This window comes from Colossoma macropomum, unplaced genomic scaffold, assembly GCF_904425465.1.
Source record: "Colossoma macropomum unplaced genomic scaffold, Colossoma_macropomum, whole genome shotgun sequence".
NCBI lineage: Eukaryota > Metazoa > Chordata > Actinopteri > Characiformes > Serrasalmidae > Colossoma > Colossoma macropomum.
This window is the reverse complement of record NW_023495267.1, coordinates 3,485,766-3,731,959: the sequence shown is the minus strand read 5'-3', so window position 1 is coordinate 3,731,959 and position 246,194 is coordinate 3,485,766. Positions and strand designations below refer to the sequence as shown.

The window sequence follows — 246,194 nt, the reverse complement described above, 5'->3', positions numbered from 1 at the left end:
AGCACGAACAGCCAATGAGCTGCTCCGCTCGCCAACCAATCAGCACTCAGCAGCGTAATGCTAGCGCCAGGCTGCCCAAAACCTGTTTGTTGTAGAAAAAAGAAACATACAAGTAAGTCTTCTTTGCTTTTTAGTGAAATACATATTTCTACTATATAAAATTAAAGGACAGTTCTGGGCAGGTTCGTTTTTAGCCGTATAGCTCCATTAACCCCATTCTTTGAGAAAGCGCTCGCGGGCGCCCTCTGCTGTTTTGCAGTGATGTTTTTGAAGTAACGGGGAAACGGTAAGAGGCTAGGATTCCTTCAGCTGTTCATCCATATTCAACCAGTGGCCTTTAAAACATCTCAGACCAATCACATCACAGCTCTTAAGTTGTAAGCCAATCATATCAGAGCTGGGGAGGGTCTCTGGTGCAATGGACTCTGCACGATACCGTCGGTCGGCAGCTGCTGAAGTTGTGACAGGATTTTGGGTAAAAGTTCACTACGGTAGCTAAACATTAGGCCTTATTCAAATACGTCATATACAGAGAGAAATAGTGAATAGTTACAGAGTGAAGATACCCTACAATACGGATTTGTAACATTTTTAACCGGTTAGCTAACTTTATCTGAGGTAAACAACATTGGAGCTAAGCTAGCTAACCTAGCTCACGAGCCAGCTAGTTTAAGCATGAATTTTAAGACGCTTCACAGACAGTGTAAGTGTGAACGAGCGAAAGTGATAGAAATAACGTAACGTTATTAACAGCTTTTTATATTGTTTGTTTATATTTCCCTTCCGTATTTGAAACAAGCATATCAGTAGCAGCCATAGACTTTTAACAATCAGGTGAGAAGGTTTTTGCTAGTTCAAATAAAATAAAAATAAAGAAATAAACTGACTGATCTCTCATTAGGCCTTGAGTTATAAAAAGTAATGATGTGTTACTAAACACAGGTTAGGAGAGGGGGATCAGGCACCGATCTATAGTCTGTGTATGTAGTCTGCAGTGTATCTAAGAGGGAAGAAAAAGAATTGCTTGACTTTAGTACCATTGCTTGATCTGTGCCTGTTCTAAGTGAATGGATAGCATTTAATAGTCGTATTAGATACGTGCCCTATACAAACTATGAAGACAGATCCTCTGTGTGCCAGCTTTTTCTGCCAGAAACGTTTAGAAAAAGTTTAGCCACCCATCCATAATTCTGTAGTGACACCTCTGCTGCCTGCAGTCTTCTCACGGCATCACGAATATCATGACACTGGCAGTTTTTCCACAAAAAATCTTTAGATAAAGCTCTTCTCTGCCACTCCACTGAAACATCTTACTTGCTTAAAACTTACACTCAGTTTAATAAAAATATAGATATTTCTTATGATACTGCCTACAGCAGGCTTGTTCCACCTGTTCATGTTCAAGTCATAAGAAGTGGTTCAGCCCAGACTTCTTTGTTGGTTGAGCTGCAACACAGAGCAGCCAGTCGGATGAGAGATCCTTTGCATATATTGGTTGTAAAAACAGTAATAAAACCTGTTTAATTCTAAAAGGTAAAGAAAGTTTGGAAAATGGTTATGTAAATATTAATTACGACTGTTTTGGTACATAAACCCACCCAAATCTCATAGGAGGACCTCAGGGCAAAAAAAACTACTGAATGATACAAAATGATTGTGTACAATACTGCTTTCTTTGTTCAGGGACATGGACCACCGAGCTGACGTTGTACAAACCCTATTCCAAAATAGTTGGGACAGTAAATAAAATGCAAATAAAGAAAGCAGTGATTTATAAATCCACATTGACCTGTATTTAAATGTAAACTGGCAACATAAGTAATGTTTTAGCGTATCAACTTTTGTTTTTTGTCAATATACTGAAGTTGATGCCTGCAAGAGTTGGAACATTGGTAAATGTTCAAAAAACATTTTAAAAGAGGTGATGTAATCATGTTTGGGTATAAAAGGAGCATCCAGGAAAGGCTGAGTCCTTTATGAACAAAGATGGGTCAAGTCTCACCACTGTGCTAAAAGAAAAGTCAGACTGTTCAAGAACAACGTTCCTCAATGAGCGTTTGCAAGGATAGTAGGTATTACACTCTCTACGATACACAATATTATCAAGACATTCAAGAAAATCCAGAAAAATCTCTATGTGTAAAAAAACAAGGCCAAAATCCAGAACTGAATGCCTGTGACCTTCCATCTCTCAGATGGCACACAATTAAAAACCGGCAAGTTTCTGTGGTTTATATCAGCACATGGGCTCAGTAAGACTTTGACAACCCATTATCAATAGACACCATTTGTCGCTGCATCCATAAATGCAAGTTAACACTGTATTGTGCACAATGGAGGTGATATGTCAACAACATCCTGAAACGCCACCAACTTCTCAGGGCTCGAGCTCATCTGAAATGGACTGATGCCCAGCAAAAACGTATTGTGGTCTGACAAATTGACTTTTCAGTTTGTACTTTGGAAATAATGGACAATAATGTGTTCTCTGGGCCAAAGAAGAAAAGGACCATTCAGATTATAACCAGGGTAAAGTTCAAGAGTCAGTCAAGGAATGGTGGGGTATTAGTAATAATTTGCACATCTGTAAAAGCACCATTAACACTGAAAGGTACATATACATTTTGGAGCAAAACATGTTGCCTATGAGGTGCTCTTTTTTTCCCCACATAGTTGCAAAAGAACAGCAGTTTGTGTTCAGTTCCCAAAGAGTTATTAAGTGCTGTTAAAAGGAAAGGTGATATAACACAGTGGTAAACATGCTCCTGTCCCAACCTTTTGGTATTGCAGCCATCATTTTTGGAATGAGCTAATATTTTTAAAAAATATCAAATGTCATGTTTTTGTACTTTTTCAATTTAATATAAATCAAACAGAATTTACTAATCACTTCTTTCTGTTTTTATTGGCATGTCACATAGTGTCCCAACTTTTTGGGAATTGTATTTGTATGTTAATTCTAATGCAAATGTCAAAGGGCAACTAGCTACCACATGCTTGGCACCAGCACGCTAAATGAATGACATTAGCTGTGTTAGCAACTGTTATTGTGTATTCTAACTGAAATTATATTTTTTAAAACACAGATAATATTGTATATTATTATGTTATTATCTAACATTAACTGATATGCTAAATCGCTCACAGTTAGCATGTTTTTACTTGTGAGTTCTCACATGTGGAATAATTAATGACTTTCTGCATGACAGCAGTGAGAGAGCAACTGGAGACTGAGCAGAAGTGAGAGGAGAAGCAGCTCAGGAAGAAGAAGTGAGAGAAGGAGCAGAAGAGTGTAGAGGAGTGAAAGAGGAAAGAGGAAAAGAAGTGATAGGTGCACAGCAGTCATTGTAGAGGTAAAATATGTATGTAAAATATATTTTAACTATATCCATGTAGTATGAAGCAGATTGTTTTTCATGTATAGTCCTGCTCCTACTACTGGTTAACACGGCTGGCTGTGCCTCCCTTTATTCTGTTTGCCAGAGTACAACTTTAAGTTTAGGCCAGGAGTGGAAAGCTGCAAATTTACCTGAAAGATCATTCCAGGGCAGGAAGTGGGCTCCTCCTGCAGAATTACTGCAGCTGTGACTTTAGATCCTAGTTCACTAGAACTGACCCCTAGATCTGGCAAATTTCTAAGCTTTTCCATCTGAAGTGCACTTTGACAAAGACTACTGACACTGTTGTAGCAGACTTTAATGCAGTAGACTGTTGTTCTAGTTGATGTATATTAGAGCTGCTATACCTGCACTGACTGTGGGTCACTTGGGAGACCTTTGAACCATTTTGTTGTCATATTATGGACATGGGTTTAAGGCCCACTTGCAGTCAGCTCCTATTGTACATGTAAAACCACAGTGTGACTGCAGGATGCATGTGCTGCCTGTTATAGCAAGAGGCCGTGGCATATTTTGACCATTTATTGGCATATATTATCACCTTAACCTGTGAACACTGACAAAAACACAGCCTCCAGGTTTCATTTAGATTTTTTTTAGCAATATGATAATTCTGATAATTGCTTATTTACCGTACAGTGCAACAGACATACATTTGTGTGACATCACTATTCCTCTTTTCTTTTACTGATTACAAAGCCTTTTAGCCTGTGTGCGTTTCTGCTTGCTGCCGGTGAGTTGAACAATGCCGTTGTGTCTTCCTCAAGGGCTGAATCTTCTGTCTTTTCAGACTAGGACATGAGAGATTATATTTATAACCCTTTTACTTTCTTCTCTATCTGAAGTTTATGAGCGTGCTGTATTGGATCAGCACACGAAGACATACAGTACTGTTCACAGTTGGAGTTCCTAACTTTGGGTGAGGCCATCATTCTCAAGTAGTGATGCTTAATAATAGTTCTCTCCAGCCAAGTGGAAATCTAGTTAAAGCAAGCTCTATCTATCATCACGAGACCCTGCTACAACCTTATTGCCTTTGCTAAATGGCTCCCTCTGTGGTAATACAGCAATGTTTGTATAAGTGAATGGACAATAAAAGTATTATAACTTTATTCCTTTTAGCAGCAGATGATGAGTCAGGTAACTTATTTATATAGAGTAAGGCTGTACAAGGTTATATTGTTATATAGCGCAGAGCATAATTTAATGGTTCAATGTATAAAAATAGTCCAGTTTAACGTTTTTGACAGCAAGCTTTTGTAAAACTGGTTCAGAATGTACGGTCATCTGCAAACATTTGAACACCCACAGTCAAATTACATGTTTTGTCAACTTTCTAAGTGAAAATAAGTTAGCACATCCTCTTCACACTTAAATGTGGCATTTTCTACAAAGTTCAGTGCACATTTTTATTTATTTTGTTTTTATAAAACATAAAACATGTGCCAAAACTTTTGCTTATAACTGTACATCAGCCACATACCTCTCTAATCTTTTAGAATTACATAGAAAATGTCTACAAATATTCAATTAGTATGTACATGAGTAGTTTTCATCAGGATTGTGCATCACTCAGTTTGACCACTAGGTGTCAGTATATCACCAGTATTCATACTGTGATTGTAAGTACAAAAGCCCAGTAAATAACCCTCAAGAATGATGCCATCAGTACTACTATACCCTAAACCAGGTTCTGTAACAATTTCAGGCTATACTTTTTTCCTTTTCAAAGAATCCAACCAGTTCACTGAACACAGTTTTAGTTGTAAAAACAATATCCACAGTGAGTGAGCTGTAGTAAGTCTAGCAAGTCTAGAAAAACAAAGCATTTATGCTGCTTAGAATGGATAAAACCTGCAATACTTTTACACTGCCATGCTGCAGTTTCACCAGTCGTGTTTTAAAAAATGACAGTACAGAACATACTTTGTGTAAGAGACATTGTGTGCATTCTATCATCTCAAGATCATCTCAGAAGACCCTGTAGAGAAGACTGTGGTACCTGTGTCGAGGCAATGTATGCTGAGAGAGAGAAGCTATTGATTTTAACTGCAAAGAGCCTCCCACACACTGAGAGAGAGAGAGAGAGAGAGAGAGAGAGAGAGAGCTAAAGGATAGCGAAAGCCTCTCCTCCACATTTGCACTTTGGCTTGATGATATTCAGTTGGGCATAAAAAGGTTAAATCTGAGTTGTTAGATGAATCTCTGATTATGAAGTCAATTGCGTTCATGTTGCTGAGATACTTTAAAGAGATTAGTTACTTTAGTTGCTTTTGATTGTATAGGAATGTTTTTTTGCTATTGCTGTGTTTTTACTATAGTTTTATTTTAGTTTTTTGTTAGTCTTGTCTCTTTTGGAGGGACTCATCACATCACCTGACTAAACTGACAGATAATATTGCCTGTAATCATCATAAATTGCAGTGTGTCTGTGAGAGAACTGTCTAATAAAGTATGTATCAAGCATTTTATTCGTTGATTTGTCATGTACACATCATCTCCTACAAACGTTCATAATCAGATGTCCATCATCAAACCCTACGAAACAAACAAACAAGTGGAGAGCATATCTGTTTGCCTGGCTCACACTAATCTGAATCCCACAGTTTAGTCTATTTAAAATCACTCTGTGGTTAGTAGCTGCTTATAAACTTGTGGTTGTGGATACCTTGTTTGCTAGACTGCCCAAGGTATCTTATTATAGCACCTCAGTAAGGCTGTTTCCTGCTTAAGTTTGGCAAGGCATTAAATAAAGAAAACAGTTTATTTATTTGTTTGTTCCTGCAGTCTTTTTGGCCAGTGCGTCCCGGGGCTGTGCTTGGCCCGTAGCCCTACTGGGCTTCTATTTCTGAGAGCTAAGTGGCTCTTGATTGTAGCAGCCGGGCTGCCAGTGCTGTGGGCAGACCCCAGTGGCAGCAGACCCTCCTTATTCTCCTTATTCTCCTTTGGCAAGAGCCCCCGGCTTGCACTCTCCGGCTTCCTAATTTAGTAACGGCCGGGTAAAAATATGCGCTAACGAACAGGGTCTGGTATGTCAGGCTGGCGTCCAAGAGGAGAGAGAGAGAGGGAGGGAGGGAGAGAACGAGGTTTGCTGTTGTTAGACTAGGGGCTCAGAAAGATGGAGGTGCAGTGAGTACAGAGCACAGAGTAAAACTACTGTACTGTAGTAGTAATATAATATTACGCCTAACACAATAACTGTTATATTGTATCAACAACAACAACAATCATAATCATTGTTGCTATTTCTATATACTAATATTAATTCTAAAATCTAAAAAAGTCTGTTGATTTCAAGTGTTGTAAATTTGCATTTGCTTAATAGCATTCAAGTGTAATTTTGTGTTTCTATGTTGCTTACAAAGTCCATGTAGAACGTCCATGAATAGCCACAAAAATTCAATTTATTTCCCCAATATGTCAGTGATTAAATACTTTTACATATTTATGATTTGTTTTATTATTAATATTAATATTATTAATATTAATGTTTTATATATTAGTTATTTAATTCTTACATTTTACAAATGACAGCTTATCTGTTAAATACAAATCTGTTGATGGCAAAGCTTTTGGATATGTTGGGCTATTGTGCTTATATTGCTGCTTCAGGTTTTGCAGGCTGCTTGTTCAAACAAACACTTTCATTAGATAAATCACGTAGCAGCACAGTTGCCAATGAACTACTATTACATCTAATTGCTGTATTCATAAATCGCTCTTTTTTGCAGTTATTGTGTAGGGATGTATTATGTAGGGATGCACTGCTCATGAATTTTTGTGGCCGATTGTGATTCCAATTTATTGACCAGCCAAAGTGGCTGATTTTTATTCACTTTTTATTGTTTTAACCAGAAGCTCACACTGCATGGACTGAATGAACACATTGAACACACTGGCACATCTCCAGTATATTCTATTAGCCAAAAATGTCATGATATAAATAACATTATTTGCATTAAAGGCCAAACCAGCATTTTAAAAATCCAAAGTAAAAAATCAGGTGCCTGTTTAAATAACAGGAATTAAATTAAGTGTTACATTGAAAGTAAGAGGCAACTGGCCATTTAGCTCAATGAGTCATGTATAATTATGCTATAACATTTTGGCGCAGGTGTAGCTGCAGCATTCAAATACAGTGTGAGGGCGCTTACCTAACTCACATCATTTACTTTATAAAATTGTAACACAGATCAGTCAAAATAAAAATAATAAATTGGCTGATTGCTCATTGTGTACGCGGGGCAAAAGATCTTTCTTGCTTTCCTGTTTTTCACGTGCTTATATACAATCATTGACAATAAATGTACACAGTTGTTCAGTCATAACAGAAGATTACTAATAATTCATGGATACAATTTGTATTTTTTTACAGAATATCCTGTTAATTTTAATATCATTAAAATAACAGCTCTCAGTAACAGCATTCATTCTGTGCAACTGTCTAAGTCTTCACTCATTGATTCATACCTGATCGGGAGTCTAATAAAGCATGCGATAGCAGTGTTGTGCGATCTAGGGAGTCCAGCTAGTGGGAACTAATCATGACTTAAGTGACAGAAAACTTTTAAATAGATAAAACATATATATATATATATTTTACTGTAATTTAATTTAGAGAAATAGGCATTTTTTGACATTTTTAGTGAGCAGCTTTGCATTTAATTAATTTATTCATTTTGTGCATTTATTAAAATGTGTGTGTGTGTGTGTGTGTATGTGTGTGTGTATCACAGTACATTTTGTACATTTATGTACATATAAAAGAAACATTAATAAATAAACATCATGCTTTTCCTACAAATTACCACTTACAGTGCATTTACATGTCTGCTCATCTGGAATGTCAACTCTTCATCACATCAGCAGTAAATATCTGTTAAATCCTAATAGCAAATCAATATGAACATGATGTTTTAAAATAATTATTCATAATTCTGATGCAGTTATTATACACTTAAATGAATAATATAATAATAAAAAATTCAGAGACCACACTTAATTTATTTAATGTGTAGTCAAAATGGCTGTTAAGTTATGCATTTTTCAGCATCAGGAAAAAAGTAGAAAACATATTTAACAGAAAGTTGCACAGAATCTTCAACAACTAAATATGATATCAGATTTTTAGTATTTAGTATGTCCGCCCTTTCTGTTCTTTTTAGAAAACTTGCTTTCAGTGTTCAAAGAAATCTGCAGGGATGTTTTTCCACACCTCAAAAGTTCAGTGTAAGCAGTTGGTTACATTTTCTGCTTCTCACCATCTAAGTGATCTCAAACACATTCATTGATGCTGAGGTCTGGACTCTGGAGTGACCAGTCCATTGTTCTGAGAACACCAGCAGCTTCTTTGTTTGATCTGCAAATTTTACAAAATTACATTTTGCATGAAATGTACAGTTTTTGTCTATGTTCTGTCTATTTCCTTTTACCAGTAATGGTTTCTTGACAGCTACACATCCTTTCAAACTCATAGTATTGAGTTGTTCTCTCACAGTGGAAGGATGGACAGAAAAACCTGTGGAATTTTCAGATCTGAAGGAAGAGTGGAGCTTAATTTTGTCCTCTCTCTCAAAGATGAAATCTTTAAGTACTGTTTATCTGATGGTGACAGTTCTGTTGTTATGAGTCCAATTTTCTCTATATCTTTTATTAATGTTTTTGAAACTCTTGTTTTTCCTCTTATTTTCCTTTGATCTTCCCCTTCCATATGTAAGTGGGTTATCTTATATTTAATCTCCTCAGAAATGTTTCCTAAAAATGAATAACTTGTACTTCATGGCTGTTTTGACTTTAAATTGCATACATTAAAGCTTATCTCTGACCTTTGCACAGCAAAAAGTCACTGCTGTGCACACTGACCTACAACAGTATATACGTTTGTGTGAAGGCCTTGCTGCTGAGGCCCATGTGTGAGTGCAGATTGCAGTGCGGTTGTGTGGCTGATGTGTGTGAGACTTGAACCCGCCTTGCTGTGTCTAGCTTTGAGTCATGTGTTCATGTCTGCAGCTCCATGGAGCAACAAGCAGATCAGACACAGCAGCTGACACAGCCTCTACTCTCTTCCCCCACAGCCCACCAGACACTCAGCTGGTGCTCAAGAGGGTCTGCTCACGATTCACACCCTCATCTACCACCCATGAGCTTCTCAAGTATGTGTATTTATGTGTGTGTGTGTGGAAGGAGCTGGGGGTATCTAAAAATATTATCTACAAACTAAGCTTTGACCTGAGAATGATTTGGTTGATTTTGAGAGTCCACACAAGTCTATACAAATCAACGGGTGTGGGCGGTTGAGTCAATACATGCTGCTGTAAATTAAGCTAGACTACTAATTACTGTAATTGTTGATAGTGACAGACTAACCAACTAATGTTAGCTAAGCACTAGATTTCATTAGCTAGGTGGTTAGCTTGTAAATCTGGCTAACCATCTTGTTCTATTAATGTTAGCAAGACGCTAACAATAAGCAGTAGTTATTTGTGTTTTGCTGTATTTATGCTATATATATATTTGCTAATACTTATGACCAGAACAATATGTACTGTGTGAACCAGTTGCCAAGATAAATGTATAGAATAAATGTAACTCACCTCTATATTTTTGTTTCTCAGTCCCTCCACACACTGCCCTTCTCTGCTGAATCAATGTTAGCCCCCTCTCTGATAAAACGGGGGGTGCAGTATGGAGTTCATTTTTTGCCAAAAGTTTCAAATAAAATAATAAAATCTACAACCAGAGTGTCCGCCTTCTCCATTGTTCAGGCGCGTGTGCTCTTTTTAGTAAGTATGTTATTTTTTTGATAAGTGTGTCTGATTAATGATACTTAAAATAGTTTTTAGCTTCCTAACCTCATTATTCATAAGGTTACTTATTCAATAATAAGTTTTAGTTTTGAGAATAAAGAACTGAACTGGGGACCCTCATACAGACCCTTAGGGTTTAAAGAGTTTAAGGTAGGCTAGGGTTAGGGTTTTGGTTAAGGAGTAGCTTTGGAGGTTATGGTAAAATGTATGGTCATGGTAATGTTTATTATGTTCAGGACTACTATGGGTCCAGGTCAGTTTATGGTACAATTGTAGTAAAAAAGTTCTGGTGCAAAATTAGGAAGGATGGGGTGGGGTACAGGGGGTATGTGTTCCTCCTATGTCTTGAAATTACACGAAATATGGTTGTCGAAAAAAGTACATAGCTTATACTGATCAGTGATGCACCAATATGGTCATTCTGGACTGAATCCAAAATTCAGGACACACTTGGCTGAAAAATGAAACCAAAAACTGAAAGAAAATGTTCTTTCATAAATAACTTTCCACTTGATTTTTGCTTTTGAATTAATAATGCTGACGATGCTTCAAAGGTGATAATCAGTATGTTGAGAGAACTGAGCGACATAGTTGAGTCATTTATTTGAAACAGCTTGCTAAATAGTATTTAATAGTAAAAGTCATGAAATTATGAAAATATAATACTTAATAGTTTCCCATAGGCATCTATAGCTGAATTCCAGAGTCACCTCTGCTATAATAATAGAAAACACCTAATTTTCCAATATTTAAATCATGTAATTGTGGCTTTAGAACTCCCATCTAGCAGTCAGAAGTTTCTCCAGCAGGGGGCAACGTTAGCACAGAGGTCACATTAGTGTTTGTAATTTGGAGAAGAAACAGCCACAGCGCTCGTGTTTGCAGTAACAACTTTCAATACAAGAGGTTAAAGAGTTTGTTACCAAAAAATACTCAGTATTATTTTTGGGATTTCCATTAAATCATTTAATGCTAAAAAGCATGTGAGTTAAAGACTGTACTGAATGCAGCTGCAGCTGACTGTGTTTGTGTGTTTTATGGTTAATCTGCTGCTAATGCTGTTTATGCTTGAATCACTAACCTGTCCTGTTTGTATGTTACAAATAGAATCGTAACATCAGCACATTTTGTAATGTGTTCTGATCATTTGTTCGCTTTTTTCCATAACAGTTATTTATAGTCCTTCTTTTTCTGCTTAATTATTATCACATCTATCATTATTGATGTTATTTGCTAAAATACTTGTAGCGGTGTTCAGATCAGACTAAGACATTATTATTCCCGTTAATTATATTGTTTGTTTTTGTGTTTTAATATTGACATCATGACAATATGATAACTCTAACTGTAGCCGTACTTTGTTAACTGATGTTGACTCCTGCTTGTCAGTCCAATTTGCACCCCTGAAATGTGTGTGTGTGTGTGTGTGTGTGTGTGTGTGTGTGCGCAAGCATTGGGTACACCTGTGCCAGTGCTTACACTGATATATGGTAAATGATTCTTTGACTTGATACACCTATGAGAATGGAGTGAGGTCATCTTGGAAAGCTGATGATGGTGCTATAGTCTGTCTAATCTAATTGAGTCGGACAGCCGCAAGGCAGTCTTCAGATGAAACCATGTCTCGGGAAAAACTCAAAGCACTTCAGTGACAAAAGTGCTAAGATCAAAAAGGAAACGTGCAGATACACTTGTTTTTTATGCAGTATTGCATAAAATGAAGTCGCTGTTGTGATATCTTGGTTCTATCAGACTGCACGCAAGCAGTTAGGGTGAGGATGGACATACATTTTGGATTCACAATCATATTCACAGGCAGACATTGTAAGTGAAATTTATGTACTATAAAAAATGGCTTACCAGCTTTGTGTTAGAGACAAAGTATTTGTTAATATATAACACCACAAAAAAACATACAGATTAATTGACATGAATGCAAGGATACTACAGCTTTAAATACACTATTCTGACAAAAGTTTTGCAACCACAGTCAACCACAGTTTTTCTTTTTCCCCTTTTTTGATGTTGATTATGGCATTCACTTATTGTATATATCCTGTGCATATATTGAAAAAATCTCAATAAATGTTTAGGTGTCAAGAAAAGAATCATATCGTATGTGTTGTTACACCTAAACCGCTAATAACACCCTGAGATGGTAGGGGAAACCTTGTCATCACTTGTCCTGCTTCGGTGGAGGCAGTGTGAGAAACTTAGCAGGTGGTTAAGGGTGACAATACCACATAGCAGCGCTAAACAGGGGATTTCAGAAGTGTCAAGACACTTTGTATTCAAGTCAGTAAGAGTCTGATGAAGGGTCAGTACTACAGAAAATAAAAGTGTACCTTCAGCTTATTTGTCCAAATGAATTAGCTCTGTGCGCAGTAGATATGAGATCAGCATGTAACACACTGAAATTAGTAGTAGTAGTAAGACGTGTAAATTCCTGTAACGCAAATGTGTGTTTCGGAGAAGCATACATTTAACAACGTATACAATACAATCTCTAGCCAGTGTTTAACATTTTATTCTGTTTGAAAATAGCAAATTGGTCAGTTTTATCAACATTTTTTTAAAATGTTAAATTCAGTCATGTAACTAGAAGTAAAATAGATTTCCACACTTAAAAGTTTCTTTAGTCAAGCTGTATTTTATATTGAGAAATGATGCACACATAAGATATGATGTTCAGTCTTTAGCAGGGAAGATAACCTACTTTTGTATTTTTTCACTTAGTTTGTAGTTTTACACTTCAGTGCTCAAGCCCAAGCAGTCTTGTGTTGTCCATCTTTTATGATTTGCTTCCACTAAATTCAGAGCTGATGAATCTGCTGTAAAATGTGTCTCATCAAAGCGTTTTAGCCTACAACGATGAGTACATAATAGAAGTGCCTTCTCTCTCTGTTTCTTCCCTCCACTACACAGATCAGGAAATGATCAGCTTGTTTATTCTTGGTGTAGGTTCTTCAGCGTATCATCATAAGTGTAGACGTAGCCACGTGATGTTTGAGCAAGGGGAACAAACATAAATATAAATATGGCACGTTTAGAGGATGTGTACTATAGAAGCATATCGTAATGAAAATTAAATGAAAAAGTAATATGTAAAATGGCATGTATTTGTACGTTTGCCATAAAATTTTCCACTCATGTAAGCAACGTTGAGCTCAAAGTGAAAATTCAAATTCAATACTGTGATTTTAATTTGCCATTTGGTAAACTAGTATTGACATTTAATTTACACAGAGATTTAGATGCTTTATGAGTAGCTTTACTTGAAGTAAAATGTCTTTCCAGAACAGCATATTTATGCTTAATGTGATCATGCAATAATTGTGATAATATGATAATTAAAATATAATTTATCTTACATGCATTTTCTCTCTCAAATAATGCATTTAAACTGCATTATCAAAGAAAACACCAAACTAGAAAGTTTTCAAAATTCAAATGTAAATGGGAAACAGCACCTCTCCTTTTAGCAATTACATACCCTCACCTACTGCGCTCATTATGTGGCAGAATGCCTTTGACCAAATATCAGATATATAATTATTGGTGCTGATAAATGAGTAAATGGCCATTTTTGACTGGAAGTTAAATATGTGAAAGGCTGGTCTCTCTAACTTTTTCACAGTACTGAATATATAGAAATTTTATACAAATACAGTTCCAGAAAAGTTGGCATAGTACGTAAAATAAAAATAAAATAAAAACAGAAAGCAGTGATTGGTAAATCCACTTTGACCTGTGTTTAAATTAAAGCAGTACAAAGACAAGATCATTAATGTTTAATCTTATCAACTTCATTGTTTTTTTTGTCCTAATGATGATGAGTAGAGCAGAACAAATGCTCCCAAAATTATTGTTCCATTCGCTTCCATTCAGTTAAGTTAAGAATGTTTTTACTTCTACTGTAAAGTTATCATTTTGGAGAGATAAATAGACAGAAAAGAAAACATTTGCACTAGAACACCAAAACTGGACATCTGACGTGGATCTCAAGAAGCTGTTACATAAAAAAAGGATATCAATAAAAGAAAAGAAGAAAGTTTGCAAAGTAAACAAAGAAACTACTGGTGTTCTTAGAGCAATGGTCTGACCACAGGGTTTGAACTGTGGCAGTGGTTTTGGGGGGTCCCTGTTGGAAGATCTGAGGTGAGCTATGTATTGATGCATACTATTTGCAAAATGTATTAATGTGAGGTTTACCTATATACTACATAGTATTATTATGCAGGAGTCTTTTAACGTAATATCTAAATTATAAGTTATTTTACATTTAAGGCTGCAGCACACCGGACATGCTGTGTCGGGAAGCTTCCAAAAATTCAAAACATTTTTTTTAAGAAGGTGCGCGTACTGGTGCTGACTTTAAGTGTCAACATGCGCTGACACACAGAGACTTTCAGCGCTGTTGAAGCTGTGGGGGTCTCAGCGCGCCACTCAGCATTTTTGATGCTACTGCATTAAATAAAACTCAGCATGAGACAAAAAGCCATATAGATCACATGTGGCTTAATATTTACACCAAGAAAGACAATAAGATTCTAAACAGACAAATACTAATGCTCTTTTACCTTAGGCAACATTACAGCCTAGTCTGCTTCACCTCATATCTTTCAACTAGAAAACAGACAGTTTATGATGAATTAGTTAGATGATGATACCAAATGTGATAAATTCATAAATTATGTTGGACAATTTATACCATTAAATCACTGTGACGAATGTGGTACAGCTGTGCTTTGTACTGTATCTGCTGTGAGACACGCAACTATGTGTGGCAACCTGATGTGCGGTGGCCTTTAGAAGCTGACAAGAAGACTCTGCAAGCAGTTCTAGTAGCAAGCCTGTTTCTCTGTTAATATGTAAATTAACTCAATAAAATGATGTCAGGAGGTGGATTTGGTGAATCCCATAAAAAGTAAAACCAAATTATGATTTAGTTTGCTGGACAAATGGGTAACATTCTGGTCATATGTTGGTTGTTGCACAAAAACACATGCAGGCTAGTGTTAATGTTACCCATCAAATGTTCTAAAGCAATCTAAAATGAAACCTCTTTGCTAAGAAAAACATTAGTTAGCTTATGGCATGGATGGTAACAACATTGTTCTCTTTGTTATTTTGGCTGCTGCTGACTTGAAGTATCTAAGGTTGACTCGAGGTTCTCTAAAGGTTCGCGACAGTTTGAGATGCACTCAAACTTAAAGCTTTGTCAGTTTTAAGCAGAAGTGATGTGGCTCAGTGCAGTAGACTGTACAGTTAGGTTATGAATTTGGACTGTTTGAATTTGAGTGTATACACTTCATCCGGGGAGGAGTCTAATGACATGGGACCCCCCCCAAAAAAATTTCTCTCTTATGGTGGGTCCCTTTACTCTAACAGAAGGTCCTGGACCCCACCCCTCCCCCAGCCCCTCTTCAATTTGAGCCCTGACCATACCAGATTTCTTTGAAACACTGAAAACATGAACAAATGTAAGCTGTAATAAGGGTAAAGTGTGGACACAATAAATACCAGAATTTTTTATATTATATTTAGTTGTTGGGGCTTCTGTGTAATTTTCTGTGTAATATTTTGTTAAATATAAATATAAAATTATATTAAATATGAACAGCTGGGATAGGCTCCAGCACCCCACCGCAACCCTGAAGCATAAGCGGTTTAGATGATGTATGTATGTATGTATGTATTAAATATGAAAATGGGATGAATGCTAAATCGGGGGGCTCTCCCTAAACCCAATCTCACCGAATCTGCAGACATGCTGATAAAGTTGACTCGACTTGTCAACTTTTAAACTGCATCATTAAATCAGACATTTGATTAACTGAAATAGAGTTCAAAAAGAAATAAAGTGTTACCAAAAGTTTAGTAAATTGCAATGACACTAAATCGACCTACTTCTTATAGGCTTCATAAAAACTGAAACCTCCGCTGATATAATAGAAAGACATCTATTCATGTTGTTTAAATATTAATTTTGTTTTCTTTAATTATGTCTTAATTACTTTGGCTCTGTGAGGACTTTGTACCATTATGTCAGATCTTCTTGGCTCTCCTTGCAGTTGTTTGTGTCTTGGATTAAGGGGGGCCAAAAGCTTTACGTATGGGCACAAGGGTGATTTGCTGTTTTCACCCATTTCTGAGTCATTTTGAAATCTTTGATTTAATAACCCTTAAAATGTCAACTGGCGTAGCAATTAATTATGAAGAAATACAGTGTTATTCGTGCATATGAAAGCACATATATTAACTACATTACATTAATATGCTTAGAACAGTGGTTCTTAATCTTGGTCCTGGAATTCACCCCCATTATTTACAAAATTCACAAAAGATCATTTTTGCAGAAAAATGAAATGGAATTCCTTCAGTGACATTTGTTCTAGACAAGTTAATGAGTAATATGTGTGCACTCATATGCACTTAAATTGCATGAAAAATACAGCATTCCTCTTTTTTTTCTTGATATATTAAGGCTAAATAAATGAAATATTTTGTTGGAAAATGTATAAAATAATAATAAGCAAAAATCAATAGAAAGTTATAATTAATTAGAAAATAATATTGACTAATATGGCTTCTAAACATTTGAACAGTAGTTTATGAATATCAATTTTTTTGCCATTTGATTATCACCTCCTGTGCTTCCCCTGTGTCAGAAAACACCAGCCACCACTGGGAGAGATAAAGAAGACATGAGAGTTTAGTTGCTGATGAAGATAAGCGTTATTATCTCAGCAAAGCTGAACACAATGTGTGACTTCATTGAGATTTCTACTAAAATTGAAGAGGAGACACATGAGATCATTGGATGCTTTTGCTCAGGAGAAACATTTGAGCAGCAGGAGCCCTAAAGCTACACTATGTAAGTGTTTTTACTAAAATTGAAAGAAGTAGCACTATCAGGAGAATAGACATAATATAAATGTCTATATATGTTGTGCGTGCACTGGTGCAAGTCACCCTGTAAAGCCTGAATTAATAATTTAAAAGTCAGAGGTGTGGGGTCAGATTTCACAAGAGTTTGTCAGACCACATCATATGTCTTAACATATTAACACCACATGCACAGGCTCAAAAAGACGTTCCAGCTTAATGTTTAGGTCTCAAATGCAAAATCAACATTATTCTGATGAAGATATGATGATAATAGTATCACTTACAATCCTTGTAAGACACAACAAGTTTTGACTGCATTTTCTTTGAGTTCTTTTTTAACTCACAAAATGTTATTCTCAATGTTGGGTGCAATTACACATTTCCACCACAGAGGTCACCAAATCCCCAAAACTTACAAAGTGTAGCTTTAAGCAAAAGTTTCATTTGTCTTTTCATCTGATCTCATTGTTGTCTTGAAGAAACTACAGAGATAAAAAGGAGATCTCTTTTTTATTTTGCTTTGGTATGGGCTGACATCAACGTCATGGCTATATCATTTCATTCTTGGCTGTCTGAGGTAATTTGGGAAAATTACACAAATACACTATATGGCCAAAAGTATGTGGACCCCTCATAATTATTGAGTTCAGATTGTCATTGCTAATGTGTATCATATTAAACAAACAGTTTTGCAATCTCCATAGACAAACATTGGTAGTAGAATGGGTCAAACTGAAGACCTCAGTGATTTTAAGTGTGGCAATGTCATAAGATGCCACCTTTTTCACTAGTAAGTCTGTGAAATTTCTGCCCTTCTAGATGTACCATGCTCAATTATAAATGCTATCACTGTGAAATGGAACCATCTAAGAGCAACAACAACTCATGAAGCGGTAGACAATGAAAAACTCACAGTTTCACAGACTCACAGAGTGGGGCTGTCTAGAACCAAAGTGTGTTAAATAACCTATCCTCTGTTGCATCGCTCACTACAGAGTTCCAAACTGCCTCAGGAAGCAACATCAGCACAAGAACTGTGCATCAGAAGCTTCATGACATGGGTTTCCATGGCCAAGGAGCTGCACACAAGACGCAGTGTCAGCTGGAGTGTTGTAAGGCACGCTAACTACAGAATTCATAGTGCTAACAGTAAAGTTTGGTGGAGGAGGCATAATGGTCTGGGGTTGTTTTTCAGAGTTTGGGCCCCTTAGTTCTAGTGAAGGGTAATGTTAACACTACAGCATTCAAAGAGATTTTAGACAGCAGTTTTGGGAAGGCCCTTTCCTTTTCCAGTATGACTGTGCCCCTGTGCACAAAGTGAGGACATGGTTTGATGAGTTTGGTGTGGAGAAACTCCAGTGGCCTGGACACAGCCCTGACCTCTGGGATGGGGATTCACCTTTGGGATGAATTGAAATGTCTATTGTGAGTCAGGTCTTCTCGTCCAGCATCAGTGCCTGACCTCACAAACGCTCTTTTGACAGAAAGGGCACACATTCCCACAGACAACATCTTGTGGAAAACCTTCCCAGAAAAGTGGAGACTTTGACTTTGGAGAAATGGGGGGCCAATCCCATTTTAATGCCTCTGGTTTTGAAAGTGGATGTCCAGCAAGCTCATATAGGTGTGATGATCTGGTGTCCATACTTTTGGCCATATAGTGTACATTAAGAATCAGCCAGTCAAACGTCTTACAAATGACATTACCAGACCTTCTCAAGGGCAACTTAACCAGCTCAAATAGGGCTTAAGTAAGCTGAACCACTGTCCAACTCTGATTTCCAGTACTAAAATATAGCAGTGTTGACTCTACAGAATAGAAATGTACTACTGTCACATCAAACTGAGCTCAACATGATGGTGTAAAAGCTCTATAGGAGTGTGGTGTCTGTCAGGATGACTGTGAGACTACACAGTCATGTCTGCCACAGCCATGAGTAAATCAAAATCCAAAATGCAATGACATGTCACAGAAATTCTTGGAGAAAATCTCTCTTTATTAGTCTGACACTACAGCCCTAAAGAATTTCTTTCCCGTCGAAGAGGGAGTTTTTATTTCCATCGTAATGAATTTAATTGGCCTGCCTCATTTGCAGCTTTGAACTCGCTTGCTTTTCCACACCAAGTGTAATTTGTTCATGATTTCCTGGAGGATTCCTTTCATGTAATTATGTCTGGCATGACATGCAACACTTGTTTTTCTTGTTTTTTCTTTTCTTTTCTTTATTTTACTGGACTGTGCTTCTCCAAATTCTCTTAAAGTGTCTATACACTACATCTTTCTTGTATTTTATTTTTTCCTGAAGTCCGTTTATGATGTTTGTGTGGTTTTATGTAACAGTTATGATTTGTTTTGTATTTGTTTTTTTACGATTTATTTTCATTTTCCAATTTGACGACCTGTCCAGGGTGTTTCCTGCCTTCCACTCAGTGAGTGCTGGGATAAGCTCCAACACCCCCGCGACCCAGGAGGATAAGCGGCTTAGATCATGTGTGTGTGTGTGTGTGTGTGTGTGTGTGTTTGTCCTGTAGAATGAAACAGGCTGTTTTGTCACTGTGCATTTACAACAGGTATATTGTTGCTTTCGAAACAAAACCTTGTATCTCTAAAACGGTAACTTTACAGGAAAAGGAAAAAACATACTTAACTATTAATGTAAGTCGATGTAACCAGACTTTTTTTCAAGTCATTTTGGGCCGTTTCTTTTGGTCCATTCTTCATGAAATTGACACACAGTGTAAAGGACAGCATTTTCAAATTATGTCAAAAACTGAAAAATATATGTAAATGCACTGGACTTGTCACATCAGAGATATATGTAAATGCACTGGGTTTTGGGAAATCACAAAAAAACCCTAAGAATTTAGAATGGAGGAAAGAATAGTCCATGATGTGATCCCCTCTAACTGAGTGTTTAGATAAACACTTTCATTCTTTTTGTGTTGCCGGCTCTAATATTGATAGACATGTATGTCTGGGAACTAGGCCTTTCATAATTATTTAAACAATAGAACATGAGAACGAGTGTGTTATTGCAAAATAACATCATGGCTGTGATTTGGTCGCAGGCACCAGCCGAAGGCGATAACACACGACCTCAAGTGTTCTAGCGCTTTTATACAACAGTTAAATAAATAAAGTAAGAAATAAATAAACTGGACTGTGAACGTGTCATTTAATATGTTTTTATTCAGCAGTTCCTTCTACCAAATTATAGTTCCTTAACAATCAGCTTGTTGCTACATCAGTGTAACGAGCTCCGCTCACTCGCTGCACGGCCGGCAGTTCGTTCTCCAGCTCCACGCAGACCAACTGACAGTTTGGGAATTTAGTGTAGTCTCATCTTCAGAGTCTGATCAAATCGGCTGTCAGTCAAATGTGATCTTAAAAGTATCCATTGTCTGTTTGTGCGCAAAGTAAGTAAGTAAAACGTTCAAATGGCTTGAGCGTCTCCTACAGCTGTCAAAGTCGTTGCTTAGCAACGGCGTCTCAGCGGAGTGATATAGTGTTTGTGAAAAACCCCTGATGTTATGGCGAAATAACAGCATGGTAAGAGCGCTTCTCAACCAATCAGCTCACGTGGCTGGAACTGTTGTATAATACTTAATAGCCTAATTGCAGTTATTTAAAATGACTGCAGTTATTCAAGCTGATTGCAGTTGTTTTCCACAGTCGTTAGATTTCACAGTCATACTATGCGGCAACAAAAATGTTAATTTGGTGCGTTGATTTGAGGCAAATAAGTGTAAAAAAGAAAGCAGGAAGTGCCTTCATTGAGACATCATGGGACTCATGAAAACCAAAAAAGTTCTAACTTGGTAATCTAACATGTTTAGATGGAAGTGCTGAGTAACATTTGTTTATTTGATAGCTGTGTAGCCAAATCGAATGTTTTACATGTATGCTGGCAGAACGCATGTTTTTTTGCTTCTGTGAATATGCATGTAGTGTTGTATCAACACTGCATCTAGTGTTAGCTACTTAGTGAACATAGTTCAGCCAATTTGGCCACTTTAAGCTTGTATTTTAATAGTTGTAAACAATGACAAAGAAAATACAATTACATCTTTAATCACAATTATTTGTATCACAATTGTCACCTAATTTTTTTTCGTTATCGTGTCAACCCTACTGAAAAAAACTAATTATCTGTGCTCTACAAAAGACTCTACAAAAAAATCTGTACTGTACAAAAGACAGTGTTGGAGCAGTATGGTATTTAGAATCAGACTAAACTATGCTAGCCCAGCCACTATATACAATATGCGGGCATATTTTAATGTACCTTGCAGAAAAAGGCGTTGCTGCTTACAAGCCTGATCTTATTAATAAAATATAGAAGACATCTAAGAGACAGAGTGCAGGAGGGAAAATTCTACTAGCCAGTCTGATAATTCAGCTAGTCATTAAGATCACCATTAAAATCAAACTATTAAAACTATTAAAATCAAATTGCAAGACTGATCTATCTAGCATATCAGATTGCAGGACTAGGCAAAATTCAACTAGCCAAACAGAGTGCAAGAGGAAACCACATGCTGCATTAATGTACATCATTTGTCCCATTTCATGTCACTATATGACCAACATTTTCTCGACAAGGAGTATTAAAATATTTTCTATGTACTGTGCAGCTGGATTCAGCAACAACCAACAGAAAAACAAAAATCTGTCTTTACACTAACTAGTTTAGAAGTGTTTAATCACTTAAGTGTTTTGTAATATCAGTAATGCCGATGTTTACTGATGTAAACAAACACGTCAAAACAAATTGTACTGATCAACACACTCAATTGCCTCGCTGGTCTTCCTAACATTAGCAAAGAAACTAATGGCACCAATTTTGCAACTATTTATAAATAATGTCACATATTCACTCACGCAACCTGTGATCACACACACCTTTATTTCCTTTAACACCAGTGGCCTTTTTTTACCTTCCGTTTAGGCTTTCACTGCATTAGAAGTCTTGCTCAAGCACTTTTATCAATAAAGAAGTGGCGTTTTGTGCCAAGGTGGGGAATTGAACATTGCTTTTCCAGGCGTAGGGCAATGATGTTAACCACTATGTTGCATGGTAAATGCACTAAATAAGCATACAAATAGTTTTAAATGCAAGCTACATTTGTAAGTTTAGCTTATGTGTTCAGTGTGGAGGCCAATTTTTAAAAGTAGTATTTAATAAGTATTTCAGGTAGGCTGCTGCATTTTTATAGAGGGGATAAGATTAGAAAGAATAGACATAGAATATTCCTGAAATTGCAGTTAACATTTCTGATATTACTGTTAAATCATTGTGTGCTTTTGAAAGAATTATACATATTGGATATTGTATAGAGTAGTCAGTTTAATTTCCCCTCAACATGCATGTGGCATTTTGGCATCATTTTTTACCAATTTTGTTCCTTTTTTGCACTTTTCTTTTAATTTCTTTTACCTTTTAGTGTCAAATGGTAGAGCCATTTAATTTTTTGTTCAGACATTAGCTAACTAATAAACTGCTAGTTTCATACTAGTGTTTCCACACATGGGTTAACTGTGTCGTCTGATGGATGCAAAACATTTGACCAACTTTGCATGATGAGGAAGTGGCAGGGTTCCACTATAAGTTTTGGAAGCATCTGTGTGTATTGCATTGTGACATTATTGTTGCCAAAGTCCTGAAATGATTACCATTATTGTCTGTTTGTCTGCTAGAAGTAGGCCCTATGTCAAAGTTATTGGCACTTCATCCACTGTTGGATGAAATTGTACATCCAAAGTCTATATGAATGAACTTTGCACAGGATTTTCAGCTTGGTGTCTGTTGTCCAGAGTCCCCCTTTGAATGGCAGCCACAAGCAACTGCTGGGTTTCCTTGCCCTCTGGCTTTGCCCTTGGCCAGTAAAATCGCATGAATGGTTTAACACTTCAGCACAAAGATGGCTTAGTCTGTCATGTAGCCTGTATGCTAATGCCCTCACAGCTGCTTCACTTCTGATAAAGTGTGCCATATGCATGGGCAACCTATGTAAATGTTTTCAAGGTGGTTTGTGCAAATGGCAGAGCGATGAAGAATATGAAACTGAACCGATGGTTTAGCCAGGGGCCATTGCCAAGCCAGCTGAAACTGAATGAAATACTGACTGCGATAGCTCCAGTGAGATAAGCTGGATTTCCACTATGCAGAAGCTCGATACCATTTCAGCATCAAAAGTTCATAATGCTTCCACATTCAGACACAAATCGTGCTCGGCATAGCCCAAGCCTTAGATGGCTTAGTGTGGTGTTTATCTCCTAAAACCATGGCCTAAATTTTGAAGCGTAAGCAGAGAACAAATGTCCCATTGTTTTGGGACCAAAGCTTCTAACTCCCTCTCTCATTCTGTGTCAAAACCAAAGATTACCGAGTGCTTTCAAGGTGTTATTGCCCGCCTTTGACAAGACAATGCTGCTGCAAACCAATAACCACGTTTTTGTCCGTTCCCTGTATGTAAATGCCATTGTAATAAACGTTTCAACACAGCAACAAGGGAGGGGGAGACGTGAATGTGAACATGTTGTCAGCAAGCTCTGGGTGTTTACTAAAGCGAGGCTTTTGTTGAGAGAGCCAGCCAGCTGATTCTACACTTCAGGCATTTCGAGTGGCACCAGCAATGGAGAGTGGAGCTCTTCTTTGTTCCTCTGAGTTCCTGCAGAGGCAGGCGTCCAGCAAAGGGTAGTTCAGTTCCCTGTCCTGGGAGCACCCTGGCCCTCCAGTATAGCCTTCCAACGCCTTGGTGGCAACCACAGGCAAATGTGAGCATGGCGTGATGGTCTACTCAGTGATCAGGAATTTGCAGTTTATTGTCTAACAGGACACTGAAAGAAAATGGGGTGTCAACACGCCTTAGAGACGTCTCTTCAAGTTAATTTTGTTTGGCTGGAGCAAAGCAGTGCTGGACTACTGTGAGGTGGAAAAAAGCTCCATTATAATCTGCTCTTCCTTCAGGAGTGGTCTCGGCAGCCATTTCAGTTTCACACTCGGTTTATGTGACAAGATCCGAGGGAGAGGTGAGATGTAGACCTCCTATGTGCCGAGCTCCAGGCATGGCTGCAACTGCATGACGTTACCTAGGAAATGGAGCATTCTTGAAAGCCAGGGTTAATTTGTTACCTCTGAGAATCCTGGCATGTTTTTTCGACTATCACACTAGATCCAGAGCTGGTGAATAAACCACTTTCAAGTGCTTTTCAAAACAGGCGTACACCTACGCTACAAACTGTACTGTTTGATGCAACCGCACTTGTATTAAGTGGAGGAGATTTGGTGAACTCCTTCACAAGCTTCACAGATTTAACACTGACTGCATCAATTAAGTGAAATCTATACTTTATAGCCTCTAGGTCCCCGGCTGTTGGTGCCAAAATTGAACAATGTTGTCGGTAAAAAGGCGTATATGAATGTGCCAGAGTACCTCTCTGTTGTCACACGACTGCCAGACTAAATGTCTGCATGGGGTTCTCTGACCTTTGAGGCTCCTCTGCTATGTTGCTGGGGGTAGGCAGGGGTCGTGTGATGCAGGAGTATCAATAATGGAAGAAAGGAGCCCCCCCGCTGCAGGGCTGCTATGTGGGTCAGGCAAGGCTCTCTGCGGATGCAGGGAGATTGATGAGGAGTGCTGGGGAGGGTGTCTGAGCGTCAGGCCCAGTGCGGTACGCTCGCAGTCGGTATCCCTGCGCTCACTCTCCCCTGGCCCCCCTCCAGCGCCACGCAGCCTGCCGCTCTTTAAACGACCTTCATGTTTTCCTTGTTTTTTTCCTCAAAAAAAAAAAACCTACATGGCCCTCCCTGGAAAGATGATCATGCTCGATCTCTGTGGCTTATACTTTTGTGCTTCCCCACACACCACCTTACCTCTGTGTTTGTCTGAAGGATGTGGGTGCACTGTTGGGAATCACAAGGAGGAGGGGTGAGAGGAGGTTGTGATGATGAGATCGCAGTCTCAGAAGGGCCTGACACTAAGTAGTCTTAGTCCTAACTGCTCCAGAATAATGCTTCAGAATATGGTGAGAGGTGGTGTGAAGACCAGAAATTATTTTGAATGATAGGAGTCAAGTCTTGCCTCATCACACCTCTGCAGTTGTTTCATTTGCAAGAAGAAAACGAGTGACTTGTATTTGAAACATATTTCCCCTCTCCACAAAAAAGAGGGCTGGATATGCTTCTGGTGTAGTACATCCAGATAACAAATTGAGCCTCATTCACCAACTGTTCTTAAGAAGAATTGAACAGTTTTTACAAAAATTCTGACATTGACCAATGTTTTCTTATTTGGGATTTGTTCATAGGTAAGAACAGAATCTACACACACTCTAGAGCACAAAGGTGTTAACAATTCTTTGGATTAAGAACACGTCATGAATCTGACACAGACTTTTTCATAGGAGCTTTCTCAAGAACAAATTTAAGAAAAAACTTGGGAAGATATTTGTGAATGAGGCCTATTGTTGCTTGGAAATTAAGGCTATGTGGTGGATATTCTAGCAGGCCCGTATCCATGAGATCCACAGCTGCATTACTTTCTCTTTGTCTGGCCTCACCATTTAAAAAAAAATAGTTGTGAAGGATTGTGGAAACATCTTGTTTGTGAGTTTTCAGTTTCATTGTTATAGAAGGGCTTGGATATTGCCAAATGACTGCTAACTCAAGATGCATACCTGTTGCAATACATCTTTGGACAGTTGCCTATTGTTATCGACAATACAGCACTCTTCAAAAGTCAGACAACCCTTCATTTTTTAAATTTTCAGTTAAAATGGCCATTGACAACAAGTACAAGTTATTTTTATTAGGAGATTAGACTTAAGATAATCCACTTGCATAAGAAAAGTTAAAGGAAACAAAAAACAGTAATTTCCAAAACTGTGGTTCAAAACATTATTAAAAGATACAGAGAAAATGGGACTCCTAACAACTGTGCAAGACCTCATAGAGCGCCAAAAATGTCACCATCAGATAAACAGTACTTAAAGCTTTCATCTTCAAGAGACGGGAGAAAATCAAGCTCTACTCTTGCTTCAGATCAGAGAAAATCTAAAGCTGTTTCTGTCCGTCTGTCCACTGTGAGAAGACATCTCAGCACTATGGGTCTGAAAGGATGTGCAGCTGTCAAGAATCCATTACTGAAAAAAAAGTAATGGATTCCATGGCCGTACAGCCGCGCACAAGCCTCACCATGCACATTGCAAGTTCATTGAGTCCATTGAAACCCTATCTTGACTGTTGACTTTTTATTTTGCTTTTCTATTTAAAAGTGTGAAATTTTGAAAAGGTACACAATGATCTTTTCTATTGGAAAGTGAATGTACATTTAAAACTAAATTAAGGTACACAATTGAAACTTAAATACCATGTTGTAACTCTGAGGGTACATTTACATTGTTTGTACCCAAAATTTACCTGGACAGTACTTTTTTTCCTGCCCTAATGCATGGTACCTACTGTACAGTTTGGTAGAGGAGGAATGATGGTCTGGGGCTGATTTTCATGGTTTATTGGGATTGGCTTCCTTCCAGTGTTCCAGTGCAGGGAAGTCTAAATGCTTCATCCTATACATTCTAGAGAATTGTGTGCTTCCAACTTTGTGGCAGCAATTTGAGGAATGCCCTTTCCTGTTCATCATGACAATGCCCCATTGCACAAAGCAAGATCCATAATGAAATGGTTTGCTGAATTTGATGTGGAAGAACTTGACTGGCCTGTGCAGAGCCCTGACCTCATCACAAACCTTTTGAATGAACTTAAACTCTGATTACAAGCCAGGCCTTTAAGTCCAACCTCACTAATGAATGCTCTTGTGACTGAACGGAAGCATTTTCACACAGCCGTCTTCCAACATCTAGCTTAAAGCCTTCTTTGGACAGCTGTTACAGCGGGAAAGGGGTATCAACTCCGAATGAATAGTTTTCAAATGAGATTCAATGTGTGGATGTGATGTTTCAGTGTCCACATACTTCTAGCCGTGTAGAGTATAATAATGTCTGAATATTGTACACAGGAAGATACAGTATGTTCTGACCAGAGTTCCATTCCATCCAAGTTTCAATTCAGACAGCAGGCTGTGTTTGTATGCTACCTTAACCCATGTGTGCTGTATGAAGCAACAGTCTGTGCAGACCACTGTGACTCAGATTAATATTTGCTGTCACCATGTCAGTATCATCTCTCTGCTGTTGTAATTCAGCCAGAATGTTCTTGCACATTTAGGGACACATTTTTTATTGGACTGTACCCAGTTCAGTTTAGGACCCAGACACATTCCATTTCTTAAGCTTTAACAATTCCTAGACTATGTCTAAACTTTAATTAGGCTTGGGATCAGAAATTGGTTTTGTATTTGCATGTTCTTTTGGTAAAATGAACAGAGCTTAACTCTGTTGTAGTGATTAAGAAAAGGTTTTACGTTTTGCATTATAAAAATATATACCCGGGAAAGAAACTTAACAGATGACTGCTAATGTAGACTATTTAAAAGAAGAAAAATACAAAACAAGGAAAATAACAATAGCATTAAAGTCTTGTTTGTATTTCTACAGGTAGACCACCGTATTTACGATCGGGTGCTGTATTAATTAGCTGTAGTCCTTATGTGATAATTGCACACTTGAAATGTGATTGTCCCAAAATGATACAACCAAAATAAGCCTTGCTAATGTGACTTGCTTAAAAACAAACTATCTTAATGCGCAGTCGAAGTAACATTAACACATTGCCTATGTTGCCCTGCTTTGGGGCTGCTGTAGCACATTTCTGAGACTGCTTTCATTGTCTATGCCTGAGCACACCTCACAGCTTCAGGATGGATAAATGCGTGTGAAACTGCTGAGAAAGTGCCACTCCTCACCTTCTGTTAGTGTGAACAAAGGCCCTTTGGAATGTAACCAATCCATGTCTCTCTGCAGGGGTTTTGAGAAGACAGATGTTTTACCTCCCTGCCTGAATATTGTGGCAAAGGCCTGATGGAGGACAGAATTAGGATCAAACATCCCAATCATGCTGGAGGTTCCTCTCTAGGTTAATGTGCTGGCTGGTGCCATTTTGAGCTGATTCTCCAGCTGTCGAAATGGAAAATTCAGGGTGTATTGGGGTATTACCATCATCTACTGAGAGTTGGAGGGTATGTAAGTGTGTATGTGTGTGTGTGCAGTAGGAAACCAAGCTGGTGAAAAACCTAGTATGTCATCATATTAGTGACATAGCGAAACGATCAGTGTGAAAACGGGCAGGCAGGCGGAGCAGAGGCAGCTTGAGACAGATGAGCAGAGAGGAACCGTTCCTGTCTCCACAGAAGGGCAAAGCTGTCCTGATTGATTGGGGTGGCTTCTGAGAAACACCCCAACCTCAGGAGCATCTCTAAGGCAACTGAAGTGCATTCTAATGAATAAAAAACAGAAAAGAAAGGAAAAAACAAGAGAAAAAAGATGTGTTGAAGTGCAGATGAGTCAGCAAGTCTCTCCAAACAACAGTCCAAAAGCCTGAAGGAGTGGATCAAAATAATCCTCTGCTGTAGGTATGTACAAAACTAAATTATGCTACTTAGTACGTAGTCTTGCTGAATTTCCATGCAGCCTCAGCAAGGTGCAAATGTATGCAGCGCTCCTCTCGTCTGAAACATGTGTGCAACTGCCCTTTGCTTTAATGTGCGACTGTGAGTCACATGTGGTTGTAGTACCACCGTAGGGCTTCTAACCTGAGGGGATCTTATTATAAGCTAAGCTTTGCAACTGATGTTAGCACATGTGACATCAGCCACGGGAGTATGGACCTCTACAGGGTCATGTCCAGAGCTTGACTCTGTACACCTCTAGCTCCGCACAGAGCGCCAACTGTTCTCCACCAAGATCTCATCTCCACAGTTTGTGTGAGGACCTATTGATTCAGAGATGGAACCCTATCGATTTAGCCAGTGGTTTCTCACTCGAAACACCCACATTCTCTCTGTCTCATTAGAATGCACCAGCATTATGTAGATACTCTTGAAAAGGTTAGCATTTACAGTCAGAAGCATCATATGGTTGTTGTCTTTGTTTTTGCCTTCTTTCAGGTTAGAGTTTAATCTCGGTTCTGGATTGGCTTCAAGCTCAGCTCCATTCTGGATGCAGTGGCTGTGGCATCCTAAGGGCGTCTTCTGTTTTGGAAGCCGTAGCTTAATTTGGGGATGTAGAATCTGAGTGTATTGAGGAGAAATCAGAAATAAAAGAGGGCTGTTTGTTTTTCATTGCTTATTAATATGTACACCCCTGACACACATGCATGCACATACACATGTACACACATGCACTGATGCACACATTTAATCACAACAGTCTTTTCAAACCAATCCTGAAGTGTAAAAATTGGCCCGCTCCTGACTATTCATCCACTCTGCATGTCTTTTCTGCCTTTGTGGGGTCGGGCCTGCGAAATACTGTTTTTCTTTCTCTTTCTCTCAGGGGAACTGGAGGGAGGCTTGCTTGTTTAATAGATGCTTCCACATCGAATCGGCCTTCCCTCCCTTTGAACATGCTTCAAACAATAGCAAGGGTAGACACAGTGTGTGTTTTGTTCACTGCCAGCCATGTGGATGGCACATGCTAATGGTATGAAGCAGAGGAGCTACACTGAAGGTTTGTTGAAAGGATGGGCCCAGTAGCTGCTGGTCATTTCCCAGAGTTTTGGGAAGGGAGGGAGGGGGGCTTTGATCTGGAAAGGAGGGTGGTGTATGCATCGTGAGGAAAAAGGGGAGGATGGAAATGCTTCAGACGCTAGCAATGTTCTTGACAGTAGCCACATGAAAAGGGCCTTTGTGGCTTCGCGCTTAGTCCTGTGCAGATGGACAGCTTCCCTTTGCTGTAAAATAATCACAAAAAGCCTCCTCCTGTCCAGATGTGGTGGTTCAGAATAGCTTTGTAGAGGAAAGAATAGATAGGAACTTTACTTTTGGTGCATCAACAACTGGATCTTTCCACCTACAGTATTTATTGATCTATAAAAGCTGGTATGGACAGTCAGTGGGTAGACATTCACTTTGCATAGTGTACGAAACTTAAATTTACAAAAGAGATGAAACTGGAGTAAAATGAAATGACATTGGAGTAAGCTTTTTTGTAGGTTTAAGTAATTCCATTTCTGCTCCTTGATACATCATAAGCAAAGCTTGCTGGTTTACTCACGTTTATTATGTATGTCTGGCTGAACATTTAGCTTCTCCTTTTAACTTAATGTGGAATGCTTACTAGATGTTTTTTCTCAGCCTTATTTACCACAGCATGGCCTAGAAATGTGCCCAGCAGCAATAACACTAGCAGTTTGTGCATGAGCATCACAGTTCTGTGTTGATTGATCCAGCCTGCAGTGGTGATGCCTTGGGGGTTGGAGTGGAGGTGCGATATTACTGCCATAGCTGAGACTAAAGCTGACAGCCTAATAATAATAACCCCAAATGTCCCCCATTATGGTTCCACATTCCCCAGTCTTTATATAATACTGGTAGCAATGGAGCATCTCATTGCCTTGCCTTTCCCTTATGAAAAATTGCCTGGCTTAAACACTTCCTCCTCCCCTCTCATTGCACAGCCACGGAAGCGTATCGTTATCAGGGCCTTGTACAGGCTTTTGCCTCCCTGAGTCAAGATAATTGACTGTGTGGCTCAGCTGCGTAATGGGAAGTGAAGCAGTTGAGGTACTTACCCATTTGAATCTGTAAAAAACAATGTTATGCATGATGCTGGGGTTGTCCTGCTCTGTGACTCCAGAGGTGGGGAAGAGGCGAGAGAGGGGGTAGAAAGAGAAACAAAGTAAAAGAACAAGGTAAGATAAAATACAGTTGTTTTTTTTCCCATGGGCCTTTGCTCATGGGATGCTAATGAACTTGTTGTGCCATTGTTAGGTAGGGTTTTCCCTTGCAGTTTTCTCCATTGGTTCTCTCCAGCCTGCCATGTATATTGCTAGTCCATGACCGTCCCTGCTTCCTTGCGCTTCAAAGGCATGCGTCCAGTTCTTTCCTTCATCTTCACATTTGCATTAGCTGCCACTACTGTGAGCCCTCAACAGTTCTGCAGTGTGCCACGGCGTCTGAGGAGCGCCTGGAGAGTCAGCAGTTTACTGTTTGACATTTAGCGGCGGATTAGTGAATTTCACGCAGCCTGTCCTCTCACTCGTAATTAGCGCAGTGAGGTATTGCACTTCACCACGGAGGCGTGCATGTGGCATCAAGGCGGAGATCATTAACGAACACCTGGAGATGAACAGCTTGTGGCGGCTGGTTGGTGTGACCCTGAGCGGGGAGCGGGCCGGCTTCCCGAGCCCGAAGGAGGTGACTGATGGTGGGGGAGGATTTGTCAGATCTAGGGCATTCCCAGGAGCTGCAGTTTGTCTCCACTGACAACCTGTGCTCACCTGACGGGCCACTCATCCACCGCGTGTGGTAATGTGAATGTGCCGTATGGCAGTTGTTGCCCTCTACCACCAGCCCCCCCCAGTTGTCCTTTGTAGAGTCTCCTTGATTCTGGTTTTAAATATGTTCAGTGATGGAGATCCTCTCTCTTGGGTTCCCTTCTCCTCTTCGTTCCTTTCATTAATTCTGTTCTCCCCTGTTGGAGTTTACATATGCCACATGGATTTGGAACAGTTGTTCTGGATGCTTAATTGCTCAGAAAATGTATAATGATGACCATATACAAGCACAGAAATGCACAGCAATGCCATTTCTTATCAACACAAAAGAACTGCACACTTCTCCTCATGCCTTCATATGAATCCAAGACGGAAATCAGAACCATTCTACCACAATTCTAATGGTAGACTCTGTCAATTAGACCTGGATGAGCCCTTCATAATGGCAAGGGAACAAAGGAGAAAGAGATAATATCAATGGCAGATGGATCCAACAGGATGCATATGGGGGGAGGACTGTTGAGAACGGTAAGATTTTGGCCCAGGCTGACATCCTCTGAAACAGAGCTGTGGTCATGTGCCCTACTCTTCACAACAATGGAGTGACGTGATCTGCTGAGAGATGCTCTCTGACTTTCCTATATTTTGTCTGTCTGTCTGGGAAGTTGTCCATCAGCCCATTGCACTATCCTGTCCATTTCATTGCACCTACTTTTTATATACATCATATGAGTGTAGATGGGAATCCTGTCATGTTGATTTTGGTGAACGCTTAAAGAAACTCAGAGTGGAGTGGAACTTTCAGTTCTCAACAGAATGTGAATGATGCAGTTCAGATTGCTCGCTCTAAACTGTTGCAGTGTTTATCATTTGTGTAGGTAACTGTATTGACCCAAGATTGAATGGCATGAAATGAAAACTCCACTCTGTACTGACTTTTCAACGACATGTTGCCTCAATATGGGTTTTACAGGTGGCAGAGAGTGAAGCCTTGGCCACTGCGCTTGTACAATGGACCTCTCTGTAGGCTGGCCAACCACAAGGAGCTCATTACGGAGGAGCATCTCAGGTTCTGCTGTTGGAGAAAAGTGGGCTGAAAACTAATTGCAGCAGACTGCTTGTGAGGTTTCCTCTTTTTTGTGCACTGTCTGGTTTTATCCAGACCGCTTGGCAGCGTTTACGCAAACACGGTGTACAACTGGGAAGGGAAGAATTGAGTGTTTAGGTTTGGAGGCTGAAGCTAGCGCTCTGTATATTGGATTACACTGAGCCTCCAGCTAACCTTGTACAGCGCTTGATCAGAACAAACCTTTTCTCACTCTCTCTCTTTTACTCTCTCTTTTCTTGCTCTGTCATTCTTTCTCCTAAACATACTTCTCAAATTAACACATTTTTTTACAAACATAAAACCTGTAATCTTTAAGTTGGTCTATTTGCCTTCAATTCTGTGTGCATTTGAATATTGTCTCACAACGATTAACCAATGTCAGTCTGCTGGGACGACCATGTCCCTGTTGCGGCAGCCATGTTTACCAGTCTCCACCTCAGGCTCTTCCCCACAGACGGCTGCATGCCAGTAGGGGTGCAGCACACCAAATCCCCCTTGACTCTGGAGCTAGCTGTAAACAACCTGCGGGCAGCATCTCTTCTCCCCCAGTCTCCCTCTCTGGGCCTTCTCTGTCTCCTTTGCCAGCTCCTCTAAAGAGTACCTCCAGACAAGCTTCAGCACCAGGTTTCATGTGTCCTTTCTTGTTTTAACAGTGCCATCTTTGCGGTCATTATTTGAAGGTAATCTAACAGTAGATCATATTTCCTCCAGTAGAATCATGACAGACATTTGCTGGTGAACTACTCCATCTCTGTAATCTGTCACAGAGTACACATGATTCAGTTATCCAGGCCATTACATGCCTCATTGCTGCCACTTTTTATCATCTGCTGGACCAGGCTGGTGTCCATGGAGCTGTGTTGTGTTTACCACAATGTACTTGCATGGAGTCACTCTGCTCAAGCTGGTGTAGTGGTGCTATTTCTCACTTCTTCTTCCTCCTGACCCCACCTGGCCCCGGATTCTGCTTCTTGCGCCGTACTGGTGCCTGTCTGGGCTGGATGAGGGCTAATTGAAAGTGAAGGCTGCTCAGGCATTGATATAGACTGACAGCACTGTTTAGCCAGAGGTGGGCATGCTGCTCCCATGCTGGGAGTTTGCGTAGCGCAGGAGAAAGTACGGCACGGTAATAAACACAAGGCCGTGCTGAGATTACCCTGGCCTTTGGCCAAACGCAGCAAGATGTGTTTATTATAAAAAGAAGCAGAAAGTGAGACTCCTCTGTTTTTGCCTATTTCAGCTAGTGACAAGAGGACAGGGTGTTTTTTTTGTTGTAGCATGTTGCTAAGACTTGACCCCCATCATTTTTAGATCAGAGGTCAAGGCAACATCTGAGCCAAGGGGCCTGTGGATGACCATATAGCATGACACCAGCTTCAAAGCGCCCTGTAACAAAAGTGCATTTCAGCCTCTGATGTAATGAGCTCCGATTTTGTCATCTCACATGGTGCAGATAGGTTAATCATTTTCATTAACACCGACTCCTCCAAGAGGCCTTCTTACCGCAGAGCTGTCTGCTTTGTGCTGGCTTGGCGCATGCTCGGGTCCTGAACCCTCACTCATATCTGCCCAGTGCCCAGGAAGTCTGAGTCGATGTGTAGCGACAGGCTGGGACCCCCCAGCCCAGCCTGAGTGGACAGTTGTGATTACTGCTGACAATAATTTATGGGTCCGGCTGATTGAAAACACGAGAGGTGGCGAGGGGCGACCAGGCACCACCTTAAGATACAAAGCTGGAGCCACAGCTGCTGCTGGGAGAAGGACTGCTGCCAAGTGCTGCATGCCTTCTGCTGCCTGCAGTAAAAGCTGGGCTTGTGCTCCTTATTCTCTTTCTCATTTCTGTCTTACACACATATACACACACACACACACGTTGATAACACACACTTGCACACAATCACAGTGAAACATAATAACATGCCATATTTATTGTCTCTGTCTCATTTCAGTTTCCGATTCCTAGATCTTTCCTTGAGCAATTTTATTCCAAACTTTAACCAAGCCTGAAATGCACATCCCCAAATCAAAATGCTCTGTTAATGACAAAGAAAGAGAAGTTTGATAGTGGATAGGCAATCTGCGTTTGTCCTCATCTTGATGCAATCGCTCTGATCCTCCCTTAGCTGCCTACTTGGAGCTCTTCTTCCTAATCCCCAATCCCCACCACTCATGATCTGCGCTGAATGCAAGCCCACACCATTGTTTACATCTTCATCCTTGTCTCCCTCGGAGGGAGAATCACGTGGGTTTGAACAATGCCTTTGTAAATCCAACCCCATGTTGACACATCACTCAGAAATTGAAAATCTTATTGAGAAAATATTATTCTAGATTACACAGAACCTCATAGGCATCTCTTATTGTCTGAGAGTGACAACAGAAAGACCTCTTCCTTTACATCTGGTGTAGTTGCTCCCAAAACCGATACAGATTATTCAATATTAATCATCAATATTTGAAAAATATTTGTTTAGAGGTAAATTTCCAAAATGTAGCATGAGGATTTTTAGGGCTGGCCCAAATGATTAAAAAAACTTAAGAATGAGTTAATTATGATGGTATATAGTTCTCCATTTCGTGTTTGGAAGCTTTGTCTTTTTTTCTTTTTTTCAAGCCTCAAAAATTGTAAACTAAATTACAGCGTGTATCATAAGGGCTTTAAATAGATTAAAAATAAATAAATTTGGCTGCAACTGAGCTCAACTTGGCCTGTGAGCTGCCTTCACTGCTGTTTTCCATGACAAAAAACAGTGAAGTAGCCAAATAAAATAACTCTGTAAAATAAACACAAACTACTGTAAAATTACAAAATAAATAAATACAGTTGAATAACTAAAGCAAAGTAAAACTAAATTTGTGATGGTCATAAAAAATGACAATTCTAATTTGTTATGAACATTACTTTGTTTCAGTCTTGTGCTTAGGTTCTGTGTGACTCATAAAAGCTGTATTTAAATGAGAAGGCTACAATTGTGGCTTCTATAGGAAACCACAGCAACTAGGCTTCAGCCTAACTATTCATGCACTGTTCCTACTTACTGGATATATTTTGAACTGCTGTAAATGAACATAAGATTAAGGTGAATTATTAATTGTAAATAGTATTGTTTTAAAGGCGATTTTGGGAACAAGTAAGTGCTCATTCAGAAGTGGTTATTTGAAGTCTGTAAAATGCTGTTGTAATGATTTTACTATTGTAGCAGTGCAATTATATATATATAAAAATCACCTTAAATATCTGATTGTTGTCATTACACTTACTATTATGTACTAATAAATGACCAAATGTGGAACTACAGGCAAGCCAGGTTCTAAGTAAGCCTATCTACTCTAGATGCTGCATACAAGAAGTGATGATATGAAGACAAGTTCATATGACAGATACGACACGAGCACGAGTTGCTTAATCTCCTGAGGTCCCGCTGTTTCATGAAGTGCAAAATGCATGATAAATGGCTTTTGTTTGTCAGCGCAGGCTATTCCAGGGTTTGAATTGTGGCCAGTATTTGAGTGTTTGCTGCATGTTGGCGGTGAAAGTTGTTTACATTGGAAGCACGCTGTCTTGCACAGCTCAGTCAAACCCATGATGACACCTAGCTGAGAAAAAGTTCTGAAATTCAAAGCACTACATCAAAGCTGTAGTTAGCAGCCCACTGACAAAAGCATACTCACTCTACGATACAGGTTCAGTGCAGCGTCAAAATCAATAAAAGTGCAAGACAGTGCGTTGTGTGTGGGTGTGTGTGTGTGTGAGAAGGCTGGGTTGAATGTAGGATTGTGGCATGCTCTTCAGTAAGCTGGGATCTCCAACAGATTGTCAGATAACATCTCCATTTCAAGGGAACAGGGATTTTCATAAATATTTACACATTCCATATTGTCTACAAATAGAGCCATTCCGTGGGAGTCTTGACAAAACAAAAGGAGTATAGAATTTTACAAGGCAAAATAATTGTATAATAATATAAACATTATTATTGCAATAATTGTACATTTATCATTATTACTGGAGTATGTCCACTATTCTAGTCCTACCTGAATCCAGTAATTGTAATCCTGACCGAGTCATATCAGTAATATTTTCTATTTTAGATAAAAGATCAACCGCGACCCAGAAGGATAAGCGGTTTAGATGATGGATGGATGGATGGATAAAAGATCAAATCTACTATCTACTATATCTACTTTTATCTGTCTATTCTTTCATTTATAGGAGATGATAAAATGTACGCCAGGTTTTTATAGTGTATTTATTTAAATGTTTAGGTGCTTAAGGAAGCACTTGTATAGTCTGTCGCCCAAATAAAGCTGACCTAAACTGTATGGTACCAAACAGGAGAATCAGAATTCCGGTGAGTGCTCACACAAAGAACACTAAATGCACTAAAAAGCATTAAAGTCCAGAAAACATTCTGCTCTTGTCAGAGCAGTGACGTCTCTGGCAGCTTTAGCTAAGCTATTGTGTACAGTAGCCTACATGCAAACTATAGACATATAGCCATATTTATGCAGACACAAGCCCATTTTTTTACATTTTAGATTGTAGCAACTGTATCACACTTCAAAAATTTTGAATCACATTTTCCAGCAATATAAAAGCGATTTTGTTGCAGGTACATGTATAAAATGATTCTGATATACTGGCATGGTGCGTCCTCACATGTTTCAACCAATTTGTAGGAAAACTATTTTAGATGTGCCCAGGATATTGAACAGGGCTGTAGAAGATTCTATAATATTGGGAAAACAGTAAAGCAATGAACAATGAAGTTACAATAATAAGTTACAATAAAATTAACATCCAGAATGCCTTGTATTTGTATTATTGACGCTTATTTTACTCTTTCACTGACTGTTTACATACATTCGGGATTGCTCTTGCAGTTTTGCATTCCTTATACAAAGTATCATCAATAATGTATCATACAAAGTCAGTGACTCCGCTGACGATAATGAGGCTGATTTGTACATGAAAACAGTGCTTTGTTACGTCACTGATGCTGCTAGTCGGCAAGGCTTTGCGAGGACAAATGGCGAGTAAGTGGGTCATTCACAAGGGGATATCCCCAAGCTGCGTGCCTGAGATGAGAGATGGCGCACTTTAATCCCTCCTTACAGTGCAACTCTCTTGTGGCCTGGAGCAATATCGCCCACTTCCTCCCATTTTGCACACACAAAAAAAAGATTGCATAAAACTGTCTGTTTGACACCTGAGGAAGGAGTGAGCTATGTGGCAGCACAATACCTTCATCACTGTGTAGTTAAGATGATAGAGTCCATAGGCACGCTTTATATTGTGTCATTTCACAATCTTGATTTTGTAATTAACAACAGCTACTGGAAAGGTCAAATGTTAGAATTTCCATCATGCCCTAAATTCTGCCCAATTAGGTAGCTTGGGTAATATCCATGGGGACTTGAAAAAGGAGCCCATTTCTTGGCTTGAATACCTACCGGGCTTTCTTCTTCTAATCTCCCGTGATTAGCCTTTGCCACTGGGTCCAGGTCATTAATCCCGTCCCCCTTACATTGACTGACAATAATCTCTGCTCACTGGGCAGGGCAAGCTGGCTCCATTCGTCACACTGTCACCCGGTAGCTCTCGCAAGGGAGAGGACAAGGACCATTTATCTAGCGAATGTGCTGGAGAAACTGCAGGGCTGGCAGAAATAAGGGAAAAAACAGGTTCACAATAGGATGTGGCAGATGTAGTGTGCTGTGGTTTTCTCTTGTTTTTGGTTGCGTATACTTATTTTTAAGTTTCTAATGTAAGTAAGGTATAAATGGAGTATGACAGCTTTCTTACTGTATTAGGACAGTCTACTGCAGGTCAAAAGCCACGCTGTTGGGGTCAATATGATATAGATCAGTGGGTATTGATGCTCAGGTGCTCTTATGCGCACTCAGTCTTGTGCGTTAAATCTGTCTAAAACACTCAATTTACTCAGAAGAATGGAAGGAGATGTGCAATTGGGCATCTGATGTCTCTTTCTAAATCTCTTTCCCTTGCGTTCTCTCTCCCCGTTTGCCACCTGCAGCCACAGAGGCGAGGCAGCTTTTCAGATGAATAAATTTGTATATTTTACAGTGCACCCCTCCACGGCAGCGTGGATCCTCTAGAGGCCTCTTTCTCTTCCCGTGCCTCCCAAGTTCGCCCGGCACCCTGTGGAGTCATTAGTCTCCTTGCCGTATTGAATCTTTAATCATCTGTGTGGTGGGGAGATAAAAGAGGGGGGAGCGTTGCGCTACGAAATCCGAGTTCAGCCATGCCTCACTTTTTCTGTGCTTTGAAGTGCGCACACCGCTGTTTGGGTTGAACCGCTGCATACCCCTGCTTGCTTTGAATCCTCTGGCTAGGGGAGAGAATTGGAGTCCAGCCTGCAGCCCGGTACAGTCGTTGCTCAGAGTGGTGCGTTCCCAAAGGTGAGCTGCTGGCTTGTGTGGGCTTGCAGATTTTTATTTTTTTTATACTGCTGCTCCCCTGGTGACGGTGATTTGTCCACAGACAGACATCAGCAGCGGCTCTCCAAAAGCAGCCGAGGCTGTGGCCGACGCTCTCCTCTGCCCAGATACAGGATATTGTAGGCAGCTCAAACAGTTGTTGCTCGGAAGAGTGGAAATGTTGGAGCACAGCTGGTCTGAGAGCAGCCCGCTGTCTTGTTAAGCGAAGAGGCCCTGGTAACAATCATGCTCATGTACAATAGCAGACTTAAAAAAAGATATAGTGACTGATGCAATAACTCAGGCTGCAGGGATCAGCCGCACCAGATGCTAAAGATTTATTCTGGACAAAAGTAGCTTGGAGCACTATTACTGTAAGTATGCCCCGATGACCTCTCTGACCCTCCCATATCAGCATCCACAAAGGTTTTGTGCACATAGGGCTGCACACAGGGCTGGATATCATGCTAAATGTTTTGACACGATACCTATACTTACAGGTACCATAGGGCTGTCATAATCATGGAATTTTAGCTGATGATTAATTGCTATTTACATAATTGCAATTAACAATTTAATTGTTTTTCTTCTTCATTATTTGTGACTAATAAAATATGAGGCTAATGTGGTCAAATTGCCTGATTAACTATCTTACTTGCTACCTATGTTTACTTAGTAGCTAACACTGCTTGTATTGTCAATACACTGCACTGTTGTGCGTGCACACTCACACAAATGTCTACAGTTACAGAGACTTATGAGTAGAGTTAGGCGAAGCTACATGTTCTTCATTAAGGTGAAAAAAGACAAAAAACTGCCAGCATACATACTGAAAACCTAATTAGCTACGTAGATAACAAATAAACAAACATTACTCAGCCCTGCCCACAAAACTTCTTACAGCACCAATTTAGAATTTTTTTTCAGTTTTGTTTTCATATGATGCCCCATGATATCTCAATTAATGCATTTACTACTTTCTTTTATTTATATTAATTTGCTTCAGCCCCACCCACCCAGTTTACATTATTTTTGTTGCAGCATAATATGACTGTGAAATCTTAACGACTGTGGAAAATGCTTGAGGTCAGCTTAATTAATTGGAAACTTTAATAAATTGTAGAATTGTAAAAATCTAACATTGCATCATCTCAAAAATTGTGATTAGGTGATTATGTAATAATTGTGACTGGCCTATAATACAGATTCTTGAATGACACTTTTTTAATTCCTTCTTTTAAATTACAAACCGAAAATAGGTGAAGCTTAAACCAGAAATAAATCTAAGGTACTGGAATGGTCATATTTACTGACTGCTACAGGTTTCAGACAAATCAAGAAGTGCTGACGTAACACACACATTAGGGTTGGGCAGTATAGTAAAAATATAACATCACAATATTTCAAGACATTTTCATGACACGCAACATGCATCAGGATATGAATATATGCACTATATCCAGTCCAACACGAGTAAATTTGCACTCTTTGTAATGAAACACACAGTTGTTCAGTATTTTAAAAAGTACTAACAATATTCACAGTATGCTCAGAAATGTGATGTAATGTAATGTGATATCGTTTATCATGATAACAACACATATCGTCATACTGCCCAGCCCTACTACAGACAGAACGTTTATACAGCCAAACAGCAGTCTGGATTTTGGAACATGCGTGATTTATTCGCTCACTAATGCTAATAAAACAGACTTGCTATGTGCAGAAATTTGGTTTTAAATCAAATGGAATTTTCTATACTCAGTAGTACTGAAGTAATTTGGTCGGTACCATAAACGTGTTGAGCTTAAACACCTAGCCCTACTAACGTAACAGGAGTCATTAAAAGGTCAATTTTCCAAAAAAAAAACTTCCCTCTGTTAACAAGTTTTGGGATTTTCTGAAATGATTAGTTGTGCTGTTACTTCTTTAGGCCTGTTTTCTGTTGACATCAATGAAAAATAAAGGGAGACTTATCATATTATTGTATGAAACTGTATGAAAGTGTTGATACATGCCACTGAAGTGTAACATCACTGTAAACGCAAGGTACATTACTAGCTAAAGCCTCCTCAGAAAAGAACTCAATAGCTCAATTGGCCAGTAGCATTGCAAGGCCAGGTCTAAACTCGTAACAAGAATACACATTTGGGGACAACTTGTTAAACTCTACAACCAGCCCTCACATTCCTCTACTGCATGCTTTTTTAATGTCTAGAGTACAGTCGATAACACAAGCAAAAGCTAGCTTCTGAAACACTTTCAGCCAAAAGAACTTTTTCCCTTGTAACATTGTCCATTGTAATATGTTCTCTGCACATGCGACACACATCTGACTGCTTAATTAGAGTATTGTGGAAACTTTTAGCCACGTTAACTTATGTTACATCTATGTGTTAACAACAAGCATGTTGCCTATCGGACAGTGTTGACAACCTCACTTTGAGCTTCACCTCCACTGTGGTGCTGCATTGGTTTAAAAATTTCACGCTCAGTTTGTTCCCTCCCTAATAAGTCTTCATTCCCACCCACATTTAGCCCTAAATTCTGGTGCTCAAAAATGCAATCAGTAACATAAGCATGCCTTGAAACCCCCTGTATTCACTGAGTACTCTGTTTATTGCAGTAATTAAGCAGTGCCAGTAGCAAGTCTCTACTTGACATGCCAAAATGCTTGTATACTCTTGAGACATGCCAAAGCACAAAAATGTTTTACTATCTTAACGGCGCATATTTACTGGTGTTATCATGCTGATGGAACTCAAAACACACATCTACACAAGCACACACTTGCAAATACACACCCTTGGATGCATAGTTCCTGCCTCACAGCAAGGTTACAGGTCAGTGACAAACAATGATAAGGTGTGCCCATGCAGAATCTATGCCAGCAGAACAATGGCCATGTAGCAGGCTGCACCGTGTGGACAGTCCACACACCAATCTGTAGACCATACACACACACACTGCTTAGCACAATAGGAGGCGTGAGGTCAAGAGCTGGGAAAAAGAGAGGGAATTCCCAGCATGCTGGAGCAAATCTAGAGCTGCTGATTTTGAGTGCAGCTTCAAATCCACACTTGGAGATTCATGAAGTCCTTATAAACATTAACATTCCTGTTTTTAAGTAGGGCTGGGTATCATAATACCAGCCAAATATAATACAAAATACAGTACACGATATGATACAAAGAAAAAAACACTCCAGATGTACAATAGACATTTTTAGTTAATGTTTACCTTAAAATTTGTTTTAAAAAAACGTAATAGTGAATAAACATAAAGGTTTGGGAGAATGATACATTGACATTTTATACATACATGACATTTTTATTCGTGTTTGCTCTATTTTTATGGTTTTTTTCAGTTTTTTTCAGCATAACTCACTCCAACCACAAACTAAACCACGTTTGTGAAAGTGAAACTAACTCAAGTGTACAAATAACAAAGGTCATATAGCCCTTAACAACTCTACAAAACTCTACAAAGATACTCACTTTATTCATGCACAAAAAAGAAGATTATAAACTAATGAATAAACGTTAAGGATCCATGCAGCACTGTCCAACATAGCCTATTATACAAATAATAATAAAAACATTTAAAGATTTAACCCTATTATCAGCATATAGTTGACACACAGGATGTTAGAAATGTTACACTCGCAGCCTTAAATGCAGTATCAGTTTCACTCATGCATACGCGCACCATGTAAAAATAAATTCATATTCATATCTCCTATCGATGATAGATTGCCATACCGATATTCTATAAACAGTTGTTTTAAGTTGAGACTCGGGGTGGGTGATATGGCTAAAATATAATATCGCAATACTTTTCACAATGCATATTACATATCATAATACAGTACAGTAGCAAAAATTATTTGGACATCTGTGGTATACTTAAAATGTATTAAGTTCATTGGATATGGAAACAAAATATCAAAGCAAGAGGCAATTATTTTAAACAGACCATTCCAAGACTTTTGCAAGACTTTTGGAATCATATTCTTTTTGGCAAAGGATTCTTTCAAAATCGGGACCAGTGGTTTTCAGATTGTTATCATTTGAGCAATTTATTTGCAGACGTCTGCAGGTTTGCATCCAGAATGCCTTCTACACCTCTGAGTTCCTAAATCCCATCACAAGCTCACCAACACCATCGTAAGAAAAACAAGTCAGACTTTTCAGGCTTCACAGGTTAACACGCAGCAGCACGTAGACATCATATTTTAGGGTGTTTTTTCCCTCCTGACTCGGTAATGCTACTTCTTTCAATTTTAACAAAACATTTTACTCAGTGCAACACAGTTAATAGTCTGTGCTTTTGTAGATAAGTTATTGTGGGACCATAAAACTACTAGCTATCGATCACTGGCTCTTGCCTTCACACGTGAATTTGAGGTTGTGGTGTACTTGGGATTCCTTCTCTCAAATCAAGTTTGTATTTTTAACATTGAAAATGTTGTTTGTTTACACTAGGACAACATCATTCCCTTCTTGCCTCTCTGTGTAACCCACTGCACATTGCTTTATGATTTAGGCATCCTGTCATTTTGCTAATATTATTTAGCCAAACACTTCTTGATAACATTAAAAGAAACACTTTGTGGAGGGGAAAAAAGCAGAGAGTAAGGAGCTTTGTTATGGTATTCAAAGCTGCATTTGTGGTAAATATAACCTAGTATGTTCAGCTCAATATCAATTCTTTTATAATGTAAAATTGAATCACATCAAGGCGTGACATTCCCTGTAGCTAGAGGTTATTGTGTTTGCGGCCGTGGAGACCCGGCCCCTGTCTCTTGCTGGTCTGTGTGTCAATCCTGTTTCTCTTCAGCGTGTACAATCTCTCTCTCTTTACAGAAAGAGAGAGAGAGAGAGCATGAGATGCATTTTCAGTCTTTGCTTCTCATACTCATTGAGCTTCAGCCGTGGGATTTCCACTTTTAAGCAGAAATTTAAGTCCTTTTCATCTACACTAGCACATTCACACAGTTCCAAAATCTGTTTAGGGATGCCTGGAGTCAGACTGGGAGGGAGGTATATAAAGAGCTGGAGTGTGATGCGGGCTGCATGTATGAATTAAGCAGTCGTTAAAGAATGGGCGATTTGTTAAAGCTTCTGCTGCTGTGTGTGTCTGTGTGCGTCTGCATGCATTTGTATGTACACTCTTAAATCTCTGCAGCAATGGGCCCATCCCTGCATGGGACAGCAGCATGCCAAAACGATGCTGGCGGTTCAGTTAAGTCCCTATTTGCCCTCTCTGATAGGCCTAATTTAGCTTCCGAGTTCGATATAGAGCTGCAAATATTTACTTCTGCACACATTAAATGTGTTTGCTTGGGACGGTTCAGCAAACAAACCGCAACGGTATATTAAACGCAATATATGTTCAACAGCGCCTGCAATTATGCACTTCACATAACCGACCCTCCGCTGTGAAAGAACGTCTTTGTGTTGCTGAGCCTTGTTTGCACAGATTGTTATTCTTCCGTCCACGCCGCTCTGATCATGCTATTTTACATTCAGACTATTCATATATTTGCTGCAGACTCAAGCAGACGACCTTATCTAGTAGGCAAAGGGCTTTTTATTATTAATTGACATCTAAAATCTGTTAATTTTATCAAACATTACATTTTGAATGTTTGTAGTAGTTTCCTTGGCATTTGTTAGGCATTTGTAGACATAATTGTTGAGCATAGCATGAGCCTACATGGTTCATGTTAATAAGCCTACACTGTCAATGAGTTTTATCTAAAAGATTTAAAATAAAACTTCTCTGTTGTGGCTGGATTGACATACTGCTTTTACCTAGCACTATGCAGTGTCACTTAAGGCTGCTATATCTTACTAGGCTAACCTAGTGACTGTTCTCTAGCTATACCAAAGTTTCAGCAGCAGCCAAATCAGTTGTGCAGACACACAGCTTGCATAATCTCCATAGAAAAGCATTGCTAATGGAATGGGATGGTGTAGTAGTATGTGAGCCTAAGGTAACCAGACCTGATGCCAAGTGTCAGTTAGAGGTGTATAAAGCTCCCCAGCACTGGGCTGTGGAGCAGTGGAACTGGGTTCTCTGGAGTGATTGAACACCATCCAATACCACTGCTGCAGCAAAGGCCAAACTCCTTATTTGCAAGGTACTTCAATATTTTGTTGTACTATGGGAAGAGAATATATGACTGTAAGATTGGAGAGAAATCTGAGAATATGGGCTGGAGTCCTGGGCAGCTTTTGCTTTAACCCTTTAAGGAGCAAAACCGTGGCTGTTTTTGACGTTTACTCTGCTCTTCTTTGTTAATCACGTGATTACACGGAAAGTCACACATCAGTCATGTTTTTTGTGTAGTGTTGTGTGGTCTTGAGTGTGTGCCATCACTGTGAAAAAGTCAATGCATCCAGCAGTAAAGGAAGCCTTGTGCATCTTTAAAGGGGGTACACATACTTATAGCAGACCACTGTAGCACAGATTTCATCGTCTTCAGTGCCCACTGAAGGGCCGTTCCAAGCCAACGTGGAGCCAGGCTGAGCTTTCACCTGTGTAGATAATGAGCTTCCTGCCATTGTGGGATACTTCCTTCCTGCTTGCATTCAACTTTGCCTGTCATCATGCTAGCTCTCCACATCCCTCCGTTTATAGGCCCCGGCCCTGGGCCTGCTCTCTCCGCAACCTGTCAGTGCACAGCCGCCGACATCTTGCCCCCATTGTTCCAGCAGCACCCATGCGGATAGGATGAACAAAAAAGTGAACAGGCACAATAGAAGCAGGCCTTGGGTGACCATAGAACTTTCAAGGTTCTAAGACTATTTTAAACAGAACTGTGACAATTCAGGCCCTTCGTAAAGGAGCAGAAGCATTCTTTCCCACTTCAGGACTGTCATCAAACATTGTCCCCCTACAGTTCAAGCCGTCCTGCGGGCAGATCGATTGTGTGGGATTGGAAAGGAAGCTGTAATGAGAATCTGCAAAATAGTATCTGGTCAGACCTTGAGTGCATACCAGGTGCTTATGCATAAAAGCAGTGGCATAGGTTTCATTTCAGCTTTGGGGGGACATACTCCTCATACCACCTGACCCATGGTATTTAATCTCACACTTTCCCTTTGATACTTGAAAATGTTTTAATATCAAGCAGCCTTTTCTTCATTACCATTTACAATCAGCATAATCGGTTGTCTCTAACACAGATCAGTGTAGCTGTTAATCTGCAGACTGAGAGAGCTAGAATGGCCCTTTATCTACCTCAACAAATCAAATGCCTTTAGAGTGAGACTCAGTCAGACATATTAATGTCTGGTTGGCTGCACCAACCAGACACCGGACAAACAAAAGTTCACACCTCCCAACCCTGTCTACACATATGTTACACAGACACAGAAGTAAAGCTTTAGGTGTGGAAGCTTTTTTCTAGGTTTAAACAGAGCCAGCGACATAAGCAGCTGCTTACAGCCCCATGGCTGCAAAGGGTCCTAGGTCATTACTGTGCCATTATGTTGTCTAACATGCTTGAGCAAGGGGAAAAAAGCAACTGGTTTGTCATCTCTCATAAAAGAATGTACTTATCTAGAGCCAAAAACCGGAAAGGAAAAAAAAATGAAGATGAGGAGGAAAAGCTTAAAGATAAATATATGCTTTGTTTTTTGTGGTGTAAAGTCTTGTATTTGTTTTGGCTTGTAGTTGGATAAAAAGATGTAGTCAATCTGGAGTCTGTGGAACAAAGCAGGCTCAATTTTAGACATGTTTACTGACTAAGTATTAGCTTCACAAAACCTAACAAACACAGACTTGGTTGACTCGTTTTACAACAGTTTTCTCTGTTAATCCTGGTTTAGATTTTCAGGCTGTGATTAATCTTTGCGGGCATTCATGTGAAAGCTTGATGTTTATCATTAACAGCCAATTGCGTGAAACATGAGGAGTCGCCAAAGAAGGACAAGGAAATAATACTACCTAAATATGTAGAAAGTATTTGTAATGGTAAAAAAGCAACGGCGTTCCCACTTCCATCTGGTTTAGATTGAGCTAAGCTGAAAGTTAGCTGGGTAAGCAAGAAATACTGCGTCATGAGACAGACTGCTGGATCGAGAATGTTGAGATGGATGTCTTATTGATGATATTACAATCACAAACATCAGCAGTACACAATTAGCTAGTTATAAATATATTTAATTTAGGCAGCTTGTGGTATTCATTGTTATTAGTTAGCTCTAATTTTCCAGTGCATCAATTAGAAAGGTTTAACCCAAAAAATCCTACTTAGAGTCCCCTAAAGGCTAGAGCTGGTCCTAAGTTTAAGAAAGACTACCTATACTAGCACCTACTAAACTGCTAGACCTACTAAACTAGCTAGCTAGCTATTGTTAATAAACTATGCCACAGCATTAGTCGTATTTAAGGAGAGAGCTACAGTCTGCAGTAGGTAACAAGCTGGCATTGTCTTACATTATCACAGTAGTCTGCTTAGTTTACTCACTTTTAAACTGTCTTGTCTTGAATGTTAGAAAAGTGGAGCTGGCTCAGCCTTCTACAGTAAAGGAACATGAATGATGCTGACTGTTTAAAAACGATATAGCTTAAAATACATATATTTTTTGGGCAAATTTAACAGCCAAAATCAATCACAACACACTTGTTAACCATGTACATGGCCAGTTTGTTACACACTTCTATAACCTAAGAATAACTCAACCAGTTTGCATTGAAGTCCTTGTAGTTACTGAAAAATAAGACAAACTATGTAATAAGACTGGGATTTTAAGGGGTTAATAGGGAAAGACTGGATTTGTTGAGGGTGACAAATTATCCCCCTCCAAACTTTAACGTCAAACCTCCAAGCTTTTATTACTTACTCATGTAATTTAAAAATAACTTGGCCACTTTGAATTGCAGTACATGTAGTTTTTGAATTATAAGCTATAGGTTATCATGAGCCTGGAATTTTAAGGGGTCAAACTCATCCAAAATGTTTAAATGTACTGACATTTCAAGAAGAAACTTGACAGTGTAAAAAAGTGAAAAAAGTCTTAGTAGTACATTTCAGGAAGAGTGTTACACGAAGGACTTCAGAGCATTCTTTGAAATGCCATAGTACTGAAATCTCTTTCAGACAGTCTTTCGGCTATCCAGGGAGAATCTCGACAACAAGCAGAAAATATTACCATGCAACAGTGTTATTGTAGAAAGGTTTAGGACTGTTGCAGATATGTAACATGATATGCTACCTAGTGTAGGACACAGTACATGAATGTCAAGCCATGCTATTGAACACATGTAAACATTATCACCTCTCAAGTCGTGTGATATTTTGACCCCTTCAGTTCAGACAAGGTACTGGCTTTTTCTTAGCTCACAGGCTGCCAAGAGTTTCCACTTTGTGCCACTAATAACCATTAACTCACATTTATTTTTCTAATATGTAATGGAAAATAGTGCTTCTCCTTTAAAGGTGATGCACGCTATTCATTAAGTAAAAAGCTCATATCAAAGTCAAACAGTAGTGTGCCTCCTTTCTCGGTCCACACAATGTCAACTCTAAGGACGTTTCTGCAGTTACACCAGAGGAGATCTCAGGACAGCTTAAACTGTGAGAATACTGAGGGCCTGAAAAAGCAAGGCACACCCCACATGAGCCCTGGATGCCAGCCCCGGGCGACTGCAGTTGGTCAGGCTTATTGGGTTTGGAGCCGACCATGCCTTGCGCTGCCGCTGGCTCGTGCTGAGCCAGCTGTTTGTTTGAGGGGTGAGTGAATTATTTTAATCCTGTGAAACCAGGAAAGCGTTCACTGAAGGAGGAATGGACATTCTTGCTGAGGATATGGGGCCCGTGAAAGAGTTCCCTATGCTGTTGGGCTGTGTGAAATATGGCTGTAAAGGTCCACATTGATCGGCGTGAATCACGGCTGATTAACTTGTCAGGCCTAATTTGCTCTCACATACATTTCCGTGCAGGGACAAATATTGGCAGATCTTCAGTCACAACGGTGGTCTTCCACCTCCGGCGAGGCCTGAGGAAGCCCGAAAAGGAAAAACCTGAGAGGCAGACTCCCCCACTTCTCTTCAGGTTTCCCTCTCACTTGTCGTTCAGTTATTTTCTTATACCCCACCAGTTAGCACTGTGCAAACTGTATATCTAAATCATCACTTGCATTAGATCGCAGCGTGTTGTTGAGTAATTTCAAATAAACTTATTTGGTTGTTGCCACTGTATGACATACTGTTATCAGTAAAAAATAGACAAAAGTATAGACAAAATTCAATTTTAAATATGTCTGCTACTACTGCTTTTAGGTATGTGATGTAGTTTTGACTTTGGCCATAAGATATTGGAAACCACATGAGCAAGTCTATTTGAGATTACTTAAGAACTCAATGCAGTTTGTGGCAAGTGTAGGTTTTGTGCATTTCGTGTCATTTGCAGAATGGATGCTAGTAGCTATAGTCAGAAACCACCCTGTCGTTTATTACATTTCCAATCACAATGGTCATTATGTACCAAGTTATTCATTTTTCAGCATTAGAAACAAAGCAGAAAACATGCTTAAACTAAAAATTACATTGAAGCCTCAACATATCCTATGCATCAAATCTATCAGTATTTCATTTGTTCACTTTACTTTTGCGCTCTCTACTGCCACTTTAACACTTCCTTTTTTCCATTCTTAAACCAACCAGCTATAGCTGTGTCCTTCCAACAAAAGCTGTTCTCAAATATCTCACATTATGTTCTCTTTTAAAGAGACCCTAACATTGACACAAGCACCTTTCAAACTCACCTTAGCTGCCTTGCAAATTATTTCTTATGTACATAAAGTGGCTAAAATGGCTTAAGGAGATATTTCTGAGGAGATTAGATATAAAACAGTCCACTTGCATAAGGAAGAGAAAAACATGATTAACAGATATACAGAAAATAGGATTCCTAACAACTGTCAAAGACGTGGTAGACCACCAGAAGTGTCACCATCAGATAAGCAGCACTTATAGCTTTCATCTCTGAGACATAAGTGAAAATTAAGTTCTACTCTTGTTTCAGATCTGAAAAAGTCCACAAATGATTCTGTCTATCCTCCCGAAGTGAGAAGTCCGAAATGTTGTGTAGCTGTTAAAAAGCCGTTACTGAGAAAAGAAAATAGACAAAAAAGAAGAATGTTTGCACTGGAATACTGAAACTGGACTGAGATGTGGAGTGAGGTTTTATGGACAGAGTCTAAATTTGTAATTGGGATTACTTGAATTGAGAGATGCAGAAGATGCAACAAACTTCCAAGGCTGAATTTTGGAGATGTGGAAAAATATCGCTGCAGGTATCTTTGAAAAACTGAAAGCAAGAAACTGTAAAGAGTTGTGGGTATAATAAAGGCAAATGTTGGACACACTAAATACTGAAAATTTTGATATGTTATTTGAGGCTTCTGTCTAATTTTCTGTAGGGGAAAGGTTCTCAGATGCCCGTGGAGAGCAAGTTCAGGAGTAAAGGGTCTTCCGGGGGACTTTCTTGCTGTTTCCTGGCAACATGAGGCTGCGGAGCGGCTGTGGAAGAGCGAGGGGAAGGCTAGAGGGCTTGTGGAGGAGCTTGTGTGTGATTAATGACGGAGGTGTGTGTTACAGCGAGCATCCTCTGAGCAGCTACGGATCAGTCATCCTGTAATACAAATCTGACACCTGCCCACCCCCACCTTCCCTCCTCTCTCCTTTGCCCCTCCTGCTCTCGTGGCGCCATCATCAAAACCTCAACTCCTCACTGCCAAGTGCACCGCACCAGCGTCGCCCTCATAAATCACCCCCGGAAACAAAACATGCTTAATCTGTGACGCGCAGACTCGACGCACAAATTTATTACCTGCTCTCCAGACATGGTTGCACATCTCCGAGAGCCACTGTTTACCATGAGAGAGAAAGAGAGCAAAAAAAGCAGAAATAAAGGGCTTTACTTGAATAAAACTTATCCACATATGTTGGGAATGGCAGCTAACTGTCGGTTCAGTGTGAGAGACAAAGCATTTACTAGGCAGGGTAATTTGAATGGCTTATTACAGCTGAAAATGTGCACGCTTCTGCACCACCGCGTTGGCAAAGGGAGGTAAGGATTTTTTTTTTTTTGCTCAAGCGTATTTGTAAGACATAAATACCTAAGTCTTTTGCATGGATTAGGCTGGCAGAGAGAGTGATTGGCCTATAGTATGAGTCAAATTGCCTGCTTGAGCCTGGGTGTCTTCAATAGCACCACAGGGGTGTAAGAGAACAAAAGCTCACCTCACCATAATCCCAGAACAAGAAAACAAGCAGAAAATATAAACTAGCTTTATGCGTTTGTATAATTCATATTTTATAAAGCCACTGCTACCCATTCATTACCAATCTTATATCATGACAGATGCAGCCATACAAGAAGATACAAAGGAACATGAAGCATATTGGTGGAGATTTACTTAGCAAAGATATCATGATTCTCATTATTGAGCAAAATCCAACAACTAATTAATTAGTTTCCTTAATATCCAAAAAAAAAAGACCCTGTGCTTAAATGATATGCCCATGTTGTGCCTAGTTAAATGTCAGCTTTGGGAAAATATTCTCAGGGGTATTGTTATTTTCAGTAAGGATGCATACTACTGAAGTCTCTGGGCCCAGCATCTGGAGTAGACAAACAATACCAATGCTGTCCCCTTGCCATCTTTAATGCTTTAATACTGATTACAGCAGGAGTGTGAGAGCCAAAGCAAACTACATGAGGATTCCTCCCTGTGGACTTGGGCTTTGTTCATTTCATACACTAAAAAAGCTTAGTATGGAGAGTCCCTTCTAGCACCAACTATTACCAGTGGTGGTGGAAACATTTACAGACTTTTTTCAGGCTGTTTACTTAGCTGCCCATATCCGGCCAGTGGCTATTGAGTGTTTTTCTAATGGTAACGTGTTGCTAGAGGTGAAACCATTCTTGCTTTAACATCCTTTAGGCCTTGACAGGCAGCCGGTGCAAGTTTGTTCCTACTTGTCTTTTATTTGCTCTCACAACAGTCAGAATGCAACATGACAGCACCTGCTGGATCTTTATCGTGATAGCATGTCAGCTGAAAAAGATACAGCGAGGTCTAATTATGAGCTGCGACTGTTTTCAAATGCATAGCGTGCCAAAGGCGCACTCAGAAGTCTGGAGCTGGAGGATAAACTGCGACGCATGAATCACCTTGGAAGATCTTATGCAACTTTATTTGTTCTTGACAAACCCTTCCACAAGCTGAGCTGTCTCTCTGGCTGAGGAGGATGGGAGCAGATGTAACTACTAGCAAGATTTCACTTTTCAAAATTTCAGTTTTCATGCACTGTAGGAGCTAGTGGATTGGTGAATCACTATATGTTTTTGCAGATTATTTTTAAGAGGTAATTTAGATCATTTTGAAATGTCTTCGAGGAATAATCTTTTTGGCTTCCTGTAAACCGTTTTATTGCTGCTTTTATTGGTTTATGGATTGGATAATGGCATTGAATGTAAGTACTTTGGAAACATTTTTAAAAGAGGTTTTAAAGGATGTCAAAAAGGTTATTTGGTTAAATGGATCTCACTATCTTGCACAGGCATTTATGTTTTTGTTTTTATGATTTTGTGCACATTGAGGAGACCCAATCAAATAAAACATCTTTCTACAATAATTTTTTGTATGAAGTGTTAAAAACTGTAGTTTGGCTTTACTATTTTATAAAAGGGTAAAGAGAGGTATAAACTGTTGCAATTGTAGTTGTCAGTGGGCTTAAATATTCGTCATAGACAAGGGTTCTGTAAATCACCAACACTCAGATGCAATCAAACGCTTTCATGCACATGGTCACAGGCCAAAGCTCCTGAACCCTGACTGCGTAGGATGAACACGTTAATTGCAAGCCCATTGACCTTTATTTGTAATAGCCCACATATTCTTCATGCTTGCTTTTTAATAATCTGCCCGTCCTTAATTGAGAAAGGTCTGTGTCATCCATCACCCTTTGCCGATAAATCTCTGCAATCTCTTAAGTAGTAATCACCCCAGTTGGTGCATTTTCATCAAAGTGCAAGATCAGTACAGTGTAGCCACTGCCATGGCAATATGGAAACATTGTTATTCTCATAGCATATCCATTAAGGCTGGGCAATGTATCGTTTGTATTAGTATACCATGATATTTGCATGCCATGATGTTGCTTTTCAAGATTAGCAATATTTATAACAGTATATTTGACAGATAATGGCCATTATATCAATGATATAGACCTCTGAAGTTATGCATTATCATGCAGTCAGCATCAAACCGATATTAGGAATTCTAAGCAGGTTTTCTTTATGAAAAAATTGAGTCACGTTTTCATAAATTGTCATTGTTGCATCATATAGTAAACTAAAATGTTCCAAACTTGTTTTGTGCTAAGTACATTTCCCCTTGAAATGTCACTGGATCCTCTTAATTACAAGGTCATTTAGCAATTGAAATATGAATATTGATACTTGAATGCTACAAGCAAGCTAACATTCTCACAGATTGAAATAATTTTGCATTAAAAAGTAGGTTCACTATTAAACTTCAACACTATTATGTACCAACACTAGCTACTCAAACTGCAGGCAAGCCCTGCCAAAGCAACTTAACCTTTGTGTGGGGATTTTGGTGAGCCAGTCTTGTGATGTCAGTTCAATGTGCAGCATTGTTAGCTTGCATGCAGTATTTGTCTTTCAGCTCCTTAACAACCTTCAAGTTCAGATGATACAATAACATTTGTGAGAAAATGCATTTTTGTTTACCATAGGACGCAATGTCAGTGATTCATTCTTCATAGTATTTTCTCATAGGCATATCAGAACAAATAAAAATAAGGCTTGTAAGGCATTCTTTTAGTGCAGAGTACCGGCACTTAGGAAGAGTGGGCTCATTAACTTTATTAATGTGAGTTATCATCTGATACTGTGATATGTTAAAAAATTATCATGATACTGAATTTTATAAATATTGTTCAGCCCTAAAATCCATATAGCACATCTAGCAGTCCATGAACGTCAGAGTCTGTGCGTAAGAGGCGTGACATCAAATTTATGCCTGACTATAGTTTGACTTAATGAGATGCGAAGCAGTGATTCACTGCATATTTTAATTTACACAAGAGTGCTCATTTAGAGGGTGTAAATTTTGTTCGTACTTATGTTTCATAAATGAGGTCCTGTATATTCTGTATAATATTTGCAGGCAGACTTAATATTTTGGTGGGATTAAAAAGGGCTGCAACAGATAGAAGGCTGTACCTAATCATTCTGCTGCCAACTGATTTCACTGAGGTGTAATAAGGATAAAAAGTAATGTACTGAAAAAGACTAATTGAAACAATAACAAAATCATCTATCTAAGAGCATCAACAAAAGTTCTGAGGTCCGTGCCCTCAAGCATCAGGATTCTGCTTGTTAAGATCAGATTCCTCTCTTCTTGAAAGTTATATTTAGCTCTTAGATTTCAGACTCATGCAGTAATGAAGAACTGTCTTAGTATATTTTTTGCCAATAACTCTGTTTTGGCCAAAATGTCAGGTAGAGGCATTTGATTCTGCAGTTTCAATATGTGCAAAAGAGTATTAGAGTGTGACATTTAGGTTGACGCAGAACTGCATTCAGGCCAACTTCTATATCAATATTATAAATAGGTTGCAGTAGAGAACAGCTGAAATATCCTTATAAAGACCAGTGTGCACACACCACTCATTTAGTTTTAAAGTTTCAAAATGTGATAAAATGATTATGATGTAGGTTTCCGGTCTCTGCCATTTCAGTCTTTGTTTATCAAGTGGATCTCTGCTAATGCTACCTGACAACAGGACGTCAGAGTGAATTATTCCACAGCCATTTTGCTTGATTAATGAAATAATTCATGAAATTAGGGACAAAATGAATAATGAGAAGAGGAGCTTCATTTCTGACCTTGCTCAATTTTTAATGAACTCGGTACAGTTAATGCAGAATGGCTGGCTCCTTTTTTATAAATGGCACCATACAGTAGCTTCACCAAATGGTGAGATAATTAGAGAGCGCCTACCATTTTTGGAAGCTACTCTAGGCAGGCGAAAATACAATAGAAGAATAGAACATGCATTAGGAATAAAGCAGAACGTGGAAATGTTTCAAAGCCTAAGCACTAGGTACTATTTTCTCCTGGGATTTCTCCTCATTACCATCCACTGGGTGCAGGGAGATTATATGTCTGTGATTGTGAACTGCTGACAACGCTAAGAAAACAGGAGGTTTTCCTTCTTGGAAGTTTTTTTCTGAAAATATATAAACAATAGAAATAAAGGAGTTCTGTTGCCAGACTGGTTGAAGGTCAGTAGGTCATTGCCATGGTTCTACAAGAACTCGAGAAGATCAAGTTTCAAATGGGTTAAAAGATTAGTTTAGTAAAGACTGCAAAACCACAAAAACACAATGGATCACAGTTGACAGTGGATTCTGATGTAGAAAAACTTGAAAAAAGTAGAGCCAGTCTGAAAACTTCAGCAGTTTTGATCCACATGAGTATGTGACAGTTGTGTGGTGTGCTGTGCAAGGAGCTGGCATGGCACGCTCAGTGTTAATTACAGGCAGTAATGAGAGAGCTGAACCAGACTGCGAGACATGGGGTATTTTTAGAGCCCCTACATAGTTATCTAACACACAGCCAATGTCTGCATTGACACAGAGTGCCATGCTTTAGCGCCAGATGCAGTTTTCGCTCTATTTCATCTCCCCACCTTTAGACTGTCTGCTGTGGTTACTCTGGCACACCAGGTGTGGTGAAATAAGTTGTTCATATATCACTGATTGCTGATAAGTTCACAAACTGTCTGCTTTTCCACTGTTGGTTAATTTCTCACTTCATCTATCCGTGGTGTTTCATAGATGAGAACACATTATGGGAATCAAATCATACTTTTCTAAATGGAAATCCCTTTTTCATTGACTGTGAATAACACATGAACAGTCTCAGTTCGAGTTCAGCATATGTGTGAGTTCTGCAGTGAAAGGAGACAGTCACTCACTGCTGAGACAGACTGGGACCAAGGCGGCCTACAAAAGACATTTTGGGCTTTTGGGGCTAGTTCCTCTAATTAGGAAAAAGATAATGATGCATGATGCAAGAACTTGCAGTCAAAACGGTGACCTTCAGTTTGGGCGTGACTGTTTGAAACTCTGTCATTCAAAACTGCTGGAATAAAAGTGTCCTGCTCTTTTAGAGCTGGTACAGTGAATCCTCCCCTGACTTTTTGGAGTTTGTTGTGTGAGGGCCATTGTACAATCCTTTTTTAATTGGTGGCATAGTAGCCCTGTAGTCTGGTGCTATTTGTGGTCTGGCACAATGTTGAAAATGTCAGCTGTCTCCTATCAGAACATATTCTATAAAACTCATGCAGTGTTCTGGATCTCGTTGACCCATCAATACCAAATTATTTGACTTCATGGTCAAATATATATATTGTTATTTCTGGCTGTTCATTTCTAACTTTTGTTGAATTCAAACCTTAAAAGTGTGTACATTACTATCGAAAGGTTTGAAATTACTGGTTATATTTATGATTGATGTTATTTTATTCTACAAAAAATAACTTACAGAAAATACCACATAATGTAGATATACCATACATTAGATATATATAGAAGATATTTTGATGTTTATTAACATCAAGAATAAATTATAAAAGATATTCTGTAACTACCTATTCATAGTAATTTCTTGATATGTAATATACCTGAGATTTGATCATTACTTTTTAAATTTAGGCATTTTGGATATTAATTTTTTGTAACTTTATTTTAAATGTTATTCAGCTCAGTCATTATGGAATCATCTACAGCTCTATTCATTATTCTGGAAAGATCTAACATTTCTGCATTTATTAGAATTTCCTACAAATGAGTTGAAACCTAAAAAGTAGTAACTTCATATTAAAACGTATAACATTTTATACATGTGAATTCAACAAATTAATTTTATATTATTGAAAAAAGTTAGTGTATGTGAACTTACACTTAATTTTCTCACTCATCATTTATATATTAATTTCATAGCAGGCAATTAGAAAACAGATCATTCATAGTAGTTACTAAATAATAAGTCTTCTAACTGAAAATGCGAATAACATCCTCTGGTACACTTCAGCACATATCAGTGCACAATTACTGTTTATTTGCTAAATATAACATATTGGGAAAAGTAAAACAGAATGTGGCCTATGCACGTTATATTTTATGTTTTTTTTTTTTCAATATCTCAAACTGAGCAAATAAATAGAAATTGTGCACTAAAATTTTTAGACCAACAGGCCATATTTAAGCGTATTCCCTGCAGAGGATGTGTAACTTATTTTCACTTCATTTGATTTGAGTGTTCACATCTTTTCTATATGACTGTACTGTATTCATTTTTTTCAAGAGATAGATTAGATATAATCCACTCGCATAAGGAAGGTTAGAGTCAAAGGAAACAAGTGAAAGACCTTGTAGACCACCAAAACTGTCACCATCAGATAAACAGCACTTTCATCTTTGAGATAGGAAGAAATCAAACTCCACTCTTACTTCAGATCTGAAAAAAAAATCTCAGGTGTTTCTGTCCATCCTTCCACTGTGAGAGGACAGCTCAGCTGAGTCTGAAAGGATGTGTAGCTGTCAAGAAGCCATTACTGAGAAAAAAAAATAGATAAAAAGGAAGAAAATTTGCAAATCAAACAAAGAAGCTGCTGGTATTCTCAGAACAATGGACTGGTCACTCCAGAGTTCAGACTTCAACATTACTGAATGTGTTTGGGATTACTCAGAAAAAAATGCAACCAGCTTCAAAGGCTGAACTTGGTGTGGAAAAATATCCCTGCAGATTTGATTAAAAAACTGAAAGTCTCCTAAAAGATGGGAACTGTAATAGAGACAAACAGTGGACACAATAAATATAAAAAACTTTAGCTTCTGTTTATCTGTTCAATATATGTGTTTAAAAAATGAATAACTTGTACTTAGCGGCCATTTTGACTGGCATTAATGAAAAGTCTCTTGCACAATATTGTATAAATGTGATACATCAAACTGTAGCTGAAATTATATAATTTCAAGTGAGTAGTGAGTAAAAAAAAGCCAGTTTGTGATGCCTTAGTGATACACTAATGCATTAATACTGGATCAAGCGTTTGTCCTATGATGTTTGACCCTTATTGGGTCAATTTCTCACTTATATTAATAATCATAACACAAAACAAAAACGCACCCAGCACCCTCGGTGTGGCTGAGTGACAGCTGCGGCTGGTCCAGGCTCTCCCCTGAGCCAAGCCCTGTCACACACACGCATGCCCAGAGTGTGTGTGTCCATCTGGGATCCTACCCTTCAAACTGCTGTCGCCCAGCTCCCTCCCGGCAGAAAGACCGGGGGACAAGAGGAGGCAGAGAGTGTGAAGGAAAGCCTCACAGGGGCGAGAAGGAAGCCGTCCAAAGCCAGCTGGTCTGGCTTTGAGGAAAGCAAGAGAAAAAGAGAGGGGAAGAACAAGAGAGAGGGAGAGAGACAGAAAGAGAGAGAGAGGGAGAGACGAGAATGAAAGAAGAGAGAGAGAAGTATTAAGGTTAAAGGAAGTGTCCTTGTTGGAAAGGGAAGAAGTGGCCCAGCCGAAGCGAAGAGAGAGGCACCTGGAGGAGGCCTTCACAGCAGGTTCTGTGAAGGCATCAATAGCTCAGTAGATACAGGTGAGATATGGGGTGGGGGGGGAGTCAGTTGTTGACATTTGGCATGAAGGGCCCATGCACTCTATTAAATTATGTGATAATGTGCAATAATATTTACATTTGGCATGTGCAAATTATAGGCCCTGTGTGGGCACAGGTAAATCTTCATGGCTGAACTGTTGATTCTAAAACTAATTTTCAAAGCGTTTTAGTATGTATGTGGACTAACTTGAGGTCAGGACAATATCTCTGCACTGTTTGTGAGGCATTATCTGCAACTCATCTCCATTTTTCCAAAGACAAATGTTCGATAACAGTTCAGCCAATGTGTGTGAACTCGACGACGGTATGAATTTACAATAATCAGGTAATGACAGTATAAATGCATGCAGAAGGCTTTTGTGGACCTCAAGCATTCAGTGAGAGCTGGCCGTTAAAATCCAGCAGAGTGAGGGTACACAAAAATATGTCCCACTGGACTAACACTAATCTCAGGACCACAGGTGGCAGGGGTCTAGGGGTTTAGAGCAATCAGTAAAGTCTCTGGTGCCAGTGAGTGTTTGCTGTGTGGGCCTATATGTGCCCAGCCCTTGACGGCTTTACTTTTACAGACAGCGCCAGCTTCAGGAGGATCGAAACAGAGAAATACATGGATATGAATAAACCCACAAAAATGTATTGAGTTTACAGGCGCAGATAGTCGTACCGATATTAGAGGCAGTTTTCAGGCTATTAGTAGGAAATAAGTGGGTATGCTCACATTGAATTTCAGTTATATTGAATGTCTGCATTTATTTTCATTGTGTTAAATCCCAGTGTGAATAAATTTTGGCCCTGTGGACCCTGAAGTGGTGTAGAAGCTTAACTTGAGATTTAATTGCAGCTGTTTCAAACAACAGTTGAAGTCACTGTTAAAATCACGATTGAAATTTTCCTTTTGACCCCTTAAAAGGCCAGTTTTATTACATATTTCTATAACAGCTCAACCAGTTTGCATTGAAATCCCTGTAGTTACTGAGTAGTAAGCCTGGGATTTTAAGGGGTTGAATGTAATAGTACACTTATTTTAAGAGTTCTCAGTATGCTGAAAGGTTTCTTTATTTATTACAATGCAGGAAAAAAAAATGAAATTTAAAAAATTGCTAAATGTATTAATTTTTTTTACTATATTTCTTTTTTCTTTTCTTTTTTCTTCCCAAAAATGATAGTTTTGCATAATATAAAGTGGATGCCTGTTCCCCATCTAAAACTTTTAAACTGGTTCAATGAATTTAGTCACTTCGCTCTATTCAATGGTGGTCTGGTCTCGGCTGCTACATGAAAATCTGAAGATGTTAACATGGCAGTTTTTTGTCCATCTAGGGTTTCACTTGTTTCACAGTGTGAGCTGAAGACATAACTTCATAAGCTTTCAGGAATGCAGTGGGCCAGTTCCAGTACCGACACATAGGCAAGCAATGAGCCAACATAATAATCAGCATAATCATTACTCTAAATGTAAATATACTCAGAATTACTCTGAATGTAAATACAGAAAGGAGAAAGTCAAATCAGCTGAGAAGATAATCTCATCATTTAAAAACATTTCCAATAAAATTTTCAATGAAAATCAATGTATGTTTATATTTATTAATCACTTGTTATGTTTTTAATGGGATAGACTAAGTATACATTTTAAGTTGACAGTTTTATTGTTCCTTCCCCACTTTGCTGAATATATATACTGACAACACATTGCTTACCATAATAAGGATCGTGTTTACTAATGAATATGATTCACAAGTCTTTTAAAAGAAAATCACTATAAACTCCAGTTCCTGAGTCTTTTTATTGCTGCTGTAAAATCTGCTTTGTTGAGTGCGCTCAATAGGTATAAGGAATACAATGATGCAAACTCAGTTAGCTTACGTATATATATATTCTAACAAGAAACCAAAATACCTAAAGTACCTCAAAGCTGCCCAATGAACTGTTCATTACGGAAGTCAGTTTCCACCACTGGAGGCAAATATATATCTGATTATTATGAGATAGCAAGTCAAAATTATGAGATACTAAGTTATAATTATGAAAAGCTTTCTCATTTTTATGACTTAGTAAATGGCTGTGTATGTTTTTCAATGGCAGAAATAGTAAATAGACCACCTCATTATGTTCTTACAGTAAGAACATGCATCAGACAAAATTCCCTTCATATTTGCTGTTTATTATCATTACTGACCTGGGTGGGACTGAATGTTACAAGAAGTGACAAGAACTCAGTTTAGCTCACAGTGCAAGTGATGATACACAATCAGCAGGCCAATATCAGATGCTGTATTAGTCATTTTATTTTTTTTAAAGAAACACCTGAGGTACAGAACAGTAAAGAGACTTGTGCAGACCTGTTATGATAAGCACAGAAACTCAAAAAAAAACAGGTACATTTCCAAACAGACTAGCGTACTGTGTACTTATTTAAAGTAGAGTGTTTTTTTCTTTCGGAAGTGAATCTAGCCTGTAGAATGTGCAGGACGTTGCTCCTTTAAATCCCGGCAAAAACAACTCGTGTTGTTCAGCACCACACCTCTCCCTCAGATCCTGCAACTACACGTGACTCGGCCACATGCGACGCAGACGTAGACGAACTTCCCCTCTGTGATTGGTCGCTGTCAAACCGCCGGCGAACGCCATTGGCCGAGAGCAGCGTCACTCACAGAGAGGCGCTCCTATTGTTGCTGTTGTTTTACAGAAATGACGTCAATCGTATCTAAGGCCGCGCTGCCTTCAACTACAATAAACAGTGAAGTGGTCGCCTGTAACAGAGCCCAGAACAAAACAACCCACTTAGTTCACCTCCACGCAGCTTGAGTATAAGTTTTCTTGCTTGAACAGCGTAAGGTAGTACTAAGGGGTGCTTTTTGAGATGAGCACCTCGTCGGTGGTGTGTTGTGACTTGTAGAAACCTGTCTGTTTATCTTCTCTCTCGTACTTTGCGCCATTCGACCGTCTCTGTTAATGCGGGTGATGTCATGAGTCAGCTATGGACCTGTTTCCTGTCTTTTCCTCTCCGAGCAGTAACTTTTATATCGCACGCAGCTTCTTTTCCCGCCTCCCCCTCGCGCAGCAGGCTTAAAACAGTCTGAAACGGACGGGTTTCGTGAGTACCCGCTCTTTTTTTTATTTACTTTATTTTTTGTTATTCGAAAAGAACTGCTCCGTAAGTTTCCATATTTCTTGTTAATTGAGACGCGAGTAGGAGGAGGAGGAGGAGAGGAGGAGGGAGGAGGTTGACTGACTTTCGTCTGCTGTTCGTCAGAGTCGGGGAGGAGCCTCTCTTTGACAAGAGATTGCTTCTTCGGAGTTTGTCAGCTCCCGAAAATAGAAGCCCGTGTGCCAATGTGACTGAAAATACACCGGTGTCACACCGCGTCCACAGGACTCTCTGATACACAAGTATCTATATACAGCGAGGGAGTGTGGAGGAAAAAAGGTGAGTAGCAAAAATAGCAACAATATTGCACAGGAGAGAGGGACTTGGTGTGGAAGAGAGAGGGAGAGAGAGAGAGGGAGAGAAAGCGCAAGAGGGAGTCGTGGAGTGCCTTTTAGGAGCACAGATGAAACGCGTACAGTACTACATGTAGTTCACGGAGCGGTTAGAGTAGGACAGTTTTCCGTTCGGATCATTTGTTCGTCAGAAATTGACGAAAAACACGCAGGAATGTTTGGCTGCGTGTTTAAGAACTTTCGTGTGGAGAATGTGTTTTTCCTTCTTCTTTTTCTTCTTCTTCGCGTGTACGCAATTCTCTGTCTCTGCGTAGATTCGTGTTTTTAACGTTGTGGTCTCCAGTGGACTACACTAAGGTTATCGCTCTTATTCATATCTTCCACAAAATACAACTGTCTGTCTGTTCGCGGTGTTTGTTATGCAGTTGTTTACGTGCGTCATGTCTTTGCAAATGAGACAGAAGAGGACACATCAGTCAGATAATGAGACACGCCAGCCTTCCTCATAAAACCATTACTTTGTGCTTCAGACTTTATATGCTGAGTTTCAGAGTGAACGGACTGTAAGATTGTTGTCTTCAGTACATGGGACAAGGGGGTCTTCTCCATTCGGGAAGAGAAGTTGAAGTTGTCACCAAACTGCATGACTGCATGCTAAATTGTGATAGTTTTAACAGCTACGGCAGATCAGAGCTTAAAACAAGTCCCATATACTGTGTTTGGCCACTGTTAAGTTTTGATATAGGTAAATGATTCTTTTTTATACCTGATGTTATATTTACAGTAGAAATGTCTTACTGTATTTACTGTTTGAACAGACGTGCACCATATTCAAAGTATGTATGTATTTCATAATGCTCCATAAAATGAACAATGCTTGGCATGAGCATGCGGGCTCCAGATCACTTCTTCAACTAGATGGTGCTGGTCAGTGTTTGTGCGGCCCGGCACATAGTGTCACATAAGTGTTCAGCTGGCATGCTTTAGTGAAAACCCTCCATCCGCTGTATGCTTGCGAACAATCGTGGTGTCTCTGGAGAGCAGTGCTAATTGGTGCCATCAATTACACTGTAATACCATGTTAATTTCTAATTTGATTTAATGTTGTTCATAATGTTGGCCTGTCTTAAGTATTAGCCAGAGGGCCGCCTCATACTCAGCCGAGTGATCCCGACACATCCGCAAGGGATGCACTGCAACAGACTTACTCAGTTTAATTCATTTCAAAGGCATGGTTTGTAGAGTAAGTGTTATTATTAGTGACTAACTAGTGTGAGGAAAAATACAGAGGCCCAACCAGGCCTAGCTTTGAGTGACAGCTCTAAATAGCTGCCTACAGTAAGCTGAAAATGACTTTCTTATTCATGGTCCTTAATATGACTGTAGGAAACTTAGTGACCTTTGCACTGTCAAATATGAGTGAAATGCTGCTGTTCTTATAAACTGACGATTGTTGCTAGGAACCAGCAGTATTGTCTGCAGTAAAATCAAAAGTGTTGAAATAACTCTTACTCTGTTCATTTTGGACTCTATAAGAGTAAAGGTGGTGATTTTGCGGTGTAAATTTGAATATAGAGGGAACATCTTTCCCCCATGCTTGCACTTACTGTCAGTTTAAACTTGTGCACAAGCATATAACCCTATACAAATAAAGTATATTAATAATAAATAACATATAAATACAATATAAAGTATTTTTTTTTATATATTACTTTTTTGTGTAAGTGACTTATTTTTAGAGAGTTATACTAAGACCTGTCGGCACAACGTGAACTGCAGAAACTCCCAAATAAATTAAAATCCCTTGAGTTTTTCATATCTGTATTTTCATTAGGTTTAAAGAAACATTTTCTGAAAATGCAACTAAAATTGCAGTCCGGTACGCCCCGTCTGAGATGTGCTTAATCACCCACAGGCAAAAGACTTATTGTAAGTGATTATGTCTTGAAGATTGCACACCCCATTCCAAAATACCATATAATTTACCTTTGAAGGGTGTAACCGCTTCACATTAGGACTTCTTCCAAACCTTGACAAAATGACCTTTATTTTGACCTTGCTGTTAAAATTTCAAGCCTGTGTTAATTATATAATATGTACTTTGTAACCACTAAGAAATATAATTTTGCAGGGTATTTTTTTTAGGCAGGTTAAATGAATTTCATCCAGGGTTATTTTGCTGTGGAAGAGAACGGGCTCCTCCTGACTAAGCCAGTAATTACATGAAGCAGGCAATCAGGTCATGGTACACAGTCATGAAAATGACCTTAGGAGCAGTGTTTGCCTGTCACGCTGGCTATTTCGCTTCAGAGAGGGCTGGGGCCTCGTCCGACAGTGGACGCACAATTTTTCAGCTTCTCGGAAAGATGAGATAATAGATTGTTGGAGCGCTTTGTTTTATAAGAGTGATCTGAACTGAATGGCAGATAATAGCTTCTGAGCACGCGTACTTGCTCCAAATTAGAGCTGGAGTGGATGTGTTGGAGCGGCGCCCAAGCCCTGACACACTAAAGTAAACAAGCAGGAAAGAACGTTATCAAGTAGAAATCAAACATCATAATTTCATAACTGGAATATTTGATGTAATCTGCGAAGGGCGCAGTTCCATTCTGAATCTTTGTTATGAAACTGGATTGAGTCATTAATAAATATAATATTATTTTGTCATCGTTTTAATTATTACAAATGTTTTTTCTTTTGTTTTGTTTATCAGTGCCATATTACATTGTGAAGAAAGGGCTTTTTTTACTTTATACGTAATCCCAACACTCATCACTTATCATAACCAATTAATAATTTCCAAACTTGCTTTGGTTGCGCCCGCAGCACCAACCATGTCTATGAAACTCAGCGGTGATGCATTTTCACACTATATCAAGAGATAAAGCACATGTTTTTCTCATTCATGCTCTTTGCTATAACTGACAAAGCCCTCCCTCGCTAGACCTGCTAAAACTTTTGCACCTAGGCCAAAGTGATACTATTATGCCTACTTGTGTGTAATAAATTTACTTTTGCATAAAAAAAACTTGCTAGAAATGGTTGAGGATATATTATCTTCTTCTCAGTCAATGTCTTTGTATAAGACCAAGATGTAGAGATAAAGAAGACAGTTTACACAAGTTTTTATCCTTGCTCACCTTATGAGGTATGCCTAACTTGGTGGTTAATGGAAATAGCACCCTTTTTAGAGGTGGTAGGCATCTTGGCATGGATATAAAGACCTCGTTGTACATTTTTATTGAGTGTCTATTTCTGGTCTCAGCTCAAGTATTTTATTTTTTTTTCACTTTTTTTTTTTACATCGATTGCATTCACATTACATCCCCGATAGTCTGTTCGCGACTGCAGATGTAGTTGGCTGAAGTTCTCTCCGATCCTTCTCCATTAGCTTGTTCATAGCCTTAAAGTAATAACACAGGACTCCAATACATGTGCCCATTATCATGTAGTCTCCCTGTGGATTATGTACTTTGCGTGCTGATGAGGTGCATGGAGGAGTAACGTGTGTACAGCCATCTCACAGTAACTGCTGGTCTGTATGGTTCAAATACACCCCCACAACTCTCCCGCATAGAATGGAAACTTAGTAACCACAAAATTCTTCCATAATCGAGTTGTGTCATGTAATGATGATTATACTGCTGATTACTGTCAGTTAGTGTTGGGTGATATATCATTTATACCAGTATACATAGCAATAATAGTTTTTAGTTTTAGTGTTGTTGATAGTTAACAAAAGCTTAGTTAACTGCAGTGTATATCGTTTGCTGGTTGTTTCAGATTTTAGTTTCAAAAAGTAGTTCATCATACTTAAAAACTAAAAAGTATGTTTTCTGGAAATGTGATTTACAATACTGGGTAAAGTTTTATTTGTTGTATTTTTAAGACAAATAAAGCAGAACAAAACAGTCCATTCAAAGCAAGCTTTCTACACCATTCTTTCATCACAGAGCACCAGCTTTCCGGGAGTATGGGGACAAAAATAAATAAATAAAGGAAAATACAGGGAAATAAATGTGTGGTAGATCTGACACACATACAGGAGAGAATAAACAGGAGAGCTACATTTATAGCAAATCACCAAAGTTCTACCCATTTAGGAAATCTGCAAATTTGTCTTTCCACAACATGCAGCGCAACTCTAAAATGCATCCAGTACAAAGTGATGCATGCAAACTGTCCTATGTTAATCAATGTAACCATCTATTTTGGGTGCACGTGGAAAGCAGCAGTTTAGTTTCACTTTGTTTTTTGCCACCTGCCACTGTTGAAGCATGTATAAATAGTAGTGGGTTTAGTGGGGCGTGAAGATTAATTGTCCCACTAAATGACCCCCTGATACCAGGCTTGTGCCAATATCTGATATTTTTCTTGTACATCAGATATGTTTCAAGTGTTGATGCTCATACGTGGTGATCTGTAAACATAAAATGTAGTATTTGGGAGTACATATACCTGGTTAAGCATTACAGAGGAATATACCATTTATTTCTTTATAGGGTTACACATTCTGTAAAATGAATTAAATGCAGATATCTTAGCACAGTAACCCAGTATTGCTTAAATGTTCTGCACTTCTGAAATGCAATTAATATGTCCTTTCATTTACAACAATTATCTGTCAAATCCAGTATGATTCCCGTATCATCATGCATCCCTATAACTTTATTCATCCAAATTTAAATATCATCTAATACAGTAATATATTTGGGAAATGTTTACCAATACCATCAGGCATTACTGTTGGGCAAAATGCAGTGAAAACCTGCGTAAACATATGCTGTTGAAATCATTTTCTGCATCTTGTTTTGTTTGCATGGCTGTTGGTGCGTGAGGTCGCTGAGTATGAAATAAAGTTATGAGTGAAACTCCAGAGGTGGTGATTGGTGTGGCACGGGTTGGATGTGTGTGAGTAGGGGGGGGGCAGGTCGAGCGTCTCTTGCCGTGCTCTTCACAGCACTCTCCCCATCTAACAGTCTGCTCTCAGCTTCTTCCAGGAGAGAGAGCGTGAGAGAGAACGAGAGAGAGAAAAAGTGAGGGCGAGAGAGAGAGAGAGAGAGAGAGAGAGAGAGGGTGAGGGAGTGAGGCTGGAGTGTGTGGGCGAGTCTGATCTGCAATTAACGCTGGCTGTCAGAAGGAGAAGGCTGGCGTTTACACCGTTGCTTCTGAATCACTGAGCGCAACACTTTCCTCTCCTTCTTCTCCCTTCACCTCCCCCCCATCCCACCTCCTAGGAAAATTTCTTTCCCAAGGAGAAGAAAGCAGCAGGAAGCTCAGAGTGAAGCACTGAGAAAGGAAGGAAGAGCAAGAGCAAGAGTCGTGCTGGATATTCTGGGGCCAGAACGAAAGGTTATCAGCGCTTTGATCGTTGGGTGAGCCCTGTTTTTTTTGTTTTTGTTTCTGTGAAGCGGCAATGCGTGAATACTTAGACGCTGCACTGTGGCACAAGTTTTTAACAAGTCCACTGCCGCACTCTTTGTGCTTTGAATGCAGTAAAGCCAAACGTGATATAATGGTGATAAGTGAATGATAGTCCTTTGTGGCTGCAAAGTGGGCTGAGTCAATATAGGATGCAGCGTGAATCTTCGGCCTTGTCTTCCAATACAGTGATGAGCTTTAGTAGTTGACTGCAAAACAGTTGCCCTATTCACATACACATTTCAGCAGTCTACATGTTGGCTGCACTGAGTCCAACACCCTGCTCTCGAGTGTCTAATTTGCGTCAGCTGCAGCTGGCAAAGGATTCATTGTTCAATCACAAGGCTAGCCGCAGATGCATTTTAGTTGATGGAGATGCACAGAGAAGTCCATATGCCTACTTGTGTGAAATGCAACTCATTAATAGTCTCATAATTGGGGGTGATTATATGCACTTACATTTAACCAGCCGTTTTAGAATGATGACCTCTAGTGCGACTTTGATGTAGTGCTTTACAAGCTATTTTATAAGCATTACAAAACACTACAAAAATTGTTAGTAAATCATTTTATAACTTGCATGTCACCTGAATGCTTGTTGTAAAGTTCAGTCAGACCTATCAGAGAAAAAAATCGAACCCCTCGAACCCTAGGCTTATTGTTCGGTTATTAATCTTAAAATGCATTCAGTAGCTTCTATGAATGATTCAGTAACTTCTGTGAAACTAGTGCAGGCTATGTAGTTATGGGATTGAGGAACTGAATTGTGGACCCACATTGAGGCCTGTTGGGTTTAAAGGTTTAAGAAATTGATTATAACTTCACTTTTGAGTGCGGTTTGACAGTGTGGGGTTGATTTACACCTAAATGAACTATGCGAAGCTATTGTCCCCCAGCAGTCACAGACTCTGTTCTGCACACGTCATTGTCATTACTCACTCATCTACCCCTGTAGAGGGCCTGTGCTTTTTCTCAGAGTAAAGTGTGAAGGCACTTTGGCAGTTGTGCTCCAAATATTTCCCAAATCAGCTGTAAAGAATGCCATACTTCAGCTTCTTGTCTGTGAAACTCTCGCTAGCTCTTCTTTTTGTTTCAACAGCTCTGCCTCTCACTCGCGCATGCTCAGGGCCGACGTGATTCATTGTTTACTGGAGCACCATCATTGAGCTGGAGATTCCAGCGTTCTCCCGCGAGACCTGGAGGCAGGATGCAGAATCTTGAACCCAGCAGATAATGTTTTAGCCATAGTTTTGCTTGTGTGGGCAACGCAGACTTTTGTTTTTTCTTCCTCCAGGAAACATCTCTGAGGATCTTTTATTGAATAAGAAAACGGTATAAATGAAGCAGCTTCTATTGCTGAAAAGGGCAGCAGAGCTATGAATATGCATGGCTGCTGAACGCATAAATTCGTGGTGATTTAGCCACTGCTGACTTCCCTCTCTATTATCTGTGGCTTTTGGATCGGCTTGCTAACCAAGCGGAATGTATGGTGTCCCAGCGGGGTCACCCAGCAATCAGCCCCAAGGAGCGGCTCCAAAACCAGAAACCTCTGGCTGCCTCCTGTCCCACCGCCGCGCCACCTCGCCGCACGTTTGATGCTAAATAGGTTACCCCAGGATACGAGAAACACGCTAGGCAAACAGAAAGATCATCGCTTAAGACATGTAGCAAAATATTAGCTCCTCGTCACTTTTTTTTCCTCCTGCCCTCTCCTTCCTTCGCACAAACCTGGGCCTGTTACAGCTCGTAAATAGGTTTCCCCAGCACTTGCCAAATAAAACCATCTATCAGGTTCTTAGGCTCCACAGTTTTAACTTTATTAGGTAGGCCCTTAATATGTAGCGATGATGACTTCCAAACCCATTGGCTTGGGGATTAGCGAGCAACTTTGGCACAGGCCTCTGCACCACATGCGCTTTATAAATACTGCTCACTTTCTGACATGCAGATAAGGTTTCAAAGTGAATATTTATCAAATCATATTTAAACACTTATATCCAGTGTTCTTACATTTTCTGGAGGGCTTGAGAGGGGGGACCAGGGAGGCTCAAAGTTATAATTAAACAAGAACATGTGAGAGGGGCTTTCAGCGGCGAATTATCTGGCTAGACACATGTCAGCTGAATGTATTTTTGCTGCTCCATTTTTCATTACCTGGAAACGTCTTTTGGATAGTCATGAATTGATGGTCATCTGATGGTCATCTGCGTGTTGGAACAAGTAAAGTGCACCAGTCCAAATACTTGTAAAACTAGTGGCAGCTTTTCCAGACACAGATTAAACATAATCTTGGAATAAATTAGGAGATTCTGCACTCCTGTCCTGACACTGTTCTTAAACTGAGTCTGAAACCCTGCTGTGCTTTCTCCATATATCAAGCCTGAATCTCACTAAGAGTTTCTAATATGTGAACATACTGTATGCTAAAAAGGTTTCATTTTATTTAACAGTGATGAATGCTGGAGGTTGGATAGGTTTAATAAAACGCTTGTAGTCATCTAATGCCACAGACCCACTGTATCAAATTCCCAATTAAAACAATTGCTCATATTGTGAGTGTTCAGTAAAATTAGAATTTTATTATGGGAAAGAGGACGAATTTTCCACTGATTTAAAGAACCCGTGTCTGAAGTCTGTAGATCATGTGTTTATGACCTTAACCAAGTTTTGTGAATCATAAAACTCTTTCATTACATTTAATATGCAGTTTTAAACCGATATCTTTGTCGTAGCCCAGACACAAACCTAATTACTCGCCGGAGCACTTGGAATTCTCATTTCCATGACATGCTTGATCCCCTCCACACCTCCACGCTAACCTAACTTGCGCTGTGCAACATTACTAGTTCCGCAAATACGTACTGAAAAGGACGAACAATAGCAACAGATTCCCTTTGTAAGGTGCAGCAGATGTTTACTCCCTCTGCTGAGTTAGTGGAGCGTGGCTGGTGTGCTGCGACTGCTTAGCCTTAAGAACCAGCCTGTACTGACCTTTCAACTGCCCTGCCCTTGGCGCTGACCTGTGGTTGTAAGCCACCTTATACGGCGCACTCAGCACATGTGCTGCTGAGCGGAGCAGAGCGGCTTAGGGATCGACGGGCTCCTCCCTGCCTCCTCTTTGCCCTTCCTGCAGGCTCTATCCCGCTCCAGACACCCTCACTGGAGGCGTCCTCACCCCAGGCCTGGCTACTTGGCTAGCCTGGTGCCAGAGAGAGAGAGCGTGTGTTTAGCCTTGGAGCCAGAGCAGCAGCTCAAATCTGCAGCTTATCCTCTTTCCACCCCACACTGATCCTCCTCCTCTCTGCCTCCTCACGCCGCCAGGCCGTTGCCCACTCACGATTGTGAGCATGGATAAGTCACTGCCCCGCCAAAACAAAACAAAAACTCAAAGGAGCTAATTGACCCAGTGCAGCACTCACCATAGATTATGTCATAGGGCAGTAAAACGCATCGATCTGAAAGGACAGCCTTAACTGCATCAGTTTTGGAATGTTATAATTGATTATAATTTATTATATCTTTTAGAAATCAACACAAACCGATTATATTGATGTTCAGATAAACATGCCCTTTTTTTGGGCAAAATAATAATCTCAGGCATGAAAATCCACAAAAAGCTTTGTGTATTGTTTGCATAGTCTATGTTTCACTACTATTTAAGTCATACATTCCACTAAAAGTGGAAGAAAGAAAAAATTTGCTATTACTAGCATTATCTCTGTAAATACATCTGCTGATGCTTTCAAAAACATCACTAATGACATAACTAATGGCTAACGTGCCAACAGATGTATTTACAGATAAACTACTGTGCTAATAATAATATTAAGAATAATGATAATAATAATAATAGCAGTATTTTTTTCTAATTTTGAAAAAAAAAAAAAGTTGATTCCTATCTTTGAAGCAGATTTAGGAGCAAACAGTGATAGTGCGTGAGTATTTGTCAAATAAATGAATATTATAATAAATGTTGTGCTTGTAGTATATTGTCACACTGAACTTGGCCATGAAAGTATAATTTATCTAGTAATAAAAACAGATTTGTGAATGTTACACAAACTGTCTAATGCCATGGTGTCTGTAATTTTCTAAACGATCATACTTTATTGTGTGGTCAGAAATTTGCCTATTATAGCATTTTTAGGCTTTAGTCTGCTCTATTTAACGAGGCCTTCTGTGCTGTACGCAGTTTTAGCAGAGTTTCATGGTTATTAACATAAGCTGTGCTCAGGACTGTTGTGTCTTTGATCTGTTGTGTTGTCACTTCCATACCTGGTTTAACTGGAACAAAACTGCTGTTTCATCTCCTTCATTGTGAAATCCTGTAGAATCTTTGTAAGGGCCCAGGTTTGATATTCTTAGTCTAAGAAGTATCCGTAGGTCTGTGATTCTTCTCTGTAAGGTGAATCTCCCCCACCGTCGGCCAGATTTGGATTTATTGTGTTGATCTGGGAGCTAGAGCTGAGAAGCAGCGCCCATCTTTGTCTTCTCGAGCTTTTTTCATAGCGAGTCTCATGGGATTGACACTCACTATCTTTAGACGCATGCCTCTGTCCTTTTATTACAGTAAGCTTTGCTAGAGTTGTAAATATAAAACTTTTCTGTCACTGTGGAATAAAACTGTCCACAATAGAAATGAAATATGCAAAGGTTTGTTAACCTTGGGATTAACCTTGGCATGCAGTTGAGAGTAATAGATTCTGTTCCACATGATAACATCTCAGCCTGCTCTCACTGTGCCCTTATAAGAGAAATTTTCTGTTCTTTTCAAAATTTTACACATGTGTACTTGCTCAGTGACTAATCTGTAAGTGGGTGTGTGAATATTCCTGTAGCTCTATGTCTTGAGTTGCAGACTGTTAACCTGTTAGGCCAAACTGAGGACTTAACATTGGCCCAGATCACATTATAAAACAAAAAGTGCAGAGACTCTGGGGGCACAAGTCAGTAACATATTAGGGCTAAGCTGGAGACCCTTTCTTAATGCCAAGGTGCTGAGATGTTTAGACAATGTTATTCATTCTTACATATATTTTTTCCAATTTTCATTTGTCTTTATTACAATTTTGGCTTTTTTTGTGGAACACATATGTATGCTGTGGCAGAAAATTACCTCCCATAGGATTCCACAGGGCAGAGAACAAGACAGCAAACATGCTTTTAGAAGCTGTAATATACTGCTAATGCAGTGAAGCAATACTCTCCAACAGTTGTGGTTAGTGGTGGCCAAGATGACAATATTTTATCTTTTGTCGTGATAAATTACTTATCACATCATAATTTTCTGAGCATGTCGTGGATATCATCAGTACTTAAAGAACACTGCCCAACTGACATCTGTTTCATTACAAAGAAAGCATAATTCGTGTTTAATTGGATTTAGTGCAGCTTAGTATGTGAAAAATGAAATAAAAATCACCGTTTCCCACCCCTAGTTGTGGTGTTTTTTTATTCCATCTTATGTTATGAATGCACATAATCTTGTAATTCACCAAGTATTATTTTACTGCTGCTCATTCATTTGAATGCTGTGGGTAGTAATGTTTTTATGTGTCATCACTTTCCACTTCAAAGTGCATAAACTTTAGCACTCCATTTCAGGCGTGGGAACAAAGGTAACTTAACTAGTACAACCAGAATACTAGCTGCATAACCAACAATTTTATGCTAAAAGAGTTCAGTTAATACGTAGGGATGCACAATAATATTGGAAATAATATCAGTATTGGCAGATATTTGCGTATTTGCTTACAAAAAATATAAGCATTGGACAGATGTTTAGATATCACCAATAATTCAAACGATATTCAATATCTGATACGTATTTATTGTACTCTGGAACAGCAGTATTTTGTGTTTATGTATTGGCCCCAGCAAATATGTCCATTAAAAAATATTGGAGATATTATCCCCCCTCCACCAAACTTTACAGCTGGCACAGTGTAGTCAGGCAGGTAACGTTCTCCTGGCATTCACCAAACCCAGACTCGTCCATCAAATGCCTGTAAAATGGTGAAAAGACCCCCCATATGACTGTAAGGTCATATCATGCAATCAGTTGCAATAGCTCAGTGGCAGGAAGTGGGTCTTCTGAGGTGCTCCCAGGAGAAGTTCTGCCAGAGATGGGGGGCTGATGGCTCTGAGTGATGTAGTGTGCACCTGTGTTCTGCACCCCACCCCCCACACCTCCATCTCTCATTACCTCTGTGCTGTGGGCACCGCTACAGTAGCTTCAAACCACAGCTGCGTGCTGTGCTGCATGTTGAGGTGCATGTTCAGGATATCCTAGCTGAATGCTGTCATGCATGCTCTCCATTAGTGACATGTTTGTAATGAGTACGGCACAGTTGCATTAGCAGTTGTTTAGAATTAATAGTTTACTTCAACACTTATTCCCTTGGGGTTGTTTTCCATGGTCATCATGAAATGGTTGGGGGGTTTCAACCTTATTTTCATGCCATTGTGTTAGATTTTTTTATTTGGAATCTAAGTAAGGTATTTGTATGCTTTTTTATTTTTTTGAATGGGCACTGATCATGCATATACACTCTTAAAAATTAAGGTGCCAAAAAGACGCTATAGGAGAGCTAGTTTTGGTTCCCTAAAGAACTTTTTTAGTGTTTAGTTCTTGAATAACCATTCCTTCAAACGAGATATATGGGTGGAGATGCTTTTTATAGTTTAAAGAACTTCCACCAGGTTCTATTGTAATTAAAGATTTTTCCTAGAACCATAAGAACAATTTAGGAGCCTTTATATTTGAGTGTATTGTGCTTCAAGTTCAAGTTTGTTGATAGCATTGTGACTATGATGTGAACAACTAGCAAGTCAGTGTGAAATACAGGCACTAGTGTTAGATGGTGACTAGATCGCAGATCTTCTCGCAGTTATTAGCTCCGAGGCAACTAAAGAAACCCTCCTCATCTTACCACTGTTGCTGCCGTTTAACGTTGGGTGAGATTTTATCAGTTCATAGTAGCTCTCACCCTGACCACGTCACTGAGTTCTAAGACATTCCTCAACTGCAGGCTGACGTCACCCAGAGCTGAAAGCATGTTTGGCACTTCAGAAACAAAAGCTGAGCCATCAACTGGTTCTGGGCGTGTCTGCTTTGTTTGACATCATATTCTGTCAGGCATGCTGCTCTTAAGCTCCAAATCTGTTGCTGAACGCCAGCAGTGAATAACATTATGTCACTAGAGTTTGATTGCATCACAGACTGAAAAATGTTGCCTTGGTATCCTCGTCCTTTAAATGATGTTTCCTTGCTCAGTTATTAATGCTGAAAAACATATGTGCAATTAATGTTAATAATTCAATAAATATGCTTTGATTGCAATGGCAACAAAGGAATCAGTAGTTACAGTAAAAAGAGCAGCATGGAGGAGTTGCGTATTATATTTACTGTTTTTTCCATTGGAAATCTAGAGTTCAGTCCAAGTTGGTTCCATTTTGCTTCTCTTAATCCAAGAAATCCCAAACATGTTTAGGTATGTTGAGGTCTGGATTCTGGAGTGGATAGTCAATTGTTCTGACAACACTAGCGGCTTCTTTATATGATTTGCTCATTTTCTTCTTTTTTGGCTATTTCCTTTTGTCAGTAATGGCTTCTTGACAGCTACACATCATTTTAGAGCCATAGCACTGAGTTATGTTTTCACAGTGAGAGGATGGACAGAAACACATGTGAATTGAGTGGAGCTTGATTTTCTCTCTTAAAGATGAAAGCTTTAAGTACTGTTTATATCTGATAAAGACAGTTTTGGTGGTTTTACATGGTTATTGGAAGCCCCCATTTTCTGTCTACCCTTAATAATATATACAAAGTAACATATAATATACCCAGAGATTTCTCCAGAAAAAATGAATTACTTGCACGTCAAGGCAGTTTTGACAGGGAATTGCATACATGAAAGAATTTTTTGTTTGTTTGTAACAACGTCCAAAAATTACAAACTACAAAATCTGGCAAAAATGGAAAAGAAAGTTGTTTTCACAGTAGAATATTGTATGCGTGACAATAACTTTCATCAAATTCAAATCATAACAAAATATCTCCTTCACATCCTCTTTTACATTCAAACACATTAGGTATTGACTGAAAGTCAAGAATCTGAATGTTCAACAAAATTTTTCCGCTTGTTTGAAGTAGACAGAATTTCACAATGCTTCTGTTAGCCCCAGTGCTAACTGTGACTTATAAGAGTTGAATTCTAAATATTGTAGCCAGTGCATTGTTGTGGCCGTGGCCTCTGATACAGTAGGAAGTGTGGGGGCTCCAGCAGCTGCTGTGTCCCACAGGGAGCAGGAAGAGGGCCCTATATCTATGTTTTTCTCCCAGGCAGTAAGCTCTGTGTTTCAACCTCACCAGAGGGATGTGACCAGGCTGAAGAAGGGAAGTGACTCAAGAAATGGTCTGCTTGACGTCTTGGTTGGTGTGAGAACACACCATGCTAAACCACAGTGCTGATATTGTAGGATGGTTTTGTCACTTGAGCTCCCTTTTGTTACCTTAATGTTGTAGCAACACTGTTCTAATTTGCTTTTCTTAGATTTTTGCCACTCTTGGGGAAAAAAAAGAAAAGAAAATCAATTAATGGCCAAGAGCTTGTGCTTAGAAGGCGGACGTTTTGTGTTTACGCGTGACTGGAGTAATTAGCTGTGCGTCTGTTTGGAATATAAGATGCTAAATGACGGCCTTTTGGATGGGGCTGTCCCTCCCTAACCCCAAACACATGTCTGATCTGGCTGAGAAGGCAGCTGATATGGGCTTGGCACAGACACTATGTCACTTTTGACTGCCGGGGAGTTTTAAATGACCCTAATCCCCTCAATTTGCGAAGATGTAATTCCTGTAATATATGACCCTGGTGATTTGTCAGGGCCTCCTGGAACATGCTCCATTTTTCCACTGTCTGCACTGCCCTGATAGTGGGATGCCCATGTAAAATCTCTGTTGCTGGATGTGAACAGGGTTTTTTTTATCTTGGCTTTACTGAAAGATGAACAATCTCTGTTCTGTGGGTTCACATTCATTTGAATGCTACAGTGATTATTTTTATGACTGACTATTTCAGCCCTAATCCAGCTTTCTGCCTCGATTTTTCTACTTGTTCTGCACTTTTTCCTCTATGGTATGAAGTTCTTTTTGCATACTGGCCTCAAAGACGAAGCAGTTTATTTCCCCTCATTAAAGGCCACTCAATCCTATTAAGTTTCCCCATGCTGTAGCCTGAGCATTGACTTTACTCTCATCGAACACAGATCAGTATGCGAAAGGGTCAGCCGCGGCCATCCGTCAATAGGCTTCCGCGACCCTACACCGGTGGTCAGGAGCGCAGTGAGATACAGGCGGATGGATGAGATGAGAAAGTTCTGGAGCCAATACGGCGCAGCTGACCTCTGCCATGTAAGGACAAGAAATGAAAGGCAGGACAGGGAGGTATCAGCTTTACTGGCATGACATCAGCCTCCCTATGGCCTCAAGCAGGCACTGGTGCTTTTGAGCCAGGGAAAACATGACGCCACTCCCTCTGGGAAAAAAGGCGCAATTACGAAATCACAGTGTGCAGACTTGAACAATGAGAAATGCACTTGATGAATATGTTTAACAGCATGTTCAAATGCCTTCCACTTAGAGAAAAATGGGTCAGTGTGCAAATGTGGGCAGTGGATCTGGTGAAACTTTTTAAAATAAAGATTAGCCCCTAAAACTGCGGGCTTATTTAGTTAGTAATGATAGTATTTATTATTCAGTCACTATCATAGATAATGTAGTAACTGCTATGAAACTAATATGTAAGTTATGTAGTTACGTGAATGAGAAACTAAACTGTGGGTCCGCATACGTAAAGGCCAGGACCTACTGGTGGATCCAGACTTTTATTACGCACTTTTAGCATGCAATTCAAGAATAACTAAGCTAGTTTGAATAGTTTTTTTTTCTGAGTAGTTACTAAATAATAAGTCTTAGGATGTAATAAGGCTGGGATTTAGGGGATAATCATTGATCTTAATTGTTAGCTACAGTTTTAAATTTTATAAATGTGATTTATATTTATGGAATTAAGGAGTAGGCAAAACTGTTTATTAGGTCATTCCTAGTCATCAGGTTGTCAGGAGTAAATCAAGGCCATTTTACGCCTCTTTCAGCAAGTGTGTAGGTTTAGCTATTCATCAGCCACCCCCCTATTACGTCTTTTTCTCTCTCGTACTTGCTCTCTCTCTCTCTCTGTCTCTCTCGCTCTCCCTCAGTGACATGCTCTGCTGATCCAGGTGAAACAGTAGACTGGGGGGCTGTTGGGATCTCAGCTGTTCTCTGGCCGTACTTGGCCTGGGTCTTTCACTCTCGGGGCCCTTATCTGTCGTGCTGCCCTTCCCTGGCCCTTTGCTGAGGTCCTGACGGTGCTACAGCTGCTTCTACAACTCTAGGGCCTCACCCACAAGGAGCGTGGGGGGGTTGGGGGAGAGCAGACTAGCCACAAGGCTCCAGTCACAGATACAGGCTATAAGGGGATTGACCTATTCATGCTCCGCCCACAGAGGAATACTGTTGTAGCAGTTGTGTTAGGACAGAGTATTTGAATACTGAAATCACTATTCGGGTGCTCATTCCATTTTATCACAGGAAGAAGGAGAAAATGAAATGAAACGCTTTTTTTTATGTTTTATGTTACGGTTTTGCTCGTGTTTGTGAGTAAGTATGTATTTTACACTGTGCTGCTCCACAAGTGACTAAATGTGAGCATGTCGTTAAGATAAAATGCAACTTTATTGCTTGCTAACAAGGCTAACTAATCTAGCTGATGTTAGCTAAGTCCAGAAACAGTGGAACTGTGAAAAAACACCTGGTGTAAGATGACAAGTCCTCATCAGCATCCAGTGTTGTGCCACACAGATGTAGCTTTAGCTCATATTTGAGGAGGCAGCCGATGTTTCATCCACACTAAAACTACTGATTTTCCTTTGACTTTTTTTTTTTTTAATTTATGCTGCTGATTCTTTTACCTCTGAACATGATTAATTTTGGCAGAAGTACTTTTATTCTTATTCCACAGTTAACAAGATGTCCATTCATTAACACTAGGGAATACTTGAAAATCAAAATTAGTCAGAATGCAAATCCCTAGTAATCAAGCTGGCATGATGACACATTCATTGTTGTCATTTCAAACCCGCCTAATTTCAAGTAGATACAACAACATAGCCCAGCTTGATAACGCAGAAACCGGAAATGCGATGTTATGTTTTTTGGGGAAATCCAGGAAATCCATCTAAACTGCACTCCAGCGAGGCCTGACTGCTCTCATCTCATTCTATGTTACTATACTTTTTTACCATGCTTTATTCCTTAATGTTTCCTGTCTGTATCTCGTGTATTTTTTCTCTCTATATCTGTCAGGTGTGTTATAACACTGTGAGCTTTTGTAAATGTCCTGTAATTCATATCTTGATTAGTCCTTCAGTTGCTTTCACAATCGCAGTGGCATACCTTTAGTATATGTGGTCTTTGTATTCAAGGTCATTGTGTTCATTGTGTTCAGTCTGTTTTTGCTCCAGCCAGCTGCTGTTCATGTTTGTTGAGCCCAAGGAGGCTGCGCAGTGTTCTCTGCACTTTCTAAACTGAAAAATAGGTGTTTAATTGGGAAGATAAATCTGAACGAGGAGTGTGTAAATCCTTTCGAAGTTTCAGTGTGTACAGTTTTAGTTCATTACTTCAAGAGCGGTGAGTTTTCTAAGGAAGAGCCTCCATCGAAGGCCACATTGCGTAAACAGCAGCGCTGCTGCAAGCAGATGTTTATGTAAGAACACATCTATATTTTAAAATGAAAATTGTTACTCAGCTTTGGCTCTGAACGAGAAGGAAGGAAAAAAAGACGAGACGCAGCAACACTCTCTTCAAATCCTCTCTGGTGCCTGGATGCTGCGATGACACTTATCCTCCTTTCTGCATCGTTTCTAGTTTCTCATCAGGCAATGCAAAATTGCCTGCGGTTTCAACCATCCAAAAACTTAACACAAGATTCGAAACCAAGTGAACCCTGAATGAATTGTACCGTTTCAGCCGTTTATCCTATAATGAACTGAAAGGATTGGCTGGACTTGCCAGTAGTTTTCTCTTTTTTCTGCGGTCGTGGCCTGAGGAAATTGCAGGGTACAGGGCAATTGTGTTTTTGTTTAGCTGCCCCAACGAGACTTGGGGGAGGTTGTGGCTCGGGCTGCTGTGATGTCGCTTTGAAAAATCAAAAAGGTGAAAAATGCTCTGTGCCCAATAGGCTTTTGTTAGAATTATTATTATTATTATTATTATTATTATTATTATTATTATTTGAATACTTCAAAAAGATTTGCCATTCATGTTGTATTTATGTCATTCTTTTTTCCAATCTGATAAGGCGTCGCTACGCATCCGGTGACTATTGTGCATCAATTTTTCTATAAAAAAAAATCTCATCAGTTCACAACCTTTCCCAGTTTGTGAGTCACAGGCTTCCACGCTGCCTGGATTGCATAAACCTTTTATATAATGTAGCATTGTGGAACATAGTCACTATGAAGAGGATTGAAATGTCATGGGGGGAAGAGCATAGCATCAAATATTTATTCTAAGCCATTTGAAAGTTTTCCCATAAAAAGCAGAAGTACTAACCCACCAATAAGAGGGTGCTGTAACTGCTCGGGAGTTACAAAAATAAAATCGTCTCTGTGTGTTTGAACGGAGGGAAATAGCTCTGCTCTCTGATGTAACCACAGAGGTTGTTTTTCCAGTACAGTATCTCTTCTCAGATGGAGATAAGGCATGATGCTAGTAGAGATTTCTAGTACCTCTTGCGTATGACTGTGTCATCTCTGTGTTCTGTTATTTGTGTGTGTGTGTGGCGCTGAGATGCGTTAATGCGTGGCATCTCTAATATCCTCATGTGCTCCGCTCCCTCAGGAGGAAGATGTCGATTCATCTGTGCTGTTTACCATTTCTGAGTTGGGATCTGGGCAACATCAAAAGGCTGCCATGCCACTTAACACAGCTCGCAAGCTGCCTTTGGGGGCAAAAGAGGGGTAGGGGGGGTGCTTGGGCAGGGGGGTTGGAACTCCTCAAAGCTTCGGTGGGATTAGTTATCTCTGATGACGACACTCTCTCTGTTTCTATCTCTCTCTCCTTTTCTGTCTTTCTCTCGTTCTCTCGCTCTGTGCTATAGGACAGCCTTGCCAAAAGAGCCAGGGACACATGCCATCACTTCACACGGCAAGTCCAGAAGAATGCTTTCATGCAGACTTTAGCGAAAGTGTTGTGTGCGTGCAGGAATGTATGTGTTTGAGCGCATTTGTGTGTGAGAGACTGAGCAGAAAAGAAAAAGGTCTTCATTTAAAATACAGCATTTCAGTCATTCGCCTCAAGCAGGAATGATTCACTTATTGACAAACTCATAAAAGGCAACAGAAAGCTTTGAAATTTCTGAGGTTGAGTGCAGAACATTCTGCATATCACTCCATCTCAACACATACTTTTATTTCATCACCTAATATCTTTTTAGAAAAAAAACAGAACATAGGTTTGATGATGTTGAAGTAATATCCTTGAAGCTTTCTTCCATGGGGATCCTCGAAACACAAAGCCAGCTTCAGCATGAAGATGTTCGGTCATTACATTGACATATTGTCATGATGAATTTTAAAGATGAAAAAATTTCAGAGCTTAGCTTACAGTTTTTCCTTGACAGTGAGACACTGTGATGAAGATGTTTAGAGAGCTAGTGAAAACTTGGCCTTCCATCTGATGTGAAAAGACTATCAGGTGTTGATGTTTTAAAGCTGGAAAGACACAATGCTTCAAGTGAACAACCAAAGGCTCGGGTTATTTTTACACTTCAATTTGGAATTAACTTTGAAAAGATTCTTTTGGCTGATGGCCAGCTGTCATTAGTCGACAATTAATCATGAACCAGCAAGCCTAAAATTAAGGACATGGCCCATCAGAATTTTGTAAAACGAGTAGTATTGGTTCTGAAATCTAATTGGCTGACGTACATTCAAAGCCATTGTTAAATAATTGATATACGCAGAATTATGAGTGCACTCATCAACTAAATTCTGTATTAATGCATTTTAAAAAGTGTCGTATGGATCGTGGAACTAGGGGTGGGAGATAGTATTATATGATGATAATTCAAGACATTTTCATGATACACAATATGCATCACATTATTTTGTTTTTCTGAGTTGCAACCTGCAGTGCCACATTACTACAAATACTACTAAAAATACTATAACAAACCTACAACTGCAATGATTATTCAATGTTTCAGCAGACTGCACGGCACTAAATGAAATGAAACATGACTAATTGTGCTCAATTTGCAATGAAACATGCGGTTGGAAGTATTTTTAAGTACTGACAATATCCACAAAATGCTCAGAAAGGTGTACTGTGACATGATAACAAAAAAATATTGTTATATTGTCCAGGCCTACATGGAACATAGTACTAGTAGATGGTGCCAAGCATGTGTGTGTACATAAGGTCAATGTACTTTATGTACACACCATAAGAACTACATAAGAACCCAGTTTTGTTTAAACTGAAACTCAAAGTTTTATTAGTAGTCCATGATAAAACAAACATGCCATGACCAAGGCTAGCTTTGACTCAGTGTACCTCAGTAGCTCTCCATCTATCTCGTCCTGCTTTTTAATTTTGCACACCTGTGTGTGATTTACTCAGATAGCCATGCATCACACTGTCTCTCAGAGAAAATGGACGAAGTAATTCTCTCTTTTATCACTTGCGGATGTTTTTCATATGGTAGTGCTATTGTCCTCACAAAACTATGTTCATCCACGCACTTATTTGTTTTAGTAGACCTATATTGCAGAACCAATTGCCTGTTGCACCCTCATGCATACAGTTCAAAACTCAATATGACTGATGAGCCTACCTTTTTAAACAGGAGCTGCTGTTTGTTGTAAATGAAACAAAATTGCATTGGTGAAACAATCGTTTATTTGTCATGTAATGGTTCATCAATTCATCATTTACATCCCTAATTTGAAGTGTAACAAATGGGCACAAACATTCTAGCTTTTTTGAAAGTCTTTCAGAATTAAAGACTTTTTGATATGAGAGGTGGTGGTCTCAAGTTAAGCCTCATGTGCACTAAATATCTCTTTTTTTCTTGCCTTTCCAAAACACGCATGTGCATATGCATTAAATTGGTGCCAAATAGTTTTGTTTCACTGATCGCAGACCCAAAAAAAATCCCAGATGCACTACAATTAGCACAAGCGAAAAAAAATTCCACCAGGAGAATGGCCTCCCCGCATGAAATGGATCTGTTCGGTGAGGGTCATCGCTTTATCCTTGAGAAACTGAGAATCCATTCATCGGCTCGGCTTGGAAACCTGACTGACGCAAATGGATCACTGGGAATAGGAGCGTCCCAGCAGTAATTATGTTACAACGCTTCTACCGCACACGACCATGGGGCGGGGGAGCAATGGTGGCACATCTCTTGTTCCATTGCAAGTTTTTTTTTTTAATCTCATGTCCTTTTTTATCGCTGTACATGTAGAGGCATACGTGCACACTCACACATACGTAGACCATATCTTGGACTATGTTTTAACAGTTTAATGTCAGTTTTGTTGTACCAGCTCAGACAAATCTCAGTCTTTGGATTGAGACTGGCTGTGACATTTACAGTGCCCAATAGCAGAGCATGCATAAAGAAGCTGCATTTGAAAAGACAACACCAACTGTGCAGACCAGATCCAGATGGCAAATATCCTGATATTATGTCCATAGCCTGTTTCATAAATTCTTTCTCTGCCTTCCAAAGTTTGAAGCCAAATAAAATGACGGAACGCATGGATACTGAACCAAATCCAAGGAAGAGTGCAGTGTCCACAGGTACTCCTACTCCAGCAACTGATTTCACTAATTAGTTCTCTTACTTCCTTTTTATGCTTGTTAGTTAGGACTCAGGTGGTGCTGTGCAGTGCTGTTATGAATTGCTATAGATATGGAACCCTCAGTAGCAGGACTTAGGGACATAATGAATGATTGAGGCAGAGGGACTTTTGGAATGCAGGAGCCACACTGACGTTTCTTCCGTGGCTTTTTCAATGCAGTCCCGGAGGCGTCTAGTCTAGTCAAAGTCACCTTGCAGAGTCCTCCCTAACTGGCTCTCGCCCTTGCTGAGGTCCGTGATTGATTGTAGTGATGACTATTGTGGAGCATTTTTGCTTCCTTCCTTGCTTCCTTTCAGTCTGTTCTGTTCAGTTTCTTTAACATCTGTTTCTACATTATTAATGATTTTTGTGTTTATTTCTGAGTCTCAAAATATTGCCTGTCTTTCAGCCACGAATATTACTTAAAATGCTTATATTAAATGCATTAAATGCATATATTACATTTCCCTCCTGGACCCTTTCCATTTTTCCCGGTAAGTCTTAAAAATATAACAAAAATGTAATTTTGTTATTGCCAGTAAAATTTTTGACAGAAATAAGTATTGATCTCGAACATCCCAGGTATACGTGAACAACTGGCAGAAAATACAGTGCATTTAAGGGGTTAATTCTTTATGCATACTCTCAGAAATGGGCACTAAACTACTTTTTTGGGTACCAGCTCACTGGGGTCACTGGGGTGGCACCTAACTATACTTCATTGTGTTTCAGTTTTTTGTTTTAAGTGTTTTGAAGTTGGCTTCAGGCTTTTAATGTTATTTTTCTGCTTAAAGGGTATGAAAAGGTGCAAAACAAAAGTGATGTAGTGAACCTTTAAAACTCATTTAACCCCATTAAATTGAGTGTCTCGCCAAGGATCCAAACTCCTTTCAGTCAGCCTTCGCAGCCTCACAGTGTGAGCATGTCCAAGTTGGTAACAGTGTACCGTATCAGGGGATAGCACTTTTCTGTGTGATGCCTTGTTTCTGTTACTGTATAAAAGATGCACAAGGCTTATTTTATTGTAGGATGCACTGTGGTTTTTTCAGAGTAGCGGGGGAAATGCTGAGAGGGCTTCTTGTAATGGATACAGAAATGCATTACTATGAACTGTAAACAGGATTAAATTGCCCCTGTCATAACAAAACCTCATATCTCCAAAAAGCTTTATGGAAGAAAGAAATGGATGTCATATTTGAAAATTATAGACCATAAGCTAGATAATGTATTTACCGTTGCCGTATCAGAACATTTTTTGTTTTCCCATAATGTTTTTGGAGATATGAGGTTTTGTTACGACAGCGACAATTTAACCCTGATTACTGTTCATAGTGATGCATTTCTGCATCAGTTCAGGAGCACTCTCAGCATTTCCTCACTACTAATGCCTCCAAATACTACTGTGTTTTGCTGCATGTTACATGATCATCAGCAGTCATGCTGTTGGAGAGCACTGGGAGCTTCTCCATCTGGGGAGTTTTGGATGTGGTGATGGTATTCTGGAGGTGATAAGTGACTTTCCCTCCTGCTCTGTGGCTGGCTCCTCCCTGGTTGAGGTTAGCTATGTGCTAGCAGGATAGGTGATTGAACTAGCATTGATCCGGCTTGGGATTATGGTGCGGTCAGTAGAGAGTTGGAGAGAGCTTGTGCTTGCTGCCAGAGATTAACCACTTGCTGTTTGTCTTCTGAGCGGTGTTAGTGGCAGGCTGTACTGGGGCCAAACAAAATATTCAATTTCTCTCTTTTTCTCTCTCTCTCTCTCTCTCTCTCTCTCTCTCTCTCTCACACTCACACACATATCATTGCAATCATATCAAAACTGTGTAAATGCATTTTTAAATTTGTTTTTACAACATTTGAACTGCCCTTTGTGTGAACACTTGATTACAAATGGACCAGCAGAAATAGTACAAAATCACTTAAGGTAAAAATTAGTTGCATCACATACATTAAATGTTGTTTCCTTCTCATGTAAAGTCACCATTTCGCACATGAGGTTTTGTTACAGCAGTGCAATATAGAAGGTTTTCACATGCACACAAGTATCCACATGCACATTAACACATGTACATGCAAACCTTCTGCCCACAAAGCAGGATACACACATTGACACTCTTGGCAGGCCTGTGTGAGAGACTGGACGATTGATAAAGAGATGGTTAAAGAGATAGCCTTGGCAAGAAACAAAGGCAGCTCGGACCTAACTGTGAATCTAGCCAATCCACCACGGTGCTTCACCTCTAAAATACTAATGTTTGTATGACATTATCTTGGTATGAGAATCATGTTTCGCCAGGCACATGTGAGGTCGGGTGTAGCCGTCAGTGCGGTGCTACGGGTTCCAGACAATGACAACTTCTGGCCCTCAGACACACCTCTTTGCTAAGAGTCAGGTAAGGACAGAAACGCTGCCACGTGGAACCATGACTTCGAGACAAATCTCGGATTTGCTCCTCAATAGACACATCCTCCTGTGAGGAGATATGCTGTCAGCTCCTATTTCTGTCCGTTTTGGAGAAATGAAACCGTGCTATTTCGGATCACGCCACATCCTTCCCCTTTCCCACCCCTCCACCCAGGCAAAACATGAAATCCGTCCCCAGTTAGAGTACAAGAAAACCAAGTCTAGTGTAGGCAGCATAGCATGCGTGTGAAGCATGACCACTGATTACTTCAAAATTAGTTTCTTTTGCGAAATCTCTTGGTTTCCAGCCTCTAAATATAGACTTCCAGAGGTTTCATTGTTTGGTGACGCATCTTTCTGGACTGTCCCCTTTGGCCCTGATAAACAGAAAGCTTTTAATATTTTTCTAGAGATGTTGAAGATTGTGCAAGAATTTACACCTTAATCTTGAAATAATACACACCAAAGTAGGCTCCATTGTGAAACAGCTCAAAGGCACTGCAAATGCAGAAAGCCTTAAAGAGCCAATATCATGGAAAACCAAATTGTCCTCACTTTTTGAAATAAAGTTTTATGTAGTATGTAAACATTGTTGAAGTTTCAAAACAAATCGCTCACTACACAGTCCACTTTCATATAGTCCATATATGGAACCTAAGCTGAGATCTTCACTGTTTTTGTCACAAAAAAACACATTTACATATATGCTCCTGTTTATCCTATAGCAGTTTAGCTTCGCCCATTCATGCTAAAGTTAAAAAGAGTGTTTCAGTCCGGACTGCTTTTTGAATGAGGCATAGTACGGGACAGCCACTCACAACAGAGATCATTTACATACTCCAGTCTTAAAGGCACAGTAACAAAACCAGCCTGTATAAAGCTAACAGGTTAAGAGAGGTTGGAAAATGGTCCTGTAAAGACGAATTAATTCTGTTTGTCGTACAGAAATCTTTAAGTGGACCAGGGGAAACAATGAAATATAAAGATGCAGGAAATAGGACTCTCGGTAAATGGCTTCAATAGTTACTGGCACGTTTTAACATGGTATACAGCTGTTTGTATTAAGGGAAGTTAACATAGTGTGAAAAGTCCTATCTGCACAGCATAGACGTAGCGTTTGGTATCATTCTCACTGAGTTCTTGATGTTCAAAGCCTCCTTCTCACTCATTTCTGCACATACTCCCCCCCTTTGGTAGATCTTATTAATTATATCTCATTAGTTGCCTTGGAAACAGGTGAGGGAATGAGGAGTGGAGGGAGGAGAGCGAGAGAGAGCTAACGAAGGGAGGATTGAGAGAGAGACAGAGTGAAAGAGAGGATGAGAGCAGCTGAGAGTGAAAGAGAGTGAGAGAGAGAAAGAGAGTGAGAGCCACTGAGAAAGTGAAAGAGAGAGAGAGAGAGAGAGAGAGAGAGAGAGTGGCTCCTATAGGATCATGCTAGTGTTAGATTAGCATCAGTAGACATTAACACCAGCGCCACTGCTGGCTTTGCTTTGGGCCTGCTGTGGAGAGGGAGATAAGAGCCACGCTTATCCCAGCCAGCCGCACTGTCTGCAGGTACAAAGCAGCCCAGAAGACCTCCACAACAAAGCTTCAACTCCTCTCTCCATCTCTCGCTCACCCTGTCTCTGTTTCTCTTTCTCCTCGTGTTCTCACATCACTCCCTCTTACACATAGACTTCATCTGGGACTGCTGAGTGCAGACTGAGCTGTGTAGCATAAGCATTTTATTGGTTAACAGTAGTCTGACACTTGATGTTCTTAGTATTTCTATAATTAAACATGACAGACTCTTTTTGTGAAGAAAGTCAGGAGAAGAATTTAATCAGACTGCACTAAGAGCACTGTAAAGCACAGAGGTGGAAAGTTTTTCTTACATTGGTGTCAGTGGGCTTGTGTTCATTGACTGGATCATGAACTCAGCAAAGCATTTTGAATTCAAACCTGCAGTCTGAAATTTGCTCAAACAAGAATGATCTGAAACACACCAGCTGCTTTTGGAAAGCTTTTGGAATGGACTGTTTAAAAAAGGGCCACTTGGTTTGACATTTTGTTTCCTAGTACAGTGAACTTAATACATTTTTAAGTATGGCACAAATGTCCAAAATACTTTTTGGAGCACCCATGCGTGGATGGGCATAATATTCCCTTGCACATTTAAAGAACTCTCATTATCTACCTTGAGTTATGTTGTCACTGTCATATAAAAATCTACCTTCATTTTTTCCGGTTTTCATTACCTGTCCAACATCCAGTCCAACATGTTTGTAGCCTGTGTAATTCTGTTGTTTGCTGCTGTAACTCTGCAGCTTCCTTCAGCATTAGTAAATGTTATATCTTTCTTTTTGTCTTTCTATTTATCCACCTGTGGTCCCTTTACCACCTGCGGTCCATTTTACCACAAGTCTCTAAGGCTGCATCAATTAGTATTGTTTTGCTTTCACACTATACCAAATGTTAGTGTTGGGTTTAGCCTGCTGGTTCAGAATTCCTCCACATTGCACAGACATGCACTCTCTGCTGTATTGTTTTCTTGGAAATTGACTGACTCGACAAGTCCCTCTTTGGTATCGCTTGCTGTTATCGCATGTTGATTCTCGGTTATGTAAGCCGGGGCATGTTTTAGCTGCTTATCAGCCGAGGCCGAACTAAGGAGAGGCCTGCCTTTTTTTTTGTGAGACAGCAGAAAGTGAGTGAGAGCCCGCGAAGGGGGCGGCGAGTAGCCCGCGAAAACGACCCTGGTTGTAAACACAGAGAAACACGGCGCTCGAATCCACTGGAGATGGGCTTGTGTTGTTGTTTAGTCTCTGACTTTACAGGCAGGAAAGATAACAAGGGGAAGGATCAGAGCGGATGCTTGTCCCATAGGCGTGCTGCCTTTTTGCTTTTTCTTCTCTCTCGCTCTCTCATGTCTGACTGCCTGTTAGTGGTCATCTGTAGGGGTCTGAAAAACAGGAAGTGGGGAGCAGGATGTAGGAGTGCGCTCTGCTCTGCCCACGGGCCTTCGGGACGGGCCGCCCACAGGAAGTGGCGCTGCTGTCACAGTTGCGCCTGCCCGACATTCTGGCAGCCGCCTTTAAGTGGGAGAAACAAGAGACTGGGCAGGACACTCAGGCCTTTTTTCATTCTGCCGCTTTCATTCACTTTTACTTGTGAGGAAAAAGCAACCTTTGAAGTACGCAAGGGAAAAAGGGTTTGTTGTGCTTTTTGTGACAACGGAGTTCAGGGACGTTGTACAAATCTCTACGTCCTGTGCAGCTACAGTCTCTGTGGGTCCCCTTCCCATCTCCTTAAAATCTTAAAAATAATTGCCTAAATAGATATGTAAAATACATGTACAAAATACACTTCACTCTCTCTTTATGCGTAAATAAATTTCCTTCTCATGTTTGTGCACTTTTCTATTAACAACAGTCACCAAGGTTAGCTGCGACTACATGTTTTATGCCTAAGGGGTGGGGGGGGGGGGGGCAAGGAGACATTTCTATGAATGAAAATTTCAACCTCAAAATATTTATTTTGCCACTGAAAATTTAGTTATGAGACTAATTAATTAGTCATTTAAAATTGAAGACCAGAGTAAACTTTTAAGTCCAGGCCCCTCGAGGATCCACCTAGGGATCAATTCCACAGTTCTCCCAGCTATGATGCCCCTGGAAAAGTTAAAATCTTTTGCTTGTATTGTCTCTACAAGTATAGTGTTGCTGTTGTAACAGAACCTTGTATCTCTGAAGTGGTAACTTTATTGGAGAAGGAAAAGATGCCCTTTACCTTAATGTGTGTTAATGTAACAAAATGATTCAGTAACACTTTACTATAGGGCAGCATTCATAAGCCTACATGACATCCATGTGAGCCTTTCATGACAAACCTTTATAGACATCAGTTGTTGCGGCACTTGCTGAGGTGAAATGAAATCAAAATGGACAAAGGCAACTTTCGTGATAACCGACTCTGTTTGGAATATTTTTTTTGCCACCTGTCATGAAAGGTATGTAGGTGTTTTGATATGAAAGCAACTATAAGCTATTTTAACAGAATTGTGGTCCAGAATCAGAATAATCTATTGGTTCATCACTCTCACTTGAAAAGGAAACAGTTGATTTTGTGTTCTGGCATGCTAGTGTGTTGTCATAGTCCAATGAAAAGGACTATTATGCACAAAAGTCTTGTATTTTTCCATGTACAGCTCATTTTTAATACAGCACATTGAAGTCAGTTGGGGAAAGGGAGCTTTAATGTAGTAAGGGATTAGGGCAGTCCTCTGCAAAATGATAGGTTTGTACTACAGTGAGGTGCTGGGGTTGTGTGTAAAGGTTTTGGCAGCCACAAGAGGGGTTATACTGTTTGGTGTGTGTGTGATGGTGGTGGTGGGAGGGGGTAATTACAGTGTGAGTTGAGTGTGTTTTATTGAGTGTGAAAGGCCTGACCCCAGCACGAGCCCTCCCACTCTACTAGAGCCACGTCCCACAGGAGAGAGAAGGAGAGTGAGAGAGAGAGATATATAGTCAACTAACACAAGGCCTGACTCACTCTTTTTCACATACGCTTATACACTTGAACACACACAATGCTCACAAGGACTGTGATTTACATTTATATTGAACCTCTTATCCTCACATCTCAGATACAATACACACCACTCTAAAACAGTGTTAGGAACAGAGGAGTTCACTTGTTTATAAGCCATGAGACTGTAAAGACCTCAGTGAGAGGTGTCTTTTCTTCACTGATTCGGTTACCTTTCCTGCTCTGCATAAACAGGTCTTAACACCTAAGTTCTGACTGCATAATACAGATAATTGAGAATATGGAAACATACCTGAATAGATATTTCATTTTGAGAAACTTGAAAGACTCATTTTGAAAACCCTTGAATTCCCCCCACACTTTCAAGACAGGAAACTTTGTGGCATTTCTCACAGTCGCCCACTGTTGTGTGTGTGAGTTACGAGTGTGAGGTATGAAAGTGCATTCCGGTGTGTCGGTGTACCGTGATATAGACTGTACCATATCGTGAGTACCTTGATAGGCCCAATGATGCTGAAATGCAAATAGCCAATAATAATAAACATAATAGTAATAATAATAATGATAAATACATTATATCAAATACATACATAAGTTATATATCGTGATATATAACCTACCAACAATATTATTATTAATACTAATATAATTTTTAATATCACCAAAACTGTCACCATCAGATAAACAGCACTTAAAGCTTTCATCTTTGAGAGAGAGGACAAAATCGAGCTCCACTCTTGATTGAGATCTGAAAAAATCCGTTGTAGGAAGACAACACTATGGGTCTGAAAGGACGTGAAACTGTCACTGAGAAAGGAAATATTTTTATGGACACATTGTGAGAAGCAAAAAATGCAGTCAACTTTTAAGAACTTTGAAGAGGTAGAAAAATATCCCTTTGAAAAACTGAAAAGAAGTCTCCTGAAAAGAATGAAAGAGGTAATAAAGGCAATGGGTGGTCACACTAAATACTGAAAAGGGGATATTAATGGCTGTTTTAACTGAAAATTAGATAAATAAAGGGTGCACTTTGCACTGTACTGTATATCATGATATCAGTTTATTCCAGGGATTGGAAAATATTGTGATTTTAATTTGTGTTCATATTGCCCATGCGTGTGTGCACATGTGTACATGGGCCTTGTAGGTATAGCCAGGTCAGGGTCAGTGCAGCACATGCACATGTGTAAAAGCAGCAGGCTGTGCACATTACATGTGCTACGTACTCCCATTGATTTTCATCTCAAATATAGGCAGCCGCTCCCACAGAGGCATGTTCCCGGCTTATCGATCAGAGCTGCTACAAACGTTTGGTAAGCACCTTTCAGCTTTCAGGAGTGTTGGACTGGTTTAAATCAGAGACATCACAGAACAGGTGCAGTCTGAGCACACCAAGCGGTACGGACAAACTGCAATCATCATGGGGAATATAATTAATAGCTTAATGCCTCACTTGACTCAAATCACACTGGACAGATTACTGTATGTTCCTGTGTTTGTGTGAATTTCTTCTGCCACTCCTTTGCTTGGTAAATAGAGCATACGAAAGAGAAGACTCAGGAGTATTGAGAAGGGACAGCAGATTGTAGAGGAGCAGATGAGTGTTGGGAAGGTTTTACTGTGTCTTTGCTTGTGGGTGGGGGTGGATCCAGTGCAACAGCGTTGGCTCAGCTCCCAGCAGCCACGTGCTTGAGCCGTCCAGCAGGGTCTTAGACAAGTCACTGCCAAAGCAGCTTTGTAGCTGACCATAGAAGAGGGGGCAGAGGCTTGACTCTACACTTGCTAAGCACATGTGACCAGGAAGCCTGTTTCTGGATCAGTTTTTGCAGTCACTGCAAAGAAGCAGATTGTGTGACTGTACGTATATGCTTGTGTACATACTTTAGCAACACTACTATACGTGAATGAAAGCTATTGTTAAATTAGCATTGTGCAAATGAGAAGTGGTCCTCATTAGTTTCCATTCATTGTTAGTTACATTAAAGTAATACTTCAGTGGAGAGTGAAATGTGCACAGTTTTATGTTATTGATCAGTCAAGACACTGTTTAGTGTTTAAACTTTGTGTCTTCAGTTTCACACCTGAGGTATGAGGTTAATGTAGCTAAATGGTAATGGAAGCATTAGCATTGTGCAAAATGCATGCCTAGATCATCACCATATTTGGTTGTTAAATAATCTCAAATAGACTTTCAATATATGGTTTCTCTATGCAGCATACTTTTCTACATTTTGTCATACTTTAAAAAAGTTTTTTTTTTTTTCTGTTAAACTACTCCTTTAACATTTCTGGGTGAAGTACTGCTTTAAACAGTCTCACATTGCAATTGTGGATCAAGATATAATTGCTAGCTATACCAAATGATCACAAAAAAGGAAACCCAGTCTAGTATCAGATATTTCCTGCAGTCAGTCCTTTAAAGCAAAACTGATCCAGAAACAGCTCCATTGTTTGCCCAATTATCTCAGCCTCCTTCCTCATCTACCTGCGCTCCATTCACACAGCCTACCCATCACTCATCTCCCAGAAGAACTGCAGCATGTGCGTCAATCTCGCCGTTCTGAGCTGTTTAATTGATGCCTGTCGTTTATGCCTGGCTTTTTGTGACAGGTGCGAGAATGCAGCACTAGCAGACAGGCGATAAATAAATAAATAAGCAAACAAACACCATGGGCCCCTTGTTTCCCCCTGACGAGGTGTTGATTGTCTAAGCAGTTCCATCTGCGTGTCTGACTGAACGTGTGACTCAACTCACATGTACAGACATTAGTCGAACTTACCAAGCGATTCCATGCTAAGGAACTGATCTTTTACTACAAATGTCTCATGCAGCGGATGGGGCTTTGGGCCAACAATAGGGGAATGGAGCTCCTGCACAGTGAAGTAACTAGAGAATGTGCTCCATTTTAAGGCACAGAGCACATCCATCAGGCCGGATGAGTTATTGTATTTGCACGCCAGGCTATTCATTGTCTCTGTCCTCCTTGTAATGTTTGATAATGTATTGGAGGCATGGACTAGTGCCACTAAAAACTAAAACACACAATGCATAGCCTACGATGCTATTAAGATGACACAGTATGTTTAACTTACTCTCAGAATCCTCTGATAGTTTGTTTGTCGCCAGAGTTTGACCTCATTTAAATTCAAATTCAGAACTAAACCAACCAATCCTAAAGAAGCAGGGTTCAAGGAAGACTTTTTTGCATTGACTACAGGCAGACCCAGTAGACCTTAAGCATTTTCATTTTCATGCAATATAATGGGTCAGATAATACAGTTAAACCATGAATATATATGTGGGCCAGATGTTGGTTCTTTGGCCCACATTAAATAAATGTGGTCATCATTGGAGTTTTTGAGACAGGATGTTGCTCACAGCTCAGCCACAGCTGTGGAGAGGTTAACGATTAGTCAACAAAGTTGATGACTTTAATTATTGAGAAATTATGAGTAGTTGTTTACTTAAAATAGAAAGTACTCTGTAATGCTCTAAAATGCTCTAATGATATAAACTGCCATTCTGACAGATTGCAATACACTACAGGAAACATGGGGGCGATATGGCTTCTGTTGTTTAATTGCACCAGAAAAGAAGAAAATCATGCAAACAGAACTTTGAATGATGGTAGCGCTCTGGCAAAATGAGAGGAAAACAAAAAGATCCTAATGGTACAATTAATCGATCAATGCATTTATTAAATAATCTATAGATTCACTGATTATACTAGTTGCAGTTCTAGTTTCGGAGTCTGAGCAAGTGAATACCCTTGATTGCGAGGTGTTGTGCGGAGTGGGTGTATGTAGTAGAGCTCCAGTGAATCGTGCTGAACAGCGGAGCGAGACAGAAGGCGCCGTGAGACACTGGCGAGGTGCTGCTTCCATCTGCCCTCCTTTAAAGCACTGCATGGTCCATTCTCTAGAGCAGGAGCTCTTAGACAACCTGAGTGAAAGCAGGCGGCCTGAATGCAGGGCCAAATGGCAGCTTTCCTCCTCCGCATCCCCCGCCTGATCTGAGCATGCCGCCAAGGTGCTCCTGTCATCCGGAGGCAAAACATAGAGGCACAAAGAGGAACACAAAAGCGCTCAAGTTCCATTCAGGCCCATTAGGCTGAGCTCTACAGTTCCCGACCTCGGCCGTACACTATATGACCTACTGTTACCTATAAAGATGGATAAAACTACAGACAAAATGCAGTCGTCTGCAACGACTTTGTTAGCAATGTAATGTACTTTTGTCCATTTTTATAGATAACAGTATGTTGTACAGTGTCAGAAACCACATAAGTCTATTTAAGATTACTTAATGTGATGTCAAGATGAGTTGATGCTGATTTAGTCATGCAGTTTGCACAGTGCTATTTGGTGGAGAATAAGATTCCATTACTTTTCATCCACATCTGCATCTCCAACCTGCAGTTTAGAGAAGCTCCTTGTAGCTCAAGAAGCAAACATCAGATACCAAACCTATCTTGACTTGTTGACTACATTTGCAAAAAGTATAAAACAGTGTAAATTAATTTTTTTGATGGATTGTCACTTGGATCTTGTCTTAGTCTTTCCCAGCATCACAGAAATGTCTTAATATGATGCATTATATGCCCCCCCCCCTCCTCTGCAAAGCGCTGTGGCAGCTCTTAAGTATAGTTTAGAGCTACAAGCTAGATGCCACAGTGTAATTCGGTTGCACTGTGTTTGGATAAGCAGAACATCATCAGCATACACAAACACAGATACAGACACACATACAGTCAGACAGAGCACTCCAACCATGTGAACGTTTCCATTCAAAGAACTTGTAAGCTCTTACACAATACATTTAATCCAGATGTTTTCATTTCAATTTGCCTATGACTGAAAAAAATGGGGTAGAAAAGATTAAATCTAACTGAAACATTTATTTGTCTGTTGTCCTGCAGCTCTTTTATGATTGGAATGTGTCAGGAGGATGTGTGTTGTCTAGCCTTTGTAAGGTCAGACAGAAATCACCTAGCTGAGTCATTTTTCCCAGCGCAAACCTTCAGCTGTTTCAACTTTGATACAGGGGCCTCCAGAACAATCAGATTTTTTTCCTTTTAAATAGATCAGTGAAAAGTTTTATTTCTCTCATCATGTCAGTGTACGATAATGTTGATAAATAACAAAGACACTGCAGTTCTGGGGTCAGAAACACAGTTATCTACTGTCTACTGGGTACACTCATTTAAAACTAGAGTTTAAAATCACAATGAAATTGAAGAATCTTAAAATGAATTGCACATATTCCATTTATCAGTGTAGGTTTCAGTCATAATGTTGAGAATTGAGACTAAAACTATATTTCTGTTTTCTGAATGTCTGCCTTTGAGGCAAAGTAACCTCAGTATGCCGAGGGATATTAAATCTTGCCATGAGCCACATTTCATTATTTGGTTGCAAAAAGCACATCACCTTCTCAGAGTATTTAAAACTGTCAGTGTTAGAGTGGTCTAACCATGTTTGCAGAGAAGTGTCTGCCCCTGGGAGTTAATCCTGTCCCTAATCTAACACACCTGCCTCTGATATCCAGATGCTCACACTTCCACACTGTTTACTACCCTTATTGAGTACACTTCATCCCAAAACGAGGAAAAGTGATTTTTTTTTTCTCAGAATGAGTGTCCTTCAAATGATCCTCTTCCATTTACCCTTAGATGCACTGATGTTTCACCAGCTGCTTACAAACAAGTCAGTGACCAGGCACTTATCCAACATAAATTCAATTCAAAATTCAAAGGTCTGAGACAACATTGATAACCTGTTTTTCTAATTTAAATCTGGAAATAAACAACAGAAAGTTTTAGAATTTTGAAATTTTTAAAACACAAATTTTTAAAAAACAAAATTTTTAAAAGAAATAAGCTATGACGTTAAATTATGAAAAAATAATTAATATTTGAGGTCTAATTTAAGCAAAACTGTGACTTTTTAAAGTCTTATCCCTCCCAATAAAGCATGTGTTCTGATGATTCTAAAGTGGATTTGCACAAACTTGTGAAGTCAGAACTTTGGACCCCACTATATGCATGAATGTATTTTGATATAATAAGCGAGCTAAAGTGAATATTTTGGTGTTTTTCCTGCTCTTAACACACCAACTAAACCTATTAGCTGCTTAGTTGAATCAGTTGCGTTTGCGTAGAAAAACCACCAAACTGTGCCGGTCTCTGGCCCTCCACCACCCCTGATTTAAGGGTTAAGTCTGATTTTATCATTTGCCCACAATCATTTACCAATGCTGTAAAGAAAATGATCTGGCGGTACATTGCAGCTAGCGTGATACTCAGCTTGTTACTGTGAAAGTATTTGAATATGTCTAAAATCGAATGGATTGTGTGTCAGAAGAGCGTGCAAAGCATTAGGCTGCACCACCCCTGCGTGAGCGGATTGCGGGATACGGTGTGCTGAAAAAGAACAGTGTCCTGCACACTCCTTCCCATTCAGATTCACTGTAGGGAAATTTTCTTATGCGCTGTGGCCAGAGTTTCCTACCTACAGTTGTCGGGGACGTGACCTCCCACGAAAACTTTTCTGCGGCGCTGGAAACACCTAAACACCCCTGTTCTCTTTTAACCCACTAATTACTGGCCCTGGGCACCCGCTGCTCCCTTCCCAAACCTCCTGGTCATCACATTCTGTTGCTATATGGCCACAAAAAAGAGAGGCGGAGGAGGAGGGAGGGCTGCTTTTTCTTGCTGCTTCTCAATCTCTGGAGGAGAGAGTTCAGCAGTGACTTTCTCTGATGAGAGATGTGTTTACATAGGCATTTTTTATTTGGGCGCGTGCGTCTGTCCTCCTCTCTCGCGCCGGAAAGGGGGGATGATGAATGCCTCTGCGGAGGTTTGGGACAGGGCCGTGGCGCACCTCTTTGTGAGCAGGTTGGGCCGGAGCGAGGGGGCAGACGGAGTGCTCCCCAGGGCAAAAGCAAAAGGGGCCCCGGTTTGGCTTCCACCTCCTATTGCCTCATCCTGAGGCCCAGTGGATTTAAGGCTCATGTCAGCCCAAGACTGGGTGCACTCTTAATCATCTAAAGCGCAAGAGGCTGGCAGCAGCCAGGGTTACGGAGAGGGAGAATGAGGCCATCTCTGGAGGCACACGTGTATGTGTGTGTGCGTTTATTTGTCTCCTATAGCGCCTCAGTGAGAGACACACATTGACCTGATGAGGGGAACTAAGTAAAGAAAACCACATCCAAACACACCATGAGAAAACTGAAGGCAGACTCTTGGGGTAATACGCATTGTGAAACCAGACAGACAATCTGATCTGCTTTCTGGTGTCATATTGATTATAACATCTCACTTCCCACTCAATCAAATGTCAGCCCGTCACGCAGCAAGGGCTTTTGCGTCCGTTTCACTTGTAGCTTTTGCCCATTGCCCATTCGCTGAATGTGAAACAGCCTACTACTGAATATTCGCTTTTCACATTTCTTTTACTGCTATTTTAGGACTTAAGCATACTTTACTATATTAGCGTTTTGAAATATTTTAGGCATATACATAGGTTCTGTGTCATGTTTGTACTTATTCTGTATAAGTACCATATAATTACATCAAAATCTCATTGCAGTGGTTCATTTTTTTTTTTAAACAGTGAGATTATGTTTGTTTTATATGTGTGTAGTTATGTACAGCACTGTTGACCTACTACTGCTGTTTTAAATGTGCTTCATAAATAAAACTGACTTGCTTTTAGGGATGCAAATTTTGACAAATTCTTAGGAATGAAAAATGACCGGCATCAGTCATTGTTTAGTCATTTACCGGCAAACCCTAAATAAGCGATGAAACCCATCAAAATATCAATGATAAAATGGATATTTCTAGTTCTGAAATCTGAACTTTGTCTGAGCTGTGTCTGAAACTATTGTAACATGCATGATATGCAAACATTTTAAGCTTCCCTATATAAGAACCTGGTTTTATTTAAACTGAGGGGCAGACAACTTGTTTTTATTCAGGATTATATGATCAGATACTAAATAGGTAATGAAATAACTGAAATATATAATGATGGGCTATTGAAAGTTCTGGATTCTAAAGTTAAAATGTTATATTTGCCAGTCATTATAGCCCAAGTTAAGATGAACATATAGGGCATGACCAGGGTAGCTTTGGCTCAGTGTCCCTCAGTGGCTCTCAAAAGCTGTTATTATTTTACGTCCTACTCTGTTATTTTGCACATGCACACGTGTGATTTCCTCACACTGCCGTGCATCACACTTTCTCTTAAAAAACTTGGACAAAATAGTTGTCTGTCCTATGACTTGTGGATGTTTGATTTTGATATGCTACACTGATGTTTTTGTGCTGTCGTCCTCTTAAATAGTGGTCTGGACGTCACTATTTTTAGCTGCACACTTTTTTAGTAGGCCTATCTAGAGGAACTAATTGCTTATTGCGCCCTCATACCTGCAATTCAAAAATGTCCCTCCATTTGACTGGCAAACACGGATATTCAAATAGTAACTGTTTTTAGGGGAAATAAAGTGAAATCAACTGTTCTTCAGTAACTTTGGTCAAACAGTTCTTTATTTGTTAGTTAACGGTTCATTGGTTAATCATACATTCCTACTTTCTTTACCTTAATTATGGACAAATGTGTTCTGAAGCCAGACTTGCCTTGCTTGGACTAAATGAGCTGAAGTACAGCACTCACTGTATGAGAGCACACTGCTGAGCGCAGGGTGTTGTGTTGCGCTGCTTAACAGCAGCAGAAGGTTGAGCCCCAGCTGTTCTCTGAGGTGCAGGTGGGGAGATAAGAAATCATCACAGGCCTTCCTCTCATATCCTCTCTCCGAGTGGCAGCCAATAGAGTACAGAGCGCTCGCCTGCTTTCATCTGCCTCGCAGCACTTCCTATGAGTTTGAATGTCACTAACTCCTGCTACCTCTCCCTCTTTCTGTTTCTTTCTCTCTCTTCATCTCTGTCTATCTCTCCCTACAGATAGTGGTGCGGACACATCAGGAGAAACGCAGAGCAAGAGAGACGAGAGAGTGTGAGAGGAAGAAGAGAGAAGAGGAAGGTGGTGTACAATGTGCTAGTGGAGTGGAGGAAGACGAGCGCAGGTGTTTTTCTGATATTCTCGGGGTGTCAGAGAGACCGACGAGGACGCCAAGATGGGAAGAAAGAAGATCCAGATCACGCGGATTATGGACGAGAGGAACCGGCAGGTCAGTCTCTCCTCTCTTCTTCGTCCTCCTCTTCCTAATGCCAATCCAAGAATCCTGTCCAGTGGCCTTAGTGCCACTGATCATTAATGGTTTTTTAAAATGTAGGCCCATGCCTCAAATTCTCACTCTTGTAAATACATGACATACATGTTTGTTTCATACCATACAGTTAATAATAGTTGCTCAATAATAAATCTTAAGTCAGAAAAAAACAATATACAATAATCACACTTCTTTAAAAACAACCACGTCAACATCTCCAACTATGCTGTAGGCAACCTGATATTATTCAGATGAATGCCAAGACCAGCGAGTTAAAAACTTTATTTAAATCATCACTGCAGATTTTATTGGTCTCTCCTTTTAACGGGCACACACTACTGAAAATATTGTGCTGGAGCAGAGCAGAGCAGAGTTGACCTGCAAACTGTCAGGTTAATAGACTTTTACTAAAAATTCATCTGAATAGTGAAAAAAGTGAGAATTGTAAAGCAAAAGTATATAAAAATGTTTGAGCATTATCTGTATTGCTACAGTGTTAGTAAAGAATTCATTTACCAACATTTTGTTTATCATCCACCAGGTTCAATATATAGACAAAGCCAAAATCGACTGGTCAGATAGGTCATTTCATTATTGGTTAGTTAAGGGTCATCTGCACATTGGCTAAAAAAGTGCTGTCCCAGCATCTACACCAACGCTTAGCTGCCCTCACTCGAGTGCACCCAGACAGCCAGCCAGCCAGACAGACAGACACACAAAGTCCCACTCGTTAAAAAAGGGACCGGGACACGTTTGCAGTCGTACTTACAGACGCGTCTCCCGCACACCACCCTACAATTTCAGTGCTGAGGAAGTTGATGAGGCAGCAGAAGCCGGCGTTAGCCAGCCAGTGTGTGGGTGCAGAGGCAAGCAGAGGGAGAGGGAGGTGAAGAGAGGGCTGACTGTGGCCTCTCTCTCTGTCTCTCTCTCTCTCCCTCCTCACTGGAGGGCTCGAGACGGGGCCCAGAGGGGGCCCATTGCGCTCCCTGTGGTTGCAGCTGGTTGCTAGTAATTAGGAGCAGCCACTGCACCGCAGCACCCTCTCATTAGCAGGGAGGGTCAGCAGGACATTCAGTGTCCTTCTCTCTCTGTCTCTTTCTCTCTCTCTCTCCTTCTGTCTCTTCTCTCTTTCCCCACACAAAAAAGTGCCAACGCTCTGGCCAGCCACAGAGACAGGCTGGAATTCACCCTCGTCTGCTCACGCTAAATATAAACAGCGCAGCCCAGCTCAGTCTGGCCTGCTCCAGCCGCTGTCTCCCACACATACACATCTCTTCCATTCACCGTGCCTGCTGTCTGCCGTCCACTTCTCATCACTGTTCCACTATCAGGACAATACACTCTGTGCTAATTCCCGGGTTAGGCTGATGTAGCATATTACAGTAATTGAATGTCCATTCTGAAGACTCTATATGATACAGGCAGATTCTTCTAGAAGGCTTTTTTGTAGGGCTCCTGCTTTAAGGGTATGATAATGAAAAAAAAGAAAAAAAAAGAAAAGTACCCCATCAAAACTGCTTGGATGCGCCCCATTCACACCCTCTCAAAATATCATTTGCACCGTCTTGCCGGCGAAAGAACTTTCTTGCCGTGCTAGCGGAAAGCTAATTGAGGTTTTGCTCGCTCTCCTGAGGGTGATAACATAACAGCCAGTGCCCCCCCTCTACCACCCTCCTCCACCCCCCCTCTGCTCTCCAGCTCAACCCCTTTCTCTCCGAAAGCAAGTGTGGAGGTAGCAGTTCATCCGAGTGAGAAACTCAGAATTTACAGGACAGGCCAATTATCAGCATAACACCCGGCCCTGGGTGGGATCCAAACATGGAGGCAAGCAGACAGAAAGACGGCTGCTAGGAGCATCAGCATCTGTGCTCTCTGCCCTGGCCTACACCTACAACATCAGCAGAGGCAGAAAGACAAGAAAGGGGGAAAAAACGAGCTAGTGTAAAAAAAAAACACTTTGTTGCCGGCTGCTACTGAATTAATGAAATGTATTCATTTATGCTGGAGTGAAGATTTTCAGGTCTAATTGAATTGAAAATATGGGCTGGAGTGGGCTGAAGAGGTAAAGAGTGGCTGTTTGAAATTCACCACTTCGGTAGTCGTTGTTGGCAAACGTGTTGTTTCAGGAGGGCTTCAGCCCTTAGCTGCAGCTGTAACCACAGAACAGCTCAAAAGACAATGGCTGGTAATTAACAGTTATCATGTCCATCAGATTTCAAATGTCACGGTCTGCATCTTAGCGAGTAGTTATCAGTGACAAGCAGGCATTGCGTGAGTGGCGTTTGGCCTGCTCAGCATAGGCTTCTCACTGGAGATTCTGCCTCAAACTCCTTTATAAGAGGATGTGTATGTATGTGTGTATATACTGTATGTGCGTACCTCTTCTTTCACGGACTATGAACCTCATTTCTTCTGCTCTCTGGGGTGCCTTCCTCACCCAGGCGAGTTGGCCATTAGCATATCGGGCCCATTGTGAAGATCAGTTTGAATCTTTATCTGTGCAGCTGTGCTGCCAGCAGCCTGTGTTCACGGCACAGAGTCGAGGAAGCTCCTTAAGTAGGCTAATTAAATACGCCAGCAATGTTGCACACTGATTCTTGCATCATTATGGGAAGTGCTCTAGAAAGCCTGTTGACCTATCAGAATTTGTATGGTGGAAGCTGGCAGGGGTTGGGAGGTCTGTAATTGCAGTATCCATCAAAACAAAGGGATTCGCTTCAAGAGAAAGCAGGGAAACAGGACATTTAAGCGTGCCATTTTGGGGCCATATTTCATAACAGTGGTGCAGCCTGGAGGTCCAGGGCTACATTTATTGCTCTGTTTTGCTCTTTGAATTAACCCTATTTGGGTAGCTTGTGAGTTTTGCTACCTGTGGAGCATATTGGAGATTGTGGTTTCGTGCTGGACTGTGAGGGTTACATAGACTAGTTGACTAAAATGTTCACTAATACATGCTAGAGAAAGTGCCTGGTTTAAATATTTAGAGATGGAAGCAGCAGAAAGATGCAGCTGGAGGGTCCAGAAAGGAACTTTTATTTTTAAACATGAAATGTACTTTGTTAGCTTGGAAATTCTTCATAAGTTGCATAGGGCTACGCTGAAATACAACAAAAATATTTGGTAACTGCAAGTAAATACTTTGTTTTGTTCTATAGTAATTATATTATATTATATGTAATATAATAGTGTCATCTTAGCTGTTATGTCATGTTACTTGTAATTGTCTTGACAGATGCCATAAAGTTTAATATCACATGCTAATTTTTGTATTCTAGTTAGCAGTCATAACATCAAACAGTGTGAAATCTGTCATGGCGATTAACAGTAATGGTAACATGACACTGTTACTAGACATAATCTGTCATGACGACTCATGACAGCCTGTGATATCTGCTATGACAAGTTTATGACACGGTTAGGTCAGTCTTACGTAGTAGGCTTCAAGTAAGGCTATGTTCACATTTCCAAGCTGAAATGGCACAAGTCTAATAAAGACCTGAGCCACTTTCATATGTCATCCTATATCGGATGCATATCAGATTTGTGGCCATACGACCTTAATAAGAACGCTCAGAGTGGAATTCATGTGTGTTTTTTTTTCAGCCACACATATGCTATCATTCAGCGTTAACGCTATCATTTATCATTAAGTTTTCACCCTCCTCTCACTCTAATGAACAGCTGTTCCAAGCAAATTATCTTCGCAACAAAGGCTTGTTCTGCTGGTTAGTTAGTTTGTCGTTCATGATGCACATGAACGTGATGTCATTGATAAGGATGTGCACATGCGGGTCATTTAAGGACACACAACAAATTTGTGTCACTTACCTTCACAGATATGTACCATCAAGTTGGACAGATCAGATATAAGAAAAAAATCAGAATTGAACAAAAAGGCTTGTAATGTGAACATAGCTTTAAGTGTCGCCAAATACGGCTGCTATGCATAACCTCCTCAAAATGAAGCATCCAGGTTTTCCAAAGGACAAATTTCCAGTTTTGGAATGTCAATTTTGAAGCACTTTTATTTTTGCCTTTTTAAGGTAAATTATAACTGCTCAGCTACCTTTTTAAATAACTAGTCAACTAGTAAACAATTCAGAATAGACAACATTGATTATGGGACAAAAAACACCTTTGAATAATGGCTGCACTGTGACAAAGTGCGCAAAGTAAAAGGAAACCTTAGAAAGATAAATAGTTTGATTAGCTAATTAATTCAGTGATGGTTAACAAATTAATCGATTTTAGAAATAATAGCTGTAGCCTAATTAATAGTTGCGCAACCCCTAGTTGGACACTGATTGAGCCAGTGAGTTTGCGCTGTCAGTGAGAACAGGTTGAGTTTGACCCTGACACTGTTTCATAATGATGCCAGTAGAGATTGTTCCTCTCTTCTTGGTTCCCTCGCTGCCGTGCGCTTGCGCTGTGAATTAAAAATGGAAGAGGCAGAGGCCCTGTCATGCATGCCACCCTGTCCTTCTGGAACGTTCCCCCAGCTGCCCCTTAAGTGCGTCCTGATGGAGGAAGAGGAGGAGAGATAGGGAAAGAAGAAGAAGAAGTAGACGAATGTAACCGGCGAGCTTTGCTGAACAGGCCAGGTTTGACAAGCTAATTGCAAAGCTGTGTAGGGGGCGGACACCTGCCATAATAGCGTGGAAGGGCAGAATTATCCCGTAACAACCCCCTTCCTCCTTTCTTCATCCTCTGCTACCTGCCTGTCCGTTCTTCTGCTCAGTTCAAGCTCTGACTTGCTTCTCGAGTTCTCCAAGCCTGCAATTATTAGCCTTAACGATGACATGCACCTGTCTCGCTTGGACAGCACAAAATAGATGGGCAAAAGCATAAGTGCGCTGTTAAATTAGCTCCCCCAGTGAAACGAGCCTTAATTACTCTAGTGGACTCAAAAGCCTCTAATGAGAGATGCCTCTCCTGGAGAAAACAGCAGCTCTCCAGCGTGGATTGTGTAGTGACAGCTCTTTGCCTGGTGGATGGTAGAGCATAATATTATGAGTGCTATTGTAAGTAAGGACCCCAGGGGACAGTTCTGCGAAAGCGTGCAACAGAACTTTCCCCTGGTTAAGTGGAGAGAGAGCGTGATCGAGAGCGAGAGGTGGAAGGGACTGTACCAGGTACCTTTTCAGTTTTTACACATTAGGTTGTTTCTTTCACGTTGGCTCGTTGTGCATGTGTGATCTTTATGCCTAACGACGTCCTCTGTATGCCATTAAGCAGGCTCACTGGGGGTAATTGCTCAAGTCATTAAAAGTTTGATGATTTTTCGCTGTTGGGTGGTGCACCGCCCGCCCTTGCCTTGGCTTACTTTGGCTTCCGCACGTCACATGCTGGCGACACGCTCTCTCTCTCTCCCTTTCTCCTTCCATCTCCCTCTCTTTTTGTCACCAGGGAAAGAGCAAAGCGCATCCCTCCAATCCCCTCCCTTCTCTACCCATCTGAGTTCCTAAAAGCTCTTGAGCTAACACTATTATTCTTTAATGGGTGAAAACATGCTTGATAGCGAACAGAGCGCTGAGAGAAAGAAGGGAAAAAAGAGCAGAATGGAGGGTTGATGAAAAAGGTCTAGCTTTTGAGGCCACTGGATACATAAGGTCTGCCTGTGCTACAGGTCCTCAGACGTTGCAGCGTAATCAAAGGCAATCTGGATTATTTGAAGTGAACTTTTGTTTTTAATGCAATTAAATTACATTAGTCTACACTTGTATGTTTGTGAGGGGAAATGGTGTAGGTGGCTTTGGTGTGTAATTTATGGCTGATGTCAACAACAGTGAGATGATTCAAACTGTAACACACCCCAGCCCCCCGCTGCCCCCCCAGCTAAGAGACTGTGTTGTGCCTGATGATTCATTTTAATGCCAGAACAAAACCATCTGAGTGATGCACATCATAATTATATCATACGATGTGTGGTCATAAATTTCTTGCCCCCACATGCTTGTGGCTTTCGTTTTTTTCCATTAGCAGGCACAACATGGAGTCCCAGGGCTGTCTCTGATAGCAGTAATAGCATCTGACGCTTTTCTTTGATGTCAGCACTGACAATGTTGTGATCCAGAGACCCTTTACCCCACCAACACCCCAAACACAAAGATCTAGCACTCTATTCCATGTGTGGTTCAGGCTCAGCCCCTAAACATCCAAACCCTCATCTACAAGCTTAAGCCTCACGTCTGTTTCCCACTCTGCATTTCTGTTTCAGCTGTCCACCTTCATAGCGTCACTGCAATATAAAATAATTGTAAGACCGTCTCTGTCTGAGGACTTTCTTGGTTGACCAAAAGACCTGATTTGTGACTATAACTTGGCCAGTTGCCAATCAGAAAACATTAGAATGTAGAAGTTAAAACCACTTTGCGCCTTGAATGGAAGCTTTTTTTTCAACCATGTATTTTAACAGTAGATTTGAAATTTCTTAATTAACAAATTAGGCATATCAGTTTTGGTTTTTTTCCGTTAGCAACTGGAACATGGAGGCAAAAAAATTAAGGCTTTTTTTTTTTCATGTCAACACTGACACACTGCCATCCCAACTAGCACCTCAAGAGTGTCAAATGAGAAGACGTACAGAACTCTCTTCCAAGGTCGCTCCACCATGGCCCCAGCTGGCTGGCTGGAACCTCTGGGTTTCCATAAGTTCAATGGTGTTTGCTTTGCACCCTCCCAGAGATGATCTAGCCGGACAGCAGGGAGGGACCTCTGCCTGTCTCGCAGGCCTGCGGAAGGCATGGGTCACTCTACCAGCTGCACACATGACTGTGGACTACATAAGCATCCTGCTGCTTGTTACAGAGATCATTGGAACTGACATGTAGCTCTCATGATATATCCCCCTTCCTTTTCCTCACCCACTCCCCTTTTCCAACATCCTTCCATCCTTTCCCCATTAGATATCAGACACAAGCATCACCCCCAGTGCCCCAGACCACTGCTGCCCCACATGGCTTGTTTTTCATGTTGGCTGTGCTCCCTAAGGACAGCTTGTGATGGAGTGTCTGACTGACAGGCCAGTCCTTGTCATTTTTCGGAGGTGAAACATACACACAAGCATGCGCACACGCACACACACACACACACACACACGCACACACACAGAGTAATACTAGCTTTCTGGGGGTTTTCCATTTGCTTGTGTAACACAGTGGCTGACAAATGCTATGTCTACGCTTAAACCTAATCCTAACTTAACTTTAAAAAAGAAATTTTTTCTCTCATTAATTTTGTCATAATAAGGATATTTGGTCCCCACAATAAGCTAAATACTTGCACACGCTCTTGTATACAATGGGAATGATAAGGGGGTAGTGGTATGGCTAAAATATGACATCATGATACTTGAAAACAATTTCATGATGTACAATACGTATCACAGTATTTAGATATTTAAATTAAATGTTTGCAGAAATAAAAATAGGATAAATAATGAAGAAATAAGGAGTAGTGTCAAAGTTAACACATTAATAACACGTTCACGCATAAATGATTAAAACCACGGAGAGACACTGTTGGTCTCACTGGATGTCAGTCATGAAAATTGAAAAAAGTGTTTACCCTATATTCATGTTCACCCTGCATTCACATGATTTTCAGTGATGTCCAGTTCATGTGAACCCTGTGTTCACACAGTGAAAAGTAATGCATTCTGAAGAAGCTTATTTTGTCCAATCAGTGCACTATAACTGCACTGCTTTTTAAATAATAAAAAAAATCTTTTTAGGTTCACATTTCAGCAAATAAGCTAAATGTGATTATTGTGGTTAACTGCACAAAGGAATATGGTTAATTGCGATTAATTATTTTAATCTGCCCTAAAAATAAGATAATGGGATAATGGACTGACATCCAATTGGCTACTTGTTACTAAGCAGTTTACGCAGTAAGCAAACACTGGTTGTTTTTGTTGTTGTTTAGAGGCTTTCTATAATTAGATTAATTTTCTCTTTTTATGATATGTGTAGTTGTTCAGTGTTGTACCCATGATATACTCAAAAAGCATATTGTGACGTCATTCATCAGGGTAATGATAACATTTCAGCACATTTCCCACCCCTACACAAATGCATGCTGAATGTACGCTCCCACACATGTAGCCAAACAGTGAAGCACTGACTGCATTTGTCCCCTACATATTTTACACAACGCTCACATGCATATGTTAACGTAATCCACAGTGAGGAATCATGAAAACCCCTCAGTACTTACAAACATTACCCAACATACCTCACCCACACAATCTCACCCATTTCCTCTTCCGTGGGAATGAGGAGGGTTATTTTTAACTCCCCGTCGCTGTAGTTCATGCCCTACAACGATCACCCCTATTCGCAGACCCGTTCTACACAGCACAACCCACCCCCCCACCCCATCCAAAACCTCTTCACAACCATTACCAGCCTCAGTATCAATCTACACCTGCACCAGAGAGAAGAGAGCACGCCAGAGAATGGTCCAAACAGAGACAGACTAAGCTGAGATATCTGCTCATGGCTGGAACAGAGTTAGCACCATAGGTTGCTCACTTGGAGCTCAGAGGAAAAAAATATGAAGAGTTATGAAAAGGTCAGCGTTTTCATTCCTGGCATACAATTAGATGAGAAACGTTAATATAATTACTGTATTTCTGGCATCGTGGGTCATCACAGTGACCTTATCAGAGGCTGCAAGAAGTTAGGAGAGAACAAGAGAGAAGTTTGGCATACAGTACATGACTCACAGCTTTACTTCTTCTCAGGTACTCGATATCTCTTAGATGTCGGATAAAGCTGTTCCCAAGATATCTTTTTGTATTGACCAAAAACTTTTCCAAAACATCAATACTCTAACCTATATGCTTTATATATTTTTGTAGGGCAATTGTTGAAGATCCTTGATTGATGTGTCATGGGCCCTCGCTCGTAAATTCATAATTTACTCTTGGAAAAAACAAGTTTGGAAATCAATCAGTACACCTCAAAACTCAGCTGTGTGTTTAGTCTCGGCGATCAAGTGGAAAATACAACCCCAGCATCATTCGCGTAATCTCAGACTGCTCTGTGGTTTTCCACTGTCTCTGTCAGTCAGTCATGAGTGTGAGGGTGCTGTCTGGAGTCTGACCCCACTGCCCACATCTCTACTGCATGTTGTATAACTGGGATCATGAAACTCTACCTGTTTTGGTGCATTTTTGCAAGACAGTGTAGCGTCTGCATGGCATGGCAACAGAACGTTGCGTAACTACAGCTCTATATCACATTCTCAATCAAATAAGCAGTACAACTGAACTGTAAGACAGACTGGCTTTCTTCCTTGTTGTTTTAATCTTAGTGATATTGTACAGATTTCCCTTTTTTTTATCAAAGTTTGAGAGGCTAGTCCTGTGCGTGGTCTGCGACATGATGGTATCACTGTCAGTATGTGCGTGTGTACACCACATTGTCCTGCTCTGCAGGTGAAATGAAGCGCTGACCTGGGTCAGCAGCCCCGTGCATACTTAGCAGCAGTCAGGCAGAACAATGTCACAGCACTGCCCAAAACAGCAGGACTTTTCCTGCTCAGCCGCTGACATGTCCAACTCCAGCCCTCCAGCCCCATGGCCCCCAGACTACCTCTCAGAATATTTGTTCAAACTGAAAGGGACCCAACAATTCGAACATCATTTCTCAAATATTTGTCAGGCTCAGTTTGGGTTCAGGTTTTATGTTTAGGGTTTTTGCTCTACCCGTTGGCCAGCTTTGATGAATGTTTGCTTATGTTTACTCTTTCTCCATACTTTATTATTCCTCTACTATTATTAGTCCTCCTTAAACAAGTTTTAATCTGGCACCCAGGATTCACTCACATTGAGGTCCACGAAGCGTACACAAAAAAGTGGACATGGGTGAAACAGCAGGTTCAGGTAGAGTTGGGACGGAAATTTGTCAGGCTGCAGTTGGGTTCAAATAGAATTTTTCTCAGATTATAATCTGATTGGGACGGAATTTTTCAGGCCACAGTTGGGTTGAAATAGAATTTTTTTAGATTATAATCTGATTAGGACAGAATTTTTCAGGCCACAGTTGGGTTCAAGCAGGATTTTGTTGGGCCTAGTTGGATTGGGACAGAATTTTGTCAGCTGACATTGGGTTCAGACAGAACTTCGTGAAGCTACAGTCAGATTAGGACAGAATTTCATTGGACCACAGAGGGAGTAAAACAGAATTTTTTTTCAGGCTACAGTTGGGTTGGGGCAGAATTTTGTCGAATACATTCTGGTTCAGACAGAATTTTGTTGAGCTACATTCACTGGGCTAAAGAAGTCTTTATCACTTTTTAGTGGTACCCTACACACTATTGTTAAACTCTAGAAAGCTTCTACACCCCTTAGTTAGGCATCTGCCCCCTCCGATCTAATCTGAGTGTGCATGCTGCAGGAAAATTTGGAGTGTGCCATGGCGTGTGCTGCGCTGTGCAGATCAGTTTGTCATTGCCAAGAATGTGTGCGTTTGCAGCAAGAGCAGGCGGGAAGAGAGCAAGACTAATGACAGCTGGGAGGGAGCTGGTCTCTCTGGGTGTGGGGATAAAGAGGCAAACAGTGCAGGCTGCTGTCTCGCCATGCTCAGCTTACTGCTCTCACAGGACCACTCAGGTACACAGCCCACCTCACCACCACTACGCAATCCACTGCCTTAGCCAGAACCAATATCTCTATCCTTTCTCCTCTCCTGGGTCTTACAGAAAGGACAAATCTATGTGTAATCATTCTGTTTGAGCAGAATAGCTCTGTCTGTTAAACATTTCAGTTAGCACTGTTTGGTTGCCATATTCAGTACAGTCTAGAGGTAATTGGACAGTGAGATAGTTAGTTTTTGTTGTATTGACTCTGTTCTCCAGAAAAAGACCCCTTAAACTGCAACTGTTTACCCCTTAAACTGCAGGCTGATTGTTCAGATATAAATAAAATGAAAGTTATGCTGCTGTGACAGTGAGGAAATTGAAGCAGTTTAAGGGGTTAAAGTGCAGGATGCCTCCAATTTGGGGGTATTTATGCCTATATTAGGTTACTATATGTCAAGGTCCCCTGAAGTGGTAGAGCAATGTATAAAAAAAGTTGATTCATATACAGTTAATCAAGTGTATATGTAAAAATGCTTGAATTAAAACCGGTGTCACTTTCACTTTAACCTCATACTCAATATTTTCTGTCAAATCCAATGTGCTGGAACACAGAGCCAACCCAACAAAACTCGGTCACTGTCCACTTACCAGCCCACTATCCAGAGGACTGTAATATCCAAAACATTGTAACGTTGTATGACTTCAATTGCTCTCTGGTTGCATTTGTGTATACTTTGGGTAATGAATCACTTTAAATTCCCATAAATTGAATGAAGAGAAATGAGAGATGATTTGTGTTGTGTTGGAGGATATAATTGGGCGCTGTAATCACCTGTAATGTGGAACATGTGACATTACTCCCACTCCACTGGCGCTGACCCAGGGGCTGTGTGCTTTCAGAGACACTGTATAGCTCATTGGATTATATTGCATTATACCATTCGAAATGAGGCTTGCCGCAAGCTGTGACCAATTAAAGTTGAACAAAGCCAGCTCATCTGCTCAGCTCTGCTTAGTAGGTCAGTGAAATTGGCGGAAGTGAATACACACACGCACACACTTGCATACATGCACACACACACACCCTCCGACTCCTTTTAGCTCAAGGCGCCGCTTTTCTGAGCAGTAGCTTTGGCATCTTTGTACATTTTGCCATGTGCGATGCCATCCTGCTCCATGTGAGAGCACATTACCACGCTTCTGCACGCTGCCATCCTGTCATGTCCAAATCACGTACATAAATCTGGCCTCGCCTCACTGTATGTTACGTGTTAAACAGGAGCGTGTCAGGGAGCTAAACTCTGTTCCTTTAAATGACCTCTGGTGGATGTTAAAAGACGTCTGAACTGGCTGCCTTGTAGGGCTACACAATGTGGACAACATACTAGCTTTGCAATTATATGGCTAAATATTGTAATTGAGATACTTGCCATATAGACCTCTGAAGTGATGCTGCACTCTGTAGTCGGCGTCATGCCCATATTAGGAACTCTAAGTCCACTAATAGACTTCACACTATTATAGACCAACACCACCTACTCAAAATGTACACTGTTAGTGCCAAAACAATGATATTTAGCAAAGCTTGCAGGTTGGGTAACTACATGCTGACTACAGAATGACAAAATGACTTTAGAGGTCTGTTGGTGAATCAATAGTGTGATATAATTAAGGATATCCTGCCTTATTTTGCCCAAAGTAATTTAGTTTTGTTGGTTTGCCTCGATTCATTCAGACACCCTCAGAAATACATCTGGCAAGCAGGACGCTTACAGTGGACAGTAAAACTGAACTGTGATTGTTTAGAGGGCCCATGCTGTATTTCAGCCTTCTGCAAAGTCAGTATTGCGAAGGCCAATCTTGTGATAACCATTAATAGACAATAGCCCTACTACCTTGCTCTTTTTCACTGTATGTTCCATATGTATAAGCAGGCAAAATGGCCCAACCCAGCAGAGCCTGAAGCATGACGATAGGTCATCTCTGTATGGCTCAGGTTACTACAGGAGTGATGCATGAATTGCTGTAGTGCACAAGAAGGCTCGTGTTACAGCAGCAGTTACAGGACAGAGCAATGAGGGAGAGCAGGGCAGGAGCGATGGAGCTGCTGTTTCACTAATGACACTGATTGCGCTGGCCAAGGAGCCACTGCTGCTTTCCGGCAGCTGACCTGTCTAACCTGAGCATGGCTGCTGCACTGTCTGGTAGCTAATGCAGTGATTGAGGCTAGACTGGACTGAGGCCATCATGGAGTTCCAGTTGCACTGCCCAGTTTTATCCATTTGTCCTAATTAAGTCTTAGTTGATTCCCAATCTTTCGGTAGGCCTCTCTTTTATTACACAACAGCCCCAGCAGCTTCAAAGGCTAAAGGCCAATAAACAGCTACTCCAATGTGAATGAAGGCTGCTTTTTGTTCAACATTCCCTCCATGTAAAAATGTTTCATTTCAGAGAACTGTGGAGGTTGGATGTTGGATGTTAAAATGATGACCCCCCCCTCCCCTTTTAAACTGCATAACAGTTATTTTTTTTTTTTAACATTACGGTCAAAATAAAATCAAAATGGATCTTTTTACCTTGATGTCCCTGGTTAGTTCATCATACCATGCCATTTTAATGACAAGATATTTGTTTTCCTGCAATCTTTGATCGCAGTGTAGTGACTATTGCTCGCCTAAACATTTTTTTTTTTTAAATCATGTCACCGCACACCAGCGAGTGGAGAAAATTATCAACCATTATCATGTTTTACCTCCCACCACCCCACCTATTATCAAGCGAAATGCTCAGCTAGCTCAGAGGCCCTCCCTGACATTGTATTGTTCTTGGAAAAACAGTACATCATGGGCCAGAAGGAAAATATTTTATGATTTCTAATTCACATCAAGTTTACCCCTCAAACCCTACATTCATTATTCACGTAATGATCTTAAGACTTCTTAAACAGCAACTATTATGCATTGTTTGGTGATATAACTAATTTGCATGTTAAATAGCTTTGAGAGTGAGGAATTTATTTGATTTAATCTAAGTAAGGTATCTGCAAGGTCTGCTCCATTACCATTTTACCCAACACATCCGCTTTTTTTGTCCATCCTTGTCTCCCAGGTTACCTTTACAAAGCGGAAGTTTGGCTTGATGAAGAAGGCCTATGAGCTGAGCGTCCTGTGCGACTGTGAGATTGCCCTGATCATATTCAACAGCTCGAACAAGCTCTTTCAGTACGCCAGCACCGACATGGACAAAGTCCTGCTCAAATACACAGAGTACAACGAGCCTCATGAGAGCAGGACCAACTCAGACATTGTGGAGGTGAGTGAATTTTCATCTGCTGCTTTTAGCACGACTAATAGCAACTTCAGAAAGGGCCAAATGGAAACGTGTGAGGATGTGGTTCATCTGCTGTTCTCAGGTTGACTAAATATTTGATTCCCTTCTCAGATACACATACAGTACAAAACACTTCCAACTCTTTACCAGAAAATGTATTTTATAGCATAGCTAAAGTACTGATGCCTGCCATTGTCCCACATAGAGACCTGTTTGCTTTGGGTGTAAGCTATGAAACAGATCAATTTCAGTTTAGGCAACCTTTGTAGCCTTTGTATTATCACAAAAAGGAGCACTATATATATGTTATAGGGACATTTTCTATCACATTTATCGCAAAAATGGAATTCGCCTGACTCAATTCAGTGGTCCACTTTATTGAGCCAGGGAAGGGAGGTGTTGTCCAGACCAGTTCTGCCGACTATGAATACTAACTTCATATCTGTTTCATTTTCAGTCACATCAAAAATTAATGTTAATTGAATGGGATAGACGTTAGATATATACACTACCATTGGAAAGTTTTACCATTGAGAAGTTTGAAATTGTTTTTATTGATACAAAACCAATTTGTCAAAAATACATGTATAAAATGAGTTTATTAAGATGCTGCTGCTAAATTTTAACTGACTTGTTGGAAGTTGGAAGTAAAAATTAAGAAGGGTCCAGAGTGATGTAGATGATTCTGTAATGCCTGAGAGATCTGTATAACACTGAGAATGATCAACTTAATATCCAGAATCTCGAGATGAACACCTTATCAAAGAATGACAGTAAATGGATCATTGCAATGTATTATTTATTGTTTAATTACTTTAGGCTCCCAAAAAGCTTGAAATACTGAAGAAAGCATCTTAAAATACATAGCTAATAGTAATTTAATCCACATTGTATAAGTTATTATGGAATAAAATAACAGTAATTATTAATATGAAAAGTGATTTCAAACTTTTGTTTCTTAGTTTTGGTTATATTAGCGCTGATCAGCTTAGCAATGACAGTATGACATTGTACACTTGTACCACTCTTACATAATTACAATGAATTATGAGCTGAAAGCTGGATGCTGTGTGAATTGTCCTGACCACTTCACAGAATTATGAATATTCATTTTTTTCAGTCAGATTAAAAATGAATGGTGATTAAATATTAGACTCCAATCTCAAAAGAATTTATTGTTTTTAGTCATTTGGGTGCTGATCAGCTTAGCAGATATCATGCAAATATCTGGCACTATCAATTAATTACTATGTATGATGAGCTGACAGATCTAGTGCATGTATTTTTTTATGTAACCCTAGGACAACAGTTGACATTAGTCATGAAGTTTACAAAAACAGGGCTATGTGCAGACGTGATGAGACCAGGCAACATATATCTGGCGGGTAACCGTTTCCGTCTCATTCTTGTTCTGATAGGGCTTCAGGACGTCTGTAGGACCTGATAAAGTCTAACCCAGCTTCAGTCTGGCAACTGCCAAAGAGCACAGGTCACGAAGCAGCTCCCCTGTTGCCAGACACGCTGTATGGGGGCTTTAGTTCATTTTGCAAAGCGATCCTGTAACTCCTGGTTGATTTATTTCTTTATTTCCTAATTTGTATAGTGTAGGTGTTTCACGCAAGTGTTTACTCACGACAAGCCAACCCAGCTGGTCCTTAGAATGCAGAATGCAAACCATAAGCATTCTACAGTAGTGCTTATTACAGAGTGCTAGATTTGCCAAGCGTGCACTGTCCTCATTTGTCAAAGCAGCATTCCAGTTTTGTAGGCCAAGACCATCGGCGAGTGGAGAACAGGGCTGACTGCGGCTTCCAAAATTTCCCTCTGACGCAGTTGAGGTTTCTCACTCAGTCCGAAACGTCCTCCACTGTAGCTAGCGCCTGCACCTTCGGACTAAATGAAAAGCAAACACGTCGGCGCAGTAACGATAATAACAAAAGAAAGGGGCTTGTTTGTTTTGAAAACCAATCGCCAAGACAGACACAAACTGGCCTTTGTGGCTTTGGTTCGACTGAGACGTTTTTATGAAACACTTTCAACCTCAACCCAGCTTTCCCGCGCAGCCGTAACATATTCCTGATTCCGCTGGCCCGGGTTGCCTCAAACACGCTTTGTTCTTCGGCCCGTGTTTGACAACGAGAACTTAATAGCTCAATAGTGTGACGTAGGAAAGTCTGTGATCCCAACTAAAAGTGTTCCGCTTAAAAGAGAGAAGGACTAAAATGACATAAAAGGAGTCAGCTGTGGCGATGTTATCTTTTATTCATGCTGATGCCGCTGCTAGTGAATTACCTGCTCGGCAGAGCTGCAAAAGAACGCAAGTTGTCTGCAAGGCCTTGGCTTTCCATCAGGGGCCTTCTGCTGGCCCAGCCCTTCTCAGCATAGTGCATGCCCTCACCTGCATTAAAAATGAATAGACACACTCTTCTCCCCTTATGTAACTGCAACCCCATCACAGCCTTGCCTTTTTTCGAACTGTCTTTTTCTTCACCTCTCTTTTGAGGAGCATGCTGTAAAACCATGCTAAGGACACTCTGGTCTTTCCTTAAAGCAACTCCAAATGTGGTTGATCTGCCAAGGCACTATATGTTCAAAAGTTCGTAGACACCTGGTCAAGCAACATTTCTAAAATCAAGGAAAATAAGTCACCACTTTGCTACAGTAACAGCTTCTTCTGGGAAGGCTTTACACTAAATGGTAAAACAGTGCTGTGAGGACTTGACTGCATTCAACCACAAGAGCATTAATGAGGTCAGGTATTGAAGTTGGAAACACCAACATCACTCTAGTCCAATAGGGATTTAATAACCCTCTAGCTGACACATGGCATGGGGCTTGATCACCTTAGATTCAAGTGGGGCTGCTCCAGAGTGTCTCATTCTATTCTATGCTGATTATACATGCTATTTGTGAGCAACTGAATGGCTGCATCAGCAATAGCAATCAGCAATGGCTGTATCAGCAAGGTAGCTGAATTCCCTAATAAGAAGGGTATGTTTGAACATACAGTATAGCTAACAAATAGCTCATCAGTTAGCATCATGCAAACTGCTTGGCTACATATTAGGTAATCTCAGATAGACCGATGTAAAACCAAAGCAGCAAACTTCAACGAACATGTTTGGCTCACTGACATCATTTGCTGTTAGGGAACCATTTTTGCTGAGCTATCACTTAAATAACCATAAGGGCAGTGTTCCTCTTTTTAGGTATGTTGAAGCTATAGGATGACATCTTCTGTAGTGGATGGAATGGCAACTCTGCCTTGTAAGTGGCACACACAAACAGCAGAGTGCTGTCAAGCAGTGGGGCCAAGCACACAAGCCAGTGGCATGGTGCCGCTCTTTCCCATGTCAGCCCTGTGGCCACTCCAGGGGAGCATGGCCTAGCTCACTAAAGCGGCCAACAAAGCAGCTCTTGTCCCTGCTCAGCAGGCCTGCATCTGTGCTAGGCTGTCCAGATCCCCCTGCAGCCCCGCTGCCTTTGTGGCCAGAGTTCAGAAGTGAAGAAGCAGAGCAGAAGTAAGCCACCTAAAGCCCAGGCTCTCTTTTCCCAGCCCAGGGCACACGCACTACCAAGCCCTGCCGCTGCCAGGGAACAGGGTCATAAAGTAATCAAGGCCCACCGTCAACAAGAGCGATGACTTGGATTCTGGCTGTGATATCTGCACCGTGTCTCCTTAAGGCTCCATTAAGAGTAGCACTGTACAGTGATAAGGCCAAAGGCTATCAGTGCTTCTTATACTGAGTGAATCTGTTAAAGAACGGCATCAATGAGATCACAGAACAAAATATGTACTTCATGATTGATTATTTTTGTACGTAAGAAGAGTCTTTTCCAGCTTATATCAGAAAAAAGTGGTGTTACGTCAGTATAAACATAAGTCACGGCTTAAAACCGCTGTTAAAATTGAATGAGGACATGTTATCTAACTTGCTAATGCTGGTTACAGTTTGGTTCTTCTTGTTAATAATTGTAGCTAGCAGTCATTCCTACAATGCTATTTGTTACTTAGCTTATGTTAGTGCTAGATAATGTTACGTTTGTTTGGACAGTGTGCTTCTATGGTTGACCAGCCCATGATTATGTCACAACGAACAGCTGACAGCTAACCCATAACCCTACATGCATGCATTGCATTGCTCTTTAAAACATGTCTTATATTTTTTATTACCAAATTATTTGGGCCTTTGAAACAGCTTAGAAGTATGCAACACACTTGAGATATGAAAAACCTCTCAAAAGAAGAACTGCCCATATCTGGCTGCCTGTATAAAAACTGCAAGCTTGTTTCTCATCCGAGCGTTACGGTGTTGTGCAGCCACGCTATCCGATTTGGCCATGCGCTCAGCTCATCCTAATGGACGTGAAAGGCTCTGAATGAGTATTTAATGGATGAATTCTCCCCACTCCTCCCTCCCTCTCTTGCTCTCTCCCTGTCTCTCTCTCTCTCTTCTGGTGAAATGTGCTTCACATGGAGGCACTTACACTTATCTAAATTAAACAATTGCATTAAACTCCTAAACGCCACCCAAAACAGTTTGTGCTCTCATTTGCCCATTTTTTATTTCGCCACACACTTTCATTGGGCGGCGAAGGCTTCCCGTTCCATGTGAGATGCCGAATCAAAGGTCACATTCCTCCTCGCTGCCACCATCTGTAGATAAAGGCTTGGCCTTGTAGCGGGGCAGAACAGATGCCGCACTTTCCACAGATGGATGTGTGCCTGGGGCACAGTTTGATAACCAAGTGCAGGGCTATGGACTTCATCTCAAGTCTGGCTTCTTGCAGTTAGCACCAGAGCCCTACACTCAGATTGCTGGGCAAGGGAAGGGTGGAGAAAGTCCACATCTGTGTGTGTGAGTCTTTTAGAATGTGTGTGTGTGTGTGTGTATGTGTGTGGCCAGCGCACGGCGGTTCAACTTCAATAACACTCCAGGCGACAGGTGAAGCGTTGCGTGAAATCTCCCTTTGTGGATCCTGTCCACTTCTCCGTCTGATTAAAAGTGGCCGCGATCCCATCTGCGTCTCCCTTTTCAAAGGCTCCTGGTCTGAAGCAAGCCCTTTTATTTACTGAATAGCAGCGCGGGGTTGATGGAGCGTTTCCTCCGAGGTTACAGCTCCCATTCAGGGAGCTCGCGGGGGTCTTTAAGGGCCACCGGTGTTCTGCTATATCAGGTCTCCGCCAGCACATTCTGTCCTTGCCTTCACCTTCGGCGCTGGCTGCGGAAAGTGTAAGAAAGTGGGCCTGAAAAAGTCCACCAGGATGGATGTTTGCTCAGAGATCCTTTTTTAATAACACGCCTCCACAGAAGTTCATTTTAGTAGACTATAGCAGAAAATGGCCAGACCAAAGAAACTTGAGATACGGACAGGTGATGTTGGCCAGTGGAGAAAGTTCGTCTTGCACATGTTTACTATGGCAAAGCAGTCAATTAATGCTATCAATAATACCAGCAAAGCATTGTATTTACATCGTAAGCATGAATTTAGCCAGAGGAATGGCGGATGAGCTTGGCGGAAAAGCTCCGACACAGGAATTTACACACTATAATGATTTACCATCAACGTGCTAGAGAGGAAATGCACCCACTGAACATAGGCTGATAAGTGTCACAGTGCAGAATCATAGATTGGTGTCTGCGGTCTCCCCACTCTGTAGAAAGACCCCTATAGTTCCTGTTCCTCTTCCTGTGCGTTTCAAATTCAATTTTATTTGTGCTGCAAATGAAAAAGCTGCTGCAGGTAATTAAAATAATTCAATGATCCTTACTCTTCTTCCTCTCCGACAAGAGGTAATGAAATCTTCCCTGAGTCGCTCTAGGAGCTTACTCTCTTATTCCAAACACAGACCCACAGTGTGTGGAGGATTCCTTGAAATCAGATATCAACTTCACAGCAGATATGTGGCGTCTACACGTCCCCTAACTGCCCCCCTCACTCCACCCCCCACACCCATCATCTGTCTGTGACACTCCCCACAGTGTTACAGTGCCATGCTGGCAGAAAACCATTTCCATTACCCAAATGATCATGCTTTGAACAGATTAGTAGGCCCAGCTACCCACTGGAGATGTGAATTCCATTGAATGTTTGTGTAAGTGTTTAGTTGCCTACTGTGTCTGTATGGCAAATGCTGGCTTCGATTAGGTCTGAATGAATGATGAAGTTGCAAAAGTTGGCATGCATGCTCATGTGACACTGGTTGACACTTAGAATCACTTCACTGAATATGTGGGCAAGTGTTTTGTAGCCTACTGTTTCCGTGTGGCAAAGACTTGCTTCATTAAATTTGAATGAATGATTGATTTTTAAATGTAAGTCCTGTAAGTCGCAAAAGGCAGAGCTAGCATGCGTGCCTGTGTGACGCGAGTTGACATTTAGGATCACTTCGGCTGGTGTTCAGTGTCTTGTGTCGATTAGAATAGTAAACAAATCAGAGGCAAATATAGCGTCTGCTTTTTGGAGGTCATGCAAGGCCAGCATTGTAACGTGGTTTTGAGAAACAAATGTTTTATTTCCTCTGCTGAGCAAATACTCAAAGGCAGAGTTGTATATGTAGCCAAGTGAGTTTGAAGAGTGAAGATATACGCGACTGTAACTGATCTCGCAGGCAGGAGTTAAAGGAAACACATCCCTAGCACTTTTGCTGTTAAATTTTTCAAGGTGTTGAAAAGAAAGCGGCTGCCTGTCCCTTAAGGGCGTGCTTTTGAGGACGTCCAATGGCAAAAAATTAAAATGAGCAAGATATGTAAATCTTGACCATTTTGAAATGCCAGCCTTGCCTTTCTCTTCCCTTCCATGAGATTCCAGTTTTGTTCCATGTGAATCACACCATTGTCTTTGCACAAAGCACAGGACCCAAAAAAAGGTCCCTCAGTCCCTTAGCTCGAGAGTCTGAAGCTGAACATTTGAGCCGGCATACAAGGCTTTCCAAACAGCAGCACTACTGATTTTGCCATAACATACATATTCATTATAAAGCCACTCCAGCCCGTAAAAGCCCAGCGATAATGAGCTGCATTGGCGAGTAAAGCTGTGAACGTGGGATAGCAAAGAACGAGTGTTGGGGGAGGAAGGAAACGGGCCTGAGTTGTATGCCTGGGGTGGGGAGATATTTCTGATAAGGGACCCTTCATCACCCTGGTCTCGAGGGAAGGCGAGGGTGTGGGTAGGGGGTGTAGCTGATGTCATGCAGCCTCAGGGACATATATATTTTTTTGAGTTGACCACTGCACACGTGTGGGCCCTGACACTCCTGCTTCATTTCTGCAGAAATACCACAAGTGCTAGGTCACCCCTGAGAGAGGTGCCAGTGTGAACTCTTCATCTGATGTTTCAGAAATGCGATTCTCTCATCACTGCATATGATCACCCTGATAGGAAAGTAATGGAAAGCATTTCTTTGCAGTAACTTAATATTAAAGACTTACTTCTTCTTTTATTTACTTAAAAACTTAAGTGGCCTGTAATGCTTTAACACATTTATCCATGAGTTTCTTGAAAAGCAGGTGGACGCTGCCGTGACATTCCACTATTTCTGTTTGCCAGTTTTATTCCGAATGCACTAAAATTTAAGTGGCACGAACCGCAAATGCAGCAAAATATAAGTCACATTATAGGCACAAGATTCAAATATGAGCACGGATTTAACTTGCTCTGTTATTGTATACCACAAAAAATACTCTTAGAACAGTACGTTTTGAACATCAGCAGCTTCATAAATAATGGCCATGGCCTGTGTTTACCCAAAACACTCAGCTTCTTTTACTCACAGCATTGTTAAGTTAACTAAGATATACCCAATGGAGAAAGGCAGAGCACAACAAAATTGCACTCCTTTGCATTCACTTCATTTTTGTGTTTATTAATCTTGACAGGCAGGTTTGCTAGCATAGTGCTAAATGTAGGTATTAAATCAATATTATACCCCTGAGTAGCCAACCTACAGCTAATATTCCCATGACTGGTCGCTAGATGGTAAAATGAACGTCAATACCCACTGGTCAAAATGACTTAATAAAAAAATAAATGACTCATAACATCACCCCTGGTGTTTTTTTGTCTGTGGTTAGCTCAACCTGCCACAACCTGTACCAACATAAAATAAAGCACGGGATATTCCAGTTCACTGGTGTGTTTTTTGCCACATGAACATGTGCCAGCTACCCATCTCATTATATAGCAGTATTTAATGAAGAAATCGTTGTTTCATAAGAAAGTGAGTACTGAGTACCATTACTAGTTTTAATTTCTGTTAGTTTGCCTGTAGCACTAAGCTAACAGAGGAGAATGTTCACTTCTCACTCTGGGTTTAGGACTACTTATATATTCATTATAAAGATATATATTCAGATATTCAAAGCTTGTAAGACACGCACATAACTTATTCTTTTTTCAGTTTTTCAGGGAATCCTTAAATGTATGGGTATTAACTTGATAGCTATCTGTCGAGCTGGTTGTTAAAACAAAACTACCCTTGCACATAGTTTGTGACTGCATGCATGCATTTGTTATCTAGTAATTTTTTGCCATTTTTCTGTTAAAAAAAGAAATTACGCAGACCCCCTTAAACTAGCTCTGTGAATATACTCTTAATCATTGTAACCAGAAAACAAAAAGCAGCTTGTGCTATGAATAGCAGGAGGTTAAAGTTCAGGGGTCATATTACAGAAACATCTTTACTGTTGTTTTTAGACAACAGTGACAGGCATAATAGTTCACTACTAGCATGATGACGCTACATTTATGTATATTGCAAGATGGTGGTTTCACTTGTGTTTTTTTCTATTAGCATTTAAAAAATCCCAGACACCGCAAACACGATCTCCACCGTCCCCTTTTATTACCTCTATGTGTTAATGTTGATAAAAACTCATTATACAAAATGTTGCACTGATGGTGGTGAATAATGCAGAATTGAATGTGTGGTATTTTATTGGGAGGAATAATGTAGCCTCCATATCTCCAGTATACTGCACTTTAGTGTTGTTATTTACATCAGTAACATCAGCTGTAACTTACATTTTGATTACGTGTTTATGTTTCAGCTATGCATGTCGGTTGCATGGTAACAGGCATGACAGTTGATTGTTGACTTTGATCGAGTAGGTTAAGATTTCCTAACTGGAGATACTATAAGATGCTGTAAGATAAGATTCCTAAATTAAGATAAAGTTTGCTTCTGTAATACGTATTTGTGAAAAATCTTATCTTGATTCGTCAGAGCTTAAGACAAAAAATAGGAAGTTTCTGTAATACGGCCTCAGGAAAAAGTAGATATGATACACATGGTCAGTGTGACAGACTGCGATGCACTACAGAAAACGCTGGGGGAAATCGTTTTTGCTGCACAATAAAAAGTGCAACTGCTTGATGCACAAGTTGAACTGTAGTGCTGTAATGGGGACAAAGTAAGAGAAAACTTCAGAAGGCGTAACAATTTGATTATTCGATTAATCAACTAATAGTTGATAGATTGATCCGTTATAGAAAACGTTAGGTTAAAGCCCTGTTTGTAAAGTATTAATACATAGCTTTTCTATGTTAAAAAAAACATTTTTTAGTTTTGTTTTCTTATCTAATTGAAAATTAGCAATTAGACAAAACAATGACTCGCACTTAAAAAAAAAGAAAGAAAAAAAAAAAAGAAAGGTTGTCCCCAAACTTTTGACAGGCAGTGTATGTTTGGGGGGAGAGAAACAGAATTGTTTGCACTGTCAATCACAGTGGGCACAGTGATTAAGACCCCCACTCCGTCTTAATGAATGCAAATTGGCACATCTGCTTCTGTGAGCTTGCTGGCCAGACTGTTCAATTAGCGTGATTGATCAATTATCATCCTCCTGGTGACGCGGGGGGAGAGGAGAGGAGAAAGAGAGGAATATGCAACTGTGTGCTAAAAAGAAGAAGGGCCAAAAAGCCTATTAAAGTACAGTTTTAAAATGTCATTTGGCCAAATTGACGATGATTGAATCACTCAAGAGCCTTGCAAAAGATGCAGCCTTCTAATTTTTTTTGACAGGATATAAAAGTGGCATTCATATCCTGGAAGGAAATGCTAGGAAAGTCCCATGCATGATTACGTCTAATCCGTGGGTGTGATATTTTGAAGAGAACCCTCTTATGCAGCACTTTGGTGCCACAATAGATAAACTCGAGCACCCAAATGCTAATGTATAATTAGGCCTTTCTGAGCTCACATTATCTAAGGAAAAAGATAATTTTATTTGATATGTTGCTGTTATTTCAGTAATGAAGAATGTGCTGTGTAATGAATTACATGCAGTATGATGCCAAGCATTCCATCTAGTCAATGGCATCAAGAGATTGAGCAAATTCACTGTCACTGTCGTTACTTGTTTATTTTCACTCAGTCTAGTTGATCAAAAAAAAAAACAACAACCCAGTACATCAGAGTAAGCTGTCAAATTTTTAATTGTCTTTGTATTGCTGTTTGTCTCCATTTCCCAACTATTAAATCAAAGACTGCTCTAGGGTGCTCCCCAAGCACAACATGTGCTGTTAATACCATGGCAATTACAAACCCATTTCTCTTTTAGCAGGCAGGGGTGGCAATCTTAATAGGAGTATTATTTATACGGCACTGTTGATTCAGCCTTAGCCGCTAAGCTCATTTTCCAAACATTAGGGGGCTGGGTGTCTCAGAGGGGCCCTGTCTGGGCTCTTTCACTGACAGATCAGGCCTGGAGTGCTGCGGAGCTGTGATCCTGACATGCTTAGATAATGTAGCCTCGCTCACAGGAGGCTGGAGCTAGCACCATGCGTCTCTGTCACCACCCCACAGGCCCCCCACACAGTCCTGAAGCTCCCCTGAGTATCTAACTTGCCCAGTCATGTGGGGCACCCCTGGCTTTGCCTTATTGTGTCACTAGATTGGCACTGGATGTTATGCGTTTTTGTAAAGGTGTGTTTCATCAGTCATTCAATTCTTGCGAATTGTAAATACCAATTGTGTTAACCACAATTAGTCATATTGCAGCCTGTTTCATTCCAGTCTGTTATCGCTACATTTCCATACGTCACTGCATATCTCATGAGAACTCGAGATGAGAGTAGAGGTCTAGTAATTATATACACCACATATCGAAAGTCTGGGGACACCTTACCTTCCTTTGAAATGAACATAAATCGGCTATTACTTTGGGTACATTTTGCAGAATTCAGCTTCATGTTCATTAATATCTCTACCTTGATATGAAGAGTGGGCTTGACATAAATAATGATTTGACAGTTTTCCTTTACAAGCTATTGTTAAACACAAACACTGCAACTCTTTTGTCCCAAAGGCGGTTTCAGCATGTGAAATATATCTCGCTATATATTATACAGAAATATACCTATGAAAAATTAAAAGAATACTCCTGCATTTTTCATCCCAATCTCTGTCTGACACATTTGTAGCACACAGTTGATTACCATGGCCAGTAAGTGTGGCACATTTCCCTGTGCATAGAGAAAAACGGAAAACCTGTTGACTCAGAACACATCTATGAAGATGTACCTGCCTACTGGCATCAACATTTTGTGTTGAGTCAAATAGTTTTCTGTTCTTTTGGTCAGAAAAGTCATTGGGTCCTGTCAAGTGCCAAGTACAAGTTATTCATTTTTCACAGAAAATTACACTAAGTATAATATCAAATCTATCCATATTTAATTTGCCCACTCTTTACTTTTGTGCACCCTAGTGCCACTTTACCTCTACCATTCTTCCAATCTTAAAACAAATGACTTACTGCCATTTCCTTTCAACAAAAAAGGTTTCCAAAGGTGTTACTGACACTATATTTCTCTTCGAAAAGACACTAACATTCACACAATCAACTACCAAAACTCACCTTAGCTGCATTGCAAATGTCTCTCATGTGCATCTTTAATGACTAAAGGAGATATTTCTGAGGAGATTAAATATTACTCCACTTGCAAAAGAAAGGGAAGGTCCAAGGAAAATAAGCAGGGAAAAAAACAAGAGTTTCCAGTACTGATGATTAAAAGATATAGAGTAAATGGGACTGTTAACAACACTGGAAGACTAGCAAAACTGTTACCATCAGATAAACAGTACCTTTACTTTTCATGTCAGAGAGATAAGAGAAAATCAAGCTGTACTCTTGCTTCAGATCTCAATCCACAGGTGTTTTTGTCCATCCTTTCACTGTGGGAAGACTGTTCAACACTGTGGGTCTGAAAGGATGTGCAACTGTCATGAAGCCGTTATTTAGAGAACAAAGTAAACAAAAAAATGCCAAATCTGAGATGTGGAGTAAGGTTTTATGGACTGAATAGTTTACATTTGTAGTTTTGATTAGTTAGATTGTGAGTAGCAGAAAATACAATCATCTTCTATAACTTTGCAGAAGTATTGCTCAGTACTGTATTTCAAATTTATTATCCATGGTAAATGACCACATATTACAGATGTGGCAGATACAGATTGGGCTGAAAATAGTAAGTATTCCTTTATTCCAGTGGTGCCCAATCTTGGTCCTGGAGATCTACCACCCTGCAGAGTTTAGCTTCAACCCTAATCTAACACACCTGATCCAGGTACTCAAGACCTTCAAGAGCATCCAACTATTTGAGCCAGGTGTGTTGGATCTGAACTTTCCAGAGTGGTAGATCTCCAGGACCAGGATTGCTTTATTCCTTTAACATTCGCGTATGTAGGTGTTGTACTGTCTTAGTGTGTGAGGACAGCAAGATTTGCTTTGACTTAATTGATCACTAAATTAAAAACCAAAATACCAAGTGTGCTGCATTGCGTGTAATGTGGACTTAACCCAACCTGAAAGCCAGCTTCATTTGGATTTATGAAGGGCCAGGTTGGGCATATTGCATATTTATGAGATGCCTTTAATTGAATCATGCAACAGCGTTGTGTAAATGAGGTCACTTTGCGAGGTCGTCTCTGGCAGAGGTTCAGCAAGAGGCCATTCTCCAGCTGAAAGCAGGGACATCCGAGTGCTTCCTTGAGTTTCTGTGCACACACAAAGACACACACACCTTACACTCGCAGCACTGCCACTGACTCCAGCAGTCCTGAGCTGTTGCCCTGAGTGCCAGAATGAATCTAAAAAGGGTCAGGGGCTTAATTTGTGTTTGATATGCACAGATGACAACACAAAAAGAGGAGAAGGAAAAAAGATTACATTTTAATTGGCAAGTGCTTAACTTAGCGGCTTGATTTTGGGGCTGGCCAGAGGCCAGGCTTCCTGTGTGATCTGCTAAAGCCTTGTTTGACATTTGAGATGGCTCAGGGATACGCATGGTTAGTTACACTGCTTGGCACGGCCCGTGCCGCTCCCTTCATGGATCAGACATAGGCTCCCCTGCCCTTAATACAAAGCCAGATAAAGCTGTTTTGCTAGTGCTGTACCATTGCAGCAAGAAGTGGACCTAACCCTGTCTTACCAAACACGTTGCTGATGATATATTCAGAGACTTTGGCAATGTCCCCTTGAATTTATTAAAACCTGCCCTCAGAGTAGCTGGAATGCCTGCATGTCCATGTTGGGCTAGTAAATTTTTGTGCTATTTTTGTGCTAGTGTGTTTTTTATCACTATATAAAAGAAGCACAAGGCTGCCTTTATTGTAGGGTGCACTGTGAGAGATGCTGAGGGAGCTTAGATGGATATTCAGAATGGAATTCAGATTGTTAACTGCTTTGATTTGTTTCACTGATTTGTTTCATCAGAATAACTGTAAAAGACAAATGAAGTGTGAAGTGTGTTCATATTTATATGCTTAGTTGCTCTATATGGTAGATTTGACACAAACACAATGAAAATCCACAAAATCTTGACTCTGTTAGATAACATTCTTTCCATATGGATATAAAAGTGACAACAGCGTTGAGTAGCCAGCTAGCTGAATGTTCTGATTGGTTGTCCTGTGTTGTGCCTCATTCAAAAAGCAGTCCAGGCTGAAACAGTCCTGATATGGTTGAGGCTAAACTATTGAGGGCAGGATAGGTGGATATACTGTGAATGTATATGTGTTTTAATGACATCAAGCAGAAAAAAAAAAAGATTCAAAATGGGCTGTTTTTGCAGCTTAGTTTTCATATATGGACTGTGTAGACTGGGAGGTTTATAGACTGATTCCAAACTTGAACATTATTTACATATTACATCCCATTTAAGGAACATTTGGTTTTCCATGATATGGGCCCTTTCGCTTCAGCATATAAATGCTGTCCATCACATTGCAACTGCAGTGCGATATGAAATGATGTCACTGTTTGTAGTTTCATAAGTTGAGGCCAAAGCTTTACAAAAAGTTCTTTGTTCTTTGCCAGGCTGGGGAAAAAAAGAAGTTTGTGACATGATAATTTGAGCAATCTTAGCAGCCCCTTTTTAACAGCTGTCAGTTCGATTCAGATATCACTTTGGCACTGTTTTTTTAATGTAACAGTTATTAAAGCTTGTGTAATTTCCCTCATGATCTGTAACATTTCGCTTCATTCCAGCGATCCTCGTCTCTGTCTCTCATCAATTCCCTAGCGCTCACCCCTTAATGTCTCTGCCATTGAAATTCTTTAACCCTCCCCACCACCACTGCACACACACCTCCTCATACCCTCTCCCTTCTCACATTCAGACGTCTCCATATTAAAGAAGCGATTAAGCCAAACCAAATGTCAGCCATATTGACACAAGGCTGAGCCCTCTTTTATGGGGCAGTCGGGTGTAGCGGCATTTTAATAATAAGTTCCAACCACAAATAGAGGCAGTTGTGTGCAGTGAAGAGCTTGAGTTTTATAAGCTTATAATTTATTTGATCTCCTCATAATTTCATAATTCTTGGAACACAGCAGAGAACAGATCATACAGTACCGTGCAAAGTCACAGACCACCCTTCATTTATTTCATTTCAAGTCAAAACGATCATTAAGTACAAGTTATTCATGTTTCAGGAGATATTTCTGAGAAGATTAGGTATAAGATAAAACACTTGCATAAGGAAGGGGAAAGTCAAAGGAAAATTCAAAAAATGATTAAAAGATAAAATGAGAGAAAATGGGACTCCTAACAGCCATGCTGTCAGATAAACAGCACTTAAAGCTTATATCTTTGAGAGAGAGGAGAAATCAAGCTCCTTTCTTGCTTCAACCTGAGAAAATCCACAGGTGTTTCTGTCCATCCCTCCACTGTGAGCAAACAACTTGCTATGAGTCTGAAATGATGTGTAGCAGTCAAGAAGCCATTACTGAAAAAAGGAAACGGATAAAAAATAGACAAACAAAGAAGCTGCTGGTGTTCTGAAAGCAATAGACTGGTCACTCTAGAGTCTGGAGTCCAGACCTTGACATCATTGAATGTGTTTAGGATTACTTGGATTGTGAAGAGCAGAAAATGCATCCAATGTCTTGCACTGAACTTTGGAAGGGTGGAAAAACCCTGCAGATTTCTTTGAAAAAATGAAAGCAAATCTCCTAAAAAGAATAGAAGCTGTAATAAAAGCAAAGGGTGGGCACACTAATTACTGAAAAAACTGTATTGTGTACTGTGCAGTTTTCTGTTAAAAATACATTTTGTGCTTTTGCCCAAAATGCTGAAATGGAAAAGCTTGTGCTCATTGGCTGTTTTGACTGGAAAATAAATTAATGAAGGGTGGACAGTGACTTGCACAGTACTGTACATATTGCTGTACATATTTCAGTCTCAAGTGTGGGATAAATATAAATGGCCCTTTGTTTGCCTCTGGTATGCATTTGGACTGTGTAGTGTTTAATTAGCAAAAGCCAGAATAGATGTGATGGTTAATGTAACACATCACAGTGCTATAGATGTCTGTAGTCTGTCGCTGTCTGGGAATGCCATCTATGTTTTGCCTCATAAAAAACAACTTTCAGTCATTCAGATTGACATGCAGTGTGAGGTTGGCATGCTGTTTGTACCTCATGGTGTAACACATCAGCTGCAGAGTCTGTACTGTCTCTCTCCCAGAACATTACAGTCATTTGGACATACTTGAAAACCCAGCAATAATGCGGGTCCATTGAAGAGCATTCCAGGAAAACTCGCTTGCCCGATTAACCTGTTCCGTCGGTTCGCATGATCAAAACAAACAAGGTATTCTGAGCACAGCAAGGGGGTGGGGAGGGATAAGAGTACTCACTCCAGTCAACTAAAAATAATCCAAAAAACGCCAAATGTATACGTTAGCAACGGAAATAGCAGCACTATCTTGGTAGGGTACAATAATAATAGAACGGACCCTCTGGCTGTTCCTGATTACTGTGGAAGGTGCAGACCGGGCTACTACATAAACAAGCCAAAGTAAACATTTCTTTTCAAAGGCAGAACGATCTAGTTTTTTTGCTGATTAAGAGGGATGTGAAGTTTTTGAAGTAAAGATATGAGCAGGGGTAAAGGATGATGGTAAATGTAGTTCAGTTGGTTTATATATATTCACACTGTGGCTCTTATTTGGGGTTTAAAATATTTTGCAACCACTTCTTTGCCAACCCGCCTCCCGCTCCAGCTGCCACTCCAGCCCTCCCTCCCCACACACATCAATATAGTAAGTCTACTAATCAAATAGTAAGTGTGCTCTCTTACTGGGCCTACATTCCTCAGCTAGCACTTCCCCACAAAACACAAATCTTTAGCCTGGCGCTGAAAAATGCCTCAAGTTCAGTGGTCAGTCAAAATGCTCCATCAGAAACGAACTCACCCAATAGAAATTCATAATAAACGTTAACCTGTCTTCCATGGCCTGTAGGTGGAGCTGTTCAGCAGAGCTTGAATGTACGCGTCAAAATTATTTTCTCTATGTTTGATAAGGTATATATCCTGTAGCATCGCTCTAGTAACACCCTGGGACCACGTCGCGACCCCCAGATAAGCACCCCTGCTGTAGTCCATACTCTTTTAATGTCTAGATACAACTGATAACCCAAGCAAAGATAGTAAGAGGTAATTTTATTTTTTGGGGGGGGACTTACATTATATCCATCGACTAACTACAGGCTTATTATCCTTCGCCCCATTGAGATTTGGCTTCATGAGGTGTTGGATTAGTTTAGAGACATCATACTCAATTTGTTCCCACCCTAATAAGTCTACATTCCCCACGTTTAGCCCAAAATTTCTCACGCTTGTCCCCAGACATTCTCATTACGAAATCGTGTCTGGCCCTGAGGATTATTTTTCAAGCTGCGACCCACACACCAGTATAGTGCAGTTGCATACGCTCAGAGGAGCACTTACAGCCCAATTCTTTACATTTGACTGAAGATGCACCTACGATTGTCCACCACTGCTGCAGATGCCATCCAGAGAGTTGAACTTTCTGGCTGTGTAATAATTATCTTGGCAGTAGACCTTGATTTAAATCTACGCTTGACAAAAAATGATTATGACAACTGATTCCAAATTTTTGAGTGCTACCGTGTGTGTGGTTTCATTTAAGCTTCCTCTAGCACTTCTGTCTATGAGGGTTATTGGCTGTGCTTTAAACAAGCCTATTTGAGGTCACAGACTGGAAAAAGAGCTCAAATATAATATGGCTCTTATAAAAATGATCATTTCCATTTGGGAAAACCTGATGGAAAAGCCTCTGCTGTGTAAATGAATTGGCACTAGCCTTCCTCTTCAGCTGGGGTGAAGCACGTGAAGCAGGTTAAAAAAGCTCTGCCTTAATAGACCATGCTGAGTTCCCGAACACTAATGGTGTTGTAGCAGGCGTCCCGCTGCGTTTCAAAGTGCCCTCTTTTATAGGACAAGGACTCCCTTTCCTCTGGGTTTTTACTCTAGGACAGGACCAACGCTCTCAGTGGGAACATCCCATTTTTTTCTTCTTCTCCCTCTTTTATATTTCTCTTATACTGAAACAATGGAGATTTTTTTTGTTTTGCTTTGTTCTGCTCACATTCCCTCCAAAGTAACTTCTGTTTCATTTGAGGCATGGTTTGAAGTCATGGCAATTTTTTTTCCTTTTTCCTCATGTGTTAAGTGTGACCAGGTTGCTGTGGAAACACTGTTGCGTGTTTACTTCCTAACCGAGAACAGACGGCGAGCAAAAGCAGCTCAGATCCTCCTCATTCACACCAGGCATCCAAGAAACGTTCAGGGTCCTTTGCAAGAACTACAGCAAAGGACAGCACAAAAAAGAAATACAACATACAAGTATGTTGCAGCTAATCAAGCCTGAACTTTTTCATTACCAGCCCTTTTTTATTTGCTGTGTTTTTGTGTTGTTTTGTTTAACCATTAGCACGATGATGCATCAATTAATAGAGCACAGCTAAAAAGCCCTGCAGCGTGTCTCTGTGATGCTCGTGCATCCGTGTGCATTGCATACGTGTGCGTGTACGAATCGTATGCTTTCATGCTCACCTCTTTCAGCGTGTCCCTGCCCTCTTGAGCGCAGTGCCTGTTACCTGGTTACTGCCAAGAGAGTCTTGTTTTCAGCACGTCGTGCCTCATTGACGTCAGCGGCTCTCTCTCTCTCTTTTTCTCTCCATCTTTATCAGCCTCCTCTTTCTCTTTTCTCTCGCGAGTCTGATGTGTTTTAATTTCAAAACCAGGTCTCCTTCGAGAGGCCAGAACAAAAACCCAGCAGACAAAGCCTCAGCGAGGCGTGTCCTCAGTAAACATTAATCTCGAATAAGACTAATGAGGCAGCCTCTAATCTCGAGTGCTCGAGCGCGGGCCCTGCTGACTCTGTGCAAATAGCCTTCGCGCTCATTCACAAATGAAACGAGAGGGAGAAGCAGCACGAGCACGCGTGGGTTCAAATGAATGACTCATTTTCACTGTATCATTTTAGCCTGCATGAGAGATAAACACCCAGCCTCATCTGTTTGGTTAGAGAAAGTTTTAGTGAGAGGGTTAGTTTTAGCCACTTATAAGTTAATGAGGTCGTGGCTCTTCTTGTGTAAGGTCTTGGTTATTTTTTTCTTTTTCTTCCTTTTTTGTTCTGTTTGACGTGAGGTCTCACAAAACAGCATTATTTTCACTCCTAAACTCTTTACTGCTTACAGATTAAAAGCTTTTCGGTTGGTGCAAGGAGTTCTCAGCCATGTGCGTGGACACAAAGCTTTCTGACCTGTTCCTTACTCTGCACATCCTTCTTGTCCTCCCATTGTAGCGATCAGTTCTTAATGCTTTTATTCTTAGGAATGCTAAAAGATCCGAGACGTTTTCTCCTTCTTTCACAGATCTCTACAATATGCATCCCATGCATCTCGAAAGCTGGGGAAGTTATCGATGGCTTTTCACCTAACAAGAAGGCAATACCATAATACGAACCATAAAAGCGCTCCATGCACAGCTGGCAAAATATCGCTATCATTTTTCCTTGTAATATGGCATGCCTTAGAGTTCAGTGACTGAGCTGTAAAGAGATATTACAGGGAAAAAAATCTAACTTATAGCTGTAATTTATGCTCAAATGAATCCATACGAGCAAAAGAAGTCTTTGCGGGGCCTGCATTTGTAACAAGCAGCAATTTCCAATTAAAGGGCTCTGCTGTGTTTCTGCATGTTCCGAGGCCGAGAATTTGGGCATAATGGAATCGATGAGGGGCTTTGCGTCGTATCGTACTTGAACTTTCCCAGCTCTCTCAAGCCTCCTGCTAATTTTCAGTGCTTTGATGCTGAGTGTGGCGGCGTAATGGAAACAAAAATGGAAAGATGAAGGACCTTGCTATGTACGGCATTCTACTTGAACTTAACCAACCTCCCTCCTCCCTTCACTCTCTCTCTCCCTCTTTTCCTTCTTCCCTCTCTTCTCCTGGTTACCATCAAGACCAGTCCCTAGACAGCAAGAGGGAGGGCTAATGGAGGCCGCCTCTCCAGCTATTGATTACGCTCCAGAGGGAGGGGGGAGAGCATCACCAACACAGCCAAACATGATTGAATGTAATTCAATAAGAGGGAGAATGTATCTCTCTCTCCTTCACTCCCTCACTCTCTCGCTTTCTCTCTCTCTCTCTTTCTCTCTCTATGATACTTATCGGCACTATTGTAAGAAAACCTAATATCACCAAAATGTTAACTTTATTAATCTGTTTCAGTCACGTGACTTTTTTTCATGCATATATGACCATATTAATGATGGTCTCCATCTGCGTCTCAATGGGAGCGATGGTTGAGAACTGAAGAGTAACTACACCCTAAGACCTTTTTTAATTAACAGCTCAAATGCTTTGCTCTGTAATAATAATATACACCAGCCTTGCTTGAAATGTAAAAACATCTTTCCAAACTGTAAAAATATAATTTTTATCTTGGTCAGTTCCGCCTCAGCAGCGCCCCTCTGGTTCAACTCTGCTATAGGCTTGGATGATGTGTCTTTGTACCAAAGTACGATGACACATCACAGTATGCAAATCAGTCAACCAACGTTACCGCTGCCTGATGACGCTCTACTCGTGCTGCACTCATAAATATGAAAGCACAGGAGCATGGAGCGAAAACAGTAAAACAGTAAAACATTTCTTTTGTATTTTCTGATGGCTGTTTTCGCAGTAAACTGTGCTGCACACAGAATATATTTTGATTGTCTTGGTCATCAAAATGGCAACGCAGTCGCACAGTGACATCGCATGAAACAGTCTGTCTTTTCTTTCTTTTGGTTTCTTCATTCCTAAATCTCAAAGTCTCACCCATACTCTGTCTCTCTGATACTATTCCACTCCAGCTCATTGTTCTGGCATACTGTCTGTGTGCAGGTTTCAACAGTGAATTACTCTCAGGTGAGGTAATCTCTAACGGCTGCTCTAAACGTTCCAGTGTTGACAAGAAAGATTATTTCTCCTGGCTCAAGCTTAGATTAAGCACAGTAACTATTTTTTTAACATACAGTATAGATGAACTGGCACATATAGTTTCATACCTGTGCTTTCAATTAAAATTCCTTTGCTTGTAGTGCTTATTTGTTTTCTGTGGACTGAACTGATCTCAGTGGTTTTGTGAGCTGCCAGATGAAGATTTCCAATCAGTTGACACAGCTTATGATTTGGTTATACATATGCTGTGATTCAGCCTTAAGCAAGGAGAAGGAAAAAAACTTGGCTGCCCACCGTAGGCCCGACTTCAAAGGGCTTTTATGTGTAACAGATCCTTAAATGTGAGAGTGCAAGGGTTACATGTAAATAACGTTATGGAGCTAATTTATAATTGTAAAATAGGGAAAGATTTGCAAACATTTATTCACTTTCATACCCCTTTATGCGTTTAGGTGCACGTGAACTGCTTCAATCCCTCTCTCCCTCTTTCTTTTCCTCTTATGCTCCCTCTCTTTTGCCCAAGCCATGCATGCATGCACACACACCACAAATCTTTCTACCGTGACCTCTTCCCTGTTTCCCAGGTGTTGGTAACAGGAGCCAAGAGAGGGTTAATGCAGGTTTAGAGAGAGGGAGAGGAGAGAGAGAGAGAGAGAGAGAGAGAGAGAGAGAAAGAGAGAGAGAGAGAGAGCTCCTTTTACAAGGCCATGGAAAACAGCAGAGTGGTTCTCACTCTGACTCACAGGCAGAAGAGCTTGACTCTTACAGACTATGCATGTGGACCATTTCCTCAGACGTAAAGTTTCATATCACTGCTGTCATTGTTATCGCATAAAAATAACAAGCGTGTTAATGTCCATTAACCCTTAAACTTCAAGTGTATTATTTAGAAAGTAATTGTTACTACAATATAATGTAGAAGTCAGTCTTCATTCATTCAATTTCCAGTAAAAACGGCCTTTAAATTATTCATTTTTCGGGAGATATTTTGGTTACATTGCAAAAGAAAGGTGAAATTCAAAGGAGTATAATAAAAAAAAAAACCAGGAGTTTCTAAATATTTAAGTTAAAAAAATAAGTTAATCAAAAAAGCATAGAGAAAATGGAACATCTAACAATCGTGCAGTACCTAGTAATCACCAACACTATCAGATAAACAGTACTTAAAGCTTTCATCTTTGATATACACAAGATAATCAAGCTCCACTCTTGCTTCAGATCCGAAAAAATCCACAGGTGTTTCTGTCTATCCTTCCACTGTGAGAAGACAACTCAACACTATGAGTCTGAAAGAATATCTAGCTGTCGGGAAGCCACTACTAGGAAGATATGATAAAACAAGAATAAAATTGACCAGTCAAACAAAGATGATGCTGGTGTCCTCAAATCAACGGACTAGCCACCCCAGAGTCCAGACCTCAACATCATTGAATGTGTTTGGGATTACTTGTGTTGTGAGCAACAGAAAATGCAACCAACTTGTAGCACTGAACTTTGGAGGTGTGGAAAAATATCCCTCCAGATTTCTTTGAAAAACTTAAAGCAAATCTCCTAGAAAGAATGGAAGCTGAATGTACACTGTAATAACGGCAAAGGCTGGTCACACTAAATACAAAACATTTTGATATTATATTTAGTTTTTTAGACTTCTATGTAGTTTTCTTTAAATGTATATTTTCTGCTTTATTTTTACTAATGAAAAATGAATAACTATACTTAATGGGTTTTTTTCACTGAAGTTAAATAAATGAAGTGCTGAAGTTTCTGGCTTACTGTTACGATAACTTAATATGTAAGTTATATAGCTATAAGTGTAAGGAATTGTGCAGGGCGTAATTTTTTCAGTTTTGCAGGCTTATTTTTCAGTTATAGATTTTAAGATATTCTGTAATTTTGAGAGTGAGGTACTAAAATGTGAGCCACATATAGGTTGCTATAGTTTACAGAATTAAAAAAAGACTCTGGATTAAAATCTGAACTTGAAACATATGCATGTAGTGTGTGACCCCCACATCGATTTGCCTTTTTCACAGAGCAAGGTAACTTTGGCAGTTTAGTGTAGCACAACTCAAAGTATGTCATTAGCTGACCTAATTCAGCTGGAATCACTAATGACAGCAAGGCAGGCTTGTTCGCATGAGGATATGGATGAGGGTTACCAAAGCGACGCCCAGTGGTTTCTAGAGCCCTACGGTATGTGACCTGATTTTACACTGTGGGCTCGAGGTAAGCATAACCACCAACCTATGTGTGACCTTCGTAAACATTGCTGCTCTTATTCAACATCATATACAGCATTGTTTGTTAGGTGTGAATTAGGCTTTCTTTTAACCTCCCTACCACCACCCAACACACACACTAGTAAAATTCATAGACGTGTGACCTGTACTTGCATATTGCTGCTGTCATAAGAAAATTAAAGGTTTTTTGTAACTTTTTTCAAAAAATGTTACTTTACGCTTTGTTTGAAAATACCAGCTGCCCTTAACATTGTGTCAAGTTTAAGGAGTAGTGGACCAATAGAAATTTTGGAAATTTTATTTTTCCACTTCACAAAGTACTGGGACCTTTGGCACCAGAAAAGTGGAACTCTGCTTTTTCCACTGGCCATCGGTCCAGTTCCACTTTTATGGTTTTTGTTACCTGCTAAAGATTAGTACCTAAAGGGCCGAATGATACTTGAAAGTGTTTTCCTCTGTCTTTGGAAACACTTACAGCTGAATGACAAAGCCAATGACAATTCAGCAAATTCTTTACCCTTCTAGGTGAAGATAAAGTTCAATAATGGTCAATAACTTTATTTTCCAGGTAAAGATAAAGTGGGTTAAAAGTAGGACTATTTGTCCTTAGAAGTCCACGTCACAGTAAAATGTTTTCACACGTCACAGAAAAATGTTTTGCTTGTAATAAAAAAAAAGCACACTATATTATTTCCTGTCAGCATAACTAGTGCTAGGCTAACTAGTAAGCAATAACATCATTTCATACTCTCAAGAGACAAGAATTTAAGCTTTTCTTAACTCTACACTCTGTGTAAATGTAGACATTTTTGGGAGTGAGCAGAACAGTGCAGTTTTGTTTCATGTCAGCGAATAAGTTAAGTTAACTAACAAGCAAGGTAGCTAATTATCCAAATCAGATGTGGCTATGAAGGTTCCAGCTGTCTCTCAAGCAACTGGAAAATGAACTAGAACCAGAACTGTAAGTTTTGTTGATTCCCATTTATATTAGTTCTTGTTATTTCTCCTGTAAAGTTAGCATTTTCTACATGATGTTTTCTAATAAAAGCGACTATACGAACACACCATTGGTACAGTGGAAAAAATAGAACATTGTATTTATACACCATTAAGACATGAATAAAATATCAACTCAGTCAATTAAACTAAACGTCAGAATTGTGTTGATGTGGTATATTTTATTCATGAAATGATTTACAGATTTGAATCAAGTAAATTCACTGCATTATTTTTGTTTTCCGTGTATGGAGGGCATGTTGGTTTTGGGGTGAATGGTGTGTCATAGAAGGCTGTGTGTGTTGGCGAGCAGGGCACAGGCGAGCGAGGGTTGCCTGGCCACAGATTGATGAGGCCTGCTCCGTGGCAGGGGTGGGGGTATAGAGTGTTGCAGTACAGCCATCCTGCTGGCACGTCCTGCCCTCTCTCCACTCTCCCCTCCCTGCCTTATCGGAACTCCTAATTGTCCTTATGAATATTTTAGAGGCAGCAGGAACAGGGGTGGGGGGGCGGTGGCGGTGGCGGGGGCTGCTATGGTTTCAAGGGCTCTGACGGCTAATGATCCAATCTGTGGCCAGAGAAGAGATGGAGTGAGAGAGCAATGGAAAAAAGAAAAGAAAAGAGAGAGGGAGAGAGGGTACACAGAAGAATGACAGAGGGAGGGAGGTATAAGGGATGAAAGAGAAGTTCAGACATGTTCACATGTCTTGTTATGAGCTTAACCCCTTAAATTCGGGCTTATTATTTAGTTACTAATCCTAAGACATATTTAAGCAATAGAACACAAAAAGGAGAGTGTTATCACAAATAACGTAGTGGCTGTGATATGGTTGCATGGCTGTGAAGTCGTAGATCTTCATAGCCATGATGGTATTCATGATAATGCATGATCTTGAGTGCTCTATTGCCTTTTTACACAAAGTACAGAAAAAAAGTTAAGCAATGAAACCCAAAACATTGATTAAAATAGAGAGCACCCTTCATTTATTTCAGTTCATTTTTCAGTGTCAGGAAAAAAGTAGTAAACATATTTAACAGACAATTACACAGAAGCCTCCACATCTAATCTTATCTGATGGTGAATGTTTTACTCTTCTGCCAGGTCTTGCACTGTTGTTAGGAGTCCTGTTTACAAATTTTCTGCACTATTTTGGATTATTTTATATCTGTCCAATCTCCTCAAAAATAACTCCTGAAAAATGAATAAGTTGTACTTAATGGCTGTTTTGACTGGAAATTAAATAAATGAAGTGTGGCTTTCATTTGGCTTTTGTACTGTATTGTATGTTGTTAATACTGATGATTTCCTCTGCCAAAAAAAAAGTAATTCCAGCAATTTAAAGTAAAGCTGCCAGTGTTATTACCAAGCAACTAGTGATCAACATTGTGATACAGGTATGGTGCCGTTAACAGGTTTTATGTCAGGGGTCCACACTTTCAACCAGTCAGATTGTGTGTTTGGAACTAACTATTGTGTGATATCCAGTACTACTATGCAACTACTTTGTAAGGTGTGTAGTTTTGAGAATGCATCTTGACAGGTCCTTAGAGTGTGAGGGATTAACCTCTTAAATGGCCAGGGCCCACCGGTGGGCCCAAAGTTTAATTATACACTTCTATAACTTTAGAATAGCTCAACCAGTTTGCACCGAAGACCCTGTAGATACTGAATAATGTACATAATAGTATGAAATAAGGGATTTTAAAGGATTGAAGGCAGACTTTGCAAATGCAGTTGAATTCTTGCCTTTCTACTGATTACACATATTATACAGTAGATTGGGAATAAGATATTGAGGCCAGTGGGGATGGGAGAAGTACTTTGACACCACATTGTTCGCACCAGTTCATTTCCCTCTGAAGCCCATACAATGACTTTGAGATGCCTTCATCCTCAATTCGGAGTTTAATTCCCAGTCTGCTCTCGTGTCCCAAAATACCCCCTGATTGAGAGTGCGTTCTTCTCTCGCACTGGCAACTAATAGCTTCGTTGAGCCTGTCGATATTTAGTTTCTGGGCAGCTGCCGTTCTTAGCCAGCTAGCTATTGCTCCCTGAAGTGCAACGCACCCGCTAATAGGTCCCTGCCATATTCATAAAAGCGATAATCTCAGTGGTCAACCGCCAGTAATTATCTACCATATATGGCTAAGCCCAGATGAAGGCATTCTCTTTCTCACGCTCTGCTGAGATCTATCAGTCTGACTCCCAAAGTAGGCATAAATCCTCATGTGGTGTTTATGTGTGGAGGGCTGTGATGTGAGCACACGGCTATTGTCTGGTTTGAGGTGAGGAGTGGGGGGCATATTGGATTTCAGTGTGTATTGTTTTTTCTAAACAGCTGCACAGCGATCATAATTACCACACAGCCAGCGGCAGAGGCTACAAACGAGCCCCCGCCGCTCAGCTTCCTGTGAGGACAGCGCGCAGACAATAGCACCACAGCCAGGAAGGACGCACGTGAGGTCACTTCCTGCTCTGTGGTCCTGTCACCCCCGGTGGTGGGGTTTGAGAGGCTGGACAAGACATGTTGGAGAGAAACATTCTCTGATTAGCTTTACTGGATAGAATAATGAGGCAAATCTATACACACAGTTTTAGTCCTTCAGTTATTTTTATTTTTTTTTTTTAAAAGAGGAAACAGTTTGATTGCTGTAGTAGAGCTACAGGTGCTGATGCCATGTAGCTGTGTGTGGGACCAAAGTCAGTAGAGAGGGCGAGAGAGAGAGCGAGAGAGCAAGCAGAAGCACTGAAAGCCTTGTCTCTCAGATGTTCTGTATGAGCAGAAAAGCTCCAGCAGATAAAAGGCTTCCTATCAGCCACCTCCCCGCGCTGATTTTTTTCTCCCGCTGAAAGGGCCCCTTTGATAAGCCTGTTAGACGGAACTCTCCGGACACAATGGTGATGTCATGAGGGTCGGTAGGCCACCTTCCCTAGTGTGTCGATCTGGACACTAGCTCATTTCCGGTCCAGAGGGCCTATGGGGGGTTAGGCGAGAAGAGGTATGGACTCTCAGCGCCAGTGACGAACAACGTTTCAAAAGTTGTGTAGAAGGTTAAGACTTCAGAACCTCAGAAGACAATTTATTTACCAGTATATTATGCAATCATAAGATGCACAGGCATATATTGGAAGTTTTCTTGATGTAGATGAATGGAACAAAAAATAAGATAGATATAAGTCATTTGTAGGAAGCAGTACAAAAATTTATAGGTGTCCAGAATGATGATGAAAAGAGTTGATTTTTCTTTCATTCTTGAGAAAGCTGTATAACATTGAGAATGGAGTTATAGTAAAAGAAGCGCCCAGAATACCTCGTATTTGCAAAGTTGAGATGAAATCACAAGACATATAACTTACTGTAAATAGATAATTATAATATATTATTTTTCATTTAAGAACTTCCCAAAAACTTCAAATATTGAAGAAAAAGAAATATACAAAAATACCTTCTGGTGTTTAGCATATAGCTGCTGTAATAAGAAAACTTTGTATCTCCGTTTTTGTCGTTTTTCAGTTTTTGACATAATTTGAAAATACCTTTTGTCCTTTACATTTTGTGTAAATTTCATGAAGGATGGACCAAAAGAAATGGCCCAAAATGACTGGGAAAAAAGTCTGGTTCCATTGACTTACATTAAAAAAGTAAAGTAGGTTTTTTCCTTCTCGTGTACAGTTATCATTTTGGAGATACAAGGTTTTCTTCCGACAACAGCGATATAGTATTTAAATCCACAATGTAATGTTACGTATTAATACATAAAGCAACAGCAGTAATTAATATGCCAAGTGATTCTTTGAACAGTAGTGTATAACAGTCAAATGGATAAAGGCATGCAATGTCCTATGCACAAGCTAATAGAAAAAAATATCTATGCACGCAAATGTTTCTATGCTCATTGTCCATTTTATCAGCTCCACTTACTATATAGGTGCACTTTGTAGTTCAACAATTACAGACTGTAGTCCATCTGTTTCTCTGCATACTTTGTTAGCCCCCTTTCACCCTGTTCTTCAGTGGTCAGGATCCTCATGGACCCTCACAGAGCAGGTACTATTTGGGTGGTGGATCATTCTCAGCACTGCAGTAACACTGATGTGATGGTGGTGTGTTAGTGTGTGTTGTGCTGGTCTAAATGGATCAGACACAGCAGTGCTGCTGGAGTTTTTAAACACCTCAGTGTCACTGCTGGACTGAGAATAGTCCACCAACCAAAAATATCCAGCCAACAGCATCCTGTGGGCAGCGTCCTGTGACCACTGATGAAGGACTAGAGGATAACCAACACAAACTGCAGCAGCAGATGAGCTATCGTCTCTGACTTTACATCTACAAGGTGGGCTGTCAAAGTAGGAGTGTCTAATAGAGTGGACAGTGAGTGGACACAGTGTTTAAAAACTCGATGATGTTGTGGCAAAGGTAGATAACCTCAAGAAAGCAAGACCCACAGTTGTCACAGCATTAGAAGTACAATATACAAAAACGAGAAAACACTTCACAGCAGCATGATAGTAATGCACAAACAAAACAATAAATAAATACTCGAGTTTCAACATGTTTTCTGCTCTCTGCGATAGTAACAAAGTGATTTTAACTAACTAGCCTAGCAAGATCAGTAAAGATGTGGTAAGGTTCCAGAAGGACATTGTCTAGTTGCCCCGGGACAGATTAAAGTAGTGCATGGAAAGATTCTATATGTATTTTAGGATGTGTTTAGGATGATGATGCAAACACTTAAAATCTGCAAAATACACAGTCATAGAATCACAAACATCATATACACAAGAAAAATCACAAATAAAATTTAAAATGTGTCTATAGTTATTGTCAGCTGATGTTGTATCAGATGTTACCTAGGCAGACATGCCCCACATAGAATCACAAACCGTGACACAAATTATTAAATGTGGGCTAAATATTGAAAGAACATGAAAGATAATTTAATATTTTGCATGATGAATTCAATTTCTGGTGACATTATTTACATTTATTTCTCAACATTTAGATTTATTTCATAAACAGGAACATAATTGTTAGAACAGTCAATTAATCTGAGAAATTGTCGATGCATTAGCCAATTACAGAAGAAATTGTTAGTTGCAACCCTAATCTAAGTCAGTGGTAGTAGTGGACATGCAATCACATTTTGCATTGACCGGCCAATGATCATAAGTTATGCATGTTGCGCATATATGTAGGTTAGTTAAAGACATTTTTGTTAGCCTTAGCACTCTGCCACACAAACACATACACAGACACATACACAGCTGTGTTTTAGTCAGAAGTGGAGAGTTGACAGTCCACATATCTCTCTCTCTCTCTCTCTCTCTCTCTCTCTCTCTCTCACACACACACACTTGTTTTTTCCTCAGGACCATTTCTCCTTTATTTTAGATGTTGGGCTTTTAGACCTGCAATCTCAGTCTACTTTTGTATCTGCCTTTTATTCACGTACAGTACATGAATAAGTCACACTCAAAAAGCCCTTGACACAAGGGTGGCGGTTGGGGGGTGCAGACTAATGGTTTTTCAAGGCATAGTGTTGGGCCATTTCATTGAAAGTGCTTCACAAGGAACAGGTAATGTAGGTGGCTTATGCAAGAACTTCACTCAATGCTATTTTTAGTTCCCTAAAAATGTGTTGTAGATTATACTTTTATAATTTAAGTTTTAATTAATGGTTGGGTTAAATAAGAAAAGGCTGTTTGTAACCGATTTTTGTAAAGTGACGTCAGGCATTTAACCCAGCTGGCTTTCACATCACTTTCACTGTTTCCTACACATTGTAGACATGCCTATTTTCTTAAAAAGCATTCAGAGTGGTTCCCTGTGTGAATCTTTCAGAGTGGGTCATTTGGATTATTTGAAAGTAAAACTATGGTAGCTTTAGAGACGGAGATGCTAGGAAGAAGTTATGCTTTAGAAGAGTAGCCTGCTTTGGTGTGCCTATCTTTCTCTCTCTACGTTACACACACAAGCAGCTATGTCCTGCTGGCTTGACGTCAGTTTCTCTCTGTCTTTCTCTCTCTCACTCTTTTATTTTCAGTATGAGCCAATATTTTTTTTTAATCAATAGGCCTCTGGCTAGCTTTGTATAAAACACGGATAATGGCTGCCTTCCCACTGTCCTGTGCCTGAGACATCCAGGACCTGCTGAATAGATTACACAATATGGGTCTTCAGTGTTCTTTCCAACCCCCTTCATACCCCCCCACACTCCCCTCCCAGCCCCACTCTTATGACATACTCTTTTACGCACAAGCGGCCCTCACTCTGGCCAACGCTGCCTGCTCTGAAAACAATATACATAATCTCTTTGACATCTCAGACATGTTCCTGTCCAAGCGCTTTGTGCCATGGCCTAGAAACTGGAGTCCGTTGTAACAATCCGCTCTCCACGGTGAGAAAAACCATACATTTAAAAGTGTAATTACAAATGCAAATGATGCAGTTTAATCAAACTTGTGAATGACCGTCTCGCCCCTCTTCCCTGAGCTTGGAGTTAATGGATTCAAACCCATCCAAATGCAGTGCTTGGCAATGCCTTGTATGCCATTGGTGCAAAGTGATTGCAGCGTTAGAGGATCTAGTAGGGCATCAAATGACAACAAGTGTTGTGGTGGGGATGGTGCTGGTGGGGGGGGTATTGGTGGGTGTCATGGCTGATGACCTTCAGGCCCCCTTCTATGGCCATGTTGGTGTGTGGAGGCTCTTGATTGGCCGAGGTGGCCTGGCAGGTGTTGGGGAGAGGGCCACCTGTTCGGCCATGTGCTGATTCCATGATCCGTTTACTGCGAGCCGCAGGCGGAGACTGCGGGACAGCCGAAACATGCCAAGTCATTTAAGAAGGATTTACGAGTGCGCTGTCCCAGCATTTCACTCTGCAAAGTGCTCGCCTTCGCAGCTTGAGAAGCTGTCTCTCAGAGGGCATGGGAGTCCCAATAGGGGGGCACGTGTCGCTTCTGCATTTCAGCATTTCTCCACCACTGCTCATTCACACCAACTCAGACCTAGCTCTTAAACTGATAGTTTGATGAAACATCAGATGCATGCATTGCCCTGAATGTAGTCAGTCAGCCAAGACACGTTCGGTGTCTGAAGTTTGCTTCTTCAGAATTGCGCTGGATCTCCAAGGCTAATTTATCTAACAAGGGGCTTTTACTCACTGATTGGCATCATGCAAATTGCATACACCCTTGCCTCAAACTACAGTGAGTTGTTAAGTAATCTCAAATAGACCTGTATATGTGGTTTCTGGCACTGTTATCTAGGGACAAAAGTATATTGCATAACTAAATGCTGGTGCCATCTTTAAGCCTGAATTTTGTACATTTTATAGAGCTGGCTGAAGCCCAGCTGCTTTAGCCAGCACTGCTATGTCCTATTGCTATGACTCCATGACTGAAGCCCTCTCATCAGTGCAGCTTTTAAATGAAACATTCCATTAATTGCTCTCTTGTTGTTTCCAGATGATTTGTTTATCACTGAATCACATTTAATCTGAAGTATCATTTAGAATCAAAACACCAGCTACTTTTAAACAGAAACCACAGAAATTGCAAATGTAATCTGTAGCCTCCATATGCCTGCGTGATGCACGTGCAGAGAAGGGCAGTCAGACTCTGTTTGGCACAACACTGGCACTATTAGTAATTCATCAGACTTTGCTAGACAGTTCTTGCAGAACTATGGATAATTAAACAAGCAGCAAACTAATAAAACAACAGCAAAGTGGAAAACAGTTCCCCTCAAGAGCCTCCCAATTGTATGAATGAGAGTGAGAGGCTACAATCGAGGAGAAGTTGATACCATTGGCTGTACAAATGATATGTATGATATATATATGGTTGGAATGTGCAGATACAGTTACTCTCACTGGACGTCAGTGATGAAAACTGTAAACTGCGTTCACCCTGTGGAAATAATGTGTTCAAATTCAGGTGAACTCTGCATTCACATGATGAAAATAATGTTCTTGAATTATGGAAAGAAATCGTTTGACAGCCCTAATCAATATCAATCCTAACATTTGATTCACAAAAGGAAGGCATCTATCATAACACCTCCGTTTGCAGCATGCACAGAGGATATTCACAATGCCTGACCTTTTTGCTATGTATATATGATGCCCTGTATGCTGTGTGCCCTGGCACTGATGCTTTGCCACTGGTGGCCCCCTCCCTGGCCTGGCGGGGCCCAGCGGGCGGGCGTGCCGCTGGGGTTTAGTGTGGAAGGCGGCGGCCCTGCCCTGATCTCGCCTCTGCTCCTCCGGTCCGGCCACACCATTGCCCACATAATGAGCAGGTTGGGACTTTAATTTGCAGGTCCTGATGGAATCCGTGGCACTCTTGGGGAGAAAGTGCATAGTTTCCCGGGTAAACACAGGCCTGCGAGCGCACGGAGGCCTCCGTAAACAGGAAATGACTCAGGAAGGCGTCGCTCAGAAAGAGAGAGCGAAAGCCACTCTCTCCTGACCCGCCCTAAATAGTTGTACGGCTTTGCCGAGGGCCTACAAAAGTCATTAGCAGTGAACCACCACTGCAGAATCAGAGATGTGGTGTTTTAGATGTTTTTATGTATGATTATATTTTTGCATGTATCATATATATTCAGACTGCATCTGGATCAGTGTAAATTACATTTATCTGATTTAAATATGTACATCATTTACACAGGAATGAAATATATCAACACAATTATTGCCAAAAGTAAATATACCGAAAGTCAATATTGTTTCGCTGTGTTTCATTTATGTGATGTATACAATCAAAGCATCCTTTTTTCAGTGTAGCTCATATTTTAGTAGGCTTAAAGCAGCTGTGGTGAACTATGAACATTAGATACAATATTGCAGGCAGAGCAGGTTCATAAAGAACAGCTTAACTTACATGGTTAGTAAAGCTTGTGATGACATTACAGGAAAGCTATGTGAAATAAGAGAGGGTTTCTATTGTACCAAGGAGACTCATTGCCACACTACTAGTGGAATATTAGCTTGACATACAGTTGTCATAGCAATAGGATAATTGCTTTTATGACGTATGTATCTGACTTCTGAACTGAAGCATGATAGCGTGCAGAGGAAAAAGCGCTTTGAAGAATACACAGTGTGCTTTAGAAACAGCATCTGAAGTAGTGAAAGCAGGCCCAGAGTGCACAGCTTGGCTTCACACGTTGTTAGATGGACTAGATAAAGATGAGCACGGGTCTCACCCTACCGCTACAGACCTGCCTGAAAACAACAGCTGCACCATACCCACACATACCCACGCATACCCAGCCTGTCAAAAGTTTGGGGACACATTGCCTTTGTATGTTTTTGTTTGTTTCTTTTCAGTTAAGCAAGAAAAATACTTGCAAAGATTTTGTTAGCATAAAACTCTACCATACTCAGCTTCATTATCATCAAAGTGTCTTCTTTGTTATAGAGAGTAGGCCTAAAATTGTGATTTTACAGTTTCTTTTCCAAAACTGTTGTTAAAAGCATAATCGTTTGTCTTAAACACCTAAAATGTCTGAGCGCTTACATCACAACAAGGATAAAATGAATGGGATTTGGCATTGTTTTCAAAGAGCAACTGTAGTCTTACGGATGCCAGACGTGATCCTGTAACAGGAATGCCTGGGGACAACAACGAGAAGTCTATGGCTAAATGTGGGGAACATAGACTTATTATGGTGGGAACAAACTGAGTGTGAAATTTTGAAACCAATCCAATGCCTTATGAAGGCAGAACTCACAGTTAGGGGCAACTGTGCACTCATCAACATTGTCTGACGGACAGTAAGCCTGTTGTTAGCCCATGGCTGTGATGTAAGTTAGCATCGCTGAAAAGTTCCCTCCAAAAACTCCATTAAGCATGTGTCGTATGTGTGGAGAACACATATAAGCACTATATGTATATATATATAGCTAATGATAGCATTTCACTAGCTAGCTTGATTTGCTTGCATAATTGAATACTCTAGCTGTTAAAAGAGCACAGACCAGAGGAATTTGGGAATGGATTTTAGAGAGGGCGTACCCACTGCAGTCCAGCACCAAAAGTTTAACCAGTTCTCCACAGATGTGTATATTCTCATTACAAGATCATGTGTAGCCCAGTAAGACCAGGTAGTACTGTTGTACACAGTTGCTTAGTCTTCAGTATATTAAGTTATTGCAAACTGGCTAACAAAAACAGGCTCATCTGTGTTAAAAACGAGGTGAAAAGCTAGATGTCCCCAAATTTTGACAGGCAGTGTACATGCACGCACTCTGGGGCTTTTTATTCTATACAGACTTTGCTCCAGTTTCTGCAAAATGTGACTGTAGCATCCAAAAGTCTGCTGTGACCTCCTCAGACAACCCGCCATAACCTTTTGACAGGGAACTGTATCCATCAAGTAATAAACCATGACACAAAATTCAGATTGCCAAATGCTGGACTGCCATCTCTTTCACGCATTTCAGACATATGAGAAGGAAAAAAATGTCCCTGTAACAGGATATGTACAAACTTTCTTTTTTTTTTTTTATACTAAGCATCCGTACTATCAGCTTAAAATAGGGCTAATATTTTGCTTACGTATATCACAGTAAAGCAGGCTTCTCCCCCCCCTCCCCTGGTTGCTCCTTGAATAAATCAGTCTATTTCATGGTCAAATAAGCATTAGTGACCCGATATGGTAATCCATTATTTCGGCACGCTACTCTTACACAGCTTGGCTCTTGTGAGTGGCAAGTGTGCTGGAAGAAACTCAAAGCAGCTTCCAAACGGCTGCGCTGTGGGACTTTTCTTACGTGAGGCTGACTTCCAGCTGGGTAGCTTATGATAACTGAAAGATAATGAAAAATGCATTGAAACACACACATACACACACACATACATACGCTAAGAGGGAGTGTATGTGAATGTGTGAGAGAGTGAGTAAGAGAGTGAGAGAGCAAGAGAGAGAGAGAGAGAGAAACATGATTTGGCTTCTCCTGAGCCGAATGTTTTTAAGGCAGAGGATAAGGACTGACAATTCAATTTTCTTCCACAGTGGCTAATGCAATAGCCATGGAGCAAGCGTCACAGTATTAGCTGTAAAAGCATTTACCAAATTAGCCTTTGGAGTGCTACCAGTGTAAGTTTAACACCCTCACTGTGAATCTATTGTCCCCATTATCCGTATGCTAAAGTGCATATGTAACTATAGATAACTGAATCTATAGTGTAGCTATGAGTTAATTAATCTCATGTTCTCTTCCTTAGCCTAACAATGCTGTTGGCTATTCAGTTTTTACTTTAAAAATGATATTGAAATCAATCGGTAAGTCCATGTTATTCATGTTTCAGGAGATATTTCTGAGGAGATTAGATATAAGATAATCCAGTTGCATAAAGAAGGGGAAAGTGAAAGAAAAGTAAGTGAAAAAACAGGAACAGCAAGACCTGGTAGACCACCAAAACTGTCACCATCAGATAAACAGTACTTAGAGCTTTCATCTTTGAGAGAGAGGAGAAAATCAAGCTCCACTCTCACTTCAGATCTAAAAAAAATCCAGAAGTGTTCCAGTCTATCCATCCTCTGTGAGTAGACAACTCAGCAATGCAGGTCTGAAAGCAATTGTAGCTGTCAAGATGCTGTTACTTAGAAAAGGAAATGGACAAAAAATATTAAAATGTGCAAATCAAACATCAGCATCATTGAATGTGTTTATGATTACTTAAATCGCGAGAAGCAGAAAATGCAACCAACTTCTAAGACTGTACTTTGGACATGTGGAAAAATATCCCTGCAGATTTCTTTGAAAAACTGAAAACAAGTCTCCTGAAAAGAACAGAGGCTGCAATAAAGGCAAAGGGTGGAAACAGTAAATACTGAAACATTTCATACTCTGTTTAGCTATTGAGGCTTCTGTGTAATTTTTTTGTTAAATATGTTTTCTGCTTTTTTCCTGACACTGAAAAATGAATACCTTGCACTTAATGGCTGTTTTGATTGGAAATTAAATAAACGAAGGATGGTCTCTGACTTTTGCACACTGTTGTATATGTTATAGTGTTACAACGTATCAATCGCCGTTGTCATGGGTAAACCTCAACTTTTTTTTTGGTTTAAATTTTTAAACATCTTTTGAAAACAGCAGCTGACCTTTACATAGTGTGAATGTTTTATGACCACTACAAATTTAAAAAAGCAAACATTTACAGATGCATTAACAGATGTTAATGTTTTATTCTTTCATCTCCCATAAAGAGATTCAAAGTTTTCTTATGACAGCGACTTTTGTCATTGTAACTATTCTCCTCTTATCAGAACAGTGAATGATTATGCCTTTGCAGAGATTTTAAACAAAGCTAGCAGCTGGAACCTGGACAAGCCACTGCAGCCTCATTATGTTTGCATGTTTCTGTGTACAGCATGTTTGAATTTTCCGATTTTATTGCAGAAATTAAGAACCAAAGGCCATAGTGACTGTGCCAGTCCCGATCCAGATGACTGTTTTGGCCACAGTCCCCTCATGGACGACCGTTTCAGCAAACTAAATGAAGAGAGTGATTTAATATACAAGCGCTCTGCTGTAAGTACTGCCTCCTCCTCCCCTGCCGTTTTGTGTTGATCCCTGTTTCTATTGTTGATGTTCACTACAGGCGCTAAACAAGAAAGAACACAGAGGCTGTGATAGCCCGGACCCCGATGCCTCATATGTCCTCACCCCCCACACAGAAGAGAAATATAAAAAAATTAATGAGGAGTTTGATAATATGATGCGAAATCATAAAATCGTAAGTAAACGCAACATTCTTGCTTGGCTTTATGGCAGAAAGGACACTCCCTCCCCCCTTTTTCGTTCACCTTCTTCTTTTTTTTTAACATCATCCCACCCTGCAACCTCTGTCCACACTTTTTATGCAAACACAGACTTTTTCAAGCATTAACCTTTTTTTATTCTTTTTTTAGTTGGACATGCAGTCTTTTTTTTTCATTGTTTATTGCAACCCAGTTTTTTGCACACCCCGATAAGATCACATTGTTTGGATAGGTGTCGCCCTTTTTGGAGACTCAGCCGAAAAACTAATTTTGCAACATTAGGCTTTGTTATGATAACCAAATACCACCACCAGAATTTCAGCCAAAAGCCTCATGCAGCGAAGAAAGCAATTTACAGCAGAAGTAAAACTAGAGACAGATTTATGCTGCCATGAAAAATATTTCCCTGGGAAGATTCCTCCAGTTCAGAGTAGTGGCTTGCTATTGACAGATCCGGTGGCTGGGGGTGATTGATGTGTTCTTTTCCACAAGCCCAGTTTACACCCCGGCGGATCTGGAAATTGAATCTTTTTTTCCTTCAGAGCTACACTCTACCCAGGTCATGTGATAGGGGGAGAAGATTGTGGGGAGCTTGAGTGTTCCCACTCTTGCTTTTTCCTCTCGCTCTCATTAGAGCCACTTTCTTTTTCCCTCACTCGTCCTAGTAGGTGATAATACCTGGGTTATTTGTTCATCTCCCTTGGCGATTCCTTTTGTCCTTTTGTTCCCTTAAAGGGTCAATATTAAGAAAAAAGAAGGTTTTCTTACTTTTTTAATTAAAGAGTTTGATGTACTATGGAAACACAAATTTAAAATTTTAAAATGTACCATTCCCTGCACTGCCTAACCGATCCCTATATGGAAAACGAGCCATTTGAATTCATTGTCATAAAAACCAATACATGTTTTGTCTAAAGCAGTTTAGCCCTGCCCATTCCCAGTGAAGTTATAGGGAGTGTTTTAACCCAAACAGCTTTTCAAATGAGTAGCCAGTCACAACAGAGCACATTTGCATAAAATCAATCTTAAAGGCACAGGTACTAAAACAGCCTGTTGAATTCTAAGGGATAGCGTTATATAGGAGAATGATAATGTCAAAATGAACTATCATGGTGAATTATAATACACAAATGATAATGCAAAAAATTATCTCCTTCAAGGGGAAAAGAAAAAAGAAAAATGTAGAATATGGGCCTTTTAAAGACTGCAGTTGCCACCCCAAACAGCTTGAGTCATCTACTCCTAAGAAAGTACTCCTATTAGGAAGGTTTTCCAAATAGCGAACCCCAGCCCACCACACCTCCTAAAAAATCTATAAAAAATGAATTAAAAAAAATTAAAAACATGCATTTTATGGAGCACTTTTTGACCTGATACAATGGTGATCTTATTGCGAGTGGTGACCATAACATTCTGACAGAGACTTGCTGAGGAGCCCTCCCCTCCCTCCACACTGTCCAACCTGCACATGAACAAAGCGCCACTTCTTTTGTGCCATTAACACACTAATGATATCACTAACTGGCTCACTGACTGTAGCGTGCTGCGAATGGAGTGGTCTCACTTTCACTGCTCACACTCACCCACCCAGAGACACCACGGATAATCAGCACTGCACTGAACATATACTGTCCTGCACTTTGTTACATCAGACGAAGTAGCTTAGTTTATGCATGCTGCCCTAATCATTTGTAAGGATTTGTGAGCAGCATATACTGTATCTTAGCTTTGTGATCTCACTTTTATTTATAGTACTTTTGTTTTGTTTAGTGGAATACATCAAGTGCAGTGCTGACTATTGCCATGAACTCCAAGATACTGTTCCAGTATATGCATGTCTACACATGTATATGGTATATCTAACAGTGTTATGTGTTTTGTGCCTGGATGAAAACTGTATAGTACTGTGCACAGTGTAAAAGACTTCATAAAGGAGAGTTGTGTTCCGACAGTATTTCTCACACTAGGCAGGGTTTTTTGGACAGCCCAAGGTGATCCTGAGATCGTCCTCCTGAGATTACCTTTTTTTCCACTGTGCTATCCATCTTCTGGTTTACCCCATTGTTTGATAAAAGCACCAAAGCCCAGGAGTCGTCTTTCACTCCTGATAGAGGCCTGGAGATATGTGTGCACACACACACACTCACATGGCCATTTTGAATCTAGTATCTAGGCTAAACAAGATCAAGACTGAAATGAATAAAATCCACCTTAACGTTAATGATGCCACTATTATTTTGTATTATTTTGTATTACAACAAATGAATACTGTCACCAAATGGATATTAGTGTTCTTGATAATATGATACTCAAGTGGTCAGGGTGTTGTCTTCTTCACCTTGCACTATGTAACCTATCAAACACAAAACCACTGAAATTCTTTGTGTGTGTGTGTGTGTGTGTGGTGTGTGTGTGTGTGTGTGTGTGTGTATGCAAATGTGCCTGCAGCCCACAGCTTTGCCCCAGCAGAATTTCTCCATGCATGTGGCAGTGCCGGTGACGAACCCCAACGCCATGTCCTACAACCCGGGGGGCTCTCTGAGCGGTCAGGGTCTGCCAGCTGCTGCTGCCTCGCTGACTGACGGCTCCATGCTGTCCCCTCCGCAGGGCTCCCTCCACAGAAGCGTGGTGTCCGCCGGTGCCCCCCACAGGCCGCCCAGCACAGGCAGCGCAGGTCAGTTTGCCATCTAAGCTCATATTTTCTGAGTCTAATTGCAAAAAGAAAAAAAAATAATTTGCGATGACCTTGCCAGTGCTATTTTCTCACTTTCTCCAATTCTGATTGTTTTCTTCAATTCTGTTTGTGCAAGAGATAAGACATATTTCATTCTTCTGTGTTGTGGAATGAGTATCAGGTTAATTGATAGAGATGCTCGAAAAAAATAAAAATTGGCATAAAAGTTTGCATAGAACTTTGGGGTTCTTCAGCTTGTTGATTTTGGACAGAGGTATGACATTCATTTTATCCATTTTCGACAGAACTTTGAGGTTCATGAGTTCACCATGGTCAGAGCATTGAAGTTCTTCATTTTATTCATTTTGTAGAGAACTTACAGGTTCTCGAGTTTTGCCAAATTGAACAGAGCTTTGAGGTTCTTCACATTATCTGTTTTGGCCAGAGCTTTGAGGTTAGCGAGTTTAGCCACTTTAGACAGGTTTGTGGTTCCACTCTGTTCCACTCTGTCTTGGACAGAACTTTAAAGTTCTTAAGTTCTGCCACTTTGCACAGAGTTTTGAGGTTCTTCGCTTTATCAATTTTTAACAGAATTTTGATATTATTGAGTTTAGCTATTTTGGACAAAGCTTTGAGGTTCCTCACCTTATCTATTTTGGTGTCAAATGAAAAGACAAGAACATGAAGAATCATGAAGGAATAGTTGTAACCATGAAGGCAGTGTAGAGTTCTCATAACCAAAATGTAGAGCTTCTGTGCTGTGTGGCACTAAGGCCAAAGGGTGAGGATATCTACCTTCAGGTGTTTGATGTTTAATCTTATTTCTTTGCTGTACCTTGAAAAGATTAAAAATTGTGATGTTATAGATGTGAGGTAACCTATCACTATGCTGTTGCTACCGCTGCTCGAGAGTTTTCAAAGCTCTTTACTATCATTTTATTTGGTATGTCGTAATGGTTCTGCAAACTAAAAAGACTAAAAGAATAAAAGGTTTTCAGCAGGCCAACAGGCGAGACATTTATTCACCTGCAAATGGTTGCAAATACAGCCCCATAAAGGTCTACTTTTAAGATCTACTTTTTGAAGAATGAAAAAAAGGAGAATATAATTCAAGACATAATTTTTCTCTCCCTGCTGCTTTAGCAGAAATTGCTATAGGTTTCTTGGTATGTTTCACATATTGCCATTTTTTAATGTCAGTAGGGAAGTAACAGAAGTGAGATCAATTAGTAATCTCCTGGAAGTGGTCTCCATGACGACTACCTGGTCTAACATAACTGTACTGGACTGTTAACGTAGGCTCCATTGGTTAGAGATAATCAGCAAGTAGATATACACTGCCTGTCCAATGCTTAGGGAGAACAGGCCTTCTCAAATGTTCTTAGTAAAGTTTTCAGCTGTTACTTTTCAATTAAATAAAAAAAGAAGACCTGCAAAAAATGTTGACATAAAAATGCTGTTAACTAATACAAAGCAGCTTCATTTTCATCAAAGGATCTTCTTTGACATCAATAGTAAATTGAAGTTTGGCCTCTGCTGCGCTGTTGCAGAACGTCGTTGTGGTGTTGCCACAAGCCCCCTCCACTGACCACAGCTATGGCCAAGCACTCTTGCATATGCTGCGTGATAGTTTGTCTAAATATTATATTATATTATATATTAAATATGTTGTCTAAATGATTGAACAGTTTCCTTTTCCAAGCTGTTGTTAAAAGTATAGAGTGAAAAAAATAAATTTTAAATGCTTGTAAGGTTTAAGTTCTGATAAGTGCTGACATCAAAACAAGGGGATACAATGTGTGGGGTATAGCTGTACATCCAGGGTGGTATCTCGTCAGTTTTGCAGTTTTTGAAAAGAAATGTATTAAAAACATTTTAAAAAGCTAGTATCCTGACAATTTTAACAGGACTATGATCATTTATTCACATAAAATCTGCTTTCAGGTTCTGAGGTTACAATATTATGTCACATTCTACCACAAAAGCACATGGAAGTACAGTAGTGTAGTGCAAGGCTAGAGTTGACAGAAGCTAGCACAACATGACCTTTTAAGACGGTGGAATAACTCCACTTGCAAGTTTCAAATGTGCAAGTTTTCAAAGAAAAGTTTCAGCAGTTCTCTTTACAGGTTTTGCATTGCCGGAAATACCAGCCATCACTTTGCAGAGTCTGTCACAGTTTGTTCGAGGGGTCGTACAGAAAGCGTGATTGTAGGTGCGGAAAGGGGAAGTTGGCCTCTGCTGCGCTGTTGCAGAACGTCGTTGTGGTGTTGCCACAAGCCCCCTCCACTGACCACAGCTATGGCCAAGCACTCTTGCATACGCTGCGTGATAGTACATACTTCCTGTTGTCAGCCTACAGCACATTGCACAGCTTGATCACAAGTTGTTGTTTGTGAGTCAGAGAGGAGGTCTGTGAAGGAGAGCCTAACCTTTTTCATTACAGTATATACCCCATAGTTGGTGGTCTTTTGAGCAACAAGCTCTGACAGCAGTAACATATCAAGCATGCGACATCAGCCTACAGGTTGTCATAGCAACCTAATGCATCATTATGATCTTTTTTCATGCAGGTGAAGTGAGTGCAGTGTTGTATATGTAAGGTCTCCTCTGTCATGCACGCAAACACTGAGGACTGTAGGATGCACTTTATGCATCTCATCAGGTGGCATGCTGGCTCACCTAAACCAAACGGCAAAAACAGCAGGCCTGTGGGAAAGTCTTTTAAAATCACTGATTGTATCCACTCTCCTTATCTTTATTACCCTTTATTGCTGTTTTTCTAGGGGTAGGCATCATCATGATAAATTACAAACACAAAATGCTGTTTTCAGTATGTCTAGCTATCTAGGAAGATGTTTTCAAGTATCATAAAGTTCTATTGTTTTTATATCACTCTGATTAGTGTTTACTGATTCCCCATAATATCAACCTGAAATTAAAACTGAACCTCATTATATTAAACATGATTTATTATACCACTCCATTTAAAAGGCAAAATGCTTGTTGTTCTGCAGATAGACCTCTAAACCGTCTTTTAATTGTTGATTACATTATCATACACCAGCATGCAGGGAAAAATAATATTGACAAATAATATCACAAATAATATAAAGTTTAACCTCCCTTTCCTGCCACCCCCACCCGTGAAACAGTCAGCTAGCAGAGAGACCCACCTGGGTATTGTGGTACGAAAGGACTATGCATTATGATTTCCAATTCACATTGACTTTGAAGCAGTTCAAGGAGTAGTTTAGCCAAACTGCTAAGTCTCTGTTTGGCATAATGTCATATAACTGGCACAGCCGTCTAAGCGCTTGCCCCATCATCGGAGGATTGCGAGTTTGATCCCCCCTGGTGCTACAGCCATCCGTGGCTGGAGGAGAGCACAATTGGTCGCACTCTCTCTGGGTGGACAAGATGATACTCCCTCCCCCCCATCACTCTGCATGATGCTAGCCAGAAATGGCATCTGTTAGCTTTTAACAAGCAGTTAGTGTTCTCCTCCAAGCATGTTGAGCTGTCCAATGACATTGCTTTAGCAGCATGAGTTGGAGGAAGCATGTGCCAGCCTTCACACTCCTAGCTCTGGTAGGAAAGGACTATGTGTAATTGGGGGAGCATTGTGTAATTGGGGGAGACCTAGCTATTGAGTGGAATTAGTCACAACTAAAATAAGGGAGAAAATTGGGAGAAATGCCCCTAAAAAGGGCAATATCTACAGTTCTATTATTGCAGAATGGTCATATCTATAGCCCTGCAGTCCTGCTAGAGACAGCTAGCTCTGTCTGCCTTGCTTGTTCTCCTCTCTTTTATATGAGAGAGTAAGGGGAGCAGTAGTGTTAGCATTTCCCTTCCTCCCCTGGTTATTTGGAAATCTAGGTCATGTGTGTTCACTACCTTTACAGGCTTGTGATTGATAGTAAAGTGACTTTGTTCTTTAGGAGGACAACAAAAGGTGATCTTCAAGCATCTTTTCTGCAGCTGCTTATTCGAAATGCATTAACATTTTGCTAACATCACTAAAGAAGCTCTAGATGGATACACAAACATGATATTGTCTCTAACAGTGAATTAAGGCTAGTGACTAACTCATTTGCATAATGCTAACTGGGCCCTTCTGGCTTTCATTTATTATTAGCAGTGTTAGTTTTTTGAGTTAGTACTTTTTTTTTTAAATAAATGGCCTTCAATATGTTTCGCCATACCATTGAGTGTCACCCATCAGGTGTGTGTGCTTGTTCAGTCGTGTTTTTGACAAAGTGAAGGTAAACAGTGGAGTAACCAAAGGAAATGGTGGCAGCTGCTATCGTCCCTGGCCTGCTGCTTATGTGTACACATGCTGTCGAGTCACCAAGGACACGCACAAGGTCATGTGTCCAACTGCTCCTCGCTGACAGTTACAAATACCAGGATTGCCTCTGTTCTCCAGCAGGCTGCTCTGTCTGTGTCAGTGGTTTAGCAGGGCCGCTTTTTCACCATTATGGAGCACCTCTCCGTGAGGGAGTGACTGTTGGAAACAATACTCGAGCACTCCTTAATGACCAATCAGTCTCACTCCACCAGATTTAGATGGTCTTGTCATTTTAGATGATTTTGCACTGCCATTTGTTTCTTGTTATTGGAATAGTGCTGGGTAATATCTCAACTGCACTACTATATTTCTGAGCAAAACTGATTAGGGCAGGAAGTCATTTTTATATCGAAATTTGAGTGCAATTTTAAAATCACGCATTTTTAATTATAGCCTACATTATCAACAACGTTGTCTTAACAAGTTTTTAGTGGGGAAATTTAACCCAATAACAGAGCTCATGAACTGTATAGTAAAATGTGTGAACTGCCTGTTCACAAGAACACTATATTCAGCCTCAAGCCACAGAAAATGGATATGCTGGTGTTCTCGAACAAAACAATATCCTTTGCTTACTTAATACATGTAAAGGGACATCTAAAGTGAATGTTAAGGTATCCCTTTAAGTTAAATGAGATCTCTTCAGGGAAATGTTAAGTGGAAAAAACAGTTGTAAATTGAGTTTTAGACCCTTTTAGCACTTCAGTTTTTGACATTTACAAATTTTACTTTATTTCTTAATTTCAACTTCTTTTTCTACTTCTGTCTTAGATTGTTATTGTTTAAAATGTTTTAAATTGTTTATTGGTATTTTTATTGATCATTTTCTTCATTACTATAAAGTTTTATTATATTTATATTATATTCATTATACTTTTCTCATTAAAGTATTTTAATGTGCTTTATTATCTGTTATGAGATGCTTTGTTTTTTTTACTCGGCTACATTGAAATTGAGGATTCTTCCTCAGTATATTTCTCAGTCCAAAAAAGGTTTATTTGAATTAAATATAAATAAAGTTTAAGTTTACAGCTTAAATTTACTGTAAGCACAGACAACAACAGCGCAGTCCAATCAGAACGAGCTATGTCAGATTTGCAAATGTTCTTTCAGTGTGGAGAACCCACAGAGTGCTCAGAGTGAACTTACATATCATCTCTGTATTGGAGAATGTAAAGGCTTGATTGTGTGAGTTATGATCGGTGTACTGCATAGAGAATGTTATTGAAAAGCACTTCCTGTCAGTTTGGCATGGTGTAATAAGTCTACACTGCTTTTCTAGCTGTCAGCTGCTCACTGAGGGGTCCGTTTGTATTTGAGTGAGTGGCTCAGCGTTTTGTTTGTCTTTGTGTCCAAAACGCTTAACGGGGAGGCCATATTTCTGAGGGCTAATTCAGACAGGCAGGTAAATAAACTTGCTGTTTCCTTTAAGGTTGCTGCTCCTCTACTCTCCCACCCTCCCTCCTCCAGTTTCCTTCCCTCTATTGACAGGTGCATCTGTTTTCCTGGTACCGTAGCAGTCCTTATATGGCTGGTACGAGTCTGTAAGATGCCTAACTCAGTAGAACCCTTCAAGCATTCGGGTCATGACATCCCTCTAAGTCCCCTGTGCACAATGACCGGACAGGCTGTCATAAGCACTTGGTTTGTGTGAGTGGCAGTGACAGGTGGGCTTTGACCATCTCACTGCCAAACGCATACGCTCATACACATACTCACTGGGGCAGAGTATTAGGGTTGGACCACCACATGTGATGATGAGGAATGACAGCTATATGCAGTGTAGTGATTATCACACTCAACCATGCACAGACTAAAGCTCAGTGTGGCTGTGTTTTCATAAGCGCAGTAGCTCTGCTTTGTAGTGTGCCAGGCTTCATGCACTGGCTGCTGATCATTCAACGTCAAAGCCTTTTACCCTATTGCTTGTCAGAGATTTTCCCACTGACCCATTTCCAGTGACATGGTACAAGACTGTAGACTAAATTATTTAGTAATTGTGTTAGCGAGGATTGCTTTCGAAAGGTCTGATGAGTATTCTGCCCATATATTCCTTAGCCCTGTTTTTCCCGGCAGGGTTGGGCAATATTCACTTTTCAAAAGCACTGATATCAGATAAGCAATATTAGCATTCATAATAAATTAAAAAACTTTAAAATGTAAAATGTAAAAAATGTATTTATTTTAATAGTAAAACATACTGAGCGTAGGAAAAAGGAACCATTTTTTTTGGTACGGAAACTGTGTTCTTCAATCTTGTGATGATGTCTGTTCATTCCCTCTAGTTGAAACTCTCACATATGAACTTTTCACAAAAATACTCCCGCAATATTTGCACTGCACTAAACAGGACTAATTATTCTCTCTTTGTAATGAAATATATATTTGATAAGTGTTCTTTAAGTACTGACAATATCCACAATAATTTCTGAAAAACATAATTTAATGTAATGTGATGTAATTTATCATGATAATGATAAATATCATCATATTGCCCACTCCTTGCGGATTATGGCTTCTTTTGCACCATGAAGTCTATAAATTTTATTAAGTGATGAAGTTGCCAGTCACTGTCTCAGTGCAAAAATAACTTTGCTTGATAAGGACCATTGACATCGCTAGGGTAATATCGCCCAAGAGCCATGCTTAGTTAGCAGTGGCATTACAGGGTGCGGCTAGGGCCTGATGCCCAGGGCTCTCAGCCCTTTGGCTCACTGGCCACACAGCGCAGCTGTTGTTTGTTCCAAACAGCCCTCGACTAGCACGGCCGCCTGGAAGACGGACCACTTCAGCGCTCCTGTCAAATGGGCATTCCACACATACCTCTGATTTTTCTCGAGCAGCAGGCACCGGGGGGAGAAGGGGCTGTTCAGAGCAGGACCGCTGGTCACGCTGCTCCATCTAATACTGGCAGTAAGAGCACAGGGAAATGCTCTGGATCACTTCTTAAGTCCAGGGAATGGCAAGGATGAGCCAAACTCTAATCCAGGCACATACTTGTTTCTTTCCTCAGAGAAAACATATATATACATCTTTTCTCTTCATGTTGCCATGCTCTGTTAGCGTGCAGCAGATCTTTTTTTTCATGTGTGAAGTATCATGCTCTCATTTTAGCATGATTTGTCTCCCTTTTTCACTATTTTGGTGAGTTACCTAACCACGTGTACCGTCGCCAGAGGACAGGGTGACTCATCATATCTCTGGAACAAAATGGCTTACTTTTCTGCTCTTAGTTCTCCTGCTACTGCCGTATTGCTGAAGTTCCAGTCTGTATTTCCAATTGCATTCCGCTTTTGATGCGTGGAAGAGGAACAGAAGGCTTTGTGTCAGTCGTCTCAAACATGTTCCGATGTTGACTGACAAATTTGTGGAAGTGTTTTTTTTTCTATTGACACACCATATTTTCACATGAAGCAGTAAAATCTCATCACACACGCTGCATTGAACAAACTGTTCCAATAGCCTGAGAGAAAATATTGTACTTCTCTCAAGGATTACACAACCACCCCTGAACAATCCATTTAACGTTGATGCATACAGTAGACTTTGAAAAGATACATAGAGCCTGATGAAAAAAAGGATTCTGGAAACCATGTTTACATTATTCAAACCAGGGAAATCGTTTAGTCACTTGACTTTAAAGCAGTGGGTTTTCATGCCTAATAAGGAGGAGGTTTTAGCGACAGAAGCTACCCCTTCAGATGACCTAACGCTAAAGTTAATGCTGTAGCTAGTGAGAGCAGCATTTGATGCTGAGGAGCTAGTTGGACTCATCATGTATTCCAAAAAGTCTTGGTGCAAACTTTAATGAAACAGTACAATACATGGCATGTGTACGATTGCATTAATATTTACTTACACACAAAGTTTTAACCACAAATGTGAGCTTAACTTTTTTCTATTATTTACGAGACATCAGATTAATCAGTTAGACATCATATTAATAAGGTTTTTAGCAAGTATATATACTAATCCATTCTCTCCGCTTTTCACTATTTTGGTGCATAAAGGTAAAGTTTAGCTTACCTTAGAGCCTTCCATATAGTTTAATCCAAAACTTTCTCAGATGCAAGAATGACATAAAAACATCACTCTCCAAATAATCAGGGGAGCTGTGTCAGGCATTATGTATACCTCAGTAAAACCTTTCCACAATTTCTTAGCCTAATAATTCTGACAAATTTGCTGTCAGCGCTGTTCTCACTGCAGGTTTGTTCTAAGGAGTTCTGTCAGAGTTTTTCCTTCGCTTGACAGAGGAAGGAGCATTTGGAGAAGATTCTTATTGTCTGAGAGGTGTGTCAGTCATTCTTTTGCAAACTGTCCATTCTTCTCATTTACAGAAAAATAGTTCTTTAAAGAACCATCCATAGAGAGTTTCTTTAGGTAACCAAAACTGGTTTACTGTGCAATTGCTCAAATGAATCCTTTCTGGTGCCTTTATTTTTAAGAGTGTTGTTGACTGAATGCTAACATAATTGTAACTTGACATTGCTACTGTTTATTTTAAGCCACATATGGATTTTTGGGCAAATGAGTCTTTTATGGGCAAACTGTTCCTAGGTGTATTATGCTAATCTGCACAAAACATTTAGCAATTTAGAAGCAAGCAGTTAGTCGGAATATGACAATTTTGGCTTGGTAGGGCGTTGTCTGCATGGCTTTGCCAATGTATACATCTCCTCTACGCCTGGTTGCAGACACTTCTCTCTGGATGCTGATCCAGGCCTTTTTTCTCTAGCTAGCCCAGCTGACTGTGCAGCGTCTGTCCTGGTTGCTGAAGCGGAGGCCGTGTGTGTGTGTGTGTTTGTGTATGTGTGTGCTTCGGCAGAATGGGGGCTTACAGTCCCCAGGCAATGTCTCAGGCAGCTTAGCACAGACTGCTGGTGGCTGAGAAGCTCACAGCTCCAGAAGGTGGTCTAGGCCTCTCTGCTTTGTGCCTCAATCTCACTTGATCCCAAAAGATTTTGTATCATCTTTTTTAAAACTGCCTTTCGTAACATCTGCCTCGATGTTTACTCACACAGGGCTGTGGAAGGTAGAAATATAACCTCGCAAAAAGAGGCAAACTCATTATAGCAGATATACAAAATGTTAAAATTAACATCATATATGAGTGTCAAGCTGATGATGTTATAGCATACTCATTTTCATACTTCCCAGTCTTCAGAGTGTGTTAAAATCAATATCGCAACTGCAAAGTCTTGAAAGAAACTGTGAACCCTGTGCATGGGTACAGTCTCACAACTTTCAAGAACACATTGAAGTTCACAATGTGTGATCGTGCACAGAGAAGCAGCCATGCGAGTTTAATTGTTCCAAAAATATGTGGTTGGTGTTTTGATGAGCACCAATTAGCAATCTAATGTGACGATCTACAGGGCAATTTCGGATTCAGCTTCAAGCGCGATGCGGCGCGCTACAGATGTACTTTTTGGCTGCTCGGCGCCTTCTCTGTTTTGCATTAACAATGAGAGGGTTGTCGGAATGTGAGAGAGCACGGAGTATTCACTGGGTTATGCAACGTGCCTAGAAGCATGGCAGATTCCCTCATTAATACCGAGGAGTTACGCGCTGTTAAAGAGCAATTACAAACCCTGTTTGTGTATCTGAAGAATATTTTGTGAGAGACTGTTACTGTGCATTTTACATTCCTCCACGTCTTGAGGTTTGTAAAAATCCCAGCCCCCCAGTCCAGCTTTACCAAAGGACTTTCCAACCTTAATTTTTTTTAAGAACTCTCATAGAGGCATTATAAATGATATTTATTTTTGTACTAAAGGGCTCTCCAAGTAAAATATGAATTGGATTTTCTTGGCGACAGCTGTTGGAGATCTTTTTGCCGGCTCACATTGTTCTTGTGCGCAGTTTCCTGAGCCAAAACAATACGGCTGCACCCTCTAAAGAGGTACTGTTCAGCCTCATTAATTAAAACTATAATTAGAATTTGGTCCCTTTTCCACTTAATCTATTAGAGAGGCAAAGCTTTGATTCTAGAAATCCATTAGACTTCTTCTCACTCACACACTCTTCGCCCTCTTCCAACATACTAGGTTGCTTAAGGTAATGATAGTTCAGTACCCGTCAGGCCTCATCTAGTGCCTTGTGGTGCGTTCTGGAGAAACGGCATTTTGTTTTCTGCTTCGAAAAGAAAACAAAATGTTTGTGTTTGTAAAGGCAAGTCATTACGTAAGTGAGTTCCCAAAGGAGCGTGCATTGTTCAGAGCCACGCATGGCTTTGTTCCACGTTCATTTCGGGACAGTTTTATGTCGGGTTCACTCGGCGGGGCATGGCAAGAATCCAGCATGAGTCAAAAACAAACCCTGTCTTCTGAAAGAGAAATGGCAACCATGGCACATTATAGAGCATGCTTGATGTAGTGGCACTGCTCAGTCATCCTTATCACCAGCAATAACAAAAATTGTTAAGCATTTAGAGCTTATTGACACAAGCAATGGAAGTGCAGACTCTAAACTCTCAATCAACACTATGTTTTTGTTCTGAGATATTGTATTATTTGAATTTGATAAAAAAAAGTTATTGTTTTGCATACAATCTTGTCTAACAATTTTTTAATTTCTTGACATCATAACAAATGGAAAAAGTGCAGTCTCAAACCTGTCATTACAGGATGTAAGTTGAACATAAATGTAATTACATTTTCTGCGTATAAATATGAATTCTAATTCGTGAACATTTTAACATGTTAATAGTGTGTTAACACAATAAACTAATGCCAGTAATTTTTTAATTTTTTAAAGGATCAGCTTTTAAATGATAAGTATCAGTGTTGGTTCTCTCAATAAAACCAAAGTTATTTCCCGTTACTGCAGTGCCATGAATTTATCAGAAAAGTACACTGACTCTAAATTATCTTTTACAAGTAAAACACACCACTGATGTGGCAATATGAGTAATTTCGCAGAATAACAAAAGCAGAGGTAAAAGAAAAGTGGAAACCTATAGTTGCCCTCGAAAAAAGACGAATGAGAGTGAGAGGGCTACAATCACACTGGACTTGGAGCCTTTGACTGTGTATATGATACACTCACTCTGACTGGAAGTCAGGGATAAAAATGAGAAAACTGTTCACCCTGTGGAAATCAGGTGATTATTGTGTTCAGTTCATGTGAACTCTGCGCTCATACAATGTCAATAATGCTACTGAATTATTGAAAGTAATAAATACATTCTGATACAGCTTATTTTCTCTACTTGTATAGCTATAACAAAATGCACTGCATTTTAATTTGGAAAAAAAACCTTTCTGTAGGGTCAGATTTGAACAAATAAGATAAATATGATTAATTACAATCAGCTATACAAAAGAAAATGATTCATAATTTTAATCATTCGACAGGTTTAATTATAAGTAATAGAATTAAATAGTTATATAATTACATTACATATTGCAAAAAAATGAAAGTAATAACTCCACTTTTGAGGGTTAATCTGTGGCAGCAGAGAAGCAAACGAAGACATTGCCTTAAAGAGCGTTGTTCTCTTGATCAGCTTTTCTTACACCAGGGTGTGTGATATGAGGGTGTTTGTGTCTTTTTCTTTTTCGCTGAGCTGAGTGTGGGTTTGGCAGCACAGAGCTACATGAGTTTGTTGTTTCTCTCATGGGTTTCAGTTACCGTGTGCAAGGCAACACCTCCAGTTTCAGAGCAGAACTTTGGAGCGTTTCCATGCAGTGATATCATAGTTTAGCTCTCTCCTTGATCTTTATCAGAGATGCTGCCTACTGCTGTTGTGCCTTTTACAGTAATATCAACATGTGTTCCTTCCTCTCTCACAGACCCTCGCCCCCCCCCCATCATCGCCCCCGGCACTTGCACATGCAGTCCACCACGCTCACCTTAGACTTCCTGTTGACGGGTTCATATTTTACATTGCTTACTAAATAGTGATTTCATGTATTTGGATAAACTGCAGCCTGTTGTCTTTGGTCATGATGAGGCTGTATTGTTTGTAGTTTCAGAATGCGGTTGAAGGGTTAACACTTTTTTTTTAGAATCAGAAATCTATTTTTTTTTGTTAAGGTGTTAAGGTAAGATGAAATGACAGCGTAGTTGGGAGAAAAAAAGAATTGACATGGCTGACATTCATACACCATAAATACACCTGTAACTTCATCTTATATATATATATATATATATATATATATATATATATATATATATAATTGAAGCTAAGTCACCTAGTTCGCTTGTTTGAAGTTTTCTCGTAAAGACTAAGAAAGGTGGTTTTCTACACTTCTTATGTATTTCTAAAGATATGCACTATGGATTCGGTAGTGGAAAGAAGAGAAGGTGATTTGAAAGGTGATTTTCCACGTGGGGTCATGCTGACGTGGCATTCTTATTGCCAAATGAAGAACCGTACAGGGCCAGACACGAAGCTGTTCTTAGAAGAGCCGGACATGAAACTCTTCTTAGAAGTTCATCTCAGGCTAACACTGCGATCTGTTATTCCAGACAAATCCTTGAATTTCAGAGAAATATCTTGCTGTAATGTTCCCTGAAAGGAAAACTGTTAAATGATTCAGATGTGTTTTGCAGGCATGCGTTTTTGTTCATGTAATTTTCAAACCTGTATTGTTGATCTCATATTAGTACCATAATATTGAGAGCTTTAAAGAAATCTATAAAGATATCAGCATCAGTATTAATGTCAAAATATGTAGACTGAAAAAAGTGGAATTAGTAGCTAATTACTGGATAGCTATTCAATATGCGGGCTGTACGGTTTAAAGCTGCTGTCTATTGTGCATTTTAGTTCCTGTTATTTTTAAACATCTATTGTTGATCACATTTTAGTACCACAATGTTTAGAGCTCTAGAGTAATCTATAAAGACATTAGTATTAATATTAATGTCAATAGATGTAGACTGAAAAAAGTGAAAAAGTGGAGTTAGAAATATTTACTAGACAGCTATTTAATATTAGGGCTGTACAGGTTAAAGCTGCTGTCTGTTTGATGCTTACAAGATATTACATACTGTATATGGCAATCCAAACTGCCTTAAACTGGTCAGTGAACAGAATCCAGTAAGATACCCCTTTGAAAAACACGGGCTTGTCTGGAGAAGTAAAGAAAAGCTTTTGTTTGACATAAACCTACTAAAACAATGTGTTTTACCGCTTAAACTCTGGGCCCGTATGGTGGAACATACTTCATTTCCGAAGAGTCATAAATAAATAATTTTCTTATTAGCTTCTGAATTTATACTGATTACTTGTTTATAAGATTTAAGATTAATAACTGAATAATAAGGCTACAGTTTAGAGGTTAAGTATACATTTTGTACATAATGTATTGCTCTAGGAGATGCGTCTGCTATAAGGCTATAATATGTTCTGAACTGTGAATTGAATGCTAAGTCACTACAGCCAGTGTAGTGATAAGGCTGTCCAGCCGGCCTTAGCCTCTGCTCTGTGATGTCCCTTCTCCTGATGACCCACTCTCCCTATGTCCCAGAGCAGTCTCTCACAGGAAATGAGCGCAGGGTGGGGGATGGGGAGAAAAAAAGCCCCATGACTAACATTTAATCAAGCTGCCATCATAGAGAAAAACATGCGGAAATGACAGCGTGCTTTACCACGCATGACAAATCCCAAGTGGCTGCAAATGAAACGATCCTTTTCTTAAAAAGCAATTTTCGCTTTAAGTCCTGCATGTTGTTTGGTCGCTCAGCACCATCTGAATCAGCAAGGCCCTACGAAGCTGACACTTGTGATCAAACATCTCAGGAGAACTACTCTTGTTCCAGCCCACAGACATTTTGACTTATAGTAGACACTTGTGTTTGGTGGTGTTATTTTCAGTGGTCAGTAGTAATTCCTGTGTTTGTTTTGCGGGAGTTGCATGTTCGTGTGGCCGAATGACCTGCGATTGTTGGAGAATATGTCAAGCGGTCATGTGAAGGAAACTCCAACAATGTGGGCCAGCAGATGGTAGAAAGACAGCTTTGTAATGAACTCACGTTCGCACAAGGAGCTGGAAAGCCCTACAATGAATATATGAATGACTATGACGTTAGGCATAAAGATGCTGTCACAATAGACTCTTTTCTCATCAGTAACTGTAGAAAATTTACAAAAAAAGGTCTAATCCAAATACAGTAAAATACAGTATAGGCCAAAACAGTACAGTAGACTGTGTTAGACATTTAAGTTTCTGTAAGATACATTGCATTAAATGAACACTTTTAAATATATATGAATAAATAAATATAGTCAATGCAAAGGTTTGGGTGCCCTGGTCAAATTACACTTGTCTTGTGGATGTTCCAAGTGAAAAGTACACACCCTCTACAGAGAACACACTTCTGCACGATTTCATGCACAAGTACTGTTTATTTGCTGAATTTAACATACTGGGAAAAAAATAATAAAATATGGTCTGTGCAAAAGTTGTGGCACATTTTGTATTTTATGTTTTAAAACAATATGTTTTATTTTTATGTTTTTACAATGTGTTAAACTGTTAAATTGTGCAGTAAAATCAGCAGACATCACCATATTTACATTTGTCCCCTGTAGAGGATGTACTGACTTACTTTCACATCAAAAAAACATCAACAAATTTGAACAGGGGGATTCAAACATTTGCATACACCTGTATACATTAAATAAAAATACTGAATAATTTTGCTCTTTGTTGGCAGTGAATTCAGTATATATTTACATTGGTTATACCATTATTTTGTGCATTGACATGTTCAGACAAGGCTGTTTTGACATTTTGGTGAAAACTGAGTTTAGTAAAAACTGAGAAATCTTCTACTATAAGTGATGCACTAGCAAAGTTTTGGCTTTCTTTCAAAAATGGAACTTTAATAGTCTTTTATGGCAGTGAGTAGTTGTGCTCAGCTATAATGACTTTAGCCATTCCCATCTTTAAAAGCCCAAGTCACACTACATTTGTTAAACTGAATTGCCTCCCTCATCCTTGGACGCACAAAGCCGGCTTTTATATGTTTGCTCACCAAGAGAACCGAGGGCTCATCAGTTCTAAAATGCTTGTTTTATTTTCGTAAATGTGAGGGATAATTAGCGAGTCTATTAGAACTTTCCCAGAGGGTTGGGAACGCTTAACGTTGCGTGCTACTCTATGCCATGACTGCAGCTGCGAAATGGCGTGTTGTCGACTCGGCTCGCGGCTGATGACGATTGGTTGATTGGAACGCACTCCCATAATGCTCTCTGTCTCTGCATGTCTCTGCAGGAAATGGCTTCGTTAACCCCAGGGGCTCGCCGGGGCTTCTGGGTACTTCCAGCGGGAACGGGCTGGGGAAAGTCATGCCTACAAAGTCACCGCCGCCACCAGGGGGCAACATGGGCATTGGCAGCCGCAAGCCAGACCTGAGAGTGGTCATACCACCGTCCAGTAAAAGCATGATGCCCCCATTGGTGAGTACAGTGACAGAACATTGTACAACTGTATTTCCAGCCTGACTCAGTTTGCGCCACCTTTGCTACTTTTCTGTTATCTTAGTTGTACTGTATGTACTGGTATTTTCACTGTTACCAGTGAATTGCATTTTAATGTGATTTGCCACAGTCAAAAGTATGAGTAGGGGAAGTCATATAAAAGAACAGCACAGTGGAATATCTCCAAGGCCCAGGTGCCATCACACTCCCTCAATTATTCATATAGAAATTAGAGGGCCTCTCTAATGATTATAATTAAGGGGCAGAGAGTTCGGACCACATTCAGCACCTGAGGCTATGCCAGCCTGTCACCCTCATAAATCACTGCAAATGTAAAAAAAAGCGTTAAAAAATGTTTTCCAAAATTGGCCCATAATAGGCTTATTTCAGAACTGCTTGGTGCTCTTTTTTCCCACAGTACAGAGTTCCTACGGAGTTGTTTGGGAAATATTGCCAGGGTTAACCAGGGTTCTCCTGTTGCACTGGCTGCTCTGTGGAAATGTGTGCGTGTGAGTGTGTTGGCATCTGGGAGCGCTAATGCTTTATATAAGAATCAAAACAAATGCTGATAGCCTAGTGGATTAAGCAGTTGAGATTGTGAAAGTGGATGTATATGTGTGCGCGTGTAAGGATTGAGGACTCCCCCTCTCTGTGCTTCAGACAGACAGGCTAAGGCAGGGGCAGGCAGTGTGCCCTGCAGACAGCCTGTCATTAGGACATAATGGTATTAAATTAATCACATCGCAGTGTGACAGAGTGGGGATGAAGGCTTAATCAGAAGCCCAGAGTGTGAGCCAGATAATATCTTGTCGCCCTTGTCGTGTCTCCCCACTGTTATTGATTGAGTGTGGGTATTAAGACAGTTGTGGCCCAGGCGCAACTGAAAGACCAGCTAGCTGACTTTAAACTTTACACCATACAGCTCCTCCAGCTACGTCATATCACAAGGACAACCCTTCAGCTCATTGTCAGTAAAGAAACTAAGAACACAAATATATCTCATTCTAATCAACAATGCTACTTAGTGTATTACTAGGATAATGTAAAAAAGTCCAACAGATCAAAACGTTTTCCTCTGGTTAGCTATACTACACTTCATATTCAAGATAATGACGTACAGTAGTTATTGATAAATCAACAAGTTTTCCTGCAGTCAGTGGTGGGCAGAGTACACAGATTCAGCACTTGAATGAAAGTAGAGACACACATGGTTCTATTTATGTTTTACCCGAGTTAATAATACAGAAGTATTTGCTTTTAAATGTAGTTATATATCAAATGTAAAGGTATTGTACTACACACACATGCACACAAACACACTTTATATATATATATATATATATGTGTGTGTGTATATATATATATATATATATATATATATATATATATATATATATACATATATTCAGCATTTACACAATGCACAATGTTGCCCAGACCTAGTTACAATTGCTAAGCTACGACTGGACATGTAATATTTAGGGGAGGCATTTAGTGGAAGGCGCACTATGATTGATTTGTTTCTTGTAAAAAGTGGTGCTTTAAAATGTTGTATACTTCAATGTGATATAAACTGGAGTGTATGTCTCCAAAAATTCTTTGTAACAGTGCAAAAAAGTACTTGGGTACAGTAACGAAGTACATGTAGTTACCCATGTTATAAGATGCTTGTTAACAATTGCATTTTCAAATGCAACAATAGAGCAATGCTTTCTGTATTTTCACTTACTACAAAATGTTGAAGAAAACGATTAAAATCAATATAAATTGTAGTCATGATAATACCTTTATTACATTTTAACATAAAAAATATAAAAAGTCAATAACTAATTGCAAAGATGAGGCCATCATTTTTGCAAGACTCCTACAGTTTATCCTCAGGTCAGTGTGTGTTGTTACTCCTCTGTGGTGTAGTATTGGTTCCATCCCCTCCAGTAAACGATCAATTAAAGAAAGTGGAGGGCTGTATGAACAAGAATTGATGGAGCTGTTGGGCTCAAAGTCTGATGTATTGACGAATCTCTGACGTGAAAGGTTAAGCACTTCTTAGTAGCGAGGTCAAGTCCCTGAGAGAGCTTTCCTTGAGTGTTTAAAAACCTATGCTGCTACAACACTCTTTTATCCTCTCCTCGTGTTAAACCAGCTCTGAGCTCTGTGGGCTTTATTTCAGTTGGCTTGAGTGTTTGTGTTGACAATACACAAAAGCAAGCTCAAGCTGGAGCGTGCAATAAGTTGTGGCAACAAATTTGACTGGAGAGCGTAATTCATTTGACTAAAGGATGCGTTAGCAGTAACCTGAGTAGCATTTGTTTTTACGCACCAGTCCCTGGATTTGAATAGGTTTAGTCTAAAAGACATGCTCTGGGTGGCTTTCGAATAGCTGCCAGAGATGTGCAATACCACTGACTGTCTTTTTGATCCTATATCAAGTAACATCAAGGCTAATATGCAGATTCCAGTACCAGTACTTTTAATTGCGTGTAAAAATGGTGAACATTTGATTTATACAGTGAAAACCAGTAAAGTACACAAGAAAAATTTACATTTAAAAGTCTTTACATTAAACAGTCAAATAAACAGACTGTTTAGTGAAGTAAAACAACTCCACTCTTCCCCACCATCTACTCTTTTGTCTACTCCTGTGTGTGTGTATGAGTGTAGTTCCTACACAATTATTTGATACAGTATTTTTTTCACTTTTTCAGCATTAAACACATTAAATTTAATTAAAAGTTACAGTACTGTGCAATTGTCAGAGACCACCGTTTCATTTATTTAATTTACAGTCACAACAGTCTTTAAGTACAAGTTATTAATTTTTCAGTGTCAGGAAAACAGCAAAGAAAACATGCATCTAACAGAAAATTACAGGCCTCAACAACTCAATATATTATCATTTTTTTGAGTATTTAGTGGGTTCACTTTTAGTCTTTACTACAGTTTCCATTCTTTTTAGAACACTTGCTTTCAGTTTCTCAAAGAAATCTGCAGGGATAATTTTTCACACCTCAAAAGTTTAGTCTTAGAAGTTGGTCACATTTTCTGCTTAAACAGTAATCCCAAACAGGTTCAGTGATGTTGAGGTCTGTGCTCTGGGGTGGACAGTCCATTGTCCTCAGAACACGTGTAGTTTATTTGATTTGCACATCGTCTTTTGGTAAACACTTGTGGATTTTTTTAAGATCTGAAGCAAGATTGGAGCTTGATTTTCTCCTCTCTCTCAAAGATGAAAGTTTTAAAAGCTGTTTATCTGATGGTGACAGTTTTGATGGTCTGCTAGGTCTTGCATGGTTGTTCTGAGTCTCATTTTCTTTATATCTTTTAATAATTTTTTAAACTCCAGTTTTGGATTTTTTTTTCTCACTTATTTTTCCTTAACTTTCCCCTTCCTTATGAAAATGGATTATCTTATAGCTAATCTCCTGAAACATGAATAACTTTTACTTAATGGTCGTTTGGTTGGAACTTAAATAAATGAAGGGTGGTCTCTGACTTCTGCACAGTACTGTTTCTATTCAGATTACTGCTGAAAGAAAACATCAATACATATATTGCAATGTAAATTAAAAAATCAATTTTCAGAAGGCAACATCAGGATCGGAAGTATTGATACCACTCGATCTGCCCATCCCTAATAGCTGGACCATGCCTTCTACAGTAAGTCACGATGCAAAGCGTAGGTGTACCGCGCAGGCTCCATACTGATACCATCCTCTGTTCTTTTTCTGTTGGGAACAGTCGGAGGAGGAGGAGATGGAGTTGGTGAGTTGCACTGCTTGCCTGGACCAGAGAATGACCGAAAATGTTTTCAACCCTCACTGTTTAAGCTAGCAAAGCCACAAGTTAGCACAGGAAAAAAAAAACACACGATTAACACGGGTGCACTTGCTTGAGCTGGAGGCCGGCTAAGCTTGGCTGAGCTGAGTTCTGGATGAGTTAACGAGTGCATAAAGTGTGCAGAGGAAGTCTGGTTTGAACTTGGTTTGTTGAACTCACACTGCATGCTTTCTAGTCTGGCGTAGGTTAAGGTCTGGACGGCCTGTCTCAGTTCCTCCAGTTTGCAAGTGTGTGTGTGTGTGTGTGAGTGAGAGAGAGAGAGAGAGAGAGAGAGAGAGAGAGAGAGAGAGAGAGGGTGTGAGCACTCAAAAGGAGAGGGAGAGAAAAAGAAATCCCCCGACACTCCAGTCATCAATAATTTTCAACATTTACGTGAAGCTGTCCAAGTTTTTGTCCCTCTTAGAGTTTCTTCCTTTTCTAGCGTCTGCTTACTTCATTCGGGATGACGTCATAGTGAGATAGAGCAGAGGCCAGGATGAGGTCATGTTGTTCAGGGGAGAGGCCAACCACAGCGAGAAATGAAATGACTAGACTTTGTTTTTGCTCCGAGAAGAATTCAGGTTTATGCAAAACGATAGCAAGATATGAACTAATTCAGCCACGAAAAGATGTCATTGGCTCCTTCGCAGTCGCCCATAGGCCTTTAATATGCATATTCACCAACTCATTTCAAACAAAAGCATTTGTCAATTGTGGAGCAACATCCCACTATAGCTTTCATATGGACATAATGTTGAATAATGGGTTTTAAAGTGGAATATACCTTTCTGGGGTGGGATACACAAAACCTTTGATAAGAAAAAAAACTATGAAGGATAAAGTCTTTAAGACAAATACTAAGAAGTTAAATGGAATTCTTGTAAAAAGCTTCTCAAAGTTCTCAAATATTCTCTTAAAAAATCAATTATTCTCTTAAGAATATCATCCTTGTTTTTGAATGTAGGCTATAGGCTATGTGTGATGTAGACTTTCAATATACTGTTACATTTTACAGATTACCAGAAAGAATTCTACTTTGTGAAACTTATTAGATGTTACAATTTAAGAGGTTTAACTTGTCAGTTCTTATAGCCTAATACAAGTGTGAGACTGTCATAAGGTTAAGAAAATATTTAAGATCCTTTTTTTTTTTTAAGGAAAACCACTTGTTTGTACAATTGTTTTTAAGAGAAATGTTAAGAATGAAATGAAGAAAATTTTTTCCTCAAGTATGCAGTTCAGAAAAAAAGCAGATTTAAGAAGATTTTCTTTCATAAGACACAGGCTTAAGAATCCAGCTCATGGCGTTTGTAATAGTACAGCTGTTGTTCACTTTTTTAAAAAAAAATAGTTTTATGCGAAAATGTGTTTCTGTCGGCAGTTCAACATCACAGCTAAAGCAAACTACAGACCTTATTCCACTGTAAGGAGTGTTTAGTTTGAGTTGCTGTTGCAGAACCACTGTGTGTTTTGTGTGTGTGCACTTTGCATGAACACATGCCGAGAGTGACTGGATGCTTGCACTGCATGCTTGTCACCACACTGAGATGTATTCACAACAAGTCACTGCATTACCTTAAACATACTGGACAAGTGTTGTGTTTTGACACTATACCTGGGGAAATTTCAAGGTATTCTGAGGTTCACCTTTAAGGGAATCTGTCCTACGTTTTCTAATAATTTGAATCTTCATAGTAAAAAGTCATGTTGAAAGTGCTTACTGAGGACGACTTTCATGTTTACCAATGTGTGGCTGCTTGGACCATTAGTACTGAGAATAAACTACCCTGATAGTGATATTGTGTGGGTGATATCCAGTAGTTAGCCTGAACATAAGCCAGTGAGAGCTCATCTCCCTCTGCCACTGAACCTTGTTTAGCACAGGGCTTCTCCATCAACAGGCCATGGTCACATCCCAGTGTATCCCCTTATGATATCTCCACATCACAACACTTCTGTGATCAAACTCCTAATTTGTACCACTTTGATCTTCTCTTGTGCTTTTGAATACAAGCCAGCTGGTAAACAATGTTGTTCAAAGCAATAAAATCAGTATAAATCTTGTCATGAAGCTACAGCTCCCCACTGTGGTTAAAAAGTAGAAGTGCAACCACTTCAAAATTGGCCTAAAGTTTTTGCTACATAGGATGTGTTAACTACTCATATGTATACAGCACTGCATAGGGTTTCAGTGGAGTAAATCCACTCTATGACATAATAATGGTAAAAAAAATCTAGTCTAGACGCAGGTCTGTGCAAGCACCAAACAGCAATAAAGAAGACATTTTAATCTTAATGGAGAACAGAGAGTTAGGGCATTATGGCCAATGCAAGTACTCATTTTAAAACAGGTATGCTACTGAAATGCACTGATGCATGTAGCCGGCCTGTTCTATCTAAAGTGCAGCAGTGTGTGTGAGCCTGACAGAAGACACACACACAGAAGTGTCTTAATGTCATTAACTGTATCTGGCTATGGTGTGCTGTGTGCAGAATACCCAGAGAATAAGCAGTTCCCAGTCCACTCAGCCTCTGGCCACCCCCGTGGTTTCCGTCACCACCCCGAGTCTACCACCACAAGGCCTGGTCTACTCAGGCATGCCTACTGCCTACAACACTGGTGAGTTGAAAACACCACACACACACACACAAACACACACACACTCACAGGGGGTTGTTTTTAAGCAGTTTTAGGATGTAGAGTTATGCATATGTCCATACATACAGTACTGTGCAAAACTCTCATTAAGTACACGTTATTCATTCTGCAGGGGACAATTCTGGGGAGACAAGATAATTCACTTGCATTAGGAAGGGAAAAATAGCATGAAAAAACACAAGTTTCCAAATTTGGAGTTCAAAAACGTATTCAAATGTACAGAGAAAATAGTGTAACTAACAGCCGTGCAAGACCTGGTAGACCACCAAAACTAACACCACCAGATAAACAGTATTTCATCTTTGAGAGAGAGGAGAAAATCAACCCCCTCTGAAATAAATTCACAGGTGTCTCTGATCATAATTCCACTGTGAGAAGACAACAACACTATAGGTCTGAAAGGATGTGTAGCCGTCCAGAAGCCAGTACCGTAAAAATCTTTGCAGTAGAACATAGATACTGGACCCCTGAGATGTGGAGTGAGGTTTTATGGACTGAACAGTCTACATTTGTAATTGAGATTACTTGGAATGTGAGAAGCAGAAAATGCAACCAACCTCTAAGATGGGATTTGGGAGGTGTACTAGAATACGGGAAAAACACCTGTGGATTTCTTTGAAGAACAGAAACCAAGTCTGCTGAAAAGAACAGAAGCTGGAATAAGAACAAAGGGTCTCTGACTTTTGCATGGTACAGTATATAGGTATATGTGTATACCTATAATTACCTGTAATTACCTAGATGTAATATGAATTTTGTTCTAAGCCAAACCCTAAACTTAACCCTAACCTTAACCTCAGTAAGCAAAATGTAAAGGCTCTGCCGTTTCTTTTTCAAACAAATGAAACAACTTCTGTAAAAAGCTCTTTACAAAGTCAGGAGCATTTTGTTGGTCTTTACATTGAATGTTAGCCCTGTTTTCCCACAAAGAAAAAGCATTTTTGCACTAAAAATGTACAAAACCAAACACAAACACATGCAAATGCTCATCCGCCACACAGACACATGTTTTACACACTGACATTTGGGCTCATCCTTAATTCATCGCTTACTGAAAAATTTGCCTGGAATCTATCAAATATACATGAACTAACACTTCGAGTACAACACACGCTCTAACACACGCGTACATGGTCATTTCCCACAACCTGCTGTTCTCCTGAGGTGTGGAGGTGTTAGTGGCGCTCACTGGCAGCCCGTTGTTGTTGTTGTTCCAGAATATTCCCTGAGCAGCGCTGAGCTCTCCTCTCTGCAAGGCTTCGGTTCTCCAGGGCTCTCACTGGGCTCCATGTCGGCATGGCAACAGCATCAACTGGGCCAGGCAGCTCTCAGCTCGCTGGTGTGAGTAACTCAGACAATACACGCTTACGCACATGCAGGAACACGATACACACACATGCCTACAAGCTGGCATAAGGTCACACACTCACACTCACAACTAAAGTAGCTGCACACAATTCACACCATGATCTCATTTAAAAGTGTACATGCGTGTGCATACACTGTTCTCTCTCTGAAGTCTAAGTGTTTACGTGCATGTGTATCTCTGTTTTTGTCTTGCAGTACTTAACCTTTAGGCTGTTTTCACACCTAGTTTGTTTGCTAAAGCACCAGTTTTTGTGACTTTGTATCATTTCCATTTGGTTTGGTTGATTTTATTTTGCAACAATTTAAGTGCACCAAACTATATATAATATATATAAAATTAAATTATGTATAATTATAGTGTTCTTTGATTGGTCAGGAATTTGGAGTGGATACTGTTACTTTACAGTTGCCTCATTGGTGCCAAAATTATTGCAAATTATTTTTTATTCTAATGACTAAAATCCAGATCTATCCTTCACATATATCTTTGATAAAATGTGTAATCCTACCTTTTAGAACGCCTGGCCTCGTGGTCCTCGTGACAAAATCAAATGTAGCACTATTATTTTAGTGCTCGCCTGCCATTATTGAATTTCCTTGTTTGATATGGACCACTGTGAAAAATGCCCTCCCTCCAGCAGGGACCGAACCAGGTTTTACTTTGAAGCGGCCCAAGACTCATGATTTTGGCACAGCACTATAGTTTGGTGCACACCTGTGTATGGGTGGACAAAATAGACCAAACAAAGGAAAAGTTTGATTGGTCCGCACTTAACAAGATATGTGTGAAAACACCTATTAAGGTCTAGAGTTACTGCTATATTTAAACATAATTTGTAACAAAAATTTAAGTCATTTGAATATGATTAGATTAAAATGACGAGATCTGTGATTTTAGTCTCTAATTATCATGTCAATAACTTCTTACAAATTGCATGTTCAAAGGTAAAACTATGGTGGCTTCTATCTATACTATAAAATGAACTGCAGAAGTTATCCCAGGTTATATTCTAAGCAGGCATGCACTTCTGTTCTCTGCAGCCCAAATGAAGTTGATAATATTGATTGGCCTACCTTAATGTTTACTCTATCAACCTCATTGTTTTTAAAATATATGCTCATTCTGAAATTGATGCTTGCAACATGTTTGAAAAAACTTTGGGTAATTTAAGGCTAGGAACTGTTAAAAAATATCCTAAACCATGGACTAAATCAGGATTGAGTATAAAACAAATCCTTTTATAGTCTTTTATTAGCAAAGATGGTTCAAGGCTTACCACTTTGCCAAAAAACAGAGAATCAAAGAATAATCCATCAGTTTTGGAACAATGTTCCTCAACAAGTAATTGAAAGGATTTTAGGTATTTCACCCTTTATGGTGCATATCATCAAAAGATTCAAAGAATCCGGAGAAATCTTGGTGTAAACCCATATCAATCTGTCATAAACATTACAAGTGTAACATTACTTCACAGGCATGCAGTATGTCCACAAAACCTTTCCTGTGTGAATAATAAGTATATAATGTTTCTCTTCTTTCTGCTCAGGGGTGGTGGTCACGTACCTCAGGGCTCCACCCTCTCCATCAACACCAGCCACAATATCAACGTCAAATCGGAGCCCATCTCACCACCTCGTGAGCGCGTCACCCCATCAGGCTTCCCCCCTCAGCAGCAGCCTCAACCACCTGCCGGCCGGCCGGACATGGGCCGCTCGCCCGTGGACAGCCTCAGCTCCTCCTGCTCTTCATACGACGGCAGCGACCGTGAAGACCACCGGCCCGACTTCCACTCGCCCCCGCTTGGCCTGGGAAGGCCTCCCGCCCCTGGAGGCGAGGAGCGCCAAAGTCCCTCTGTCAAGCGCATGCGCATGGACACCTGGGTCACATAAAAATAGCCCGTGCGGCCCGAGCTCCGGTCAGCCACCCGGCAGACAGGCCACACAGGGCGAGAGAGCGAGAGGCCAGAGCAGGGAGGGTCCTCATTGTTATTATTCTATTATTATTTAACTTCATTTTTTTGTTTGTTTCGGAAGGAGGTGGGGTGCTGAAGGAAATTTAAAGATGTCCTGACATATCGAAATTAAGTGGTGCAACTAAGCAGGGAGAGAGAGAGAATGAGTCGTTTACTCGGACTGCTTTGATTACTCAGAACAGGCGTTATCAGGTACTTGATGCATTGCGGATTTTGCGAGAGTTCAATGTTTAAGGAAAAAAAAAGACGTGAATTGAGATGTTTTAGGTTATTGTAGTCACTGGTCCGGTCTGGCACTTGTAGTAGCTGTTTTTGCTGTTGAATTTGCAGGTTTAAAACAACCAGAGCAAGTTTAAGGGCCTGCTTTCTTTCAGAAGGCTCTTGCCCACTGGCCTCTTGACTTCACAAACACTTAGAAAGTAAAAGTCACATGTTAACTTATTCAAGAGTGACCATGTAAAAGCTTTTGGTTTACAAAGGGAAGTACATGTCTAAAATGAGATCACATCTCTTCAAAAATTATTAGGATAGTAGCTGTTGTCATAGGAAAGACAATTCACTAAAACTTTAGTGTTATTTTCTTGTTCAGACACAAACCATGAAATGTACAGTGTATTACTGATACACAATTTTTTAAGATAGTAAAATAAGGTAAAGGTTAGCCCAGTGGAACTGGAGACAGGAGTCCTCAATTTAATGCAGCTCAAACAATTCAATGGTAAAATAAGCCAAAGCCTGTATGTTGATTCCTGTTTTGTTGTAGGTTTGGAAATCCTCATTTCTCTCTAACTATCCATTTCATCCCAGTTCTGTCATATTGTACTTCGTTACAAACTATGAAAAAAAATATATACACATGCAAACCAGATCTTGAAACAATATCTAAAGCCATGAACACTTGCTGTTCTGTTTGTAAATTAAAGATTTGAGCCAAACTTTTTTTTTCTTTTGTTATGTATATAGCAACTTTAATATATATCACCTTCGGTGTAAGTACGTATGTATTGTACCTTCACCAGATTGAAGAAAAAAAAAGTATATTTTTGTGGATTACTGCCAGGTTTACAAGGCGAGATCCTTATTAAGTAGAGTATTCACTGGTTAATATTTACTATTTTGTTAACTATACTGTACTTTCTTCAAATCTGACTTATTATTGCTAATAATAATCAAAGTGTTTTAATTTGAAAGAAGGTCATTTTATTTCCTTTTTTTGGGTCGTTTTCCCTTTAATGATGGTGAATGTCTGTCCTCAAGAAATTGTAACAACAGTGCTGTAAGTTTGAAATCCCACTGTCTCTTTTTTTTCTTTTTTTTAGCAAAAGGTAAATTGTCACATTAAGGAAAGCATTTTTTTTTTCTTTTTTCTTTTCTGTACCCATCATGGGAGGGGTTGAGCCAACAGCTGCTGAACACACTGCCTAAAGACCAAGGACCCATTTCAGGCTTTATCCATTCAAACCCCAATCTTGTTTCTCCTCAGAAACAAGTTGTGGAGATTTTTTTTTAATTGGGCTTCATTTTTTAGAATTGGATTAACACTCACACCCTCCTTTCAATCAAACCCCTCTTCAAAGGCACTTAATGCTCCACATTATTACCCATGTACTGTAAATATTATAACCCTGTTGAAACCTTATACATACATACTATGTACAGAACACACCTGTTTTCTTTCCCATTTTTGTTTGGTGAATCGACTCGGAGGAAATATCCGATTTCTGAGGCATCCGATAGCTCTGTTAGTGCTGGATACCATGACGGGGGTGTACCGTCGTATGTGTGTGCGTGTTGGCTCTCCGTTCTGCATATATACACCCTTCCACCATGCCGAGGCTCTACGTCTGCGCTTCTTCTTTCGTCCGCAACAGCAGCAGCAGCGTCCGGCTCACGCCTCACTGCCCTCTCCGCACTCCTCGAGGTGGCAGAGTGTCAGGGGAATTCAGCAGCAAAAAGACAGCTCAAACGCTAGACAATGCAAACCCATCTCTCTGCTGGATTGCACACGTCGTTCGTATGGTTGGGTTCATCGTCAGGGGGAAAAAAATATAAAAAAGAGGCTCCCTCTCTTTACATTTGCTATCTATTTCCCAGCCTCCTCTCTTTGGGTGTTCTCATTGCATTTTAGATACCTCCCTGCCCTCACAGGCACCATAGCAGCTGGCAATAAGCACCTGTTGATCTATGCAGTCTCTTAAGCAACACACAGCCCAGCACTGAGAAGGCTCCACACCACAGCGTCCACACTGATAGGACCACTGAGGGGGAAAAAAAGAATTTAAAAATCATACATTGGATAGGATATAGTCCCATGCCCATTTATAATGTTGCCTAGCATACAAACAACATGCTCTGTATTTGAGCCTGTTGAGAAAATGACTGTTAACCGCAAACCCTTAAGTGCTTGCATCTAAAGTAGGCCCACGTTTGTATTGGCTCCACTGTAAGTACAACAGAAAGCCATTTTGACTCTGAATCACCTTAATATAAGCCCTTTGCTTTCTAGCTTTCGCTAGCTACTGCCTCCAAGTCTCAATCACTCAATGTATGAACAAGTGTGACTGAAAGGAGAAGTTCAGAAGTTCATTAGAAATCCATATTTTTATGATGTCCATCACAAATGTATAATCACAATCAACGCCTTTCAGGGTAGACAAGCAATAATGCAATAATGCTATTGCAGTGCGCTGCAGGGTGGAGTAATCACATGCAGGGCACTCAAACTGCAATGCACACACAAACACACAATGCACACACACACAGACATGCACACACACACACACACTAGCTCATGATTAGAAATCAGGGAATTTCTAGAGTTTCTCTCTTGTGCACAGTTAGAGCCTTATTCCAAAGAGTAGTTGGTGTTCTAAATCGAGCTTGAAATTTCTCATCAACATCAATTTCATCCCCAATGAAAAAAAAAGAAAAAAAAAGCTTATCATCAAAGTTTGGCCATAGTCACCTCTTGTCGATCAGCCCCCAGCGAACACACCCAATAAATACTTAGTAAATCTAAAGGGAGGGAGTCACTCGTTTTGATCCGAGCGTCGCTTATGACATCCACAAAATGTACTGAATGTGAAATGAAGGGTTTAGGGAAGAAAAACGATTCTTTGTAGAGAACTTTTCTTCACTTTGCTGTGCAAGAGTACACTGCTTTGCTTTATGGCTTTTCTAAAAACAGAACTATGTATTTGGTAATTGTTTGTAGTTCCTAGTTCACTTCAAGAAGCTGTTTGCGGTTTGAGTGCTCAAACCGTTTGGCGGCACAAGCTGGACTTTGTTGCCATGAATGAAATTAAATGTTTCAGATAAAAGAAAAAAAAAGAAAGTCAAGAGAAAAAAAACTTTAAGTTAATCTGCATTATATTTCCCTTGAATGTGTTGTTTTATCTTCATTATACAATAAATATTCTAGTGAACTTTTTATTGAATGACTAAGATATTATGCTAGAGATTGTTGTACAAATTTGTATTCTGCATTCACATAAGTAAAGATATTGGCTTTTACTGTGTAACATAGGTTCTCTTGCTTATTCTGTACAAACTGAAGTGAACAGCTCTCTGAAACTGAGCAGACTTTGTCCACCTGTGAAGTCCCGAATATTAGAAACTGTCCGCTTTATTAAAAACCTCAATGTACCCTCAAATGCTAACTCTACTTGCCTTCCTCTTGCTGCACTGAGAAACTTACAGTCCAACTGGTTTGTCTAAGGAACCATTTACAATTTACAGCATCTCATGAAACACCTCAATAATGATGACGCTGTACAAAAATGAGTGAAGACTACTGGATTTTGGCTGGACACATAACATCTAAAATTCACGAGGTTAGCTGTTGGTGCCATGCCTGAAAACACATATTAGCAGGGAAACCAGGGAGACCACTTGTTGGACATGAGTCACAAGCAATTACGCCTGATCTTGTAAATATTCCTATTTACTTTAGATGTGTGATGAATGAACCTAAAGTGGTATATATTTACAAATACCTTTAATACTAACACCAATAAAAGCAATCTTGGAAGTTTCTACAAAGGAAATGTGATGTTTAACACATTCTAGAAACCAAAAGCAGGAACAGCCAGACCTGTTTAATGTGCCAGCATTAGATAGCATCAAAAAACTTCCTTTGAGGAAAAGGTGAAACTTGCTGTAAAGCTGAACACCTGGTGGCATCAGAGCACCTGGCTGAAAGAATCTAATTTGATCATCTCAACCAAAAGTGTGCTCAAATCCACAAAGCTGATCATGTAACTTGAAAAAAATGAACCAAAGCCAGTGATGACAAACATAACCTGGCTTAATGGGCAAATAACTTTGCAGAAGAAGATAATATCACGGTCTATTGCACAATGTTTCACTTCTTTATCTACAAGGAAACAGTTTTTGTTTGAAAGAAACCTGCATCCCACGCTGTCTGCTCGTAATTGTTTATCACTTGACTGGTCTGCATTTCACCAGTTTCATACTACATACATGCTAACTGTTCAAAGATGACAATACACTGTCAAACTTGTAACACATACATACTTATTACATACACATAAGCTGCTTTGACTTCCTTTCTAAACAGCATGTATTCCAGAAACCACAGTATTCATTTAAAAGTTGATGAAAAGTACCACGACTCCATACATACTACATGAAGTTGACTGGATCAGATCCAGGATCAGATGTGGGCAGCAGATTGGAGAGGTGGACTTCTGAGGTAGTTGGTCAACTAATTTGATTCACAGAGTAGAAATGTTACAAGGGTATAAAAGGTATTAGGTTATATACATATGTAATTAAAACACACAGACGCAACACTGCCTTGTTCCAAAACAGAAGAAAAAAAATCTACAATCCACTCACCATATGTGAAAATTGCTAATAACGTATTCCTAGCGAATAGCTGAGCACCTGTGTTCAAATTAGGTCAGCTAAGTATTGTTTCTCCAATCTTGCCATTTTCATCTTCTTTTTATTTTTTTGCTATAGTGAGATAAAAGCTGCGGGGCTACTGAAAACTGGACAAAGCTTTTATGTAAAATGTGACAATCATCACAGCTAATATGCTGAAAGCTAATGCTAGCTAAATAAGTTCCTGTCAGTATGGTACACTGCCCATCTACTCGAGATTAATCCGGAGGTGGACCATGACTAGTTACAAGTAAAGTTTTGTATATTTGTGAGAAAACGAATCTACTTTTCACTCAGTTCTACTGTAGTTATTCACATTAAGTCGCTAATTTATTAGATTCTGTTCTATTGTACTGCTTTGCAGTTGATCATACCTCTTACTTTCCAAATATAGCAGTTTCTTTTCAGACCAAAACTATCTTACAAATATAAGAATAGAGCCTAACAAAACTGCTGATAGAAGCAGAAACGACTCTCACTGCAGTTCTGTTTTTTCTGTCTTTGACTCAGGCTTCACAGAGAACATGTTCTTAATACTACTTGCCTGCAGGTTGAGGACAGATTGTTCATGAACTGTGGAGGCAGAAACAACCTGTAACTAATGATGCCAAACAAATGGTGACAAAACAAGTGTATCACAACTCGATGTATGTTGCGATACAACGTATCTTATGTTAAGGAGCATGACAGCCCGTTAGCTACGTTAAGATCGTTATTGGCTGTTATGTTTGTCTAGCCAAGTGGGTTTCAGGTATTCTCTGCCCCCAGCGCATCTGCTCCAGCTCTTCGAGGGTTAATTAGCCGATAAGCTGGATCAGGTGTGGAAACTATATGCAGAACAGAGGGTCCCTGACTCGAAAACCACGCTCTAGTTGGCTGTTCTTACAGGTACCTGCAGTTGAAGTATACAACCAGCAGAGGGAGACATGATTCCTAATGCACATCTTACTGCACCTCATTACTCCTTTGACTTGGATATCTTTACAGGTTGGTTTTACAAGTGAATGTGAAGTGAATAAGTGGCCTGTTCATACTGAACTAAATACTTATAAGTACACAGAATATTTTGTTTAATTCTCAGGTAATGAATTGACCTAACTAAAGTCTTAAATGAGAGTTTGTTTGATGTGTATTCCAACTTTAGCATTAATCTTCAACCAAACACAGAGTTGAAAAGTCATCCACGCTGTAGTTCTGGATGACGTGCAGAAGCCACGCCCCTCACACACAAAACAAACCGGCTAAATGAGGCAGAGAACACTTGAGACAAGCTGAAGCAGGAGAACAGGGAGCGCGTTTGTCTCTCATGTCTGACATAAGGAGTCCCATCAGTTAGTGCTTTTACCTGGGAATAGGTAAGACCTACTCACATATTATTATAGTTATTATTATATATCATTAAGGCTAATGGGTTTCAGAGGAAGGTCAGATGCGTTCACCTGTCGACAGGTGGTTTAGAGGTGGGTATTTCACAAAGCACTTAACCTAGGCAGTTTAGCTTAGGTTAGAAAACTCAAGTTAAAAGTCAAAGCAGTATCCGAAAAGTTGTAGATATTGACAGCCCTCGGTTTGTTTAACACTTTAGTACTTTTACTCAGTGTGGCACTTCTTTTGCGACAGCCTTGAGGTTGAAGCCTGAAGGCACCAAAAGCTCCTCAGTTTCCACACGAACTTAAGATATTCAGGTTAACGCTCTTTGGATTATTTCACGCAGCTATGTGCGGGTTTCCCCGCTTTTCAGACAACTAAATACACGGAAAATGTATGACTTTACGTTACTTTTGTGACGGTCTAGAGTAGCCCAAACTTTTCGTCTTTTGGGGGCCAGAGTAACGTTATAACGCGAGGGCCAAAAACAGCGTCAGCTAGCAACTTGTTTGCTTCGCACGTTACAAGCTAACATGGAGAAACTGAAATAGCGTCTGTTTTTACATACAGCGCTCACTGCTGCTATCCCTGTACTCAGGCAAAAGAAGTTATTTACACTGGTGACCTCTAAATGTCCGTGTCCCACCGCCTGTTTTTTGCTCTATTATCTCTTATGTGTTAGATTTGGGTTGCAGAGAAAACTGAATGTTAGAGGACGTGTTTCTTTTTCTTTTTATAACGTGACACTATGACTGCGTCTCAAACCACATATTACACTATACATCAGTGGGCACCAACCCTCCTCCTGGAGATCTACCTTCCTGTATCTTTCACCTCCAGCACAACCCTAACACACCTCTTTCAGCCAATCAAGGCAGTAATTAGGTGGACCAGGTATACTGTGTGGTATAGTAGTATTTTATGTTTTACTAAAAAAAGTTTTGCCTATATGTTCACAGACAACAAGCATATATTGGTCTGTTGACTTGATAAAGTTGGCACCCAGCTGACTGTTTGCCACTGCTGGTCCACCCTTGGACCACAAAGATTATTGTCCTGCAATAGGTTTGACTAGTTTTTAATCTCCTCAAACAGTTTTTAAATGCACAAAGCCTTTTCTTGTGGAAAATAAGCTAAGATAATATTACAAACTACTCAGAGAAGAAAAAATTAATGACTAGGTCTAATGTAAAATGATGTTGTTTAAAATGTTGCTGACACTGTGTTAGATTGGTTACAGCTGTATAACCAGCTTTATTTATGATATTGCTGTTAAAATTATTTACTAAACTAATTTACAAGGGATGACTAAAGAAAGAAGTGAAGGAAAATAAGTAAATTGGACTGTGCGTGGAAAATGAGCAACTAAAAGTGGCATTTTGTCTAACACTCTTGCTTAACCACCAGTGGGCTGCCCGAAAGATACTGAGCAGAAAGCCAGTGGGCCGCTATCCTCTTGCTATCTGGGTTATTACTAAAAAAATACTTAAAAAATAACATTTTAAAAGAAAAAGAGCCAAATAACACAGAAGTTGTTTATGTGAGTGAGGGTCTCTGACTCACTGTCACTGCAATACTAAATCAGTGTTGAAAAGTTATACTTACAGTAAACCTGTAAGTATAACTAATTAATAATTATGTTTCAATATTTCAGTTTCACAATTTCATTATCTAAAAACATTAGACACAGATACAGACAACTTTTATACCCCCTTTTTTACTCAGGATTACACCACTGTCTGCATCATTAGGCAACTTTCTGTAGATATGATTAAACAGTGATTAAATTATGAATCCTCATTTGAACGCTTTCTAAATTCAACAAAGTTGATAGTTTTACTTTGTGGAAAAACACTCACTTAATAGGTTACTTATATGGGCTGCCTGTGAATCCAAGTGAGTAATGCAGACATTAATATTCAATATTCATTTGAAAAGCACTTCATACTCTGCATACATCTGATTAAATGTTGTCATAAAAAGCTTAGCCTTAATGTAAAACAACCTACACTGACTAGTAAGACAAGTTCTGAGCCCACAGTCACAGTCCCACCACAGAAGAAAAAGTGTGAAGAGCTTTTTGTCAGAAACTCCACACTCAGAAACGTGATATATACACAGCACATATTGCTGCACATGTTGCATTTGACACTTTAACCATGTCCCTGACACATTAGGATCACATGACTGGCTTATGTAAGCTGATGTGGGGCAAAAAACAGAATTTCTTATACTTTCATCAATCATATGATTATTTATAGAACTTAGTGAACTGTTAAAATTGCTTTCCCTTGCTGGCACTTCTTATGTTTTTACTGCCCATCCCTGTTTTGGTACCACCTTAATGCAAGACAAAGGTGTAGGCCTTTCTAGTACACTCACTGCAAGAATGCTTTGACTCTGTCAGGCCCACAGACAGTAACACAACCAGTGTGGCCTGTTTACCTCCACCAAGTGATAAAAGCAATGGAGATGTCCCTTATGTTACATTTTCATCATTCCTCAGAGTGAAAGCAGGAAGAACACGTAGGTATTTGCAAGTCTACAGCAGACATCAACATTGGCTATCGCAAACTAAAATGTGATATGACAGGATATATTTGATGTAATCAGGTGCCAGATTTGGTAATGAATTATTTCATGTACTGAACAGTTTTGACACACAGCAAAGCTAAATGGGTGTTACTAAGTGCTTATAAATGCATTTTAGTCATTTAATCATTTAACCTGTTTAACTGTGGCTCTGATGAGGCATTTGCTCATACATGAAATATCCTCAGCAGTGACACTACAGCGTTTTGCCCAGTCACACTTCCCTGTCAGAGGCTTTTACCATTGTGAAGTAGTACCTTGGAAAAGAAATGATGTGATCTATCAGCATACCATTGCTGTCATATCAAAAGATCTCATATTTAAAATGTGTACAACACTTAATAGTCATTTGGGGACTGAAAAAAACAAATGATTTAGTTTTTAAAGCTGATATTTTTTGCCATTCTTCCATTATACAAATCTTCAGCTGCGCAACAATACAGGGCTGTTGTTGTGGTTTTTTAAGTTTCATAATTTGGCGCATTTTCATAGGGAAATAAGTCTGGACTGCAGGGAGGCCAGTCTAACACCCACATTCTCTGATTACATAGCCATGCTAACTCGTAACTCGTGCACAATGTACCTTGCCTTTGTCATGTTGAAATAACCATGGTGTCCCTGAGAAAGACATCGCAAAAGCAGCATGTATTGCTCCAAAATGTATTTATCTTTCAGTGTTAATGGTCCCATCACACATATGCAAGTTACCCATTCCATGGGCAGTAATACACCCCCATACCATTTATGCATAGAGATTTCTCCAGACGTCATTGGATGTTATGTACTGTAGAGGGTGAAATACCCAAAATCCTTGCAAACACTTATTGAGAAATGTTACTCTTAAACTGCTGGATTATTCGCTGGACCATTTTTTTGAACACATCACATTCTGTCCTTAACCAGACACAATGGTGTGTTCAGTTAAGGGCAACACATTTTGTGTTACTTTAACACAAAATGTTTTGAAACACCAGATAAAGTCTCTTAGAAATGGGTAACAGATGTAGGTTTGTTGTTATTTAACACATCAGTGTTAGAGTGTGTAAAATAGATTTTTTGTCAAACCATTCCTTTAAATTTAAAGTTATCCTCCCTCTATAAAGTTACTGTTACAGGGGTATGAGGTTTTTCTATGACAATGACACTATGTTAGGTGATATGATTTGTTTGTACCTCACTTCTCTGATATAACTGAACTAACTGTGCCTGCGTTTGAGCTTGTCTTTTTGTCTTCATTAAGAAATCGAAGAAAGAAAGACTTCTCTGCTGTCGGAATGGAACCGAAGAAGAATGTTTTTACCAAACTGCGAGATAGAACCAAGCTGTTTAATGTGAAAATAGGAAAGAAGGCCAAGAAGACTCCTCTAAAATACAGAAGGAGTATCTCAGTACCTGACCTGAGATGTGGTCAGTCCGTGCCACCTATGCTAAACAATGTTGTCGAGTCTCCAGACTCTGACTCCGCCTCCTTCATTGACCAAGATGAAACAGAGAGTGAAACCTCCAGCTTGGCTTACTCTGATAACCTCGCTGTCACAGATGGACCATTTTCAGCCAGGTCTAAAGACCTGTTCCTAGACATATCATCCTCAACCAAGTCTGTAGACCAGCACAGTGCTTCTGACACAGCATCTTTACACCAGTCCCTGGACCAACCCACTTCTCCAGACTCAGCAACTGACCAACCCACTGTCTCATCCACAGCATCTGCAGCCAAGCACCTTGACCAACTTACTGCCTCATCCCCACCATATGCAGCCAAGCTCCCCAACCAACTTATTGCCTCATGCCCACCATATGCAGCCAAGCTCCCCAACCAACTTATTGCCTCATCCCCACCATATGCAGCCAAGCTCCCAGACCAACTTACTGCCTCATCCACACCATCTGCAACTAAGGTTGTGGACCAGTTTACTTTCCCAGACATACCAGCCTCAAATATGCATTCTGCATCTGATGTCCTTTCAGCACCACAGAAACCAGCTGTTATGGCCATCACCAACAATAGGCCTGATAAGAGAACAGAAGAAGGGGGCAGAAGAACTAGATGGTACCTAGAAGACCCAGACAATGAGTCTGCTTGCAGCACACCATCTGAGGATCGCTCTGTAATTTGGGGTCAGGAGCTCACAACAGACTTTATTACACCAGGATCCACAGAAATGTGCATTACCGGATCAGCTGAGGACCTGGATGACGTTAGTAGCATAATATATACTGAGCTAGCAGATTAGGTACAACTACCTTTTACCTACACTCAATGGCCATTTTATCAAGTACATAAATATACTTGACTTCAGTCCAGCCTATTGCGGGGCACAGTTCGTCAGCCACCTGGTCCATTACTGGGAAGAGACCACCACATGGTCACTGTTTTTCAGATACTATTTGGATGATGGACCATTCTCAGCATAGCAGTGTTGAAACAGTAGAGGCAAAGTAGCGTGTGTTGCACTGGTACAAGTATATCGGGCATAACGGTGTTGCTGAGATTTTTAAACACCTCAGTGTCACTGCTGGTTTGAGTACAGTCAAAATATATAGCCAACAGTGGTCCTGTGGTCATAAACTGACTACTGGTGAAGGCTACAGTCAACAATTGTATGTGTTCACCTATACAATAGGTGTACCTGATGAATGGCCAAACAGTGTAGGTACACTTAATAAACTGACACCTCAGTGTAGATCTCATATTAGAAACCACTGTTGTTCACCACTACTATTCATGTCAACCCAATCTTTGCTGTGTCAGGTTATAAGTGAGAGCAGTGACTTTGACACCATTGTCTCTGGAGGAGAAAATAAGGTGAGTAATATACAGTCCACCCTCTAATGTATTAAGTATTATATCTTATATTACAGCCTCACAGTGGTGCACTAGGATTAGCATTGTTCATATGATCACACTGATGATTTGATGATTTGAAAAGCAGAAAGTTGATTCATAAGTGCTCTTCACACAGCAGAAACTGATGGCCCCTTGCCACAGGTGTAAACTCTTTATCTGTTTAACCCTTTAAAGCAGAGGGAAAAGTGGTCAATTCTGTCTTTTAATTTATATATTTTAATTTTATATATAATTTTATTAAATAGCACAAACTCCAAATGCTGTCAGTCTGCTTGTTTATAAATGAAAATGATCAAAGGTGAAAATTCATAGATTGTGTCATGAACTTTAACCTCTGAAGCAAATTAATGTATAGGATTATACACTGTGTCCAAATGTTTGTAGACACCTGCTCTTTCAATGTTTCTTCTAAAATCAAGGTTGGATGGTGCGTCATCATTCCAGAGAATGCAGTTTCACTACTCCTCAGCCAAATGCTGGGGAGCTTATACCCCTCCAGCCACAATGGGCATGTTGAAGTTAGGCTTATATACGGCCACTACAGAGTTTTCTATGGAGATTATTTGTGCACAGCTGAATGCCTGTGTCAGCAGTGTGTGCACTATAAAATATATGAAATACCTAATTAGAAGGGAAATCTGCATACTTCTGGGCAAATGATGTACTCCACATTTCAGTTATCTCTTATTATTGCTCTAATTTAACACACACTTATGCAAAAAATACATGTTTTCTTGATTTTCTAAGTGAAAATAAGTTAACACATTCTCTACAGCAGTGTTTCTGAACCCTGGTCCTGGAGGCCCACTGCTCTGCACATTTTAGTACTTTTCCTGCTTTACTCAATAATGGGCTGTTAATAAGCTGATTAGTTGGATTAGGTGTGTTGAGAGCAGGGAAAACACTAAAAAGTGCAAGGCAGTGAGCCTCCAGGACTAAGAAACACTACTCTACAGCACATGTCAGACTCCAGTCCTTGCAGGCCAAAACACTGCAGACTTCATTAAACATAGCTGATTCAGTTCTTCGGCTAATTAGCAAGGCCTTCATGAACTACATTCAGAGCGTTAGATGAGGGTAAATGCTGATCTCTGCAACACTTTCACCTGACACGCTTGCTCTACAGAGAATACACTTCTGCACATTTTAATGCACACTTACCGTTTACTTGCTGAATTTAACATATTGGGGAAAAATAAAACATAAAATGTGATCTGTGCGAAAGTTATGAAACATTTTGTATTTCATGTATTATTTTTTTCCCAATATGTTAAACTCAGCAAATAACTACAAACTGTGCTCTAAAATCTGCAGAAAAATGTCATATTTAAATGTGTCCTCTGTGGGTGATGTATTAACTTATTTTCACTCAACAAAACATGTAATTTGACCAGGGGTGTTTAAACTTTTGCATACTACCGTATGTTTCTAACATCTAAAATAAGGTCTTAACCATTTAAACTCTAAATGTACAGAACTTTTAGTACAGCATGTACAGTCTAAATGTATGCTCACACCTACTCACAAACTGCTGCGCTGTGTCGATTTACAACATGGTTAGAGGCTAAGGTGGTGTTGTGGAGCTGCATTATTGCTTTTGACATATTTATATCATATTTATTATGTTATCAGTATTTTAACCATAAATATACACAACACTGTGAAACCTGAAGTTATAGAATTCAGCCTTTCAGAATTTAATTGTACATAAGTTAACCAAAACAGTCCCATTTAACCTTAAACACATTATTAGTGGTGATAATTCAGTGATAGTGCAGTTCCACAAATGCATTGCTGCTTCCATAAAAAACTGACATCAAGCTATATTCAAACTATTCACAATATTCAAACTGTCTGACAACACATTGAACTTAATATTATAATAATGATATTAAGCAATGTTTGATTATTATATTGTCAGTCCCAGAATGTCCAGTACCTCCTCACCATCAACTTAAAGGAAGGAAGGAACCTGGTGATCAGAGACCGCTCTGGTAAGCACTTCCATGTTTATGCCTTCTCAAAATATAACATAAAGACTGTATGGTTTATGTTTCTTTGTTCATAAACTTTGTTTCTTCTCATCATTCAATCTACAGACTTACGGCCACATCCAATACTCATAATATTCTGCCCCCTTGTGTTGTGTTCTTGTGTGAGCATGCAAAAAAAAACCTTGGGCACTATTTTGCCTTATAACAGGAAACAGAAATTTTGTGGAAGCACGGTGGCTGAGTTGAATTCCCCTTTAATAGGCCCTTTAAGTGGCCTGAACCCACCAGCAGGTTCACACTTTAATTACACAGTTCTGTAGCTTTAGAATAACTGTTTCCATTGTAGCCTTTGATTAATGAGCATTAGGATGTAATATGCCTGGGGTTTTAAGGGGTTAACATGCTGTACATACATGTATTTGCAGGTAAGAACTGAATCACCTGTATGCTTTTTTTTTTTAGATGTTTTGATATGTCTTGCGTGCATGACTTGCAAGACATGAGACTAAACGCATGCAATATATCTTGCCATGCTGCATTCCTCACCCATGTATTGACTTAATGCATTCTTCTTAGAAAATAACTTTACGTATCATTTTCTCAGATGCCAAAGACTTTGACAGTATATGAGCAGTGCAATTAAAAAACATTGCTATGACAATCCTTGCATTATTATTATTTTTTTTTATCTCAGCTGCTATAGGCTGATGACACCGTTCTGAGACAACAGTGAGGCATGTGGTCTGACCAGAATGTAACAGTGCTGCTGACTTAAGGCCACTCCTTTACTGGCTAGTGTTAGCAGAAACAATTACGCATTAGGTAGAAACAAGTTTTTTTTAGCCTAGTAATCAAATGCTGTGGCTTTAGAGCCGACACACTGAAACTTTGTTTCTATTTTGGCATACTTGCGTGAAGAAGCAAATGACCCTTTCCTCTGAGCTCAGTGAATGCAAATGGCCTAGCCAAGCGTAAAACAAAGCCTAGAGTCAATGTGAGTACAGTCAGGCTAAGCTGCTGCGTAAAGTAGCCAGCGAGAGAAAGCTTTTCCAGTGTTTTTCACAGTTTCTTGTCACTTATTCAAGCATAGACACACAGGAATCTTCACAAGAGCCTTTAGTTTGCAAAGTGTTTGCAACAATCTTAGGCACAAATGGAGCGAGCACAATTCCAATTTGATGCCCAGCACAATTCTTCAGATCCAGTGCCAGTTTATCTGGCAGGCCTTGCTGAGCTGATTGGGCACCTAATTCTCCTGATGAGTGTCACAGGTGTATGCCCAGAGGCTGTTAATTACGATCATCCCCTCATTATTTCTCATAATTACAATATTTCAGTCATATTCATCACAGCCAGTTGAATCTGGTAATAACTTGACTCACCTCAGCATTTGCAGAAAGAACAATTATTGGCAATGAAACGAAGACTAGATCTTACAGAATGGAGTCTTGTAAAAAAAGCTCCTCAGAATTTAAAATGTGCTCAGAGGAAATTTTTTTGTTTGTTGTTCAGACAATACAGGAACTGTATAGTCATAGACAAAAGTGAAATACATCACCATCTGCTGGTAGTAACATCAAACAGCATCTTCGGCTTTCACCGCAGCCCTTCATTACAGCATACTGTGGCCTAGTCATCAGTAGGTCTATAGCTCTCTACTTACTAGACCACTGTTTAAAATATGCAGTATGAAAAACATTCTTAACGTTTAATGTAAGTTAATGTAACAATATATTTTTTAAATCATTTTGGATCATTTACATTGATCCACTGATCATAAAGTTTTCACAGTATAAATAGCAGCTGGCCTTTTCAAATGATCTGATTTAACTTAAAAACAGTTGGCATATCAGCAAAATACAGCAAAATATGCTGTAAAACATTTTAATTTGGTCATATTTTATTTTAGTTACACATATTTAAATGTGAACTAATTCAAAATGATGCTTTTTTATTTTCCTATTAACAAAAAATTCCATAACAGACATTAATATGACTTTGCCATATATCCATGGCAACAAATTATTAGTGATTAGTGAACCTTGGTTTATATTCTCTGGGCTTCATTGTGAATTTTTTTTTAAATTGGATAGCACATGTGAATAGCTACAAAATGAAATGAGTATTCTTTGTCTGTTTGCAATAACTTAACATATGAAAGACTAAACAAGTTTATTTTAAGGAAAACAGTTTTGCACTTGTAAATATTATTGTGACACGTGCTGTCAGTTTTTTTTTTGACACAAATACAGATCTTCATAAGTTTCCATACCCCTGGCTGAATTTGTAGTTGTTGTATCATTTAAAAATTATAATAGTTTATTTTATTTAGTAATTGTGCTCAGATGTCATCACAGAAATTTGTATGTATTGTATTAACTGAAATTATACAGTCAAAAGTTTAGCATTCTTGGTTCTTAAGATTGTATGTTGTCACCTGGAGCATCAGAACAGGCCTACAGCCTTTTGTGATAGTTGTGGAAGAGTGCTTATTTTCTCAAGTGGTAAAGATGCCCACTTTTCTTCAAAAAAAAGCCTCCAGGTTCTGTAAATTTTTTGGTTGCCTTGCATGTACTGCTCGTTTGAGTTCTCCTCAAAGTTGTTCAATGATATCGAGGTCCAGGGACTATGAGGGCCACTTCAGAACCTTCATTTTATTTTGCTGCAGCCACTGCAGGGTCAACTTGGCTTTCTAGGCTGATGCATTCATTTTTCCTAGATGCATAGATGTTCTAGTAATCTACTACATTCATCTTGGCATCAAGTTTGACTAAATTTCCTATGTCACTGAAGCTCACACCCCCAAAGCAGCAGAGATCTACCTCTATGCTTCATTGTAAGGTTGGTGTGTTTTCTCTTCATGGGCCTTGTTAACTCCTCTCCAGACATGACATTTATGGTTGTGACTATAAAGTACCATTTTTGTCTCTTCCCACCAAATTACTTTATTTTAGAAGTCTGGTTTCTCTAGATGCTGTTTGGCATATTGCAAACAGACTGTTTTGTGGTGTTGGCACAAAAGTGGCTTTTTTCTGGCAACTCTACCCTGCATCCCATTTCTGTTTAAGTATCTTCTTACTGGACATTCTTAACAGCCACACCACTTTGTTTCAGAGAAGTTTTTCTTTGCATCTCTCAGAAATCTTTCTTGGGCTGCCTGATCCTGGTGTAGAGCCCACACTTCTTTATCAGACTTCGAATATCTAATTTAATGTCTAATTCGCATCTTTTTATGACCTTTTCCTACTTTATAATGTGGAATTACTTTGTCTCTCAGATTCTTTGACAATTATTTTTCTTTCCCCATAAAAACACATTGATACACATAGACTGAATACAGTCACAGGTGCAGATTCTTAATCATCACAGTGCTCCCAGTGTATTTGAGTGTGTATTAACAGTCTCAACATACAGGGATATGTAAACTTTTCACTGTGTACTTCCAGTAATCATCATTATGATCATCTGAGCACAATTACTAAATGTGTTTTGTAATGTCAGTATATTTTTAAAATGGAAATTTACTAATTCAGCTGAGCTTTCTAAACATATGAATTGAACTGTAATCACACGTGAAATACACCTGGTTATCCTATTATGAAAATAGATTTTTCCATTTTTTTTGACTGGCAATGTAACTCCCTTTGTTTCAAACTTCAAAAGAGAAAAATATCAGAAATCTCTGTGAATCTGTTGCAGCTTGCTCATGACGGCTCTCATTAAAACTGCAGGTAGAGGTGGTACGGGGTGTAGCTGCCATTTAAACCCTGATCTCTCTCTCTATCTCTTCACTAGTTGAGTCTTCACTTTCTCTGACAGCGAGGCACAATACTCCCCCCATCCCACCTCGCCTCTATTTGCCTAACAATTAACGCCCAGCCCGCGGCCTGCCTGACACCACACACACTGCCGCTATGTCCTCTAAAAATGGTCCGACAAGCCCACCCCCTATAGACACACACCTTCCTTCCCTTTTTTTTGTCTACACACCCCCCCACCCCTACCCAAACCACCACAACACCCCACCCGCGTTAATTTCCGTCGTCACCGTTTTCAGTCACACTGCGGCTCTTCCCTGGCTGCTTCTGCCCCTCTCCTCCTGTCAGGCTGCCTGAGGCAGGCTTGTCAGCGGCTGGCAGGGCGGAGCTGCCTCCTGGAGCTGTTCATTTGGAGAGGAACGCTCTGACAGGCCTGACAGCCCGTCCCCACAGGGCCTTTTGTCATGTGATTCCAGGCTCCCCGCAGCTTTTCTCAAGCACCCCCTTTATCCGTCCATACAAATGAAGCCATGGGCTCCTTTCTTTACTCTCATATTTTGTTTTTTGTTTCTCTTTTTTTTCTCCCCCCCCCTTCCTTTTCTTACCACCAATCTTGCATGCCATAGCATAGACAAAGACACACTGTCCCTCTTCTCTTCTTCACCCGGCCATAGCAGGACGAAGTCTTAACAGGCTTTTAGGAGATTAACACCAGTTGCTCCTGGTTTCGGGGGGTTTAATGTGCTGAGGGATTCATGCTGGCCAGAGATTTTTTTTCTGTCCTTTTTACAATTAACCAGCTCGCATCCTTCTGTTTCTGAAAGAGATGTGACAGCCTCCTCCCCCAGGCCTTGAACAATGGCACTGCTGCTGTATCTAGTGTGCATATGTGTGCAAGTACGTATCTGTGTGTGGTTTTCAGGTTGGGTGGGCCATACAGATTTTTTTAACAGGACCACATGGCTGTTTTTTCTTTTTAAAGCTAATCTGTTTTTCACAGCACTTAAGTATTTTATACCCTGCCAGCTGCTTTGTATGGTAAAGTCATACTTGAGTTTTACAGAGAAAATGTGATTTTAGTAATTACAAACACGTTGACAGCTGCTTTTTCTCAAACTCTTTTTCAACAGGTACGAGTGACCCATACGTCAAATTCAAATTAGATGGCAAGACGGTATACAAAAGCAAGGTTATGTACAGGAACTTGAACCCTCTGTGGAATGAGTCCTTCTCCTTTACCGTCAGGGACCTGGAGCAAACCATTTTTGTTAAGGTGTGACAACAGTATTTCTTTATGTATAATTAAATTCCATCTTTAGAACCTTTTCTGATCATTTGTAATTTGCTGTAGGTGTATGACCGTGACCTGAGATCACATGACTTCATGGGCTCGAGTGCTGTCGTTCTTAATAAACTGGAGTTGGACAAGTACAACACATTTCTATTTTGTAATTTTTATATCAAGTATTTTTTAAAACCTTTTTTAACATTAGCTGTCCTTTACATTATGTGAGCATTTCAGAATGTTCAGAACTACTTAGAATAAAATCCTGTTGAATTTCCTGGCATCATCTACTGCAGTAGCGACATTTGAGTAACTCATCGTATGTACTATTTGCTCCTTTTTTTACAGAACATGTGAGATGATCTTGCGTTTAGAAGATGCTGGCAGTCCAGAGGATGACATGGGGGTTATAATCTTAGACGCCTGTGTAACCGTCTGTGAGGGGCCCACCAAACGAAATGTACGCTCGGAATACAAAACACACAACATACAGTACTGTGCAAAGGTTTTAGGCACCTGAGAATCTTATATTTAAAAACAATGTAATGTTAATATTAAATACTAATATTGAACTAAAGACATTCATGTAATAAGTAGTGATTTTGTGTATCTCAGTGTGTAAGTTTAACCATTGCCAACTCTCTCCTTATGGCAGCCCAGTATTATTAGTAGTCATCGTCCAGTGCCTGGTTTGGCTAATCAGTCCTTTATTAAATTAAATTAGGTATGTTGGTGATATAATTTAACACATCCATGCAATGACTCAGGGCTGGGTGAAAAAATCTAGAACTAAACCTGTGTTCTTCTAACTAGCTCACACATAAAACTACTTGTTTGAAAGCAAACAAAAGAATTCTGAAATTCTTATTACTTTTTACTGAATTAATGTTTGCATTTATTTTATCTTAAATGGTGTTTTTACACTCTTATAGTCCACATGAATGGTTTAAAAAAATTGCTTATGTATTTAAGCTTTTTACACACTACTGTATGCCAGCTAGTTTAGGTATTCACTGGTTTGTGTCTCTATTCCAGAAGTGGCCAATGAAGAGGAAAGGAAGCTTCAATAAGGTAAATGATGAATTCTTGGTAGCCTTTGGCAAACTCTCTATGTTCAGATACAACTGAGCATATCTTAAGCATGTTATTTTACATATTTTGTGTTGTTCCCTTTATGTTCTATGGTCCCTTTCATATAAATGTCCCACAAGCTGTAAAATAATAAACTGTTAAAAAAAAAAGTCACATAAATATGCGTTTGCAATGAAATGAGTATTTTTTCTATAAACGCAGCAAAAACTTTCAGTTGCTCTATTATTTGCCACTGGAGGGCAGTAAATCATCATATGATGTCCCTATAGAACTTTATTTTCTCAAAGTTCTAATGCAAACAGCACACATTGTTAAGAGTGACTTCTCCTTTGACCGTCTCAGCTTGTGCTTTATAAATCTCCATATATCTGCTTCAGGAACGATTGGTATTTTTTAACACAGTGTGCCCGAAACTGCAGCTGGACTGAATGGCATGTTGCAGTGGTCTGAATATGTCACTTTGTCTTATTTGCATTTTGATTAAGCTCAGAACGACTAGCCACATTTCAACCAAAAGTGCTTGATGTCAGAGCAATAGCTTTCATTTATAGAGGCAGAGCCAAGAGGCACTTCAGATGTTTCCTGGATAGACGCTCCCTCTCATTATTTCACTTCTGTTGGTGTGGCTTTACGCCTAGCCTATATAGGTACTGATATCTCTTATATTTCTCTAAGGAAATTCAGTTTAGCGCAGATGAAATGGCAAAATGTGCGCAGGCAGATGCAGCTCAGGTTTTAGATCAGACCTTGGCTCAAAATATGGATCTAGACAACTCATCTGAACTTTGATGAGGTTCAACTGGTCTTTCTTTCTGAAGGTGACTGCTTTTCTGGGGCTTTCGCACTGGCGGTTTATTCTGCAGCAGGCTTGAATCGCATCTCTCTGTCGGCACAGCTGAGGCCCAGCTCTATTTGACACCTATCCGGGAGAGGCGGAAGACTGTCCTCTCATCTCCCCGTCTTCTCCTTTCTCTCTCACACTCGCGCCATCACAGCCACACTGACACTGCCTCCGAGATGGAGGCTGGCAACTGCACTGGCGTGCAATGTGTGGTGCTGCCTCACTTTGACGGGGGGCTTGAGCTTGCGTGAGTGTCTGTGTGTATATGTATGTGTGTCCGCTCTTCAAGGCACTCTGCCAGCGTAGGATGCTGAGGATCTGAGCTGCGGCCCATTCCCAGGCATGGCGAGCTATAACCCAGATGTTAAGATGTAATATCACAGCTGTGGACGGACAGCTCAGCGGCGGAAGCCAAATGGGCCGAGCTTCGAGCGCCTCGCCCCCGTCCCCATGCTGTCCCACCATATGGAAGCAATCCCCCGACCCTTTTAGCACCAGGAATAGCCTCTCTTTAGGGGCCACTTACTGTTAAGTGGAATTGTTTTATTGGCCGCGCAGATCGCACATTTGTCCAAAATAAACACTTGGGATGACTTGGCTCGAATGAACATTATATCTCTCTCCCAAAAACCCTCCGCAGCCCCCCTTATCTCTCACTCTCTCTCTTTTTAAAGGGCCTTGTTTATGGAGACATGGCCATCACATTACATGGTAATGCAGGGGTGTGTGCAGCATGCAGTTTGTGGTTGAGGGGGGATTGCTATTAATGGGACATAGGCTCAGCCCCTCTCCCACACCAGCCATGGCCTCCTAACAGCTCTGCTCTTTGATTACTGGCAAACCTGGCCGGCTGCTCGCAGATGCCGCTGTTTTTAAAGTGCAGGGCCATCAACCCACGAGCCATCCCTTCACCACAGTACCATCCATCTGCCTGTAATGGACTTACACTCTTATACAAACGCTCATTGATATGGACATCTCAGTTGCCACTTTTAAAGAGTATGAAATGTTGCGGATGCAGCTACGCTCATAATGTATTCTGTTTTATTCTTTTTGGCAACTTGGCTTTTTACTTACAGAGCACCATTATAGACCTGGCTTGTAAGTAACTAGCGAGCTAACAAACTCACTCATGTTATAGGAATAGCTCAGACAGAAAAGCTAATGTTGCTCTGAGCCACCAATTAGCATTATGTAAATAGAGTCATGGTGGCCACTAGCTTCCGCTGGTTATTAGCCATGTTAGCATGTTTGATTTTTTTTTGTTGTCTTTTGCTGCTGAAAGTTGATTCACCATCTTTAATCACGCTTGGCACACTTTACTACTTTACTAACATCTCTCTGTTAGTGAGCAGAAAAAGACTAGGCTGTAACATTAGTTAAATATAACATTTGGCTGTAACATTAGATGAACATAACATTTGTTAATCTAAAAGACTGACTGGATTTCTCGGTGTAAATTTTAAGCCACACATTATCTACTGTGGCTTTCTGTCTCACTGTGGCTTTAACTTAACATAGTAATGACAAAATGCTGAGTGGTGCTCTGTGATGCACTGAGAAACAGTGGTCAGCGTTGTTAAGTGCTGGTGCTCATGTGCACACATTCATTAGAAACAATGGCATCAAATGTTTGGATCTTCCACTGACTACTAGACACACCACAGAATGTGACTGATTTTGGCTTTCAGACACTCAACTTTAAGCTCTCAGATACCCTCTAAATGTGTGTCATGTTAGCATCAGTTAGCTGGGACCAAGCCTGTGCTGTGTGGTATGTTTGGCCTGCTAACTAAAATGCTACAGTCCCAAACACCAGAGAACAGGTTTGATTTTTGCTTTCTGTCACTCACTCGACTTGTGCCCTGTTTACACCTGGCATTAACATGCATCCTGGGTCATCCGATCATAAGTGCTAAGTACAGGTGTGAACAGGGTACAATATGTCTCAGAGAGGTGTAATCCAAACATTCAAACTACCTTTGGAGGTGGTCAGGAACGCATATGACCACAGCATTTATAGTGTGAACACTAAAGTGTCCAAAAGAAACAGCATCAAAGGAATGCCTTAATCAACTGCTTCTTCACAGCAGAGATGAAAGCAGCTACATACCATATTTTTCGTCTCCTCTTCCATTTGTTTACAAATTTCGATAGCAGTCCATGCAATCTAAGCATTTATAACAGTTCTTATGTTTATACGAATGAGGGCTTGCGGTACATTATTGTCTTGACAACAAAAGCAGCGAGAGACTAACGTAGTAAATATGCATGGTACCCTTCCTTTCGTTACAAAATCCGATTATAAGAGGTCACTGAAAATGCTTCTGAAGCACATGGAACTACCAGGTGTAAGCGTCTCTGTGTCATGCCACTTATGAACAGATCTCTTGAGACACATTTTAGTACCAAGTATGAGCAGGAGCCATTCTTCTGTTCTAGTAAATATGTGAGAAAAATGAACTACTTTAACTGTCATTTAACTGTCATTTCTACTCTTCTAATATTTTAATTATTAACATTTAGTTACTAATTCCTTTTTCTGTTGAATTATTATGTTGGTGACAGCAAGTTTACTGCTTCATGTTTGGTCACCTTTGATTTCTGAGGTTTATCATTTTATTTTAGGTCGAGAGTACATCAAAATGAGAACAACAGAGCCTAACAAATGTCAGTTCCTATGCTGATAGATATTGCATTTATGAAGAAATTCCACAGCAGTTAAATAAATTATTCAGTACTTAAGTAGTACTTTGGTCTGCTTCTGATACTAACAATATTGTAGCTTGTGAAGGTGAAAAAAGCAAATGATCACTGTCTCCTGCCCATAGAAAACACAAATGTATTGAACATACATTACAATACACGGTGCATGTATATATACCAATTTTGAAGTTGAACAATTTTTGTAGGGAAATGTAACTGATGTAACTGAGAAAATGTTGTTTGGGTTGGTTTCCAGGGTCAGCCACAGCAGGTGCGAGCAGCCACCACACAGAAGAGCCAGGTCTGGAGCGAACTGTACACAGTGGTGCTGGTAGAGGGTCAGGACATGCCTGAGGGTGGCCAGGGTGACGTATATGTCCTTTTCAGCCTGGGTGACCAGAGGTTCCACAGCAAGGTGAGAGATGTAGCCGATTTCTCTCAGTTGTGTCTCTCTCTCCCCTTTCCTGGGCTTTCTCTCCATGTGATTATTTCAGTTGTAGCACCCCTTATCACAGTATGCATGCTTTTTCTGTATCTTTCTATACCTCTCTACTTCTCCACCTCTCTGTCTCACTCTCACACTCTTTGGTTCATCTCTCTCAGGTTTAGCTGAGAGTGGCTCATTAGTTTATCTGTGGCTGGCACCGCAGCTCTCCTGATGCTTCTGCTGCTGCTTTTCACTAGGTTCATTTGCGTACCCAGCATGCCTTGCTCATCTGCCTCTGCTTCAGTGTGTTGGCCTCCCCCCCTGACGATTCCACCCACCGCTGGTCCTGTGTTCTCATGTCATTGTTGTGTTTTTTTTTAACAGCTTCGGCTCTGTTTGGGCTTGCTTGTTTGTTTAACAAAGCTCATTCTAATTGGATGGTGTCAAGATTTGAGGATTTGTAATCCCAGGGAGGAGACGTAAGCGTGTTCTCCAAAATGCCCCATTTCCCCTCCTCCCCCTGCCATACTCAGCCTTAGCCTGGCTCAATGAAACATAATTCACCTGTCATGTTAACTGTCTCAGTAGTGGCACCGCCTTAAGCCTGCTTACTGTAGTGTGTGTCTCTCTCTCTCTTTTTCTCTCTGCTTTCTCAGAATCTGTGCATAAAGGCCAACCCACAGTGGAGGGAGACATTTGATTTCAACCGTTTCGACGATGGCCTACCAGACATGCTGGTGGTAGAGGTGTTCTGCAAGAGGGGCCGAAAGCGCGAAGAATGCTGGGGAACGTACGCTCGTACTTCAACCACACACACCCCTTAATTTTATAGTTCATTCTCCTCAAAACAGCAACAAGAACCCTCTCTGCCTAGTTTCTTACTCTAGTCTTTGTCACTTTCAAGGATTATTATCAGCAGTAGTTCTCCAGATATGTTTATATACATATAACTCACTGAGAACTTTATTAGGAACACCTTCTTGTATCTAAACTTATTGTCCATTTTATCAGCTCTACTTACCCTATAGGAGCAAATTGTAGTTCTACAATTACAGACTGTATTTCCCTGCATGATTTGTTAGCTCCCTTTTACCCTGTTCTTTAATAGTCAGGACCCCACAGGACCATCACTGAGCAGATATCATTTGGGCGGTGAATCATTCTTAGCACTGCAGAGATAATGACATGGTGGTGTGTTAGTGTGTGTTGTGCTGGTGCAAGTGGATGAGACACAGCAGTGCTGCGTTTTTTTGAGTTTTTAAACACTGTGTCCACTCACCGTCCACTCTATTAGACACTCCTACCTTGTTGGTCCACCTTGTAGATGTAAAGTCAGAGACGATAGCTCATCTGTTGCTGCACAGTTTGTGTTGGTCATCCTTTAGTCGTTCATCAGTGGTCACAGGATGCTGTTAGCTGGATATTTTTGGTTGGTGGACTGTTTTCAATCCAGCAGTGACATCAAGGTTTTTAAAACATCCAGCAGCACTGCTGTGTCTGATCCACTCAGACCAGCACAACACATACTAGAACACCACCACCATTTAAAAGAAGGGGAAAAAAGTATAGTTCAGGATCGGTATCGATGTCAAGACAGCGTTATTGAAAATTTTAGAACGATACCCAGCCCTACTAAAGAAAGAAACAAAATTCAAGAAGAAACATTTCAAATTTTGCACAGAATAAGTAGGAATAATCAGCTTATTTTGCTTATGTACACTATTTTTATATTGGGTTGAAATGGTATCTGTAACTGCTGTTTCGTGCAGGTTGGAATTTGACCTGTCACAACTGCCTGTCAACCAGAAGCAATCATACACACACGTTGTGGGTGCAGGCAAAGGCCGGCTGGTTTTCTTGGTCACCCGCACCCCCTGCCCTGGAGCGTCCGTCTCTGACATGGGATCTGCTCCATTAGATCATCTGTCTACCTGTGAAGGGATACTGAAGCAATACGTTAGTCTCTTCTCTTCCCTAACTCTCTCATTCTGTCTGCATTGACAGCCGTCAGCTTGATTCACAGTATCCTATTTGTAAATTCATTTTGATCAAACACAAACTGCACTAAAATAATTGTTCCATGGATAATAATGCTGGAACGGTACTGCTTATGTTGTGGGCAGAATTTGAGGAACACACTGATGAACCTACAGGATGTCGGATACCTCCAGGTCAAGGTTTTGAGGGCCACAGACCTTACCTCCACAGATCTAAATGGTACTGAACTGATTCAAGACCTAATGAGAATCTAATGGAAGCTTCAGCATTTCCACATTCACAATGCAAACATCTGTCTTCACTATTAAAGGTAAGAGTGACCCATTTTGTGTGCTGGAGCTTGGAAACTGCAGGTTACAATCTCAGACCATCTACAAGACCCTCAGTCCAGAATGGAAAACAGCCTTTACATTGTGAGTGTCGCATAAATGTTTTTGTAACCTAAATATATAGCCTAGACTTCAGGTCCAAAAACAGTGTTTACTGTTAATCTCCCAGCAGGTGATTTGCAGCATCTCCTGTACACTTTTATTAGATTTATTTCATGTTTTAAGCAGCTCCAATCCAAATGCTCATCATTCCCAAACTTCAGTACATTACAATATGAGTCTGTGGCCTCTACAGTCCAATTAAGGATATCCATGATGTCTTGGAGCTGACCGTTTTTGGTGAAGATGGAGACAAATCGAGGGACTTTCTGGGAAAAGTTGCTATTCCTTTGCTGACAGTAAGTGCAGAAATAGCCATGTTGTTTTCATAGTTTTTTGCCCTATTTTAATGCTTTGTCTATTTTTATCTGGGAGTCTAAATATCTGACCTTTATTTATTATGAATTAATCTTTTGATGAGTACTGCTTTGGAAACATAGCCCACAAGAGATCTATATATTTTGTCGGCTTAGAATTCTAAGGTTCTGTCCGCGTTCAGTTCATTGTTGAGATACTGATGAGCATATATTTCACTCCAAATAACAAAGCTCTTATGTAGTACAGCAACCTTTCATATTCTAACAAAGTCACAACTCTCTTTAAGTTTAGAATTATAAGGTTCTGTCTGAGAACAAACTCCCATTGGAATGTAAAATTCACCAGTGTGAATTGAATTCTGTTACTGTAAATAATTAAAATACATGAACTGCAGGTAAATATAAAGACGGTTGTTTCTGTCTAACACAATGTAGTATGATGTTTAATGTAAAATTTATTTTCAGTTATTTACTGGCTTTCATGAGCCACATCAGTTGTATAAAAATAACCCAGAATTAAGAAGAATTATGAAGAAATTTCAAGAAACAAGCATCAGAACAGGTTGAGTTAACAGTATGAATCCTTTGCACTACATCATTCTGTACTATGGGGAAATTTGTTAAGAAAAAGCAGTATGCTAGCTATTATACCTGGCTACTCTCATAGCTAATTGTTATTTAGTTAATTAAACTGTATAATAGCTAGCGGTCCAGCTAACACCAGTTAGATAAGGCAAGTTAGCTAACTTTAGTATTTTTATTTTCAAGCAACTGATCACACCAAAAAAATGTTATTAGCTATTAGCAAAAATGTATTAATTAATCAGTGGTTGGTCTTTGAACTTTTAGTTAGTTAGTTCTGTATTTTGTAGAGATGACATAGCTGGATAAAAGCTAACTAACTTTAGAGAACATTAACGATTGCTAGCAAAATAACTGCTTCTGAAAAAATGCCTTTGAATTAGTGGTTGGCAGTATTACTACCTTTTCAGCTTACCTTTTGCTTCTATGATTTCTTATTAAACTGTTAAAAAGTCTCATATAACTAGGCTTTATAACAAAGCTACAAATCCCTGTAAACGTTGAATTATTGAGCTTGGGCACACAAGTAAAACATGAATTTTGATTGTTTATCGCACTTTCATCAACTGTACTCAGTGGCTGATACAGAGAGAACCTTACAACACTAAACTTGTCATTTTCAAGAAGAAACCTTTTACACAGGCTCTATGATCAATGTAAAAAAAATACCACAGCAACAGTAATCAACACTAAATGATTAACTTTGTGTGTGTCACTTTAATTCCAACAAAAATGTCAGATTTAAGCGATAAAGCCATGCGAGGCTGTACGTTACTGTGATTTTATCGCAGAGAAGGTGTTGAGCACAAAGCGGAGTGCCTAAAACTCCCTTCTCCATGATAAAATCACAGTAACACACAGCCTCCAGTGCCTTATTGCTTTTATAAACTATGATAAAATACTCAATTTTTAAGTCAGTTACTTACATTATTATTAATAATAAACAGAAATGAGTATTGTGCCAAAAATTGTAGTTCCTTTAGAGTATGGTATCGTTCTCAAGCAGCCATGGACCGCTGAATAAAGAGAAGAATGTTTAGTCACCTATCACCATATACTGCACTATGAACTTTTTTAACTTTTATTGTATGATAAGGAACATATAACAGCACTGTTTAATGCAAAGATCTTTGCTATTTAAGTAGTTTGGTCATTATCACCATGACAACTTTGCTAATTTCCATTATGCCCTCAATGTAATTACCAGTCTTATTTAGCACCAAGCTGATGGCGCCACTCCTCCCTCACTGGGGCTCAATCTCAGATGGCTCCCTGATCCCTACATAGTGCATAATTAGGGCTTGAAATATTGGTTTCTGCACCCCAAAAGTGCATTATATTGCTAAAAAAATAGTCATTTGGTATTCAGCTGCATCCTTACTGAACAAACAGTGCACTGTCTGGCCATAGAAGCTAGTATTTCATAACGTCCATAAGACACTATTTAGGGAGTATGGAGCCATTTGAGATTCAGCTTGGGTTTGATGCTATTTAAGACAGATCTGACTGAAATATGGACATTTAAAGCATGTAAGCCATTTAAGTGACATTCTTTAGACCTTTGTATTTCCATTTTACATTGAATCATATCTGAAGTACTTCATATCAGGCATGTGATATTAATGATGGCAATGTTTAGCCTGTTGCCTATCTTTTAGCCTGTTAGCTGACCAGAGTAATTCTAATTCAAATAAGTTGTCAGTCCCTCAGTTTAAACAAAAACAGGTTCTTGCTTCATCAGTGCACTTGGTGGTCCATGCGAGCAGCATTAGATTCAAAGATTAATCCACTTACAGAGCAATGATTTCTTGTGACGTAGTGCAGTAATACAGAACTCAGTTGTTGTGAGGCTGGTGTGCGTATATTGAGTATTTTACAATGGCTTCGAATGCAGCTCAGCCAATCAGGACTGCAACCATCCGTTTTATGACCATATAATTCTAAGCCCCCAGTTTGTTTTACATTTTGACATTTTGGTAATATTAACACACATAATTAATGTTTAGGTTTCCAATGGACAGCAGATAACCAGACTTTTGAAAAAAGAGGATTTGGCAGGGCCATCCAAAGGAAGCATCACTCTGGAGATGAGCATTTTCTACAACCCGGTGAGAATGCAGCTGTAAATTGAACAGAGGGCACTGATACAGGACACTGCTTAGCCCTCCCTACCATATGTAGACTAAAGTCAAGAGGCAGATTAGACCTGTTTTGGCTAAGCAGATGATTTGATGATTTTTTTTTAATATTCACTTCAACAGTACTTTGGATTCTGTTTCAAAATAACTTAATTAGTAATTGGGTGTGGGGTGGGGGTTATCTGACATCCACTGTTTTCCCACATTCAGCAGATCATGCTATGATGAACGTCTTGCACTTGGAAATGGCTTTAACCTGTCATTGCTTTGAACTCTGCCTCTCACAGGTCAGAGCTGCCATCAGAACATTCAAGCCTAAAGAAAAGAAGTTTGTGGAGGACAGCCCGAAGTTCAATAAAAAGGTGAATTTATTGATCATGACTGGTCTTTTGCAGTCTGTCACCTGATGTTGGAGGACAACAATATGGTCCGATATGGCTTCACATCAACACAGAGCCCTAACACAACTCAATACATTAATATTTATCACCAGCTAAGCTTCCTTGTAAAAAGCCTCTCCACACCTCACTTAACATCGTGTTGCGAACATTACATCCCCAAGCACATCTTGCTAACTACTGTTTTGTCCTCCATTAGCTGTTAGCGCGCAACATTTACCGTGTGAGGAGGATCAGCATGGCTGTTCTGTATACATTGCAGTACATTAAAAGCTGCTTTCAGTGGGAGAGCACTCAGAGGAGCATCACCGCCTTTCTGGTAAGTCCTCCATCCTTCCTCTATGGGATATCTACACACAAGGCCTACCTCTTAGTGATGAGACTGACTGACAAAGTAATCACTCATGTGTGATAAAGCAAATTTCTCTTAGCACTCTGAGAACTTAACACTACAATTTTGCCACCAAGGGTTGCAATATACTTCCATGGAGTTCACCTTTGCGGCGCACTATGCAGTATGAAAGTTGTCCTTGCAGTGTTGTTCCAGGCATTTTCAGAGGCAGGGCTTTCTGAGAGCCAAAGTACAATCTGCACTCCCCTCTGTGCTGCTGGAATGAGCAGCGCCCCCCAGAGGGCAGGTGTTGGATGGCTGTGTGCTTGGCCACCTGGGGAGAGAAGCATGGGGCACTGCCGCTGGCTGCTCCCTCATGCAGCTCAGAGAATGGAAAGAAGAGGCGTCTTGATGATGGGCTTGCAATTCACATGATTACATACAGAGCTGGGTGAATGATGCAGGGTTTATATTAGGAAGTTTAGAAGGAAATTGTACATAAACTGACCTGTCAAAAGTTTGGGCATTTTAAAAATAAAATTAGCCTTTGTCAGTTTGCAGTGATTTTAACAGGGCTGGGACGGTAAGCAAGTATCTCTTTATCCAAAAAAAACTAAAAAAAAAGTTTTACATATTTATATGCAGTTGCACTTAATTGCACCGTGGCTCATGTGGCAACTCAGTGCCGCACGTGTAAATAAAATAAATCCAAGATGATGCATCAGAGCTCATAATGCTCGTGCATACAAAAGAAGGCAGAAATCTAGAAATATTGCGTGTTGATTTCATGGCCATTATGCATACTTATTGATAAATCATTTTATGTGTAAAAATTATGTTTTCATCCCTTTGTGTTTGGGCCAGAATATGTTCAGTATGTGCCTTTAGCAATAGTTTGTAAAAGAAAACTGCAAAGAGAGTATTTTTGGCATTTCTAATCTTCATACAAAGGAAAGACACTCCAGAAGACACAAAGCTGAGTGTTGCAAAACACACCTAAAGTATTAGCCAGGTAAATAGCTGTTTTATGTTAAGAAAAACTTTGCAGGTACAGTACTGTGCAAAAGTCAGGGATCACCCTTCATTTCTTTAACTTCCATTAAAAATGGCCAGTAAATACATGTTATTCCTTTTTCAGGAGATATTTCTGAAGAAATTAAATATAAGACCATACACTTGCAAAAGGAAGGGGAAAGTCAAAGTTAAGGAAAATAAATGAAAAAAAAAACAGCAGTTTCCAAATGTGGAGTTCAAAAAAGTATAAAAAGATACAGAGAAAATGGGACTGAGAAAATGGGACTACTAACAACCATGCAAGATCTGTAAGGCCACAAAAAGTGTCACCGTTAGATAAATAGTTCTTAAAGTCTTTGAAAGACAGAATAAAATTAAGCTCCACTCTTGCTTTAGATCAGAAAAACAAACACAGGTGATTCTGTTCATCCTTCTACTGTGAGAAGACAACTCAACACTATTAGTCTGAAAGGATGTGTAGCTGTCAAGAAGCTGTTACTGATAAAAGGAAACGGACAAAAAAGAAAAAGAATTGCAAATTAAATAAAGAACTACCTGGTGTTCTTCCAACATTTCATCAGGTGACCTTCTGCTTTGTTGAAGTGAAAATATGCAACCACACTGGCCCTTTGCAGATAAGATTGGACACCCCTGCTGCAGACACACTAGATACTGAAACATTTGATTTCATACTTTAATATTATACTTAGTTTTTTGCTTTATGTCCTGATGCTGAAAAATAAATAACACGTACTTATTGGTGTTTCAACCGGGATTTAAGTAAATTAAATGTGGTCTCTGACTTTTTAACAGTACTGTATTTTTCCATACTTCATTGAAAGGTAATACTGAGAAAGTTCAACTTTCAAAAGGCGAAGTGTCCCCAAACATTTTACAGGAGTGCAAGTATACGAATGAGTAACCAAAGAGTGTGAGGGTTTTTATTGTTATTAGCTGCTCTCTAAAGCTCCTCTTGATTTTGAGCTTTTTTGTCCCTAAGGCTGAACACAGCAAGGAATTGTGTGTGCAAACACAGCTCCCTCTTCCACCAACTCAGCAGTGATGTGTTGTGAGCATTCTGAAGCAGTGTGAAGCTAAGTTAATGAACACCTTTCTCATTCTCTCCTGTATGTATGTCTTTAGGCTGTAGGTAACGAAGGTAAGTGAGTCAGACATGGGCAGATGGCCTCTGCCTGCCTCTCACATCTGCATAATTAGAGCAGTCTCAATGCCTTTGCTCTGCACCCTGCGTTCCAGGCTATGCTAGTACCATCCGCCTCATGCGTGAGCCTGGCTTTAATATACGTTACCATACATTATTTATAAAGCAGCCGGAAATCACAGTTCTTAGGGTTTTACACCTATAATGCATTCGCTCCACTGCGGTTTCTCTGTCCGTGGCTATAGGCTCCGGCAGCTGCGCCTGTTCCAAGAACACACACACTCTGCCGCTGGAAATCCCCGAGGCCACTGAGCTGACCTCCCTCACAGCACAGAGCTTATACATACTCCCTCTCCTGGCTTCACTTCTTTTCAAAAGACACAGCTTTTCATCCACAGACACAGAGAAATCTGTGTCTCAAAGAGTGCTTCTCTGAACATGTGGACTAAGCACAAAATGTCTCACTACCTTTTTTAATATATATATATATATATATATATATATATATATACATATATACAGGATTTTAGGCCATTTCCATTGGTCCAATCGCCATAAAATGTTTACACAATGTAAAGGGTAACTGGCGTTTTCAGATGATGGAAACAAAATGTCTGGACGTTTTGATCTGGAACTTTATAAATGTATTTACGTAAGCCTTACATATACACAGATGCATGTTGTGAATGCAGTTCCAAATGTTATCGAAGCCCTGTTGTTTAGCTTTACCACATTACTGCATTGTGGTACTGTATGGTATGTAATGAAAAGATCTTTCCAGCTATATCACGCGCTATGTGTACAAATCTGAGCATTCGAGTCATTGTTTGCAGGGTGGTGGGCTTCTGTCTCTGATTGCATAATCTCCACTCTAAGTGGACGCCCGCCTTTTGAAGTTTTCCTCCATATCAGACTGCGGCGGCTCAGTTTTAAAATAGCACCCAGCTCATTAGGTAATCTTGAAAGGGCGCTTCGTCTGCATTTAAGGAGAAACTTCTGGCGAATCTTTAGAAGGCATCTGCAGCCCTGCACCCAGATCCAAACAGAAAAACCCGGAATACATTTTATTACTTGTTTATGCTACAGTAATGAGCCTAGAAACGGCACTTCTAAAGTTTTGACAAGCACACAGTCTCTAGTCAGAGAGAGAGAGAGAAAAAGAGAGAGAGACATAGTGAGAGACGGAGACTGTGACAGCTAAAATCTTCATAAAATGCTGCTTTTTAGATGTGGCTCTTTCGAAGACAGAGAGAGATGAATGTGGCATGCATCAGCAGAGACTGCAGAGGGGTCACTCAGAGTTCTTTTCTGCATTGCCCATTTGAGCCTGCAGATGGTGCTATAGCCCTGCCAAACATGCACACAGTGGCAGTGCTCAGAACATGCATTATGCCTGTACTTCCAGAAGGAAGATGTGGAGGCTCTCATGGCAGACAGGGAGCAGAAGAAAATCTCCCGTTCTTTGTCCACACAAAATACAAACTCACCATGAAAAAGTTTTGTCGCACAGGCTAAATGAGTTGAGCATTTACATGGCCAAATTATTACGCCTCAGAACTTGAAAGTTTCCAAGCGTTTTCAATAAAGATGAAAAAAGGGTGGGAGAGGGATAAAGAAAAAGCGATCATTTACACATGAAAGCTGATTTTGAGCTTTGCTGTCATTACAGCGCTTTAAGTATTTAAGTAGAATTAATATTTTAACATATGAGCTTGCTTTGGCTGTCAGTAGTCACAACTAAAAAGAAAAACCTGTGTGTGTGTTGAGCCGTTTTTCTTTTTGACACTGCCAGGTAGCAAGCGGTTTAGACATCATTTGACAGGCTGTGAAATGCTGATTGCTTCACATCACAGACTGTAAAGATGGCATCTGATGAATGTTTGATGCCGCGCAGCTGTAAACACAGTTGGCAGCTATGATGGAGGGTTTTTCTCTCTATCTCTCCCTCGCTCCCTTTCTGGCTTTCCCACTCTGGGCCGGCAGTGGCCATTGCTCCAGATGAGAACCGCAGAAGGTCAGAGCCGGTTCCAAAGACCCCCAGGGGAGCCACAGCAATAGCGCAGTCTCAGTCTGGGCTATTAACTGCTTAACTGGGACCGTGATCAAAGCGATTACCACTATGGCCACCATTATTCTGCCTAACTCTGTCCCAGGTGATGACAGGTTTAAAGAGATAGTTTGGCAATTTTAATAGATAACGGTGTTAGAAACTACATATGCAAGTCTATTTGAGATTATGTAACAACTGAACAGTAGGAAAATGCTGATTTGGTCATGCAGTTTGTGTAATGCTAACTGGAAGCTATAAACTTCCTTTACTTGTTAACTACATTAGACTCGTAGCTCCAGTGCAAAACTAAAGAAGTAAAGTTTTGGACAGAAGTAAAGCCTGTCTTGGCTGATAAACTTCATTTGGAATAAGGGGGGGTTGTGTAAATTTGATTTTCACTGAATCACAGAAGTGCTCGAGAGGCGCCGGAAGCTCTACAGTGTGCAGTGCTGTCCTGGTTGTGCAGTTTTTATTTACACCGCATTGCAGCACTAGACTTGTGTGTGAAGAGATTGCTGTGTGACCAAATCTTTTTTTTATTCTTATTACATTTTTCTCGTTTTTTTCTTTCACTTCGGTTTAAGAGTTTACTGAATGGTCCAGCTTGGACAGTTGACTTGGACAGAGACTGTGTGTTTGTGTGTGTGTGCATGTGTCCCTTTCGGCATCTCATGGGGCCCAGGCTCCGGGCTCTTCAGGGACCTGTCATGGAATTTACTGCGGATATGACAGCCAGAAGAGCCCTTGATGGCGATATATGTGCACAGGGTTTTCTTTCTTGAAACCATCCTCCAATCGATTAATAATTAACGAGGCGGACTGCAGCAGGCGCTAAGCGTGGCGTGATGGCTGCAGCTTTGACAGTGCGAGCGTTATTGAGATGTGTATGCTGGGTGTTATCTCAGGCTCCTGAGGCTTGGCATTGGGTTTACGCTGACCTTATGGACCTGTCTCTCATCACACATGCTGACAGGCCTACCATTGGCCAATCACATCCCCACGCTGGCAAACAGCTTCAAAACGCTCCTGCAGTCACTCAAATCTCAAATGTGAGCGCCCTTTTCCCTAGACGGGTTATAAATGAATACTCTTAGTATTTTATGCAATGAGACTATACCATGGTAGGATTTCTTGCTTGTTTAGGCATTTGTTATATTCATATAATCAATCATTCTATCGAGTATTATTCGATTAATCGACTTATTGAGCCAATATGCCACGTGCAGTTTCCTCTCACTTTGCCAATGCTCAATTTGTGTGATATGCACATGCTAAGAGAGAGGGCCCACATATGTAATATGAACATTTGAATATCTTATTTTAGATAAATAATACTTTTGCATGTTTAATTCCATGTTTTCTTAATATGGAACTTAATAATCAGCATTGTTAATGAATAATTGACAATCCAGACAATACAGTCCTACTATAAATATAAACTGGTGGTGAACTTTGACTATTAAAGCTAGGCCTCCAGTTTGGGCTATAAATGTGAAAAAACAGGGGAATAGCACCTCTACAAGAGAGCTCATTTCTGCTAGTGCCCCTATGGGATTCTGGTATTATGTAATAAGCATAGTGACTTAGTGAAAATTTTAACCCTTTTGTTTCCAACCAAATCTGAGCACTGAAATAGGAGTATTACTACAATACTTGCAGAGTTTACATGCAAAAACCATGACGATAATATTAATATAGAAAATAGAAAGTATTTCAGTCACACTAATGTGTGGTTTTACTGCAACAACTCAGCAGCTGTAACTTTGCTTTTGTACCTATTACAGGCCACTACGAAGTGTGTTCCATATTCAAAGCTAATATGTGAATATGTGGTTGTTCTGTACTTGCACTATAGTAATGACCAGCACTAACATGCTCATCACCTCCCTAGTCGGAGTGGACAGTTCTCCCCAGGCTCCGCTGGCTATGGCCCTTGCTGGCCCTGCCTGGCCCTGCTGGCCGTGATGCATGTGTGTGCGTGTATGTGTGTGAGTGGAGCTGACACTCGGGCTTGGGTAGCCTTGGGGGAAGACGGCTCGCATGGCGGATCTGTCACCCAGAAGGTCGCTGAGTGTTAACGCTCCCGACACGGATTAAACAGTGGTGGCCGGTGTGGCCAGCCACTGACAGGCACCCTCCACCCTCTGCCTGCAGCATGCGCGCACACACACATATAACAACAACATCCCACCGGCCACTGCACGGGCTGCAGCCAGCCTGCCTCTATGTGAGTAACTAGGAACTGTATCTTGTGCAAATGTCACAACAGCTTTACAGCGTTTATTAAAGCTTTGTGCTTAAATCACTTTTTTTGGCAAAAGAAAGTAACTGTTGTACTTCTTATACTACTAACTTACTTGAGCTACAGGCCAGAAGTCTGGAAGCAACAGTGAAAAAGCTTTCAAAAAAAAAAAAACAGGTTCAATGACATCTAATTTCATTTTTTCACCAAAGTTTTTCTGAAATATTTGCAGTGTGATGTAAACGTCCCACAAACTGAACAGTTTTTATTCTTTGAATGGGAAAATCAGGTGATTGTGGTTCGAGCTGCAATAAAACTCACCAAGAGAATCACGAATACAAAGAATTAAGAATCAGTTGTACACTGCTGCAGACATCTAGTCCAGCCTTTTTTGTTAATTTTCACAGTTGATTATGTCTTCATTTTTATTTTTACGAAGTCTACGAAGTAGCTTCACACAAGAAGAAACGGACCATCTTAATTTTAAAAGGGAAGTTTCTGTGTGTTAAAAAAATTGTAAAGGGCAGCAGACATTTTCAGATTTAAAAAAAAATGGGGGAAAAGGTGGATATATAAGCTTTTGTCCCAACAGTAACAAATATTCTGAGAATTTCCATGATTATGATTTAAACTTCTAATGAATGATGCATTTTACGTACTGAGTCAGGCATTATCTTCTATATAATACAATAACATGAGCAGACATGCTGTGCAGCACTGTAAATGACATTACCTCTGAAACTGCTGTTTAGTCTGAGCCACACTGGCTGTTAAAGATGCTAATGACAAAGATGATATTTATGCCATCCTTAGTGCTCTTAGTAAAATGAAGCTGTCTTTCTCTGTCATCTCTCTATCTCTCTATCCCTCCTCCTCTCAGTGTCGATAGGGTTTGAGCGGAATGTATGTGAAATATTTATTCAGCGTTAGCTGTGAGCAGCTCGCTCACCCACTCACTCTACCTGCCCTGCAGAGAAATCTTCTCTGTGTCCCTCTCACACACTCTCTGAAAGCTTGGCCCTGTCTCACCACAAATTACATGTCTCATTGCTCCTGCGCTTACTGCAGCTTTAAAGAATAGCAGTGTGACGCTATGGCCAACATTAGCCCACGGCCAGCCTGCTCCACTTCCTTTCCCTCTTTCCCTGGCTGAGAAAAGGCAGGCGTGAGCACAGCAGTCACTGGGGCCTTTGATTCATTATTAATACTATCTTTTTTGTATTTTAATTGAGAAAGCAATGCAGATTACTCCAGCTGCCCTCTGATTCACCTAGAAAAAAACAAGCATTTTTTTAAAACTATAAATTCTCTCACATACACAAACCCTGTAGCCAGTAGTCAGCCTTGTTAGACTTGTTCCGATATGTTCATGTAATTTGGCATCCTTCCATGGCCCTCTCGCTGACCTCACAGGCTTGGCTGGCACTGGCAGCTGTGTGTTAGCGGCTGGAGCTTGTATGCTACAGAAATGAATGAAAGACACACATCTATGAGACAAACTTCCCCATCAGGTTTCAGCTAGCAGCTGCGCAAGCAGAGAGAAAATGCACACATATAATCCTTGTCAGAACGGTCAATTTAATGGTCAGCGAAACATCCTAAAACGTTGACCTATATAGTTAATGACTTTCGGGTTCTTCTTACATACTAATTTTCCATAAATGTAGAATGGCTCTTTCAGATATTCTATTTTAGTGAAAGCCAGTTCTGTAACTGCTAATCTGATTTTGCTTCACTTGTAGGCCTGGATCTAATACTTTTTCAAGTTCTTCTATTTTAATTGTATAGTCATATTTTTGTCGTTCTAATCCCATCAATTCATTCAACTACTCATCTCTTCTGTTTGTTTAATTATTTATTCCTTCTGCATGCAGAATTCAGCAAAATTAGATTTTTAAATGGACAGAGCTGCATTGTACTCCCACTATAGTAAATGTTTACAAGTAGCAGTGGCTTAAAACCCACAATTCTGCATTTTTTCCCCATCGTTCATGTGTTCAGTGCATCAGTAAGCAGTCTGGATTGAAAGACTCTCCACCCCCAATTCCCGTTTAATCAATTTGCAGGATTGTATAAACTCTTAGTGAGGGCGTCTTTGTCCTTTTGTTCCTGCCATGGCTTTCCCTCGCTCCCCCTCCAGGGAGAGTGTGGGTGGTGTGCTTCTGCCAGCCTTGCTCCGGCTCCTGGAGTTGTTTTATTCACACTTTTAATCGCTGAGTGCTTTATTATTAGGTGCAGGAATTCCGCTCGGCCGGGGCAGGGGGGTGGGATCGGCTCGAGAAGCCACAGAAATGCGTTTAGCGGAATCGTATTAACAGTGCCATAAAGCAAAAGCTGTCAGGCTGCTGTTAACTCGCCGGTGGAGTGGCCCGGCTCTGGCTGATCTCCTTCAGACACTCACAGGTGACGGAGCAGAGCACATCTCCAATGGCCATCAAGCCTACTCAAACACACACTAACGCTTTTTATGAATTCACTTCTTTATAATTAATTTTTTTCATTTTTTCATTCTTTTACAATCAATGCACACCCGTGCAAACATTTTTCCACATAAATAGCGTTCACCAAAGGAGCCTTTTACCACCACACACATAGCAATGTCTGTTCAAATTACCATCCATTCATTATCCAATTGTGCATGGTTTCAAAACAAATAGCCTAATTATAGCTTATGACTTTATTCCTTCAGTGTGTTCCCCTCTTTATGTGAATAGTTAATGATTGTCAGCCATATAGACCCAATGTCTGCTTGTTGTTATATCAAATCTGACTCCCAATAACGCATGGCAGCACATCTCTACAGTCTAAAAGGGAGCCCTGATTCTTAGGCCAATTAAAATGTGGATTATTTTCAATATAAATTTACTCCTAAGCCTGACAGGGTGCAATTTGTCTGCTCGGTTCTTTAATCACTGACGCTTGCTGCTAATAAAACATAAACCACTTAGTGGAGAATTAGTTCCGTCTCTCTTCCGTAGGAGCGGTGGAATATTTTCGATGGGGGGAAGGTAGACCGCTGCCTTTGCTCATTAGCTGGAGGCTATTTGACAAGTTGGACATTGTCTCCACATCCAGGCAATGGAACTGGAACGGCTTTCCCAGGCACGCACTGGGACGTTTTTATTAGCGTTTAAAAAGGCATGTAAATTCAGTACATTTAGGCTGATTTTCAAACACACACACAATCACACACATGGTGGGAGGCAAAGCTGGAGATTTTTCTGACAGGTTTGGTTTATCCCCTCGTTTAGACGCTGCGTTTAGACACAAGGTGCTGAATTTTGCTGGGCTTTTATCTTGTCCACCAAGGCTGTGTGCCACTGAGCAAAAATTTGCATTATTGTGCGATTATGAATACCTGTGACAGATTCCCACTTGCGGCTCCCCAGGTGGAAATGAATGGGCTCCCTCTGCCTAGTCGTGTGGGAAGACACAAAGTAAGCAATTGGACTTCAGTGGTTAATGAGGCGGCTTGTGTGGGTGAGGGCAAAGGGGTTTTGGCTGTCCTGTGGTTCTAGAGGCAGTATTTTGCAGACTTGCTTGCTCTCTCCCTCTTGCTCTAGCTACCTGTGGGCCAACCTGCTGAGCTCAGGTGGGGTGGGGGGAAGCCCCAGAACACAACCACCAGGGACTGGAGGTAACACAATATGACATGGGTTCCTCTAAATCAGAGCAGACAGGCAGAGGCCTCCCTCCACACACACACACACACACACACACACACAAAGCTTAGCACCATTCCCTTTACCTCTGTTCATCTGGCACTTTTCAGTTTGCATCATTTTTCCCTCACAGATAACGGTACAATAGCAGTAAGTGGTGAAAGGCATCACTTGCAATGGTACAGTATGGCCACAATTGTTATGAATTATTAAAGAAAGCCCCAGACGTGTACCATGCTGCTGCAATGCCTGGGGGGCTGTGTAGGCTGAACGCTCTGTGCATTAGACACGGTTCACATATCCCCGGTGGCGGTGTGTGCATGTGTGTGTATGTGTGTGCATGAACCTTGTCTGCGAGTGATGGTAGGTAGACTGGCCCCAGAGCATGGTGTCTGGATGCTGGTTGATATGACAGGAACATGCTGCTGTTTTACCAGGGCTACAACTCCAGGCCTGAAGGCCTAGTCCAAGCTAAGCCTGTCTCAGGCTTAAGTCAAACATATTGTTTCTAACAAGCGCCTAGCCACACACCCGCCTATTGTTCTGTGGGCTGCTGCAAAACCTCTAGCCACTACAGTACACTCATTCTGCACATGGAGAAATCCACATAAAACAGAAGAAAATTTAAATTCACAACAAACATAATACACCACTATAAAGGTTTTCCACAATAAATGTTTCTTAAGTATTTTATTAGGAATATTGTACTAGGAGTATTATATGGCAAAAATAAAAAGTTTAATTTTCATAATACACAAGATTTATCATGACATTTAGTTTTTTCACAGGTTTGAGAAGTTGCAGCCAACAAAAAACTAATAGTGCCACATCTATAAAAATAAAAACTTGTGTACAGTGATTTTTGTTCAGTGTTTCAGATACTGTATAACGCTAAATTCAGTTAAACAAGACTAATTATACTCTGTAATAAAACATTCAGTTGGTCAGTGTCCTTGAAGTGTTCACTTCATAAAGTATACCTCCTTGTATCTGTACTGTTTTATAGATAAACACTCTTTGTCCATTTTATCATGTCCACTTCCCATGTAGGTGCAATTTGTAATTCAAAAATTTTAGACTGTAGTCCATCTGTTTCTCTGCATACTTTGTTAGCTCCCTTTTACCCTGTTCTTCAATGGTCAGGACCCTCACACAGCAGGCATTATTTGGGTGGTGAATTATTCTCAGTACTGCAGTGACACTGACATGGTGGTGTCGTGTTAGTTTGTTTTGTGGATCAGCGTGGATCAGAAACAGCAGTGCTGCTGGAGTTTTTTAAAACAGTATCCACTCACTGTCTTCTCTATTAGACGCACTAATGTTGTTGGTCCACCTTGTAGATGTAAAGTCAGAGACAGTAGCTAATCTGTTGCTGCACAGTTTGTGTTGGTCATCCTCTAGTCCTTCATCAGTGGTCACAGGGCGTTGCCCACAGGATGCTGTTGGCTGGACTGATCCACGTGCATCAGCACAACACACACTAGGAGTGTTACTGCAGTGCTGAGAATGATCCAGCACCCCAATTTTATACATTAATTTACATTTGTACCATACCTTGATTTTAATTACGATGAAAGATACCTTTAATTTAAATCTGATGACATTTTTTCTACTAACATTACTAGGAAAACATTGATGGCTCATTTACAAATGTTATCACTGTCTTAATAAAATGTCAACTTTATAGGAGAAAGAAAAAAGCTCTTAATTTTATTGGATGTTAATGTAGTGAGTTTTTATTTTAAGTCATTTTGTACCATTTCTGTTGGTCCTTTCATTGTACGCTCATGTGAAGGAAGTACATCCCATGAAATTATATAGATAAGTAATATAACAAAAAACAGTGGAAATTTGACTTTGCAATCATTTAAAATAAATACTTACATAAATAACTGGGATGTAATTTTTATTTGTCTATAAAGTAAGTACACCTCTGGCCTCAGTAACTGGTACTGCCCCCTTTGGCAGAAACAACTTTATGCAGGTGTTTCCTATAACTGTCTACCAGTTTCTGACATCTACTGGGAGAAATTTTTGCTCATTCTTCCTTGAAGAATTCCTGTAACTGTGCAATGTTTGAGTATCTTGCATGTATAGCTGCATCATCACAGCAGATCCCCCTACAGCATTCCACTGGGATACAGATCTGGGTTTTGATCAGGCCGTTCCATAATCCTCCACTTCTTCCTTACGAGCCATTCCTTGGTGGATTTACTTTTATATTTAGGATCATTATCCTGTTGGAAGGTCTACTTCTTCAGCTTAAACTTTTTTTTTTTTTCACAGATGGTCTCACATTCTTCTCAAGCACTCTCTAGTATGAAAGAGAATTTATAGTTGATTCTGTGATTGCAAGTTGGCCTGGCCCTGAGGCAGCAAAGCAGCACCAAACCATAACATTTCCAACACTATGCTTTATAGCTGGTATGAGGTCTTCTGATCTAATGCAGTCTTCGGTTTTCACCAAACATGGCTTCTGGTACTGTGGCAAAACAATTCTGACTTGTGTGTCCACAGCACATTGTTCCAGGAGTCTCTGGTCCTTGCCTAGATATTCATTATTCATATTCAAACATTAGTCTAGCTCCAATGTTTTTTTTAGACAGCAAAGGCTCCTCCTGGCACCCCTCCATTGTAGCTCACATTTGTGCAGTCTTTTTCTAATCCTAGGAACCATTTTACATCAACAGTGGCAAGAGCTACCTTCAGAGCCTGTGATGATATTTTGGGGTTCTGATAGGCTTCTTTTAGTACTTTAAGGTCTGCTCTTGGGTTACATTTGCTGGGGCGGCCTGGCCTAGACAAGTTGGTGGTTTTGAATTTTCTCCACTTGTAGATGATGTGTGAAATTATTGATTTCTAATATTTTGGATATTTTCTTAACCCCCTTCCCAGACTCATTTACAACTTTATTTCTAAAGAACTCTGAGGACTCTTTTGATACCACACACTCCAATAAAAAAGAGCAAACCAGACCAGATATTTGAGGTATCTTTCATTGTAATTAAAATTAAAGTACAGTACAAATGTAAGTTAATGTGCAAAATAGCATGGTGGATCATTATTTGGGTGGTGGATCATTCTCAGCATTGCAGTGAAACTGACATGGTGGTGGCATCTTAGTATCTCCAAATATGTTGACAAAGTCTAAACCAATCATGGGGTGTACTTACTTTTTCACATGACTGAAGATATGACACAATGTATTCAAATGTTGTTAAAAAAAAGCATTTTTGTGACACCAGTATGTTGCATCATCATGTATTGAACATCACATACTTATATATACATTCCTCACTAAATTCTTTCCTATAACTCCTTCCCCTGCTTCATGTTTTGATTGACAAACCCTCAGAAACGCTCATTAGGTTGGCCCTAAACAAGCTTAATTAGTGCACAGCTGAGAGGTGCAGGGTTGCTATGTGTCTCCTGTTACTGTATCATGAAAAACTGTTCGTTTTACATGATCCATCTTACTGCTACCAGAATTGTTGGCTTTTTTATGGACTCTTTGCAGGGGAGGAAGTAAAATCCTGGCAGTACTGTATGCTCCTGTGCAGTAGTCTAACATCAGGGCTACACTGCAGTCAAAAAATATTTGGAGCGCAGTATGTCAGACCAACTCATCAGCCACCCTGCTTTGCTGTCGTGAAATTATGTGGCATCAGCATGGTGTTAATCGATGCAAATGGAATTTTAAAATATTAAAATTGCTGCTGTGCTGCTAACATGTATGCACACCCCCTCATCCACACACGCACACACACACACACACACACAGAATGACAGAGGTTCTATAGCAGTATTGTGATTTTCAGGAGGGCCATAACAGGCCATAGCATTGGGTGATATAATGCTTATACCAGTATCAGTGTCACACAACAACAGTGATTTTTAGTTTTTGCAGTCTTGATAGATACCAGAACCTTAGCTGACTTTTAGAATACCAGTACTCAGGACGCATGGTTCGTAAACGTTTATTAATTAACTTAAATTTCTGATACCGTGAAATACACTGTATGTCCAAACGTTTGAGGACACCTGCTCAGCCAACATTTGTTCTGAAATCAAGGGTACTAATAGAGATTCTGTCCCTCCACTGCTGCAGTCTCAAGCCTCTACTCTTCTGGTAAGGCTTCAAAGTAGATGTTGGAAGATTGCTGTGAGGAGTTCATTGTATTCAGCCATAAGAGCATTAGTCATATTTGGTAATGATGTTGGATAAATAGTTCTGAATCACAAAAGCCACTCCAACACATTCCAAAAGTATTTAATTATGCTCCATCACGCCGGAGAATACTGTTCCACAGTGCCAGAGACCAATGCTGGGGGTCTTTTACCTCTCTAGTCAATGCTTGACATTGGTCATAGAGACCTTAGGATCACGTGCGGCTGCTCCAGGATGTCCATTTTATCGGCAGTGCTTTTCTATGGAGATTAGACAAGCCGTATGTGATGCCAATGTCAACAATGGGGGGGCCTTAAGGTAGTTAAATTCAGTAACTGGAAGGGGTGTTTGAATACATTTGGACAGAGTGTTTGGAAAATATTGTGATATTGAATTTTAGCAATTCGCCAGTATGTGGCTGCAATGTCTGCTTGGGTTATTTATGTGGGCTGAGAGGTCTTATGACACATTTGTGTGGTGTTATTGAGGAGGTGGTGTACTGGGCACTGGATGGCTTAGTGTGTATGGGAGTGTGGGAGTAGGCTAGTGTTGTATGAGGGCAGCACTACTCACTGCTCATTTCGTGACTCTCACCCTCTGTCTGCCCTCTTTCTCTCTCTCTCTCTCAGATCTTTGTAGGGACGGTGTGGCACTTTGAGCTGTTCATGCTGCCTCTCTTCTTTCTCCTGCTGATTGGCTGGAACTACTTCCACATCCCCCCGGGCGCAGGCAGCCACAGTCAGGACCTGGTGAGTGCCGTGACCTCACCCACACAGCAGCGTAGCAAATCCCAAACTAGCGGTCAGCCTACACAGCCCTCCAGATCAGCAGTACATACTACATTTTCAGCATTATCTGAAAGATGCAACTGACGCTTATATTACACAGAAACTGTTTAAATTAAGGAATAAGGGTATTTATTAAGTAACACATGCAAATTCAATATTTGCAAAACTAAATGAGATGAACATACACCTTATAGAAAGGGTTTGAGCCAAAATGTGAGGCATTTAAAGCAAGAATGTTGGTTAGTAACAATAACCTTGTAAGGCTTCCATTAGTTTTACAAATGTACTGTTACAATTATTTTGTTAAAAGTGGTATCAAAATCTTCATGTATTCATGTACTGTATATGTACAAAGTACAGTACTGTGCAAAAGTCAGAGACCACCCTGCATTTGCTTAGTCTCCAGTCAAAACTGCCATTAAGCCCAAGTTATTCATTTTTCAGGAGATATTTCTGACAAGATTAGAAATAAGATAATCCACTTACTGGAGTTCTGGTAGACCAAAACTGTCACCATTAGATAAACGCAACTTAAAGCTTTTATCTTGGAGAGCAACAAATTTCTGAAATTATAATACAGTTGAGTTTTTTTTTTTTTCCTGACACGGAAATATGAATAACTTATGTTCTGACTGGAAATTAAATAAATGAAGGTGGTCTACTAACGATGACCTGCCGTTATTGCCATTAAAGCACTGATCATTCTAAGGGTGGAGGCGTCTATTGAGGACAGTCATATTATTGGCAACTGATATTCATACAGCCTTGCAAATACCCCTTCCTGGTCCTTATCACAAAAGCATTGCCTGTTTTTTATTCCATGTCGCAACTATTATAATAATTGACGGCTACATCATAACTTTCATGCAAAATATCTACTACTCTGAAAGCAAAATATGTACAGTTAGACTTATTTGGTCAAGACGTCCTGTACAGACATGTCATTAAATGTGTCTAAAAGTTTTATGTGAGGTTAGCATTGTTCATGCAGTTGGAGTGACCTCCATTTCCACTGGTTTGGAAGTTTGTTGCCTCAGTCTCTACCCAGAATGCATCCTACCCTTTGAGCGACATTCTCCCTAACTCATGGCCTGCATGTCAGTGCTCTGGGCAGAGCAGTGCACTCTGAGCAATGTTAAAGTGTGGGTGCGCCTCTGTCACCTTGCTCTGACCTCTTCTCCCCGGCAGAATGCTCCCTGGCAATGTCACATCCTATCCCCAGCCAGTGACAGCAGTGACTTGATGTACAGTGATTCAGGCACAGACAGCCCAAATTAAATGTTTTTCATTTTTTCCCCTCCCTCTTCTGTTTTGTGTGTGTTTGTTGTTTGTGTGTGTGTTTATGTTGTGGAGAAATGAGATTGCTCGGTGGTGACACAGCTCTTGTGAGGAAGGCCCCTCACGCTCACCTTTCTTTTTTGTGTGGGGTCACCCCTGTGATGTAGTTGCTAAGGCAACGGGCCTCTCCCAATAGGGGTGTATGTACAAGAGAAGGTTTTCATTACGAGGTGTTTGTTTATGCTCCGGTGCCTACATGTGTCTACCTTGCAGAGCCCTCTAACTCACTCTCCTTCTCTTCCAGGAGAGCATGTCTGTGGCGGAGGACGAAGACGAGGATGAAAAGGTACTTCATTCTTTTTTATCTCGCCTCATTTTTTTCCCCACCTTTTTGATTAACCATAGCCTAAGAGTTCACAGAGCTGTGGGTCTGACCTTGTGGCGCTATGCCGAGCGTCACTGTCCCTCAAGCTGGCGTGTTTAACTCACAACATCCAAGTTTAACACACTGGAAATGAGGACAGCCACTGTTACCGTCTCAGCAAGCACCATTTTTCCTCTAGTAGTTTCAGTCTGGTCTCTGGGGAACGCTCCCGCATACGACAAATGGATTTGGTTGCTTTGCTGTGCTCCTTTGAAACACAGAAATAAGCACAGAACGGAATCATTAATTGAAGTCTAGCTTCCACTGGGGAATAGAGGCATTGTGAAAATTTCACACCAAATATGTCTAAATAGGGAGGCTGGTCTTTAGTTGAACTCAGGCTCAATAAATAAACGGTGTTATTGTCTTTATATGGAGGGCAGCAACCATTTGCAGGCCTAAGGTAGGTCATTAGGTTAATAAACTATAACAGATTTCTTGTTGCATTTATTGTTTTCTTTCTATAGTAAACATAATGCAGTTGTAAATAGCTGCTCATCACAGATGAATTTTAGTTCATTTTGCTCCAGCATGTGGTTTAATTTGTGGCAGTAGTCAGAGACTCTTAACTGTTAGCCATTAAAAGCGCCTTGTTGATTAAATTTGTATAGTCGCTGATGTGGCTCATAATCATATTAGCCTGTGTTGGCTGTTCTGGAGAGGAATGAGTTAATAGGAAGATGATGTGTTATTGCTTTCTGACTGCGTTGCGTGGAAGTGTGGAGCCCCGAGCCTCTGAGCAATGACCCCGGCGCTGTGTGGCTACAGGCCCGGGATTCATATCCATAATGTGCTAAATATATTCTGTTGTGATGACCGCAGGCTAACTTCATCTATGGAGAGGAACCCCTCTGTTAAAAACAGGTCTCTCTTCCAAATCCTGTCTGAGCTGAGCAGCTAATTCAAGGATGAAACACATTGTGTGTGTGTGTGTCTGTGTCTGCGCGCACAAGCACATTAGCTGATGCCCAGCAGCTAAACAATTGTAATAAATCTTGGGGGGAGAAAATGACTTTGCGCCCAAAGAAAAAGCAATGATATGGCAATTACATGTGGCTTATATGAGTACTGAATGCAAATGTCTGTATGTGTTTAAGACTTGGAAAATAATATTAGCTTAATATGTTATCCACAATAATCAGTTTCATTTGTCTAATTAGTTTTGATTTTAGCAGTAAAAAATAGCTACCAGTTCAGTTTCCACTGTCAGTGAACAGTGATAAGATTTTTTTAATACAAGCCACGAGTATCAGAATTAATGGATTTTTTTTTCTTCTGATGCTTGTTTCTAAGCCCTTTCACATTACGTGAAAATTAAATATGTCCTTTCATTTACTTAATTAAGCAGCTGTCTGTGTTTGCTTTAAGCTGTCTGCTCTAATTTAAAGCGGCCTTGTTTCAAAGTCCTGTTATGGGTCTAAGCTGTGCCTTTTAAATTTGATATCATAGAGGCAGATCAAGCAGTGTAGCTTTCCACAGCCTATCAAAGCCATCGCGGCTCATGTTTGGGGTTAAAGAATGATTGGTGTTAAATTTGATAACTTCAAAGGTGATACTTTTCCCATGTCTTTTGGTTACAATGGGAGTAAAGGCTATCCCCCTCTGAACAGGTTACGAATACCACTTGTGTATTTCTGCCGTTTTTCCTCAGAGGAAGAGAATATGTAAGCGTCTTGCTGAGAGATGCACAGGCCGAGAAATGAGGCTAAAGAAAGCCGATAGGAGAGGCTATGTTACTACAGCAGAAATAATGCACAACAGATCCTGCCCTGTGAGCACAAATCTGTCCTAAGGGAATGAGAGGGCCTACCAATCATAGGAGCAGGCAAAGTGACTTCCCTGTGGCCTTAGGTACCAGTCAGATTGTGCACATGGACACTGGTTTAACCAGAAAGCAAGAGGGTAGAAAAAACCAACCCCCTGGATGTGTGTCCTGGATGACTGGGAGGCTGCTGTGTGTTTGGCCTCGGGCCATGACTTGCCGCACACTGTCTGGTCTGGTTGAAGAGGCCCATAATGTGCTGAGAAAGAAAAGGAGCATGACTTACATGTAAAAGTGTTAAGAATGTTAAAATACTTTTTAAATACTAAAAATTTTCATGAGTACTTGATATATAGCTTTGCATTAATGTGCACTACATTTAAGAATATATTTTCCTCCTCCTTTAAAATGATCATTTCAGAGATTAAAGGTTTTAAGACAACAACATTATATGTGTAGCTAGCCACAGTACTGTGCAAAAGTCAGAGACTACCTTTCATTTATTTCCGCTCAAAACGGCCATTAGGTACAAGATATTCATTTTTTAGGAGATATTTCTGCAAACATTAGATATAAGATAATCCACTTGCATAAGGAAGGGGAACGTCAAAAGAAAATAAGTGAAAAAACAGGAGCTTAAAAAACTGGAGTTATAAAAAAAAATATCAAAAGACTTCTAACAACTGTAAAAGACCTGACAGACTACCAAAACCAAAAACTATCACCATCAGATAAACAGTACTTAAAGCTTCCGTCTTTGAGAGAGAGGAGAAAAGCTTCACTCTTGCTTCAGATCTGAAAAAATACAGGTGTTTCTGTCCATCCTTCCACTATGAGAAAACAACTCAACAGTATGAGTCTGAAAGGAAGAAAGAAAAATCTGCAAATCAATCAAAGAAGCTGCTGGTGTCCTCAGAATAATAGACTGACCACCCCAGAGTCCAGACCTCAGCATCACTGGATGTATTTGGGATTACTTGGATTGTGAGAAGCAGAAAATGCAATACCCCAGTGCAAACAACTTTTAAGACTGAATGTAGTTTGTCTCTAAGAAACCAAAAGCATGATACCTGAAAAGAGTGGAAGCTGTAATAAAGGCAAAAAGTGGACACAAATTTCAGATTTTCGCTGCTGAGGCTTCTGTGTAATTTTCTGCTAAATATGTTCTCTACTTAACTATAAATAACTTGCATTAATGATTGATGTAACTGGAAATTAAATAAATGAAGACTTTTAAACAGTACTCTACATCAGAATCAGGAGGTAATAAGAAGGTATGCCTAATCCTAAACCTAATCTTTACCTTAAACTCCATAACCAAAAGAAATGGTTTTGCCCTTTCGATTAAAAAAATAAAATGTAAAAAAAATTATAAAGTCATCATTTCGTTAGTCCTGACATTGCAGGTTTTTCTAAGAAAAATGAAAAAAAAAACACATATACACTCGCACACACAACACACTCCATGTCAGTATACCATACTTTCATTGTATCACCTTCAACATGTATCAAAATGGCAGACTGCTGATGTCTTATTGGCCAAGGCCCACACGCCTCTGTTACAGCTATGACTCCAGAAGCTGTGCGCCTACTGTCTATCCTAAACAAGTTGTTTATACAGGACAATTTGTGTCACAATTACGGGTTCACAACACATGCCATTCATTTCACTGCACCTCTCCGCTATCCACATATGATAAGTGAGTTGTAAATATTTGCACTGGCTTTGAATAAATATCCAAATTTGGCTCCACTTACACAAATTAAAAGCATGTTAAAACTCTTTTTGGGTGCTTTTTGATTGTGCCTAGTGTCCCTGTGAAACCACATTTTCTCTTTTTACCTTTGTACTTCAGATCAAATCTGCTTCCAGTCACCTTAAAAGCCAGCATTCGCAATTTCATCTGAAATGACAAGGGTTTTCTAATCAGCAAAAATGAACGGCTCTTGTCGTCTGTCCCTCCAAAACCCGTCCTCTCCCTCTTCAGAGGCTTGCTCCTGATTTTGTTTTTCAAGAGTACTGAAGAGTTTGCAAGGAGCACATGGCAATACACATACGTTAAAAAAAACAAGCATCAAATGAGTAATGGAGGATCTGCAGCCCATGTGGGGGAAAACAGAAGACTTCAAGGGTGTTTGGAAGATGAAATATAATAATCTGAAGAGCTTATTCATGTAGTTCCCCTGAATGATTTACTCTGTAGTCCTTTGGTCCCTATTAGCATGAAAGCTTAGTGTTGCTATGTCTTCCCCATTAACCTTGCTATCTTGCGAAAGTTATCTAAGACAGTTTATCTTGTATATATGTGTAGTCTAGCTGAGTAAGGTTAACTGTCTCCCATTAGACGAAATCCTACCATAATATAGGGACTTAGGTAATGTTGAGATAAAGATATGAAAGGGGGCTGTGGATTGACATGAGATTCTGGACGTGTGTGTGTGTACACAGTCAGGCAGTCAGTCATTGGGAAACACAGTACCATGTATCTGAAAAGCTCTCTGAAAACAGCTCTTGTTCCACTGCCTGAAAAAACCCAAGAGATGAACTGATATGGAACATAGACCACAAACGCATTTAGGTGGGAATAGTGCACTTCTGTTGTGCTTTTTCTTCTTATTTAATGCTTCAGGCAAAAACTATTCTCTTGACTGAAGCTTTCAACCATTATAAGTCTTAGTTATTGCAGACATAGTATAATTCATTAAGAATTATTTCTCACTCATAGGTAATCGAAACAACTGAAGAAATTCTCTTGAAAGTATATTCATAACGTTCAAGCAATACCAAATTTGTAAAAGTCAAAAACATATTTTATTATTATGATTTGAATTTGATGAAAAGTCGTTGTGGATACAGTCTTGTTCTATGGAAAGAATAAAAACTACACAAATGGAAAAAAGTCAAAAGTGCAGACTCAAACCTGAGGATGCAGAATGTAAATCTAATGTAAATTTAATTCATTATGTAATTATGCAATTACATTTAAATAGTACAAAATGTCGAGATACGTTTGGACTTCCAAGGGTTAAAAAGCACAGATTTGGGTTATCCACTGCTTTCCCTGTGCACAGACAGGGCGTGCGGAGTGTGGGAATGGCCAGTTTCCTATGGTTTCCTGTGTGTGTCTGGGGGAATGGAGAGTGACAGCAGGGAGTGGTGACTGGGGTCTCCCGGGGGTCGCCTCAGCAGCGCCGATAAAGACTCTCTCTCAGTCTGCCGTCTGGGAGGGATGCTTTTTTAAACATAAACATACACACCACACATCCTCCCCTCAATCACATGCTTCTCCTTCTCTCATCCCCCTCTCTTTGACTCTCGCTCACTCTCTCTCGCTGTCATTATTCCTGTCATTATTCCCTCCTTTTGATGTGGGGCTTCTTGGCTCTCTTTAGCTTGCATTACTCCTGTTATCTGCAGCTTTCTCTCTGTCTCTCTGCACCCCCTCCTCTCTGGAGAGTTCCACGCCAGGCCTTCATTGCTGAAGGAATCTCTGATGTGATCATGCTGCTTTGGACTTCAGATTATACTGGCAATCTTCCCTAAGTAAAATGGACTTTTCTCTTTTTTTATCCTCAGGAAGTCCATTTGGTCCGTGTCTCTGAATTACACTGCAACCCAATACTCTGTGATGCATCAAATACAGAAACGACAATGGGATTTCCCATCCCACTCATATTAAGTAAAAACATTGCTCGGTATTATGAGATTAGATATACTAGCGCAAGTTCACTCACATAAGATCACAGGCAGTAATAGATTTATCCACTGAGTCCAGCAGCGCACTCAATCTTGCTGTTAGCCCTCACACTAAGAAGTGTGATGCGTGCTAGCATGCACTCAAAAAAAAAAACACCACCACAAGCCTGCACTTGCCCAGTGGAGACTTGTGGATTGAGCAGCCTAACAAGTTCTCCTGCATCCTCTGCTCTCTCAGCCGTCTCTCTCTCGTCTCTCTGATGTGCTTCCTGATTGCTGATGGCCATTTTTACATCTTTTTCTTTCCCCACTTAATCTTTGATTGTGATGCACTTCTATTGTTTGTGGCCGACAAAAGCTGAAATTCTCCCCGCTCAGACTATGACAGCACAGGGGAAGTCGCCTCATTTTGAGGAGACTGTGGATTTGCAGCAGCTCATTACAGGCCATTGAGTAGATGAATTACTCCTGATGGCACACTGGAAATAAACTGCTCTTTATCTACCCATCTCCCAACCACTGATGTCCCTCATCACTGTTTTTTTTTCCCTTTCTAGGAATCAGAGAAAAGAGGACTGATGGAAAAAATCCATATGATTCAAGAAATTGTGCTCACTGTCCAGAACGTTCTAGACGAAGTAGCTTGCATAGGAGAAAGAGTAAAGAAGTAAGCGCTGAACTTTCTACCTGTCAGTTCCATTCCACCTTATTGGCCACTTTTGCATGCACACCAGTGGGCCATAAAAGACCCACCTTGACTTCCTGTGAATTTCAAATGCCAGTAAAACTACATTTAAGCACCCTTTTGAAAAGATCCCCACATTCTTTTTTACACAAATGTAACTTCATAACTCTCACTGATGCCTGTGTGATCAGAAGTTAATTAGTAATAAACAGTCATGGACAAAAGTCACAGTTCTCAAGTAGGTTCAGGTGGTAACTGTAATAGTTGCTATGTTAACATTGGAAACTTGAACACAAGATCAGCTGTTTTGCATATAAAAGATACAAGCTAAGTTGCTCAAGGGGTGCTTGTTCCTGTCCAACTGATGAATGACAGCAAACTGAACGATAGCTTTGTTTACCAACAGAAAAGGTGCACTTGAAACTTGCAGGGTAAGGTACAACAAACAGTCCAAGCATTATAGTCCAGTGCATTATAAATTATAGCAACCTAAAAAAAAAAGAAAAAAGTAAATTACAGCTGAAAGGTGTTGCAGCTGCATACATGTTTTCTACAGCTCAGTTAGAGTGGTTTATGAATTACTGACTAAATGCATAAAAAATTGAGCCAATATAAGAAACGAAGACTATGATGACTTTCAAAACGTGTCTCACTTATGTAAATATTCTAAAACATAGTTGTATGTTATTTACAGCACTTTCAACTGGTCGGTGCCTTTCTTGTCGTTCCTGGCCTGTGTGGTTCTGTTCACAGCTACTGCTGCGCTGTACTACATCCCTTTACGCTACATTGTCTTATTATGGGGTAAGTTAGTAAACACTGCTTCCAGTGGTGCAGCATATGGATTGATCTTCATTTCAAGAAATATTAACACATCAGTGTCACTTACGATTTAAGCAGGCAGTGCTTACTGATGGTTGACTTAAGGTGTTTAAATAGTCATTTTCACTGCACTGCCTAAGCTAGCAGATATAAATCATGAATCTGATCTACTGTTGTATAGTCTGTTGAGAGTACAGTTGTACATTTCTTGAATAAGGCTCCGTGTGTGCCCCCAAGGTACCGCACTGTAAAGTAAGGTTACACACCAGTGATGACTGCTGTTCCCAGTGTACACACTAAACATGCAAGACACATGAAAAGAAAAAGTCAATAAGAACTTTGAAATAAGTAAAACAATTTGACAACAGTTGGCCTTAAGTGAGTGCAATAATGTAATAATTTCTAATAAAAAAACTGTTAAACTACTTCAACACTGAACCTCTTGTGTCTGAAAAGAATTTGTCAAGATGTCAGTCTGCCAGAGGTACACTTAGAAGAAGACTGCTGTGATAGCACAAAACAACTATGTATAGCAGTTTGTATGCTGGTAATTTGACACATTTAGCAAGTGTGTGTGATAACTTTAGTTATTACTACATTCTTATTTGTGTAGGTGTTAAAAAATTTGCCAAGAAGCTCCTCAACCCACATGCCATTGACAATAATGAACTACTGGATTTCCTCAAGAGGGTACCTTCTGATGTTCAAAAGGTAAGAGTTTGTTTTTTGTACATATAGAGAGACAGAGGGAGGGGTACTAGAAAGGAATTCCCTTAAGATGGCTGCATTATTTGCTCTAGTAAAATTCCCAAGTGTTGCCAGGGATATTTCCTCAGGCTTTGTTTGATTTTAATGGAATCGCATCTTTAAAGGAAACGCCCCTCACCCCAAATTTTTTGTGTCCTGATGGAGTGGCCTGGCTGCCCAGATGGGGTCCGCTCTGATCTGTCTTCAGCCATATCTCTTCAGCCTTGTCCTTGATTATCAGTTTTTTGTGTGCGTGATGAAAGAAGGGTGGTGTTAGGGGCAGAATGATTGGCCAGGGGTTGTGTGTGTGCTTGGGTTGGGTGGCATTCCCCGTCACTTCAAGTTGTGGGAGTCGTTTAATGAAGTGGTGAACCAGTGCTGTCTTGCTGCATGCCATATGTAATGGAGTTTCAGCCATGGCTGATGCGTCATTCACAGTTACATCACAGGTCTGCAGCTGGGCTGCTGAGAGGACCAATACTGGGCACAATGGCACCATTTCCTGTTAGATGGTTAGTTAGGAGGCCTTCAGTTATTTCACTCAGATTGACCCTTAGGACACCAATTCAAGCCAAAGCTTTTTGGTGCTTCTCAGGCAAAGAGTAGGGAAAGCATTTGTAGCCCTCTGTGATAAACCTCTGCATGGTTGTGATATTTCCAGATGTTGTGGAACAGAATCAGAGCAACAGTGAGTTTGGGACTCACAGTATTCGCCAGTTAGCCAGAGAAGATGAAAAAAGAAAGAAAGAAAGAAAAAAAAAAACAGATGGAACACATTGCTGAATTTTCAGGACTTTTGAAGTGTCTTTTCATGACTGTATGAACCATCTTGCTTTTGAACACTTAGCATTTGAATAGAATGAATGAAGAACATTGGCTATGAATTCTAATTTGATACAGAGTATCAGAGAACACTCCAACACTCTACCACCACAACACAAAAATGTTATTAATGTATTACATAGGATCAGTGGGGTGCTCTCTCCATCGTCAAATGCAGTTACAAAGAGTAAGAAAGCACATGTGCAAATTGAGTACAAAAATGGATAAGTTTGTCATTTCCAAACCTCTATCTAAAAAAACGATGTGAACCGCCCAAATAAATGGTGCATTACAAAAGCTCAAATTGACTCCTGTCTCGCGTTTTTTGAAATGACTTGGCAATTAGTGCCTGTGCAGTTCTTCAAACACAAAGCCTCAAAACTGGACTTCTGACGGCAGCTCCTCTGTCCTAAAATAAGAAGCATCTGTCAGTTCTGAGGCCGGTTTCATGTTCTGATGCAGCCGCCGCCGTCTTTGTTCCCTCTCTCTCTCTCCATCTCTCCACTCTCATAATCATGGCCTGGTAATTAGTGTGCGCTCCGTTACCTTACGGCACACTACCAGGTTATTGTTTTGTGAGGGGAAAAACAAGAAAAACAGTTTCATGACTTTTATGCTTGAGGCCTATCAACTGAATTTTTATTCTTTTTTCTTTCTTTTTTAATCTGCTTAATTCTGCACATCGGATGTACTGTGGATTTGGACAGGGCATAGAGAGCAATTTTCCCCACATAGACCAAGTAACTTTATACAAACTTTTAATATATCTCTAGTTATGAGCAAAGATTCCTCCATCTTCAGTTCAAAATGATACCTTTTCTTCTTCAGAGAAATTAGCTTTCAAGGTAAGAAATAGCAAACATTATACACAGCACTTTGACTGCAGGCACAATTCATTGATAGCTTCTGGTAATGGTAAATTCAGCATGTCTGCATGTGTTTTAAACTAAATTGTGAAGCTGAGCGATTAAGTCCTCTGTGTGGGTATGTAACAGAAACCTGCGGAGTGTGTGACGCAGGCAGTGGAAGTTTAGTGGAGCGGTGCTTAAAGGAGTCAGGGGAGCAGAGGTCAGAGTTGAAGGTTCCCGTGAAGAAAGGGAAAAGTGAGCCTCGTGTTCAGTGAGACCAGAAGATGCGCGTGATCATCCATAACCGTGGAGCCCAGAGCAGCCCAGACGCAAACTCCTGCCTACGAAGCTGCTATAATTAGTCCAGCGCAAAAAAGTTTCCTTGGGAAGGACACAACTGACAAATCTCTGGCTTACGATGACCTTATGGCAGGGCCACTCAACCAGCACACATCTGCATCCGATATAGTTTGTCTAGTGGTGCTGGAGATGTTGGAGGGGTAGGGTATGGAGGGGTATTTGCTGCTGCATCGGTGAGGAACCCTTGACTTTTCAAATCCGTCCTCCCTGTGATTAATCCCCTCTGCTCCTGTGTTTAAAAAATGATTCATTACAGGCGTGCCCGCCTCTGCTTTCCCCCTGCAACCGGCTCTCCTCAGGGGAGCCATTACTGTGCGCCGGGCCTCAGCTCCGATTACCTGCCTCCCACCAAAGCACTGTTTGTTTTTACAGGTGCAGTACGGCGAGTTGAGAGCGGCTGGCATCCAGAGTGCACAGAAGAAGAAGCGTTAGCGTTCCAAAGGAAAAAGCCAGGCTGTGGTGAAATTGGTGCTCTCTAGTTCAGTCCAGGCTGTCCCCCGCTCACCTTCCAGGGCAGTCAATCTCATATACTCCTTGTGGTGTGGTTGCTGCCAGCCTCTCTTATGTCACAGTGTGTGTGAGTGCATGTGTCTTTTTTGACAGGAGGTTCTCAGTGACTCACAGGCCAGTGTATAGATCCATCTTCTTTGAGCGATGCCATAGCAGAGCCACTTTTGGTTCTTTAAAGAACCATTTTTGACAAAAAAGAGATGTGTGAGTGAAAAGAAGTAAACGTAATGTCAAGGTTCTATAACTATTTGAGTTCTTTCCTTTTTATGTAGTCCCTCTATGGCATCCAAAAAGAACCTTTTTTAAGAGCACCATTATTTTTAAGAGTGTAATGGAAGAGTAGTGGAATGTATTAACAGTAATTCTACCAAGCAATACTTCTGTGTGCAGTCATATGTGTGTATATTAAGTATTTTACAAGGCTTCTAATGTGCTCAGCCCATCGGCATTTCTATTTTATAATAATGAGTTGGACTGGGAAAGCATTTTTTGGTCTTTCAGCAACAAAGATTAGTCCTCAAAGCATGACAGACATGCTAAAGTATATTAGAATCTAGAGTGTATAGATTGTACATACAGGGCAGAAAATATTGTTTAAGTATAAATGCATGGAAGATGTGATGTGCATCCTAAGTTGCCTGCTTATTATGAAATACTGAAGCACTTTCAAATGTCAGTTAAATTTATTATATAGGCCAATGTAAATATGACTTTTTGGGGTAAACTTTATACTTAAACTATATGGTTCATATGATTTTACAATACTTCAATCTGTATTTTTCAACCTTTTGTATACTGTGAAAAGATGAAACATAAAAAAATGTTAGCACTAACTAATGGTTTGACTTCTTGAGTGTACTTTTTCCCCGTTGCTTACGTCCTCAGCACTCCATTAGCTGTGGAGGATCCTTTCTGTGTGTAAACACAGTGGCGCGCGGTGAGCCTGTGTGATTAGCCAGCCCACCCCTGCTTTAGTGAAGGACTGTGGCCACGGCTGCACGCCGCTTGGCGAGAAACACATCAAAGACCCCCGCGTGTCCAGAGCAGCGGGCTAATGCACTGCTTTTGTTGTTCTATCACAATAACAAGGTCCAGATGAGAGAGCTCATCTCTCTCGCTCACACACACATTGGGGTGGAGGGGGGGAGGGGGGAGAGCGAGAGAGAGAGAGAGAGAGAGAGAGAGAGAGAGAGAGAGAGAGAGAGAGAGAGAGAATATGCTCTCCATTGCCTGCACTTAGTGTCTCCCATTTTCATTAAAATCACCTCCAGTGCCTAATGGCTCTCTAGCAGGCCCATCACTCTGTAGTGTTGTTCTCAGTGATGGAGCCCCAAGTACAGTAAATGGAGCTTCCCTGCCTCATCAACTTATTTATTCATATTATACACACATTCTCGTCCCTCCTCCATCAGAGGGCCTTTTTATATAAAAAAGCAACATTTTCAAAAGTGTAGCAACTTGAATCGAGCCATAGAAAGCATTGATATGCAATTATTATAATTAAATGATGATCAGTATATTAATCATCACTGTACAATGAGAGTGGTCCCTCTCTCTCGTTTTAAGGATGTTAATTAAGAATTTTGGCATTGATTCTGATCCCAAGGGATCTTCATCTACGATGAAGGAATTATCTTTCAGAAAACGGAAGCAAACCGCAGAGGATGAGAAACTTTTTCTAAGTTCATTTCTCTTCTCTTTTTCTCCCTAACATAGTGAGGTAAATAACCACGCAGCCGCTTTGTAAAAATAGCTATGGCGGGCCAGAGTCATGTATGGCTCTTGTCGTACAGAAGAGTGCTGCAACCAGCGTGGGGAGTTTGTTCTGACTGATTGGAGTACTGAGTATCACCCCACCACCACACACACAAAAACAAACTCAGCTCTATCCCCCTTTCTCTTTCTTTCTTTATCTCCACTCCTCCGCTGGTGAAAGAGCATCGGGTGGGTGCGGCGTGAAGAGTTTGATTGGCTCCGGGGGACCCGCCAGAGCCCCGGGCGATCTCTTTTGACAGTCTGATAGAGACATCACGGCGCTCTCCCAGGAGCTGCCACCAGGGGTCCGTTTCAAAGTGAGGGGGAGTGGAGGTGACCTGCAGCCTCCTCAGACGAGAAGGAATCCCACACACACACACACACACACACACACACACACACACAAGCTTCCAGCCCTCTGCCTATACCAACTCCACAAGGGACTGAAGAGAGAGGGAGAGAGAACCGCTCACTAAAGGAGACCCAATCAAGCTCCGGCGAGAGGTGAAACCAATTAAACAATGCTAGCAGAAAAGCGCTAGTCATCAGGTTAGCGACTTGAAAGCTTGCCTTTAACTTTAAGTGGAAGTGAAGTGTTTTTCTTTTTTTGCTGCAGCAGAGGCATTCTTTAAAAAAAAAACCAGATTGGCTCAATAATGCACATGAAATGAAAAGCCGCCAATTACATACAATTACCTGTGGAAAAAAGATCAAGGACTTTATCATCATCAATTGGAGCTTTCAGTTATGGTCCAATACTGCATGGCTAAATTGCATGTTGCATACTGTATGTAGCATCAGTACTACAGAAAAGAAGAAGTGTAAAATGATAATCTGCTCCATTCATCCTTTCTTCGTAGGCAGCTAAAACTGTCATCTGCGCAGTTATCAGCAAGATAGAAATATCATCTGCATTACTAAAAAAACAATGACAAAGACATCGGCAGACAAAGGGTTTCAAGCAAAGTACTCTCACAACGGCCACTTGCTTTCACTGTAGTATACACACAGTCATATTTAAGAAATTATTTATCAATATATGTCCAACCCTTGGGATCCAGAACCCAAATCTCTACAGAAGACTAAGCAGGCAATATGGTCCCTGAAAGCATTTCAAATCCCTGGATGTTTCACAAGCTCACTAATGAACATCTCAACCACGCAGCAGTTAACACGGCTTGTATCATCCTTCTCTATTTCGTTGTTGTTGTGCTCGGCGTGGTACTGATGTCTTCATCAGCCTGTCAGGACGGATGCGCCTGCAGCTGTGGCAGGTCCCTCAAGAGCCTGTCGCACTCCTTGTTTCCATGGTAGTCCTTCAGGCAGCACCACGGGCAGGCTGTGTGCAAGGACCCCTACAACTTGTTTTCTTTTTTTTCCTCTCCTTTTTTTAAGCAGTCATTTCTCTGATTTGCAGCCCCAAAGCAGGCATCAAACCACCATGCACCAAACAGAGAGTGAGAGAGAATCTGCCACTTCTGTTGCGGGTCCCTGGCTTTTTCCCTTCTGGACGTGGTGCCAGTCGAAACTCATTTTAATAAGCCAGCTACTGTTTGGCTTATTACTGGCGCACAAGTGCTTTCATTAAGGCACAGTGACCCTCCCTTGCCATGTTCCCAGGTAGGAAGAAGAGGCAAACACTTCCTGTAAGCTTACAAGTGTCACATCATTTGGATTTCATCTGTTTTTCCCAGGTAGCCAGTGAAAACAAACAAGACCTGTCTGAGTTTAGAGTGTTGAGGCTGCTCAAGACTGCAGAGGTTAGGCTTGAGTCTGAGAGAGAACCATGACACCAATAAAGTGGAGAGACTTGCCTGAAATCAGTTGCTAATGAGATCCAAATGAAAGTCTCGAGTGGTTTTGCAACACCTTGGGATTGCAGTGCTAGCATAGCTGCCATCACCTGAGGAACCTTAAGCCTACATGCTAAGAATACCACTGCAGCCTAGGCGTTAATGAACTATACTGATATCCTATATGTCTTACATATTAACCATACAGAAACCATAAACTGACTATTCATTTAGTAAGGTATTTTGATAAGTTTTTGTTATGTTAACAGACTCAGTTGAAAATGAGGGAAAAAAAACACCTCTACAATAATGCTCATTTCTGCTAGCCTCCAATGGGATTCCAGTACTATGTTAGTGCTAAGCTAATGGCCATTGGCATGAACACATTTTGGCGATTTTAGATTAAACTTTGAGATTTGAAGATTGTAAAAGGCATTTCATATTTTATTTGAAGCATGTCACAGGCATATTAAGATATTTTACCTTGTAGCAGTTTTAAAGTCACTCTTTTCATAAACAGTCCTGGCACAGAGTTGCCACTGTTTTCTACATACTGACCAAAATGCCACTCCTATTCGCAATCAGTGATGTATCTTGGTGCACCAGAAGGCTTACAATCACATTTTTTTCCTCACAAAAATGATCCTATCCCACTGGAAATCAAAAAGTGATTGGCTGATTCCACTGTCACTTTCTAGTTTTATTATAATGTTTATATTCAAAATGAACTAAAAAATACAGACTTTTTTTTTTCAGAAAAATCTTTAGGCTTTCCCTGAGGGCTCCCCACTGTCTATCAGTATCACTGAAACTAAAAATTAGACACCAATACTACTACTACACCAATACCAGTATAGGCAACATAATTACAATAGGGCAGGCTTGATCATGAGTCTGAAAAAAGTAGGAATAAAGAACTGCCTTATATTATTTTCAGCCTGTGCTGTATGTAGATGAGGAAAGGCCTGACAGCGCTTAGTATAAAGGTGAAGATTAGTATCAAGCATTAGGGTGAAAATATTAATGAGGTAATGAGAAATCAAGACGGCAGATCAGCCCACGGAAAGTGAGCTCTGTTTTCAGAAGCTGTAGTTTGCGTGTTATTTATACAGAGGGAGTATCGCACTCATTGACACCCAGCCACAATTTCCTGCAATATATCAAGTGCGGAGGGGTAGCCTTTAAGAGCTTAAATTAAATCATTGGCCTTTAAAAGCATCTCTCTGAGGGGTCTGTCCGCATTAATAAATTCGTCTGATTCGGCTTTAATATTATTCCTAGTGCATTAGAATAAAGTGAACAGCTGGGATGGTGGCCAGTCTCGGGGGGGCACTGGCAAGGGCCAGGAGTGGTTCATTGTGCGTGTGCATGAGGGCGGGCAGGTGTGTGAGGGGCCTGGGCCGAGAGGTCTCTGCATTTACAGGTGCAGCCATGACAGGCTCAGCTCCAGGAGCAGAAAAGGCCAGGCTTTAGATGAAAGGAGCCAGGGGAGAGCGACTGACCACCACAGAAACAATGTCACCCCTTCCAAATGGCCGTGCCAGACAAGCTCGCAGTGCTGATAAGAAGCAGCAAGGGAATGTGGCCTGCTCTGTGTCTTTTTTTCTCCTCTCTCGTCCTGCTTTATCAGTGCAGGGAAGTACGTTAAAGAATGTTAATAGGAAAGGACAGTTCTCTCAGTGACAGGGAATAACAATAATCACAAAAATTAATGTGGGAAATAATCCTCTTTTGCTTTTTTATCTCCAGACAAACTGCCTTGAGTAAGCACCTTGAGATTTTTTTCCAAGAAGCACCGATATGGAGATAGAAACACAGAGGGTGGGGAGGGGGGAGGGGGGAGAGTGCGAAACCTTTGTTAACTATCAATTGTTGCCTCAATGGTCCGCGTTTAGCATGCGTGCACTCCGTCAGGCAACAATACACAGTATAATTTAATAGCATATTTCATTTTAATTAACAGTGATATAACAGTGCGACTTGCAGCCTCCTGAGGCCGGAGCACAATATTTGGTTTGATGAATCTGCCGGAGCCGCTCTCAGTCCCCACTCTCACCCCTGGGATTCAGGTATCATTAGAGACGAGCACAGAGCTGCTTTTTGTCTCACAGAAAGAGAGATTAAAACACACACACAAATTTTCCACAGTGAGTGGGTGACTGGAGAAGTGTTCAATATTAATGGCCTTTCATCAAGGACACAATTAGGACACCTCTATTTGACACCTTCTATAGTATGCGGATGAATATGTATAGCCAGTCACCAGAAATGAGCAACAGCAAAAAAAAAAAAAAAAATTACAAAGTGAGATCATGGGGATAGTAGTAGAAGAGTAGATAGGAGTGAGGAGGTGCGTGATGTGACAATCAAGGCCTGATCTATTTTGATCTGCACAGAATTTCAAAGAGGCAAGAGTGTTAAAAGTCCATCATAAGCCCACTTCATAACATACAGCCTAGGGCAAGAGGTATGCAAACACGCATTAGCATATGCATATGCAGTCCTGTGTTTGAAATTCCCACAGCCTTGTCTCTAGAAGAAATGAGCACAATGCACACACAAATGGTGTGTTCTTGCGCCCGCTCGCATGTGTGCATGCTCAGGCGCACCACCATATGTTACAATCTATTTTTTTTTAAACAATTTATGTGAATATACAGAATGCCTGGAAGAACCTTTTGACCTAATGTCAATGCAACATAAAGCTTGCACCTGCTGTTTCTTTGCTAACCGTAATTCTTAGCATTTATAAATGTAACCATAATATGGATGTCCTATAATGTTCCTCATTATGGTCCAGCTTGTCATTAAGTTACTTTACAGAATCATGTGTACGACACACATTCGGAGGATCAGAGTGGTCATCATCTTTTGCCACTGATAATGCAGGCATGCTCGGGGCCTAGTTAGCCTCCATCACTCTCATTAACAAGACCTGCTAATTATGGCCCACATGAACTCTTCCCTAGATCCAAAGCATGCCACTGCGCTCATCCTAAATGAACATACCACCAAAGCAGGAAGGGGGGCTATAATTGCATGAAAAAGCTCCAGATTCAGATTAATTAGATAGGGTCTTGCAATGTAACCACTTTGCTCTATGATCATGACTTAAAGCGCCCAGTGGTGGAGATGCTAAAACACTGTTTGTTTTACTCGTAGAGTCTACGATGTCAGCCACCAGGGCCCAATTAGCCAGCGACTGAAGCCTGCGTTAGATTCTCCTCTTTAGCTTTGACAGTGCGGAGAGGCCCACGTGGTCATATCTCCCCACTGACCGCTCTGCTGAAACCTCAACATGCTTCGCTTTACCATAGCTCGATAGGCTTGCATGCCACAAAGTCATACCACGAAAAGTTTCAGAGAAGGATGACAGGTAGGGCAGGACTGAGTACGGTTTGTTCACTACACCAAGGTAAGAAAGATTGTAAAAGCATCCGGATGACTACCTTGTAGAAGCCTAAATATAAGCTAGTATAGATGTCAGGCATAATTTTGCTCCTTAAAAGAAAACAGTATTTTTCTACCTAACTTTACACTGCAGTATCTGTAGTGTCTGAGCTCCACAGACAAAAAATGACCTGCAAAAAACACAAAACCCATTGATTTGAAACAATTGTAATAGAAGCCAAAGGTGCCAGGTGCCTCAGCTAATTTATCAGAGCTTTTATAAAGCATTTAGTACACAGTTATTACACAATGCCAAACACACAAACTACACACAAAGTCTCTGACAAGTCATTTTCATTCCAGCAAACAGCTATACTAAATTCTTCACAAAACTATGAGCAGAGTCTGAGAACCATCTACACAATATTCCTCACACTTGGTAAAATTCAACCGTGTTGGAAAGAAAACTTCATGCAATTTTTGGCAAAGATTTCATATTTGTGTAACAGTATGATCTAATTGGAAGGCAGATTGTTACACTGCATTAAGTGCTACCATAAGCAACACACTGCTACTGAATACCTAGAGCTCCACAACGTCAAGCGAAATGTAATAACGCACATTACTGGATTTAAAAAAAAAAAATTGTGGAATGTCCACGGGTCTTTAGGCAGGCAGCAAGAGACCAATTAGCAAGTAGTTTGAGTGTGAAGGAGAGGTGTGTGAGCGAAAGGGGGGATGATGATGGCAGGAGGAGGAGGAGTCTGGACGTCAGACAGGCAGAGAAACAAAGGCATCATCTCGCATTGCTGTGCCCTCCTCTCCCCTCTCCTCGGCTGCACCAATTACTGCCTCCCCTGCTCAGGCATCAGTATGCAACCAGCCGCGCTCTCCACAGCTCTTGCCCCAGGCCACTGAATACGTTACCTCCGCTATGGGGGTGAGGGGCTCCGGGGCACTGCGCCCCATAAACCCCTGGATAATTTGGGATTTCTGCTCTCCACTGGAGGGGGGGGGCTTGGCAGGGGGAAGAAACAAATAAAGAGACACAGAGAAATAACAAAAAAAGGTCTACCTCCAGATCTACTGATTTATTGATTTGCTCATTCTTTCATTTGATGTTATTTGTAAATTGTCATTGAGCCAGCTTAATCCGCTCCCTCCATGGCTCAACTTTGCCCAACACAGCTGAAACAGGTAGAGGAGTCAGCACTGCATGATAACTAGGTTCCATAGCGTATGATCTATGAAAAAAGGGGTTTATGGAAGAGGAGAAAGTCTCCTGAATGTAAAATCTGAATGGCTGAACAAAGCTGAGACAGTTTTAATCAGTATGGAACAATGTCATGTGGACATTTGAATTTCTATTTGCCAACCCATAAAAAAGATATTGCTCAGTAAAGCCTTGAGAAAGACTCTCAAATACCATATCCCAGCAGAAAGGCCATTTCTTCAATCTATATGGCAAATTTGGTTTAATAGCAAATCAGTTTATACATAGACTTCTTCCATCATTGCCAGCTCGAGGTATAACAAGGCTACAGTATATTAGTTAAAAATTTCCAGTGTCCTATAAATCAGTCCAATCAAGCTTATAAATATATCTATTAGGGCTACAGCCAACAATTATTAGTATCACTGATTTAACTATTGCTCAATTACTTGACTAGTTTGCCAATTAAATATTTATATCTTCTGTGGTTTGCTATCACTTTGCCCTGGTCAGAATGCTTCTATCATTCAAAGTTTCATCTGAAGCCATAATGCCCGTCGTGCTTCCTGTAACGTACTGCAATATGTCAAAACGACCATTTGCATCAAACAAGTGTTACGGAGCATTACAGACCTCTTTTGTTGAATAAATGACACGTTGACATGTTAATGACTAATCGACTTGTTTTCCTAATGTCTACCAAGAAGTAACTGCTTGGCTACAAGGCAGTAAGAAAGACGCTGCTTTACATGTTCTATATGTAAAAGTCTACACCATAACTTTGAACGTATGTTAAAAAAACAGAGCTACCTCCCACGCTGCGGCCTCAAAGCATGTCCGAGCCTCTGCCCACTCCGCAGGCCAGCAGTTGCACGCTACAGTTCACATCCTCCACGGCCTTGCACTAACAGGCTGCGGGATGCAATGCGACGCAACGGAAGGGAAAACAGAGCAAGAAACAAACACTTTCCACTTCAGTGTGCTGCCTGGCCAAGTTAGCAGCCGTTTGGAGAAGAAGGAATGGGAGGAAGAGAGAAAGGAATGGCTCGGAGCGCTTAGTCAGATTAAGCTCATGTTGCACCCAAAACATTTTATTTATGAGCTGCTGACATTAATGCTTCTTTAATATGCCTCTGTTTCCCCCCCAAAAAACAGTCAGAGTAATTGATTGTTACATTAGTTAATGTAGCGGCGAATCAATTATCCAAAGTGTCAGTCTTCGCTGGAGAAACAAGCTGCGAGAAAAGCAGTGGTAGACACCAAACGTAATAGAGCCATAGGGAGGAATTATGAGACTATTAAGAAGACAGTGCTGTTACTCTTGGCTTCTTGAGGAGTTTTCGTCTTTGTGAGCACTTCTGGGTTACCAGCTGGCGAAGCACAAACCAGGGAGAGTAAATCAACTGGCCAAGAAATCTCATGTTGGGAGATCTTCAAGTAAAGCAATTAATTGATGAGGTAATGTGAGGTGAGGTAATCCACTCTGAATGATTAAACCTCTCACGTGACATGATTCATAATGGCACACTATGATGGGGAAGATGGTTTAAAATAAGCTCTCCAGTATGGAAGTGTCTCAGTTTCTCAGCATTAACTGTATACACATAAACATTACATGCTGTGACATGCAAATGATATACAATAATAATTAAATGAAGTTCATTCAATTCTTATCAAGCAAAAATTTCATGTTTCTGCAGTAGCTACTCTTGTAAATCATCACTGTGTAACAACCACCTGAGCAAAATTTTTAAATGTGCAGTCAGTTTACATTCTCCCAAATGAATTTGCGCAGAACTGTTGCAAATTTGTACAATATGGACCTGAGATTGAAAAGTGTATGATAAAGTAATGATGCAGGCATAGAAGCAGCATTGTGTGCAACTGTGTGGTTTCAACATAAAACCTCTGAATGCTCCAGAGAGACGAGCAAATTAACGTAGCATCTTCAATTATATTATGATCATTTTCTTAAAATGATAGTTAAGCAAACAGTAAAATTTACACAGTTGTATTTTTGCCCAATTGTTATATCATTTTACTCACTGCCAATTCCACCTGCTAACTAGATCTCCCCTTATCACATGATGCTACCACCTGCAAGAGTGAAGGCTAGCACACGCTCCCTCCGAGACGCAAGTCATCCACTGCATCTATATGAACTGATGCAAACATGTTACTGGGGGGTCTCGAGGGTTTAACTTGCAATTTTCAGTCAACAGGGCCAACGCTTAGATAGCTGTGCTACCTAGGAGCCCCACA

The 246,194-nt window shown here is 40.2% G+C and overlaps 2 protein-coding genes across 9 annotated transcripts; both read left to right on the top strand.

Annotated features, from left to right (window-relative positions):
* The first annotated feature begins 58,589 nt into the window (after nucleotides 1–58,589).
* On the top strand, nucleotides 58,590–182,382 carry mef2aa (myocyte enhancer factor 2aa). 8 transcript variants are annotated; one of them, XM_036561646.1, is made up of 12 exons: nucleotides 58,590–58,757; nucleotides 67,460–67,597; nucleotides 99,492–99,718; nucleotides 113,456–113,659; nucleotides 150,090–150,221; nucleotides 150,292–150,426; nucleotides 152,900–153,125; nucleotides 168,708–168,892; nucleotides 172,652–172,675; nucleotides 175,223–175,349; nucleotides 176,606–176,729; nucleotides 178,304–182,382. In XM_036561646.1, the coding sequence occupies exons 3-12, from the start codon at nucleotides 99,665–99,667 to the stop codon at nucleotides 178,644–178,646; spliced, it is 1,554 nt and encodes a 517-aa protein (XP_036417539.1). In that variant the 5' UTR covers nucleotides 58,590–58,757; nucleotides 67,460–67,597; nucleotides 99,492–99,664; the 3' UTR covers nucleotides 178,647–182,382. The 8 variants fall into 8 exon arrangements, with proteins under 8 accessions (XP_036417539.1, XP_036417531.1, XP_036417536.1 ...); XM_036561638.1 differs by lacking the exon at nucleotides 150,090–150,221; XM_036561643.1 differs by lacking the exon at nucleotides 150,292–150,426.
* A 2,510-nt stretch (nucleotides 182,383–184,892) lies between these two features.
* Nucleotides 184,893–236,510, top strand: mctp2a (multiple C2 domains, transmembrane 2a). The gene is made up of 23 exons (XM_036561744.1): nucleotides 184,893–184,992; nucleotides 188,838–189,795; nucleotides 190,350–190,403; nucleotides 192,367–192,439; nucleotides 197,328–197,470; nucleotides 197,549–197,625; nucleotides 197,831–197,942; nucleotides 198,518–198,553; nucleotides 202,378–202,536; nucleotides 203,205–203,338; nucleotides 204,318–204,504; nucleotides 204,672–204,765; nucleotides 204,857–204,959; nucleotides 205,171–205,273; nucleotides 207,880–207,981; nucleotides 208,299–208,373; nucleotides 208,609–208,728; nucleotides 223,668–223,787; nucleotides 225,409–225,450; nucleotides 231,545–231,654; nucleotides 232,367–232,476; nucleotides 233,108–233,205; nucleotides 235,644–236,510. The coding sequence occupies exons 2-23, from the start codon at nucleotides 188,872–188,874 to the stop codon at nucleotides 235,701–235,703; spliced, it is 3,036 nt and encodes a 1,011-aa protein (XP_036417637.1). The 5' UTR covers nucleotides 184,893–184,992; nucleotides 188,838–188,871; the 3' UTR covers nucleotides 235,704–236,510.
* The last annotated feature ends 9,684 nt before the right edge of the window (nucleotides 236,511–246,194 follow it).

Coding starts and splice junctions, on each gene's coding strand:
- mef2aa (XM_036561646.1), top strand. CDS start 99,665: ATGGGAAGAAAGAAGATCCAGATCACGCGGATTATGGACGAGAGGAAC. Junction 172,676..175,222: donor AGGAGGAGGAGATGGAGTTG/GTGAGTTGCACT, acceptor TGCTGTGTGCAG/AATACCCAGAGAATAAGCAG. Junction 175,350..176,605: donor GCCTACTGCCTACAACACTG/GTGAGTTGAAAA, acceptor TTGTTGTTCCAG/AATATTCCCTGAGCAGCGCT.
- mctp2a (XM_036561744.1), top strand. CDS start 188,872: ATGGAACCGAAGAAGAATGTTTTTACCAAACTGCGAGATAGAACCAAG. Junction 225,451..231,544: donor ACGAAGACGAGGATGAAAAG/GTACTTCATTCT, acceptor TTCCCTTTCTAG/GAATCAGAGAAAAGAGGACT. Junction 233,206..235,643: donor TACCTTCTGATGTTCAAAAG/GTAAGAGTTTGT, acceptor TTGTTTTTACAG/GTGCAGTACGGCGAGTTGAG.